At 38.5% G+C, this 288,358-nt stretch overlaps 10 protein-coding genes, 3 long non-coding RNA genes and 1 pseudogene across 36 annotated transcripts; 7 read left to right on the top strand and 7 right to left on the bottom strand.

The window, feature by feature from the left end:
- Positions 1-6,201: 6,201 nt before the first annotated feature.
- On the top strand, positions 6,202-8,522 carry LOC148853800 (LOB domain-containing protein 25 pseudogene; annotated as a pseudogene). Of its 2 annotated transcripts, none has more exons than XR_016112264.1 (2): positions 6,202-6,581; positions 7,514-8,522. The product of XR_016112264.1 is annotated as an LOB domain-containing protein 25 pseudogene, transcript variant X2 (transcript). The 2 variants fall into 2 exon arrangements; XR_016112263.1 differs by having other exon boundaries at positions 6,207-6,581; positions 7,502-8,522.
- Positions 8,523-19,414: 10,892 nt separating this feature from the next.
- LOC148853799 (oleosin H2-like) lies at positions 19,415-20,189 on the top strand. Its single transcript, XM_088983175.1, has one exon. The coding sequence runs from the start codon at positions 19,504-19,506 to the stop codon at positions 19,969-19,971; it is 468 nt and encodes a 155-aa protein (XP_088839301.1). The 5' UTR covers positions 19,415-19,503; the 3' UTR covers positions 19,972-20,189.
- Positions 20,190-25,857: 5,668 nt separating this feature from the next.
- LOC148853797 (uncharacterized) lies at positions 25,858-49,331 on the bottom strand. Of its 2 annotated transcripts, none has more exons than XR_016112630.1 (4): positions 49,150-49,331; positions 33,884-33,933; positions 26,726-26,824; positions 25,858-26,349 (listed from the first exon to the last, which is right to left on the bottom strand). It is a non-coding gene; the product is annotated as an uncharacterized LOC148853797 (long non-coding RNA). The 2 variants fall into 2 exon arrangements; XR_016112631.1 differs by having other exon boundaries at positions 25,858-26,297.
- On the bottom strand, positions 47,298-49,154 carry LOC148853798 (Tetratricopeptide repeat (TPR)-like superfamily protein). The gene has a single exon (XM_088983174.1). The coding sequence runs from the start codon at positions 49,095-49,097 to the stop codon at positions 47,448-47,450; it is 1,650 nt and encodes a 549-aa protein (XP_088839300.1). The 5' UTR covers positions 49,098-49,154; the 3' UTR covers positions 47,298-47,447.
- A 4,247-nt stretch (positions 49,332-53,578) lies between the features above and the next one.
- LOC148853796 (AP-1 complex subunit mu-2-like) lies at positions 53,579-61,425 on the top strand. Its single transcript, XM_088983262.1, has 11 exons — positions 53,579-54,368; positions 54,852-54,998; positions 55,088-55,150; positions 55,300-55,476; positions 55,559-55,662; positions 58,207-58,314; positions 58,448-58,544; positions 58,675-58,772; positions 58,951-59,092; positions 59,266-59,388; positions 61,036-61,425. The coding sequence occupies exons 1-11, from the start codon at positions 54,240-54,242 to the stop codon at positions 61,132-61,134; spliced, it is 1,287 nt and encodes a 428-aa protein (XP_088839388.1). The 5' UTR covers positions 53,579-54,239; the 3' UTR covers positions 61,135-61,425.
- Positions 61,426-70,742: 9,317 nt separating this feature from the next.
- Positions 70,743-165,007, top strand: RST1 (ARM repeat superfamily protein). Its single transcript, XM_088982878.1, has 25 exons — positions 70,743-71,197; positions 71,280-71,561; positions 71,850-71,933; positions 72,092-72,368; positions 91,585-91,829; positions 92,439-92,619; positions 92,710-92,897; positions 93,108-93,208; positions 112,093-112,168; positions 113,510-113,641; positions 113,786-113,867; positions 126,062-126,134; positions 127,101-127,263; positions 127,377-127,507; positions 127,608-127,699; positions 136,998-137,092; positions 137,181-137,396; positions 137,646-137,723; positions 140,091-140,273; positions 141,198-142,097; positions 142,170-142,466; positions 157,602-158,264; positions 158,382-158,529; positions 160,893-161,011; positions 164,363-165,007. Exons 1-25 carry the CDS (start codon positions 70,805-70,807, stop codon positions 164,720-164,722), a joined length of 5,559 nt encoding a protein of 1,852 aa, XP_088839004.1. The 5' UTR covers positions 70,743-70,804; the 3' UTR covers positions 164,723-165,007.
- A 2,248-nt stretch (positions 165,008-167,255) lies between these two features.
- Positions 167,256-168,134, bottom strand: LOC148853794 (uncharacterized). The gene is made up of 2 exons (XR_016095091.1): positions 167,834-168,134; positions 167,256-167,570 (listed from the first exon to the last, which is right to left on the bottom strand). It is a non-coding gene; the product is annotated as an uncharacterized LOC148853794 (long non-coding RNA).
- Positions 168,135-170,518: 2,384 nt separating this feature from the next.
- LOC148853793 (uncharacterized) lies at positions 170,519-177,315 on the bottom strand. 2 transcript variants are annotated; one of them, XM_088982297.1, is made up of 7 exons: positions 176,782-177,315; positions 175,625-175,985; positions 175,220-175,441; positions 173,855-174,028; positions 173,330-173,436; positions 171,624-171,955; positions 170,519-171,294 (listed from the first exon to the last, which is right to left on the bottom strand). In XM_088982297.1, exons 2-7 carry the CDS (start codon positions 175,871-175,873, stop codon positions 170,810-170,812), a joined length of 1,569 nt encoding a protein of 522 aa, XP_088838423.1. In that variant the 5' UTR covers positions 175,874-175,985; positions 176,782-177,315; the 3' UTR covers positions 170,519-170,809. The 2 variants fall into 2 exon arrangements, with proteins under 2 accessions (XP_088838423.1, XP_088838422.1); XM_088982296.1 differs by having other exon boundaries at positions 175,625-176,075; positions 176,782-177,310.
- A 10,148-nt stretch (positions 177,316-187,463) lies between these two features.
- On the top strand, positions 187,464-202,895 carry AOAT2 (alanine-2-oxoglutarate aminotransferase 2). The gene is given in 13 exon segments (XM_088983465.1): positions 187,464-187,640; positions 187,755-187,828; positions 190,427-190,477; positions 196,367-196,454; positions 196,899-197,057; positions 198,113-198,198; positions 198,200-198,284; positions 198,385-200,227; positions 200,307-200,372; positions 200,620-200,679; positions 202,041-202,188; positions 202,307-202,444; positions 202,637-202,895. Coding segments are annotated over 8 exon segments (900 nt in total). The 3' UTR covers positions 198,565-200,227; positions 200,307-200,372; positions 200,620-200,679; positions 202,041-202,188; positions 202,307-202,444; positions 202,637-202,895.
- A 936-nt stretch (positions 202,896-203,831) lies between these two features.
- Positions 203,832-205,025, bottom strand: LOC148853791 (S-adenosyl-L-methionine-dependent methyltransferases superfamily protein). The gene has a single exon (XM_088982877.1). It carries the CDS (start codon positions 204,941-204,943, stop codon positions 203,936-203,938), a length of 1,008 nt encoding a protein of 335 aa, XP_088839003.1. The 5' UTR covers positions 204,944-205,025; the 3' UTR covers positions 203,832-203,935.
- A 183-nt stretch (positions 205,026-205,208) lies between these two features.
- LOC148853790 (uncharacterized) lies at positions 205,209-244,211 on the top strand. 4 transcript variants are annotated; one of them, XR_016112509.1, is made up of 4 exons: positions 205,356-205,555; positions 205,764-205,880; positions 235,055-235,189; positions 243,675-244,211. It is a non-coding gene; the product is annotated as an uncharacterized LOC148853790 (long non-coding RNA). The 4 variants fall into 4 exon arrangements; XR_016112510.1 differs by lacking the exons at positions 205,356-205,555; positions 205,764-205,880 and adding an exon at positions 205,209-205,351; XR_016112508.1 differs by lacking the exon at positions 205,764-205,880 and having other exon boundaries at positions 205,327-205,555; positions 235,055-235,209.
- LOC148853789 (uncharacterized) lies at positions 207,535-255,254 on the bottom strand. 16 transcript variants are annotated; one of them, XM_088982870.1, is made up of 63 exons: positions 255,051-255,236; positions 243,542-243,943; positions 242,924-243,353; positions 242,222-242,272; positions 242,067-242,125; positions 241,760-241,963; positions 241,499-241,633; positions 240,868-241,008; positions 239,344-240,744; positions 239,123-239,251; positions 238,812-239,036; positions 238,551-238,703; positions 238,303-238,422; positions 237,934-238,095; positions 236,093-237,823; positions 235,836-235,964; positions 235,529-235,750; positions 235,265-235,423; positions 235,026-235,145; positions 234,669-234,827; positions 233,203-234,519; positions 232,993-233,121; positions 232,415-232,570; positions 232,196-232,270; positions 231,889-232,011; positions 231,631-231,753; positions 230,600-231,541; positions 230,401-230,517; positions 230,070-230,303; positions 229,805-229,960; positions 229,579-229,659; positions 229,295-229,417; positions 229,025-229,174; positions 228,159-228,923; positions 227,931-228,047; positions 227,607-227,834; positions 227,342-227,497; positions 220,713-220,835; positions 220,407-220,595; positions 219,379-220,320; positions 219,171-219,302; positions 218,937-219,080; positions 218,620-218,850; positions 218,360-218,515; positions 218,136-218,213; positions 217,851-217,973; positions 217,544-217,732; positions 216,507-217,448; positions 216,311-216,424; positions 215,980-216,213; positions 215,733-215,888; positions 215,467-215,586; positions 215,094-215,255; positions 213,718-214,983; positions 213,327-213,617; positions 213,166-213,246; positions 211,428-213,056; positions 210,978-211,271; positions 210,595-210,867; positions 210,219-210,491; positions 209,891-210,133; positions 209,010-209,510; positions 207,535-208,925 (listed from the first exon to the last, which is right to left on the bottom strand). In XM_088982870.1, exons 1-63 carry the CDS (start codon positions 255,090-255,092, stop codon positions 207,840-207,842), a joined length of 21,138 nt encoding a protein of 7,045 aa, XP_088838996.1. In that variant the 5' UTR covers positions 255,093-255,236; the 3' UTR covers positions 207,535-207,839. The 16 variants fall into 16 exon arrangements, with proteins under 16 accessions (XP_088838996.1, XP_088838994.1, XP_088838985.1 ...); XM_088982868.1 differs by having other exon boundaries at positions 241,499-241,609; positions 242,067-242,272; positions 255,051-255,254; XM_088982859.1 differs by having other exon boundaries at positions 242,067-242,272.
- A 10,313-nt stretch (positions 255,255-265,567) lies between these two features.
- Positions 265,568-266,454, top strand: LOC148853788 (cyclin-dependent kinase inhibitor SMR3-like protein). The gene has a single exon (XM_088986157.1). The coding sequence runs from the start codon at positions 265,985-265,987 to the stop codon at positions 266,294-266,296; it is 312 nt and encodes a 103-aa protein (XP_088842283.1). The 5' UTR covers positions 265,568-265,984; the 3' UTR covers positions 266,297-266,454.
- Positions 266,455-270,757: 4,303 nt separating this feature from the next.
- Positions 270,758-280,490, bottom strand: HDA6 (histone deacetylase 6). 2 transcript variants are annotated; one of them, XR_016112506.1, is made up of 7 exons: positions 278,663-280,490; positions 277,229-277,669; positions 276,981-277,123; positions 273,182-273,333; positions 272,589-272,679; positions 272,352-272,479; positions 270,758-271,177 (listed from the first exon to the last, which is right to left on the bottom strand). XR_016112506.1 is itself a non-coding variant. In XM_088982858.1 (6 exons), exons 1-5 carry the CDS (start codon positions 279,200-279,202, stop codon positions 272,387-272,389), a joined length of 1,308 nt encoding a protein of 435 aa, XP_088838984.1. In that variant the 5' UTR covers positions 279,203-280,490; the 3' UTR covers positions 270,984-271,177; positions 272,352-272,386. The 2 variants fall into 2 exon arrangements, 1 of the variants encoding a protein (XP_088838984.1); XM_088982858.1 differs by lacking the exon at positions 273,182-273,333 and having other exon boundaries at positions 270,984-271,177.
- Between the last annotated feature and the right edge of the window lie 7,868 nt (positions 280,491-288,358).

Genomic DNA, 288,358 nt, shown 5'->3' with positions numbered 1-288,358 from the left:
CACCATGGATGATTTAATTTGATAAGGTCACACATTTCTTAAAATATGTCAAAGGCCCATCTGAGAGAGTTGGGCTGAAGATTCAGCTAATCTGGTTCAGCTTCTTTGAAGCGCTCCGAATGTATATAAGATAAGAGATTGAAGTGGACAGTTCAAATGTTTGAACGCACTGTCTAGATTTTTTACCAAACATAGCTTATAGCTTATATAGCTTATAGGCTGTTCATCTAGCGCTTGGAAACAAAAAGCCAGAAGAGCCACTACGCTTCAAATCATACCGAAGGCACCAAACAATATATAAGCGGAAGGCCAAATTTGTGTACGTACATTAGAATTGAAGTCACAATCGGATTTAACATGTTATCATCAATTGATGCCAACATACCAAATTTCGACCAGTAAACACACATCTACTCATTTATTTACATTATCTTAATCATCTTTATCCTTTATTCTAACTTTGGTTGATGACCCACTGCAGTTTGTCCAAAATGATGCGTAAAGAATTCCGGCAAGCATGCAAGAATAGCAGTCCCCTAATTGAGAGGCTGAGAAAAGAGAGAGAGATAAAAGTTGTAAATAAACAATATCTTGGTAGCCAAAAGCTACTCCTCATATAGAGGCGTGACATAGAGAACCTAAAGCCCCACTATGTCATGCATAAAAATAACATCAAATAGAGGAGGAGGGGGAGAACCTCATGACAATTAGCATTGTTATTTAATTTTATCTTTTTATATTATAATTTGTTTGTAATGATATGGGAATTATCCACATTTTCTATATATATATATATATATATATATATATATAATTCGTTAATGATAACAATTATATGTGATACTATATATTAATCCTAACAATAATAAATTAATAATGTTAGTAATACTCTCAGAGAGATTGCCTGAGTTATGATATTTGATATGATTTGAAAATTCCAACCCAGTCCATCATTCGAGTGGACCCCACCAAAACCTTGGGCAATTCATGGTTTCCCGGCCCCACAAAGAGGAAACCATTTAATTTAAGCTCATCCCTTTGAATATTTTGTCTCACAACAACTTAAAGTTAGGGTATATTTGGGTGGAATGAAGTATATTGATAAAATAATTAAGAAATGGGTTCTCATTCTGTACTAGAAGTTGGGTATATATCTTAGTTATCTTTTTTTCTTTTTCTTTTTTTTTTTCCTTTTATTGGAGATTTGGGATATGGTGGGGTCATGTGTGTGTGCACCAAAATATTCCTGAGAAATTCCTCTAGTTGTTTTTTTTTTTTTTTTGTTTTAATATTGTATTTATGAGATTTCACGTAGAGAGAGATGATAAATTACAAAATTATTTTCTCACAAAAATTGGGGTAAAGAGTACAACGGATGATGGACTATATATGAATAGATCTATCCATATGTAGCGTCTACTACTATTGCCCACTACATGTAATTAATCTACGTAAATTTCAATAAACCGTAGGCAGTAAGTGGCAGTGATGTGTGTAGCACAGATAAGTTGATGCATAACAGACCTGATATTGTAGGCTCAAAGAGTATTGATGAAACTACGGCCAGTGTCAGTGTCGGTGTTGGTACGATGTTTATTAAGAACTTAGGGTTGTACACGGGTATATATATATATATATATATATATATATATATGTGGCCGATGCATGGTTGCAGATACAGTTGGTACGAAGTCTTTTTCCATGACCATGAGCACCAAAACTTCTTTTTACTCTGGGAAGAACTTAAACGCTATTCTTATTATATCATATTATTATCAACCAAATATTATTATTAAGGGTGTTAATGGATCGGTTTTGGGTTGGACCCATCCAGTCCAAAATTAATTTGAATAGATTGGAAGGACCAATAAGACATTGGATTAGACTCGATTCATCCATAATAAATTTATATTGGATTAAGTTAAATTAAGTTAATATCTGGTCTACTGAATAAGATAAAAATATGTATCGATAGACCAAATTTAGGTAAAAACCAATCTAAATCAAAATGAATTTGAATATATTAGATGGTCCAGACATTGAATTGGATCAGTCCAAATTGATCCAAAACATTCATTGGATTGGATTGAACCCGGTCCATTTATAATGGACTCACATTAGACTGGATCGGATTGAACCAAATCCAGTCCAATTGACACCCCTAAATTTATTATCATCACCGTCCATTGGGTACTTCCAATGTTGGGCATGCCCTTGATGAGAAGCTGCTTCTTTTACCTGACCTTACAATGCATCAATGAATTTGGATTTCTTAATTGTAGCAATATTTGTTCATCAATCCAATACTTTGGTGAAATTTGGCTTGGCCCATAAGGAATAATGAATGGGGAGTAGCTGCACTTAGCTCACCTTGATCTACTGCATGTAATGTTCCTAGCTGATCCAAAGGAATTATGTTTAGTTGCAGGTTGGAGAGATCTTTAGGGTTTTTCCCCTGCTTGCTTGCTTGTTAGTGTTAGAGATGATCATAGATTGGGTTGCAAAGAATTTCATAAGCTAAAAGGACACAAAGGGATGCTTGCTTCACAATCTGTTAATAGGTAATTGGGAATTAATTAAGCTATAAATCTAGGTCGATCAGGAGTACTAATTAAGACCAAAGAGTTGTGTAAGGAAATGGAAATTAAGGGAAATGCAGACAGACAAGGATTGGATTGTAAGAAACATAGATCATTGTCGGCAGTACAACCTCGTTTGCAGAAAAATAAAGACATAATTCATAAAGATAGTACATTCAAAATTTTTATATACAAACGCAAAGCCCTCTCAGAGACAAGAATGCTTCTCCTTCAGACACGCAGTTAGCTTCCTGCATGCTCAGACACGTTGCATGGGTGAATAAATTTTAACCCAGATTTCATGCATGTTCACACTAACAAAAAAAAAAAATCTCTATAATTTCATGTGATTCATAAATAAAACCTAATTCAATCTCCTAAATCAAGTAGAAATTAAATTTTACCTAAATTTACCAAGTGCAAACAAAATGGTTGTGCCCCGGCCGTACTCAGTATGGGGTGGCCTAGAATGTTTAATGTTTGTATGGAAGAAGTGAGGAGAGAGGTGTGATGTACACACAACTGATCAGAGACGGGACCAACCCTTAGGCTGTATTTGGCTTGGATGAAAATTTAGGGGAAGGAGGGGAAATGTAGGGAAACCTGTATCAGATTTTTTATACCTTTTCTTTCAAGCCAAATACAACTTTAGTTCTTTGAAAATATTAGCTCTTTTTGGATAATTTCTTTATCAGATAACTCTCTCTCTCTCTCTCTAATTTGTTACTCAAAACTAAGGTTGATCATCTTAATCTATTTCACTAAAATCCAACACTTGTCTTATAAATAAAAGGGAAATTCTCTAAAACTCACGTGAGTTTTCAACATTTCTCTTAAACTCACCACAACTTTTCAAAATGTCTAAAACTCACCATTCCATTAAGTTTTTATTTTCCAAAACTCACCTTGCACTATTAATGCTTCTTAACAGAGGTGTCTTTATTATCATAAATTACAATTTTCATGACCAAATTACCCTTGAATGGTGAGTTAGAGGGAAAATGGTCTTTTTCAGTTTTCACTTTTTTTTTGTTTTTTTTTTTTTTTGCATTTTTAATGCTTTGCTATAGTTTCCATTTCTTTATAATTTATGGTTTTTAAATTTTTCTATTTTCTACAATCTATAAACTTTTGGTGTTTTTTCTACAATTTTTATTTTCTGATTTTGTTTTTCAATTTCTATAGTTTCTATAATTTGAAAATATTTTTTATTTTGTTTTCAATTTCTATAATTTTTTATATTTGTTTTAATATATTAACACCGGTTAATATATTTTTGAAAATATTTTTACATCTTCTGATTTTATTTTTTGAAATTATTTTTTTTGAACTTTTTTTTTTCATATCTAAATATTAAAATGGTAATATATTAACACCCGTTAATCTGTTTAACATAAAATTAGTGACATAGTAAGTTTTAGCCATTTTGAAAAGTTGTGATGAGTTTAAGAAAAATGCTGAAAACTCATGATGAGTTTTAGACAATTTTCCTAAATAGAAAGGACATGCTCAACAGTAGGGAGAAATTCATGCACTGAATCTGGTCAAACATTAAGTTCAACATTTGAACTACATTCCACGAGGATCCAAACTAAACATACCTATTACATATGACAAATGATTTGTTCTAGGCCATGGATAAAAATTAGGTAAGGGTCCATTGTCCACCATGATGATGTGAGGCAAGCCCCATAACCATATAAATATAGTACTGGTTCTTTGTGGCTACTCACTGTGTTGTATGTAGTCATCAGTTTTGGGCCATCTAATCAACAAACCATGTGATGGAGATTTCATTCGGAAAAAACTATAATCATTTAATTTCTTCCCAATAATGCATTCTTTTTTTTTTCGGAGTCGGTGCTTTGTTTTGTATTCGATCATTGTCCAAATGAGTGTAACTACTACTAGTCTAGTACTCACATGATTTCATCATCACAAATTTTTGAGATATCATATGTATATATATATATATATATATATATATATATATATATATATATATATATATATATATATATAAGACCAACTAAATTAAACAACTACTTTTCTATTAATTAGAGCTGTCAATGGGTTGGGTCTGGTCCGGGACACTATCAGTCCTGAACCGATCATTAATTGATTCTAAAAGATAGACCTAGAATTGACCCAATTATATTTAATTAACATCTACCATTATCTATGATAATAACAACTTAAAACTTTATTTTTGATAATATAACCTTAATAAAAATGATAGTAAATTAACAATTTATTTATAAGTTGATAAAACAAGTGTTTTTAACCAAAATTATCTTATATATATACACTATCTAGCTATGAAATTTTCCCTTAGGGATAAAACAAATATTACAAGAAAACAAGGGACTTTTATATATTATTAACTAAATAATCGATTCCAAATGGCAATAATCAGTCCTGAACGAATTATTAATCAAGACAAAACCATAAAACTAGACCCAACATAACCAGTTTGGTTCTATCAAGTAGACCCTATCTATTGACAGTTCTACTTTTATTTTGGAAAATTGAATAACCAATTTCAATATATATATATATATATATATATATAAGGGAGCATGCATACATACATACATACATACATAATATATATCATCATCATCGATAAACAATAATAATTGTAAATGATATACCGATACTGCATCCTTAACGTGTGGAGAATAACACTAGATTGTAATCACAAGGCGCATATGAGCCACGTATTTAAGTATGACTGATGTTGCTCATGCAAAGGAATTAGATTGTAGTCAATTTTCTTTTTATTTATAAATCAATATTTGCTGATGTGACTTCACTCTCTTATCTTCAAAGTTCAAAGAATCATATATATAACATTGTAGGATATGTATTGGTTTTCAGGGTCATCAATATGGAAAATACATTGAATTTGGGTTTTTTAATAATAATAATAATAATAATAATAATAATATGCTTATTTGCAAATTATCAAACTGAAAATGTCCACGTTTTGCTCCACCACTCTCATCAGTGTTGTTACAGTCAATATATGTTACTAATATGGTAATAGAATTTTGATTTTCACAGGAACCAACTTGAACTTGTGTCCTGTGTAAAAGCAAAAAATGGGTAAAATTATAGTTCAATTACAAATATAGAAATGAGGGATTTTTCCATTCCTTTTGTTTGAATCCTTTCATACAATTTCTTTATGCAGAAAAAAGGACTAAAGAGAACAGGGCTCAAACCTCTAAACCTATAGTCTGTACAAATGTATATCTATAGCAATGTTTTATATTTTTTTTACAGAAAAATTGTTTTAGATTTGATGTATATATGGCACATCCAATTTTTTGCATTTTCATGTAAGCTTTTGTGTGTCTATATCTATATATGTATTCATCATACATGTTCTCCTTTGAAATTAGCATTGGATACCAAATGAAGATGGCCTTACCCTTTTTTTTTACTTGGTCATGTTAAATTGTTTTATTTTCTTCTTCTAAAACTTGTAGATAGATGCGATTTTTTTAGCTCTCTCTCTCTTTCTCTCTCTCTCTCTCTCTCTCTCTCTCTCTCTCTCTCTTCTTGGGGGTAATACCCTAAAAGATTTTGTTTTCTCAAGATATGAGAAAATAGGGGAGAAGGAAAAATGGGTGACATCCCTTACCCTGATATTATTATAAACGCAGTGTCATGGTCATCCTTTTTAGTGTACCTCCCACTCTCCCATTTATTACCCTTGTCCTTTCTCTTCCATTCATTCTCTCACACTAAATGCTCTTTTCCTTCTTCCCCCATCTTCCCCACTCTTTTGCTACTGAATTTGCAGGTCTCTCATTCCCAATTAGGGTTTCCCTTTTGAGAACTCACCTCTCCAATAATAAAAGCTCATAAACCTCTTGCTTTCAATAGCTAAAGCTTCTTTGATCTTGGAAGAACCAAGGAATACGTCCTGAACGAGCTTACATAAGGGAAAAGGTACTGCCCTTTTTCCTCTGATCAAGCGTAGATCACAAACAGGTAAACTTACGTAGCTTCTCTTTTCCTCCTTTCTTTCTTTTTCCCGTTTTTTACTACTTTAGTTTCTTTATTTTTGTTTGGTGGGTGTGCCAAGAGATACCCACGCGAGACTTTGCGTCTCAGGCTCTGATCTAGGGTTTGCCAGATGGAATCTTTATAGGTAGAATAAGTTCATATCGTTTTACTACAGTGGTGGAAAAAATAATCATGGACGCGATTGCACCAGTCAGATCCCATATGTTCAACTAACCTCACACGGATACAATTTCCATATATAGTAGGAACTGAAACTGAATTCCATAAACCAAGGAGTCTGAAGACGTTGCGTGTGTTTCTGCAGAGAGAGAGAGAGAAGTGAAAGAGGGGGAGATGGTTCTGCATCTGGGTGTCAAAGGAGGAAAAATGAAAAGACAAAATCAGTGTCTAAATTCCACAAATAATGCATAAGGTTTTAATGGTTATGCTTGTATTATATATGTAACGAGAAAAATAGTCACGGAACAATGAAATGACAAAATCAGTCTCGACTTCAAGAAATATGGATGTTGCTTTGATAGCTTGAAGGGAAATAGAAGGAAAGGAATGGACAAAATTCGCCTTCAGATTGAAGAAAATAAATTATAGAAATTTTACGAACTGGGTTTTCTTTCCGAAAGTATACCAAAGAGAATCTGGTGGCAGCTCTAAACCCAAATTCCTTGCTAATTGCAATACAGCTAGAAATGAAAAATAGAAAATAACGAAGGAAAGCTTGGTGCAACTGGTTAGGTTTTACATGAAATCTCAACCCTTTCAAACAAAATAAAATGGCCTTCATTTTTGTAAAAGCAAGAAAGAAGGAGAAGGAAAAGAAAAAAGAACACTTGGTGAATTTCCTAATAGTGTTTGGTGGATTGTTTTTATTTACTTTTTTTTTTCAGCATCGATCGTAGATGGCTTCATCCAGTTCTTCCGGCTCTCCCTGTGCTGCCTGCAAGTTCTTGAGGAGGAAGTGCTTGCCAGGTTGCATATTTGCACCCTATTTTCCACCCGAAGAGCCACAGAAGTTCGCTAATGTTCACAAGATCTTCGGTGCAAGCAACGTCACAAAGCTGCTGAATGAGCTCCTCCCTCATCAGCGAGAAGATGCAGTCAACTCCCTCGCCTACGAAGCCGAGGCACGGATGAAGGATCCCGTGTACGGCTGCGTTGGGGCCATTTCAGTCCTCCAAAGACAGGTTCACCGACTCCAGAAGGAACTAGACGCTGCTAATGCTGATCTGATCCGGTATGCTTGCAGTGAAATGTCCACCGCATTGCCCGCAACGCCGGGGACAGGGGTGGTTCCACCACCGTTGGCACATCGCCCGAGGCCTGCCGAATTTGGTAGAAGGATCGTTGATGGCGGAGCTTCTTTCTATCAGATACCTGGTTTTCCTCTTCCTTACTCTCCTCCATGGCCCGACACCTCTTCAGGAGATATTCATGATAGAGGAGAAGGCACTATCTGATGAATTTCAATGGGCTTCAGAAAGGGAAGACCTATCTAGGGTTTTTCCTCTCTCTCTCTCTCTCTCTCTCTCTCTCTCTCTCTCTCTCTCTCTCTCTCTCAATATACAAGGCCCCATATGTGGATGGCAATCTTCATGGTATGCTCTGCTATAGCTATAGTCTTAGCTTGATTATAGGGTACAATCTTTTTTATTAGCCAAAAACTTTTGGTGAATTTCGTATTTATGGTGTGAGATCCAACTACTTAAATTGATGGACTATCAGTGTTTGAACGTGTTATTGGGTTTTTTAGGTGAAGCACTTGAACATGGTTGGCCGTGATTGATTGTTTCATCCTTCTGTTCTTTGACTTGTGTCCTCAGTGCAATTCTGCAGCATGTGGAGTTCATGTTCTCTCTAGAGTTGTTTTATGCTCCTGATTATTATTATTATATTTTTATTATTGCTTTATGTCAAGAGGATTTCTATAGCTAATTAAGTCTACGATTATTATATTCTCACTTCCATTCTGAAAGATCACAGCCCTCGCTTCTCAACAAGAACAGTATACCTAATGACCTGATCCGTAGCCCACAGTACGAATTGGTTCAAATACCCAAATTCAATGTAAAGACTATGGATTACACCCGATCGTCTCATCTATGTTCCCAAACAGATTTTCTTAATCGACAAGAATTCTTTTTCTCTTTCGTCAAGATTTAGTGACAACTATAACAGTAATGAAGAGAACCCACGTGTCAGTCTGATCGAATGAAAAAAGATTACTTCGAGTTTATTTTTTGAGCTTCCACTAACTTATTTGATGGTTTACATATATATATTTCTGGGTTCCTTCTATTCATTTGTTAATTTCCTCTCACTGACAGACAACTGGTACTGTGAATTTATTGACTTTCTTTCCTTCTTCTTCTTCTCCTTTTCAGCTATGTGTAGATCATATCGCTAGTGAATCTCAGCTCCACCTTCATTCCATCTTTTCATTTATCTGGAACAGTATGTCGCAGTTCCTTTACATTTATAGGACAGATAAATGGTTTTGTTCTTCCATGTGAGAATATGTCCACCATATCAGAGCTAGCTATTAATTAATTACATATGGATCGCAATTCATATATAACTGGGTTTTCACCTTCCCCCTTTTCCCCAACTATCGTTGCTGCCATCCACCATTTTTCTCAGACAAAACAGTAATCTCTCTCTCTCTCTCTCTCTCTCTCTCTCTCTCTCTGTATACATATACATGCATGTTGCATGTAATTACATACAACAAATGTGCATATGTTTGCGAATTAATTATCAGAGGAAAAATATATACCACAATTTATCGGCTCTGTATCGAAAGGGTGCAGAGCTACCTCCATGTTTACCTTGCCGAAGTCTGAATCAATATGTACACGTTCGAGATCGCATACAGACGCACAGAGATATATGCAGGGATTTGACATGTATGAATGAGTTCAAAATTTCCTTATTTTCTTCGATCCATTCTTTTTGCTTCTCTCACGGGCAATCATTCCTAGTGTTTCATGGATAATTGAAGATACTCAACTAGTTTCCATGGAAAAAACGATTGGTTCTTCTTCGCCTTGCCTTTGTCGTATCTCTCTCTCTCTCTCTCTCTCTCTACCCCCCTCTGTAGGTGAGAAAATAAAAATAAAAAAATAAAAGAAGAAGAAGAAGCTCTCTTGCCTCTGCATTCGAGACTTGAGAGTCCTCCAATTCCTCGGCCACCTTTATTGAAATCGTCAAAGAACTGCCTTTAATGAAGGAGGCCATGTCTGAATGTTTGAATCTTGGAGAATGAAATATCCATCTCTGAAAATAGTCAAAAATAAAAAATATCAACGAAAAATAAATAAAAAATCATACGGAAAATTCATAAATGAATCTATAAATTTTTGCTGGGTTATTCTTTCTTCTTTAACTTTTTATACAGTCTGACGTTTGTACAAGGCCGCCCAGAATGGAGTATGGCTTTCTGAAGTTTTTGTTGGGTCTTCTTAAGAGTGAAACAGTTTCACTTGATCAGAATCCATCAGTCCCACTGAAGGAAGGAAAAAAGGACCTAAAAGAGCAGGTGAAAATAGTAAGTTAGGAAATGGACAAAACCTAATATGTGGGCCCATATTTGGCTATTCCCTGGAAATTGTTATTGCAGTTCCAGTTTACGACTACTGTGTAAATACACGAGACTGGAAGGATTGATGATTAAACAATGATTTTATCGATTTATTTTTTAAGTTTGAAGAATTTCTGTGATGGTATGTGGCGAGTATGGCTCTTCTTTTTTTTTTTTTTTTTATTTGAACGCAATCTATTTGGTAGAGATTATGCTGATGTGGCAAATACAAAATGATGTTTTTGTTATTTAAACTTTTTGATGCAATTTAGGATGTGACAATTCAAAAAAAAAGAAAGTAAAATCCCAATCTTACTTTTCAATTTGCCACGTCAATGAGAGATGCACTGTTGCAATAATCCATAACACAAAAATCGAGGGTGGGCTTGTTGCCTTTGCATTTCTTGTAAGAATGGGCATCTCAAAGCATTATTTTTTATCGTTTGTTGAAAGGCTGATGTGGCAATGTTAAAAAACCCAGCTATGCCTATGCCAACCACCCGCTATGTTGATGTTGAATGACGATTGTGGTAACTGGCCAAGACAAATCATACTAGCAATTTGCAATCTCTCTCTCTCTCATCATTATAGAAGATTGGCTTGTAGTGTACTGTAGAGAAAAGTGATGAAAAGTTGTGAATAGTGTAAAATCAAGGGGGTTCACAATTTAGATAGTGTTTGAAAGCGTGAGTATTTTTTGGGATCAATTTAAAAAAAAAATCGTTTATGCTTGTATTTTACAAATAAACACTTTATTTCTGTTAAATAATACTAATATTGTTTGGTAAGATGATTTTCATTACCGTTTTTCATGAATGTGCACATATTACACAATTTTTCCATCCAGAACTAGGATGCAGGTAAGTGTCACATCATATAGTCACTGGGGCAATGACTCTTCCATGCATGAATAAGAGGGATGCAATTTACAATGCATGCCCATTTTTCACCATTTTTTCAAAAATCGCTTGAACCAAACAATCATGTAAGCGGTGAAGAGTGGAATCTCCTACATGGATCCGACGTAGCATCATTTTTCAAAAAAAACACCCACCATACCAAACATCCACTTAATTAACAAGGTCTATAGATATTTGGATCAAGGTTCAAAGTATCGATACGTATTGTTTCGGCACCCCACTGATATACCGCTATAGTGGATGTATCGGTGGTCTGATCGGTTCAGGGTGTGGCGAAGACCTAAACCGACTCCCTTAAACCAATTGACGAAAAAAATAAAAAAATAAAAAAAACACCAAAATGAGTATCAATTCGCCCGATATGCCCATACCGGCATATTGGACGTATCAATATTTTGAACCTTGATTTGGATTTTTCAGTGGTTTGGTCAGGTAAATTTAGTCATAAGGGAATAAGCTCATTGGCTTGATTCAAAGCTTCATGTCTGGTAATGTATCGTCGTTTTAATTTTGTTTCTTTTTCTTCAGCTAATATTGTTGGTGAGATACAATCCAAAATATGGAATCATGCAATATGTTTGTGAAAAGAATTAACTTCTTTTGTCAATGTATGAAACTGTAGACAGTTTCATTTTTTCCAAGATTGGCATTTTAGCTCATACATAGAGTTCAACAATAATTGGACAGATCTAGACCTTGAATTATTAAAACAATTTCAATAGTTTATTGGAATTTAGCAATATCTAGAATACATATGATATTATGATGGCATCCATACTTATATCAACCGAGCAAACAACGTCACGAACAAACTGAGTATGGAGTATTCCATACCTCATCTCTTCTTGTCCTTAGGATCTACAGAGTTTATCTATCAATTGTAGTTCATTCTGCATTCAAAATCAGTATAAAAAACAAGTCCTAATATTTTCTCTTTTTCAGCAAGGCTACTTATAAGTTTCTCACTGTAATAATGATATATATGCATAGAGGCACCAAGCCAATACACAGAGTAATGGAAAGAGAAAATATTAAGAATTTGGGTTAGGATCCAAACATGCTTTCCCCAATGCACCAACTTTTAGAGAAAACAGATCTTTTAATTCTTCCTAAAACATAGATTGTTGTTCAATTGAATGGAAGCGGCCATGGCCTTTGATTGTCAGAACTAGAATTTGGCGAATGACTTGCTCAAGGAATTAAGGAGCTCAAGTTGCTTTCACCAACAATAAAACAAGACATCATCTCAACGACAAATTACCTAAGTTGCGTTTGGAAGTTGTGTAAAAGTATATCGGTAATGTTTTACATTGAACCATGATTCAACGACTGTTGCACTTTTGAAAAAGGTAATGTGATCGGTATAAAGTTTTACGTTAATTCTATCAATATGATATTTATATCGATAATCGATATAAAATTTTATATTTGATGAGGTTTTACACTAATTCACGACGTAAAACTCCACTCCTAAGCGTCAATAAAATTAAAGCGACATAAACTTTTATATCAATTCTTGATTTACACCAATTCCAAACAGATAACGAATTTGTTCCTCCAGCTTAACTTCAAGTATTGCATTTTATATTAGCTACATATGTTCACTTTTTCAAGACTGGTCCACGTAGTTGCAAGATACCCTCTTGGTTTATGTTATGTTTCTAAGCAAACTTTTTCAAGTTTGGAGCCAGGAGGCTCTTAGAGCTTTAAATTGTATATTTAAAACATGACAAGTACCACATGTTCGTTGTTATCACTTGATCAAAGGAGTACTGTTGATTGCGGGGGGAGTCGCATTGATTTATCATGACACTTTAAGCGCTTGAAAGCTGAAGCTACCATTTGGCCTTTGAAGTATAACAAATTATATAGCTTTCAAAATCAGCTCATGTTCTCACTTTCACTTTGTTTGATACGTGGCCAATTGCGAAAATCAGTTCTTTTGGCAGACTGATTACTAGTATTAATGATGAGTATGCATGATTATACTGATTATGATAATTAATTAATTAACCACCGATAATCAACAGTATAATCAGAGAAATTAATGAACTTTTGGTTGAATTAATACTTTTTTTATATTTGAAGGAGTGCATGCCCAAGCACAAGAATCAAAGAATCTCTTATTGTTGTAAAGTTGTAGTTGTAATTGGGTGGTCCATGGTCTAGTCTTATATAGACGGGGTTAACGTTTTTATGGATGCGACAGGCTTGCTTTTTCATGTGAATATGTAGTCTGGTCCCAACTCCCCATCACCAAAAGGGTATATTTTTTCAGCTCAAAGTAAGGTGGTGGTGAAGTCCTAACAAGTATGTATGTATGTGTATATGTCACATGATGGAGATGGAGATGACCCAGTAATCCTCCACCCAGCTTTTGATGGCGCCGGCCCCGTTACGAAGTCTCCATGTATTTTTGCCATGTCGTCCGCTCCATCGCTATTCACGAGACAAGCTATAGCCTAAGACCCCATGACCCCATAGCCTTTAATCAGTCTCAACATATAGGGTTTCCTTTGCGCCTTGTTTTAACTGGAAAAAATCCAAATATTAAGGGCTAACTTCTTTTGGGAAAACTACAATCCAAGGTGCAGTATAGAGCCAAATCAGATTGTCAAGCATTAAAGCAAGCAAGTTTCGGCCTTTCCGGTTGGCCAGAGATCGTTCCTTCCTTCCTTTCTTATTCACTCAGTTATTGAAATTAGAGAGTGGACACGCCGGCCGGCCGGCAGAGTGACGAAGGTGAGGTCCACGTTACTGACAATGTGGGGAGATGATTCTCGAAGGTTTCTCGGTAATGAACGAGCTAGAGGCTTGTAGGTTGCATTCTTATCGATCGGCTCTAGCTATCAGTACTGTAACTTGATCTCGTCTACTGATCGACAACCCTAACAAATTCAGTCGCAGCTGCTCTAGCTAGCAGATTGGACGACTTCGTTAAGTTGAAGCCTTGAAGAGAGAACGCGCGTAACATTAGTTCTCAGAAAACAAAGCCGTCGCTGGTCGCAGCCATGATCGATCATGGACGTCCCAGTTAAGAAACCACTGCTTATTTAATTTTAGCTTGTTTCTATAATATATAGACAAAAATGGATCGAATTGAATTCCATCCCACGGCCAAATTCAAATGACTAGCTGTCTAGAGACCCTCATCACCATCCTCCCAAACTAGTAAATTTTGACTGACAGAGGATTCGATTTCGAACACATTATTACAAATACATGGTGCTCGTGCTCACTACGGCGGTGTTCACAATAGAAAGAAGTACCAACTTCATTATGAGTTGCATACTTTGGCTCGTTGCCCCAAAAAAATTGCTGTGATGTCCATTTGACCATGCCATCCCTAGAATGAGCTAGACTGTGCCTAGCGCCATTAACCAGAGGCCTTGGCCTTGGATATAATGCGATTGCGCCGCTTGGGAGTTGTGAGTAGTGACAAACTTCATTCATTCCTCCGATTTACTACTCACTGTAATACCCTGTGTGACAGTATCATCAAACTCCAGGCATAATTATCATGTCGGCCGCCCTTTTACAAGTGAAGATCACCACCGTGCAATCTGTTGGATCATCCCATACAAAATCAATGGTCAAAGATGAAGGAGATCCGGATGAATCGGCTTGTGGGGTCACAAGTTAAAAACAGACACCAATTCCTGGTTTGTTAGAGCCTCTATATAATAAAAACAAGGACGAGTACAAATGGTGATGGTCAGAAAGGTTGATGTTGTCCAATCAACAACATTTTCCCTCGAGACTCAACAGAGTGTTTTTGTTGTTCTTCCAAAGAGGAATAGGGAAAATAAAGGCAAAAGGAAAAGATTGAGAAAATTAAAATATCTTAAAAGAAATGGGGTAAGTTGAGTTGGGATGAGATGTATATAAAAGGTGCGCATGTGACTGTCCTGTACTAAATTTTAAAACAACAGACTCTCACCTTATCCTTATCTAGGGTACCCTACGTGTTTCATAAAATCTGTGGGCCCTAACTAAAATGATTTGATAGATAGATAGATGGGTTAAAAAAATAAATATTTGTTTTTCTTTCTTCTTCTTCTGCATTTAAGAGGCTTTTTCTGATCTCCTCCCTCAGTAAATCACTGCTGATTGGCTAACGAATATCGGTCACAACTCATCACAAGGGTTCAATAGATGTCTACCGATTTTCCTTGTGTCTCTTTGAATTTGTAATATATTGACTGTTGGGAAATGGCTCCTCTCTTCTCCGCTACCAGTGTTGTTCTTGCCTTCTGATATTATTATAAAAAATATCGAGTTATCTGATGTATCACCTCTCCATAAAAAAGAAAAAAAAGAATTAATATGAATTGGATTCGAGTATTGAAACATTCAATGAGTATGTACATTGATACATATATTTTTAAAACTTTAAAGGATTTAAGATCTTTTATGGGGTACTTTTATTATTATAAAATAAAAATAATAATAAAATAAATGTATCAATCATACCATGAGTATGTATGGATGTGTATCGGTATTTTAATCCTTGCCCTCAACATACGATATAAATTATTCCAAGCAATCTTTTAAAACGGCTGTATTGAGTATTTATACAGTGTGCTATAACAAGGGTTTGCCTACTAGACAAGTTTCAATTACTCTGATTAATTTAGTTTTCACATCAATTGAAGTCACCAATAATGATATACATCATGGTTTTTAAAATCGGACCAAATTAGATGGTTGGACTGAAAAAATCAAAACCAATCAAGTGACTGGTTTCGGTTTTTCCCAAAACCAAAATTTCTTCAAAAATTATTGATTTTGATCAACAAACTGCTGACTCAGGCGATTAACCGTTTTAACCATTTAAACGGTTTTGATCAATTTTTAATTTTTTTAAATCTTTTCTTTTTTATTAAAGCGGGCTGATCATTTGATTCGAACTGTCAAACCATCTGACCCAATAACCAGACCCCTGACCAGTTCGATCTCCGGATCAGTTTTAAAAACCATGATACACATTCCGATTTAATAATAAAACTCCCATGTCCATCAAAGCATGAAAAAGATAACCTCAATTTCAACATACACTACAATGACTAGGAACTTAGGAAATGAGAATTGGTCCATTCTAGATGATGAAATAAGGGGCAGGAAGAATTTATTCTACTGAATTTAATTGTAGTGAACGAGTGATTTGATAATTCACTCTTCAGTCTTGACTCTTCCATTAATTTCCAATCCTCACAGTCGCACTGACCCATGCAGATCAACCTGAGGCTGTATTTGATCGAGTACAAAGTGGGAAAAACAGTTCACCCATTTTCCCACACGAAAATAAATAATTAAGTGGAAGAAAACAGATAGATTCTAGAACTTACTCAAGTAATGTTGGTTTTTCAACCTACAACTATCATGAAAGAAAAGAAACCAAACAAGAAAAAAAATATTAAAATGGGATGCACTTTTAAGAAAGCTTTTAGTAACGAGCAATGTTAGTGTCACGAGCCTTGTCCGAGACAAGACATAAACAAGGGTTATTTGAAAACGCATGGGGTCATATGATTCAGGAGCATGTTACCATCCAACTTGGTAACAAAAAACACCCTTTGATTATTCTTCCGTATGTGGCATATATTGGGAGAAGAATGATGTATTTGATCACCATGACCATGGATATATGTCAAATACATCATATGGTGATTTATACTATTTTAATTTTGATTAAGTTTATACTATTTTAATTTTGGTATCAAATTCCGTTTGGTGATTTAAACAATGTTTTTAATATATCAATCAAATTTATACTTTTCCTTTCGGTATACGGGTCAATTTGTTTGACCCATGATTATATAAATAAAACAATAAATGTTTATTGAGATAAAAAATCAGATAAAATTATTTATTATGGTTTTTCCCAATATTGACAGAGGACTACTGCAGTATTCTGATATGATAGAGGCAGGGAAGCTTTATCAATCACACAAAGGACCTTTTGATAATAATCTTTGTATCTACAAAGCAACAGTTGGGATTTCAATTCTTAATCTCATTCTAATTTGCTAGTTTTATGTTTGAACTTTCAAATTTCAATGTTTTGAATTTATTGTCCATCTCTACATCAAATACGGTTGAAGGTTGATGTAAACAAAATAAAGTGATAGATTGAGAAAAAGTGAAAAAAAAAACTTTGCCCCCCAACACCCCCCCCCCCCCCCAAAAAAAAAAAAAAAAAAAAAAAAAATCGTGGCTCCACTTTGGTCTGGCTCTCAAAGTGAAAACATCAAAATAAAGAAGAATTAAAAATAGTAAATCCTAATTCTCAAAAGTGATTAAAATCAAGGATGTAACTGTAATTTTCAATTTTTTTTATTTTGTTTATTTAACCTACAAACCGTTGTTTGGATCGAATGAATAAACTGTTAGACCACACAGGTCAGCAGTTCTCAAAAGTGATTAGAATCAAGGATGTAACTGTAATTTTCAATTTTTTTTATTTTGTTTATTTAACCTACAAACCATTGTTTAGGTCGAATGATTAAACTGTTAGACCACCCAGGTCAGCAGTTCTTTGACTGAATCAACAGTTTTTGAAAAAGCGGGTTAAATGTAATGGGATCCATTATATGACCAATTACTAAGTTGAACGGTTGAATTATGTAAGGCAATGATGTTTTTTACAAGTCCAGATCTCCTGCCTGCAAGAACTCTGTTCATGTTTATGGCAGTCATCTCATCCTTGGCATAATATTATAGAAGGAAAGATGTTCTCAATTCACTGGGAATAGTATATTATGGATAGACGTGGGCAGGATTCTCTTAGTCAGAAGAGCCGGACTGGTTTTTTACACCTTGGATTTAAGGGCTAGTTAGGACTTGGGATAAAGTTGAGGGGGGAGTTGTTATTTGGGAGAGCTTTTGGCTTTGCAAAACTCACCCCAACTGGACAGCTTATATAAGTAATGTGTGGTGAAGAATCTGAAAAGCCCCATTTAGTTAAAAATAAATAAAAAGAAAGACTTTTTATTCGAGCTTTTCGTTAATAGCTTGTATAAAATGGTTCAATGAAAGCCACCTTTGGCAAGCTACTCATCAGCTAGTTGAGCTTGATTCATTGAATACTCAAATTTTATATGTAGATAATTCAGTTCAAGCTAAGTTCAAGTAGCTTGAGTGGGGATTAGCATTCCATTTTATTTGATTAGCCAAATAAATCAAAATTTTAGAGACCGAACTTATAATTGAAAAAAAAAACAACGAAAACCGATTTAAAATAAAATTGAAATAACCAAACCAAAATTTTTAGTTTGATTTTTCAGTTAAAAATGAATTTTATTATACTATATATTCAATTAACCGATGTTCTAAACCTAAACGCAAATCAAAACCAATGTTCACTCGTAGTGAATTGAGTCGAGATTGGAGTTTCTTAATTAATACTTGGCTTGAAACGGCTCAAGAGAGCCTAATCAAGTATTTAATAAAATATTAGTTAAGTTTAAATAAAGTTTCGAACAGTGTAGTATATCGACTCGGCTCCACTCTATTACACCCCTGCATATATCTATGATGCGGATAGCAGCAGAACTTTGGCCAATCAAAACCTGTGAATTTTGTTGAACATCAGCTGATTTGTTGCTACTTTCTACTTTCATGATATATACAAGTAAATTGGTTATAAGTTTTGGGGGTATATCAGTAAATCTATAATGCCGGAGTCGGAACAATCGAAGAACTGCAATGACCACTGTATTGAGTATTGACTCCACAGACCATCAATCTAGTGGTGGACCATTTGAATTTGAATTGGTCATACAAGTCAAACTCGATCGGAAGCATGCAACTATACTCCACTGTCCACTTATCGGAATTTTGGTCGGATGATTCAACAACAACCAACCCTTCGAAGCTCGAAAGGACGCAACATCAGGCGTTCAAGTCCCATCTCATCCGCTTCTGTACAAGGAGTGATGATTTAGGCTGATCTGATCGTCCAAAACCCAGCCCTTCAATTAATTTAAGGGAAGCGCGCGGGCTATCGATGCCTGATAATCCGACATCTGTTCTGGAACGTTCTCGAGTTGGGGTCGTCGTTTCGAAAGAACCCAATTCCGAATTGGTTGCAGAAAGCATCATACTGTACTGAACACAGATATATGTGGCAAGTGGCAACAGATTCAATTCTCTCTCACCTCTTTCCGACCTCAGTCAGAAAAAACTTGTTTCTCATGCAAGCCTTTAATCCCCAACTCACAGACACGTATTCGCATGTTTCAACGTGTCTATCCTTCTCTTTCTTTAAATACACAAACAAACTTGTATCACTCCGTCGTATCTCTCTCTGCAAGAAAACCCAGCTTCCCCAAAACTTACCTTGTAACCCAATCTCTGATCTTCTGGTTCACGAAACCATCAATCAGTATCAATGGCGCAACTCCTACCCAATTCCCAATATCCGGTTAAGACCATCAAGGGCCTTCTCCCAGATAAAAGACCCTCAAACTCCCAAGTCCTAGCCGTGGCCACGCTGCTACCCATTGGTGGTTTCCTACTCACCCTTGCCGGAATAACCCTAATCGGCACGATCATTGGCCTCGTGGTGGCGACACCACTCTTCGTGATTTTCAGCCCGGTGTTGGTGCCATCAGCTATCACCATCGGTTTAGCGGTGATGGGGTTCCTCACGGCGGGTGCCTTGGGGCTGGCGGCGTTGTTGTCTGTGTCTTGGTTGCTGAATTACTTGCGTGGGACGGGAGGAACAATGACTGAGAACTTGGATTATGTGAAGCAGCGCATGCAGGATACAGCAGGATACGTGGGTCAGAAGACGAAGGACGTCGGCTATGGGATCCAGAGCATGGCCCAAGGAAAGAACGTAACAAATGGAAGGTGAGAGAGAGAGAGAGATGGGTGGAGGGCTTTGTTTGGACATGGCGGGGAGGGGAGGGAATTGACTGTTCAAGGGGGTTTTGTTTGTTTTTGGTTCAATGGTCGTTTCAAGGGTCCAGGCTATATCAGTAGGTAGTTGGTTGTATGATATCAGAATTATGTTGAAGAATAGACCTTGTTATTATGATGCTGTTTTAATTGAAAGTGTGTGTTTTGCTGGTAGACACTGATAGAAAGAGATTGATTTGGTTGATGAGTTTGTTTTCTTTCCTCCCACAGTCTGAGGCTCTGTGGGAGTGACGTGCGTACCAGGGGCTGAGGCTGAGGCTGAGAGAGAGAGAGAGTCTAATGTATCGTCTACAGACAATGTAATAAGTAGGTAGTTGTGTCAACGTAACCTCGACATGTGGTTACGTAAGTATGAAGATGTCAAAGTTAATGATGGTGTACTTTCATAGGTCGACCAGCCACATGGAATTGCGTGGGCAACGCGGTGGGTTGGGTTGGGTTGGGTTGTGACGGAGAACAAGTAGTAGATAGAGAGAGGTAGGGGATTCATGACTGACTCCATTTGGTGATGGTACTGGTGGTGGATCTGTGCCATCTCCTCCTGGGCTTCTGGTATTGTTTGATCATTTAGCGTAGCGTCATTGTACCAATAATCAATCTGGCAATCTGTATCTGGCAACAAGGAAAGGAACATGCAATATTGCATGCCTCATCAGATCAGCCTCTCCCTCTCCCCCTTGATAGCTTAGCTTGAGTTACTCGAAGGAGAGTCCCAACTCCCAAACCCAGAGAGATAGAGAGGAAGCGGGATCTGCTCCTCACAAATGGGCTCTTCACAAATGGGAATATTTTTCGTGGTGAAAAATAACTAATAAGTACGGGAGAAAGTATGATAGGATGTGCATGTGATGCGCCAGATGTGAGCAGCAGATCCGGTCTCGAGAGAGGTCAATTTCATAATGAGCAACAGCAGCAGCAGCATTCAGCGGAATTTGAGGGGTCCGTTCGATGTTCGAACAGAAACATTCATTTCTTGCCAAACCTCGCGCATCTGAAACGTCTAGTCATCTCTCATGGTCATGGGGCTAAAGAGGGTATGACCGCGTGAGTGAAGGGAGAGGGTTCCCCCCCCCCCCCCCCCAAAAAAAAAAAAATCATTAATCATTAACTCCCCCACACGCCACACCTGACCTCGTCTTGCTCGCTCAGGCGTTCAGCTTGGCGTGGCAAAGGAACAACAGCCGGGATTTACGCTCTGAAACAGAGCTTGATTAGGCAGCTCGTTTTAACAGTAATACTAATTCCCTGTTTAATGCCAAATGCAGCTAATCTCCATCTCCTCCCAACCGTAACTGACGGAACAAGTCCTTAGGAGAACGGGAATGTTACATTTTCACCAATGTCCTAATTTCCTATTACTTTTTGGATATATAAATAATAAATAAATTTTCAATTATTAGATTAAGATATGTAAATATTCATTATTTTTCACATGTAATTCAAAATATTAGTCTAATATAATACTCTATTTGTCCAATTATTTGACTAAGATATGTATAAATACACAAATTATTAATTAATTTTTACATATAATGCAAAATATTAATCAAATATCATACTCTATTTGTACCTGTTTGGATTGTAGAATCCCTAAATCTGTTTTCGCTTCAAAACGTGTCCTTCAAATAAAAAAACTCACCCCCACTTGATTGGGTATGGCTGAGGAGTTCAGCTTGGGTTGCACTGAATTGGCTGAGGAGTTCAGCTTGGGTTGCACCTCGCAAGATTGTAAGAGGATATTCAAACACGATGTGAGAATTGGCTTGCACTGACCGAAGCCAAACTTATGGGTAGGGTAGCAATTGCCATACGTGAATTGGGATCTGCTCTTCACGGATCGTGCTTCACACCGACCCAATAAGTGGGATCTGTTCCTCACAAATAGGCGCCTTTGCCCAATGTATAATGGGATGTGTGTATGTATGTAAGGCGTCAGGTGTGAGGAGCAGATCTGATACCGGAGATGTTCTCAGAATACGGTGTGAGCAGATCTGATACCGGAGATGTTCTCAGAATACGGTGTGAGGTCAGTGTAAGGCGCACTGTGTGAAGAGCAGATTCAGATCCGGACTCATAGAACGTGCCTCAGCCGTGGATTGAGGCTTGTGAGGAGCAAACCCGGATTCACTGAACCCGCTCGTTGCCATCCATTCATGAATGGTACACAACCATAGTTCTGCTCCTACGCAACATTCTTATTTAGTTTTGTGCTTGTCGGATTTGAAAAGGGAGTTTGGTTCCATCTAATCCGGCTGGACCCTGGTTAAGACCCAATGGGTCTTGTTCAAAAAAGTGGTGTCTTAGGTAATAGCGCTAGAATCTATCGAAAAAAAAAAAGGCAATATGGCTACATGTAAGTACAGTACGTTTACAAGATATCCGTATGGAGCTGGATTAGACTAGGGACCATAGGCCTCTCAGTCTCGTATCAGCATCAGAACGGAGCAGGGCTTGTCCGAATCCGAATACAATCCGAACTCAACTTTGGATCTTGTAGCCTTTCTACGACTACGGTATGTGGATGGATGGATGGATTGTTGGACTGAGTTCTAGCCCCATCCCATGCCCCCATTCACGAGATGGTTCGTACGTCGTAGCAGCATATAATCTGGCAATCCAAGAGTACAGCGTAGAGCCACAAACTGTGGAGTACGACTTGTATGTTGCCACTAAATAAATAATATGATAATAATAATAAATGTTAAAAAGAACGAATGTCTCCCAGCAAAAAATTCATTCAGATTCAATAGTAATGGATTGGACGACGAAAACAAGGCAGGCGTTAGAATGAATTCCGTGCAGTTCTACCCAAAGAAAACGAATGAATTCCGTGCGATGTATGGTCTATGGTGTAGTAGACAAATATTGAAATGAACCTGTGAAAGATCATTGAATCTTAAGGATAAAATGAGATCGCCTTTATCTGTGCCACACCGTTTTAACAGCTTTTTTGCAACCTTGCATTGGGAATATCTCCGCCAAGTACCAGAGATATTCTCAATGAAAAGAAGCTCCAACAGGCTTCGCCTTCACTGAAGCCGAATTTGGATAAAATTACTTTAACACAGTGCTGAACAATTTGACTGGTTTGATCATTTATGATAACATTCAAGAGAGAATAAAGTAAAATATTAAAATATACGTTAAAAACAAAAAAAAAATAGTGGAAAATAAAGGACACTTATTTTGATTTTGTCATAAGAACAGTTTTAGAGCTTTATTGGGTTTTGGTGCTTTGATTCAAAATAAGATTTTTTTTTTGTGTGTGTGTGTGTGCAAAATAGGAGCATTTGCTGATAACATTCAAGAGAAAATAATGTAAAATACTAAAATATACATTAAAAACAAAAATAGTGAAAATAAAAGACACTAATTTTGATTTTATCGTAAGAACAGTTTTAGTCTTTCACAGCTTTATTGGGTTTTAGGTGCTTTGATTCAAATAAGAATTTGCTTTTTATTTTGTGCAAAATAAAAGCGTTTGCTCCTTTTATAAGGGCCAAAATTATCTCAAAATCTTGACCACGACAAAGCCCTATCCCTTTGAAGGTTTTGAAGTTTTGTTTGGAGAAGTTTATCAGAATCAATGAGGGATTCAGGGCGTATCAACAAAGCTCTATTGACATAATATTTTTAAGGCCCCATTTGCTTTTCAAAAAGTTACTTAGATAGTAATTGCACTTACTTGTCATTATTAAAAGGGATAATTTTATTACAAACCTTTTTTATTCACCTAGGAGATGACACTAATCCAAAGAAAATAACTTTTCCATGAGCCCCATATAAATCTAAAAAAAGAACATGAGTATCTCAATCAATGGAAACCAAAATCCTATTGACCCAATTTCCCCCTTCTCAAAATCCAAAAAATGAGCAGGCCCTAAGGTGCATTGGGGCATTATCAATACACCACAATAATGTGTTAGGGCCATGGTTTTCAAAACCGGACCAAATCAGATGGTCAAACCAGAAAAACCGGTAACCGGTCAACCACCTAGGTCCAGTTTTATTAGAAACCGAAAATTTGAATAAAAAAACATTGAAAAGTCAAAAAATCGCTGACCCAGGCAGTTGGACAGCTAAACCATTCAACTCGAGCAGCAATTCGCGGGTTAATATTTTTATTTTTAATGTTTTAAATAAAAACAAAAAATAAAATACCAATTATATCCCAACTAGTTCAATTTTTTCGAATCCCAGTCCCCTATTCGATTTAGCCTTTAGGGTTATTTCCCGAGTTCCCTCCTCACTCCTCAGCCCTCTCAAGTCTCAACCCTCACACCCTACCACCTGCAACGGCCATCAACTCCAGCATCCGACGGTGACACACACCGACGACAACCGACAAATTTGTAGTAACAAAAAGATTCAATAGACACCAACACTTGCAGTGGCGGACGGCAAGCTTGCAGTGGCACTCGGCATTGGGCATTGGAGAGTAAGCCCACTGTCAAACACTCAAACTTCTTGGAGTAGCACTTGCAGGCTTGCAACGGCAACTTTCCTGCAACCAAGCTCAACTGCTCAAGCCCACCAGTGACAAATCCTTGAAGGTATAATTTTTTTTGTGATTTAATTGATTTTTAAATTTTTTTTTGTTCATTTGGTTCATCAACCCCTGTTTGTTCTTCATTTGGTTCATCAACCCTTGTTTGTTCTTCATTTGGTTCATCATTTTGCTTTGGACCTGCTAGGCAGAGGCTTTTAGTGAATACTTTATAATTAGGAGCAGCAGATGATAAGTTGATAGATTACAAATCAACACATTCTTCTTCTTCTATCCTTCTTATTCTTCGTTTCCTATGAAAAAAACAGGGTCTCATCCTACATTTTTCTGAATTTTCTTTCTTTTTTTCTTCTCAAAATATGTTTTGATATGAAATTTATGCTTTCTCAAAATATGTTTAGATAATTTTTTTCTGAACTGATATGCTTTTTTCTTCTAAAAAAAACAGGTGCTCATTACATATTCTTGCTTACATTTTTTTTGGAATTTTTGAAAAATTTTCTGTATTTTATTTTTTTTTCATATATTGTTCTTTTTCCTGTATTTTTTGTATTTTATTTAAATTTCTATGGTATTTTTTATTATATATAAGTATTTTTTTGCTTTTTTATTTATTTATGGCATCATGAGTCGAACCACTTGACCCAAACAGTTGAACCGCCAAACCAAAAAACGGTGCCCTGACAGGTTTGGTTTTAAAAACCATGGTTAGGGCCATTATTTAACATTTAAAAAAAAATGATGTACCAAAAAAGTTTTTTTAGCTTTTTTTTTTTTTTACGTGTTAGGGCCATCATTTAACATTTAAAACCAAAAGCTTTGGGGAAAGCCTTAAAAAAGCACCATGATTTCTTTCTCATTTCTCTGAAACTTATCACGACTTTTCACAACTTATAGAGAGCTATTATTGAGTTTGCTAAGTTTTCCATTAGATAACCGTTATTAATCATTAATAGAAGTCGTGACAAAATTGCCCCTGACTTGAGTAATGACCAAACCCACAACAGCCGGGTAATGTTATCACAAAAATATCTAATAAGGTTGATTGATCATTATGAAGTAGTTTGGTCATATAAAATACTTACATGCTTATATGAACAGCTTCTATTAATGATCACAAACGGTGATTAAATGGAAATTTTAACAGAATGTGAGTTTTATACAATAAACTCATTAACGGGGAACTCTCTGGAAATTTTAAAAAGCCATAATGAGTTTAAGGGAAATGCAAAAATGTCATAGTGAATTTTAGATAATATCCTAAAAAAAGAGCATATCAACCACCTAAAAATTTGGACTTTAGATCAGGGAGAGTGAACGAAGAGGTACTATTCTCCCATCTATGAATTCTTGTTAAGATACAAATTCGTGGAAGGATTATACGGGAGATGATGGAACAAGACAAACAGGCCCATATTGTTATGCCAAACAGGTCCCTCAATCTCATTCTGTTTTTCCCTCAACACGGAAATGAGTCAGTGGTCTCAACATAGAACATTGCCTCCCACTTACTCTGTAAAGTGTAAATACATCCCAAATCAAACCCATAAACCATAATACCAAACAAGCACCTTGTAAAGTTGTAATATTGGTTCCGTTCTCCAGCAGAGAGGCCAATGGCGGTAATGGCACCAGTGGATACTTCTACAGTGAAACTTGTTAATGGAGGAGAGAGAAGTAGAGAACTCCTTTCCAGGGCATGTGGTTTCAATGCATCTTGTCTGGATGTCAGAAAGCAGATTCCCAAGTGATGACTACACACACAGTTGTAGAGCATGATACCTTGTCAGGGATTGCTCATCTCGTCTGCTCAGTTAAGTCAAATTGTGAGCTTAGGTGGAAGATTATAGAAGATCCAGCTTCTATAGGTTGGATGGGTGCTGTTTGTGCACATGGAGATCTAAGGAACTCACACCCTCAAGGTCGGTGAAGTACCATTCATTCGCAATGAAATTATCTAAAAGTTAACTTTTTGACATTTATGAAGCCAGCCATACAAGTTCATCAAAATTTCCCAAGTTCAACCCAATTGGATGTCTAAAGTAATTAATATCAGTATATTTGGGGAGTGTGGTATTAAATTCAAACATTAGATAGATGATATGCTTCCCTTGATTATGTTCTCAGGAAGACGACACAAATGGTCAACAAATCATTGGCATAGTGTCATCGGTTACTTTACCTTCAATAAGCATATTGGTACTTGGTGGTCTCCAGAAGCCTCAGTTGCAGCCAGGAGAACCCTCCTTGCAAAACCAAAGCCTCCACAGAGAAAACCTGGCTGTGGGTCAGAAAGCTTAGTTCAGTTCTAGGACCACATCAACCATGTAACGCAGAACTGAAATGTATCAGATACAGTATTTCAGTTGTGACTTTTAATAGCAAAAGTATACAAATTGGCATTGGCTTCAGAGTGAAGCTGCATAATTATACAGACATGATTGCTTTTCTGTGTAATGGAAGAACGGGCCTGGGAAGCCTCACTAACCCATATATTCTGCTAATTACTTTTGTCATTTTCTTTGTCCCTGGAATTTCAAGCACTGAACTATACGTAACTTTGGTAACAGGAAGTTACAATTAAAAAGATAAAATCTAACTAGTCCAAGGAGTTCTTTTCAGAGCTTCAGGTGTTGATAAATCATATAAATGTGGTAAAGAGTCATCAAGAGCAAGTCCAAAAGGCCATGATCAGCAACAAGACCCTGGGCAAAACATTTCTACTAATAAGACTTGTTTAATAGGTGGAGCTGTTTGAATATGCTAGTGGATCTATGAGCATGTTCATAATGGTTCACTGAGTGAGCATCGTCATGACCCATAATTAAAAGATATCGATAAACCAAAGGTGAACAAATCTTCTACTAATCAGGAAAAATATTTCATCATTTGTTACATTGATATAAAATGTAAAGATGGTGTCAAATGAATGGCTTACAACAGATCAAAGTCATAATTATCTGTGCGCCCCAGGAAGACTAACCAAATTAAGGACAACTAGAATCCCTAAGTGAATTTGTCATATCATTTCCCTCAACAAGGACAGTCTTGTCCCTATAATTTTTCTTCTTGCACAACAAACACCAATATCAAGGTTTTCCTAAACAAACCAAAAATTTGGCATTTCAATCCTCCTCAGAGAAATGAAACTGAAAGAAAATTCTATGTTCAGTGTAAATTTTTATTTGAAGGCCCTTTTTTTTGAAATTTCCTCATCACATCTAGGTAGGGATGTAAATCAGGTATCTTATATTCTGATGTGAAGAATTTACAATGCATCAGGCCCAGGCCCCTCCAAAATAACATTGTGTTCCACAGGACCATTAATTTTTTAGAAGAAAAACTATCCATTAGTAAAAGATACCCAGCTTATTTAAGTAAACATCTTAGCTCCAGTACAAGGACCAAAACTTAAAGGACATTTGGGCCTCACAGCAATACCAACAGATTATTGAAAAATAAATCCTTGTTAAATAATTATATGTTATAACTGCACAGATCGACATCTACCAAACATTGTCTACAGTTCCAAATCAAACAAAAGCATGCAGTATGCTGGTAAGAGTCAATTAGAGAACATGAACAAGGAAATGTATGCAAAAATACTTCTGTAAGAAGTGGTCCTCTGACTGGTATGGTACAAATACATCGCACGCAGGAGATTACACCCATCATTTGATGCCTCCCATCCAGAATGATCTCATTCATAAGGAGGGAAATAATAAGTAGTTTCCACCATCCAAACTATTGCACTAATTCATAAAGAAGGAAAATAATAATGAATGCTCTTTTTTGTTCCCCAATTTAGAGAAGCTGGTGAATCTAAGTTTTATTTTTTTCTAGTAAATAACCTACAGGTTAGAAAACTAAAAGAATTAAACTGGCATTGCATACCTTACCTTTTCTCAAAAAATATTTGATATAGATATCCTAGTTCCAACAAACTCCCAACTTCATGATTATACGTCTTGTTGTGCACAATGGAGGGAAGCTTATTCCTGTCCTCAAATTCTAAAGCAAGCATTTTTCCATGTACACATATTGTACAAACATATACAAGTAGGCATTTTTTTATATATCCATATCTCCTCGTTATCCACCATGACCTATCTCTCTCTTCCAGATGATAGAAACTTCTAGGCAGTATATTATTTAAGATGCAGTTAACCAACCAGATATGAAAGAAATTGTTCTGACACTATTGGATCCTGCTCTCCTCGATAGATTGGAAAACATCACTTGGAGGGAGAAGCAAGATGTCAAATGGGTTATTCTATAGAAGATGATAAGTTTATCCATACCAAGGAGTCTTCAAAAGCAGTAATATGCCTTGTCTAAAGACAACTCAACCATGCTTTAGAAACACAAGGATATGTGTTTCTTTTTTTTTTTAATTCACTGAGAGATTCAACATATAAGCCATACCCATAGTTTTTCCATTTGGTATAACTGCACACTAAAATTACTACCATGATCAAAATTTACTTGGTACAAGAAAGAAAGACATACAAACTAAAAGCAAGACGAATAGTTGTAACAGGCTTGAAATAATTAGAGCATTAGTGGTGTTTGAATATTGATCAAAAAAACTAATGGTGTTTCAATTTGTCTTATACTATAAAAGAAAGTTTGCCCTTAATACATCTATTGCAAAGAATGAAGGGAAGATTGAAATAACATGATTTAGGCTAGGAAATATGTTATGGCCATACTGTAACATCAGAGTCAACAGTACTAGGTTCAGCATTCAACTTTGAGTAGTTAGGAATACAGAATGTAAGAACAATATATGCAGCAACAAACATGACCCTGCAGGGGTCTTTTTTTTTTTTTTGATAGAATGAAAAATAGGGTACACAACACGAGGGTAGCCCTCCCTCTAGCATCACAAAGACAAATGAAAGAAAAAGAGCAATCAGAAAGAAGGGAATCTAACAGAATCTCATCAAACCTATATTTGCTAACCGATCAGCAGCATAATTTACTTCCCTGTAAAAAGGGTGTACAGGGCGTTTAACCCGCTCTTCTCGCACAAGAGATAGCACTCTTCAATCAACAAACTTATGCTCCAAGGACAGATATCACGACCCTTTAGGCAATCAACCACAAGCTTCAAGTCATCTTCAATAATTAAATTTGACCAGCAAACTCCAAAGCCAAAATGTGAGCTTCAAAAGGTGCCCCAAGCAGCAAGGCTCAGCCACACTTATGGAGCACCCCCCAATATTTTTGCTTTGGATTTTTAGAATTTGACCCCATTCATCTCTAGCAACATAACCAATCTCTGAGCAAGCATCGCTCCTATTCGAAGCGTCAAAATTAATCTTAATGCAAGAAGCCCTTGGAGGCTCCCGTCGAACCCAAATGGTTCCTGTCTGAAGAATCCTGTTGGTGGGAATGTTGAAAGTCTTAATTCCATAGCTTCCTCCCTCGCCTTTTTTCCAGACCCTCATAGGAGGAAGGGGTGTATTATGAAGCACCTTTTCATTTCCGTTTTTCCATAACCACCACAGAAGCAAAATCACCAATTCCTTGGAAGTTCTCCCTTCCAGTTTATCAAAATTGAAAACTTTGTTCCACCAGTCGAATATTGCTTGGTCTTCTAAAGAGGGTACAACTCTTGGATCTCCCGCAATCCTCCACACCTGATTGGAAAAATTGCATCTTAAGAATATGTGATTGATGTCTTCAGTCTCTCCACAGAAATCACAGCCTTCGTCTAAATTCAGGCCCCTTCTTTTTAAGAAAACTTTTGAGGAAATTCTATTGTGAAGGGGACAATTTAAAGTCCAGATTTTCATAACCTCATGATGAGTCCTCGTGGACTCTTTACCAGAAAGAGCTTGTTCTTGTCAGTTCGTGAGAAGTTAAAAGAGCAAGAAGACAAACACAAGTTCAGATCTGTAAGGGTTGATCAATCTTATCGAACCAACCCAAAAGAGAGATATTTATATTAAACTTAAGTGAATGGACAAAGATTGTTCTTACAAAGAAATAAAAGAGCTGTACACTAATGTACACGCGTATTATAGTACAAGAAAGAAGAATAAAAATATAGTAGAATTACAAAACTACCATTTATCTTCTATACACTCCCCTTCAAAATGATGATGGGGTATAAGCATCAGTTTGTCCACAAGAAAATTATGTTGGGCTTTGGTCATAGCTTTGGTGAAGAGATCTACAAGCTGTAGGCCCGATGAAACATGTGGGAGAGAGATGTGACCCGCGTGGAGAAGGTCACGAATGAAGTGACAATCCACCTCAATATGTTTAGTACACTCATGAAATACAGGATTGGATGCAACCTTGATTGCACTCATGTTGTCAGCAAACAGAGGGATAGCAAATGAGTGGTCAATATTCATGTCATGAAGTAGTGCCTTAAACCAGACTATTTCACTACATGCTAAGGACATGGCTCTATACTCAGCTTAAGTAGATGACTTGGAAACTGTTTGTTGTTTCTTGCATTTCCAAAAAATCAAGGAATCACTGAGGAATATACACCAGCCAGTAGTTGAGTGACGAGTGTCAGGACAACCTGCCCAATCGGCATCTACATAAGCTCGGAGCTAAGTGAAGGAGGAAGATGAGAAAAATAATCCATGTGATAGAGTGCCCTTGACATAAAGAATAATCCGGAGAACTGCAAAAAAGTGAGGCTGATGTGGAGCAGATATAAACTAACTCGCGATCTGGACTGCATAGGAAATGTCTGGTCTAGTCATGATTAGGTAGATAAGATTACCTACAAGCTGTCAATATAAAGTAGCATCAAGGAGAAGATCACCCTCGTCCTTACTCAACTCACAGTTAAGCTCCAAAGGTGTATCAACTCGTTTAGAGTCAATCAAACAAGCAAGAGTCACCAAATCAAAGTCATATTTCTGTTGGTTGACAAAATAACCTTGATGACATCTTTGAATTTCAAGCCCAAGAAAGTAGGTCACTAGACCAAGATCTTGCATTTTGAAGGAGTTACTAAGCAAAAGCTTCAGATTGTTAATATCGTCCACATCATCTCCAGTGATAAGGACATCATCAACATAAACTAAAAGAAGAGTCAAACCTTGAGCTCGCTTGAGAGTAAAAAGAGAGTAATCCGAAGCACTCTATTGAAAACCAACCTCCAACACTACTGTACGGAAGCAGTCAAACCAAGATCGTGGAGCTTGCTTAAGACCATATAAAGATTTCTTTAGTTTATACACCAACAAAGAGTTGTCATAGTAGCCGGGAGGTGGTTTCATAATTCATATAAACTGCCTCCTGTAAATGTCCATGGAGGAAGGCATTCTTGACATCCATCTGGTGAATTGTCCATTGTCTAAGAGCAATAATGGCCAGGAGCAAACGAACTATTGTCATTTTAGCCACAGGACCAAAAATTTCATCACAGTCAATTCCATACTCTTACTTGTAACCTTGAGCAACCAAGTGGGCCTTATATCCATCCAGAGTACCATCTCATTTGAGTTTCACAGTGTAAACACATCGGCTAACAATGATGGATGCATCTAGGGGAGGAGAGACAAGTTCCCAAGTATCATTCTCCAATAAGGCATGAACCTCTGAATCCATAGCATCTTTTCAATGCTTAACTACTACAGCCTGGCTGTAAGACTTAGGAATATCTATGGATGACAAAATAGCTGAAAACGAGATAAGACTAGAAAAGAAGCCATAGCGATCAAGTGGACGGGAAATACGAGATGATCGACGCAAAGGAATAGATGAAGGTAAATCCTCGAGATGAGAACATGTACTTAAAGTAGTAATAGATGGAGAGGAGTGACCAGTCACTGTTGCTGAAAGTGGAGGAGGCATAAGCAATGGGCAAACTAGATGCTTCCTGGAATAAATTTGAAGTGGCTGAGATGGAGGACAATCACTTGCAAAGTCAAAGTTATGCAGAATAGAAATGGATGGTGCAGGCAATTTACTAATATGTTCAAAGAATGAAAGGTTCTCAAGAAAGATGACATTGCGAGAAATGCACAATCTACAGACTTTGGGATCATAGAAATGCATACATAATTGATTGAACTGTTAGCTTAGTGCGTTCATGGGGAGGGAAATGGACAAAACAAACACATCCAAAGACACGAAGTATGGATAGGTTTGGTGGGCAATGAAATAAGGATTGAAAACTTTGTTCCACCAGTCAAATATTGTTTGGTCTTCTAAAGAGGGTACAACTCTTGAATCTCCCAGAATCCTCCACTCCTGATTGGCAAAATTGCATCTTAAGAATATGGGATTGATGTCTTCAGTCTCTCCACAAAAATCACAGCCTTCCTCTAAATTCAGGCCACTTCTTTTTAAGAATACTTTAGAGGAAATTCTATTGTGAAGGGGACAATTTAAGTCCAGATTTTCATAACCTCATGATGAGTCCTCGTGGACTCTTCACCAGAAAGAGCTTGCAACCTATATGCAGTCTTGATGGAGAAGTCGCCTTTTGGATCAGATCTCCAGAAGTCGCCTTTTGGATCAGGTCTCCAGATCAATTCATCTTCTCTTTCCTTTTCAGGGATCCCAGTTCAAGTTCAAGCAAGTTGCCACACCAATGTGACTGTTGGTTCGATCAGATTGATCTACACTTTGAGAGAACCCTATCAAATGAGACAGCAACAAATAGATTTTAAAATGAGACACCTTACTATTATTAGTATTGATCAATCTAGGGTTGATCAATAGTTTTCCAAATACAACTTACAAATAGCTTTTAAAATGAGACAGCAATAAATAGATTCAGCACTTTGAGAGAACCCTATCAAATGCATCCATCCACCTTCCTCAAATCAAGGTAATAACAGTTCAGACACCAGTGAATTTGGGTCCAAAATAAGGATGGAAAAGGGTCAGATTTGGTTCCAAAAACTTCCCCAGGTAAGGGTCATGTTCAAGTTAGACTTCCCTAACCAATAAAATGTAGTTACCTCAAGGTTCCAAATCTTGAAAACATTCAAGAATTCCAAGATTCTCTTTATAGAAATGTCATTACCCAATGTTGGTCCCAGTTTTCTGGGGCATTGAGGAAGGGTGAACTGGATACACACTACAGACCCAACCCACTATCCTTTGTTTTGCACAAAATGGCTGCTCTCAGATTCAAATCCACATTCAAGATTTTCTTTATATATTAAACAATTCCAAAGATTCAACAATTCACATTAACCTTATACAAATTCACAATAGTTAACATTTCAAAGAATTTTCAAACATAGAAATTGATGCAGACTCTAAAACCTTAACCTTACTGCAATATGTGCATATTCACATGTATAAACAAATATATCTTTTACTTGTATATGGAACAAAAATAAAACCATACCACATTTCTCTCACTGATGTTCAATGGACGCAAAGTTCCATCTCCTGATCCTGTACAATATGTAGAGGAAATAAATCAATTCCTGTTTTTGAAACAGGAACAAACTTGTTTGCCAAGGGGCAACCTTGTTGTTTATTCAAGCCAAGGAGCATCACTAGTAGAATTAGGATAGATGAACTGGAAAAACATAATTGCCTGTTTTCTCTTGATAAATAACGAATCAAAAACTGAATTAAGGGAAGAAAGATACAGAAGTATACAGGTAAACAGCCAAAAAGTGAAACAAAGAACAGCTAAACAATGAGAAACATACAAATAAAAGCAATCCCACACATATAACCCCCAAGGCAAGCGCTGCAAAACTGAAATATGTAAAAAATCAACCATGAATGGCTTGACAAACAGAAAGCAAATCATCAAAACCCCAGCCATCCCTATCAACCAAACCAAGGGCTTTTCATAATGTGAGACTAAAAGGAACAAGCAATAATCTCCAAACTCCTCCCTGGTTCTTGTCAAGAGAGCAGAGACTGGAGCTGAAAGGGGTTAATGGATATCTAAGAATGCCCCTGGCCTAGGTTAGTAGACTTCATTGCACTTCAAGGAGCACAATCCTAACATCAGCCTAAGTGGTAGAACAAAGAAATATATATATATATATATATAAAGGACTGGAATAGATTGGCATGAAAACAACTAGCATACAAAGAAATGTCAATTATGATGTAAAACGGTCACCTTTGAAAGGCCCTTCTTCCCCCATTTTAGGCATGATTTTTTTTTTGACAAATGATAAAAATTTTATTAGATCATAATTATCACATAATTACAAAGTACATCCAGCGGAGGCACGAGATGCAGCCTCAGCCATATAAACTGATTACAACTGAGCCCAGAATAGTTCAGCCTTATGCACCCCCTGTTTTGCAAAAAAAATAAATAAAAAAACAGCTATCCCGTTAGCTGACCGCCTTTCCCATTGGACTGAAATTGTCATATCTCTGACCAGCCACTTAAATCTTTTCATATATTTTTTGTATTTCCAAATTACAGTTTCAGGTTCCTTCAACCACCCTGTTACCAGTTTAGAGTCCCCTTCAATTAGCAGTCTATCCTAATTTAAATCTTTAGCAATCTGTACTCCCTGCAAGACAGCTTGGAATTCTGAAAAGAACCGAGTCCCCTACTCCAACTGGACCTGAAAACACAGCAACAACATGACCTTCAAAGTTTCTAAAGACTCCCCCTATACCAGTCGGGCCTGGGTTCCCTAGGCTGCTGCCATCAAAATTCAGTTTGATGAATCCTTCATCTGGTGGTTTCCAGCCCACAACAGGTTTAACCCTTGTAGCAGAACTTCTAGCTACAACTTCCAAATTTCTCCGCATATCATCAAAGGAGAATTCAGAAAATAACTTTAGGGACTTGGCCCACATTAAAGCTCTATATAAAATGCAATCCAGAACCACTTCCTTATTTCTTTCTTTATCATTGAACATTCTGCCATTCCTTTCCTCCCACACCGTCCAAATCAATGCATCCCTAATACATCTCCACAAAATTTTACCCCTTCTCTTAGGCATGAATGGCACCATGCCTTGTGCATTTCCCATCAAGTTGTGTGTATGTGGATGTAGATGCACGGATAGATGGATAGATAGAGACTTCAACAAAAGTCAAAACATTACATGAGGGTAGTTATAGCCCCAGAGAATGTGGGTGCTTTTAAATGAAAATAGACAAGGAGAAAATGAATGACTGATGACATGTAGATCCATGTCTGGACAAATCAACATGGCAGATTGAACCCAATGCAATGAATGATAAATTAATAAATACACATTAGCAAGTGCATATGCACAAGAGCAGGCTGCAGGCATGCATGCAGAAAGGTCATAAAATTTGCCTTCAGTGAGTTTATTATTTTTATTTTGAATCTGAGATGGATAAAATGAATCAACACTTAAGTCCAATACGTGGAGCACAGATAGGTATGATTGAGGGAGTGGGTATGCAAACTTTGAAAAGCTCCAAACTTTCGAAGCAACTTTAGAGCATGCAAGTACATGAGTAGGCATGTATAGAGAGAAGAGGAGGACAGGTGGATGAGGATGAATTAAGTATTTTAGAGGATTATAACAAGACTAACTTTTATGTCTTGGGTATTTTATAGATAGTAGAGATTCCTTGGCAAAATCTAAAAGCATTAAACAAGGGTAATTGTAGCTGTACAAAATGTGCATGCCTTCAATTAGAGACGCAACAAAGGTCTGTAGGTCTCGAGCTTCCAAGTAAGAGTTTACAAAGCAACACAAATCCCACAAGGAATAGATAACAGAACTCATTAGTAGGGAAAATTATACATCTCTCTTGAAGATCACATCCTTGAATTCTAAGAGCACTACTTGAGGACATTTCCACTCTAAAACACCATGAGTGCAGTTTGAAGCAGAAACGTTTCCCCTTTTCCATCGCTCTAGTGATTTAACTTCATAACACACACAGACAGATCATACTTACAAGTTACAACCCTAATTACTTTTTTGTACTTTGTTATATGGTTTCTAGATGTCACTAGGATACAAAGAAATGTTTCTGTATCCAACATGAATATAATGAATCAGTAACACTGGGCCCAACAAATGAACACACACATGGTTCACCATCTGTCCATCCACAAAGAAGCACAGTTTTTTTTTTATTAATGTAAAGTGAATTTATCCATGCACATTAGTGATAAGGAGCGCAATGGCAGGGAAGAAAACAAAACATAATACAGATACAGGTACGTCTGAGAAAACACTCCAAGAAAATAACAATGTAGATACAAACAGTTATTGATTATTTTGGCGATTTGTCCCCTGGGACCCAGTGCCCCCCCCCCCCCCCCAATGAAACTTTGTCCTCCCAACACCCTCCCTGGTTAATTGGTTGGAAAGAGCATCGGCTGATATAGGGGTCCATTTGAATGAGCTGTTCAAAGTGGCATCAATTGTCTTAGCTTCTCCAATAGTAAATCTAAGCACCCAAGGTCCCTGATATTCATCAAAGTTAGTTTGACGGATCTATGGTTTGGAGCAATCCAATCAAGCATAGGGCATCTTCTATGAAAAGCAAAAGCAGCAACCAGCTGCCCGTCTCTAAGAATAGCATCCAAGAGAATTCCTTTAAACTATTACATAATGGAAATTTACTGTGCCAACCTCATAGTGGTAGGGTAATTAAAGAAACCTCAAGCTTCTTTTTAAAGAACATTGTTGTGACATGTTAGAGTGAGCCGAATAAGGGTAATTTAGTAATCTTATGTCAGTTAAGTACTTTGCTTATGTGGCTGTTTTATTAGAGTACTCTGCCCCACACTTAAGTGAGGGCAGTTTAGTCTTTGTAAGTGTAATTAGAACCTAATAAACACAAGGGGGTCGACTGAATGGGAGTCTAATCAGTTCGACTAAACCCTCCTGTTCTCTCTTTCTCTTGTCTTCTTCCTCATCTTCTTCTTCCTTCTTCACTGGTTCGGACTACTGTAGTTGCTCCAAAACATGGTATCAGAGCTAGGTTTCTGACCTGCTTCCGCTTGCAAAGCATCTCAGCTGTGTTCGTGACACCCTCCTCTACAATGGCATTGCCGACTAGGACATCCATCTCTCAAGGCTCTCAAGATTTTGGTCCCGTCATTGAGTCATTTGTCAGTTTTGCAATGTGAGTCATGTCAGTTTGGGAAACATCGTCGTGTGTCCTTCAGTCCAAGAGTTGAGAGTCGTATGTTGAGTCCTTTTTCTTTGGTTCATTCAGATGTTTGGGGTCCAATCAAAATAGGGTCTTATAATGGGTACAAGCATTTTGTCTCCTTTATTGATGATTGTTCAAGAATGACGTGGATTTACTTAATGAAAGAAAGAAGTGAATTGTTTTCTATTTTTCAAAAATTCCATGCTGAAATACGCACACAATTTGGTGTTCCAATCAAAATTCTCCGTTCAGATAATGGTCGTGAATACTTTCTTACTTCATTTCAACAGTATTTAGAACAGCATGGCATTATTCATCAGACATCATGTGCATACACCCCTCAACAAAATGGGGTAGCTGAACGGAAGAACCGTCAGCTTCTTGAAACTGCTCGGTCTATTCTTCACCACATGAATGTTCCTAAACGTTTTTGGAGTGATGCTGTACTCACTGCATGTTTTCTCATTAATCGGATGCCCTCCTTCATTCTTCATGGTCGGTCCCCCTTCTCTATCTTGTTTCCCACTTTATCTCCATTCCCATTAATTCCTCATGTCTTTGGTTGTGTGTGCTTTGTCCACAATCTGAGCCCTGGAATAGACAAGCTAGATGCACGCTCAATTAAATGTGTCTTCCTTGGATACTCACGGACTCAGAAAGGGTACAAGTGTTATAATCCCATTACCCGGAAGTGCTATGTCTGTCCTGATGTCACCTTTTTTGAGTCAGTCCCCTTCTTCTCAAGTCCTGAAGCACCCTCGTCTCCACCCGCACTTCCTCTTCCTCTCCCTGTCAGTGATCCAGTTCCAGATGTTGTTGTTGGAGTAGACTCATCACCTCATCCCATGCAGATCACCACCGAACGTCCACCAATCCGGCAAGTGTATACACGTCGAACGGCACCGGCCCCTCCTCCAGCTTCTACCTCATCTGCGGATCCTCTCATGGCTCCTATTGTTGAACCCTCAAACCTTGATCTACCCATTGCCTTACGGAAAGTTAAACGCAGTTCTACCCTCCATCCCATTTCCAATTTCGTTTCATTATCTCGTCTTTCTACATCACATCGCCAGTGTGTTTCCCTTTTATCCTCTATTTCCATACCTAACAATGTCCAAGAAACTCTCAGTTCACCTGATTGGCGGCAGGCAATGGAGGAGGAACTTTCTGCTCTTCAACATACTCAAACGTGGGAACTTACTACTCTCCCACCTAGTAAGCATGCTGTGGGCTGTAAATGGGTGTATACCGTGAAATACTTGCCAGATGGTAGTGTGGAGCGTCTGAAGGCCAGACTTGTTGCTAAAGGTTACTCACAGTTGTATGGAGTGGACTACATGGAGACATTCTCTCCGGTGGCTAAGATTGGTTCTGTTCGTGTACTAATTTCCCTGGCAGTTATGTATGATTGGCCTATGTTTCAACTTGATATAAAAAATGCCTTTCCCCATGGTGATCTTGTGGAGGAGGTATATATGGAGCAACCACCTAGGTTTGTTGCTCAGGGGGAGGATGGTAAGGTATGCAGATTGAAAAAGGCAATTTATGGGTTGAAACAATCACCGCGTGCTTGGTTTGGGAAGTTCAGTGAAGTGGTGAAGAGTTTTGGAATGAAGCAGTGCCAGGTAGATCACTCAGTGTTCAGCTATGACTCAGAAGCTGGGAAGATTCTATTAGTGGTCTATGTGGATGATATTGTCATTACTGGTAGTGATAAATTGGGGATTGGCAAATTAAAGGTATTTTTGCAAAACCATTTCCAAACAAAAGATCTTGGAACATTGAAATATTTCTTGGGAATAGAGGTTGTCAGGTCAAAACAAGGTGTAAATCTGTGCCAAAGAAAACATGTTCTTGATCTATTGGAAGAAACAGGACTGTTAGGTGCAAAACCGGCTGAGACCCCTATGGAACCAAATGTTAAATTGAGCAGTGATACAAGAGAAGTATTTGAAGATCCTGGAAGGTATAGACGACTAGTGGGGAAGCTGAACTATCTAACTATCACGAGACCCGACATATCCTTTGCAGTCAGTGTGGTGAGCCAATTCATGCAGGACCCTCGTATACCTCACTGGGATGCAATTCTTAGAATTGTGAGGTATCTGAAAGGAGCTCCAGGCCGTGGACTATTGTATAAACCAGGAGGAAAACTTGAAGTAGTGGGGTATACAGATGCAGACTGGGCAGGCTCAGTGAATGATAGAAGATCTACTACGGGCTATTGCACATTTCTTGGAGGAAATCTTGTGACGTGGAAGAGTAAAAAGCAGACGGTTGTGGCCAGAAGTAGTGCTGAAGCTGAGTATAGGGCCATGGCACATACTACCTGTGAGTTAGTGTGGTTGAGGAATCTTCTACAAGAAATTTGGTTTCACATGGATAAACCTATGAGACTGTATTGTGACAACCAAGCTGCACTCCATATCTCATCCAATCTTGTATTTCATGAGAGAACAAAGCACATAGAGGTTGATTGCCACTTTGTGAGGGAGAAGGTCCTTGCTGGAGAGATAAACACAGAACATGTGGGCTCGAATGATCAATGGGCAGATTTGTTTACAAAAGCTCTAAACTCAGGGAAAGTGAATCATCTATGTAACAAGCTGGGATTATATGACATATATTCTCCAGCTTGAGGGGGAGTGTTAGAGTGAGCCGAATAAGGGTAATTTAGTAATCTTATGTCAGTTAAGTACTTTGCTTATGTGGCTGTTTTATTAGAGTACTCTGCCCCACACTTAAGTGAGGGCAGTTTAGTCTTTGTAAGTGTAATTAGAACCTAATAAACACAAGGGGGTCGACTGAATGGGAGTCTAATCAGTTCGACTAAACCCTCCTGTTCTCTCTTTCTCTTGTCTTCTTCCTCATCTTCTTCTTCCTTCTTCACTGGTTTGGACTACTGTAGCTGCTCCAAAACATAACAGAAACCCTGAAGATAAGGAAAATGCAAAAGAGAGAACATACAAGGTTTAATGTGGTTCAGCAATTTATACCCATGGAAGATCCCTGTGAAATTAGCAATTTATTCATTCACTGTAAGCTTGCTAGAAAGATCTGGGTGAAAGCTTTAGGGCTGCTAGATGTTAGTTTCTGTTTTCCAAAAGACCTGAAATCCCTTTTATGGTGTTGGCAGCTTAAGGGTCTGTCCAAGAGAGGGAGAGTATTGTGGGAAGTAATTCCAGCAGCAGTGATTTGGTCTATTTGGTTGGAGAGAAATAGGAGAATTTTTTAAAATAAATACAATACAGAGGATACGATTTTAAAAAGCTTATGGGGAAGAATCTACTCATGGGCTGCAGTGCATAGACAGCTAAAGGATTTGTCTTTCAACTCTTTTCTTGACCCTAGGAAGTAATTCGAGCATTAGCATTCCTCTCACTCCAAACACCCCACAAGACCACAGCTCTCGACACAAGAGAGTCAATCTTGAACAGTTGCATAATGTCAGAAGGGGGAGTCCAACGGGCTCTAAAAAGACAGAAAAAATGGTTCTACACAACCATAATAAAAGAGCACAAGATAAAAAGATGGTTGACATTGTCACCATTTCTTTTTTTGAAGAAGATAGCATAATTTCACTAAAAAGAAAACTGGTACATGAGATGATGTATAACAGGAGCAAACAGATAAGGGATATCATCACAATACAGAGACTCCCTGAGCACACCAGATTTTGCTAACTAGTCTGCCAAAGTATTTAAATCTCTGGGAACCCAAAAAGGGTTTGCATTCATTGTTTCCAGTATATCTCTTGCTGGAGATTTGGGCATTGTGCATTTCCATGGAAGGGCATCCAAAAGATTTGGAGTCCACACTCTGTAATCAGTTCCCTCTCTAAGAAGAAAAAGTCATTCAAGAGACACTCCCCATTATCAAAATCCTCAAGTTCCCTTTGGAAATCAAAATTCCAAGTCAAACCTGAAGGAGAAAAAGAGGCCAAAACACAGTTCTCTTTAATGTTAACAGAATATACAATACAAATACTGATTTTGGAAATGATAAGAAGCAAATGTGCATAAATATAGTCAAAATAAAGATTGAAGCAGAAATAGATGGTACATGCCCAAAATAGTGTCCACTGAAACACTTTCTGTTTTTAGTCTTTCAATTTTAACTTGAAATCCATGTGATACTACCTCATACACATCTTATTGGAGCATTACTATCTGAGATGGTTTGTGTGTGTTAAGATATTAAGCATGAACTATATTTTACCTGTTACTAAGAGAATAGGAAAATAACTGAAGGATCAAACCTCTCTTTGTGCCCTTTTAAGTAATGGAGATATCAACTATTGTACAGGGAAACATACAGCAAGAACTCCGGAAAGGAAAAGGAAAAAAAAAAGGTGATTGCTATCATATATAAGAGAAATTGAAATCACCCACAAAGTTGTAAAATATAAATTTAGAAACTCACCATCATTAGAATCTATTTTGTATCTTGAAGAGAACATAAAAGAACTTGGACAGTAAGTAAAGCATATATGATCAGCATTGTGTTATTTATGATATGTTGTCTTCAACAACCTGAAGATCATATTGAATAAGTAAAAAGAAATAGGAAAAGGGGGGAACGAAACCATTAGTGACCAATTACACTTCAACCAGGCAGATAAGCCGTCTGTATCTCTGAGTTTATTCCCCGTGATTAAATAGAAAATTGCTTGAAATGGACTTGACTGCTATTAAAAAACAATTTTTATCAATAATTTCATTACAAGAAAAAATTGCAAGTATTTTGTATGATCAATAATTTCATTGAAAATGTTTGCTGAAATAGGGCGGTCGAATGAGAGTAGAAGAGGAAGAAGAAGAGGAACAGAAATGAAATGGGCGGCAATAATCACTTCGGCCAGCCCTAATCTATTATATATAAAGGCATTACATAATGTTACATGAATGGACAAGACTGCCCCAGATTAGTGATGAGACACCTAGTCAAAATAAACATTAAGTAAGATTAGGCCCAGTAACAAGGCCCACTAACTAATGACTTAAGACCCAACAAAAGGTAAACATACAAACTAAGACAGCCGAACCAACACTCCCCCTCAAGCTAAGCATAGATGTCAATCATGTTTAGCTTGCCAAGTAAGTCCACGAATTTCACTGTAGCTAGCCCTTTAGTCAGAACATCTGCAATCTGCATCTCGAAGGGAGTATAAGGAATGCAGAGTTCTCCTGAGACAATTCTTTCTCTAACAAAGTGACGGTCTATCTCAATATGTTTTGTTCTATCATGTTGCACTGGGTTATTTGCAATGTTGATGGCTGCCTTGTTGTCACAGTACAACCTGAGAGGGCACTCAATCTTTATTCCAAGTTCACCAAGCAGGATCTTCAGCCATAAGAGTTCAGCAACACCATGAGCCATAGCTCGGTATTCAACCTCTGCACTAGATCTTGCAACCACATTCTGTTTTTTACTCCTCCATGTAACTAAATTTCCTCCAACAAAGGTATAGTACCCAGAGGTTGACTTCCTGTCCCCAAACATCAAAGTGGACTAAGTCAAAAGAAGCTCGAATTTCATTACTTGAAGTTGAATAAACAGTTCTACATTGCTTTGATAGTTGACAGACTTCACAAACTAACTCTTGACTTGAAACACTTTTGAATAGTTCTGGAAACAACACTTCCAATGATGAAAAAGGTAAATGACCTAGCCTAGCATGCCATAGATGTAACCTAGCTATTGACTCCACATTGGATTGACTACACATAGCAGATGTTTGCAAGGCCGAACTGATGTCTGCATTAAGGTAGTAGAGACCTCCACACTCATGACCGCTCCCAATCGTTCTCTTCGTCAAACTGTCCTGAAAGACACGGTGAGTAGGAAAAAAGGTTATGCTACAATTCAAATTTTTGGTAAGCTTGGAAACAGATAAGAGATGTGAAGAAAGATTGGAAACATGCAAGACAGATTTTAGTGAGAGGTCCTTGCTTAGGTCAATCACTCCCTTCCCAGAGATGGTAGAGAGAGAACCATCAGCAGCCCTCATTTTATCTTGGCCAGACATTAAATGATAGGAAGAAAATAGAGAAGACATGTGTGTCATGTGGTCAGTTGCACCAGAATCAATAATTCAAGAGGCAGGATCAATAGAACTAGTAGCACTAAAGGCAGAGACAATACCTGATCTGACAAGGGAGGAGGATGGAAGAGAATGGTCCTTAAACGGGCTAGGGCCCGGCTAAGTACCTCTACCTCATCAGCAGTAAAACCCAAGGACTCGGTTTGAGGGGAATTAGAAGTCTGTCCCATGGAAGAGGAAGTAACTGTAGATGTGTGCTTTGAACCATCACCACTTTGACCCATAGCCAAATTCACACTTGCAGATTGACCCTTCTGATGCTTCTTATCTTTCCTCAATGCAGCTAGCTTCAGATGCGGATGGAGAACCCAACAGGTCTCTTTCACATGCCTTTCCCCTCCACAGTGGGTGCACTTCAGATGTCTCTTGTCAGAGTACCTGTTCCCCTTTGATTTGTAGAGATTAGGGCCGAATGCTCCACAGGTTGTTCAGCTAGTTTTGTTTGAGTATCAACCTGCATCTCTTTTCTTCTCACCTCTTCATTCCTCACAAGGTAGTAGACATGATGTAAGTCTGGCATTTCATCCCTTCCCAGAATTTGGGATCTTATGCTCTCATATATAGAATCTAGGCCAGCAAGAAACTTAAATGCTCTACCCTCTTCAATTTGTTTGTCATGCTTCTCTTTGTCTCCAGCACTCTCCCAGTCAATGATAAGGTGGTGATCTAACTCTTCCCATAGTCCTTCTAGTGTAGCAAAATATGTTGCAACACTCATATCTCCTTGCCTCAAGGCAGCAATATCTTGATTCAATCTGTAAACTCTGGCATTATTCTTCTTCTGCCCATAGGTTTTAGAAACCTTTTCCCAAATCTTGGCAGCCGTGGAAAAATGTTGAACAGTCCTGGCTACTCTTGGAGTCATTGAGGCAAGTAGCCAGGACATAACTGTAGCATTCTCTTTGCGCCAAGTTCCATATTCAGCACTTCCCACTTCTGGTTCCTTCTTCTGCCCGTCTAAGTAACCAGTGAGTTCACGGGATGTGATGAAAAGCATGGCTGAGACAGACCATTCCCTGAAGTTGTACTCATCCAACATCACACCTGTGATCTGTAGGCTATGCAAATTTAGATTCTCCAGATTAGGAGACCTCCCATAAGCCCTAACATCTCTAGAAGACACTTCCCCGGATATCGAAGACATCTTCACTTACTTGTAAGTGTCAAGACTGTAACTCCAATGTATAGAGAACTGTTTCACACTTACAGAACTTGTTGCACTGTAAACCCAGTCCTGAGAACCAGACACAGAGCTGAAACACTGCACACTGTGCCCAAATTATTGTTGTCATGGAGTACTACACTGCAACTTGCTGTGTTGGCTTCTACTGTGTGCTAAACAATGCTGCCGCAGGTTATAACTTCACCCACGAACAGTTCTAGGACTACTAAAATCAGTCCTTCCGCCTAGATCTGTTCTACACAGATCTATCTTAGTCGAATGGCTACAGTCTGCTGTACTGTGTCTATTAGGGCATCAGCCTCTGGGTCTAACTCCCCTTGGGCCCTACAACCAAGGGAAACCCTAGATGTAGGTCTAGCTGTGTTCTACGACCAACCCTAAGGTTTCTTTGCAGCAACCAACAAGAAGAATGGAAGAGTTACCTACGAGTAGAAGAAGATGCGGCTATTGTAACCAGTCATAAGATCAATGCTCTGATACCATGTTTGCTGAAATAGGGCGATCAAATGAGAGTAGAAGAGGAAGAAGAAGAGGAACAGAAATGAAATGGGCGACAGTAATCACTTCGGCCAGCCCTAATCTATTATATATAAAGGCATTACATAATGTTACATGAATGGACAAGACTGCCCCTGATTAGTGATGGGACACCTAGTCGAAATAAACATTAAGTAAGATTAAGCCCAGTAACAAGGCCCACTAACTAATGACTTAAGACCCAACAAAAGGTAAACATACAAACTAAGACAGCCGAACCAACAGAAAACACATCAATAACCAATAGTTGCACAAGTGCAAGCAACTGGTACAGCAAGGTGTTGGCGAAGTTATTGAAATAGTACCAAGAAATAGCAAATAAACAAAGGAGGATGCTTATAGAGCACTAATCCAACTCCAGGCCATCATATAAATTTTTATGTGACAAATATCCTATGACCATCCTAAAACCATATCTTAATGTATGCATTTTGTGGGCCATTTGAGGACACAGTGATGCAGATAAGTCACAAAAAGTGTAGACCTCCAAAAGTAGCCCACTTCCATGGCATTTGGAAAATGCTATAAAGCCATACTAAACCATTCTGAATGGCTGCAACCAATAGATCCTTGGTCCAATGAAAGTCAACTGAACTGATCTTCCCCACTTGAAAATTAAATGGTATCTTAAGCAAAGTTTAACTGTTATAATAAAAGAAATGGTTATAAATAACACAAGCTAATCCACACTCAGGATAAAGAGAGTTTTTCTATTGTGACCCTTTTTATCAATTTCTTTTATGACCTTTGGTTTTAAAATAATAATAATTGTTTTGATCAGCAGAATATATGATGGTTGACAACAAAGTATGATATTCTTTTGGTATATAACAGATTCATATTCTCAAATCTCAATCAGGTGATTGGTATGTATAGACATTGATTCATTGAATTGGATATTATTATGGCTAAAGGATTCAACATTATCTCAACTCTAATTGCCTAAGGAATCATGGCACGCACGTTTACGCTTGCAACTCCAAGCATAAACATCCAGAATGACTGTTGGCAAATGTTTACTTCTTGTTGATTCCAATCTTTGGATCATTACCTCTTTCAGTCGTATCCATTTCCAGGTCTCTAATCACTGAAGACATTCTCAAATTTTCATTTAAATGAATGAAGGATTGACTTTTTGTCCTATGAAGTTTGGTTTGTATGAATGAATAAAGGATCCACACAGTGAGCAAGGGAGGCATACAACAGCTTCATGCTGACTGTTACCAATTCCATAAATGCTATGTTACAAAATATCCTACTCCTGTACATCACCATAATAATTCGAATTTTATTTATTACATGCTTACAGCCCCTTCGCTGACTATGTTCATTTGGTGTTATTAAACTCATTTGCCAATCTAGTATCTATAAATAACAATGAGCGCCCATATAAAGGGATATATCTGTATCATGACCTGTGTTGGTTTTAGATGTCCATGTAGTAAGCAAACAATGGCCAAGAAAGCCTGTTCAAGAACAAAGAGGAGATAAATTGGATCAGCCAAATGGTTAAACACTTGGAACTAAACAATGGTTCGCCGTATGGGTAGCTATTTTCCTGGCCCTGATATCTATAGCTCAGTATATATGACGGACATGGTCATCCTATAGATATAGGGTCAGCTTAGCCCTCTATAGAAATCTAGGCCCAGCCCAATCCTAACACAGAGCCATGTTTCCCGACTAGCCATTTTCTCTCCTACTCTGAGCCGGATTGGATCCATGTGTCGAACTAACAAAGATTTGGTGACTGTCTACTTAATATTAAATTAACATTTTATCACCTATCTACCACCCTTTGTTCTCTACCTCACAGAACAATAATAGACTGGAAAAACAACAACAGAAAAAGAGCAAGACTCTAATCCAAATTATTGGTGATAAATAATATGAGGAGTTAAATTATTTTGTACAAGCTCCTCAAGTCTGCCATATTTTTCAATGCTCATTTTGGAGCTGATATGAAAGCTTGATCATGTTTGTCTTATCAGAGGACAGGAATTGCATGTAAATCATGTCCAACTTAAACCAGGCATTTTTCGAAGCCCTCCTTCCATCATATCATCTCTCAAGCTCTTCACATCATTCCACCTCCCATTACTGGCATATATGTTAGAAAGCATGACCCTGTAAGCACTTTTGTCTGGTGCAATCTCAAAAAGCCGATGGGCTACAACTTCTCCTAACTCAGAATTCCCATGAACCTCGCAGCAAGATAACAGTGCACCCCAAACGCCAGAATCTATGTATCCTGGAATAGAATGGATTAACTGATAAGCTTTTTCAAACTCTCCAGCCATCCCAAGGAGCTTCACCATGTATACATAATGCTCTGTACTAGGTTCAATGTTAAATTCTTTTTCCATTCTTCTGAGAAGATCCCAACCATCTTTAACAAACCCAGCATGGCAGCATGTACCAAGTAGAGCAGAAAAAGTGGATTGGTCAGGTTGTAATCCCTCTTCTAACATCTCGTTAAACATATCAAAGGCAAAGGAGGCAAGTCCATTTGAACCAAGACCAGAAATTACAGAATTATAGGCAATGGTGTTTCTTTTGGACCTAGCTTTGAAAACCCGAAATCCCAATCCAGCAAAACCGGACTTTGAATACATGTCTACCAGAGCAGAGGAAACCATGACTTCTAACTCAAATCCATGCCGTATAACATAACCATGGATCTCCCTGCCAGGTCCCACCATTGCCAACCGAGCACAAGCTGCTAGTGTGCTGGCAATTGAAATAGCATCTGCTTTTTGACCCTTGAGGTTCATTTCCCTGAACAATAACAGGGCTTCTTCACAAGCTCCAGATTGAATGAGTCCAGTTATCAGAGCAGACCATTGAACCAAATCAGGCAGAGATTGACTATTAAAAGCTCCATAAGCAGAACTCAAGCAACCACACCTTGAGTACATAGTCACAAGTGCACTTCCCACATGTGCGTACGACTCAAATCCATTTTTCAAACAAAGACCATGAATCCCCTTTCCAACTTGAAGTAAGCTGGGTTCCCATAAACCCGAGAGTAATCCAACCATAGTATACCCATCTGGCCTTTCCCCCATTTCCTGCATTCTTCTAAACAATTCCAGGCCCTTGTCCCAGCATCCAGAAGACCCATAACCTGAAACCATTGAATTCCACATAACCAAATCTGGTTTGGGCATCCCATTGAACACTTTACGAGCTTCATCAACAAAGCGTACTCTTGAATAAGCTCTCACAAGTGCACTACTAGAGATCGAATCTGACCCCAAGCCGGCTATAATCACTCGTCCATGAACAACTCTCAGATCCACTTCGTCCAGATAGTCCGAGCAGGCACGTATAACAGAAGCAAAAGTGAAGTTATCAGGTTCAATTTCTGTTCTTAGCATCTGACTAAATAAGCATAAGGCATGGTTAAATTGATGAGCCCTAGCGTAAGCTCTGATGATGGAATTCCAAAGGTAAACGCTTCTGCAGGGAATTCTATCAAATACAATGCGAGCAGAATGAAGGTCATTATTAAGTGCATATAAACGAATGATTTTGGTTGCGTAGAAAGGATCGAAAGATAGGTGATACTTGATGGTGAGGGCATGTAATTGTTTGACAATGGAGAGTGTGTTGTGAGACTGTGAGAGTTCATAGACGAGAAAAGCTAACCCAAAGCACATTATAGTAAATAGGCCATGGTGAAGCTGACAAACGCAGCAGAGAGAGACTTACGTAGATCAGATATCACAGGTAGAAAAAGATCATCGGCGGAAGCCTTAGAGAGAATCGATGTTTTTGATGGCGAGAGACCACTGCGAATAGCGAGAGAGAGAGAGAGAGAGAGAGAGAGGGTGTCTGAGCGTGTCGAAGTCGAAGAAAAAGAGAATGGGCAGCCTGCGACACAATTGTCTTTCGTGATGCAGGCTGCCCCTATTTTTCGAACCAACGTTGACCCGGACGATCGGGCCATTCGGACCGAAAACCGTCCAGATGACTGGTTCCGTTTTACCCAATATTTTTTAAATCGACCTAGAGAACGAACCGGTCAGAGGTCCGGTTCTTCGGTCGTTCGAACCGAATGGTCGGCCCATATAGGCAAAAAATAAAAAAGAAAATGGTCAAAATCGTTCGAACGATTAACTACCTAGGTTCCTGGTTTTTCTGATCTAATGGTCCGACCCCGTTCAGTTTTGAAAATCATGGTTTTACCCCAAACCCGTTCCCTGACTAAAAACCATTGACCCATATGGTTTGACTGCTGAACCATTTGGACAATGGTTCACGATTTATTACTTATGACAAAACAAGAATGAAAAAGAAAAGTTCATAACTTCAAATTTCTCTATCTGATATCTAATAGATAAAGAGATCATTTGAGAGAGATGTGTCAAAGAGATCTAAGAGACATCATGTTTAGAGGTATGGGAGAGCAATCTATAAAAAATATTTGCAAGAGAGATAGTGTGTGTATGTGAAAGATATGAGAGAAATACCATATCTACTTTCATTGCCATCGTTGCTACTATAGTTTGCCGCCACCGTTGTCACTGTAGTTCCCTGTTGTCGTTGCCGTCTTCATTGCTGCTACAAGTGACCTCCTTATTCTTCTTCTTCTCACTCAATCTTCTTTCTCCTCTAAACTATATTGGCCAACAGCTTCTTAAATCTCACTCTCATTCTCAAACCATCTTCTCACGATATTTATATGCATCTTACCACAATATTCCATTCCAATGGGTAAGATGGCATATCACTTGTTAAAGTGTTTAAACCATTTGACCCGAACGGTTGCACCACTTACCCAAAAATCAGTTGCCAAAGCGGTTTCCATTTTTGGCTTGTTTTTTAAAACATTTACTTTGATGTAGAATAGTATAAAAAGAATACTTATTTTTCTTTTTTAGTTACTGAGCTTCAAGCTTTCCTTTATGAGAAACGTAAAAACCAATTGATAGTTGATACATCGTCAAGCTAGTTGTAGAAAATATGGGTTGGGGCAATGGGGTACCTCCCATTCTATAGCCATATAAAACAAAAAAAAAAAAAAAAAAAAGTGCTAGGCATGAGATTAATAACCAAATAAGAAAATAATAATTTAAAAGCTAAACTAATGAAGATAATCAAAGACTCACATTAAATTATTTCTTACTACATTTTATTATTGAACTAGAACAATCCATGAAACAAATCTACATTAAATTAAATTAATAAAAACATAGGGAAAACCCTAATAACCCAAGAAAAGTAGTGATTTGTTTAAATTGATTCACCCCGTGTACTAGTGGGTAAATTTGGGTTTTCTTACACTAAATAGGGTCCAAGCTAACACCCTACTTTATTAAAAATAGCCAAAAGGGATTAAGAAATGTTTAAGAGGAGGATAAGGATTTAACGGGGATGGGAGATGTTACAAACATCGATTAGTAAGGTTATAAAGAGATTTAAGAATGGGAGTATTATAGAGTAGATATGGATTTTGTGAGAAACAATAAAGACCCACAAGGTTTTTAATGATTCAATTTAAAAATAAATACACTTGTGTGAGAAAATGAGAGAATGATGAGGTATGTATGATCTCTATGGTGAAAAGACCCGCACTTCCCCTCTTTCCTCTTTTTATATATACTAGTAAGTGTGTACATACTTTGCATATGGAAATTCTAGATGATGATAATGATAGTAATTATATATCCAAGTTTCTATAAATTTTATATTTTATATTATTAATTATATGCAAATTGCAAAATTCAAATCTAATCACACAAACACCTCATCCAAATATACGATAATCAGATTGAGTTATGAAGTTTCAAGTATCATTGAGAGGCCTACTTGCTTGGCTATACTTATCTTTTTGTAGTGTTTTTTTTTTTGTATGTTTTTTCTTTTGTTCATTGATTAAAAAAAATGTAAGATTTAAATAGAGGAAATTGAATGATGTGAAAAGTAGTAGTTCTATTTACAATTTAAACCTTATAATTAAATAATGACTAAATTCAAAATTGAGTATTTTAATCAAAAGAAAGTTTCACACTCTTATTCATATTTTTAATAGTAATGTAAATACAAAATTATTGATGCATTAAATTTCTCTACATTTTTTTTGTATTTTTATGTGTAAAAACAGTTATAATATATCACACTTACCTTTTATTTAACATGACAAATATATGATATTATACATGTGCTTTAATGCTTTTTAAACAATTTATGTATTTTTATAATTTATTAATTATTATTATTTATTCATGACATTAAAGGTTAACACATTTAACCCAAAAATTTGACATAGATACAATATTAAAAAAATGATGTCTATTTTAAAATTTTTATTACATAACGATAACTTTATAGGTTGATCAATTTGACTCGAATGGTTGAATTGCTTAGCCACCACTTTGATAAAAAAATTGTTTTATTTTTTAGTAAGTTTTAAAATATATGAATTTATATTGTTAAAAATATTGACATAGAACTAATTAGTAGCATTTATTAGTGAAAAATAATTTAAAAATATATGATCAGTAAGAGAAAATATGATTTAATACCTTAAGTATAAGACTTAATGAGATGAGACTAAATGAGGTGATAAATAATAACCGAAGTTGCATTTTCAACCTTTACAATTAGAGATTGATTAAATACACAGATATAGGCATTCTGGTAAGCGTGCACGCGTACTTTGAATGTGGCAATTCTAAATGATGATAATGATAGTAATAATACTATCAAGTTTTCTATAAATTTTATGTATATTTTTATTTTTATTATTAATCGGATGCAAATTGCAAATTGCAAATTCCAAATCTGATTACACAAACACCTCACCTAAATATGTAATATTCATAACAAGTTATGAAGTTTCAAGTATCATTGAGAGGCATACCTGTTTGGCTATACTCTTATTTTTGTAGTGTTTTGTCTTCATTTTTATATATTTTTTCTTTTGTTCATTTATCAAAAAACATGTAAAATTTAAACATAGAGAATTAATGAAATGAAAAGTAGTAGTTCAATTTACAATTTAAACCTTATAATTAAATAATGACTAAATTCAAAATTGAGTATTTTAATCAAAAGAAAGTTCTACAATCTTATTCATATTTTTAATAGTAGTGTAAATATAAAGTTATTGATGCATTCAAATTTTCTACTTTTTTTTTGTATTTTTATGTGTAAAAATAATTATAATATATCACACTTACCTTTTATTTAATATGATAAATATATGATATTATACATATGCTTGATTTTTTTTTTTAATTTATGTATTTTTATATTTTATTAATTTTTATTATTTATTTATAACATTAAAGGTTAACACATTTTAACCCAAAAGTTGAACTATTTATTATTAATTTTTATATTTAATTTTTGCTTGATGCAGGTGGAATTCAATCCCAAGTCTCTGTTACATCTAGTTGAAAGCCTCACCAACTAGCCACTGGATCAAATGGAGTCATTGAACAACTTGACCCAGACTTGTCATGTTTACATATATAAATATCATATGTAACCAATGGTTGCTTTATATAATCAATTTATACTTTCTTATGTCACATATCAACATCTTTAACAAAGAAATACATTTAATTAGAGGTGCAACTTACTGTACCAAATCCAAAAGTTTATGTTTGTTAGGTTATAATTAGGTTGAAAAAGATGAACACTATTTAATTTCAGGTTGAATTAACGTTTAGATGTAATACAGTCTGATCCAAGTCTAACTAAAATGAGTAACCAGAAAATTCAGTGTTTCAAAAACAGATCAGACCTGGCTATCGGTTTGGGAAAATCAGGAACTGGTCATCTGATCGGTTCTATTTTACCTCATAATTACTTGTTGGTAAAAAATCGTTGATTTGGTCAGTAAACCATTGACTTTGGTGGTTGAACCGTTGTCCCAAACAATGATTTTTGACCATTTTTTTATTAGTTTGTTATCAGCACAAGCCATACGTTCAAACCAACTGATTTGACCACTCGATCCAAAAATTAGTCCCCAGAACGATTCCCTATCCGATCTAATTTTAAAAACTTTAAGAAAATTTACACTAAACGGAAGGAAATCAGCTTAAAAACCTTAAAACAATCCACATAAATTTTAAGCACATCGATTGAGTTTTTTATGACGAACTTTCCACCAAAAACAACGAAGACTAAATTTCTCCACCCCACCCACCCAAGGCAAATCTTATATTATTATGTGAACAACTTCATGAGGCTAGAAATAAGTTGAGAAAAATGAATAAAAGAGATTCCATTGAGAGAATTCCCATATCCAATTACTTTTTTTTTTTTCATTTCATTGAAAAGAGTATAAATATAAATATACAAAATAAAACAAAATATAAGGTCACACTCTAGTATTTATATTTCATTATTTTGTACTCTTTTTGCAAAGGATGCTTGTTACGGATTGGTTTTTAGTAAGGCCCGGCCTATTTGTGTAGGCGTGTAGCTCGTCACCGGGCTCACCGCATGTCGACCATCGAAGTAGCAAAGGATGCGTATTACGCTATCTACGTACATCAACGTTAAGCGGGTTATGGTACTGGAAAGATCCTCTTGGCTTTCAGACAGAAATCGGAGGAGGTCCTCCAATTTTTATCGTTTCCTACCTTTCTATTTTGTTTACGAACACTTCCCGAGCTTAACTTCCTCGAAAAATCACGGGTAACCAAAACTGTGAACAGGCATTATAATGCTGCAGGAAACCCTAGAATTCCCGTTTCACAAATTTTCCGTCTTATTGAACACATTGAAAACCGGATCCGTCTCTGCGTCTCTGATCTGATCTCCGATCTCCTTGAACCTTAGAAATGGCAGGCGCCGTCTCGGCGCTTTTCTTTCTGGACATCAAAGGCCGTGTTTTGGTGTGGCGCGACTACAGAGGTGACGTCTCAGCAATACAAGCAGAGCGTTTCTTCACGAAGCTTATTGAGAAAGAGGTGAGCCGACTCATTGCTTTTCTTCGGATGACTCGGGTCTCGAATTTTCTTGATTTGGACCGGATTTGGCACAGATTTTACATGTATTTAGCTTGTTAAATGATTGTGTGGGTTGATTAGGGTGGTTGTAGCTAAGTTCATCTGAGTTCTGCTCCTTTTGAAGGCAGTTTCTGGAACTTTTGCTTTTTCATTTTTTTGTTCCTGGATAGAAATTGGTATTCATTTTGTAATTGGAAAATTTGATTCATCCTCTACAAGCTTTGTTTTAAAAACGGTTAAGCGCATCTGTTAAACATCACTTCAGGATTGCCATAAGTTTTCCTTCCAAGTATCTCTCTGTCAATGAATTTAACTCTACAATTTCGATGCCATATGTTTTTTCATCCTGGCCAACGAATGCAATTTAAGAACACAATTTCTGCACCTGTAGTTCTTATCTGAATAATAGCTATTTCTTTCCCTATTCTCTTTGATCTTCCTCAGGGTGATCCGGAGTCCCAAGATCCAGTAGTGTATGACAATGGCGTCACCTATATGTTCATACAGCACAACAATGTTTACTTGATGACTGCGTCAAGGCAGAATAGCAATGCTGCCAGTCTTCTTCTTTTTCTACACCGTGTAGTTGACGTAAGATCTTTGTAATTCTAGTAAAATTATGAAAAAAACTTTTGGTTCAATTGGTTTTACATTATTGGTATCCTGATTAACAAAGACAGGTTTTTAAGCATTATTTTGAGGAGTTAGAAGAGGAATCACTGAGAGATAACTTTGTGGTTGTGGTAAGAGGGTCTCTTTCTTCTACTTTTTTTTTCCCTTTTTGCTTGGCAACCTATTCTGTTGGAGAAAACTAAAATTAGGAACTTTGGTGGATGAACATATTATATAATACTCAGATGGGGTCATTCTGAAGCAATTGCTGTTTTGGCAGTATGAATTACTTGATGAAATGATGGATTTTGGTTACCCTCAATATACGGAAGCAAAAATTCTTAGTGAGTTTATCAAGACGGATGCATACAGGATGGAGGTTACTCAACGACCTCCTATGGCTGTAACAAATGCAGTGTCTTGGCGCAGTGAAGGGATACGATACAAGAAGAATGAAGTAGGTCGATTTATATGCAGTAACAATGGTGCTCTTAGGCACTTAAATATAATTTAGAAAAATTTCTTTAATGTTTGTTCAGGTGTTCCTGGATGTTGTGGAAAGTGTTAATATACTTGTCAACAGCAATGGGCAAATAATTCGTTCAGATGTTGTTGGGGCATTGAAGATGAGAACATATTTGAGGTGCGTAGTTCCTATGCAGTCTTTCATGTAGAGTTATTTAGGGTTCAGAAAGCCTTAATCATTGGGAAGATTTGTTGAAAGCCTATCACTTACCTACCACTCACAATTTATAGTAAGAACTCAGAAGTAACTGCATATTGAATTCAGTATCTCAGTCTGTTTTGTCAAATGAATGCTTAGGCACCCGGGTGTCCAGGACAAGGCAATTAACCATATAGTTGAGTGTATCATACTAATAATTTAGACATAATGGGGATAATAGTTATAATAATCTAATAGGATGGTACCACAAAGTAGCTAATAAAGAAATGACTCTACTAACTTTTTCTTTGTAACCTACCATTTATGATTTACCTTATACAATAATCTCTGTTAGGTTATTAGGCTTACAGCTTGCCATATGAATAAAGTTTTAACTGTCAACATCAGTTGTTTTTTACTATAATATTTTATCGACTGATGAATAACATATAACTTCAACAGTTCAACTATAGAAACTTGGTAGTGGAAGAAGACTCCAAAGTGGTGGCAAGCTGGTTTAGAAATGATGGTCTGGTTCCATGGCAGTACCAAAAATACCATGAGAGAGATAAGTGCAATGAAAAGGGAAATTGTTATCAGCTCTAACTGTATAACAAATCAACCAATGAGTTGGCCAGTGTAATGACAAAACAAGGGGGTCAATAGAGAACACTTATTTGGGGGGCAGGTGGGAACAAGTAATGTAACGCAAATTGTATAATATAAAGGGATCATAGGATAGTTATTGATAAAAAAAAGGGATCATAGGATAGGTGGTGACAGTTAATGTAAGCTGGGGGATGCATGACATCATCCTACATACTATTCCTTCTTTATTCTAGGGGTCATTACTTGGTGTAATGGTAAAATATCAGGCCGGTAAGCATAAGAATGCAGGTTCGAGTTTGAGGGTGGTAACTTTGTGCAAAAAAAAGGTTAGGACCATGCTCCTACGGCCCTAGATAGCTAGGAACAACTTTTTTTTTTTTTTTTGAGCTAAAAGATGACAGATTTCATTAAAAGGGAAATGCACATGAGAGAATGTACAAAGGAGGCACTAAAAAGACACACAAACAGATTACAAAGGTATTACTCTCTCGCTATATAAAATATCCCTATGAGTTCCTGCTTTAGCCAAGCTGTCTGCTACAGAACTTAACTCTCTGGGAATCCAGAGCAGGAATGCATTCAAAGATTCCAGGATATCTCGAGCCTCGTCCAAATAATGAGCGAGCCTCCATGGTCCTCCATTCTTCTCCCCAAGCCATTTGATGGGGTTACTCGAGTCCCCTTTAATGATTAGGGAAGACAATCCAAGATCTCTTGCAATCCGAAGTCCAGTTACACTGCTAAAACTTCAGCCTTTGTAGAAACCACAGAAGATTTTCATCCCTTCCTTTAAATACACCATCAATTCCTGCTAGACCTGGATTCCCAAGGGCACTTCCATCAAAGTTCAGGGTTACCTCTACCAAACTTGAGTGAAGGTTTCTGATTTCTTTTAGAGAGGAAGGATAAGAAAAAATAATCTCCACAGTGGTTTCTCTGGAGATCATTTAGTGAAATACCTCTAATTCTTCTGAATTCAGCACCCATGAGTTGCACATTGAAGTATGTGGGATATCAGCTCGCCCATAGCTCTAGCCTTGTTGTTGAATATTCGGTTATTTCTTTCCTCCCACACCCCCCAAAACACTGCTCGTACCACAGTGAGCCAGAACTTTTCCTCTCTTTCCAAGGCCTTTTCCCTGCCATTGCCAAAGGAAGTCTTCAATGTGTTCAGGAAACACACAGCAATATCCCACCATATTTAATAAGAAATACCAAACTTTCCTTGTTTCCGGCCATTGGGTAATGACCTTGATTCATTCTTTATTTCTAATCAATAAAGCATCTGTTAATAATTAAGAAGTAACATATAACTTTTTTCTTTAACAATAATTTAATTAATTAGTGATCAAAAGCAATAAACAAATAAAATCACTCTGATAACCTGGGGAAGGTTTGAAAATGTTATTGGGGTAATACACTGAAAAGTTGTTGTTGGAGAGTGAATTTCACTTATTTCTTTTGCATGGCAAAAGTGCAAAACAAATAACAGGTGCAACATAAACATCATTATGTGGATTGATAGTCAATAGGGATTGATTCAAGGGCTGCTATTTGTTTCTATATGAGTGGGACATGGAATTTCATGTTACCAATTGTTGGCCATTATGGATTATTAACATCAATGCTTATCAATCTTTTGCCGTAATGGATGGTAAACACACTATTGGTTATCATTAAGATGGGAAGCTGTCCAAACTTCATAATAGTAAGGAGGAGAGTGAGACCTAATAGGTTTCCTGGAAAATAAGGATTATTTTCTTTTTTTCCCCCTTCTGTTAGTTTCTTTCCTGAGTGTATATTCATCCATTTAGGCACCCCAATGATCCTGGTGCTCCTATCTGACTGGCGGAAGTTGTTGGAAATGAGTTTAGCTGGAAAGCAAGAAACTAATCATGCTTGATCTGTTTGCAGTGGAATGCCTGAATGTAAGCTTGGCCTAAATGACAGAGTGCTACTAGAAGCTCAAGGCAGAGCAACAAAGGGGAAAGCAATTGATCTGGATGATATCAAATTTCACCAGTATGTGGCCAAATTCTTTAGCAGTTGTATTCTGCATTGTTTCATAAGAAATAATGCATTTTTTACTAAAGTCCAACTTCAGATGGTGACATTCTTTCCACCACTTTTTGTTCTAATAACTCTTTTGGTGCAGGTGTGTGCGTTTGGCCCGATTTGAAAATGACAGGACAATATCTTTCATACCCCCTGATGGATCTTTTGATCTGATGACATATAGACTCAATACTCAGGTTTATTTTCATGCTTTATGTTCCGTTTTTGGTTTAATATGTTTAACCATCATACTCTCTCTCTCTCTCTCTCTCTCTCTCTCTCTCTCTCTCTGGGTCATATACGAGACTTATTTCCATATACTTTCAGGTAAAGCCTCTGATCTGGGTGGAAGCTCAAGTAGAGAGGCATTCAAGAAGCCGTATTGAATTCATGGTAAAAGCACGGAGCCAGTTCAAGGAGCGTAGGCATGTTTATACCACCTTGTTTCAATTGTTCAATAGTTTTTATCCACGAGTCTATTGCTACTAAGAGTTAACTCGGGGGACCTGGGAGCTAATTTATTTCCATAAGTGCTTTTCTTTAATAATAGGTTCCCTTTGTTTCAATTATTCAGTAGTCTTTAATGGAAAGTTGCTTGTGCAGCACTGCAACAAATGTTGAAATTGAGTTACCTGTGCCATCAGATGCTACCAATCCTAATATACGAACTTCCATGGGATCTGCTTCGTATGCACCTGAAAATGATGCATTGATATGGAAAATAAAATCCTTTCCTGGTGGCAAGGTAAAGAGTTAGATTTTAACTATTTTCCCTTTTCTATTTCCATTCAGCAAGAAGGCCAGAGATTTCTTTCCTATTTCCTATTTCATTATCAATGGCCATAGATTGTGAATGGGTTTTGTATCTATTAAATATACATATCATTTTCTCTTTATTTCTGAAAATAAACTGTCCAGGAGTACATGTTAAGAGCCGAATTTAGTCTTCCCAGTATAACTGCTGAAGAAGCAGCTCCAGAGAGAAAAGCTCCTATCCGTGTGAAGTTTGAGATACCATATTTTACCGTTTCAGGAATACAGGTTCTATTCCAAACTGGAAATTTTGCTTTCTTTAGTGGGCTGTTTCATAATTGTTTTCTTTTGATTGATATACAATGCTTCACATCTCAGTTAGAAGTATTTTGTTTTCTGTATTGTGATAAACAAATATAGAGAAATGTTATATGTATATGGTTGCTATAAGTCATGTCAGCCCTGCACTCTACCCTTTATGATGTGTTTTGTTACTTCAACTTTTTTGTATTACATAGGGTGGAAAAGCTATATTGTTGTCATGTGGCAAGGGGCTTTGGGATGAAAAGTTCCTCATAGTTGGAGGGTAAGGTGCTGAAAATTGGACAACTTTAGGCTGGTGCCTTGTATGTTGCCACATGTATGATTGCTGGCTGGTGAAAACTCCTTCAGTGGATTGGTTGTGTAGGAAATTTGTTTGCTAAGAAAAGGTTATTAGGCTAGCATATCATTCAACTAGTTTTCATTTGCATATTGTTTTTACAGAAGTTCCCCCCCCCCCCCCCTATCTTTAACAGTCAAATAGGATATAACTCTGTTTAATTCTATTTTTGCATGGACAAGCTGATTTATGCAACTTGATCAATCTTGTTCGTTGCTGATTACAATATATACATAGATTGATAGAATGGATTTACCCTTTATAACCTATGTAAATTGGTGGTTGGGGATTGTAAGTGGTATTCAGCCTGCAGCAAAGAAAGAAAGGAAGAAAGGGAAGAATAGAGGAGAAGAGGGAAGAGAAAAGAATAGACCTCTCCCTCAGGCAGCTAAGTTTGTATTTAGTACATGAGAATTCTGCTTTTTATTAATTTTAGAACAGTCACATTAAAGTGGGGACACATCTGAAACTCTGTTTTATAACATAAAATAAAGAGACAAGACAAATACTCCAGTTCACATGTCTCTTAACAGGGGTGAAGAATGACCATTCCAGTTATTGGGTTTGCCTGTTGTCTCTGGCTGCATTATTACCCTAACTGAGGCCTTGAACTTTCAATCCACCCGACTGATGACTTTTACACCAAAAGAATGAGAACGCCTAGGGGGCGTAACCAATGTTGGCCCTAGCTATGTGGGGTCTTGGGAGAGGTGGACTGGATATGGACCTAACCTTTGACATTTTCTTGCCCAAAATAGTTGCTTAAATTTAAATCCAAATTCTCTTGCTTGTCTGCCTAATATTTTACCATTGGACAAAAGCAATGGCTTCCATAATAGTGCATGTTTTTATTGCTTCTGGCTCAAGTACCCACACCATGTGGTGAATCTTTTTGATGATCTGTGCATGGGTCTCTTTTGATAATGCTGAAAATTAGGTTTTGTGTTTGTTGGTACACAAAATCCCTTCAGCTTTCCCCTGATTCAGTAGCTTCTTCTTGATGATTCAAGCTTATCAGAGCAACGTTGCCCCCCTAGTCTCATTCCATTCCATTCCATGATGAAACTGTTAATATTAAACTATCTTAACTTTGAGATGCAATGTTCTCAAAGCCAAAGGTGAATGTGCTTGTTTATTCTTGTTGCTTATAATTTCAGTACAAAGTTCATTTATTTATTCCTCTCCCTAATTCTAAATATGGCTTCCCCCCATCCCATCGTGATAATCATAATGACCTTTTGCTACTTTGCACATGAAAAAATTGGGATTTGTAGGTTCGTTATCTGAAGATCATTGAGAAGAGTGGATACCAGGCTCTTCCATGGGTGAGATACATAACAATGGCTGGCGAGTATGAGTTGAGACTTGTCTAAAATCCGCTTCAACTGCTACTGCTGCCAACCATGTAATATATCTAGTGGAAAAACTGCAGCCGGCGATTTCGAGGAGCTTAGTGCGAAGTTATTGTTCTTTCTAAAGCCCGTGGTGGGTTTAGCAAAAGTTTATCTATACTTAGTCTCATACCTTCTCGTCTGTTTTTGTGTTACAGTGGTTTGTAAGGGTGTAATGGCCAGTTGGCCACCCAAAGAATGCTTTTATCTGTCCATTTTTGTGAGAATTAAGAATCATTTATTGGAATTAGTTGACGGAGGATGATTTGTCAATGTAGGGCGTCTTCCCAAGGTTTGTGTTAAGACTCAATTTCCTTTTCCTTTCTGGGTAGGGAGGGGAAGCTCGAAGATAATAATAACTTTCTTCTACTTGGTTTTTTCAAAGGCCGGGAAGGGAAATTTTGTAATTTCTAAGGCTCTGCCTATCACGCTGTATTTAATATGAAATTTACAATTCTGAACTGTTTATGCATCAACCCATTCTTCTGAATATCCAGGAGACCATACTAGTCGTTTTTATGTACAAACATCAAACTAATTACAGCACGGAAGACAAACTCTTAATCTTCCGAATACAACTTAAACCCTCCAAAGAGGGAAAAGGAAAAAAAAGGAAAAAAAACAGTTAGTTACAACATAGCCCAAATCATTGCTTCCCTTTCTATCCTTCGTTTAGCTAAGCCATTATTTAGCTGATCTCTTAACCCAGCCCATCCTGATTTCCATCCCCCACACCAGCCACCTGAATTTCCTCTTCTCATTTTTGTAGGTTTATGAGTCGCAATTGTCTTTAATCAGCAGTCACCCTATCACCACCTCCAAGTCCTCTTCAATTAAGTCTTTTAACACTTATCTCCTTGGTTTTCTGAACTCATTCTATAACAACTAAGATCTCAGCTCTAAGGGAATCTCCCACACCAATTGGGCTCGAGAGCAGGGCAGAGATGATCTCGTTCTCTTCCCTAAAAACACCTCCAATCCTTGATTGTCCAGGATTCCCCCTACAATTCCCATCAAAATTTAATTTTAAGAAGCCAATAGGTGGGGGAGTCGAAGACACCTTTATTATTGGTTTGATCCGTGTACAATTTCTAATCTCACCCCACTTTCTCAACATGTCTTCCACCATGTAGTCTGTAAATAGCTCTAGTGATTTCAGGCTTTTAGCCACTACACAACCCTTATATGGATCACGACCATCAATTCTTTAGCCCCTTTCTCATTTTCTGAGAAGATCTTAGAATTTCTTTCTTTCCATAATGACCAGCATATTGTAGCCCTCGGCCCTCTCTACATAGTCCTTCCCCTTTTCATGTGCCACCTGAAAAAAAGAAGGGGAAAAAAGGCTTTGCGAGTCTGATGGAGGGTTCCACCTGCACCCAAAGAGAGAAAAATCCCACTCCCAAATTGACTTCGCAAATTGGCAAGACACCAGTAAGTGAAAACCAGTCTCCCCATCCACTTTGCAAAGAACACACCAGTGAGGTGACAAATAAGTATTGTGTCTCTTCTCTTGGAGAAAATCCCCAGTGTTGAATCTTTCCAAATATACTTCTCAACAAAAACCACCAACCCTAGGAGGAATTGGTCAGCACCAAACCTCATTAACCAGGAAATGGGAGGTTGTAGGACTAGTGGACTAACAAAGGACTTTGAAGAAGGAAGCATAGGAAAAAGAGCCTATAAGGGTAGGGGTCCAAATTCTAGAGGCCACCTTAGAAGGGTCTAAGAATACATTATCAATAAGTTCAAGGAGGCTCGAAATACTATCAAAGTCCGAATCCCTCATAGCCCTCCTTAGACCCATGTTCCACCCAAACTTCGAACTGGAAGAGGAATGGGTGATGAAAGAAGAAATTGGCTCATGTTTAAGATCAAAAAGAACATACAAAGAAGTAAACTGGTTTTTAAGAGGAGCATCCTCCGCCCAAATTTGTTCCCAAAATTTTATGGAATTACCTGAATTCAAATCATACCTAACAAGAGGGGAGAAAATTATAAGCAAATCATGAATGGCTTTCCAAGGTGAAGTGCTTGTGGTCCTTGCTCTTATTGCAGCATCCCATCTATTTTGCTCCAACCCATGTATGCTTGCCACTATTCTAACCCATAGCTTCTCTCGCTCCAAAGGAAACCTCTACAACCACTTCCCCAAAAGGACCGAATTCCTTTTCCTAATGTTCCTAAGCCCCAAACCCCCAAAATTTTTACTCCTAGTCACCACCTTCTAGCTAACTTTATAGTCCCTCTTCTCCTCTCTCGGCTCCCAAAGGAAATCTTTTATCAACCTCTTCAGCCTGCTACAAACCTTCATTGGAATCTTAAACATTGAAAGGAAGTAAATGGGTATGTTTGCTAACGTGGCCTTGATCAGTGCAATCCTACCACCTAGAGAGAGGTAATTTTTTTTCCATGAGACAAGTCTTTTTTCAAATCTTTTCACCACCGGATTCCAAAAGCTCTCTCTTAGGATTATCACCTAAGGGCAACCCTAGATAACTCAACGGCCACCCTGAGACTTCACACCCAAGTACTTCTGCACTCTCATTAATCTCTGTCTCCTCTAGATTCACACCCACTACACAACTCTTTCCAAAATTCACCATCAAATTTGACATTTGCTAAAAAAGATGGATCACAAGTTTCAGATTAATGATGAAGCTCATGTTACCTCATTTACAAAACAAGATCGTATCATCAACAAACTGTAAGTGAGTGAGTGGGATGTCCTCCCTTCCAACCCTCCAGCCTCTAATGAGACTCTTGGATTCTGCTCTGTGGATCAATTTCCCCAGAACATCAGCAACCAGTAAGAACAAAAAAGGAGATAAGGGGTCTCCCTGTCTTATACCCCTAGTGTTTGGGAAGAAATTTGCCACTGTCCCATTCACTAGCACTGAATAATGACAATTTCGAACACAACCCATGATCCATTTGCACCATTTAGCCCCGAACCCCGTTTTGGACACAACTTTCCTTAAGAATTCCCAATCCACCATGTCATAAGCCTTCTCCATATCCAATTTACAAACCATTCCCTTCATTTTTATCCTTCTTAAAACTCTACACACTCTCATTAGCAATGAAGATTTGATCTGTGATCTATCTTCCACTTACAAAGGCACCTTGATTGTGTTCAATTATGTCTGGCAATACTTTTTTCAACATCAAAGATAATACCTTTGCTATAATCTTGTACAGGCTGTTTATTAGACTGATTGGTTTGAAGTCCCTTGGATGTGAAGCTTCTTTCCTTTTGGGAATCAAAGCTATAAAAGTGGAAATAACCTTTGGATTAACAATTCATCTCCTATGAAATTCCTCAAAAACCATTAAAATGTCATATTTCAAAATATCCCAACAGTACTGATAAAAAGCCATAATAAACCCATCCGGCCCTGGAGCTTTTGTTTTGTCCATAGAAAACACAACCTCCTTAATATCTTCCAAGTCAAAGTTCCTTTCCAAACTCCTCCTATTATCCCCCTACATCTGGCCAATCCAAACCTTCTACCCACACCATTCCATTTACAGGCTTTCTTATAATGGATTTAAAGTGTTCTACACATGCCCCAACTATCTCCTCTTGTTGAGTTAACTCAGTTCCATCCACAACCAATTTGGAGATAAAATTTCTCCATTTTCTTTCATCTGCCAAATAATGAAAATACTTGATATTCTTGTCCCCCTCTTGCAATCATTTACATCTAGATTTTTGCCTCCAACATATTTTCTCCTTATGTAGGCAATCCTCTAACTTTATTCTCAAGACCTTTCTTAGTTCATTGTCTTCCTCTCCAAATTCTCCCATTTCTTCTTTAGAGTCAAGGTTTTCAAGTTGGTCCATTAAATCTCTCTTTTTTTCTTCTAACCTCCAAAAATCCAAGATATTTCACTCATTGATCTTTATTTTCAAAAATTGTAGTTTCTTATGAAATCTCATCCCCTCCCATTCTACCAATGGGTTACGTTCATTCCACCACTCCCTTACTCTATTGGTAACCCAGGATGGAGTAACCACATATTTTCAAATCTAAATGAGGCAAGTCCTCCACTCATTCTCTCTTCCTTGCATAACATTGTGGGCCAATGATCTAAGGTCACCCTAGGTAGAGCTCTAGATGTCAAGTTCCCCAGTGTTCTTCCCATTCCACAGAAAAACAGGAACCTATCCAACTTAGAGCATATGGGACTAGCTTGGAGATTTGACCAAGTAAATGTCTTCTAGGCCAATGGTATCTCCTTAAGCTCAAAGGCATCCACAAACCTATTAAACTTCCTCATGCTTGTTGTCACCCTCTGATTGTTCTTATTAGTTTCCTTTGTGTATCTAATCACATTAAAGTCACCACCCACACACCAAGGCCCCTCCCACAGTCCTCTTACATTAGCTAATTCCTCCCACAATTCCTTTCTCTCTGTAGTCATTTGGTCCATAGACATTTGTAAGCACCCACACATATCCATCTTCCTTCTATTTGAACTTCATGAAAATTGTGTATCGTCCAATCAATTCCTCCAAGCCTTCAACCACTTCCCTCTTCCACATTGTCACTATCCCCCCTGAAGCACCCCAAGAGGAATCAACCACCCAACTAATCCCCTCGACTTTCCATACACTCCTTGCCCACCTGTTATTAAACTCCATTCTCTTGGACTCCTGCAATAGAACAATGTCTGGGTCGAACCTCTTTTATTGTTTCTATTTTCCTCGCACTTCCTATCCCCCTCACATTCCAACTTAATATCTTCATTCTCACTTCTTTCTTACTTCCCTTATACCCTTGACCACTACTTTCCCTCTTTCCTTCTCTCTCCTTTTGCTTCGAAATTCTTGTCACATTCGACATCTCTTTTCAATCTCTCAACTTCACTCAATTTTATCTTCTTTGTTCTAACATCCTTCTTTCTCTTCTTAGACCATCTTTTAGCACATTCGAATCTTATAATTTGCATCCCAACTTCCCTACAAAATCTGCTATCAAATCCTCTTGCTTAGATCCCCCCCCCAATTACCCGTCCTACACACTCCCCTTCAACCCTATCATTCTCTCCTTCCCTTCTCTCCTGAGGTCCCTCCCCTCTTCTCTCCTCTCCATCCTTCCTCCTTATGATAATTACCCCCACCTCCTTTGTGCATTCTATATTATCTTTTCCACCCCCGCCCTCCTTTCCTTCCCTCCCCTCTTCTCTCCTCTCCACCCTCTCTCCAATTTATATGTCCTTCAACTTCATTAAATATTCTTTCAATAATCTCCCAAACTTTCTTATTTCTATACCTTCCTTCCCACACCTCTCCACTAACTTCCAATCCCCTTCCCAAAGCCTTAGAGGTCTCACCACCTTGACTGATTGCACATACATGGGCTGCAAGACTTGAAACGGGAACAGAATCTGTAACAAAGGACATAGAAGACTCGTTACTAGCATAAACTAAATTCACTCAGTTTCATGCCTCCCTTTCTTCTCTAAGTCCCCTTGAAACAACCTTGCAATGTTCCACTCTTCCATGTCACCTACATCGTAGCCGCCTTCATCGTCCATGCTGTCAATACTGGTACCATCATCTGTACCGTCTTCTAAATCTTCTTCATCTACACTACATAGTACCCATCCTTCATCCTCTTCCTCCTTCTCTTCAGCTCTGTCCCTTGTGTACCTTGGATTTGGCTTCTCTGAGAAGCGTTGCCTTGGTCTCTGCTCCTCACTGTTATGGCGCAGGACCCCCTGGAGGTTCCCTTGTTTGGTTGCTTGTTGTTGATGCGAGCCTATCTTAGCACCCCTCACTATTTGGGACGATGTAGACCCAAGTTTTTGTCTACCATCCGTCCAAAACTCCTTCCCTTGTCCCGACCGACATGACCCTTTGAGTTGTCACATGGGTCACTTAAAATCATCCCCGGTTTATCCTTCGGCCCGTCTGACCCTCCTATCAACTCGACCAGCTCAGATCGAACCAAACTGCACGCAGGGCCACTTCACTTCTTTGCCACGTCAGCGAAAGATAAGGAGCCCACCTTAGCTTTAATCTTTTCAAAAACATTTGAATTATTTCCTTTAATTAGATGACTTGTCATTTGGGTTACCCCAACAACCCCATTAAACCATTCCTTAAATTCCACCTACACCCCTTTTTGACCGCCCACTCTCTTCCCTCCACGTGTCAACCACCCTTCCAGCTCATCGTCTTCAACCTTGGGCCCTCTTCCCCACTACGCTTGTTCCACTTATGTAGCTATCCACACCTTATACCAAACTTCATCCGAGCATATCTCGAAGCACCTAGGCATATCTTCGTGCTTAATCCCAGCCACATTTACCTTGACGAAGACTAAGCTATGTTTATTAGCTTCCACCAAGACTCCTCCTAAACTCTATACTATATGTTCAAGAATAGATTCGCGCCAAAGGTGGAAGGGGAGACCTACAAACTTCAGCCGAACACAACCATCTTGTACTGCAACTTCATTACAGATGGGACTCCAATTTTGGACCTGTATCAGACCTCCGTCCACCTCTACAGCTTTGAAGCTTAGTTCTTGGTCGCCAACATCCAAAACGGCTTTTGAGTCTGTAAATGGAACCAACAATGCTTCGTTTCCAATTCCAATCTCTCCGGCTACTGCGTTCAACACATTCTTCCAGTATGACACTTCTTTGTCAGCCACCAGAACTGTTATTTTCTTCCAAACATCCGTCCCTTCTCCCACCAGAATTCTTCGATGCACAGGAGAACAAGCCACCACCACACCAGCGGTCGAGGTATTTTGAGCTTTTGTACTCCCAGTAGTTCCACTCGAAACTGACTCCTCCTGATCCTTCCGACCCTGGTCTTTGGAGTTTTGACCAGTAACCTCCACTCCTTTTTTTTTTTTTTTTTCTGTTGCTACAAGGAAGGATTGCAACACCTTCACAAAAATCCTCCACCCTTTTTGCATTATTCCTTCTGGCACACAAAGCAATTGTTTCCCAGCTCTTCCAATGAACTCCTCCACCATGATGAACCACCCCTTCCAATTTCTTTTCAGTTCAATTACATATTTCTTGCCTGGAACTGACATTGAGTTCTTCCAGCCATTCACCTTACCGGAGTTGATAGCCCCGTCTATAAAGCCTTTCATCCATACTGTGACCTCCTCTGGTACCAGTATTGTTGCCCTGCTGTTCTCTCTAATCTTCAGTGCTTCCTTACCTTTGATCCGTTCCTCTTCAAACTTGAAGGTCATAGCTTCGATCACCACCTCAGTCCTCCATTTTCCTACGGTTCTGAATCCCCTCACCCCCTCCATTCTAGTGAGCATGTATATTTACATACACCAGCCATTTTCGTACCTGCTTACTCAGTAGGATTCCATCATGTCTAAAGGTTTACAAAATTCACCAATAACCTACTAGCTTAATGAAGATGTGAAAGGGAGTGTCCATGGGAATTCTCTTATGTTTAGAACCATAATGAGAATTCTTATTTTTCATCCTTACAAATGCACTGTAGGCCACTAGTCTTTTGTTCTAAAGGTTTTACTAATGATCACTGGGAGGAGGGATATGAGCAGACCCCTCAAAGAATACATTAGAATAAAAGGTAAAAAAAAAACAAGAAAACCCAATGATGCTAGTTTTATCGAGGGTTGAAACCTTTATTTGGTTTTGAAGACGTACGGAGTTGTGCAGTTGGTAATGGTAAACTGATGCTTTATTTTTGCTAATCTATTTATCATATGTTTTTTGTTTGAGCCTCGACTCTTAAGCCCCTTGTATTCTCTACTCTAGAGTTATGTCCTTGAAAATAGTGGACGATGATACTTTTTCTAACAAAATATAACATTTCTCCTACGTGAAAAAACCCCAAAAAAAAACACTATTGTCTTGCCAAGAATCCTCCAAAGCTGATGATAGTAGTTCTCCCCTACATGGCAACGACTGGCAGGAGACTTTACCAGCAATCTCTAGCTGGCATGTTTATTTTGAAACCATACGAAGTAAAGATAAAACGTGCAAGTACTTGGTACTTACAATATTGCAGAAGAGTAATTCGATTTGCATATATTTCATATTTGTAGAGTTTTATTGTCGGATGATAGATTCAATATTTTCAATGAGTTTATGAAGTAAAAATTGTAACTACAACAGTCTACAAGTTAAAGATTTACCTCTTTTTTTGGTGTATTTTTTAAAGGTTCACCTTCTCAATATTGAAAAAGGGTTTTTCAATTGGATTTAGTAGGTCTGCAAACGAATTGAACAATTAGAGTTTTATTCTTATGCCCTGATCAAAAAATTATTTAAATAATTAGAGTTTTATTCCAATTGGATTTGGTTTCTAACCTGCCAATACACCAAAAAATGAGAGATAGAGATAGAAGAAGATCCCGATGTCAGCCATTAGTACTTCCTATGCTACATTTGGTTTGAATCTTGAAACCTAAAAATAAATTTATCTTTAAACTTATAAAAATATATTAATTTTAAACTTTCAAGCTAAATTCAAATTCATCAAATATTTAATTGAATCGAGTTCAAATCAATAAAATATAATCAAGTCAGATCCGAGCTTGAATTCAAACTTGGTAAAGTTTGACACCACTAGGGACCGGCTCTTTGGACGTGGGAGATTGAATTGCAAGTGCATGACTAGTGGAGAGTATGCAAGCGCAGCAGATCCGAATTTTCTTCAAAGGCTCCAATTGAGCTTGTTGAAGGACATTTGTCACAGCTTGAATTAAAAGTGCATGGATAGTGCAGCGCATACAAGTGCAGCAGATTCGAGTTCTCTCAACAGATGTTGGATGTCTTGAATTCGGATTAGCTGAACCCTCAACACTTTGGCTGTTCAGCGAGCTGTAGAAGCGGAACCAACGAGGAGGTTGCATTCTAATAATAAATTCATGGCTCCATTGAAAAAGGTGCAGGCCTTGTGTATTTTATTATCAATATGGAGTCTCATCATTTGGTTCCACACCCCACTAAACCTTACTTCCCTCAGGGCAATCCCGTTCCCACATTGTTCCAATCACCTTTTACAGTCTTGCCTTGGGAGTATGTCCCCATGAAATAAAGCACATAAGCAGGGAGATATTCTCAATGCAAGGCTGTTAAGGCTGCTCCAAACTAAAAGCAAAAATCTGACAAACAAACCTTGGTCCCTGGCAGAAGGGCATGACTTATGTCTGATGCTGCTGCTGCCAGTTGGACTGAGATTGGAGAGGCCTGAATAAGGAGTTGAGATCTTTTGCCAATAAAACACGTTCCAACCATCTACTAACCTGATCTAACAGGGCACATCTCATCATAAGACCGGAACCCACCATAAAAGTGGGACTCGCCATATATGAAATGTGCGATACGAGATCATGTTGATGAGGAGTTGGAATGTGTTCTGTTGGCAGGTGATTGGGAATGCTGTGCAAGAGGAAAAAAAAACGGAAAAAGGGAAAAGAAAAGCCCAAATAGTGGCCGAGTTTTGTATAAAAGAGAGCCCTAGGCCTATGAGCCTATCCCAGCCCACGAGACACCAATGAGGCCAGCCCAGCCCAGCCCGCCACAAAACTTGTCCTTTTTCTCTTTTCCCACCCCTTTTCCGCTTTTATTATGTTGATTCTGTTTCTCCTCCTAGTCCAACAGTCCAACTCCAAGTTCCCTCTCAAACCGAAAAATGGATTCGTATACTCTCCTGCTGGAGAAAATCCGAGTTCCTCAACCCTCATTGCAGAAATTTGCAGTGATTTCCATATTCGAAAAGCTTCGTTCAGCTCCTTCTCACCTGGACGTTAACTCCGATTCCGGACGAGATGCCATTTCTCAGTGCCTGCATTCCAATTCAACTTCTGTTTTCGATCAATCAATTAGAGAGCTATGTCGTCTAGTAAGAGATGGAAAAATTGAGGTTTCTCGTGGATTATTAGAGCTTCAATCAGCGCTCGAAGGTTGCAACTCGCGTTTCGTTGATATTTTTGTTAAAGGGATCGGTTTTCTTGTTCGATTCTCATTCGAAAAGAGCGAGTTATCTTGGCGGTCTGATTCTCCAGAGACTCACCCGTTCGTTAAGGTCTGAAACCGAGTCTTTTTATCTGTGGTTAGTTAATCAATATATGAAGAAGATTGACATAATTTGGGAATTTGCATTGCAGGTCCTTTCTTGTCGAACCGAAGTCCATACTGAACTTGTACAACAGGTGCTTTTATTTATTGTGCAGAATAAGCGCTTGGGAGTCTCGGAAGTCTGTAAATTTTTAGGGCCCTTTTTGAACTTTTCGGTGTTAAGAATGCTCTTTTCGGATTCATCATCCTTGTTCACCAGACAATTGATCCTGTCGGTAGCGTCATTATCTTGCTCGTTTCCCTCTGAAGCACTGCCTGTTGTCAAGCTGTTAACGGGCTGCCTGAAATTTTTTCCTCGCAATAATGCAGAAGTAAGTGGTTCTTGTGTTCTAAGTTTTAGTGAAGTCTTGACTTAATCTGTTTTGATGTCATTTTTTAGATTTCTGCTACGAAATTTATGCTAAGAGAGGAATCAAACAAGGGGGACCAATGAATTCGTGTCAGATAGGACCTATGCCAATACAAGGTGGTGATGGGGGTTAGGTATATTCCGATCTGACAGAAGAAAAGTGTCCCTCATGTGATTTCCCATGCCCCCAAATCAAAACCTTATATACAGTTGCAACTTTTGCTGCTCATACTCTGAAAAATTTTCACAGGATTTAAAAACGATCCTTGATGTTGCTAAATATCTGGTGGATTCATTTACTGTGGTCTTGAGCCAGTTGGTTGAAATTAATTTGGTATGTTTCTGAAGCTTTTCTTTGATACTCCTTTTTCTCTGCTGAAATGTATTGAAATATTAGCAGATTTTATGTTTTCTAGCTTTACACATACTTGAATGACTATTTTAATTGCAAGTTCTCTTCTATATTAAGAAATCTCAAATCAATGTTTGCAGAAGGTCAATGAAGCACAGTTATGTGCCTTGGAAATGTTGGAAACTCTTTTACAACTTTGTTCAGATTACTGCAACTGCTTTGGTGGGATTGAACCCATTATGGAACTGTCAAATTGCTTATTTATTGTTCAGAAAGAGCTTGGTCTGCGATATTTACCCGAATTCTCATCAGTTATATTGTCCTTATTTGTGATCATCACTTGGGCAGAATTTGAACATGAGCAACTTGCTGTGCTCAAACTCTCAATTTTATTGCTGAAGTGGAAAAATGAACATGGTGCGTATTATCTATTGTTGGCAATAACTTCTGCTGAAGTCATTATGTTAAAGTGTTTCCAAGGATTTAATTGATTTTGAACCATGTTTAGACCTGGTCTGAAATGAAAATTTTTACTGATATTTCAGTGGAATTTTGTGATTGTTCAAAACTTCAAGGGAAACTAAACACCTATGATAAAAAACTATTTAATCTTATCACTTTTTTATTTCCCTTATTCTTCCTATTTACTTCATTCCTCTATCTGTTAGTTACCGTATCAATTCTCAATTTCATTTAACATCATAGAATTTTATATTAATTCCTTGAATCCTTTCTTTTATTAACTCTTTGAATACTGTAAATTATATTACAAGAGTGTAAGTGTATACAAGTTAGATCTCGTGCTACAAACAACTGTACACAATGATTGCAATGTTCTCAAAAAAAAAAAAAAAAAAAGAAAAAGAAAAGAAGAAAAAGGGAAGGACCATAAGATTAGCAGTTGTTTGAAAATAAGAGATTAAGATTATTATGAAGACCAAAGAAAATATTATTAAAAGAAAAAAGAGAATACAATTTATAGCAGGGTGATGAGGTTTAGTAAGTGCAGCACGGTAGGTTTCATCTAGGTGTTCTTTTCTCTGACTTTCAAGATTCCAATGGTAGAGGCATCTCAGTTGAATGGGACCTTCTCTGTTTGGCCTAATGTTAGAGGTGGTAAAAGAATGAAGGTTTTATGGAATTTAATCACTTTTGCTTTGTGCTAAGGAGTTTTTAAAGAAAGGAAGAAAGAATTATAGTGATTAAAAAGGTGCACCTTAGACGTGCCTAGGCGCATAGGTGAGACACATTGCAAGGTGTGTTTGCCTAGGCCCAGGTGCAACCCTTTTGAAAAGGCGCATGCCTGGTGAGCCTTGTGCCTCAGCTTAGGCGTGCACCTTGTCAAGTTAAGTGGATGGGCCTAGGGATTTGCTGGTCGGCCCCTAGATCCTTGACCAAGCCCCTTGAGGCTTGAGGCAAGCCCAAACAAGTCAATGCCATGTGCTGTATCATCTTAAATTCAAAGATACCAAAGAGCATCTAAGCAAATCTTTGGGATTGTTTAGGGAATGCTCTAGGAAGTAGGTGAATGTTGTTGTTGGTTGTCTTGTTTTGGAGAACAATTGTCATGTTTTTGTTTTTGATGTAATCTCTTTTAGACTTTCTTAATCTTTTTATTTTAGTAGAAACTGAAAAATCAAAGAAAGATTGCTAGAAAATTAAGAGAACAAGGGCTTTGTGAAGAAGATGAAAGAAGATAACAATAATGGGAGATGCCAAAAAGTTCTTTAGCTGCCTCCTTCAATTGTATCCATACTTAATTTTGTAAATAAAAAGACTAAACATCCCTTAATAGGGTGGCTGGACCAAAGGGACCACAAGCTAATGAAAAAAAAGAACAAGTGGGCTTAGGCCCAACAACTAAAAGAACATAAAAAGTAGAGTTGTACACGGGTCGGGTTGGGTCGGTTTACTGGGGTTTTCCCAACCGACCCGACCTGGTCGGGTTACCTGAGGTGGAAACTGAGACCAACCCACTGATAGGCAAAACCGACCTGGTCGGTTTGAGTCGGGTTGGGTCGGTTTCGGTTTTGCTCCTGTAGTCAAACCTTATTTCTGAAACTTGTCTCACCTTTGGTTCAGTGTCAATCTTACTAACCCCTGTTCCACTCAAAAAGCTTTTGTATTTCCCTGGTAAGCAAGCAACCTTAATCTGTTCAGACCTTTGTTGACCACCACCTGTCATTGAGCAGGGAATTTTTCATGATCTGCTATTAGAGGAAGGAAGCTATAAGACTTCCTTTCCCACACTGAGCTCCAGAGTTTCCTTATTTCTGAAACTTCTAATCCCCTTCTGTGATTCCTTTCTTTGGCTGAAAAATAAGCTACTTTTGTGAAAAAGTATTAGGTTCAAAGTGTTATCAGTGGTTATAAGACTGACGTGATGATCATTGATCTAGAGAAGTCACATCTACCCTCCACAGAATGCGTCCCAAAAAATGTCCCACAGCACATCTCAATCGTCTTTGAGTTGAGGCGCGTTCTATGTGGGGCAGATGTGAACTCAAATCTAGATGCCATATTGGAAGGGCTCTCAACTCTCATGCGGTTTTTAAGTTTTATCTTTGTAGTGGAGCCCACTCAAAGCAGGGAATTTTTCATGATCTGCTATTAGAGGAAGGAAGCTATAAGACTTCCTTTCCCACACTGAGCTCCAGAGTTTCCTTATTTCTGAAACTTCTAATCCCCTTCTATGATTCCTTTCTTTGGCTGAAAAAGAAGCTACTTTTGTCCATGTCATCATCTTCTTCACCATAAAAAGACTATAGAAACTAGGATAGATACAATTTAGTTAAGTAGGAACTAGAAGATAGGGCTGTTCTAGTTCTAGTAGAAGACTAGTTAAGTAAGAAACTAGGAACTACCGAACTAGTAGAAGACTAGTTCGGTTCGGTTTCGGTTTTTACACAAGGAAATAAAAACCGACCCGATAGTTCGGTTTATAAATTTGCCCAACCCGAAACCGACCGGTGCTGATGAAAACCCGGCTGACTCGGATTGGGTCGGTCCGGGTTGGTTGGGTTGGGCCTTCTTATGAACAGCCCTAATAAAAAGAAATAAAAACATAAAAGAGAATTGGGCCCATAAAGCTGTTGGCGCACTATCTGAACTATCAACAATTTTAATAAAATTTCTTTTACTTTATCATAAAAATACAAAGATAACCAACCCCTCCTCCCTAGGTGACCTGGATTCCTCTAATCCATCTAGCAATGCATTTCTTCCTCTTACTTTCTTATATCTTCAATGTTCATGAAAACCTTCATTTTATAAATTTCTAACTCCTAACTTGTTAAAACTTAAAATTTGCAATTTTCTGAAAAAGAATGAATTCAGGGTACCATGGTGTTCCTCCACCACTAATCCATCATGGCTGCAAAATTTGAGTAACCATGGTGTTTCTCGAACTGAAAAGGTCTTGATATCAATCCTGTATGAAATCCCCAGTAGAAGTAGGATTCTGGTTGGATTGTGGACTAATCAGAGTCTCTTGAATCAATTCCAACAGATTCTCCTCCCACTCTCTTGTGAGTTGTGAGTAGGAACTATCCAGACTCCATCTTTCTCTGGATAAGTGTGTGCCCATTCGACCAACTAGATCAAATGCCACATAATGGTGAATCAATGAGGGCATTTCTAATAATAAAATTTCCAAAACTTCTTATTGCTGCTGATATTCCATTGTTATGACCCCTTCCATATGCTTCCTATGCCTCATCACTTTAACTCTTCTCTGTAACTGTGGCAAACCCCAATTTCTGTAAGCCCCTTTTATCTCCTACTGCAAGCAGCCTCTCTTAATCCTTGTTTGGATGATCAACATTAGAAAGAACCAATTCACCTCCCTCATTAACATTCTTGAATCGTATTGAGACGGCAAATAACCAATCATTTCCCCCACCTTAGTTACGATTCTCGGTTTGTAAGTTGTTAGACAATCTCCAACCAATCCTTCGGCTGATAAGGCCAACCATTCCCCGATATTCAATCCCCAAATATCATACATAGGTTAATGCCCACTGATTGCAATTCGGACTTCTTTTAAGATAATATCAAATTTATTACCCCTTGCTATATTTTGAACCTATCTGAAGAGAGGGTCTTTTTAATGACAGGTGTTCCATGACAAAATTCTAATTGAGGAGGCTTACTTTGCTCTTCCTTCCCTACCATACCTCCTAATTGCCCATTTGGATTTACAAAACCATGGATTCAATACCTAAATTTCTTCCTCTTAAGATTTAGACCATTTGAAGGTCTTTCTAGAACAAAATGTAGGGAGAAACATGATATAAAATTCTTTTTTTTTTGATAGTTCATTGGTGGAAGTTTATGCAGGGACGACTCTAGGTGCAATGGTAAAATCTTGGGCTGGTAAGTATGAGAATGCAGGTTCAAGCCTGAGAGTGGCCATTTTATGCACACAAATTCCAAAGGTTAGGTCCATCTCCAGTCTGCTCCTCCTGAGACCTCGGATAGTCAGGACCATCATTGGGTTATGGCCTTATTGGTGGAATTTTATGCACAAGAATGTTGTCCCATATTGTTCATGAACAAAAAATGTCATTTTGTTTGTTGTTTATTAGAATTGAATGGCTAAGCACTGTTCTCTTTGTATGCTGTACTTTATGGAAACAGGCCCAGAAAGCCCTCAGTCTTTACTTTCTATGCAAAGCAGGTCAGACAGAACCTAAGGCCGCGTTTGTTTGAGGTGTAAATGTGAACCGGGGTAAGCTTTACACTCCGGTTCAGTTTTGCTAACATTTGGATGAGATGTTATTTTACATCGTAGATGAGTGCAAACTCCACTTTAGGCAAGTTTTACATCGAAAATCGGTGGAAAGTTACCACCAATAAAATCAATGTAAAACTCCATCTTCTCAAAACTCGACGGACTCTCTCTCTCTCTCTCTCCTTCTTATTCTTCTTCCTCCCTGGTTTCACCTTCATCTGTTCCTACTTGCCACTGCAACTTACAGCAGTAGTGGTTCTCCCCCTTCTCCGATCAGTTACTATTTCTTTTGGATATCTCACTTGCGTCGGCATTCCACCGTAGAGCAGAGAATCTAAGTTTCCAACGATGAAGACTTCACATCGGCGTTGCGGATCTGTGGACTGTATTAAATCACGATATTTTCAAGACGAGCAGCGCATCTCAATCATATTTGAACAAAACATTACCTTCTCTGCTCAGCCTCCGCACCACAAGCTTCTTCACCAGCATAAGAAGTTTCCATCTGTTCCTTCCCCTAGGTTGGTACCAAACGACAATGAACCGGAGCTCGCACCTCTTCTTAGCGCTGCAATGGTCAACTGGGTTCAACCGGCGTTCCCACCATCTCAGAGCGCAGAGGATATGTTCTTGTCCATGGCACAGGGCAACTGGGTTCCCATTCAAGTTTTCTTGACCTCTCTGTCGTTGGAACTTGAGTCCAGGAGTTTCGTTGCATCTTCATTACAGAGACAGCAACTGTAGTCGTGGTGTGGGTGAAGAGTACGTTTGGATGCAGCAACTGTAGTCCTCTTTGGATCTCTGCCAGAGGCCGGAGGAAGAGGACGTTTCATAGCAGAAACAGAAGTAACCCAGGAGAATTTCAGAGCAGGGAGAGTTCCAGAGAGCAAAAACTAGGTTTGATGGAAGAAAGAGTTTCAAAACAGAAACAGAGTGGGAAGCTTCACTTTTACACTGTGGCAACTGGCAACCAAACACCATCTGCGTAAAAATTCAAATCCATTCGGTTTCATTTTCCATCGATCACTGAAGACTGAACCGACACCACCTAAAGTGATTGAATAATCACTATAAAAGCAAACCAGATTTGGATCTGAGTGAAAATGAACCTAAATGGTTCTTAAGATTTGGGAAAAAATGGAATTGAGAGGATTTGAGGATGTGGAGGCAGGGGCCGAAGGTCTACAGGGTAAGGATCCGAGGGTTCTGTGAATAATTGGGTCAAGGGTGGGAAAGGAGCAGGTAGGGTTGAAGAGAGAGTGAAGGGAATTCAGCAGGAGAAGAGATAGCAGGGGGAAGGTTTAGAAAGGAACAAGGGAGAAGGGAGTAAGGAAGAAAGCATTGCATCAGGGATTCTGGGGTACAGGTAGAAGTGGGGGTGGAGAATGAAAAGGACGGGAGGGAGGAGGAGTAAGAAGGGGAAGTGCTAAGGCAAAGGAAACAGGAAGAGAGCAGGTCTATCAGAGGAGATGAAAATACAGAACTGGGCCTCTGGAAGACAAAGGCGAAGAGGAGCAGGAAGGTATTGAGATTGATGAAACACACTTGATGTAGCAAAGAGATGATCTGGAGAAAGTGGTTGAGATTGATGAAACACATTCTGCTATTTGGGATTGGTTGTTTTCTTTGTTTGGTTGCAGGTGAACTCCCCTTCCAAGTATACAAGGTTTGTTTGCTTCTTCCTCTGTTAGGTGGTCAGAGAAGAGTAGAATAATGTGGGGATGTGTATGAGCTGCTATTTGCTAGATGATCTGGGAAGTAAGGAACTCACGGACTTTTACTGAAAAGGAAAGAAGTAAAGATGCAATAATTGAGGGTGTAACTATCAGAGTGCAGTGGGTAAAATCATTAGAGCTATTTAAAGATATATCTACAGATGTATTGATTAGAAATTGGAAGGAAGTGGCTAATTCATCTCCAGTCCAAATGAAAACCAACCCCCTTTGGTCTACACCAGCTCCTGAATTTATCAAATTGAACTTTGATGGGAGCAGTGAAGGTAATCTGGGACTTTCAGGTATTGGAGGAACCTTCAGAGATGAAGAAGGGAAAATTATTGTGCTGTATTCTGGACCTATTAGGGTGGTGATTCTCTTAGAACTGAAATCGTGGCAGTATTGGAAGGATTAAGGAAAGCGAAGGAATTGAATCTACAACTGATTTTTGTTGAAGGCGATTCTAAGGTGGTTATAGAATGGTTGCAGCTCAAAAAATAGAATTTTTAAGGATACAAGAATCAAAATTGGAGGAGGCTGATTGGAGGATTATAAGTGAAAGCAGAGTCTCAAGAAATTGGGGTTGGGTGGTGTTGGAAGCAGAAGGTCAGGGGGATTAATCTCTATTTGGGATTCAGGGGTAGGGAGCAGATGTGGAGGAGATGGAGGTGTTTCATGATGCAGGGTTCAATCTGTGGCTGTTCAGGGGTGTTTTCAATGTGCCCAGAAGGGTTGGGGAGATGGAAAGGGGAGGGGTTGAAGGGGTGTCTGGGGCTATGTGGGGCTTTGGAAAGTTTATACTGTGATCTTTGGTAGTTGGTCATGAGTTCTCGGGATTGCTATAGCAAAATGTTATTTGGAGTTGCATCCTCTGTGCAGTGTGCTGGAAGGTTTGGAAGGAAGGATCAGATGAATTTTTGAAGGAAAATTGAAAAGCACTGGAGATATAGGGTCATTCATCAGTTCGAAGTTAAATGGATGGGTTTTAGTACTTCCAGAATTTGGTAGCCTCAGCAAAGAAACCTTTGGAGTGGAATGTTGGTGTTACTGGATTTTTTTAAGTTTTTCTTTTTGGTATCTTGGATTAGTGATCTGCTTTTTTTTTTTTTTGTTCTTTTCCAGTTTTGTTTGTTGGGTGATGACTCCTTGTCACCTATAAGGTGTACCTTGCTTTTACAAAAATAAAAAATAAAAAATAATTAAAATAAAATTGGCTCAAAAAACTGTTGGCTGGGTTGATGGTTCGACTGCTCAGGTCAGCAGGTTGCTGACCAATTCAGTGGTTTTTGGGAAAAAAATGGTTCGCGGCTAAAATGGAACCTATATCCTAGTTGGTTTCCAGGCCAAACAGTCTGATGGTTCGGGTCAACAGTGGTTTTAAAACCTTTAGTGTAACTAAACAAGGAAAGAAACAAAATCTAGAACATTCACTCAATCTCTATCAAAACTAAAAGGGGTGAGATAATTCTAAAACATCTTCTCAATCTTTGATTCATATGATGTCAAATCAAATCTTTGATTGAGAATCTGCAAGGGCCTCAATTCTTTGATTGAGAGAATCTGTGTCCCACTTAAGCTGGCCATCACTGCTGGAATGGGCCTAGCGCATGGGCTGTCTTGCATGTGGTCTGCAAATATGGGTTGCTGGCCCATGCTTTATGGCTCAGTCTTTTTTCTTGCCCATTTTTTTCTCTATCAGTAGTGTAGGGATGCCTTTTTTAATTAATTAAGTTCTCTTTTGCTGTTGCTGATAAAAAAGGAAAAAAGAAAAAGAAATACAAATATCTGTACATTTTTTGGTACGTAAAATGGTTTATTTATCTTTCAAAAAATAACAAATTATATTGGAATTAAAGAGGTGTATGTCAGAGAATTTCGGGGTCTACTGGAAGAGGGAGATAAGGTGTTAAGGGGGTTGCTCAAGAGACAATTGGAAGACATTTTTCTAAAGGAGGAGATTAGTTTGAGACAAAAATTGAGGGTTCAATGGCTTCAAGAGGGAGATAGGAATACAAAATATTTTCATGCTATGGCTAGTGCAAGAAGAAAGAATTTTATCTCTAAGTTGGAGATAGATGGTGAGGTCATATCTTAGCAGGGAGCAATTGCAAAGGGTTTTGTGGAAAACTTTAAATCAATTTATAGAAGGCCGTTAGATGAAAATTTCTGGGCTGATGGTTTGGATTGGTCTAGCCTTTCGGGAGACCAAAAGTTTTGGTTGGAAAGACCTTTTGAGGAGGAGGAGATCAAGAAGGTGGTGTTTTCTTTGGATAGAGCCAAAGCACCAGGGTCAGATGGTTTCACAGTGGCTTTCTATCAAGATTGTTGGGAAGTGCTAAAAGAGGATCCAATGGGGGCTTTCAATGAGTTCTTTGAAAGGGGAATAATAAATCTAGGTGCGAACTCCACATTTATTGCCTTGATTCCTAAAAGACATGGAGCTAGTCATCCAAAAGACTTTAGATCCATCAGCTTGGTGTATAGCTTGTACAAAATTCTAGCTAAGGTCTTGGCTCTAAGAATCCGGGAAGTCCTCCCCTCCCTCGTAACTTTCAATCAAGGGGCTTTTGTCCAAGATAGGCAAATCACTGATCAAATCTTAATTGGGAATGAATGTATTGAGGAGATGAAGAGATCAAATAAAAAAGGATTAATCTGCAAGTTGGACTTGGAAAAAGCCTATGACTTAGTTGATTGGACTTTCTTAATTGAGGTTTTAAGGCAATGTGGGTTTGGTGAGAGATGGTGCAAATGGATTTGGGGTTGTTTAAGATCTTGTCACTACTTTATCTTAGTTAATTGCATAGTGGCGGATTTCTTTCCAGCTAAACGTGGGTTAAGACAAGGAGATCCTCTCTCCCCTTTTCTTTTCACACTTATAGCTGATTGTCTAAGCAGAATTATCCTAAGGGCTGATCAGCGAGGGTTGTTGAGAGGGTGTGCCTATTACCCATTTACAGTTTGCAGATGACACTATTCTTTTTTGTGAAGGAACTGAGTTGGAATGGGTAAGGAACATGAAGCTTTCAGTGCAGCTCTTTGAAAGGATGTCAAACCTTAGGATCAATTTTGAGAAAAGTTGCGTAGTGGGGGTAAATATGGGGGAAGGGGAATTGGTAGAATGTGCAGAGGTTTTAGGTTGTAGTGTTGGATCGTGGCCTTTGACCTATCTAGGGGTGTCCCTTGGAGCTAACCCAAAAGAAGTTGGTTTCTGGAATCCGGTCTTAGGAAAATTCTCCAAAAAGTTAGCTAGTTGGAAGAAAGGGTATTTGTCATTAGGGGGCAGGATTACAATGATAAGCTCAACACTAGCCAACTTACATGTCTACTATTTGTCAGTTTTCAAGGCTCCAGTCAGTGTTTGCAAAAGCTTAGAGAATATGATGAGGTATTTCTTGTGGGAACCAGGGAGGAAAAGAAATATAATAGGATAAGTTGGGAGGTTGTGTGTAGGAACAAAAAAGAAGGAAGGTTGAGTTTAGGCAATATACAGAAAAGGAACTTAGCATTACTTGGGAAGTGGTTATGGAGATTGCCTAGGGACAAGGACAAATTGTGGGCTAAGGTGATAGTGAGCATTCATGGGCTCTTGGACAATAGATGGGATGCTGGTCTACTGCCTAGGGTAACCCGGAAGACGCCTTGGAAGGCTATCAGTGCAATTTTACCTACATTCATCCCCTACATCAGGTACAATCTTTGTAATGGTAATGGTATAAAATTTTGGGAATATATATGGATAGGCACCTCCCCCCTAAAGGATCAATTTCCTTCACTGTATGCCCTCTCAAGCCTTAAAAATGAGCCAATTTCTAAATTCTGTGTTCAATTATCTTCAAATAATGGGGTTAATTGGGATTTGGGCTTCCGAAGGGGTATCAGAGATTCAGTGTTTCAGAGTGTAATTAACCTATTACAGCTGTTGGAGGGAGTTTTTCTTGAGCTATCTGAACCTGATAGTCGAATCTGGACCTGTACAACCTCTGGCTCCTTTTCTTGTGCTTCTTTCCTCAAAATTTTGTTACAGCCCTCCCCTAGTATTCTGCCTTCTTTTCCTGTGAAAGAGGTATGGCGCAGACCTGTCCTGCCAAGGATTGTGGCTTTTTGTTGGGAAGTTGTACATGGAAAGGTTAACACACTTGATCTTCTTCAAAGAAAGCAGCCCAATATGTGTTTATCCCCTCACTGGTGTGTCTTATGTAAGGCTGATGGTGAGAGTTTATATCACTTATTTGTCTCTTGTTCTTTTACTACTTCGGTTTGGGAATGGTGCTTCTCTTTGTTTGGGTGTAGGTGGATCCCTCCTGTGAATGTATGAAGCATGTTTGATGTAACTGCATTTTCATGGCCAAAAAAGAAAGGGAGAACTATGAGGAGGTGTATAAGAGCTGCTACATTGTGGACGATTTGGGAAGAGTGGAACCCAAGAATCTTCTTGGATAAAGCAAGAAGTAAAGAAGAAGTTTTTGAAACAATTGAAATTAAAGTGGTGCACTGGCTGAAGTCCCTAAAAGATTTCTCTAGTGTTTCAACAACTGATATATTGAGGAACTGGAGGGCAGTGGCGGATTCTTCCTCTGTTAAGGCTGTCTCAATTCATCATTGGAGCCCACCAGACAGGGGCTTTATTAAATTAAATTTCGATGGTAGTAGCATAGGGAATCCAGGTTCCTCTGGCATTGGAGGTGTATTTAGAGATGAAAGGGGCAGAATTATTGCACTATATTTTGGGCCGGCAGGGGAAGGAGACTCATTGAGGGCAGAAGTCATGGCTGTAATGGAAGGCATACAAAGGGCGAAAGCTCTGCACATCAACAAACTAAGTGTGGAGGGAGACTCAAAATTGGTGATCAACTGGCTACGGGATGAGGGAGCGAAAATGTGGATTTACAATAATGAAAGGAAGAAATTCAGATGGTTAACTAGAGACATGGAAGGACAGGGTGGGTCAAGCGGAGTGCAAATGCCATAGCTGATTTATTAGCTAAGCAAGGGGCGGAGAGAGATTCATTGTTTTTGGGCACATTTGTAAGGGATTTGGGGGTTTTGTGGGGAGAGATAAGAATTTTTATCTTTCATGAACTTAAACTGTTTTAACAGTCTGTACTTACCACTTTCTTTTCAGATTAATAAAACTGATGTTATTGCTAAAAAAGAACAAATTATACTATAAATATGTTAAAATTCTGTACACTATAGTATGATATTAATCTATACATGTTAGAATTTTAATTAGATTTGTCAAGACTTAAAAGTCTTGAGGAATGACATTTAGTTTCAAGAACTAGATACAAAAGCATGATATAGGTAATATTAAATGGGATATCCTTACTTGTACCTTTGTCCAGGGTTTTAGGAAATGAGGAATTGTATTCTTGTTTCCTGTATCAATATCTGAGCATTGCAACCATTTCCTTTGGCCAATAAATGGGAATTGATAGCTCCTACTCTATTATAGATATCTACTGATGCAAAATAGTTTCCAGCATAGACAGGCATTAGTGTATCACAAAGATGTTATTAGAAATGACTTAACATGATTCTTTCAATAAGCCTATAGGTTGTGATCTAATGATTGATGGGAGATTGAAACTTTCATCTTACCTACCTGGACCAAAAGCAACATGAGGCAGATGAGATAGGCTGGTTGCAACTACAATTGTTTCTTTGCTTTTAAGCATAACATGGCAAAACAGGCAACACAAGTTCCTTGGCTTCTGAAGTACACATGTCACAATTTAAAACATTGTGACTGCTACCTTTACCTTAAGAATGGGGTCTTTTGGTTTTCTAGTGGTGGTGCTGGTTTGGTGTTATCATTTTTTTTTTGGATCAATAACACTTTCATTAAATCATCTGTAGAAAATTTATAGGAGGAAGACAAACACACTTATCTTCCAAGAGTCACTAAGAGCCTCATAAAAGAAAGAAAAAAGAAGAAAAAGAGAAAAGAATACACTAAAGTTACAGCTTAACCCAAAACAGTGAATCCCTTTCTGCCCCTTGTTTAGCTAAACCGTCAGCTAGGGAATTAGCCGATCTTTTAACCCAACATGTCTTAACTTCCATCTCCCGCACCAGCCACATGAATTTCCTCCTCTCATTGTTATACTTCCATAAACCATTTTGATCTTTAGTCAGCCATCCTATCACCACCTCTGAATCCCCTTCAATTATGAGTTTCTTGATGTTCAACTCCTTAGCTTTCCGGACTCCTTCCATAACTGCAAGGATCTCAGCTCTAAGGGAGTCACCCACTCCAATTGGGCCTGAGAACATGGCAGAGATGACCCCATTTTCGTCCCTAAAAACACCTCAAATCCCCGATTGCCCCGGATTTCCCCTACTGCATCCATCAAAGTTTAGTTTCAAGAATCCACTTGGTGGGGGAGTCCAAACCACTTTCATTACTGATTTGGTCTGTGTGCAATTTGCAATTTCACCCCACTTCCTCAACATGTCATCCACAGTGTAATATGTGAATAGTTCCAAATATTTCAGCCACTGTACCGCCCTAATATGTATGATAGCCCTCAGATCTGCTACTCCTCTTTGGGTTTCTAAGAATATCTTGGAGTTTCTTTCATCCCACAATGTCCAACATACTGCAGCCCTTAGTCCTCTCCACATTATCCTTCCCCTTTTTATTCGCCACCTGAAAAAGGTAGGGGAGAAAAGGCCCTGCAAGTTTGATGGGGGATTCCAACTACGTCCAAATAAGGAGGAAGCCCAATCCCAAATTGACCTCGCAAAGTGGCAAGACACTAGTAGGTGAAAACCAGTCTCTCCATCCGCTTTACATAGAACACATCACTGAGGTGACAAACAAGTATTGAGTCTCTTCTTTTGGAGTAAATCACCGGTGTTAATTCTTTTTCAGATAGGCTTCCCAACAAAAACTACCAACCCTAGGAGGTATTGTTCTGCACCAAACCTCACCAACAAGGAAAGGGGGGAAGGTAGGACTGGTGGACTGACTTAAGACTTTGAAGAACGAGGCACAAGAGAAGATGCCATTGGGGGTAGGTGTCCAAATTCTAGAGTCCTCCCTAGTGGGGTCTAAGATAATGTTATCAAGAAGTGCAATAAGGCTGGAAATACTATCAAGGTCTGAGTCCCTCAAATCCCTTCTTGAACCCAAGTTCCACCCAATCCCAGAAGTGGAAGAGGACGGGGTGATGAAAGATGAGATCGGCTCATTTTTCAAATAAGATAGAGCATACAAAGAAGGAAATTGATCCTTTAAAGGGTCACTCCCCACCCAGGTTTGTTCCCAAAATTTTACGGAGTTATCGGAATTCAAGTCATACCTGATATTAGGGCAGAAAACTGGTAGCAGGTCATGAATGGCTTTCCAAGGAGAGTTGCTTGTGGTCCTAGCTCTGATTCCAACATCCCATCCATTGTCCTCTAGCCCATGTATACTTGCCACTAATTTAGCCCATAGCTTCTCCTTCTCCATAGGGAACCTCCACAACCACTTTCCCAACAGAGTCATATTCCTTCTCCTGATACTCCCAAGCCCCATGCCACCAAGACTTGCTCCTACACACTATCTCCCATCTAACTCTGTGATCCCTCTTCTCCTCTCCTGGATCCCACAGGAAATCTCTCATAAACTTCTCTAATCTGTTAGTGACCTTCATTGGGATTTTAAACACCGATAGGAAAAAGATGGGTAAGTCAGCAAGCGTGGCCTTAATTAGTGTAATTATCCCATCGAGAGAGAGGTAGTTCTTTTTCCAGGATACCAGTCTTTTTTCAAACCTTTCCACCACTGGGTTCCAAAAGCTCTCTCGCATGGGATTATCACCTAATGGCAACCCTAAGTAGTTCAAAGGCCACCCCGAAACTTCACACCCCAACATTTCAACACTCTCCCTGAGCTCTCCCTCCTCCAGGTTCACTCCCACTATACAACTTTTCCCAAGGTTAACCTTCAAGTTAGACATTTGCTCAAACAGTTGTATCACCAACTTCAAGTTCCTGATCAAGCTCACATTATCGCTTTCACAAAATAGAATCGTGTCATCAGCAAACTGTAGGTGAGTGAGGGGGGTTTCCACCCTCCCAACTCTCCAGTCTCTAATGAGCCCCCTAGCATCTGCTCTGTGAATCAGTTTCCCCAGAACCTCCGCAATTAGAATGAACAAGAAAGGAGACAGGGGGTCTCCTTGTCTTATACCCCTACTGGCTGGAAAGAAATCTACCATTGTCCCATTCACTAGTACTGAATAATGACAACTCCTGACACAACCTATGATCCACTTGCACCATCTAGCCCCCAACCCAAATTTAGTCAAAACTCTCCTCAAGAAATCCCAGTCCACCAAGTCATAAGCCTTTTCCAAGTCCAACTTACAAACCACTCCCTTCTTCTTATCCCTCTTAAAGTTCTCCACACTCTTATTAGCAATTAAAATATAATCAGTAATTTGTCTTCCACTCACAAAGGCTACTTGATAGTGTGCAATGATATCGGGCAATGCCTTCTTCAACCTCATAGACGACACTTTTGCAATGATCTTATACAAACTATTAACCAGGCTAATTGGCCTAAAATCCTTTGGGTGGGATGCATTTTTCTTTTTTGGAATTAAAACTATAAATGTAGAGTTCACACCCGGATTGACAATTCCTCTCCTGAAAAGCTCCTCAAACACCCGCAAGAGATCATCTTTCAAGATATCCCAACAGTTCTGATAAAAAGCCATTGTGAACCCATCCGACCCTGGAGCTTTTGTTCTATCCATAGAAAACACAGCCTCCTTGATCTCTTCTAGAGTAAAGCTTCTTTCCAGCCTTCTCCTGTTCTCCACCCCTACATCTGGCCAGTCCAAACCTTCTACCCACACCCTTCTACTCACAGGCCTTCTTAGAATAGATTTGAAGTGCTCCACACAGGCCCTGGCAATCTCCTCTTGTTGTACTAACTCGACTCCATCTACTACCAATTTGGAAATAAAGTTCTTCCTTCTCCTGCCATCTGCTAGAGAATGGAAATACCTAGTGTTTCTGTCTCCCTTTTGCAACCACTTGCATCTAGATTTTTGCCTCCAACTAATTTCCTCCTTGTGTAGACAATCCTCTAGCTGTCTTCTCAAATCTCTCCTGAGATCATTGTCTTCCTCTCCAAATTCTCCCCTTTCTTCTTTAGAGTCAAGGCTTTCAATCTTATCCATCAAATCTGCCTTTCTTTCTTCTATCCTCTCAAACTCCATCAAGTTCCACTCCTTGATTCTTGCTTTCAAGAATTGCAGTTTCTTATGAAATCTCATCCCCTCCCATTCCACCAGTGGGTTACAGTCATGCCACCATTCCCTCACTTTGCTAGTAAACCCTGGATGAAGTAACCACATATTTTCAAATCTAAAGGGGTAGGACCTCCACACCTTCTTTCCTCCTTACATAATACTATGGGTTAGTGATCCGAGGTCACCCTTGGGAGAGCTCTAGAAGCCAAGGTTCCCCAATGTTCTTCCCAATCCAAAGAGAACAGGAATCTATCCAGTTTAGAGCAAATGGGTCTAGATTGGAGGTTTGACCATGTAAACGTCTTATGGGCTAGGGGAATCTCTTTAAGCTCAAAGGCATCCACAAAACTATTAAACTTCCTCATGCTTTTTGTCACCCTCTGGTTAACCTTATTGGACTCCTCCGAGAATCTGATCACATTGAAATCCCCACCCATGCACCAAGGCCCATCCCACAACCCTCTAACATCAGCTAATTCCTCCCACAACTCCTCTCTCTCTCTCTCTATAGTCATTCGGTCCGTAAACATTTGTGAGCACCCATGTATAGTCATCCTCTTGCTGCTTAAACTTCAGAGACACCGAGTACTTTCCGATCAACTCCTCCAGACCTTCCACCACATCCTTCTTCCACATTGTTACAATCCCCCTGGAAGCACCCCATGAGGGAGCAGCCACCTAGCTAATTCCCCTGGCTTTCCATACACTCCTTGCACTCCCAATTCCCCTCACATTCCAACTAAGAATCTTCATTCCGCTTCTTGGTGAACCCCTTGCCACTTACCACTACTTTCCCCTTTCCTCTTGTCTCCCTATACCCCGAGCCTCTTATCACCTTCTACATCTCTCTTCAATCTCTCTACTTCACTCAATCTCCTCTTCTTTATTTTGATCTTCTCCTTCCTCTTCTGTAAGTTTTCTTTCAGTACATTCAGATCTTTCAACCTGCAACCTAGCTTCCCTACAAATTCTGCTATCATGTTTTCTCTCACCGAGTCCACCAGCCCTACCCTTCCTACAAGATCCCCTCCATTTCTATCCACCTGCCCCTTCTTCCTCTCCTCTGGTCCCACCTCTACTCTTTCTTCTCCATCCACCCTCCCTTTCCTATTACCTCCTTCCAACCCTGCTCTCTCCCCATAGTCCTCTCCATCTCTACCCTCATTCCTTTCCCTCCTCTCCACTAACCCCTCCCCTCTTCCTACCTCCCCTTCCCCTCTCTAGATCAGCTCTCCTTCCACTTCTTTAAGCACTCTTTCAATAATTTCCCATACTTTTTCACTCCTAAACCTTCCTTCCGGCACCTTCCCACCTCCTTCCTTCCGGTCTCTCCCTCCTCGGAGAGCCCGTCTGCTGGCTCGGCTACATATTCATGGGCTACAGGACATGGAGCAGGAACGAAATCTGGAACCAAAGACACTGGAGACACATTAGTAGCACAAACCGAAATCACTTGGTTACCTGGGACTGATGGACAAGCTGGAAAAGGACTGCTCCCTGCCTCCCTCTCTTGTTCCAGAGGTTGGTAAATATTTATCTCCCTGAGTTGGTTGGGAAGTACTTCTGTCCTTTGGTCACCCTGGTGATCTTTCCACTCTACCCCTGGTTCACCCCTTGATGGTGTGTTTCTACTCTGCTTCCGGTTCTCCCGATCTGCCCCTTCTGAACCTCCTTGCACACTATGTGGTCTTGGGAATAGGTTGTACCGCTTACCTTCATCACCCTGAAATAAACTTACAATATTCCACCCATCCACGTCACCTCCAGCGCAGCTGCCTTCGTTGTTTGCACTACCCAAGCTAGTACCATCAACCGAACTGTCCTCTGAGTCTTCATCACCTTCACTGCACTACGCCCAACCTTCATCCTTATCTTCCTTCTCTTCAGGTCTTCGCTTAGCGTAACTTGGCTTCGTCGGGAAACCCACTGCAAGTCGAGTTTCTTCTTTGTTTTCCGGCACTGCATGCGTTCCCCCCCTTGTCTCGCGACTGGGGACGATGATAGACCATTAGCATCGTCTATCTTAGTTGTGTCCCCAGTCACGTGAGTTACTAAAGGCTCACGCGCCTTCTTAAACCACTGGATCGGGCCCGCTGACCCAAATGGGCCTTTAATCGCACCCATGACGTTTCGAATGGGCTTTGGCTTTGGCCCATTTTTAAGCCACTGTGACCTCATGTGACTTTTAAAAGAGTCACATGCACTCGGTTTGGTTTTATCCGGTCTAGATCCAGTTCTTCCTTGGACCGACTCCTTTTCCTTGTTCAAACAGGTCAAGTTGGCGCCGGTTACAACCTGTGCAAAGGACCTACCACCCTCCAAACTGTTCACTGCTCCCACACGCATAAAACCCACCCCCTGAATGCTACCCTTTTGTTTCTCCAATCTTCGTTTTTCCATTTTTGTGAAAGATCTTTTCTTGTTTGAATCAACCAATCCCTTCTTGCCACGCAGTACTTCTTCTTCAACCTTCTCATCTCCCTCCCTACGAGCCTCCTTCCAGAGCACCGATTCAAAGGATGAAGCCAACCACACTGAATAGCAAAGCCCTTCAACTAGCACTTCAATCTTTCGAGGAATCTCCTCAGGTTTTACACCATTCAATAAAATGGAGGCTGAACAAAGGTCTCCCCAAAAGGCACCTCCTAAAGATCCTCCACACATCAAAGCAATGGCTTCAGCAACTTCCTGCTTCCACAAGTTAAAGGGAAGGCCTAAGAGACGTACCATCACTCCATCTTCAACAAAGAAATCTTTGGAGTTTGATCCCGGACACCATCTTGATACTGTGAAGCTTCCAAGAGCAGCTTGGATATTTAATGCCTTAACTTCTACTCTATTCTCCAGCAGATCCAGCACAGCCTTATCCTTCTCAAAGGGTGTTAAAATAAACGTACTCTTCAACTTTAAACTTGCTATTAATAGATCTGCAACTTTCCTCCAGTCTAGTATATGAGCTGAAGCTTTAACTATCAGCTTACTTTCCCAATCTCCTCTCTGTATGTTTACTCCCATTCTGTATTTGCCTGCCCCAGCTGTCACTAATAGAGTCTCTTGCTTATTATTTCTCATCAGACTAGTAGAAGTGCTTATCTTCCTTTTTACTGTTTCTTCTCTTTTAGCACCCAAGTGTTGCAGCAGTTCACATAAGACCCCATGGACTGCCTTCCAGCCCTGACTCTTCCTTCCTTCTGGTAGGCAGACCATCTGCTTTCTTCCCTTGCCAAAGAATTCTGTCAAAGATATAAAATAACCTTTAAGGTTTCTCTTACATTCTACAACAAATCTTCTTCCAGTTTCTGAGAGAAACTCTTTCCAACAACTTTGTTTGCCTTTGTTACTTGCACCTTCTACAAACTCCTTGAACCCTTCTATTACCCTCAACCCGTCTAACAGCACCATCCCTCTCTTTGCTTCCCTGATCTTCAAGCTCAGCTTACCATTTAATCTCAGCTCCTCAAAAAGCAGCTCCTTAGTTTCAATCTTCAAGGCTTTTCTCCAGCGGCCTACCTCCACAAACTCTCCCATCTCCTCTTCTCCTCTCCTCAAATCGGTGGGTTTTTATATGAGTGAAATTGGGATGTCGTAACATGGATACTTTGGTTTGGTGTTATCATGCTATTGGAGTAAATGTATTATGTTGGTTTTCTTATAATACTAACATAATAAACTATAACTTTTCTATCTGTTATTATGGTAGCTAAGTTAAGCTCTGTACCTATATCTCTGTGTGACTCTAACCCTGTTCCTGGCGTTTCATGCCTTGCTTCTTGAATGAATGTGTACTGATATCACTGTTCATCTACATTCATTTTCATAATACTGTGATTTCAATTTCATCTGAGTTTAGTTTTACTTTGCATCTTCTTCTGATGGTTTCTTCTTCACTGTAATATGCTGAAAAAAATCTGATATGATTTTTGCTTGTTCAGAACATCTTGTGGGAGAAAGTGGTCTTACTGAAGAGCTTCTATTTATTTTTCCTCTAATCAACCTGGCCTCATCTCCTTCTAAATCTGTTAGAGTTGCAGCCACTGACTTTCTTTTCTTGCTGGAAAAGTTCTTAGTAGACTTGCTGGCCATGCCAAGGAAGCAACCAATTACCAATATAGAATCTAAATCTACTAGCAAACTGGAAACCATTATTTATAGGCTGTTGCAGCGTCTGTGGTTCCAGGTTTATTTTCTTTCAGTACTCAGTAAAATCTGTCAACTGGTTAAACTAGATTTATATGGCATTTGTTCAAGTCATTTGACTTTTACAGGTTAACCTGGGCATTTTCATCAATGCTTATCATGATGCATTTATAATGGTTAACCATTTGCTTAATCCATCTCATCAGTATTCATCTTATCACTCATTTATGATTTGCATATGACATTATGCCATTAGGAGCTCGAGTGTATAACCTCTAGCTCCTAATTAAGTGCTTTGGGTGCATCAAATTTGAGAACCAATTTGGGGAAGAGTTGTATAGTGGGTATTAGCATGAACAAAGGGGAAGAGATTTGCAGGTCTTTTGGGCTTTTCAGTATTGGAGTGGCCTTTGAGTTACATAGGCCTACCACTAGGTGGCAACCAAAGATTTATGAACTTTTGGAGGCTTGACAAGTTGTCATAGACAAATTCAATTAGAAATTGACAACATGGTAAAGAAACCATAGTGGTTCAGACAAGTTATGGCACAAGAAGCCTAGCATTCTTATGGCATATTTAAGCCAGGAAACATGTTGAACTAGTAGGGACACGATATTTGACTATTTTTATTCTTTTCTCTACTTTCAGGATCAACCTTCACTATCCAGTTCTTACTTCTTGAGTTTTGCTTCCATCGCTAAAACCAATATTAAAGTGGTAGATAGTCAACCAAAATCTTGGCTTTCTCAGTTAAGAGAATACTCTCTATTGACTGTTGAAAGACAAAAATCCCCATTGAATTCTCAGACTGAAGAAAATATTTTAACAGGTTAGTTGACATTATGCAATATTAGGCTAGCTTTTGCTTAAAAGTTTATTCCCTTAATTTTATTTCATGACTGATTTTTTCTCCTTGTAGAGATGCCTCTGGTACTTGGTTCAATTGTTTCTGTTCTAGTGATCCATCATTCATTGGGGAATGCTGCTATAGATTCTTTGGCTGCTCTTGGTGTTATGGAGCCTAAATTGAGTGTATCACTACTACTTGCGATTCTCTTTTATAATAAAGTTTTCTGCAATAATAAGAGCAACTTCCATTCAATGTCTGTAAGTTTCTTTCTTTTCTTGACAAATGATTGAAAATTATCACTTATAATTCCAAAATGTAAAGAATAAAGACCAAAACAAAAGGCAGGATATATGCTTGCCACTTCATTTGTCATTGCATGGTGCAAGATTAATGTTTTTATGTTCTTTTTTAGCTTGTCATTTCGTCATTTTTAACATCAACTTAGTATCTTCCAACATTGGATGTAGCTAAAACTTCTTGGGATGCTTCCATCACTTGCTTCACATTCTATGATGATACCTCTCGTTATTCAAACTCTTTTACCAATGCTTCAGAAGGATGCTAGACCGTAAGTTCTCTACCATATATTATGTCTATGGTTTATGTTCCTTTCCTATGCTGATGAATGCTGGCAATCATCTGGATGCCATGCATGCTACCATACAACTTGTTGATTTATGATCCTTTTGCCCTCAAGCATTCATAACATTGGCTTTTGATGTCTTCTAATTCTTCTCAGATATCCTTGTTGAGTGGTATATATTTAACTTGTTTATTTAAATCTTTTGATCAAGTAAATGATTTTTTTTTTAATTCAAAGAATATAAGATAACCCATGGATTGTGAGTTATGGAATAGTGTTCTGTGTATTATTGAAACACCACTTTAGCTTATGAACATAAACTTTTGAAGAAAGTAACTATTAAATTGTATTAATACAAAAAGGGTGGTAACATGAGAGGATCTGTTAGACAATGTATGCCCTTAGCTCTAATCAGATTGATGTATAGATACATTTATTGTAAATGAATAAAAATACATTATGTTTCATGTTGATATTGGTATGTTTTTGTGAAATTACCTCTTAAACTGGACACTTAGGAGACTCGTGTTAGTTTAGAATGTTCTTAGCCATTGGATAAATTTGAGGAGTTTATCTTGCCAAGGCTGACACTGATATGCTACAAAAGAAGTTGGGGCAACTTGTTTCAGTTGCTAGGGTTAGACACAAAGCACATGCGGTGTGTGTTTGGATGAAACATTGAACATAAACCATTTTCCAGTTATGCCTTGAACCTTGGAGATTGATGGGCAAAATTGGAAAATTACACATAACCCCTAGACTTGATTATGGTATTATAATAGGTGTTGGATTTGGTTGTCTTTGATATGCCAATCAATGTGATCCATTAAGGGTCAAAACCTGGGTATGTTGGGGCAGTCTAAGAATTCATCTAAGCGGGTGATCATAGTGATGGGATCAACCTCTTTGTCGGACAAAGTGAATGATAGGGCTTACATTTTCTCTGATGGAAACTTAAACTACTGACAGTGAATTTCACCAGTGTTTTGAAATCTGATTTTGCAAAATATATTTATGATATACATATATATATATATATATATACACACACTAATATACATATATTAATGTTTTATGAAAATGTTTGCAAAGGGTTTTAATTCCCGAGATCCATTCGAGTAGAGAGTGTGACACTGTACCTTGCAGTCAAGGGAGAGGTCTTTTCCTGTTGGACAGTGTTGTGATCATTATGGGCTGGGAGATTAAGTGTAAGAGACCATTACAAGGCTGATTACCTGATGAGCTTTATCTTATTTAAGTTCATTATCCTTAGATTTTCATAGGATGACTAGATTTAAGGATCATTTAGGTGTAAATGTTGGGCCCATATTGAGCCCATAGTGATGTGCTCAGGGGTTCATTGCGTTTAGCAGTAAATTCGGTTAAACCTTTTCATAGAGGCTGGTTTGAACCCATGTGGACTTATTTGAAGTCATTGTGGGGTTTCACGCCATACAAATCAGGCCTAAGTTGGCCATGCAACATCTTGGGTCATGAGTCCTTGAAAGAAATGAGCCTAAGGCCTATAATTAATAAGATTAAGTAAGTTGTCACATGCATGTGCTCTGGGTCTAATATGGGTTTGGAAATGGGTATGGAGCACCCATCCTCTTAAGAGGATAGGGCTTATCTCTTAATAGAGTCCAAATCCAAATTAAATTTGGATAATCTCCTAATTTGATTAGGAGAGTGCTCTATAAAGAGATAAAAGAAGAAGAGGGCAAACTAGAGTGGAAGACCACACTCTCTTGTTCTCTCTTCTTTTTTGTCTTCTAAGAAACCCTATCACGACCTAGGCTTTCAAGGACTTATAGAGATCAGTTTTTTTTTTTATTTTTTTCAAGCTCACCATCCTAGTTCGGTCCAAGTAGTTGAGTTGCAGTTTTGCTGAAAATTGTGTTGTTGAATCAACTTCACCTATACAATGCGCCATCTTTAGTGGATGCTGGTTTTAGAGTTGATAGCCATTTAGCATGGTTCGACCATGCATATGATGGATCCTAACCCTTTCAATGGGATCAATGTGAATATACAAAATATATGTTTGTACCTCCATCCTCAAAAACAAAAAAAGAAAAAAAAATCAGGATTTGAACTGTTATTGTAAGGAATGAAGAGCAAGTTTATTTATCATGAAAACTGAAAGCCAATAATGGTAAAAATGGGACAAAAAGTTGCTAGGGGTGGTGGTTTCTCTCTTGCCAACTAGAGAGATCCCTCTAAGCTTAGGTGCATTGAGAAGGATTGCTGCATGCAAGGGTATAGAGACTTCCAAGGCAATAAAATGGGTGAAGCAAGTCTTTGAAGTAGATTGAATGGGAAACTTCCCATGGTGTTGCTGTCTTCAACAGGTGAGTTCGAGGTTGAGTCATTTAGAGAAAAAGGAGATGAATGAGAGGGCATACAGGTTGAATTAAGTAAATATGTTTGTAACAGAGATTGATGTTGATATCCCATGTGTTTGGGTAAGAAAAAGTTTGGAGATGGAATGTCTTAATACCTGTTTTGAAGTAGCTACAGTAACCCGAACCAGTGAAGAAGGAAGAAGAAGATGAGGAAGAAGACAATAGAAAGAGAGAACAGGAGGGTTTAGTCGAAACTAATTAGTCTCCCATTCAGTCGACCCCCTAATGTTTATTAGGTTCTAATTACACTTACAAAGACTAAACTGCCCTCACTTAAGTGTGGGGCAGAGTACTCTAATAAAATAACCACATAAGCAAAGTACTTAACTGACATGAAATTACTAAACTACCCCTATTCGGCTCACTCTAACACTCCCCCTCAAGCTGGAGAATATGTCATGTAATCCCAGCTTGTTACATAAATAGTTCACTTTCCTTGAGTTTAGAGCTTTTGTAAACAAATCTGCCCATTGATCATTCGAGCCCACATGTTCTGTGTTTATTTCTCCAGCAAGGACCTTCTCCCTCACAAAGTGGCAATCAACCTCTATGTGCTTTGTTCTCTCATGAAATACAGGATTGGATGAGATATGGAGTGCAGCTTGGTTGTCACAATACAGTCTCATAGGTTTATCCATGTGAAACCCAATTTCTTGTAGAAGATTCCTCAACCACACTAACTCATAGGTAGTATGTGCCATGGCCCTATACTTAGCTTCAGCACTACTTCTGGCCACAACCGTCTGCTTTTTACTCTTCCATGTCACAAGATTTTCTCCAAGAAATGTGCAATAGCCTGTAGTAGATATTCTATCATTCAATGAGCCTGCCAAGTCTGCACCTGTATACCCCACTACTTCAAGTTTTCCTCCTGGTTTATACAATAGTCCACGGCCTGGGGCTCCTTTCAGATACCTCAAAATTCTAAGAATTGCATCCCGGTGAGGTATACGAGGGTTCTGCATGAATTGGCTCACCACACTGACTGCAAGGATATGTCGGGTCTCGTGATAGTCAGATAGTTCAGCTTCCTCACTAGTCGTCTATACTTTTCAGGATCTTCAAATACTTCTCCTGTATCACTGCTCAACTTAACATTTGGTTCCATAGGGGTCTCAGTCGGTTTTGCACCTAACAGTCCTGTTTCTTCCAATAGATCAAGAACATGTTTTCTTTGGCACATATTTACACCTTGTTTTGACCTGCCAACCTCTATTCCCAAGAAATACTTCAATGTTCCAAGATCTTTTGTTTGGAAATGATTTTGCAGAAATACCTTTAATTTGCCAACCCCCAATTTATCATTGCCAGTAATGACAATGTCATCCACATAGACCACTAATAGAATCTTCCCAACTTTTGAGTCATAGCTGAACACTGAGTGATCTACTTGGCACTGCTTCATTCCAAAACTCTTCACCACTTCACTGAACTTCCCAAACCAAGCATGCGGCGATTGTTCCAACCCATAAATTGCCTTATTCAATCTACCTTACCATCCTCCCCCTGAGCAACAAACCCAGGTGGTTGCTCCATATATACCTCCTCCACAAGATCACCATGGGGAAAGGCATTTTTTATATCAAGCTAAAACATAGGCCAATCATACATAACTGCCAGGGAAATTAGTACACGAACAGAACCAATCTTAGCCACCGGAGAGAATGTCTCCATGTAGTCCACTCCATACAACTGTGAGTAACCTTTAGCAACAAGTCTGGCCTTCAGACGCTCCACACTACCATCTGGCAAGTATTTCACGGTATACACCCATTTACAGCCCACAGCATGCTTACTAGGTGGGAGAGTAGTAAGTTCCCATGTTTGAGTATGTTGAAGAGCAGAAAGTTCCTCCTCCATTGCCCGTCGTCAATCAGGTGAACTGAGAGCTTCTTGAACATTGTTAGGTATGGAAATAGAGGATAAAAGGGAAACAAACTGACGATGTGAGGTAGAAAGACGAGATAATGAAACAAAATTGGAAATGGGATGGAGGGTGGAACTGCGTTTACCTTTCCGTAAGGTAATGGGTAGGTCAATGTCTGAAGGTTAAACAATAGGAGCCATGAGAGGATCCGCAGATGAGGTAGAAGCTGGAGGAGGGGCTGGTGTCGTTCGACGTGTATACACTTGCCGGATTGGTGGACGTTCGGTGGTGATCTGCACGGGATGAAGTGATGAGTCTACTCCAACAACAACATCTGGAACTGGATCACTGATAGGAAGAGGAAGAGGAAGGACGGGTGGAGACGAAGGCGCTTTAGGACTTGAGAAGAAGGGGACTGACTCAAAAAAGGTGACATCAGGGCAGACATAGCACTTCCGGGTAATGGGATTATAACACTTGTACCTTTTTTGAGTCCGTGAGTAGCCAAGGAAGACACATTTAATTGAGCATGCATCTAGCTTGTCTATTCCAGGGCTCAGATTGTGGACAAAGCACACACAAACAAAGACACGAGGAATTAATGGGAATGGAGATAAAGTGGGAAACAAGATAGAGAAGGGGGACCGACCATGAAGGATGAAGGAGGGCATCCGATTAATGAGAAAACATGCAGTGAGTACAGCATCACTCCAAAAACGTTTAGGAACATTCATGTGGTGAAGAATAGACCGAGCAGTTTCAAGAAGCTGACGGTTCTTTCGTTCAGCTACCCCATTTTGTTGAGGGGTGAATGCACATGATGTTTGATGAATAATGCCATGCTGTTTTAAATATTGTTGAAATGAAGTAAGAAAGTATTCACGACCATTATCTGAACGGAGAATTTTGATTGGAACACCAAATTGTGTGCGTATTTCAGCATGGAATTTTTGAAAAATAGAAAACAATTCACTTTTTTCTTTCTTTAAGTAAATCCATGTCATTCTTGAACAATCATCAATAAAGGAGACAAAATACTTGTACCCATTATAAGACTCTATTTTGATTGGACCCCAAACATCTGAATGAACCAAAGAAAAAGGACTCAACATACGACTCTCAACTCTTGGACTGAAGGACACATGACGATGTTTACCAAACTGACATGACTCACTGCAAAACTGATAAATGACTCAATGACGGGACCAAAATCTTGAGAGCCTTGAGAGATGGATGTCCTAGTCGGCAATGCCATTGTAGAGGAGTAAGTGAAGTCTGAAGAGCAATTGAAGATCCACCACCGTCAAGATAATATAATCCACCAGCTTCATGCCCCCCACCAATCTTCTTCCCCGTCTTGAGATCCTGAAAAACACAAGTGGAAGGTAACAGAACAGTTAAGAGGTTTGTTATTTTACTAACAAGCATAAGATTGAATGGAAACTTAGGGACATATAAAACAGATGATAAGGGCACAGAAGCCATGTCAACATTACCAACACCACATATGGGGGATGATGACCCATTGGCAAGTGTAACAGTTTGTGATGTGGAGGTTTCAAAAAGAGAAGAGAACACACCTGGAGTCCAGTCATATGATCTGAGGCTTCAGAGTCAATAATCCAGGGAGAGGTTTTAGATGACATGCAAGCAATACCTGATTGGGCAAGTGTGGCAGTGGTATGCTGTGAAGTAGTTTGAAGGAACCGTTCATACTCATCACGCGGTACGCTCACCATCTCCCTCCCAGAGGTAGATGTAGATGTGGGAGGAGTTCGGTCTGCCAGTTTACTGTCACTGATATCAACCTCACCTACTATAGCATGATTAGCCCATTTAGAGGGAGGGCCATGTAGATCATAACAGAAATTCACTGTGTGTCCCTCTCTACCACAATGAGTACATTTCCTTGTAGAGTTATTCTTCCCTCTGCCATGACCTCCCCTTGAGTCACGACCACCCCGACTAATCATGGAACTGCCACTGCCTCCTCGGGGAGCATGACCTCCCCCTCTTGTACTATGTCCAACCCCTCTAGCTGTCACAAGTGCTGATCTATCAGACTGTGTGGAGTTCTCTGTCTGTCCCAAAGAAATTCTACGAAGCCTTGAGAATACTTCCTCAAGTGTAGGAAGAGTAGAGCCCCCCAATATTTGGGCTCTAACTTGTTCATATTCCGACTTCAGCCCCACTAAAAATCTTGTAACATCTAGTTGCTCCCTTTGCTATTGCTGAACTTTAATATCTGGAGTAAGGGAGTGATAGACATTGAGTTCATTCCTTATATTCTTCATGCAGGCATAGTACTCTTCTAGTGTTTTGGTTCTTTGTTGTAAATCAAAATACTCGTGATAAAGCTGATACACTCTTGTTGTGTTATCTTGTCCAGAATATAGCTTCTTAACATGCTCCCATATATCCTTAGCCGTATCAAAGAACATGAAGTTGGCACTAATTTTGGGTTCCATACTATTCCACAGCCAAGTCATGATTTGAGCATCTTCTTGTTCCCAATCATCAAACCCTGGAGAGTCCTCCAGTGGCTTCTCATCTCTTACATGCTTTACTTTCTTCTTTGCCTTGAGAAACACTTCCACTGATTTAGCCCATGGAACATAGTTCTCCCCATTCAGCTTAGTTGAGGTCATTTGTACCCCTAGGTAGTCGGAGGAATTTACCACACTAGGTTTCTGATCATTGTAGCCATCTCCTATTGCTGCCATTGTACTCTTTCACAGTTGCCTCTAACCTTACTTGTCAGCTACAAGCTGATTGATGTTGTTCACAGTTTGATACTTCAGCACCTATCACAGCCCCTAAACACAACAGTGGGAGCACACACTTGTTCTTCTTCACACTACTGCTGACTTCACACACCTACGACCCACATAAGCATCACAAGCACCACAACACAACAGTAGGCCCTCTTACAACCACTCAATAAAAAAAATTGTTCATCACAAGCACCACAACACAGTCAAACTGCTACACCCAGTTCAGACTTGTTTAACACACTTAAGAGGGCATTACAGAACCACAAGGAGCTTGGCAAGGTCACTGCATTCCACCTTACACCACTTGGCCACCTACAACAGCCCTAACACCACTCAACAACTCACAGCAGCCCTACACCATTCGGCTACTGCACACACAGCCCTTTCTAGGGCAACAATGAACCTAGTTCTCTAGGTTCTAATCAGTACTAACTGATTCTCAAAGGGATCCTACCCAGAAATACCAGCAACACAAAAGGACTAAATAACCAACCTTCCTTTGAGAGTATCAGCCAACCATTCAATGCTGAAATCACCTTCCTTGATGAAGAAGACTGTGCGCAGCAGAGAGCAACAAGCTGTGATGTCTCAGACCCAGGGCGAACCAGCTCTCTCCATTAACTAACCAGAAACGAAGAAGAAGGTGTCACAAACACAGCTGAGATGCTTTACAAGCAGAAGCAGGTCAGAAACCTCGCTCTGATACCATGTTTTGGAGAAGCTACAGTAACCCGAACCAGTGAAGAAGGAAGAAGAAGACGAGGAAGAAGACAAGAGAGAGAGAACAGGAGGGTTTAGTCGAAACTAATTAGTCTCCCATTCAGTCGACCCCCTAATGTTTATTAGGTTCTAATTACACTTACAAAGACTAAACTGCCCTCACTTAAGTGTGGGGCAGAGTACTCTAATAAAACAGCCACATAAGCAAAGTACTTAACTGAAATGAGATTACTAAACTACCCCTATTCGGCTCACTCTAACAATACCCAACCAAGCTGAGAGTTCTGAGATAGAGACTGGTTAAAGTGATGATGATAATGTTAATAAATCAAATAGTGTAGAAGATAAGGAGGAAGAAGTTGAAAGAGACTCTGGAGGGCCTACTGCAGTTGTGGTGGTGGGTAAGGTAAGGATTTGTGATGGATGGGGGAAAAATTCTTTTAAAGATGATGAAAATGCAGAGCACTTGACTTCGAAGAAACCAAAGGGAGCTAATAACTTCCAAGGTGGATGTGACCAAAGTCTTCTTGCGGCTGAAGGAAGGATTCATTGGAGCAGGACCCAACAATAAGTTCAAAAGGATTTATAAGAGGAAGAGGGTGAAAATTAAAGCAAAAAATCAAAAGGATGGTGGAAAACAGGGATCAACAAAGACCAGTTTAGGAAAATTCATCGGAGAACATGGAAAAAATGGGACAAAGGCAGGTTAGTCAGGGGGGAGGATGATGACTGTAGTTCGGGAGAATCAGAGGAACAAGTGGAAGGGGCAAATCATTTGTGATCAAGTCATGTCAGTTGAGAAAGAGTTTGAATTAGAAAAAAACTGTCAATTTGAAGTTGAAATTATCAAGACAATGAGTTTGTTTTTTTTTTTCTTTTTTTTGGGTGGGAAGGAGTTTACGAAAAATGCTTTTATGGAACTGGAGTTGAGAGAGGTTTCCAAGTAAGTGGGGAGGGTTTGGAAGTGGAAGAGGTGTTTGAACTTTGAAGAGGTATGAAGGGACGAAAGGAGTTGGGAGGGTTGATAGGTCAAATCTTTTGGGTGTTTGTAAGTGATTGTTGGAGAAATAGTGTTGAAAGACATCAAAAAGGTTAGCAATTGGGCTGGGGGAGGTCAATCATTAATTTTGTTGTAGAAAGGGGTTTCCTTCATTCTGGGTGATACCTTGTCACCTTGTGTTCCTCTTTTCTTTTCTTTAATGAAAATTTCCCTTTATTATAAAAAAGGACAAAAAAAACCAAAGTGCACAATGGTTGTCTTTCAGTGGGCCCATCATAATGCTTTGTTTGTTTTGCATCAAGGACTTCATATGTTTGCATGCATTTGTGTAAAAAGGTCCTGTTATAATTTGTAGGAAAAATGTGTCAGGCATACTAGAAACTTTTTTGCTAAGTCATAAACTCATAATTTGTTGTTAAATTGCACTTTGTGTTAGTTACCATTATATTTATAATCAAAGTTGTCAAGGCATCTATATGATTCTAGGCGGAGTGGAATGGCAGGTGCCTAGGCATTGCCTTATGCAATAAGAATTTTATAAAGCAACAAATTAAATTTTAGGTCAGTTCCCTAGTTTTATATACCATCAGCATGCATATCAATTGAAAAAAAAATAGCAATTCTCTTTATTAAGAACATTAACTTCACCTTCTCTCAGAAAAAGAAAAGACTTTCCTTTCAAAATATGGCGGACCATCATGTCTAAAGGATAATGGTATATTAAATATTTTTAACTTAAAATACTTTCAATAATAACACTAGTAAATAAATATTTAGTAGTGCAATTTCATATGAAATTAGCAACTAAAGAATGCTTAAATGAGAGAGTAGAAAAAATAAACCTCTTTATTCTATTTTTTAATAAGTAATTAAAAAGATTTTATTAAAAGAAAAGAAGTTACAAATGAGGGTGATAAGTCATCATCCAAGTACAAGACCAACTTTCAGACTAAATAACAAGCTCCACATTACATATTTGATAACCCAGGATCTCCCCTAACCCATCTCCAAATTCCTCCTTTTCTAGTTGACTGAGTTCTGGAAGAATCAATACCCATTCTGTCACTGTTCTGCCCACAGCCGCAACCATCTTGTCCATGCTGCAAGCTATGTCTTCGAAAGTCCTTCTGTTCCTCTCCTAACAGATGTTCCAACAAATTGCAAATGGGATACAACTCCATAACAGCTTCACCTTCTTACTCTAACAAAAGGTTCCAGTTTTGTTCCCTGCAGCAATACTCAGAAGATTCTACCACCTCTCTCCTCTTCCCGTCTCTCAATCCCCTTACATTCCAAGGTAAAGCTTTGCTCCTGCCACTCCCCTCCCCCCTCTAGCAACCCTTCTATTCCTCTTCCGGCAGCCCTGCTAATCTCCCTTCCCCCTCTTCCTCTCCTCCTTCAACAATTCCCCCACTAGCCCTTTTTTCTTATTCCTCCCTTCTAGACCTCTCATACTGTCAATAGTCTTTCTCACCACCTCTTGTCCTCCCAGGAAGAACAGGCCCAAGGTTTTGCCTACCTCTATCTGTCTTTCTACCAATTCTTTGTTGTCCACCTTCCTCCCCACTGATGACTCCTGCCTCTCTACCACCTCTCCTCTTTCTTCCTGATTGTGTTCTGTCTCACCCCTTGAAACCTTCTCCTATGTCAACCTTTCCCGTCTTGTTCACCCCAAACTTCTTTATTTTTTTTCTTCCTATTATAAACTCTATTTTTCTCCTCCACTCCTCTTTTTCCTTTTGTGCCAGTGTTCCTGACCCCTAAGTCGGAAACCGTCTTCCCTTCCCCTTTGGTTTCAGCCCCTGAACTACCCCTAATTGAAGGTAGAACAGAGATGGGAGATGTTGTGGAGGGAGAAGCACAAACAGATAGGGTTCCAGGGGTTAAACCGACCTCGTTAAGCTCTCTGGCCTCTTTTTGATTGAAACCAACTTCAACTCCATCTAGAAACACCTCTTTCCCTACCGAAGGTGAGTCTTTATCGCTCAAGGTCATGGCCGTTACCATGTTTTTCCATCCTGTCTTTATCTAAAATCTCCACCCCAACTTCTTCCACCCTTCTGAAACGGCTGCAACCTCGGTTACATTTATGTTTGGCATATGATTGTCGCACGCCTGAGATTTCTTTCTTTCTAGTGAAGCAGCGGTCTCATCCTTTTCTCCCCTGTCTGTGTCTGACCAAAGGAACATTGCCTTCCATCCCTCCCAAACCCCAATCTTCTCGTTCCCTTCGTATCTTGTTATCACCTAGATCCAGTCCTTACTGATAGCCAATTTCCTCTTCCTGGTCGGAGGAAATGGATCTGTTTCTCTTGTCTTCAAATGCATGAGGGAAATTTCCGAAGCGCCCCTCATTCATTTGATTTTTTGCCCCTTCCTCTCCTTTTACACTCTGTTGAGAGCTTGCTGAAGCGGTGATCCTTGTTCCTTCTCACTTGAGTGACCAACCAGTTATAGTTGGTTCCTCCCTCCCCTTCTTTCCTGGCCCCTCTTTAGAATCCCGGTCAAACTTTGGTCCACATCCATTCCATCCACATGTGCCTTCCCACTTAACCCTAAGTTTGACTCAGCAACTTCCTCCTCCCCCACTCGACTCTTCAGCTCCCTCACTGCTTCTCCCTCCTCCCCCTCTTGACTCTTCTGCTCCCTCCCTTCCTCCTGCCCTTCCTCTATTTTTGCCTCTGCACTCTCCTGACCATCAGAGCATCTGATTTCTTCCTCAGATCTCCTCTTTTCTCTGCACTTAGAGTAAGGCTTCTCCTCTTTACAATAGGTCTCATCAATCCCTTCTACCAGCAGCCTCAGCTCATACTCCTCCCTTGCAAACTCCAAGATCAACCTCCTAGGTACATCTGCTGGATTCTCAACCTCGACTAGGATCCTTGCAACGTCAATCTTTTCCTACGTTCTGTTACGATCGTCAAACTTTATGAATCTACCACAAGCTGCAGTCGCTTCTTAAAAGGTAACAATACTCCACGCGTGGAGTGGGATCCCCGCTACACCAATCCATGTCACGTAGCTCTCTCTCCGCCCCTTTAGCTCCCCAGTTGCTGGGAACCAGCAGCCCAACCTCAGGTTAACAGCCCTTTCTTTTATCTGTTCCCCTTTCAAAACCTCCTCTGCGAAATCCTCTGAGTGAAACATGAACAACCATAGTTCTGCATTCAATTTCCTCACCCCTAACACCTTCTCTCTTTCCTATTCTAGTTTTGCCCAGGCGTCAAACTCTTTTTTGTCCATCTCCTTCACTATCATCCTTCCCACTAAGCTCACGTTCAAAACCTTCATCCACTCCTCCATCTTTCCTATCTCCCTGACGTCCACTGCAACTCTCTTCCTCCATCTTCCCTGCAAAACCTCTTTATTCTTCTCTTCTTTCTTTCTTTTTCTCTTCTCAAAACCCTTAGAGCTTTTAAGTTTCATTAGTAAAATTTTAAATCAAAGTATAAGTGATACTATATACACATATAATAATGCACTTGCCTTTTGATTTATACATACTATTAAGGATGCAGCCATAGCCATGATGTTATAATAAGACGCTTGCCATGTGTGTTTTTGTTGCCTAGGCAGGCACCTAGTTGCTATAAGTCAAGGCATTTAGGGGAGGTGCCCAACCAAGGGAACCTAGTTGCCTAGGCAATGCCATGACAAACTACGTTTAATAGGAAAGGAATTCTAGAATTGTGATTCTAAATTCATTTAGGAGCTCATGTTTTACTCATATTGATCATATGCTGGTTTTTATTTATAAAAAAAAAATCATATGCTGATTTTTCTAGTTTACATTTTTTTTATCTGAAAAGGTAAGATAGTTTGTATAAATTCTAACTTTGCAAAAGGTTACTGTTAGAGTGCTCGAGTCAGGGGTATTTTGGTCATTCTGGTTTATCTTCTTGGAAGTGAAAGGTCTATTGTATCTGAGTTTAAATTATGTGTCCCATCTTATATGAGGGACAAAACTGTCTTTCTTGTAACTCCAAGTTTTATGAATAAAATCCAAGTGGGTCGGCTAGGAGAGTGATTTTTCACATTCTCTCTTCTAGTCTGGCCGAATATTCTTCTCCTTCTTTCTCTTTTCTTTCTTCTTCCTTCTTCTCTACTTTGACCTAGAATCAACTAGGGTTTATTCACATGGTATCAGAGCTGTAAGGTCGTATCCTTATTTCTTCCTTGTTGCTGTTCTCTTTCTGGGTTCGCCGCCAGTTTTCACAGTCATCTTCTTCTTTTTCGATTGACCTGAGTGGAGGTTCGATAAGGGGCTGAAAAGGAGCTGTCGTTTTGTGGGTCTGGAGGTGAGAATGCTTCCAGTCGTTGCTGTGGTGGTCGTTGAAGTGGTTTACTAAACCCTCTATTCAGTATCGAAGAGGGCTGAATGTGGACAGGTATGAACACTACTGTTGTTTGTCCAAGTAAGGGACTGTGAATGTTTTCTTGTTGCTTCAAAAGTTGGTTGTGGTGATGCTTGGTGTGACTGATATGCATTTCAGTCGTATTCCTCTGCATTTCTCTTCATATGTATGCTGAAAGAAGAGTTGTCGACTGCTGAAGTTCACAACAGCAGTAGATTGGTGGTGGTGGTGTCGTGGTGATTGGTGGTGGTGGTGGTTGTGTCCTAGACCTTGTGTGTAATCAGTTCTGCAGTGTGCAGCCCAAGTGTTTGATGTGAAGATTGAGTGATTTCAGCCTTAGTGTGTGGTGTGTAATGTGTATTTAAAGTTGGGGTTGGTGGTGCTGTAAGTGAGATAAGCCGTGTGAAAGAGTGTGTGGTTGTGTTGTATACTTGAAGGTGAAATAATGGAGATGGCTTCTTCCGTAGATGGGAATGACAACAAAACCAACATCATGCTTTCTTTAGATTATATAAGTGTTCAAATGACATCCATCAAGTTGAATGGTGAGAACTATGTACCGTGGGCAAAATCTGTGGAAGTGTTTTTGAATGCCAAGAGGAAAGTAAAACATGTGAGGGAGGAGAAACCTTCCTCTAATTCTTCTGGGTTCAGTGATTGGGAACAAGATGATGCACAGATAATGACATGGCTTTGGAACAACATGGAACCAAAGATTAGTGTGAACTTCATGTTCCTAGATACAACCAAAGAGATCTGGGATCATGCTAAAAAGTTGTACTCTGGACAAGACAATACAACTAGGGTGTATCAGTTATACGAAGAGTACTTCACTTTGAAGCAAGGAAGTCAAAGCTTAGAGGAGTATTATGCAAGTTTGAGGAACATCCGCAATGAGTTAAATGTGTATCACCCTCTAACATCAGATGTCCAGATCCAACAAAAGCAACATGAACAACTTGATGTGACTAGGTTTCTTGTGGGCTTGAAGGCTGAGTATGAGCCTGTCAGAGCACATATATTGGGGGGATCAGCTCTCCCTTCACTTGAAGAAGTTTTTGCCCGTCTTAAAAGGACATCCATTGAGTCGGTGGAACATTCTTCCTTCTCTGATAGATCTGGTTTGGTAGTGACTAAAGGGAGTGGCCGTGGAAGTAGAAGTGGTGGTGGCAGCAGTGGCCCTCCAAGCAACCGTGGTGGACACATGTTTAACCGGGCTAGTGGCCGGACTAGAGGCCGAGAGTCAGGGGGAGGCCATGGAAGAGGAAGGAGTAATGCTCTGAGAAAATGTACACATTGTGGCTTAGAGGGGCACACAGTTAATTTCTGCTATGATTTGCGTGGTCCACCCAACACTTGGGCTAACCATGCTACATCTAAGAGTAGTAGCACAATTACTGAAAGCCAGCAAACTGCCCCAACCCCCTCCACAACCGCTTGTGCTTCTGGGCAGGAAATGGTGAGTGTACCACGGGTAGTATATGATCAGTTCCTTCAAACATCTCAGCAGAACACAGCTACACTTGCCCATTCAGGTATGGCTTGCTTAACTTCCAAAGCCTCACCCTGGATCATTGATTCCGGAGCCTCGGACCATATGTCTGGGACTCTTGATGTATTTTCTTCCCTTTCTTGCTCCTCCACATCTCAATCAGTTACTCTTGCTAATGGTTCTACATCTCCTATTTGTGGTGTTGGTGATGTTGATTTCTCCTCCTTGTCTTTAGCATATGTTTTATATGTTCCTAAGTTCCCGTTTAATCTTATGTCTGTTAGCAGATTAACCAAGTCTCTTAATTGTTGTGTAACCTTCTATCCTTCTTCTTGTGTGTTTCATGATCTCAAGACGGGGAAGAAGATTGGTGGAGGGCATGAAGCAGGTGGTTTGTATTACCTTGATGGTGGTGGCCCCCCAGTGGCTTTTCAGTCGTCTCTTACTCCTCTCCAATGGAACTGCAGACTCAGTCATCCCTCTCTCAAGGTTTTGAAGCTGCTAGTTCCTTCTTTGAGTCATCTTTCATCGTTAGATTGTGAGTCATGTCAGCTAGGAAAACATCATCGAGTCTCATTTAGTCCAAGAATTGATAGTCATGTCTCTAGTCCTTTTGCTTTAGTTCATTCTGATGTATGGGGTCCAGTTAAAGCTGTGTCATACAATGGGTTTAAGTACTTTGTAATCTTTGTTGATTACTTTTCAAGGATGAGATGGATCTACTTTATGAAAGACCGTAGTGAATTATTCTCTATTTTTCAGAAATTTCATACTGAAATACGCACTCAATTTGGTGTTCATATGAAAATACTTCGCTCAGATAATGCCAAAGAATACATCTCCTCACCATTTCAGCAATACCTAGAACATCATGGAATAATTCATCAAACTTCTTGTGTTTACACCCCGCAACAAAACGGTGTAGCTGAACGGAAAAATAGACATCTTCTTGAAACTGCTTGGTCCTTGATGATCAATATGCATGTCCCAAAACATTTTTGGAGTGATGCTGTTCTTACATCCTGTTTTTTGATAAATCGGATGCCCATGTCAATCCTTGGAAGTCGATCCCCTTTCTCCGTGTTGTTTCCCACTTTGTCTCCATTTCCTCTCACCCCAAGAGGCTTTGGTTGTGTTTGTTTTGTTCAACACTTGGGGCTTGGAGTAGACAAGCTATATGCTCGAGCTACAAAGTGTATTTTTCTTGGCTACTCGAGGACTCAGAAAGGGTATAAGTGTTATAACCCCAAATTTCATAAATCGTTTGTGTGCTTTGATGTCACCTTCTTTGAGTCAGTTCCTTTTTTCTTAGATGTTGGGGTCTCTTCTTCTCCCTCTGTGGTTCCTCTTCCTGTACCGGCTATGGACCCTCTCCCCGTAGCTCCCATTCCTAATGCAGATGCACATCATATGCCTGCTACTACAGAGAGGCCGCCAATTACTCAAGTGTATACCCGCAGAAGTGCTTTGGCCCCTCCTCCACTTCAGCACCTGTCGACAGATCCTGCTATTGCTCCTTCTCCCTCAGATCTTGATCTTCCTATTGCTTTGTGGAAAGGTAAACGCACTTGTACTTCTCATCCCATTTCAGACTATGTTTCCACTGCTCACCTTTTGCTTCTCATTGCAAGTTTATATCATTACTCTCATCGGTTCCCATTCCCAAGACTGTACAGGAAGCCCTTACTTCCCCAGGGTGGAGGCAAGCCATGGAAGAAGAACTCTCTGCTCTACAACATAATCACACGTGGGAACTCACCACCCTTCCTCCTGGTAAGCACACTGTTGGGTGTAAATGGGTCTATACAGTGAAGCATCTTCCTGATGGTAGTGTGGAACGATTGAAGGCACGGTTAGTGGTCAAGGGCTATTCTCAGTTATATGATGTGGACTATATGGAGACATTCTCTCCTGTGGCTAAAATTGGTTCAATTCGGGTGTTAATCTCATTAGCTGCTATGTATGATTGGCCTCTTGTGCAACTTGACATAAAAAATGCCTTCCTACATGGTGATCTTGTTGAGGAGGTGTATATGGAGCAACCACCAGGGTTTGTTGCTCAGGGGGAGGCTGGTAAGGTGTGCAGGCTCAAAAAGGCAATCTATGGACTGAAACAATCTCCACGTGCATGGTTTGGCAGGTTCAGTGAAGTGGTGAAGGCCTTTGGGATGAAACAGTGTCAGGTTGATCATTCTATGTTCAGCTATAACTCAAAGGATGGGACAATCTTGCTAGTCGTGTATGTAGATGATATTGTCATAACTGGAAGTGACAACAATGGCATTGACAAGCTGAAAAAATTTTTACAGGACCACTTCAATACGAAAGATCTGGGGAAGCCAAAGTATTTCCTAGGGATTGAGGTTGCGAGGTCAAAACAGGGGATCAACCTATGTCAAAGAAAATATGTTCTTGATCTACTTGAAGAAACAGGGTTGTTAGGTGCTAAACCAACAGAGACTCCTATGGAACTCAATGCCAAGTTAAGTGTGGATGCCGGTGAAGAGTTTGATGATCCTGGAAAATATAGAAGGTTGATGGGAAAGTTGAACTATCTGACCATTACCCGACCAGATATATCATTTGCTGTGAGTGTGGTGAGTCAGTTTATGCAACATCTCCGGGTTCCTCACTGGGAAGTTGTTCTGAGAATTGTTAGGTACCTAAAGGGTGCTCCAGGTCGTGGTTTGTCATACCAAAAGGGGGGAACTCTTGAGATAGTAGGATACACAGATGCTGACTGGGCTGGCTCTATATCAGACAGGAGGTCAACCACAGGGTATTGTACCTTCCTGGTGGTAATCTTGTAACTTGGAAGAGCAAGAAGCAAACGGTGGTGGCAAGAAGTAATGCAGAAGCAGAGTACAGGCCTATGGCTCATACCACATGTGAACTAGTATGGCTGAAGAACTTACTACAGGAGATGGGGTTCTCAATTGACAAACCCATGAAACTATACTGTGATAACCAAGCTGTTGTTCACATCTCATCCAATCCCATCTTCCATGAAAGAACTAAACATATTGAGGTGGATTGTCACTTTGTGAGAGAGAAAGTGATAAGTGGAGTAATTACTACATCTCATGTAAGCTCAGGAAATCAGTGGGCAGATCTCTTCACAAAGGGATTGTCTCGGGGAAGAATAGACTACATTTGTAACAAGCTGGGATTATATGATATATACTCTCCAGTTTGAGGGGGAGTGTTAGAGTGCTCGAGTCAGGGGTATTTTGGTCATTCTGATTTATCTTCTTGGAAGTGAAAGGTCTATTATATCTGAGTTTAAGTTATGTGTCCCATCTTATATGAGGGACAAAACTGTCTTTCTTGTAACTCCAAGTTTTATGAATAAAATCCAATTGGGTCGGCTAGGAGAGTGATTTTTCACATTCTCTCTTCTAGTCTGGCCGAATATTCTTCTCCTTCTTTCTCTTTTCTTTCTTCTTCCTTCTTCTCTACTTTGACCTAGAATCAACTAGGGTTTATTCACAGTTACAAATGTAGCACATGGATTATGAGTTGCTATATGGGAATGTTCAACCCTGTAAAGGAAACAGTAAAAGATAAGAATCTAAAACTGCACAAAAGGTATATGATGAGAGAAGTATGAGCTATGAACTATGTTCCTCAAGGTGGAATGCACAGAAAGCTAGGAGCCAAGGACTTAACCATTTCTGTGGCCTTTCACAATGCCTCATCCTTTACATCAGCTTTGTTATCAGAAGTTGTTGCATTTCTTCCTGCCATTAGGATCCATATAATTATTGGGGGCCTATGCTCCATGTTATCTTGCTTTTCTCGTTAAGGCCTTTGGCCATCCACACTGGTAGCATTTCCATTTCAGATTTAAGACAATACCAAGTACCAACTGTAGTGGAATAATTGCAAGAAATGGATCCTATTAGCTTATCTGAATGGGGAATGCAGGACAAGGTGGTCTGCTATCTCCATCTCCTGATGGCAGAACACACAACTAGCAGATGGGATTACCATTCCACTTCTCAGTAGTTTATTGTTTGTAATACACCTTCTTAAAGTTGATATCCATATTATACATGATACCTTCTAGGGTACTGGTGATGATTCCAGAACTCCTTAGGGGGAGCAACTTGTTTCCCATTGCTGTCAGATACTTGAAAAAATTGCACATGTGAACATATCAGATTTATGATATATACATACTCTAGTTTTCTTTCCCCATTTTTAATGAATAAATTGCATGTGGTTTCAGTAGTTTTGTTTCTTCTACACCTCAGGGTGTTATATGCTACAGCAACTCGTCTACTTTGTAAGACATGGGAAGTTACAGATCGTGTCTTTGGGACTCTGCAGGTACGTTTATGTAGTCATTCTGTCATTCTTTATTCTTTTTTTTTTATCTTTCCGAAAAATCCTTTCAAAAATATCTTATTTTCTTTGAAGAGAAGCCTCCTATTAAAAAACAAAGCACAACAAAAGCAAAGCAAGAATATAATATGAAACCAAATGCATATAGGCCTTGCAAATTATTCTTCCTTACTTTGGGAGTCTGGATAGCCATCTGCTTCTTACAATATTGAAAAGAAGAAAAAAAAGAGGATGGCCCCAGTTTATCAAATGCTATTTTTTAAGATGCAAGTCAATGCTTATACTTGTGGTGTTTTATGTATGGTTTTCTTAATTGTTGGTTGTCTTTTTGTTGAAGATGCTAAGACGTTTTTACTTCTCTGCATAAGCATATGATAACACTGTCATTTGAATAGTGTGCAATGAACCTACTATAGTGACTCAGATAGAGCCTTTTCTTTTCTTTTTTTTTTTAGAAAAAGGTAAAGAATGTATTAAAGTATTGAATCAAAAGAAAAAGGTGGAAGTTTTACTCCTATATAGAGAGGGTCTGTACAGAAGAGATCTATCCTGAGATGCTTACAAAAAGATCAAAAAGGTAGTTAGCCTTTTCAGGGTTACAACTGCAGAAGACACAACTAGTGGAGGGGAGATTCATGCCTCTGCTGGATTGCTTATCTCTGGTTGGGCATTTTTCAAGAGCAGCAGTCCAAGATAGGAAGGCAACTTTAGATGGGAAGAAGTAGGATCAGATGAGGTGATGGGGGAAGTCAGCTGAGAGGGGTATTCAAAAGGCTTGACTAAGAAGGTGCTGGATTTGTGCCATTTCCATTTTATGCTATCCTTGGTATCCAGCTTGGGCTTGAGATTTTGGAGGGAGCTTAGTAAGTCAGCAAAATGGCCAATCTTCTGGTCATGAAGGTTTCTTCTGAATTTTGGAGTCCAAACCACTTGATCTGACTTTTCTGATCTGATGTTAGAAGTATTAGTGGGAACAGTACTTGAATTCTTCTGCTGCTCAGGCCGTATAGGATGATAGATTGCAGATCAACTTCGTTAAACTCCATCTTGGCTTTGTTTGATGAAGCTAATAGTTATTGCATCTGAATGAGTTTAAACATTTATTTTCTCATGTTGTAACCTAAAAATTTGAATATGCTGATTAAAAAAATTCCATATTGGAGCTAAGAAATTAGTGAAGATTGAATTTGGTTGCTGAATTAGTTTACTGTACCATTTTTCTTCCTTTTCTTTTGTTCTTATTCTTGCTTTTGAGAACTCTTTCTGTTTGTTTAATATTGTCTAATGGACATGTTCTTCTATTTTTTTGCTTTCCTCCATTTCTAGGGAATTTTGCATCCAAAAGATTTCATTGAGTTCGCTTCTGACAAAAACATTTCTATAAGTATGGCTGCTTCCATTTGTGATATTTGCAGAAAAAATCCTGACAGGGGTGTGGACCTTATCCTCTCTGTGTCGGTATGATATTCCACAAACTATTTCTTTTTTATTTTTGTCTCTTAACTCCCTTGCACGATATGTTATCCAAAAGCTGCTTCCTTTCTGCTTTAATGTTGTATGTGTTTCTCACAACGTCTATCTTCTTTTTGTTTTGAATGTCAGGCATGCATTGAGAGTCGAGATCCTACCATACAGGCCCTTGGTTTTCAAAGCCTTGCCCATCTTTGTGAAACTGATGTAGTTGGTAAATTACCTTTGGTTCTCATGCATTTTTGGTAACTTCAAAGGTGCTCTTTTACATTTTGGAAATAAGAAAAAAGAATTTAGAAGATAATAGTAAACAACACTTTATGCAAGCAAGTGTTGAAATTCTCTGCTCCATAGACATGGTGGGGCCCATGCAAAGACACACTACAAGACAGAGTGGACATGTCTTTTTATGGTTCCCACCTTATCTGTAGGGGGAAGAATTAAAAATGTGGCATAAAAGCATTGCTAACTAGCATATCTCGAAAATCTTAAGAACCCTATCATAAAAAAAATATTAAGAACAATATCACCGTACAACAATAAAGTACACAATTATATGTGTTGAAATTCCAATTTAAAGCTAACCTATTACGGTTGCATATGACATACTTTGTATATGGACATTGCCTGGTCATTTATAAAACTAATTTGTCTAGCTAGCCAATTTCCTGTTTCTTCTTTTTTACGGCCAAAAGAAAAAAGTGGTCTAGATATATTTAGAAACTCTAGCTTATGACAATCCACTTAACTACTTGTGATCATGAGAAACTTCTTTTTAAAGGCAAAGGAGAAGACTTGAAAGTTGGCAATCCTATAGAGTGCCAAGATGAAATGAAAAAGCACAACCTACAGGAGGGGAAAATAGAAAATACACAAGAATAATATATACATTATTGTTGTGAGAGGAGTTCGACTAACAACTAGTGTGGGAGAGTGAAACTTATTAGATGGGTAATATTGTAATTGCACAATCGATTAATATTTGTATAAAAGAGAGAGGAATAGGTTGAATAGCTAGGGGTGGCCACGAGACGAGCTATTCGAGCTCAACTCTGCTCGGTTTCAACTGAGCTTGAGCCCAATTTACAGGTTCGTTTATTAATCAAGTCGAGCTTGAGCCTAATAAAGCTTGGCTCGTGAAGCTCGCGAACCGAGCTCAAATAGCTACATACATACACACATACATATAATAATAATAGTATAAATATAAAATTATAGAAAATAATATATATAATATTTTTATTTTTATATAAAATAACAACTAATTATTATAATTCTTAAAATTAAGAATATTATATATAGAAAAGACATACCCCGAGACTGTTTGACGCACTGACATGCTAGTGTTTAAGGCAAATTTTTTAACAAACTCTAAATTAACTTAAAATAGTTCATAATATAAGTAAGAAGGTTAGCTAGTGCGTTAGCTAAAATCTTCAAGATTTAAGTGAGGTGTCTCGTATGGGAATTCCCTCTCTTTAAATGGGAAGGACATGTGCCCTTCACCTAGGGGGAGGGGGTAGTTGCATAATTATAGCACTCCCTATTTGAGCTCCTTAAGGGGAAACTACAGTCTCTCTTCGTAGAAAATTGTGTCTCAGAGCATACCACTCTTAGAGATTCTTAAGAAAAGCTAAGATAAAGAGAGAAGAAGAGAGTTCTCAGGGGAGGAAAAAAGAAATCTCATTAATACAGTTAGGTAAAGGAAGGTCCTCTATGTAAATACTTCCTATATGTGTCTTTTGTTATGTATCCTTCTTCCTCTCACCTATTGGAGACAAAAGTCTAGGCACAAGTGGGTGAGGGAAGGAGACATGAATACAAAATTCTTTCATGTTATAGCCAATGGTAGAAGAAAGAAAAATCTCATCCATAAACTTGAGCTTGATGGTACAATCTTAATCCAACGGAGTGAGATTGCTAGGGCCTTTGTAAATCACTTCAAATTTATTTTTAGAAGACCCCTGAATGACAGACTAAGGCTAGAAGGCTTGGATTAGCCTAAGCTCCTTGAAGACTTGGAGGTCTGGTTTGAAAGGAGGTTTGACATGGAAGAAGTATGGGAAGCAATATTCTTTATGGATAGATCTAAAGCATGTGGTCCTGATGCTTTCACGATGGCTTTTAGATTGTTGGGAGATACTTAAAGATGATATCCAAAAGGTTTTCCTTGAATTCTTTGAAAGAGTAGTGATTGATTCGGGATTTAATTCTACATTCATTGCTTTAATTCCAAAAAAGATAGGAACTTGTCACCCTAGAGAGTTTAGACCAATTACTTTGGTAAATAGTTTATATAAAATCATTACTAAGGTGCTATTTGGGGAATTAGAGAGGTGCTTCCCACAATCATCTCCCATAATCAAGGAGCTCTTGTTAAGAGCAAACAAATAGTGGATCAGATCTTAATTTCAAATGAGAGTGTGGGCGATTTAAAAAGATCTGGAAAGAAGGGGTTGGTTTGCAAATTGGATCTTGAAAAGGCATATGACTTAATGGATTGGTCTTTTTTGTTGGAAGTGTTCAAATCCTTTGGTTTCATGCAGAAATGGTGTAAATGGGTGAAGGGATGTATTGAGACATGCCACTATTCTATTTTGGTGAATGGTAAGGTGGTGGATCACTTTCCAGCTACTAGAGGCATTAGGCAAGGGGACCCCCTCTCCCCCTTCCTATTCATCTTGATTGCTGAAGTGTTGGGGAGGCTTATTGAGAGGGCTGAATCTAGGAGCTTGTTGAGATGATGGAGAGTAGGAAAGGATAGGATTCTAGTTACCCATTTACAGTTTGCAGACGATACCATCTTGTTCTATAGAGGGGAGGAGATCAATTGGGTCCGCAACTTGAAATTGGTGATTTATGTGTTTGAACAAATGACTAATCTTAAAGTCAATTTTGATAAGAGTTGTGTGGTTGGAATCAACTTGAGTGATATAGAAGTGGATGAAATGGCCCAAGTTATGGGTTGTGCGATTGCTCAGTGGTCGTTGACCTATTTGGGGCTACCCCTTGGGGATAATCCGAGTAAAAGGAGCTTTTGGAACCCGATGGTTGATAGATTCACCAAGAGATTAGCCTCGTGGAAGAAGAACTACCTATCCCTAGGTGGAAGGATTATGTTGGTTAAATTGACTTTGGCTAATTTGCCTATATATTTTTTGTTAGTGTTTAAGATTCCTAAGGGAGTATGTAGGAGTTTGGAGAAATTAATGAGGGATTTCCTTTGGGAACCTAGGGAGGAAAAGAGAGACCACAAAGTTAGGTGGGAGGTAGTTACTAAAACCAAGAGTGTTGGTGGGTTAGGTTTAGGCAACTTACAAAAGAAGAATGAGGCTTTATTGGGGAAATGGTTATGGAGGTTGATTGATAAAATAAAAATGGTTATTGAGGTTGACTGTGGAAAGGGATAAGCTGTGGGCTAACGTAATCTTGAGTATACATGGGCAAGCAATTGAAGGTTGGGATGCAGGAGTATCAACTAGGGTTACAAGAGCTTCTCGTTGGAAATCCATTCATGCCATTCTTCCGTCCTTCCTTCCACACATCAGGCAATCTTTGCTCCGAAAACCTTGTGAAATTTTGGGTACATGTTTGAGTGGTAAACATACATTTGAAAGAGCAACTCCCTTCTTTGTATTCCCTCTCCAGGTTTAAAAATGAGCTTGTTTCCACCTTCCTAGCCCATTCTAACTTGATTTCTGCTTTGGATTGGAACTTGGGCTTTAGAAGGGCTCTTAGAGACTCGGAATTGAGCAGTGTTTCTGATTTACTTGAAAAATCCTTGATGAGGTGGTTCTGGATTCCTCTAGGAGGGATAGCAGAATTTGGACCCCTTCCCCCTTTGGTGTCTTTTCTTCCTTCTTTAGGGAGTTAGTTCTACCCTCAACAAATAATGAACAACCTTTCCCAGTTTTGGAAGTTTGGGGTAAGCCAATTCTCCCAGAATAGGTGCTTTTTGTTTGGAAGCTTTCTTAGAAAAGTGTTAACACTTGCAATTTACTCCAAAAGAAAAAGCCTAATTGGTGTTTGTCCCCACACTGGTGCGTCCTTTGTAAGGATAATGGTTAGAGCTGCTTTCATTTATTAATCTCCTGCTCTTTTGTCTCTAATATATGGAGTTGGTTTGATGAGTTACCGCTCACCTCGGAAGCCCCTTCGAGGGTGGTTTAACCTCCTGAAACAGAAGATGGGAGGGAAAGGGGAAAGGTAGGAAGAAAATGACTCAGAGAGAGAGAGATGAAAGGGATATTCATTTACGCCACTTATTACATGATCAAGGCCTTGTATAGCTGGCCTACATGTATGCAATCATGGAGAGAATATCTTCTGGTGGCAGTGTAGCTACCTCTGGGAGGCTCTGCCGCGTGTCACGCTAGCCTCTATGTCTTCTAGTGAAATGCTGCTCGGTGGTGGCCTTCTCCACTCCTATAGTTGAGTTCGGAGGGAGTCTTTGGGTCCCAACAATTCCTCCCCCCTTAGCATTGACCTTGCCCTCAAGGTCTAGGTTTGGAAACCTCTCATTCATCCTAAGATAAGGTTCCCAAGTGGCATCATCTGGAGGAAGCCCAACCCATTCTACTTGGCTTCTGGCACAACCTGACCACCTCGTTGAACCCAACGGAAATCCACAATTCTGATAGGCTCCGTGTCAATGTCCCCTTCTTCAGTGAATTGGGGTAAGTTGGATGAGACAGGTGTATGATTTTCCACCGCCTTCTTAAGAAGTGAGATGTGAAACATTGGATGAAGCTTTGAGGTTGCAGGGAGGTCCAACCGATAAGCAACAAGGCCCACTCTCTCCAGAACCTTATAAGGCCCATAATACCTGGGTGCTAGCTTGTGCCAAGCCCGTCTTACTACTGAGATCTGGCGGTAAGGTTTGAGCCTAAGGTAAACGAAGTTAGCCACCTGAATTTCTAACGGGCGGTGGTGAGTGTCATAGCGGGCCTTTATTCGCTGTTGGGCTTTTGTCAAGTTGGACTTAAGCAATCTAAGAATCTTGTCTCTCGCAAGTAGATGGGTCTCTACTTCTGCCACCTTGGATGACCCATATTCATAAGGTAATATGGAGGAGGTTCTCTGTTATAAAGAGCTTTGAAGGGTGTCATTCCAGCAGCCGGCTGAAAATTCGAATTGTACCAGTATTCTTCCCACGGAAGCCAGTGAGCCCACTGTCGAGGCTTTTCCCCTATGAAACTTCTAAGGTAGGCTTCCAAGCAACGATTAAGAACTTTAGTCTGCCCATCAGTTTGCGGGTGATAACTCGTGGAGGGGTGCAGTTGGGTTCCTTGCAACCGAAAATATTCCTTCCAGAATGAACTCAGGAAAGCAGGGTCCTGATCTGAGATAATGGATCTTGGGGTTCCATGTAGCTTGGCGACGTCCCGGATGAAGATGTCAGCCACCATTGCTGCGGTGTAAGGGTGAGGTAATGTAGAGAAATGGCTATACTTGGTGAGACGGTCAACCACTACCATGATAACCTCCTTTCCTACAGAACGAGGAAGACTCATGATGAAGTCCATGGAAAGGTCTTCCCACACTTGATCTGGAATCTTGAGAGGTTGTAGAAGACCAGCGGGAGACTGTGACGACTATTTCTGTTATTGGCAGGTTTGGCATTCGGATACATATTGTAATACATCCTTACGCATTCCTACCCAATGATAATGGCTGCTGAGCCTCTTTAGGGTCCGTAGCACCCCTGAGTGCCCTCCTAAGGCGGAGTCATGAAACAACCTTAGCAATTCAGCTTTGTGGGCCGAATTCTAGGCAACAACAAACTGACCCCTAAAGAAAAGATCAGGCCTCACAACTTGGTAACCAACAACTTGTGAAGGGTCTCACCTCCACTTATCTCTAATGACCTGCAACTGCGGATCAGACTTGGCTTCTTGCCGTATAGCTTCAAACAAAGGGAAGCTAGGCTGAGAGCATGTCAGATGGGCAAACTCTTCTACTCGTGACAAGGCATGAACTACTCTGTTTGCAGGCCTCGACTTATATTCTATGAGGTAGTCAAAGCCCATCAGTTTACTAAGCCATTTTTGCTGCTCCGGCATGTGCATCATTTGCTCTGCTATGTACTTCAAACTTCGTTGGTCTGTCCTAATAACAAATTGGCGTCCCAGTAGCTATGCACATCACTTTTGCACTGCCATTACCACAACCATCATTTCTTTGACATAAGTGGACTGACTTTGGTGAGCAGCTAAGAGAGCCTTGCTGAAATAAGCAATGGTCTGCCCTTTCTGCATCAAGACGGCCCCTACTCCTACACCCGACGCATCACATTCTATTTCAAAGGGCTGAGAGAAGTTTGGAAGAGTGAGGACTGAAGGGCTGGAAACTACTGTCTTCAAGTCTTCAAAAGCCCGTTGGGCTTTATCAGTCCAACTAAAGGAATCCTTCTTTAATAGACGTGTGAGAGGGGTGACCATAAGCCCATACCCCTTAATGAAGCGCCTATAATATCCGGTAAGCCCAAGAAAGCCCCGCATAGCCTTTACAATAGTGGGCTTGGGCCACTTCTGGATGGCATCTACCTTTTCTGGGTCTGCCATGACCCGACCTACTGCAACTATATGGCCTAAGTACTGAATTTGTCCTTGTCCAAAGGAACACTTTGTCATTTTGGCATGTAAGTGGTGCCCCTTTAGAGTTGTGAGGGTGAGTTTCAGATGTTCCATATGTGTGTCCTAATCCCTGTTGTACACTAGAATATCATCGAAAAATACCAGAATAAATCGCCTTAGAAATGGCCTGAAGATGTCATTCATGAGGGCCTGAAAGGTGGAGGGGGTGTTTGTGAGTCCAAAAGGCATAACCAAAAACTCATAATGGCCATCATGGGTCCTAAAGGCCGTCTTGTGGATGTCAGCCTGGTTGACCCGAATCTAATGATACCCGGACCGCAGGTCTAATTTGGAGAACATTCGTGCCTCTCCTAACTCATCCAGTAGTTCGTCAATGAGGGATTTAGGAAACTTGTCCTTCACAGTAATCTGATTCAAGGCCCGGTAATCTACGCAAAAGCGCCAACTACCATTCTTCTTCTGTTCTAAGAGTACAGGAGATGAAAAAGGGCTGGTGCTGGTCTGTACATGCCCTTTTTCCAATAGTTCTCTCACTGCCTTCTCAATTTCCAACTTCTGAAAGTAAGAGTATCTATATGGCCTCACAATGGTCGGATTATAACTGGGTAAGAGAGGTATCTGATGATCACGAGCCCGAGGTGGAGGTAATTGGTTCGGCTCCTTGAATACATCACCAAACTGATCGAGTATCGATCGTAAGGCCTTGTGTTGGGCTTCTGTGGGGTGAACACAACCCTGGTTGTCTAGAATTGGGACTATGGGCCGAATGCCTAAGTGCATAAATATGGGTTGGCCAGCATCCTTGGAGGCCCGTATCATGGAGGCTAGTGTCACTTTATGGACTAGGGGGCCGCACCCCTTGTAAATGACAAGACTGGCCATCCTGGTGAAAATCCATTGTCATTTTGGCCCAATCACATAGAGCAGGGCCCAGGCTACGCAACCAATGAACTTCCAAAATAATATCAGCCCTCGAGAAATCCAATGTGTGGAGATCCACCACAAAATTATGACCCTGTATGAGGATTTTTTCCTTCTTACATACACCATTACACGACATCTGACTCCCATTAGCCACATGGATTGAAAAGAGAGGAATGGGTTGTATGGTCATACCTAGCTGCTTAGCCAAATGGCAAGTGATTAAATTCAGAGTAGAGCCACTGCCAATCAAAATCATCACGGTCCGGCCCACCAATCTTCCTTCTACTCGCATGGACTGAAGAGAGTTGAGGCCCATGAGGGCGTGTAAGGAGATCTCGGCCCTGTCAGGTTCTGGTCCGTCTGGAATAAGTTCAGTCATTTAAGTGCTCTGGGTTTGTCTCTTCCACCTCTTCCTCTGTCTGTAGGAGAAACACCCGTTGGACCCGGCATTTATGGTCTTGTCCAAACTTATCATCACAGTTATAACAAAGGCCTTTCTCGCGTTGGGCTTGCATCTCAACCCATGAGAGACGTTTGAAGGGCATAGTAGGCCGGGGCAATATGGGCTTCTGATGATCCCCAACTGGTTTCATGGGCTGCTGATCGACCCGTGGAGGAGTCCTCAAATTCGGGTAGGTCGGTTTGCTAGCTCTACGAAGGTTGTCGATTCTTTCTTCTTGCAGGCGAGCCAATCCCATTGCAGCCATGGCAGTCGCTGGACGAAGAGCCCTCACCTCCAGACGGATATCCTCTCTGAGACCTCCCACAAAACATCCTACTAAGGCTTTCTTCGGCCAGCCGTGTACCTTGGTCACCATCCGCTCGAACTCGAGCTGGTACTTTGGTACCGTTCCAGTCTGCTTCAACCGGGTGATCAGCTCGTCGTAGTCCATGAATGTCGTCTGCCCAAAGCGGATGCACAAAGCTTTGGTGAACTCTGTCCAAGTTACTTGGGGATGATTCCGGCGATACCACTGGAGCCATAGAATCGCGTCTCCTTCTAGATGAATGGAGGCGATGGAGACACGCTGGTGTGTGGGAGTTTCGTGGTATTCGAAATATCTTTCTGCTTGGAAGATCCAAGGAATGGGATCTCCACTGGAATAGTTGGGAAAGTTGATCATAGTGACTTTTCCAGTAGGGTAATCCCCTGTTCTTTGGCTACTGGAAGCAAAGGCTTTCGCTCCTGCTAGGTGATTGGTCTCACCGAACTGTTGCTGAGAGACAAAGCTGGAGACGACCACTTTGAGTTCCTTGAGTTCGTTCAACACTTGGTGAAATCCAACCTCAAGCTGGTCGACTCTTTCATCCATGGTAGTGGAATGTGTCTGTGGCATCGTGAAGCCTGGGATTTGGATAGCTTGGCTCTGATTCCAATCTGATGAGTTACCGCTCACCTTGGAAGCCCCTTCGAGGGTGGCTTAACCTCTTGAAACAGAAGATGGGAGGGAAAGGGGAAAGGTATGAAGAAAATGACTCAGAGAGAGAGATGAAAGGGATATTCATTCACACCACTTATTACATGATCAGGGCCTTATATAGCTGGCCTACATGTATGCAATCATGGAGAGAATATCTTCTGGTGGCAGTGTAACTAACTCTTGGAGGCTCTGCCGCGTGTCACGCTATCTTCTCTGTCTTCTAGTGAAATGCTGATCGGTGGTGGCCTTCTCCACTCCTATAGTTGGGTTCGGAGGGGGTGTTTGGGTCCCAACATGGTCTCTCTTTATTTAATTGCAGGTGGACCCCCCCCCCCCCCCCCCCCCCCCTTCCCCCACCACCACCACCAAATGTGCAGAGCTTGTTTAACTCCATTTCTGTTAGTGGGTCAAAGAGGAGAGGCAAAATACTTTGGAGATGTGTTAGAGCCTTTATTTGTTGGACTGTTCGGGAGGAAAGAAACCAAAGAACTTTCTATGAAAAAGAAAGAAGTAAGGAGGTCATCATAGAAACCATAACTGTTAAGGTGGTTCAGTGGGTCAAGACTATGAAGCTCTTTGAGGGGTTTACAGCAGTAGATATCATTAAGAATTGGAAAGATGTAGCCTATTCAACTCCTCTTAAAGTTGTCACTAATCCAGGTTGGTCCCCTCTGGCTGGTAGGTTCACCAAATTGAATTTTGATGGTAGCAGTGATGGAAACCCAGGGCCATCAGGTATTGGAGGAGTTTTCAAGGATGAGGGTGGACGAACTATTGCATTATTTTTGGGCCCATTGGAATCGGGGATTCCTAGGAGCTGAAAACTTGGCAGTTTTGGAAGGGGTAAAGAGAGCAAGAGATTTGAATACAAAATATCTGATGGTGGAGGATGACTCGATGTTGGTTATTGGCTGGTTGCAGAATGAAGAGATGGGATATTGGAAATTTTTAAATGAGAAAAAGAAATTTAAATAGCTGACTAAAGGCATGGAAATTAAGTTTCAATGGATTAAGAGAAGTGCAAACTCTTTGCTGACTCACTTGCCAAACAAGAGGTGGGAAGAGATAGTCTTTTTTGGGCATTGTTGTAATATGAATATCATTCTCAGGGAGGGTTAAGAGATTTTACCCCTCCTTTCTATTGCACTTTATGCTATCATTAATAAAATTCTGTTAACTATCCAACAAAAAATCCTTCTTCCTCTCTCTTTTGTTTTACTTCTAAGAAAGGAAATAGAGAGAAATAAACCATCTACGACCAGGTGCTTTTATTTGGTTGATTATGGTCCCTCTATCAACTCAAGACAGGTTAGGGTTTAAACCATTTACAGTCTTTTTCCCAATGGCCGATTATGGTTCCCTTTAAATGAAAATGAAGAACAGAGAGATAAAAACCATCTAAAGTCAAATAGTCAATTTGACTAACGATGGTTCCCTTCTCATATACAAAATCCTGAAGATTAATGCTGTCTACAGTCAGAATTTTGTTTGGTTGACTACAGCTTGTTGTGAAGAAAGGAGTGAGAAGGAAATCTTCTTTGTAATAAAAAGAGAAGAAAGAGAGAAATGTATTGTTGTGGATTTCCTCAATTGTATTTTTTTTTCTTTCTCATTTTTGTACACTTGAAGTATGTAAAAGAAATGCAAATGAAAAGTTCTTTTTAAGTACTCTATTATTCTTTTCTTTTGTTCTATGCATTCATTTCTCTAAGTCAGAATCAAAGGTGTTCTTTACTTTATTGTAGAGATGTAATTAAGGGGAACAATCCATATGATTCTTTGAATTGTCCTTACCCCAAAAAATAAGAACTCAATCGCTTGATCGAGTGAATTATGTTGCATGAGAATTTCTTAAAATTTTCATACCAACAGCTAGATACTGTGATTGTGAAGCCTTTTTGCTATAGTTAGAGGCCTTTACTAGAGTAGATTTTATGCCATGGGAGGGGCTGTTCATAACATTGTCTCTACATATGTTCTGCTTGTATTCATTTCTTGCTACATAGTTTACAATCAATATGTTTACCTTTTCTCAAACCAAAAAGAGGAATCCCACAGACACACCTCTAAACCCCACCGGTGGGGATGGCAATTTTCAACCCAACCCGCTGAACCCACCAAACCCACCATTTATAGCCCACTGATTTACTTAGTGGATTGTAGATGGGTTGAATCATGAATGACCCATTGAGTAAAGTTAAATGGGTTGGGTTGGGTTGGGGATACGCATTCAACCCTAAAATAAAACCAGTTTCCTATTTAGGTGGTGGGTCAATGATTTAATTGTCAAAGTCAAATGAGTCTAACGGTAATGTAATAATTAAATAATAAAAATAGATAAAATACAAAAAAATCAGAAAACTTATAAAAAAAGCAGCAATACTATGGACAGCTTGGGAGGAAAGAAATTCAACAATATTTGAAAAAAGAGAAAGGAGCAAGGAAGCCTTGGTAGAAATCATAACCTTAAGAGTGTCACAATGGGCAAAAAATTTGTAACTGTTTTCAAACTTTAAGGTTGAAGACTTTTTTAGGGCCTGGGCTGTCATTGCTGCTTCGTCTTCTAGAAAACAGAAACCTGCTGAGATGTGGTCACCCCCATTATGCGGCTGGAAGAAACTGAATTTTGATGGGTGTTGTTTGGGTAACCCGGGCCCCTCAGGCATAGGAGAGGTAATTAGGGATGAAGAAGGAAACATTATAGCCTTATATTCCGGGCCTGCTGAACAGGGTGATGTGGCAAGAGCAGAACTGTTAGCTGCAGTATACAGGGTTGAGAAGGCAAAGGAGTTCAGCATTGATAGTCTAGTCATTGAGGGTGATTCGAAAACTGTTGTGAAGTGGCTGAAGAAAGGGGAGGGGGTGACATGGCACCTGAGGAATGATTTCAGGCGATTTAAATGGTTATCAAAAGATATGACTATCAGAGTTAAGTGGGTGAGAAGAACTGCCAACAGCTTGGCAGATGGTCTAGCTAAGCAAGGGGTACAAAGAACTCAATTGTAATATCTGGGTTAAGTCAGCTTTTCTATAGCTGTGTTTTTCTTCTTTTTTGGCAACTGGATAAAGTCTAGTTTCAATGAGTTTGTTGCAAAATGGTTTAATTTGTAATTTGCAATATGAAACAGGTAAATTATTTTCAGGATGATTTTTTAATGTTTTTTTCTTAAATTTTATGTGTCTTTGTTCCACCTTCCAGAGAAGCAAATCAAGCTGCGGATTGGTTGGTGCATCAAGTTCTTTCTTCTTCTCCTAACCCTTTTTCTTTAATATCTTTTCTCTTCCCAGAGCTTTATTGTATATTTGTTTGAGTGTTTTTTGGGGTCGAGCTACCCCCCCGTCTTGTGTAGCTTGTCCTTATCTTACAAAAAAAAAATGTTTTTTTTTCCCTTTTTTTCCTTGTTTTTTTTTTGCATAAGAAAGATTGATGTCATAGTCCACTAATACCTTCTTTTTTCCTCTCCCAGATTTCTATACTGCATGGGTTGTTGTTGCAAAGCATGTATTGGACTACATGGAAGACCCAATTGTTGCAAATGGGTATGAATGGATTAAGTGATTTCATCAATATGCTTTTAGGGATATTCTTGTCACTTTGTGGTGGAGCCTTCTATAGTTTTAATGTTGTTCAGCATCAACATTTATATACTCACACCAGGGAAGATGTAAAGACTGGTGCTGTGTATCTAGTACCCAAAGCACCCCTGCAAGCTAATACCTAGATATATTTATATGGTTGGATTTTATGCATCAGACATGATATGTACTTGATATGACACCAGATACTCCATGGATACATGTTGTAACTTCATGTTCACAATGATACATATCTGTGTCCTGTATTTCAGGAAATGGAGACTTATATCCCTATTTCCCATATTGGTGTTGATGTCCATGTATGCATCTGTCAATTGTAGTCTGAAAGACGTTAGCAGAATCACTATAGGATGACAGTGTTATCCTAGAGGGAAGATCCCCCACTGTACCATCAGCCATGGACCAGGTGTCCCTATTACATGTCCATCTAGTTATGATCTGTTAATGACTCTGGAAGAAAAATCCTCTGTTCTAATTTCTAGGTCATACCTCTCTAACCCTTCTCATGGTTATATCATCTACCAAGGAGTTGGTTAATTGAGGAATCCATTTGAGTGACACATTCGCTCTTAATGTCGATGATCTAGCCTCCTTAATGAAGTTGAAAAGGAGCAATGGACCAGGTGGTTTACCACACATCCATCCAACCCATGATCTGTTAGATCACCTTATGTTCAACCTCAACCGTCTTGAAACCTAAAGAGAACATCAATCCTAGATCCTTGTAGTTGTCCCTCCCCAGACCCCACATTGGTGGGAGCCTCATGCACTGGGCTGCCCTTTTTAAGCTATGATTACTATTCATCATGTTTTTCCCCATATATCATGAATGAACCATAGATAAAATTTGGGCATTTTCATTCTTTTTTTTTTCTTAAAATGCTGCCCTTTTTATCTACTTATGTGCAGTTTATGCATTCTTCTGAGATGGGGTGCAATGGATGTGGAAGCATATTCAGAAGCTTCAAGAAGTGTTTTGCAGATTCTGTGGGAAGTTGGAAATCTTAGACAGGCTGGCTATAGGTGGATTAAGGCACGGGTCTCTGCCTTTGAGTCATTGGCCTATTATGAGGTAAAATTCTTGGTTGCTGCTCATGTGTTTCTTTTTTTTAATTCACTTTTTTCCCCTTTGAATTTCTCCCATGTTGTCCCTTCTTACACCTGCAATGTACACTATTTTCCCAGGTAGATTATATTCAGAAAAACATTCCTGATTTTAAGAAAAGGAACGTGGAGTTGCTCATTTCTGAAGACAATCCTGATGTACTCCAGGCCATGGAGGGCTTTGAAGTCAAGATTATGACATTTGAGCACATGTTAGGAATGTGTATTATTTTATTGTTTTTTGTTTGCTCCACATTCTTAAGGATATGATTGAGGTGAGGATGCTCATTACCTCTACTCATCTGGTTTCAGCACTCGACGCCGACTGTTAAAGGAAAAAAGAAGTACAGGGAATAAAATTGAAAAGTTGCTTGACGTCATTCCTCAGGTCATTTTTACTTCAGGTATTAAGGAACCTTCTTGGAACTTGCATAAACTTGGTGATTTGCTCTGAAAGAAATGCATCTACTTCTGAAATTTTGAATTTCTAATTGAATGAGTGTTTTTGACATAAGATAGATGGTAGGCCTTTGGTTTCTAGTAAGGGAAGGCAATAGTTTTATCACCCCTTTCAAGAGATTGCTAATTGTTTCGTTAATCACTTTAAAGAGGTTTACAAGAGACAGGAGGGCACTAGGTATAGCCTGGTAGGCTTAGATTGGCCAAGCTTGGACCCTGAAATGGCACATTGGTTCGAAAGGGATTTTGAGTTGGAAGAAGTAGGGGTTGTGGTGTTCTCAATGAATAGATCTAAAGCTCCAGGGCCAGATGGTTTCACTATGGATTTTTATCAAGATTGTTGGGATATTATCAAGTTAGATCTATGGGCACTCTTTGAGGAGTTTGCTGAGGAACATTTCATTAGCCCAAGGATTAATTCCACATTCTTAACTTTGATACCTAAAAAGGGAGATGCTATTCAACCAAGAGATTTCAGACCTATCAGTTTGGTGACTAGTATCTATAAGATAGTGGCCAAAGTAATTTCCTTGAGGTTAAAAATGGTTTTGTCCTTTCTAATAAGTTAATCACAAGGGGCTTTCATCCAAGATAGACAAATCATTGATCAAGTCCTAATAGCTAATGAGTGTGTGGAGGATTTTAAGAGAAGGGGAATGAAAGGTTTCATTTATAAATTGGGTTTGGAGAAAGCGTGTGATTTAGTAGATTGATCATTTTTTATGGAAATCTTGAGGAATATTGGGTTTGGAGATAGGTGGTGTGGGTGGATTGAAGGTTGTTTGACAACTGCTCATTATTCAGTGCTAGTTAATGGATTGGTTAGAGATTTCTTTTCAGCTACTAGAGGTTTGCGACAAGGGGATCCTTCTCTCCCTTCCTCTTTACCTTGATAGCAGATGTTTTTAGGAGACGTATCTTGAGAGCAGGCATGATGGATTTGATTAGAGAATGGAGGGTTGGAAGAGAGGGCGTTTTTGGTAACACACTTACAGTTTGCAGATGGCACTATCCTCTTTTGTGTGACTGGGGACCCTTGGATAGCAAGAAATTTGAAAGGGGTGATAAAACTATTTGAGGTTGTGTCAAAGCTAAAAATCAAATTTCAAAGGAGTTGTGTAGTGGGGCTGAATTTAGAGGAGGAATTGGGTGAGGTAGCTGAGGAGTTAGGTTGTCTGATTTCTAGTTGGCCTTTGAGATATTTGGAGGTGTGCTAGGGCTGCACTGGTTTGGATTGTTTAGGAGGAAAGAAATGCCAGGATTTTTGATGAGGAGAGGAATGAGGTAATTGTATGGGAGTGTTTAATTAATAGAGCAATCAATTGGGTGAAAACCTTGGAACTATTTTCTTCTTTTTCCTTTGATGATTTATGGAGAAATTAGTAAGTGGTGGCCAAAAGTTCTAGCACGAGACCTAAACCATCTATAGAGTGGAAGCCTCCTCAAGAGGGTATCATTAAGCTCAACTTTGATGGTAGCAGTTTAGGCAATCCGGGTCCTTCTGGTGTTGGGGGAGTGTTCAGAAATACAGACGGACTAATCATTGCTTTATATTCTGGACCTATAGGAGTAGGGTGTAGAGAAGATGGGCTGAATGGCCCATAGACTGTCATTTCATGTTATGTTATGTTTCTCTCTTTGTTGTGGGCCTGGGCCTTATTCTGGGCCCATACTCTGTAATATTCTGTTTTTTTTGTATTTTCCTGCTCACTCAAGGGCCTCTCTGTAATTTGTCAAAGATTAACTTATTAATAAGATGTTTAGAGTGTTAGAGAGGAGTAATGTTCGAACCTCTTACTCTCTAACACTCATTGCCGCCAGCTCTCTCTTCTCTTCCTCTCTTGTTTGTTCATTTTCTGGTTTGCATCTAATCTCAAACAGTTCCATACATCAAGTGGGCTGTTTTTCAACTTGGTATCAGAGCGGGCCATTGCTTGGCATGTCCCTCATGTGGTTCTAGTTCAGCCAACTACATGAGGAGGTTCTAGGGCTGAAAGTTTACAGTCATCCGCCTGGTTCTTGGAGGTCATTGGAGGGTGCCCAAGTTTCTATACACTTGGAGAAGGGTTCGGTGACCAGGAAGAATCAGAGAGCAAGTTGTTTGGCCTGATTTGAAATCAGAGAAAAGGACTTTCAAAGTTATCTCAGAGAACAAGTGTTTGGCCTGGTTTATAGTTCAAACCAGTGACTCTCTTGTTGTAAGTCTTTTCTCAGTCCTTTGCTGAGTTATTTTTTGTTGTTTGGGAGGACTATTAAAGCATTCAAAGCCCACATACATTCGGCCCACTGTTGCTGAACTGTTTTTTTGGGTTGTTTTGGAAGTGCTATTCGGCTGATTATTGGACTGCCGAGTTGCTGAAATTGATCTAAAACTAAGTGGCACTAGTCTCATCTTCATCCCAGCCTCTTCTTGGACCTATACTGAACACCTTGAAGTGATTTCTTCTAGTTAACAGTAGGCTGTTAACTACTGCACACTGAGTGTTCGACAAAAGGTCTCTTAAGGACTGTGGCCCTGTTTTCTTCTCTTTGGGACAACGGCTGTTGAGAACCTGAAATACCTTGTGATTGGAGGTTTGTTGGGTGTCCTTTAAAGGGTGAAACAGTAAAGAAAAAACTACCACCGAACTGGACTGTCACAGTTATCAAGTCTGAACTGATTCTGTGAGCTAGTTGTTGTTGCCTATTCAGCTCAAACTAAACTCATCAAGACCCCAGTACCTTGAGAAACCCATTAAAATCCTAATTGGAGCCTTTACATGATGGATTTCCCAAGCCTTGAAAACAAGAATGCTGCTGAATATGGACAGATTTTGGGAACCCCAACTGATTCTATGCTGGCTGTAACTACAGTTAAGCTTGATGGGACCAACTACTTGGCTTGGTCACAATCAGTGAAAATCCACATTTGTAGCAAAGGAAAATGGGGTTTTATTTCTGGGAGCAAGAAAGCTCCTCCAGAGGATGATCCATCTTATGAGAGATGGGTACAAGAAAACTACACAGTGATTGGGTGGCTTGTGAACTCAATGCAGCCACAGATTAGTCAGCATTATCTGTGGATGAACTTGGCTAAAGAAATCTGGGATAGTGTTGCAGAAACTTACTCCCAGAAGTTGAATGTTGCCAGAGCTTACAAACTGAGAAGTGATGTGAAGAATCTAAGACAGGGGGAGAAGTCACTTGCAACATACTTCTCAACCCTAAAATCTATATGGCAAGAGATTGATTTGATAGAGGCCGTGACATGGGATACTCCTAAGGATGCTGCAACATATAGGAAATTGGTGGAAAGGAATAGGGTCTTTGAGTTCTTGACAGGGCTGAATTCTGAATATGACATTACAAAGCAAAACATCTTGTCCAAGGAAGATGTTTCATTGTCTCAAGCATATACTTTGGTCAGCAGTGAAGAAAGTAGGAGGCAAGTGCAGGTTCAAGGGGTCAGTATCAATGATCATTTTGCAAACATGGGAATCAAACCCAAAGGGGTTATAGGAGCTCCCAGTGGCACAGGAAAGAAGGAGGTGGTGTGTGAATATTGCAAGAAGCCGAAACACACTAAGGACAAGTGCTGGAAATTGCATCCCAGTCTTGTCCCTATCCGATTCCAGAAGAAGAATGACAGTAGAAAGACAGGAAGTGCACATACAGCCACAAGTACAGATACAGAGTTTGAGTCTGCAAGTGCACAATTGGCAGCCATGAAAGCTGAATATGAGAAGTTTGGAAGGATGATCAGCCAGCTTGAAGGTGTAACTTCATCATCCAACCCTTCTGTAGGTCCAGCCACCACTGCATTTGCTCACTCAGGTATAAGGGCTTCTGCTAACCATGCATCTACCTCAGGTAATCCCAAGACCCCTTGGATCATTGACTCAGGTGCTTCTGATCACATGACCAACCTTTCCACTTTGTTTGTGTCATATGATTTGCTTCCTGGTCGTGACAAAATCACCTTAGCTGATGGTTCTCTTGCCCCTATTTCTGGCAAGGGAACTGTCAAGCCTACAGACTCTTTACTCCTATCTTCCACTCTTCATGTACCTAAGTTAAATACCAATTTGTTATCTGTAAGTAGCTTGACCAAGTCATTGAATTGTTGTGTAACATTTTTCCCTTCTCACTGTGTGTTTCAGGACCTGAAGTCTCGGAAGGTGATTGGGAGTGGCCATGAAGCGAATGGAATATACTTGCTCGACACCCCTGGCCAATGCTTTGATCATCCCAAGAATGTTGCTTTTGGTTCTACTTCTTCAGAGTCTGTCAGTCAAATTATGTTGAGTCATTGTCGGTTGGGTCATTTACCTTTTTCTGCTTTAAGTCATTTGCTTCCCAAACTGTTTAAGGGAGTCAGTGTGTCCAGTCTCAATTGTGAGTCATGTCAGTTGTCAAAGCATTGTAGAAAAAATTACCCTGTGAGCAATAAAAGATCCTCTTTTCTTTTTCATATTGTACACTCTGATGTGTGGGGGCCTTACCACTTATCCTCTATGGGGGGCTACAAATACTTTATCCTGTTTATTGATGACTTTTCTAGATTCACTTGGATATACTTAATGAAATCCCGAGACGAAGTCCCGAGACTTGTGAGGCAATTTCATGAGCTTGTTTTAACTCAATTTGGTACCAGAATTAAGGTTTTCAGATCTGACAATGCAAAAGAGTATTTTGAGAAGAGCTTATCCTTGTATCTCACTGACATGGGGGTTATTCACCAAAGCTCCTGTGTTAGAACCCCTGAACAAAATGGAGTTGCTGAGAGGAAAAATAGACATATTGTTGAAGTTGCAAGGAGCCTTTTATTTGCTTCACATGTTCCCACAAGATTTTGGGGTGATGCTGTACTTACTGCTACCTATCTCATAAACCGTATGCCATCCAGGGTTTTAGGGTTTAAATCCCCCTTCAGTATTCTTCATCCAGATAAGGATCTCTTCCCAATTCCTCTTCGTGTGTTTGGTTGTACCTGTTATGTTCACATTCCAAGTGTGCAGAGACACAAGTTTGAACCAAAAGCCCACAAATGCATCTTCCTTGGTTACTCCCCCACACAAAAGGGTTATTGTTGTTTTGATCCAAAGGCTGGCACCAGACATGTCTCTATGGATGTTACCTTTGATGAACTTTCTCCTTTTTATGGTTCCTCTCAGGAAGGACATTGTCAACAGGGGGAGAGTCTGTCACAAGTTTTTGCTCTTCCCCTTCCTGTCCCAGTTCAGTCTCTTGACAAATCTGTATCCTCACAAAATGAATCAAAGGAGGATCAGCCACTTCATTCCTCTTGTCCTAGTGCTCCTATTTCTTTACCTCCTCGTCCTACCCATAATCCCAAAGTGTATCAAAGGCAGAGATCCAGGAATGAGCAAGTGGTTTCCCTTACAACAGATGAGGCTCATACCCTCCCAATCACAGATGAGATAACAGGTATTGCTTCAACTCCCTTGGAATCCCCCTTCCCAGATCTTGATGTCCCCATTGCAGTTAGGAAAGGAAAGCGGAAGTGCACTGCACACTGCATTTCCAAACACCTTTCTTATGACCTACTTTCCCCTTCATATTGTGCCTACCTCTCTTCAGTTGCTTCTAACCCCATTCCTAGGTCTGTATCAGAAGCTTTTGGGATTCTAGAATGGAGAGATGCCATGCAGGCTGAAATGGATGCTCTACATGAAAATGGTACTTGGGAGGTGGTGGATTTGCCTGAAGGGAAGGATCCAGTTGGATGCAAGTGGGTTTTTACCATTAAATACAGGGCAGATGGGACTATTGAGAGGTACAAGGCCAGACTTGTTGCAAAGGGCTACACACAGACATATGGGATTGACTATCTGGAGACTTTTGCCCCTGTTGCTAAGATGACATCTGTGAGGGTTCTTTTATCTCTGGCAGCTCACTTTGATTGGCCTCTCTATCAGTTAGATGTAAAGAATGCATTTCTGAATGGTGACTTACATGAGGAGGTCTACATGTGTCTTACTCCAGGAATGTATGGGAAAGATATGCAAGGAAAGGTATGTAAACTGAAGAAATCTCTTTATGGCCTCAAACAATCTCCTAGAGCCTGGTTTGAGAGATTTAGAGCTGCACTTGTTAAATTCGGCTATGTTCAGACACAGTCAGATCATACTCTTTTTGTGAAGAAAAGTGGGTATCTAGTAGTGTATCTCATTGTGTATGTTGATGACATTATAGTGACTGGTGATGATGCCTCAGGCATTCTGGGCCTTAAGTCTTTCCTCCATACAGAATTTGAGATTAAGGATCTGGGGGAGTTGAGATATTTCCTTGGCATAGAAGTTGCCAGATCCAGGGATGGGATTCTTATTTCCCAGAGGAAATATGTCCTTGATTTGTTGTCTGAAACTGGAAAATTGGGTGCAAGACCAGCTGCAACTCCTATTGATATGAGTCACAAACTTTCAACTTCGGATGGAACTTTGTTGGAAGACAAAGGGGTCTTTCAGAGACTTCTTGGGAAGCTTTTGTACCTGTGCATGACCAGGCCAGATATTGCGTATGCTGTCAGTTGCATTAGCCAGTTCATGCATGCTCCTAGAGATACCCATATGGCAGCAACAGAACGGATTTTGTGCTATCTGAAAGGCTCTCCAGGAAAAGGAATTCTATTTGCCAAACATGGTCATCTGAAACTTGAAGCCTATACTGATGCTGATTGGGCTGGAAATATTGATGATAGAAGATCTACTTCAGGGTATTGCAGTCTGGTGGCTGGTAATGTTGTCTCTTGGAGGAGTAAGAAACAAACAGTTGTGGCTCGATCCTCCGCAGAAGCAGAATATAGAGCCATGGCACATGGAGTCTTGGAATTGTTGTGGCTAAGGTCCTTAATGGAAGAACTTGGGGTAGATCATGACAAACCCATGATGTTGTACTGTGATAATCAGGCTGCCATCAACATTGCTCACAACCCGGTACAACATGATAGAACCAAACATATTGAGGTTGATAGACACTTTATTCGTGAAAGAGTCTCCTCCGGTGAAGTGTGTCTTCCATTCATTACTTCTGAAGGACAATTGGCAGATTTTCTCACCAAGGGCATTTCCAAGGCAAGGCTTCAACATGACACTGGCAAGCTGGGCATGATTAACATCTATGCTCAGCTTGAGGGGGAGTGTAGAGAAGATGGGCCGAATGGCCCATAGACTGTCATTTCATGTTATGTTATGTTTCTCTCTCTGTTGTGGGCCTGGGCCTTATTCTGGGCCCATACTCTGTAATATTCTATTTTTTTGTATTTTCCTGCTCACTCAAGGGCCTCTCTGTAATTTGTCAAAGATTAACTTATTAATAAGATGTTTAGAGTGTTAGAGAGGAGTAATGTTCGAACCTCTTACTCTCTAACACTCATTGCCGCCAGCTCTCTCTTCTCTTCCTCTCTTGTTTGTTCATTTTCTGGTTTGCATCTAATCTCAAACAGTTCCATACATCAAGTGGGCTGTTTTTCAAGGGATTCAGTTAATGCAGAAATTAGAGCTGTGGTACAAGGAGCTGAATTTTCCAGAGAGCTGAATTGTGAACAGCTGTTAATTGAAGGTGATTCCAAGCTGGTGATCCAGTGGTTAAAAGAACCAGAAACAGCAGCCTGGTCCTATAAAGGGGCTTTACGAAGGTTTAAATGGCTAACTACAAAGTACAAACATGTCAGTTCAATTCCAATGGGAAAGAAGATCAGCAAATAGGTTAGCAGATTCACTAGCTAAACAAGGGGTGCATAGGAACCAGATGTATTGGGCTAAACTGTAATTCTGTGTTTTATTCTGAGGCTGCATCTCGTGTCTCATCTTGGGAACTTTCTGTGTATCTTTTTGCCTCTAATCTATTAATAAAATCACTCATTATTCATCAAAAAAAAAAAAAAAACAAGTTGACCATTGAGGTTTGGTTACCGTCTCAGTTAAGGATGAAATTAAACTTTGATGGATGCTCATCAGGTAATCCAGGCCAGTTGGGAGTTGGGGGTGTCTTCAGAAATGAGGAAGGAAGAGTTTTGGCCCTTTACTCGGGCCCGATAGGGGTGGGAGATTTCTTTGAGGGCAGAAGTCATGGCCTTACTTCAAGGACTGAAATTGACAAAACAATGGGGTATGCAACACTTAGAAGTGGAAGGAGACTCCAAGCTGGTAATAGGGTGGATGCAATGTAGAAACTTGGAGTATGGTCACTTAGACGGCCTCTAAGAGATTATTAGCTTAGCAAAGGAACTTGGGTGCAATTTAATTGGGTAGGAAGGCTAGCAAATGGAATGGCTGACACATTAGCTAAGCAAGGAGTTATTAGGGAGACTTTGTCTTGGGCTTGTATGTAAGACTTTTTATTCTGATTTTCCACCCATCCTTCGGGTGGTGATAACTGTACTCTCCTTTTAATATCTTTAATGAAAGTTACTGTTTCTTATAAAAGAACAAGTTGACCATTGAGACCAGACAACTTTACAAGATTACAATCGTGCCCAGAACAATTATTGTTTATATAATTCTGAATTTCTTGCTGATCAAAAAATAAGTTGATCATTGAGGGGGACTCTATGACATAGTGGTGGGCTGGTTAAAGAATCCTGACACAGATCTTTGAAAGTATAGGGAGGTTCTCAAAAGGTATCAGTGGTTAACCTCCAATGTGGAGGTAAATGTTCAATGGGAAAGGACAACAGCAAATGCGATAGCTGATGGTTTAGCGAAACAGGGGGTGCATAGGGGCAGTTTTTTTTGGGCATAATTGTATCTCTTGTGCGATTCTTGAGGTTGCATCTTATGCCTCTTGTTAGGGTTTTTGTAATATTGTACTTCAGTTGCTTAATATGATTTAATGACTTCTACTTATCATAAAAAATGAGAGTTCAGAAACTAACAAGGATTTTAACAAAATAGAGAAAAAATGAGAAGAAAAGATGAAGTCATTAATCCAAGAAATGGAAGGGGGCTCTACCAGATCCTTTCTTTGGCCAGAATTGGAGGTAATCTTCTGGCGGTAATCTTCTTTCTCACCTGATGGGGAAAGGAGGCAGACCATAACAGCTTTGCACTGTTAGAGATCATTTTAATTAACAAAACTCTGAATTATAAAAATTAAAAGTAGAACAATAGATATGGACATGAAAATAAAAAACTCTCTAAGAAATAGAACTCGGCCTACTTATATATAAACAACCATGGTATGAAGCATTCTTATATTTGGTTTGTTCTCTTACAGTGTTCATATTTAACTTTTCACATGCAGGACAAACAAGCAAGAGTGTTAGAGAATTAGCTGGTGCAGCTCTTTTATGTCTTTCCTTTACCCCAAAAAATTTACATAACCTAGGGATGTCAAAGGTAAGATTGTAAAAATATGCTTTATGATAAGATACTTTATTTGGTTTTATTATGCTTTTGAATTAGGAATATTGTACTTTGCTTTCAGGAATTACTGGACCTGCATGCTATGCATGAAGATGTTTTGCTTGAAGCAGCTGAATCTTTGCAGCTCTCAAGAAATATTCTGCTAGCACTTCTTTCTCTGCAATCTTGGAAACCCTTCATGCAACGCTGGATGAGGGCAGTTGTTATGTTTATTGATGCTAAGGCTCCATCCAGTGTGTTGAATAAAACTTCAAAGGCAGCTAATGATATTTTCAAGGTTTGCTGTCCCTCCAACAGATCACTGTACAGATGGTGCTTGAAATTAATTCCAGAAAAGAAAAACATTAGGTCCATCATCTTTTCTTTTTTGCCAGATTAGTATAAAATATGTTGTAATTCATGTAGATTACTTTATCTGCTGCTGTCACTTGTGAGATTCCTTCTTAGCCTATATGTGGCTTTGCATTGTATTCTATTAAATGCATAGGTTTTAAACAACAGTATAATAATTTCCTAGTTTATGCAGATTCTTTGTAGAATTGCAGAAGAATCTATCCCCCGATCTGCTGAGAACATGGCACTAGCCATGGGTGCATTTTGTGTGGTAAGAATTTTTATACCTTGTGGTCCTTGCTATGTATTCTCATAAATGCTTTTGAATGTGAGCATTGCTGAAAATAGCCTTCCTTTTCCAGATCCTAATAGATAAACATGTTAGGTCAAAGTTATTCCTGTTTTTGATTGGTAACCAGATTAAAAGAATTATGTTATTCCTTTCATTGCCATTATTTTGTTATATAGTAAAGGAAAGCTTACAGTGAAGGGGATATATTCCCAGATACATGTCAAAATGATTGATATGATGGTACTCGGTTTTGAGAAATCCATCAAAACAGAAAAGAAGTATGAATACAATCACATGCTACTAATAAGAAAGAAGGGAAATGCAGCCCAAGTCAAATAACATAAAAAAATGCTCTTTCAATATTAGGACTCTGTTGATATATTTGCAGTTTGCTGAAATAGGGCTGTCGAATGAGAGAAGAAGACGAAGAAGAAGAAGAAAAGAAATGAAATGGGCGGCAGAATAATGCTCAGCCAGCCCTAATCTATTATATATAAGGACATTACATAATGTTACATAAATAGACAAGAATGCCCCTGATTAGTGATGGGACACCTAGTCAAAATAAACACTAAATAAGATTAGGCCCAGTAACTAAGGCCCAATAACTAATGACTTAAGACCCAACAAAGATAAACATACAAATTAAGACAGTCGAACCAACATTTGCTTTGTTTTTTATTTTGTGCTAGTTTTTTCTTTGTTATAGGGAATAATGGCAACCGCAGATAAACTGACCATTTTATTGTAATTAGAAGTTGACTTATAAATGGAATTGAGGCACATGTCTCATGCTTTTTGGTTGGTTCTCTTTTGTATATTCTCTCTTCTTCTTACATAATACATGGTATACTTTTCACTTATAATTCTAAGTAACCGATTAGAGATTAAACCAGTGACTTGTATAAATTCTTCTAAGAATTTCTGGCAAGGCTAGCAATTAGACCACTAGCTGAGTTTGGAATCAATTAGAATGAGGAGTTTATTCTGGATGCCAACTCCCTAGCCTCCACGATAGGATGTCTCAATATCCATTCTATTAGGAATAAGGCACAACAAAGAATTCTCCTGAGGGTCATGCTGTTTCTTTTTTCTTTTTTCTATTTGAGCCTCAAGTAGGAGGGGCTAAGGTTCTTTCAGCTGTGACAGTGCAGATGACAAAAATCTTCACTGGGCCAAACAAGTGATACTTGGTACAGATAAAAGAGATTCCCATTCCAAGCTGCAAAACTGCAAGAACAGAAAAGATGACAGATGCTTTCACAGAGGGTCAGATGCTGTTTTTGATACTAGGTTTTATTTTACCAGTTTCCATGGGATATTGTCTTCTAAGTAGAAGTCAGGGGGAGGGGGGCAGAACCATTGTCACTACTTCAAGGGGCTTTCTTATTGGCTTTTGTTGTACTTGAGGCATCACTGAGGGAGACTCTAGATTGTGATAAATTGAATAAGAAGCATATTGAGTGGTCCTTGGAGGTTGTTGAGCATCAGGTTATAAAACTGAGATTTTTAACCTCCAGGTCGAATCCATTTTGGGTATGGAGGTCTGCTAATTTTTGGGCAAAAGTGGAATCGGTTTATGAGGACCAATCTATTCAATGAAACTTTTTTGCAGTATAGATATACACATTTATGTCCTTCAGCTGCCTGTATGCTTCTTCCTATGCTTTGTACTTTTTTTTTATTATTAATAGTAAATTCTTTTAAAAAAGTTACTGTTTATATACAGTACAGTCCTTCACTCCAAGTTACTTAGAGAGGTAGGAGAAAAAAAGCTTCACAGCCATTGGCTAACAGAATAAAAAAGTCCAAGTTTAAAACATATTACAGAAGTTCCCCTGGGCCTAGCACCTTCATTCTAATTCTCTTTTGTTAACCCTCTACCTGGCTAAACTGTCTGCTAAGCTGTTAGTGGACCTGGGAATTCAACTGAATAAACATTTCAGACAGGAAGATAAACCATTGCTCTTGTGATTTGGATCTTAAACATTAAGTTCCTAAAGTCTTCGATAGACACCAACTGATCACAACTTGTCAATCTCTCACAACAACCAAGCTACCCCTGTCCCTACAACTCATTAATAATTAATACAATTTTTTATTGTTAAATAGAAAAATCCTTGGTGGAGATTTTGTAATTCTCATTCTCAAATAACCAAAAGTGATTATTTCACATTACGTCCGATTGCCTGTAGTACTACTAATACTTGTGAAGCCTGTCGTGCAGTTGTGGGTTTTCTATGGTCCTATTTGGTTGCGATAGAAAAATATGTTATTTTTTCCCATGCTATTACCATGATCTGGTCTTTTGTACTCATTTCATTTAACATGTTTTCTTATGGGCAGGTTTTACCTCCGTCTGCTCATGCAGTGGCATCATCTGCCTCAAAGTTCCTGTTGAAGTGGTTGCTTCAGTACGAGCAGGAACATAGGCAGTGGGCTGCTGCAATTGCACTTGGGTTTGTCTCAATTGGTTTGCATGCAACTGATTACAAGCAGAAATTTCAAATCATTAGTGGACTTCTTAAGGTGGATAGAATTCTGATACAATATTGTTTGAAATGTTTACTACGTGGATTTATTTTACACATGGTATTTTTTTTATTGTACATGTTCTTTTTTTTGCCCATTATGTTCCTCTGGAGGTGGCGCAGTAGTTGCAATGGAGTGCTAGGATGGAATTGGAATCATTTCCTACTCCCACCTTGATTTCCTGGAATTCAAATAGCTACCCCCTCTCCCCAACACAAAAAAAAAAAAGGAACTCCAGATCAAACAAAAACCAAGAATTGAAGGGGAAGACATTTCAAATAAGGCTTAACTTTGAGAGTGAATCCAAACAGTAAAATTTAGACATTTCCCAAATATCCACCCCCACCTAAAAGCAGCTGCATCTTTGTTAACAAAAGCATATTTATTATGAGAATGTTAATTATTATAAATAATGATAGAGAGAAGTAAGGTGATCCTTCAATGGTTTGTGTCTTAGATTGAAGATGAAAAGGTAATGGAGGTTTGAATCTTTAAATTGCATATTTGTAACTAGAGCTCCTATTCGTAATGAAACCATCCAAGTCAATGATTGTTTACCTAGCTTTTCAAAAATATGAAAACCAGGGTTCTATGATCAAATGTTTTAAAAGCTCAAGGTGAAAGAAAAGCACAAGGGCCTTTTAGCACCAGAGGTGCAATGCACAAGGTGTGAGGTGAGGTATATGCCTTTCTGAAGCAAGGCACTAATTTTTGAGTTATCCATTTTCCTTTTTCAGTATATCTTTAATGTACAAATATTTTTAATATTAAATGTTTGGGTATTAAAATACCACCGAACTGGTTGTCTCCAGGAATTATTTTTAATTGGGTCCTATTTTCTGAATTTATGCACTATGAATTATATATTAAAATGGATTACTGCTGCTGCCACATTTTTCTTGGTGGTTTACATTCTTTCAGGTTCTTTCTGATAGCAAAAGCATTCTTGTCAAAGGAGCCTGTGGGGTTGGCCTGGGTTTTATTTGTCAAGATCTTCCTACTGGTGATGAAGCTGCTGATGATTTTAATTTGGTAGAAGAGACTGACCGGATGAAGGAAGCCAACTTACTTGGAAAGATTGTTAGGACCCTAGCTCTGAAGATATGCCAGTTTATTCCATCTTCGTCTTATTCTCTGCAGAGTCTTTGTGATTATTTTCCCGTAGACATAGATCATCAGGATGGATGTGGAACTTCTGAATTGTCTTACAATAACAGTAATAATATGGGGGAAGATGTCTGGGGTGTTGCAGGACTCATCCTTGGTCTAGGAAATTCTGTTAGCGCAATATACAGATATGGGGCCCATGACGCCTTGCTCAAGATAAAGGCCTTGATTACATCATGGATTCTGTTTGTGGATCCTGGTCTTCAAAACCCTTGTGGCGGTAATGAGAAGCCGGAGATATCATTATCAGTGGGTTCCTGTCTTGCACTGCCAATTGTGGTTGCCTTTTTCCAGAGGGTAGAACTCATAGATGATGGTGAACTAGATCATCTAGTCAATGGCTACAGAGAACTAATTTCTGAACTTCTTTCTGTAAAAAAATCTGGAAATTTCCATCAGAGTTTGTTGATGGCATCATGCCTTGGAGCAGGAAGCCTCCTCTCATCCATTTTAAGTGAAGGATCACATCCTATTAAAGCTGAAGATGTCAAAAGCTTGATGGAATTGTTTAGGAGATGTTACACCAATCCTTATCCTTCTATAATTCATTTAGGTGGGATGCTTGGAGTTGTTAATGCATTGGGTGCTGGTGCAGGGATTCCTACTGGTGTATATTCTTGGCCCTCCAATTTGCAAGCTGCACATGAGCAAAAGGTGATTACACTCTACCAGATACTATTCCCTAGTTCATTGGCACAATTAATTGTATCTAGTTTTGGTTGACAGGATTCACCTTATATCAGAGGGCCTATTCTTTCATGTCCTGTTTGTGAGCCACTATCGACATCCTACATGCAAGAGCTGTTCCTAGTTGCACAGGATTCGAAGGACCAGCAACTAAGAAGACATGCTGCCTGGGCTCTTTCATTTCTTAGACATCAATGGTGGTCCAAGGAATTCCAAGCTGTGAAAAATAATCCTCAGAGTAACCTAAATGATCACATGCCTGTTTCACAAAGTTTTTCAGAGGACAGTACAGTCTTGAAGCTTAGCATGTGGCTTTTGGATCTTGACTGTTCTGGGGTAGGTTTTCTTTTACCAGCTTTTAAATGTTAATTGAGATGAGATGCTTTAATATGTTTTTGTTTCTGTAGATGTATTCTTTTCCTATGAAATATGGTTTTTTTTTGGCACCTTACGTAAGCTGTTTGTTCATATTTGCTTATTCTCATATGACATGTTATCAATTTTTAGATCAATAAATTGCTATCTGCATTTTTTTATCAATAACTCAACCTTTTATTAATTAATATAAAGGAATGTACAATACATTAAATACAACCAGACTGTGAGAGATAAAACCTTTTATCTCTCCCCCTACAATCAGATCCCTTGCAGTTATTCCCAGAAAAATGAACCTCTCTCCACCCTTTGTTTAGCTAAGGCATCTGCTACAGAATTTCTATTTGCATTTTCCAAAACCAGAATCAAGATTAATCTATCTATTTGTCTTTAGAAGCTCCAATCAAGAAGTGTACATTTGATGTGAAAGCTTACTTGTGGAGTACATTATCTCCATTTTGTGAAAAGGATCAATTATGTGCCAGTTTTGAGACCCAGAACATGTATAAAGATGATAGTGAAGATCCCTCTTGATCACAGTTTTAAAAGGCACTGAGGCTGGCATACAAGAGAGAGGCATAGACACAATTGTTGAATACACTCATAGTTTGGAGGCACTTAGGTTTTGCCTAGTACCATCATACACTCTTACCGTTTAAGCCAAATTTTTAAAATGAGATGTTATAAATAGGAGTGCGAGTATTGATAAAAAAAATAAATGGAAGTGTGAGAACCATTTCATTGTGTTCACAATTACATATTAAACATTAGAAGAGATGAGGAAAACCTTCCTCATTGTTTTCAGGCTCCATTGGGATTGGGGATTCTTTGAGAGCTGAGATCTATGCTGTATTTGGAAGGTATTAGAAAGAGCAAGGAACTGATATACAAAAATTACTTATTGAAGGGGACTCAAAGTTGGTGTTGAGCTAGCTGGATGCAGAGGGGAAGTGGCCTTTGGAAGTTCGCTAATGAAAGACAGGAAATCAAATGACTAACTAGGGGGGTGGAAATACAATTTCAGTGGGTGAAAAAGAACAGCAAATGCCTTTGCAGATGCTTTGGCAAAACAGGGTGTGGGAAGGGTTCATTTGTACTGGGCTGTATTGTGAGCTTGTTGTTGCTTTCTTGGGAGTGTTAATACTTTTTAACTCTCTCTCTGATTGCTGTACTGTTGTTTTTATATATTGATATAATGAAATTCTGTTATTGATAAAAAAAGAAATGAGGAAAACCTTCCAGACTTGTTTATTATAATAAAATACTATAAATATAACTTTTGGCACCATTGCTTTAATTGCTTTCAATGCTATACATTCATTTCAATATGAGATGACAAACTAGATTTTGCTAATAATATGCAATTTATGTGAATTATTAAATTTTGACATAGTGATTTGCAACTTTGTAAAGCAATGTATTGTTACTTAATAGCTGATAATACTTGTATGACTATGAATGGTGATACTTCAACTTTATATTTAAAATTAATGGATTTATTATTAGAAGTTGTAAATATGAAATTTTATATGTTATTATAATTTTTCCATTCTTTGGGATATCTAATATATTTTTTTACATATTTAGTTTTCAGTTGTTTGTTAATTACAAAATCCATGCTTGGGAGGCTTACACCTTAGGATAGTGGAACGCTGTGTCATGCCTTTATGTTTAAAACTTTGAGATATGTATAAAAACTGAGACATATATTAACCCTCTTGACTTAAAATAGAGAAAAGCTTAAAATGGTTAAGGGGTGTTTAGAATGAATTTACCCCCGCCCTGAAGAGCCTCATTTATATTAAAAGATATGTACAACTATAGAAATTCCCTTACAGGGTTGAAAGAGAAAAAAAAAAGAATAAAGAACAAGGTACAAAGTACAATAGGGACCATACTATTAAGATGCATCAAGTCACATAATCTCCACACTCCCCTTCAAACTAATGTGCAGACATGAGCACCAATTTGCCCAAAAGAAAGAGATGTCGGGCCCTAGTCATAGCCTTCGTGAAGATATCAACAATCTACATGTCTGAGGCCACATGAGGAAGAAATATAGATCCAACAAGGAATAAGTTGTGGATAAAGTGACAGTTCACTTTAATATACTTAGTCCTTTCATGAAAGACAAGATTAGAAGCAATCTTGATATCACTTGTATTATCACCATAAAGAGGAGTAGGAGTAGGGATCTTAACAGCAAGATCTGCAGAGTGTGAAGCTAGGCAATCTCACTACAAATAGAAGACATTGCCCTATACTTTGTTTCTGTGGAAGACTTGGAAACAGCTTGTTGCTTCTTGCACTTCCAAGAGATGAGAGAGTAGCCCGGAATGACACACCACCTAGTAGTGGTCCGACAAGTGTCAGGGCAACCAGCTTAATCAGCATTAGCATATGCCCACAATTGAATAGATGAAGAGAAGAAAAGTGCCTAAGAAATTCTGATGAGGAGTAGAAATAAACTGACTCACAACTTGAACAACATGTGAAATATTAGACGGCATCAGGAAGCAATGAACCCTTAGAAAACTTGACAAGGTTAGAAGCATATTTTTGCTAGCAAACAAAATACCCCTTGTCACTACGCTAAACTTCCAGACCCAAGAAGTGAGAGAACCCAGGTCCTTCATGTGAAAGGATTTATACACTAAAACTTACTAATTCCTTCATCATCATTCCTAATCAACAACATATCGTCAACATACAACAAGAGAAGCGATACCTTGGGGCAAAAAGAGAGTGATTAGAAGAGCTTTGACTATATCCAATAGCAACAACATCACAAAACCATTCAAACCATGCATGGGGGGCTTGCTTCAATCTATATAAGGATTTCTTGAGGCTGCAAACTAAAGAAGGAATCACTGCAGTATCCAAGAAAAGGCTTCATATAGATTGTTGCCTTCAACTGACCATGAAGGAAGGCATTCCTTACATCCAACTGACATAGTTTTCAAGGCGTCTAGGCGATTCTAGGCAACATTGGGGCGCCTAGTCGCTTAGGCGATAAAAGTTTTATAATATAAAGAACTGACTTTTGGCTAGTTTCCTAGTTTTATATTCCATTCAGCATGTATGTTAATTGAAAAAATAGCAATTCTCTTTATTAAGAACATTAAATTTCCTCTAAAAATGTGGCAAATCATCACATCTAAAAGATAAAAATCTTTTACTTGTATTAATTTCATTATTTTAAAAAATAATACTACTATAATAAGTATTTAATAGAGCAAATTCATATTAATTAGCAGCTAAAGAAGGTTATTAACTTTATATGATAAATATTCAGGATAGAAAGTAAAATAGAAAAAAAAACAAGGATATAGTTTTTGTTTTATTTAATTAGAGAGAATAGAAAAAAAAAGAACTTTATTTATTCTATTCTTTCTTTCCTCTTTCTTTTCTTTCTTTCCTTCTTTCTTCTTTCTTTCTTTTTCTCTCTTCAAAACATTTGATCTTTTAAATTTCAATAGTAAAACATTAAAACAAAGTATAATTGATATATATATATATATATATATATATATATATATATATATATATATATATATATATAGCATATAATAAAATGTATTAACACATACATTAATAAGATACATCAATATAAATGAAATTATAAAAGGCGCCTGCCTTGTCATTTTTGTCACCTAGGCGGGCACTTAGTCGCCTAGAAGGGCGCCTAGTTGCTAAAAGTCAATGCGTTTGGGCGAGGCGCCTAGTCCCCTAGGCAACGCCTTGACAACTATGCCAACTGATAAATGGGCCAGGATTGGATAGTATACAAAGATAAGAGACACGAATGATGGTGATCTTAGCAACTAGGGCAAACATTGTTTCTCATGTCTGCACATTAGTTTATATTAGAAAAAGGAATATGGCCCTTCTGGGGAAGTGGTTGTGGAGGTTCCCACTGGAGTAGGAGAAACTATGGGCTAGAATAGTGGCAAGCACACATGGGAGCAAAATGGATGGAATGTTGGAATCCGAGCTAGGATTACAAGCACTTCACCTTGGAAAGCCATTCATGATTTGTTGTCAGTCTTCTCCCCTCTTATCAAGTACGATTTGAATTCAGGTAACTTCATAAAATTTTGGGAACAAACTTGAGTAGGGAATTCCCCCCTAAAGGACCGGTTTCTTCTTTCATTACCCCTTCCTCTTCCAGTTCTAGGTTTGGGTGGAACTTGGGTTTAAGAAGGGTTGTGAGGGACTCAGACCTCGACAGTATTTCGAGTCTCTTTGAACTTCTTGATTAGTACCCGCCCTACTAAGGGCATCCTTGTAATATATCATCCTTTAAATTAAGTATAAATATAATGAGAGGTAGGCGGCTAGGGTTAATTTTACAATCCTAGTTGACTTCCTACTCTTTTCTTCTTCTCCTTTCTTCTCTACTGCTGAAATCTTCATCTTCCCCCTCTTTTATTTCACAAGAAACTCGACTAAATCTACAATTAGTGATTTCTACTTGGTATCAGAGCGGGCCGAAGGTTCCTTGAAGTTGTTCTCTCATGCAGCCCTAGATCGGCCGACTGCATGGTGATTTAAGAGGCTGATTGAAGCTCTCAGGTAAGACCAGTTTTTGGATTTTTTTGGTGGATCTGTGTGCCCTGTAGCTGGTCTAAGGTTTCTCATCAAAATCAGGAAAAACTGGAGAAAGGGGAAGAGTCTTGTTTCTGTTGGACTCTTCAATTTTGACCTAGGAAGTGGTGCCCTAATTTTTTAGGGTTCCTTGGGGTTTTTTGTAAGGGGTGATTCAAGTCCTGCCTGATTTGGAGGCTTCTAGAGAGAGCAGCTGCCTCTTCTCTCTCTTCTCTCGTCCTATAGAAAAGGAATCTTTTGTGGGAAGAAAGTCTAGGACACCAAAAAGGTGGTGTTGGTTCCAAAAAGTGTTTTGTTTGATCTTGTTGCAAATTTTAGTTATTTTCATTACATTTTTTGATAAGCATGGAGGGTCACGGAGCTGAAAATAAGCTCGAGAGTGAAATGGGACCAGTGAGAAGAGGTGATGGAGACCCTTTCGGGGCTGAGACCATTACTACAATTAGGTTGAATGGTGTAAATTACTTAGAATGGTCACAATCTGCAAAGATGGCCATTGGTGCTCATGGGAAATTAGGGTATATCACTGGTGAAGAGGTGAAACCCGAAACTAGCAACTCTCGGTGGGCACAGAAGAATTATATGGTGATGACTTGGTTGTGTAAATCCATGCTGCCCCATATAAGTAAACATTTTTTATGGGCAAATACAACTAAGGAAATATGGGATGGGGTTGCAGAAACCTACTCACAGAGGAAGAATGTTGCTAGGGCTTATCAGTTGAGGAATCAAATTATTTCTACAAGGCAGGGAGATAGACTTGTTGCAGCCTATTTTTCAGCCCTTAAAACCCTGTGGTAGGAGATTGACCATTTAGAGACATTTGCTTGGGAAACCACTAAGGATGCAGCTACCTATCAGAAACATCTAGAGAAGTATAGGGTGTTTGAATTTCTTGTTGGCCTTAATCCTGAGTATGATATTGCACGACAACACCTTCTTTCCAGGGACAGTGTTACTCTCTCCCAGGCATATGCTTTTGTGTTAGGGGAGGAGTGCAGGAGAGATGTGATGATGAAAAATCTTATTCCTGATCAGTCTTCCATGGTAAGTGTTGTGAAACCTAAACAAAGTGGAGATCGGGGTGGCAGTAAAATCAAGAAGGAAGATAAAAGAGATTTGATCTGTGACTACTATAAGAAGCCTAAACACACAAAAGATACTTGCTGGAAGCTTCACCCACATCTTGTGCCGGCTAGATTGAAAAATAAGAAGGGAAATGCACACATGGCAGTTACTGGTGACATTCTGGCCCCTCCTACTACAACTGCTCTGGAGTCTGTTGTAGTTGTTGTAGTAAGGGCCGAACTTGAGAGGTATGGGCTACTTCTGAACCAGCGGGATACAACCAGTTCCAGTTCAGCCGCAAGCGGACAACAAGGTACAAGTGGCACTAGTGGAGTCCACTCTACTTCCTTTGCTCACACAGGTAGTTCACACGTCACTGCAAATTATGTTTCTACTTCAGGTAAGGAGGGACCTCCTTGGATTATAGATTTTGGAGCGTCAGAGCACATGATCCAGAGCTCTACTATTTTTTCAACTTACCAGCTCTGTTCTGCCAGAGATAGGGTCTCCATAGCTGATGGATCCCATGTTCCTATTGCTGGGAAGGGATCTATCAAGATTAGTGACTCTATTTCTCTACCCTCTGTCCTTCATGTTCCCAGATTGAACACTAATTTGTTATCTGTTAGTAGTTTGACTAAGAACCTGAACTACTCAGTAATTTTTTCTCCTGGTCATTGTATTTTGCAGAATCTGGATTCAAAGAGGATGATTAGGAGTGGTCGTGAAGTGAATGGAATCTACCTCCTGGATGTACTTCCTCCTCATCAGAGTTATCATGTCAGCAAGGATAGTGAGCCAGGGTTTGTGGGTCAAATTATGCTTTGGCATAACCGTTTGGGCCATTTACCTTTTTCTTCTTTGAGTTTTTTGTTTCCAAAACTTTTTTAGTTTATTAGTTTGTCAAGTCTGGAGTGTGAAGATTGTCAACTTGGAAAGCATTGCAGACATTCACTTAAACCTAGTAATAAAAGATGTTCTTCTTCTTTTGATGTTATTCATTCGGATGTGTGGGGCCCATACCATGTTCCTTTTATGGGAGGCTATCGATATTTTCTCTTATTTGTGGATGATTTCTTACGATACTCTTGGATTTACCTAATGAGATCCCGCGATGAAGTACCATCCTTGGTGAGGCAATTTATCAGATGGTACTAACCTAGTTTGGAACAAGAATAAAGGTGTTCAGATCCGACAATGCCAGGGAATATTTTGAAAGACACCTTGCCTCATATCTGTTAGAATATGGTGTTGTCCATCAAAGCAGTTGTCCCTACAGTCCACAGCAGAATGGTGTTGCAAAAAGGAAGAACAGACACATTGTTGAGATTGCAAGAAGCATGATGATCACATCTACAGTTCCAGTTCGGTTTTGGGGTGATGCAGTTCTCACAGCAGCATATTTGATTAATAGGGTGCCCTCTCGTATACTTGGATTCAGCACCCCATTCAGTCTCCTTTTTCCTAAGGGGGAGATGTTTCATATTCCTCTCAGGGTGTTTGGGTGTGTCTGCTTTGCACATATCCTTGGTCCTCACCGCTCAAAGCTTGATCCCAAGGCAAAGAAGTACATCTTCCTTGGATATGCAGAGAATCAGAAAGGGTACTGCTGCTATGATCTAGTCTTTGGGAGCCGGTATGTTACCATGGATGTCACCTTTTTTGAATCCACGAACTTCTTCTCAAAGAATCCTTCTCAAGGGGAGTGTTTTGGGGAAGTGACTCAACAGTCTATTCCTCTCCCAGTTCCAGTCCGTGTCTACTCCTGTGCTTGACCACCACTCTGTGTTACCTACCTTGCCACCTCCTTTGCGTTCTACTTATCGATTCCTTGGAGACTCCAGATTCGGCTGACATGGATTCGGGTATTTCTCTTGGTCTCACTACTGTTTCAGTTCCCATTGATTCTACTAACACCGTTACAGATAACCTTGATCTCCCTATTGCTCTCAGAAAAGAGAAGAGAAAGTGTATTGCTTATTGTATTTCACAGTGCTTATCCTACAGTGGACTTTCTCCTTCCTACCGTGCTTTTCTTTCCTCTCTTGATTCAGTGTCTATACCCAAGGGTGTTAGTGAGGCTCTCTCCAAACCTGAGTGGAAGACAGCTATGCAGGGAGAGATGGCAGCTTTGATTAAGAATCAGACATGGGACATTGTGGATCTACCAGAAGGCAAGGAGACAGTTGGATGCAGAGGGGTTTACATAGTAAAATATAAGGTTGGTGGAAGTATAGAAAGGTACAAGGCAAAACTTGTTGCAAAAGGGTACACACAGACCTTTGGCATTGATTACTTAGAGACCTTTGCACCAATTGCAAAGATGACCTCTGTTCGGATACTTCTTTCTCTTGCTGCCTCATACTCTTGGCCCTTGTTTCAACTTGATGTGAAGAATGCTTTCCTAAATGGGGATCTGCAAGAAGAAGTGTACATCGATCTTCCTGCTGGCTTTTACAATGATACTGAAAAGGGAAATGTATGCAGGCTTAAGAAGTCACTTTATGGCTTGAAATAATCTCCCAGAGCATGGTTTGACAGATTCAGAAAGGCCTTGATTGCTTTTGGCTACACTCAGACTCAATCCGATCACACATTGTTTGTAAAGCGAAGGGGATCTTTGGTGTCAGTCCTAATTGTTTATGTGGATGATATTGTTGTCACCGGGAATGATCTGAGTGAGATTGATGGTCTGAAAAGGAACTTACATAAAGAATTTGAAATAAGGGTCTTGGAGAACTGAGATATTTCTTAGGCATTGAAGTTGCAAGATCAAAACATGGAATTTTTATCTCTCAAAGGAAGTATGTCTTGGATCTTCTTCAAGAGACAGGGAAGCTTGGAACAAAGGCAATCAGCACCCCTATCGATCAAAACCATACAATCAATGCATCAGAAGGTGAACCAGTAAAGGACATTGGGAGATATCAGAGACTTGTGGGTCGGTTGCTATACTTGTGTATGACAAGACCAGACATTTCCTATGCAGTAAGTGTAGTAAGTCAATACATGCATGCTCCACGAGTCCAGCATTGGGAGGCAGTTGACAGGATTCTTGCTTATCTGAAGGGACACCTGGGCAGAGGCATATTGTTTATTGATCATAAACAGTTGAAACTAGAGGCTTATACAGATGTAGATTGGGCAGAATGCCTTGATGACAGGAGATCAACTTCAGGAGTGTGCACCCTTGTTGGGGGTAACCTTGTCTCATGGAAGAGTAAGAAACAAACATTGGTGGCAAGATCAAGTGTTGAAGCCGAATACAGGGCCATGGCACATGGAGTTTCAGAACTTCTCTGGATTCGTTCCCTGTTAGAAGAAATTGGTGTACAAGCAGAAGAACCTATGATGCTATACTGTGATAACCAGGCAGCAATTAACATTGCCCATAACCCAGTCCAGCATGACAGAACTAAGCACATTGAAGTGGATAGACATTTTATCAGAGAAAGGGTAACTTCTGGAGAAGTTTGTTTTCCATACATTGCTTTTGATTTGCAGCTCGCTGATGTTCTCACAAAAGGTGTTGCAAAGAACAAGCTGGGGCATGATCTACACAAGTTGGGAATGCGTGACATTTACTCCCAACTTGAGGGAGAGTGTTGAGTTGGTCCGAGTTGTTTTTTATTTAGTTAGGAAGTTGTCGGGCTTTAGGTCCATTAGTTTATGCTTTTTTTTAAGTTGTGATTGTTCAGCTATATTAGTAGCCGCCCTACTAAGGGCATCCTTGTAATATCTCATCCTTTTAGTTAAGTATAAATATAATGAGAGGTAGGCGGCTAGGGTTAATTTTACAATCCCGGTTGACTTCCTACTCTTTTCTTCTTCTCCTTTCTTCTCTACTGCTGAAATCTTCATCTTCCCCCTCTTTCCTTTCACAAGAAACTCGACTAAATCTGCAATTAGTGATTTCTACTATAATATTTTCTTAGACCCTACTAAGGTGGACTCTAGAATCTGGACCCCCACCCCCACTGGCTCATTCTCCTATGCTTCATTCTTCAAAGTTTTAAGCCGGTCCACCAGTCCTGTAGCCCTCCCTTTCCTTGTTAATGAGGTTTGGTGCAAACCAATTCCTCCTAGGGTTGGTAGTTTTTGTTGGGAAGCCTATCTGGAAAGATTCAACACTGGTGATCTTCTCCAAAATAAGAGACCCAATACTTGTTTGTCACCTCACTGGTGTGTTCTCTGCAAAGCTGATGGGAGACTGGTTTTCACCTACTAGTGTCTTGCCAATTTGCAAAGTCAATTTGAGAGTGGGCTTTCTCCCTCTTTAGGTGTAGTTGGAACCCTCCATCAAACTTGCAAAGTCTCTTTTCCCCTTCTTTTCTCAGGTGGCGTATGAAAAAGAGGAAGGACTATGTGGAGAGGATTGAGGGCTGCGGTATGCTGGTCTTTATGGGAAGAAAGAAACTTCAGGATTTTCTCAAAAGTAGAGAGAGGTGTTGAAGAACTGAGGGCTCTAATCCATATAAGGGTTGTACAATGGCTGAAATCCCTAGAGCTATTCACAGATTACATAGTGGATGACATGTTGAGGAAGTGGGGTGAGATTGTTAACTGTACCCAGACCAAAACAATAATGAGTGTCTTGGACCCCCCCACCTGCTGGATTCGTAGGACTAAACTTTGATGGGAATAGTAGAGGGAATCCTGGACACTCAGGGATTGGGGGTGTTTTTAGGGATGAGAATGGGGTTGTTTCTGCCTTGTTCTCAAGCCCAACTGGAGTGGGTGACTCCCTCAGAGCTGAGATCTATGCAGTTATGGAAGGAGTCCAAAAATCTAGGGAGATGAATATCAGAAAACTCGTAATTGAAGGGGACTCGGAGGTGGTGGTGGGGTGGCTGAATAAAGACAACAGTAGCTTATGGAATTACAGCAATGTGAGGAGGAAATTCAAGTGGCAGATTCGAGAGATGCAAGTTAAGATTAATTGGGTTAAAAAATCAACTAATTCTTTTGCTGATGGGTTAGCTAAACAAGGGGTGGAGAGGGAATCAATGTTTTGGGCTCAGATGTAATTTTATTGTTTCTCTTTTTCTCTTCTTTTCTTGGGGGCTCAAGCTGTAATTGGAAGATAAGAAAGTTTGTCTTTCTCTTTGTAATTATTCTTATGATTAATTAATGAACTTGTTATTGATAAAAAAAAAACATCTCTTTATAATTAATACAATAGTCCTGACAATATCCAAGGGCAACTAACCGATCCTTGTACTGATCAAGAGAACCATCAGATTTGAGCTTGATAGTATAAACCTAATGACTCCCAACACAGGAGGCATCTAGAGTAGGCACAAGATCCCAAGTGCCATTCTCATGTAAAGCATGAATCTTTGCATTCAAAGCCTCTTTTTCCAGTGTGGATTGCCAATGGCTTGTTGATATGAATGAGGAATATCTATAGAGGATAAGACAATAGAGAAAGGGCTATGGTTTGAAGGAAACACCATAGTGGTTAGGAGGCTGAGAAATGCAACTAGAATGACGAAGAGGAATGGAAGAACTAGAATCTGAAGTAGAAGTGTTCGAGGAAGGGTTACCACTTACTGGTGGAGTAGAAGGGTGATGTTTTGGACTAGGAGGAAGGGGGGTTGCAAGCACAAGATTTGAGGCACATAGCCGCTTGCAAGAGAAGATGGGAAGATCCTTCACAACAAAGGACGAGAAACATCTTCTGAACCAAAATTCTACAAAACAGAAATAGAAGGTGTAGACAATCTAGCAGTCCTAGCAAAGAAGAGATATGCTCAAGAAATACAACATTCCATGAAATATAAATGTAACGAATAGAGGGATCATGACATAGAAATCCTTTGCACAAAATACAAAACATTAAGTTTAGATAAGTGACGAGGGAAACCAAAGAGTTTCTGAAAAAGGAAATGTAATAGCAAAAATAGAAGGAAGGTAGTTGATCAAATACACGGCAGTACTGACTATCTCTATCCAAAAGGAAGGAGGTGCATGAGATTCCAGTGGTAATGTCCTCACAATACTTAAGGACATGTCCATTCTTGCGCTCATCTACACCATTCTGTTAAGGAGTATCTGGGCAACTATGTTGCAACTGAATTCCCATAACTCTTTAAATAAGCCTGAAAATCTCCATCTATGTATTCTCCCCTTGAATCTGAATGGAGGATGCTGACAATTGACTTGAACCAAGCTTGAACTTTAGTACGAAATAGCTTTAATGTAGCAAAAACTTTTGATTTGTGTTGTGGAAAATAAATCCATGTATACCTGGTGCAATAATGAAAAGGTACAAAATACTTGTATCCCAACTAAGAAGTAATAGAAGCAAACCAAACATCATCGTGTATAATCTAAAAAATTGTGGCATGTTAACCCTCTTCACCAAAAATAGAGAAAAGCCTAGAACAGTTAAGGGGTGTCTAGAACGAATTGACCCCCACCCTAAAGTTGTGGCATGTTAACCCTTTATATTAAAAGATATCTACAATTACAGAAATGCCTTACTAATAAGATACATAAAGTCACATAATCTCCACAATATATACAGCCTGGAACCAAGCCATAAGACAAAAACAATTCATCTTCTTGAACAAATTTATTCTCAAACACCCTCACTATCTCTCTCCAATCAATGATAGGGGACATACCCACCCTCACTATTGCGCATATTGTATCATATCAGCAAGTCCCCAAAATGCCCATTTGAAGGATTTTGGGAACTTTGGTTTTTAAATGTTTAATAATAAAGTTATAACCCCCCTGTGAAAGTATGAAAACAGAATAAAATAAAATAAAGTAAGGAATGGAAGCCCCTGGCTCTTAATAAAATCAAGCTGAATTTTGACGGGAGCTCTATAGGAGGCCCAGGATTGGCAGGCATTGGTGGTGTGTTTAGAGACTCCTCAAGTAAAGTATTGGTAATGTATTAAGGACCTTTTGGGGTAGGTGACTCAATAAAGGCTGAGCTATTAGCACTGCTACAGGGGCTAAAACTTGCCAAGCAAGCAGATTTAAAAAACTTGGAGGTTAAAGGGGACTCAAAACTGGTAATGCTCCTTGGATTTATTGACATTTCCTAGGGGAGATTGAAAGCCTAGAAAGGGAACCCAATGCTTCTTTTACATATATCAGGGGGACTGCAAATGGTCTGGCCGATTCATTAGCCAAATAGGGAGTCTATAGGCAGCAATTTTTTCGGCGTTATTGTAATACCATGTGGTGCAATGTCTGTGTTTCTTCTTTTACTGCAATACTGTACCTTGTTCTCTTAATTATGAATAAAATTCTTCTTTGCTGATCAAAAAATAAAAAAGAAGGTATTTGACTCACTTGAAACTCCCAATATGCATGTTTGCATGTATCGATACTTTGAACCTTTATCCTCAGTAATCAAAGTAGAAGTATCGATACTTTGAACCTTTAACCTCAGTAATCAAAGTAGAAGTCATGATTTTGTTTACTTTTCATTGTAAGCCTTTTACTCATGTTTCAATATTACTTATATGCAAGATGAGTATAATCTCCATATAACTTCATTTTCCACATATCTATTATAATCAGTAATCATTTTATTGCATTTGTTTTAATTTGTATGCACCTGTTGGTGTGAAAATTTTTAATAAATTCTCATGCAACATAATTCACTCAATCAAGTAATTGAGTTTTTATTATTTTGGGTAAGGCACATTCAGGGAATCATATGGATTGTTCCCTTTAATTACATCTCCACAAGAAAGTAGAGAACACCTTTTGATTCTGACTTGGAGAAATGAACGCATAGAACAAAAAGAAAAGAACAATAGGGTACTTCAAAAAGACTTTTCATTTTTGTTTCTTTTACATCAAGTGTACAAGTTTGAGAAGAAAGAAAGAGAAAATACAATTGAGAAACTATACAATAATACATTTCTCTATTTTCTTTTTGATACAAAGAAAATTTCCTTCTCATTCCTTTCTTCACAATAAGCCGTAGTCAATCAAACTGAATATTTGATTGTAGACAGCTTTTATCCCTCTGTTCATCATTTTCATATGAAGGGAACCATAATCAGCCCTTGAGGATTAGACTGTAGATGGTTTAATCCCTAACTGTCTTGAAAGAGGGACCGTAATCAACCAAGTAGAGGCACCTGGTTGTAGATGGTTTATTTCCCTCTATTTCCTTTCTCAAAAGTGAAAATAAAAGAGAGAGAGAGAGATGGATATATAGCAGAGACGTATATAGGAAGTATTCACGAAGAGGACTTTCCTTTTCCTAACTATATTAGTGAGACTTCTTTTCCTTCCCTACCTTCCCTTGAGCACTTCTCTTTTCTTCTCTCTTTATCTTTGCTTTTCTTAAGAATCTCTTGAGATAATTTTCCCCAAATAGTGTGTATAGCTTCCCCTTAAGGAGCCTAAATAGGGAGTGGGGTAGTTATGCAACTACCTCCTCCTAGGTGAAGGACACCTGTCCTCCCACTTAAAGAGAGGGAACTCTCATATGGGATACTTTTTTGTAGTTTCAATAATTTGGCTAGCAGGCTAGCCAACCCACTTATTCGGGTTATTAAATTATTAAATATTATTTGGATATTGAAAAAATGCTTTCAACAGCATCTAACCTCATTTTTAGTGCATTTCCTTTTCTTTTTCACATTTCTAGGGGTGAGATTTGTTTGGTTAAAACCGAAAAAACAAACTGAAATTTTTGGTTTTGGTTTTAAAAAATTTTGGATTTGGTTTCTGTTTTCAGGATTGGAAATTCGGTTAATTGAAAAAAAAATGAATTAATCGAAATTTATTATATACATAATATAATATATATTATTAATATGTAAAACATAATATATTATAATATGTATATAATATACATTATATAAAATATTAAAATATATAAAATACATTAACATTTACATATATTATAATATACATAAATATATTAATATGTATTAGTATAATATTAATAAAATTTGGTTTTAGCCAAAAAAACCGAAAACAGAACAGAAAATTTTGGTTCCGGTTTTTTTATAATTTGGTTTCAGTTTGGTTTTATGTTTTATAAATTCGGTTTTTAAATTTTGGTTTTTAACCGAATAAACCAAATGCTCACCCCTACACATTTCTGTGAAATGACTTGTGTTAGACTGGTATCTCAAAATATACTCAGCTTAGAACTATCTGTCTTTTGGGGCTTAAGTGACTAATTTTTGACATTTAAATTTTGACATAACATGAAACTTATAGTGTAGTGATTTTCATTTTAATTGTGCTTCATCAATTCATTGTGCTATAGCAACTTTGTCTTGTCAATAGCCACTAAAAAATTTCATTATATGACTTGTCAATTTTTTAGTTAGGAATATTTTATTTAACCTATTTATGCAATCACTCTTTGTTTAGCTTATCTGCTTATAATAACCACTGATCACTATACTGTATTCTGACTCTTCAATTCAGATGGGAGCCATCACAGATGTAAACACAGTTGCAGCTGTTTTAAGGTACCTGTCACGAGCTCCCAGATTGCCCTCAGTGGATTGGGGATCCATAATCAGACGCTGCATGAGATATGAGGATCGAATATCTGGAAAGTTATCCACAGGTCAGGCTGTTAAGAAAAGAAACCTTAGACAGGAGTGCATACAGTTCTCATTAGCTCATGCAAACCAACTGAGTTCCCTCCTCTTTTTTCTTGATGAACTCTCTGACCTTCCAAGGTTCAGGACACTAGAGTTGAATCTGCAGTCATTCCTTCTCCATCATCTGGCAGACCTGATAAAAATTTTCTCTGGTTCCAGGCTGGAGAAACTGTTTGATCATATGGCTGATTACATATGTTCTCCAACTTCTTCATACCAGGTTTATAATCCAGCTCAGATAAGTTACTTGCGAGTTTCATTCTGGGAGGGTCTGAACCTGTGTCTTGATGAAGCCTCCATCGAGTCTGCAGAGTATCTAACAAACATGGAAAAGTGCATGGGGTTGCTATTTGCCTTCTTGCCTGTAATGCACTTTGATGCCAACCTTGATCCTGATCAGGCAAACTCTCATAAAGAGTGGTTAGAGGCGGTAAGATGCTTGGGAAAGGCTCGTCATGGCTACTTAATGAGTCTTCTGGAGGTATATAGTCCTGCTAACAATTATCTGATATGCAGTTCAGAATTTAAGTGATCTTTCCTTGGCATCTTAGCCTTCATTTGATTCTTAATAACTTGAACTGCTCTTCCTACCATACAGGTTCCAGAGGTGGGTCTAGTACAAGGAAGACAATTAGCAGAAACCATAAAAAGAATTCAAGCAAGAGCCAGGCTAGTTATGATTGGTTCAGTTCCATTCACTGAGCTGGCAAAATTAAAAGCTTATATTCTGAACACAGAATCAGCTGGTTCGTTTCTAAACATAAACAAATTATACATGCAGCTAGTTCATAACTATATGCATGTTAGAGTTGTGCATAAACATCAATGTTTTAGCATGATGGCATGCATGCCTTGGAATATATGCATGCGAAAGAGCAAGCTATGATGAGCTTTTCCAGTACTGTATTGATTTTTTGACTGTTGGGTTCGAGGTTGGTCAATGTAAATCCAAACCATTTAAGGTTTGTCTTAAGAGTGAGAAATCAAGAAGAATAAAGAGAACAACTAGTTTGTTGGTGTGGATCTGATAGGAGTTGTGCACTTGAAGGTCAAACTTAAGCCTGCACTGCTTTGGAGGTTTCAGAATCTCCTTAGTTTTACTGCTGATGTGTATTTACTAATTTTAGAATTACTGGAGTCTTGGGTAGTAAAACTTTTTTTTTATCTTTTTCTCTTAATGGGATAATTTAGTCTATTTTGAGAAAATGGATTTTTAGGTCATGGGAGAGTTAGTTTGTTAAGGGTTATTGGGTTTAAATATCATATAATCTTAGTTCATTTTTTCTTTAAGGTGCAGACGCCTTCAAAGCCTCTAATTGCTGGTTCATAGAGAACCTATTATTGCAACTCTTTGTGACTATTTTTTTCTACAAGTTTTTCTATAATCTTTAATTTGCTTTTTTTTCTTCTTAAATCCTAAATAATCACTTTTCTCTTAGCTAACAACCAATGATTTCCATTAAACACTCTCTGTAGCATTGCAAGAACAGTTGATAAGCCTATCCCTAGTAGTTTTCTAATGTCGTCTTCTTTTCTCCTGTTATATAAATGCTACCATGCCAGAAACACTGTAGCATTCCAAGAGCAATTATAAATCTATCCTGAGTAGTTTTCTAAAATTCTTCTATGATCTTTAATTTGATTTATTTCTTCTCATAAATTAAATAGTCCTTTTTCTGTTAGCTAACAACCATTGATTTCCATTAAACATTCTATGTAGCATTGCAAGAGCAGTTGATAAGTCTATCCCGAGTAATTTTTTAATGTCTTTTTCTTTGGTCCTGTTATCTAAATGCTACCATGCGAGAAACATCTGTCATGTCCTACTTGACCAGCCTCAGGTCAGTTTAGATACCATTTATTTTCTACTAATTTCTTTAAAGCTATTTCTGGGTATGCTTGTTCTTAGATCCCCTAAATTGAACTACCTTCCTATTTTATCACCCATTTTTTTAATGGTATTCATTTAATCTAGATCTTAAATCCTTTTCCTTTGTCAATTTTGTTGTCCTTGATATCTAGGCTGTTTTTCTACATTTATTTATTTAAACCTTAGAATAGACTTATTAAGTTGTTTTTGCATGCATTGGGCTATATATACTAAAAAATCTGGAAATTCAAAGTTATTAAGGGTCTATGAATGGTCTTAGGTTTTCTGAACTGAGAAACCAATTAGTTGCCTCAGTTGGGGATCATGTTTAAGAGTGATGGAAGTGAGAGAGAAGGGATTATGTGATCTTTTCTTTTGCTTTATGTTTTTACAGGTCTAATGAGTTCTCCAGTTAGTTGAATTGATTATATAATTTGAGGTTAAAACTTAGTATCAAGCATAGCTAGTCATATTAAAATGTTTAAGGGTTTGGTTCACCTTGTCGGCCACAAAAATGTTCTAGGCCCAGCTTATGGTGGTTGATGAGTTGAACCAACATGCATTGCACATATGTACGATACTGGGATCATGCATGTATGACCAGTGTTTAGAAAATGAGCCGGACCGGCCGGTTGGACCTGTTGAACCATGACCCGGGGAAAACCGGTCAGAACCAGTGACCCAGATGGTCAAATCGGAAAATTAGTGACCCAGTCCTGGTTTTAGAAAACCGGCTGGATTTTGACAATTCTTTTTGCACATAAATGTGAACTTCTAAAGGCCATAACTCGGATATCCGATTGGGGTAACTTTATGCGATCTACATGTTTCCAACGTGAAAACGGCGCTTCGCCCCACTGTTTTTGCTAAAAAAACGCCTTTTGCTTCAAATATTAATTTTAATATAAAAATTTGAAAACTAAAATAAAATATATATGTTATAGAAGAATACAATTATATATTTTGAAAATACGCATATAATTAATATTATTATATCTATAATTATATATCATATAATTGTGCATATTATATAATATATAATATATTTGTATAAATTATATTTCATTACATTATAATATAAAATAAAATAAAAATATGTTATAACATAATCAATGCCCAGTCCGGTTCTCTGAACATTGTATATGACTGCTCTAGAGATGACAATGCAAACATCTAAGGCTTTGCACTTTGCTTGTAATACTTATTCTGCACTTTTTCTTTATTTTTTCAAAACTGCAGGTATCTGGGATGTATTAGTAGAAGTAGTTTCAACTCTTCAACATGCAGATGGAGGTATCAAAAGGCAATGGCTTGTTGATGCAGTGGATATTAGTTGCATAACAAATTATCCTTCCACGGTATGAACATGTTCTATTTTGAAGATATGTGAATCTAGGGAAGATACTTGTAAACTTATGTTGGTTTCTGAATGATATGTTTCAAAAATTGTTACCTGTTTCTGATCTCTTTTTTTTTTTTTAATTGCACACTCATGTGATTATTTGTTGTTTTGGGGGATATGTATCAAGAGATACAGAACAATACAAAGAAATGACATGTATGATGCATGTTGTTTGTGTCTTATTGGTCAGATATATAGTTTGCAAGGCTTAACTGTCCATATATAATATAGTTTCTCATTTCTTTTATTTATGCATGAGTGCCATTTTAAATATCTACAAAGAAATGACGTGTATGATGCATGCTGTTTGTGTCTTATTGATCAGGTATCTTATATAATTTGCAAGGCTTAACTGTCCATATATAATATAGTTTCTCATTTCTTTTATAAAGAATTCTGGATGTACAAGTAAACTATTGTGGGCAAATTGAGTGCCATTTTAAGTGTTTTGCTGACTTGTGGCATATGACATTTAGGAATAAATTCTGCCATAGCTGCTACTGTTTAATGTTATTTGTTAGATAGCTAAAATTTGATTTGTTGATAATATTTAAAGAGTAAGAAAGAATTAAATCCTTCGTCTTTCATAAATAAGATGGTTCTGACATTTCTCTCTTTTGCTTCTTATAAATTGTTGTCACTGCCTCTTTGAGTGATACTTTGGGACCCCGGGGTAGAGAGATACTCCCTTTTTATTCTTATTCCCTTGTTTTATGTTGTTGTTTTCAGTTATTTCTCTTTTTCAAACATTGTCTTTTCTTCTCTGAGTTGTCTTTTGTAAAACCTAAATCTTCATAGAAATATTAGAAGGCATGGAATTTTGGAAATGAGGATCTCACTGACCCTCTAAAGGTGGCTATGAACTTCTCTTCCTTGAAAGATCATAGAGATTCAGTTCTTGAACCGATTGATTTTTACGCCAGGTGCTTTGGTTCTTTATTCCATCTACTCTTGCTTTCAATGAAAAATGTTGGGAACCCTCTTTCATGTACATGTTCAAAGCATTTGTTTGGGTTATGGTTCTCAAAATGATAATTGCAAGCAATATGCTTCAAAGAAGGAACAAGGAATGCCCTTCTCATGTTTGTGTGTGGTAACAAACCTTCTCTTTTTTTCCATAAAGCTTTAGGAATTGGAGAGGTAATTGGGCAATGGAAAGGGGAATTCATTGGGCTAGAGATGTTAGTGGTCGGACATCAGCTACACTGCTATGTTTTGGTCCTTTGGGAATTAAGATATTACTCTTAGAAGAATTTCAAGTACACTGAACATAATAGAGATTATTAAGGTGAAGTATTTCTAATTTCCCATTCAAAAAGAAAAATAGAAAAAAAAAATCACCTCTTCCATTAAATGAATAATGGGAACTTTGTTGTAGAGGTAAAGAACAAATGCAAATATAAAGGAGTAAGATAAAAAGTAGAAGGCAAAAGTGGTGTGGAGGATGGCTCCTTTCGCAACATGTTAGGGAATTTGGAAGGAGAGAAATAGAAGAATATTCAAGGGAAGCAACAAAATAGTAGATGGAAAATGGTTGATATCTGTTCATTGTTTGAATTAATGATGGCACACTCCAAGTTTGAAGTAGGGGAGCAACTTGGGTTGATAATTTTTCAAATTTTGAATGGGACCAGCTCAAAAGCCCAGGCCCCATATAGTGTAAATTCTTCAACTTGGGTTCTTGACTTAAAGTGTCTTTTGGTGCTGATTTTTCACTTTTGTTTTGTTTTTTATGATGTTTTTTTTTTTTTTTTGACATTTTGGTTTAATTGTGTTTCTGTAAAAAGTAATTTTTCCTTGAAGGTGAAGTCTCTTCACCTTTTCTTGTAATTTCATCTCTTAATGAAAATTTAACTTATTATAATAAAATTCCAAAGCTCACTTTAAGTCAGCATAATATAAGAAAGACATCTTCCAGTGCTAGACTTGGTTAGTTCATCCATTGGACGTCAGCACTCATCAAAACAAGTTCAATAAGAGAGCAAGGAAACTAATTTCCTGTTTGGTCTGAATTAACATCCATGATCCACTACATACCCCTGAATCTCCATTTGTACACAAACCTGATTTCCTAAGTAGACAACTATCAAAATGTTTAAGTTCTCCTTAAAGCACTCCAAGGCTGTTAAGGATTACATCAGATCAGATCCCAATCTTATCTTAAGCTGGATCTGAATCTTAAATGGTAGAGGCACTTGTAATCAGATCACAATCACATTTACCTCAATCTTGTATGATGTAATTGGTACCAGATTTGTTAAATATACTTATTTCTTATAGGAGGCCATTACCTATTTCTGTTCCTATCTGCCCAGGCTGGACTTGATGTGGACCTAAGTTGTGACATTTTAGTACAAAGTGGCTCTCAGTTTCAACCCTTTGATATTTCTGTATTATATTTTTAGCATAGTTGGTTTGAGACTTTGAGCACTTTGATTTGTTTTTAAAATAAAATGTTCTAGGTTCATAACTCAGAAGATACTTTTACTTAAATATCGAGAATATATGATATCCAGATCTCATCTGGTTCCTCTTTTTTTGGATGTTTTTCTTGGCTGGAAGGAAGTGGGTTTGGACTTCTAGGGTCCTTTCTGAATGGGGGATTTCTGGGGGGGGGGGGGGGGGTGTTCTACATTAATAGTTCCAGTCTCAGCTTGACAGGGTATCATTTGGACCAGCTGAAAGCTGAACTTGCCATGGCTTCATGTGTCCCAAAGCCATCTATGGGGATCTGATACATCATCAGAGCCCTGAACTGGTCTCAGAGATATGCTTCCAAATGGAATCTCTCTCATTAAGGATTCAATTAAAAGAAGTTTCAGTGCCACATTGTTAATATCATAATTTAATGCCTTGGGAAACCCATTTGTTGAGCTTGATTAGCTATGTAATTGGCCAAAACTTCTGAACGCCTAATTGTTGGAAAGAGAGAATTTGATTGAGAGTTAAATGGTTAAACTAAATGAGGAAATTTGGTGGACATGAATGGAATCATTTCATCGAATTTGTGCTTAAAATTTGGCATCATGAGTTTATCTTCTAAAACCGATTTATTACAGGGATGTCACTAGAAACATAATTGAAGTCAAACAAACTTTACTTCTAATTAACAAACAAAGCTAATCCTTTTAGGATGATAAACCCATGCTTTCAAAGGCGTGAAAAATTCAAAATAAATGATTTCATACTACATGGCTCCTAATGCTTGGTTGTTTCTGTTTATTTATTTATATTTCATATTACCATCCAGATGCCCACCGATATGTTTCTGTTTGTTTCTCTTCTGACAAAATCTACTTTTATATAGGCGCTGCAATTTATAGGCCTATTATCCAGTAGCTGTTGCAAATATATGCCTCTGCTGGTTCTGGATCCAGTTGCTGTGGTGAGTGATCTGCCGATTACGCTTCCTTCTCTTTTGTCAGAAAGCAGCTGGAAGGAAGTTGCAGAATCTGTAGTGTTGAGCCTATGGGCATCAACTGAACGTATCTATGGTTGGGCTTCACATTTAGCAAGTGGAGACGATAACTTTAGTTTGCAGGGTATTGACAAGAGTGAGAACGTAAATGGTCTTTTCCTTTCACGTATCATGTATCATGTTTGTGTCTCCTTGAAACACTACTTGCCTCTTGAGAAGCAGTTGAGGCTTGCCAATTTGTTTTTCTGAATGTACCAGTGTCGCAGTTAGCTGTATATAAAGACTCGATGCTAGTAATTGGGGTAGAGCAGAAAAATAAAATACAACTTGGTGTCAGCGTCACCATGTGGGGGTGATATGATAATTTAGGTCTTCCATATAAGGTGTGGTGACTGATGACAAGACTCCTGTTTTGCCATTCCACTCTCTACTCAAGTATTCTGCCATATCCACTGTTCAAGTCTCTTTTTGGCTTGCCCCATATACCTTCTAATTACTTCAGCTTGCAATAAATGACTTGTTGTCTTGTTCTAACCTACGGACACAACTTGAGTACTTGAGTTGAAGATTTTACATTGTGTTGTGCTCGGACCTTCGGATTGGGTCCATTCAAAATTTAGCAAAAGCTCAGCTGAAGCCCTATTCTCATTGATGCTGTACATGGTCTGTTTTTTGCATGTGATAAAGCCACTTGGTCCTTTTCTTTCATTTTATAACCTTTTGGGGCTATTTATGAACTCCTACTAATAGTTTCATTTCCTATCCCATTTTTCATAGTTTTTTCGCTCATCCATCTCAATGTCATTATACCAATAATTGTCATTGATCCATTATATACATGTGATGGACAACTGCCCTACAAATTATCAAAATTTGTTCACTAAAGGAGTGGTATCTCTTGATGGACTAGATAGAAAAATAACGAAATGATATACTACACATTATACTGTGACACTATACATCAGCCTAATCCTCATCTGAGTAAAACTCACTTAAATTGATGTTGCAAGGACAATTTGTCAACTAAGGTTATGTTTGGTTTGAAGGAAAAGTTAGGGAAAGAAAGGGAAAGACAGGAAAATCCATATAAGGTTTGTAAAGATTCCCCTACCTTTCCCTACTTTTTCCTTCGATCCAAACGTAGCCTAATTGATTACCTCATATTTTGATTATAACCTTTGCAAAGGTATCTATTGATTAAAGTTTCAAGGCTATACAAGGAAGAGTAATAATTGAGTATTAATCATAAATTAAGTGACAATTCACTTCAATGTGTTCGGTCCCCTTGTAAAAAAATTAATTTGGAAGTTATCTGAACCGCACTACTATTGTTTGTACATAGAGGTGCTGTGGTTATCTGAATTGCTTTTCCCGTTGGGTCAACAGTTTAGTGGTTTAATTGTTTGGGTGTGTGGGTCAACTCATGATGTCTAGAGAAGCCAATGATTGGGTCTACCTGATAGAACCAAATAGACCTAATCATTCTATTGATTTTGGTCTTGAGTTTTGCATCTCAATAACAGTGGATCAGGATCAGTTTTTGCTGTTTCGAACTGTTAAAACCCAAACTGATTGTGTAATTAATGACATAATTGTTTGTTATTAAAAGGGTAAATCTCATATTACATATATATGATAATTTTGGTTAAAGAGGCTTGTTTTATCAACGTACATACAGTTCCCTATTTAGTGCCGTTTTTATTTAGATTAGTGTTAAAAAAAGGTCCATAGGTAATTATAGATGTTAAGTATCGATAAGGTTCAAAATATCGATATGCCCGATATGCTGGTAGGGGTGTATCGGGCGAATCGATACATATTTGTATTGCTTTATTTTATATTTTTTATCTCAACCGGTTCATGGGGGCTGGTTTAGGTCTACCCCGGTACCCCCTGAACCAGTCAGACCTTCGATACACCCACTGTAGGGGTGTATCAGAGGGGTCTCGGAATGATACGTATTAGTCGATACAGATCAATGCGTATCGATGCTTTGAACCTTGAGTATCGAGTCTGCCCCAATTATCCTGATTAATAGTTGATTCGATTTTGGCTCTCTATTTTACAGAACTGAACAATAATTTGTTTGAGACTGGTTCATCCCACTAACAACTCTAATGGTGTTACTATTATTGGTACAAAAATTAAATTAAAAATAGTACAAAAAAGTGGTCACTGTTTTGTAAATTTTAAACCTACCACTTTTCTAAATAATAAATAAATAAATAAATAATAATAAATAAATAAAATAATACAAATAAATAACAAAATTTTTTATTATCTTTCACAAAATTCAAAATATCATTAGATTCAAAACTTAATATATAAAATTTGTATGCTTTTCAACAATATACGAATTGAGAAGGTCGGCTTTTGCCTTAACACAATACCCTACCCAAACGCAAGTTATAAAATCCCAAAACCCGTCATTCACGAAAATACCCTCCCCATCAGGGGTACAAATTGTCATCCCTAGCCGTATGGCGGTATGGGCCCATGGTCCCACTGATTGATTAATCCTCAATGGTAGGGTATCGGACGATTGGGTGCCCAAGGGCTTTCGGGAACTTTTTGCTTTGATAACGCACTTTTTGACTTTCCAGTGGTTCTGTGCCTAAGAACTAAAGCTTCTATGCAGTATTGCAGGGTTTGAGGGCTGTAATCTGCCTGAAGTCTCACACGCATGTCGTGGCACTGAATTTGGTCTCAGTCCCGCTTTGTAGTTGTTATCAAGTTGACCACGACGATCCACGAGTCAAAAAACATGAAAACTCGTCAACCATTTGCATAAACTGAAGTCGATTTCTCTGGTATTAAATTAAAAATCGGTATTATATAATAAATACATGGAGATGGAGATGGAGTTCCTAGTTTCGTCTAGTTCCGGGAGGTGGCGATCCATAACCAAGTATCTTTGGCTGATTTCGACTTGGAGATGGTGGTCCAGGAGGCCATTTTGATCTTAAACTTCGAGGTGATGCCACTCTCTTTCCAGGAATCACTCGACTTCCGCATTCACTATCGGCTTTATTGCTTGGATTCATCTTTCTTGAGCTTTCCTGACATCCTGAAAATGTTCCTGAACCCATCTCATCACCTTTCAAGAACAGATAATAGAAATTAATTAACCATAACAGCCAAAATTAAGATTACCCAGACGAACGACATGGCTTTTAACTTTCAAGAGCTTAAATCTATTCTCATTTCTTAGGCTTCGGTACGTGCCCCGGCTCTGAGCGAGCATGCCTACATCTATCCAAGTCATAAGACTTGTTTGGATAACTATCAACACTTGCGTGCATGTTTTGCTGAAAACACGAAATTCATTCATTCTAAAACAAGCTGAGGAAAGAAGAATACCAGAAGGAAACAAGGCGGCATTCGCTGAAAAACAGCGTAAAAGAAGGAAGAGTCCCAGCAACATTGCTACGAATAGCTTTGCTGGGAACACGCTTACACCCATCTATCTCCGAATTTCTATTCCGAGGTCGTCCGACGGCATCTAGACCAGTATCATGGATATACCGTATACGAGAGAGAGAGAGAGAGAGAGAGGTGGTTACTTTACTCGCAATGGCGGCTACCATTCAATATATGAGAGAGGGCGTGGCCGGGGTTGGTTAATTGGTTCTTCATTTTTGTTGAGTCGCTTCCAGAATATAGAATGTTCCTTCAAGTTATATATATATTCTGGGTTGTGGGTCTCAATCAAGTAGGTTGCTTCGTCACCATCTGATTGGAATAAGCAGTGGAACCCACCATAAGGTGGGACACACAAACAAAGTTAGGTGACCTAAGTGCCACCAGATCTCCAGTTTAGAAATGGATAATTGGATATAGGGCAACCGATTACGAGGGTCAATCACTCAGTTGAGACACTTGAATAGAGTATGCAGATATATATATATATATATATATATATATATATATATATATATATATATATATATTGAGTATGTCAACTGGCATTCTTTTGTTTATTTGGAATTAGGTAAACACGGATAGAAGGTAGATGAGAAGATTAGCAGTTTGGAGTTGGGACGACCATATCTTTCTCTTGGGTCTTATCTGTCTCAAGTGACAGAAGTTGAGAAACCAGCAGAAGCGAACCAGACCAGTGTATTATCACTATTATGTACTGAACTGATGTGTTTCTTGAAATTTCGCCAGCATTTTGGAAATGAGGCTAGCTTTGGCTATCCTTGTATTGTATTGTTGGTTTATGATTTTACAGGTGAAGAAGATGGACGCCATTCCTTTGCTTTGGAGACCAGTTCGAATGGATTTACGTGATAAAGAGATGTGATAGAAAATGAAGTTGGAGATTGGAGAAGGGTCGCCAGATGGCAAATTGGACTGGACGGAGAGGAGATCTGAACACACGATTTTTGGTGTTTGGATCAGGTACATGATTTCTTCTAGAAGAGGCCTTTATTTGGTCTCTGACGGGCTCATTCTGAACGGCAGGGGATTTGGTAATATTGGTTGTCTTGGGCTGGGCTTTGGCTTTGGCTTTAGCTCTGTACTTGGATTTAGGGGTGGATTCGAGTCAAAAGTTTGAAAGTTCGAGTTCGGTTACCTTTGATTGTAGGTCTCTCAAGCAATCCAGGTGCCGAGGCGAAGTCTACCTCAATTGTCGAGGTGCCAAATCGAGGTCTCCCTCAGCTACCGAAGTGTCGAGTTGAGGTTTCCCTAGCAGGCGAGGTGTCGAACTAAGGTCTCCCTTAGTTGACAACGTGTCGAGCTGAGGTCTCCCTCAGTTGTTGAGGTGCAAAGCCGAGATCTCCCTCAGTGACCGAAGTGTCGAGCCGAGGTCTCCCTCAATGGTTGAGGTGTCGTCTAGCTCGAGCTCGATTGAATTAGAGACTAGAGCTTGAGTTTAGAAATTCAACGTAGGTCCCTTAGTAACCGAGATGCCGAGCTAAGGTCTCCCTCAATTGAAGAGAGAGTGGATTTTTATAATTTATAAGGAGAGAGAGATGATATTCTTGTAATTTGTAAGAAAAAGAGATATATAGAAAGAGAGAGAGTGGCATTATTGTAATTTCCATGAAAAATGCACAATATACTATTAGATTTCATTTCCTTCACCATCAAGCCTTCTTAGGTACACATTTCAGCTTAATATATTTATATAGATTATTATTATTATTATTATTATTATTATTATTATTATCATCTCTCAAGCTTGGCTCGATAATAAATGAATAGCTCGTAAAGAGCTCGTCTCATGACCACCTCTAATTGGATTGACAATTGAGACCAGAATTGGAAATCCAGACTCAACAAAATTGTATTATGAGTTTTTTTTTTTTTTTCTGTGGTGAATCATATTCAAGATATCCGCTATACTGTCATTAGTATCATGAATTCAGTTTCACCCAAAGATGAAAATAGCTGTTGGCAACAAGAGTTAAGAGTACAGAGGACGAACTTCCCGTTTATGGTTAGGCATGACATGTCAAGGAATTGACCATTTGACCCTTTAATTGGGCCAGACTCAAGTTCGGCTGGCCCAAGCCTATTCTGAGGACTAAAAATCCAAGCCCAGTCTGTGTAAAGTTTTGGGCTGGGTCCATTTGGACTCAGGTTGGGCCTGCCCAAATTGCCAAAGACAAATCAAGTTCTTGTCTTTACCAAAGCGGAGATGCTCTAATTTGAGAAATGTCCTCAGAGGAGGGCACTAGATTAGTATTGGGGGCAAGGCCAATCTGGATGGATCTGAATTCAAATTGAATCAAATCCATCGTATTCAGTTACTATATGCCATCAATAAATAAATCAAACATTACTAAAACATCATGCCTTGATAAAATGAACTAGAATGGCCCCATATCACATATCCATAAAATTAAGCCAAACATAGCTCCTGCGACTGCAAGATTCGAACCTACAGTCCTTTGGTAAAAAAGTTATATAGATATATGCATATATATTAAAATTATCATCTGTTTCAGTCGAATTTATCAAAAGACTAGAGATAACTGAAACTTAATACAACCAACATCCTGCAATTAGGGTCAGTCTACATCAATCTATAGAGTATTGGCTGCAAATTTCTAAACACTTCTAATTAAGCTCTTTTATATCCACCATATGGATCACTTCGATGATTACATCACCCAATCAATGGGAGCTGTTTTCCTTTCATACTATGATATGTACATATTTGTATAATTCATTACTTACATCTTTAATCAATTACAGAAAGAACAATAAAAAGAAAAGAAAAGAAAGATGCAACTTTCAAACGTGTATGAAATGTGTTGGTTACATCCATGGTACCCACCAGTCATCTACTTGTTCAAATCCATGGTACCCAGTCAACAACTTCGTTTACCACCTTTTAGGTACTTCCTCATCCTCTACAACAAAAACAGGGAAGGTGGTGGCACAAGATATATTTGCCAATAATTCATCACAGTTGCCCAAAATTTCTGTGCTACCTATCTGTTCAGAATAAGAAAATCCACTACTGAAGTACATATCCATCTCACGTTTGTAGCCAACCTCTTTCCATGAACTGATTGGATTCCAATTGGTTTGAATCTCTGAGATCCAGCAATTTGGTTTCAAATCAGAGGTGGAGTCAAATTTTACCTTTGAATTGAGTTTACATTCAGGAATCTCTGACATGGCTAGATTGTAGCCCAATATCTCTTCTTTTCCTTCATATGTTCTCTTGTTCATATACTTGTAGCACTTGGTCAAGCCTACTGCACCAAAATCAGGCATTGAAGATGGTAACGAGGCAAATACAGTGGGGAATGCTTTCTCAATTGAGACTGAAGTACCATGAGCTAAACAACTGTTATCATGTCCTGCAAGAAACTCTTTTTTAGTATTACCAAAGACACAAGATTAAGAATGAAAAAAACTATGTCCACTAGGACCCCAATAGGCTGAGAAGGCACACTTTCAATCTTCTTCTACATATAAGTCCTAGCAATGTTCAAGATTGACCATTTTAATGGAAGAGAACAAATGAAAACCACTAATAGAGTTTAACATTGGGATATAAAAGCTAAGAAAATATATACATATATGATATTATGTAAAAAGAAGAGTATTTTACTAGTAATGTACTAGATAATACTGACAATGATAATAAAAACAAAAATCAGGTATAGAGAACAAGAGCTGGCAGAACCTATTTCAGCAGAAGCAACAGTTCTGTCTTCTAGATTCAAATCCTGCCTTGGAAGTTTTGTTTTTGAGATGGTGAAGCAATGGAACTCCTCCAAATAGCCATCATTATTCCCAGAGCCAAGCAGCTCGGTCGGAAGATTTGAATTTTGTCCCTCCAATCTGAATGACTTATAATCATTTGGGTGATGATTTTGTACCTTTTCCAGATCAAAAAATGGGGAATCAAAGGAAGGGTAAGGTTTCTTGCTAAGGGAAAGCAGTCTGTCATCCAACTGCAAAAGCTTCTCATAGTGCTTCTGTAGAGTTCCTTGAGGGAATTGCAGAAAATGTCTCCTAAAACCACATAAGAGAGGAAAAAACATTAATTTAGTGTTATTAGTTGATAGCATGAATGCTGCATGAAAACAAGGAAAATACAAAAGTTATATATGGATACAAAGCATCATAGTTGTCAAGGTGTCGCCTAGGTGACTAGGCGCCCTTGGCTGGGCGCCTCGCCCAAACGCCTTGACTTTTAGCAACTAGGCGCCCGCCTAGGCAACAAAAATGACAAGGCGGGCGCCTTTTATAATATCATTTATATTGTTGTATCTTATTAATGTATGTGTTAATACATTTTATTATATGCTATATATCAATTATATTTTGTTTTAATGTTTTACTATTGAAATTTAAAAGATCAAAGGGTTTTAAGAAGAGAAAAGAAAAGAAAGGGGAAAGAAACAATAGAATAATAAAGTTATTTTTTTCTATTCTCTCTAATTAAATAAAACAGAAACTCCATCCTTGTTTTTTTTTCTATTTTACTTTCCATCTTGAATATTTATCATATAAAGTTAATAACCTTCTTTAGCTGCTAATTAATATGAACTTGCTCTATTAAATACTTATTATAGTAGTATTATTTTTGAAAATAATGAAATTAATATATGTAAAAGATTTTTATCTTTTAGGTGTGATGATTTGCCACATTTTTAGAGGAAATTTAGTGTTCTTAATAAAGAGAATTGCTATTTTTCAATTAACATACATGCTGATGGTATATAAAACTAGGAAACTAGCTAAAAGTCAGTTTTTCAAATTATAAAATTTTTATCGCCTAGGCAACTAGGCGACTAGGCGACTAGGCGCCCCAGTGTCGCCTAGAATTGCTTAGACACCTTGAAAACTATGTAAAGCCTATTAGTATTTGACCCCTATGGAATGTTGAAAATGGATATTCAACTCGACGGGGTTTCACTACTCCATTGTGCTCTTGTTTATTGATTTGTCCGTTCATCTTCTTTTAAGCCTCTATTCCTTTATCCAAGGGAATAAAAACATGCTAAAAACTACATTATCAGGCTAAGGCCAGGTCTGGTTGACATCCTTATTGGATTTAATGCGTCAATGAAACACCAAGAGGACAAAATTGAGATGGACTTTGCACCATTGACAAACTGGTCTCTAATAAACATATGCACTGTTATTTTTGTTGATTCATTGAATCATTTAAAGAGGATAGGCATTATCAGTTAAAGGGAAGATCTGCCACAGTGCTTGGAGTGGTGACTCCTTCAAGAGTTGCAGGTCTTTTCTGCTTTATGGGTGGTAGTCCATGCTTAAAAATCCTTTCTGAAATGTGTTTTGGACTTTTTGATTTGATAATTATAAAGCAATTGATAGTAATGCAATGTTATGGTTTCAATTAATCCCAGAGAATCTTGCCTGAAGATTGATGCTTGCCCACCAGTAAAATCACCAGTAGATTTCCACAAAGTATGCTTCCTAGGTTGTGGATTTGTCTCCCGGAAGAACAAAGGCAGATTCATCAACTGAAAGTTCAAAGGTATTTTAGGTTTAAATGTCTTTGGTTAGTAATGAGTAGTAAAAGTAAATTTAGTATGGAAACTTAATGGAAACATATCAATCATATCCTACTTCTACACAATTAAAGTCTTGTTAATATATTCTAACTTTGTGTGCCAGATTGCCAGTATATAATCTTTATGAATCCAGTCAGTCAATTAAGATGGTGCATCTCAACTACCAGCTTATGAAACTAAAAAAGTGAAAAATAAATAATGGTATAAGAAATGTAAAGTTGACGTCCAATGGATAATCAACAACAATATCCCTTGCGACAAAATCCTCTTATCATGCTTACATGACAATGATATGATGACCCATAATCTAGTATATCCCAATATTCAGAGATTGAGTTTGTAATAGAACTGAGTTTGCTCCAATTACCTCTATTTCAAGTGTCTGAGGCATATTATGATTGCAAGTTGCTTTGATGGAAACTATATCAGACCATAACACTTCTATTTTGTTCTTGAGCATTCCATCCAATACTTCCCATACAAGTTTCCTTTTTGCATAGTAACATTTTGCCACCACTTCCCCATCGTACCGTGAAACACGCTGTGAGTAAATTGTATGGAAAAAAGTTTATATTAACAAGGACAGTACAAGGAAGAATTTAGTGCTTCTAATCAAGAGCATGGAGGCAAAGTATGGTTGAAAAGGAAGCTTTTGAAAAGAACATTAAAACCAAATATTCCTGATTTCAACAAGTGACATTTCTTGTTCATTTCTGCTGTAGGTAAATGACCCAAGAAAGCATATTATGATTCATTAAACAGGGACTGTAAGGTTAGATAAACCGGCCATTCCAGATATCAGACTTGGCAACTTGGTATGTTGTTTTCTGTATTCTCATTTTAAATCGGTTGTAATGGTTAAAGGTTTATGCCCCCACTTGTTGTTCTCCGATTTGCTTGTGGGAAGGGTTTTTGAGAAGATACACTTATAAGGACTGGGTAAGGTTGGAACATCCCCTCTCCCCAAACAAAGGTGTTTTTTAGTCTTCTTCTATATAAAATTTAAAATTTTAAGATGCCACTCCATCCAGTAAATTTAGGGTTTAGAAAAAATAACTGCATTATGTGTGTCTATGTATAAATTAGTCAGTGCATTGGCAGTGCAGTTGCCACAAAAGGACTACATTAAAATATCGGTTTATACGAAAACTTTAACTGCCATAAAGGACTACAAATAGGCATATCTTATTTTATATATCCATAAAAGAAAATAACGACTCAAAAGAAAACCAAGGAGATTTTAACATTTCATTTGGAAAATAGCAAAGGAACTGACTTAGACACTGTGTCCTATAAGGAAGATCCAACTAACATAAAATCATCCATATCCACAGCTAACAAAATAGATAAGCGTCTGTTTGAACTGCCACAAAAGACTATATGCAGGCATGTTTTGTGCATCTGTAAAAGAGAATGATGACTGCAAAGAATGGCAAGGAGATTTTAAATTTTATTTGAAAATAACAAAAGCAACTAATTTTACCCGCTCTGTCCTATAAATAGAAGATCCAAATCAGATGATTACACTCTTATCCAGACCTTATAAAATAAATATGTCTCTGTTTGCACTTTGAATACCAGAGATTTAGTATTCATTATGCATTCTGTTGATGCCATATATAAAACTAAGCAGTTTTTCTACCTCTGGTATCCTAATTCTACCATTTTCCATAGTGATAGGCAAGTTTTATAAAATAGCATAGATCATTCCGCAAAGAAATCAATTTATTACCTCCCAAGAGCCAATTTTCAGGAGTGAAGCAGAGAAGTTAGAAGCCTTTGCCTTCCCATTGATTAGTGGAGCACTGGCACCATCATTTGGATTTGTCCTTTTCTCAGAACATGAAAAACCGGAGCAAAATAACTTGCTTTCCAGAAGATCCAAGAAAGATGGAGTTTTTCTCAAAGTCAATCCTAAAGGACTCAAATTTTCTGGTATGGTGAGATAAGAACACTGGGCAAAGAAAATCAATCAGTCTAGTTTCAAGCACCAAACTAAAGCTTATATCCAGATCATAAAGAGTGACAGAGTGAAACTTGGAAAAATTATAACTATAATTCAAACATAAATAAGTAAATACTGGAAAGGTTCTATAAATTATTATATAATTTCAGAGAAAGTCCTGCTCACACTTACGTGTTTAGCTGGGGCCATTAGTTTTAGACGCTTGGATCTTGAATCATGTTCTTCGTCCACCTCCAGTTTGTTAGGTAAAGTGTCCCCGCAGTCGGCACCCAGAAACTCCGCACAGGAGATGACAGAAGTATCCAACTCAAAACTTGATGACAGAGTTTCTGTGATATCTAGGTTCATTGTGCGACGAAGATTGAGCTCTGAAACAAAAAATGTTCCTAATTCTTGTTGCCTTTGGTTCTTAAAATCCATCACTCAATTTTCCTTTCATATATTATCAATCTCCACAGGGGTATTATATGACAACTCATGGCCTTGATAAAAGTTTGCACCCATAACATCACATACTCCAAAATGCTTTCTCCTGCATATCCATATACAGTGTAAATATTTCTTCTTCATAATTACGGTCTCAAAGAATGCTGTGATGGTCATCTGATTCCCAGCTTAATTCCTGAACATCAATAAAGAATGTCACTATTTGTAACAATTTATAACTATCCTAATCTGAGGATAAACCAAGGCATAAGAACGATGTCCCGAGAGAAGCTGGCTGTTGGTTTGGGCTCCTAAGAAAAAGGAGAAAAGAATAGGATTTTATCTGTTTGCAAACCATGATTGAGATACCCAAAGGAGTTCAATTGGAATCAGTGGAAAAATTGGAGCAAAAAAAAAAAGTAGAGGAAAAGAACATAACGCTGAGGATAAGGCACCTGAAAGTGAACAGGGTTTATCCTCCGTTCACATAATGATATTTCAAAAATATCAGGAAAAAATAGAAAATGACACAGACAAAAAAGTTTAGGTACGTCACACCCAATTCTTTTATCCACATGTAAAAAAGAGAAACAAAAGTAAATGGATACACTGTTCCAGGAAGAATCAGATGCTCCGGTAGTTTCAGCACCAAATAACTTCTGAAATACTTTTAACTTCTTCGTATGTACAGTGAAAATGCGACAGAAAAGAACCAAACATTGTAACCTTTCTCCTGATTCATAAACCATCACTTATCTTATTCTTAAATATTTGTCCACAAGAACAGATAGATGAACCAGTTGAAGCAAAACAGAAAGTAAGAAACAAGAAACCTTAGCTTAAGAAAACTTGAAAAGTCCGTTAAATACGAAGAAAAACGCCAATATGATAGAAGTTCTTACCGTTCTGTTGAGTGATCAGCTTATTTTGTTAGAACTTGATATTGGAGTTTCAGATAGTATGGCTCTGCTCATCCAATAAAATTGACCTTGATTTCAACGTTAGGTCCGAGAGAATCAGCCGAGTTTATTCCCATAGAATGGCTAGTTAGGGGTATAACCGTAAAAGAACCAAGCGCCATTGCAACTCTGGTTTTGAAGCTCTGCTCGAAACCGAGTAACCAGCGCTTGACGAGAACGTCGAGAAGGGCTCCTGCTGCTTATATAAGAATCGGGAAAGAAACAAACGGTTACAAGTAGATAATAATCAGCTAATCACCGATGTCGTTTTCCCGGGTACATTCGTCCTTGTGAAAAATCACATTCGAAGTCTGAAGTTCAAAAGTTCAAACGATGGAATCGCTGGAAGTGGAAGGAATTTGCAGAGAAAATCTCTTTCGGATGACGAAGGCGTAAAGGACTCTCGCATCTAACGGCTAGGAATATTAGGTCGGTGACACCTTTCGGTATCTCGACCGTCTACATTTCTGGTGGAGCATCAATCACACCATCATATTCATTCTTTTTTAAAGGGGCATTTTGGGTTTTGGCTATTACAGAGGTGATTTTCGGTCCTGTTATCACAAACTCTGGATCCAAACCCAATCATTATCGGGTCCAACCCAGGCCCAAACACTACAACAGCAAGAAGACTGAACCGCTCCTTATTATGAGAATCGGCCCGAAAGGAGGAGCCCAGTCTAAATTAAGGTTTGTTTGGCAAATCTTTTTTAAAGATCTTTTAAATTTTTTGAAGACTGTTAAATCAGAAGTAACAAGCATTCACATCCTCAAAGCTCGTGGAAACTCAAAACAGTCAAAAACCAGGAAGTTTCAAAAGAAAGCTGCTTTTCATCTTTTTGCAGATAAAAGGGAGATCAAATCAGCCCCCAGAACGTCCCACAGTACATCCCTTCTGTGTATTGAGAACATCTCTCAATGATAATATCAAAAGTAATGATATCATCTTCAGGAGATGCTCTCAATATATAACAAGGATGTGCTGTAAAACATTGTGGGGGCTAATTTAAACTCCATAAAACGTTTCATTTAACAGCTCGATAGAAAATAAAAGACCAAGTTGTTTATCAAAAGATTTTGATCATTAAAAACAAAATCTCAAAACACAATATGCCTTTTAATCATCTGGACTGGATTGTTGAAAAATCTTCTTTAAAGAAACTTACCAAACGGCACCTTAATCCCAGGCCAATATTGTAAATACCCAAGAAGATGAGAGGTTGTAAATTTGTAATTGTTGACGTTGAAATTTGAAAGCTAAAGTTAATTGTCCTTTGTTTGATACTTTACTTAACTACATCGGTTACAGATGCACGCAATATTTTCGGATTAGGTGGGGTTTTGTGGTTAGGGTATATTCTATTCTGGTCGGTAGTCAAATTATCCAGAAGAAGATGATTTGGAATTTGGATATCGAACTCGAACCCATTTTAAAAAGCAAAAGCTTAGATTGTGGGGTAAAAAAGTTGTGAATGGTGCACTAAATATGCTTGACTGATAAACATGTAAACCCATTTATTCTGCGCGGGCGTGGCTTCCATTGATCGATCCATTGACTCGACTTGTGGGGGCAAATGGGCATGGCATGGCCTCACACTAATGCCACGCCCATACATGTGGAAAAGTGAAAGCTATGTTAAGCCAATCTCCTTTCCTTCTAAGCTTACAGGTGCAAACAGGTGGAATCCAGGTCAAGAAAGCTTGTGGGGTCCATGTCCAGGTACACTGCACACCGGAGATTCTGGATCCATTCCCATTGGGTCCATTAGAAATAGATAAGTCATGAAATTGAAACCTCACTGCAGTTGCAATTAAGTGTATCAATGGATCGGTTTTGGATCAGACCCGTCTAGTCTAAAATCAATTTAGATGGATGGGACAGATCAACAAGATATATTGGATTGGAACAGTTCGTCTAAAATATTTATTAGATTGGATTGGACCTGGTCCATTCGTAATAAATTTATACGGGATTGGATTGGATTAAACCAATATCTGGTCCATTGATATAAGATAAGAATATAGGTGTCAATGGACCAGGTTTGGATTGAAACCAATCTAAATCAACACGAATTTGAACAGATTGGATGATCTAGACATTGAATTGGACCGGTCCAAAATATTCATTGGACTTGGTTCATTTATAATGGACTCACATCGGATTGGATCGGATTAGACCAAACCCAGCCCATTTTTTTTGGTAGAATCTAACAAGATAAAGTTCATTAAAACAAGTAGCAGCATAACAAAAACATCACAAGTTAAGGCTTAATTAAGTCTTGGTTGGCCATACCTTGGACCCACCCAGGTGGATCATGGGCGAACAATCCAAACTCTTTTAGACCTTTTTTAGCTAGCTTATGTGCAACAACATTACACAATCTATTTACATGATTAAAAAATATAGTTAAGTCTTCAGTTAGTAGTTTGATATCCATGCACAAAAAGTTTGCATCCAAAGCCATATCCATAGTTCCTGTCTTCAAAGCTTGCACCAGAGATTGGCAATCAGATTCCACTGATATCTCTTCTTGGGTAGATATCAGTGGCAATGGTGACCTTTCCTTGGTTAGATAGATCCAATTAAGATTGTAATCGAGTCAAGTATTAAGCTATTCGAGATCGAGATTGAGCTTGATTCATAAATATAAAGTTTGAAATCAATTCAAGATCGATCAAGTTTTATGTATTTGCCTCGAACTCGATTCATGTGAGTAAAACTCGACTCAAGTTGATACTCACAAGCTGATGTAACCGTTTTCGGCCACGTACCAATGTTTTGTGATGTAAAATTTTTTGGCAAAGTACCTTGTTATTCGACCCGGTGGTGGCATGCCTTAGTGACGAGCTACTTGGTGGCGAACTCTCTGGGGGAGAACTGCTTGGTGACGAACTGCTTGGTGGCGAACTGCCTGGGGGCGAACTGCCTGGTGGCGAACTCCCTGGTGGCGAACTACCTGGGGGCGAACTGCCTTGGTGGCGAACTGCCTGGGGGCAAACTGCCTTGGTGGCGAACTGCCTAGGGGCGAACTGCCTGGTGGCGAACTCCCTGGTGGCGAACTGCCTGGGGGCAAACTGCCTTGGTGGCGAACTGCCTGGGGGCGAACTGCCTTGGTGGCAAACTGCCTGGGAACGAACTGCCTGGTGGCGAACTCCCTAGTGGCGAACTGCCTGGTGGCGAACTCCCTGGTGGCGAACTACCTGGGGGCGAACTGCCTTGGTGGCGAACTGCCTGGGGGCAAACTGCCTTGGTGGCGAACTGCCTAGGGGCGAACTGCCTGGTGGCGAACTCCCTGGTGGCGAACTGCCTGGGGGCAAACTGCCTTGGTGGCGAACTGCCTTGGTGGCAAACTGCCTGGGAACGAACTGCCTGGTGGCGAACTCCCTAGTGGTGAACTGCCTGGGGGCGAACTCCCTGGTGGCGAACTGCCTGGGGGTGAACTGCCTGGTGGCAAACTGCCTTGGTGGCGAACTGCCTTAGTGGCGAACTGCCTGTGGGCGAACTGCCTAGTGGCGAACTCCCTAGTGGCGAACTCCCTGGTGGCGAACTGCCTGGGGGCGAACTTCGTGGTGGCGAACTCCTTGGTGGCGAACTGCCTGGTGGCGAACTGCCTTGGTGGTGAACTGCCTTGGTGGCGAACTACCTGGGGGCGAACTGCCTGGTGGTGAACTCCCTGGTGGCGAACTGCCTTGGTGGCGAACCGCCTGGGGGCGAACTGCCTGGTGGCGAACTCGCTGGTGGCGAACTGCCTGGCGAACTCCCTACTAGGCGGCCGATGCCTTAGAGTATGTTGGAGCTCCCTGGTGCGGCGCAATCCGACTGCCTCAGCATGAGGTGGTCTTCTTTCCTTTGCAGGCTGCGGAAGATGAGGGACCTGCGAGAACTTCATATTTTCCTCCTCTTTGTAGGTGGCGGGAGCTGAGAGACCTGCGAGAACTCCATCTTTTCCTCCTCTTTGTAGGTGGCGGGATCTAAGGGACCTGCGAGAACTCCATCTTTTCCTCCTCCTTGCAGGTGGCGGGAGCTGAGGGACCTCTGAGAACTCCATCTTTTTCTCCTTGTAGGTGGTGGGAGCTGAGGGACCTCCGAGAACTCCATCTCTTCCTCCTCCTTGTAGGTGGCGAGAGCTGAGGGACTTCCGAGAACTCCATCTCTTCCTCCTCCTTGTAGGTGGCGAGAGCTGAGGGACTTCCGAGAACTGCATCTTTTCCTCCTCTTCGTAGGCAGCGGGAGCTGAAGGACCTACGAGAACTGAACCAGAGGTCCTGGGGGTATTTTCCCAGTGGGGGCTCTCCGATGCTTAAATTAGCACTCTTATTGTAGAGAGCTTTGAAGATAATATGAGAGAGCTAGAGAGCAGGGTTACTTCCCTTTCTTTTCCATCCCTCCCCTTTGGGGGGTGAGGCCTTTATATATCGGAGTCCTCGCGGGTTAGGTGGGTGAAAAGCCTCCAAACGGTAAGACTCGTCGCATCCTGTCAGAACCGGGGTACGGTGGTGAACTCCTCGAGGTCGTTAGGCTGGCGCTTGTGTCAGGCGGCCAGGTCGGCGCCTGGGCCGGGTTGTTAGAGGGGTGCCTGCGTCAGTCGGCGGATCAGTGTCTAGGCCAGGTCGTCAAGTCGACGCCTGTGTCAGTCGGCGGGTCAGTGTCTAGGCCAGGTCGTCAGGTCGGCACCTGTGTCAGTCGGCGGGTCAGTGTCTAGATCAGGTCGTCAAGCTGGCGCCTGTGTCAGTCAGCGAGTCAGTGTCTAGGCCAGGTTCGTCGGTGGGCGCCTTGGCCGGATCATGCGCTAGGGCTGGTCCAGGTCGGCCAGGTCGTGCAGGCCGTGCGCAGTTCGCGCAAGCCGCGCACGCGCGCCGCGCAGGTCGCGTGTGCTGCGCGCAGGTCGCGCAGGCGCACGTCAGGCCGCGTGCAGGTCACGCCAGGCCGGCCAAACTGGTGCCCGGGTGGGTCACCAACTTCGTAAGTTTGTTGGTTGGGTGTTTTCCTAGTTGTCACGAGGTGCCATGTGTCACAATTTCACTGGAGGGCCAAATCTGCCCTCATCACAAGCTATTCAAGCTCAACTTGACTCGACTCCAATTGAATATACATAAGTATTAAAATTTGTAAATAATTTAATATTATAAATAAAAATCAATTATAAATGTATTTATTTATATTATAAATAAGTTAATTTAAAAAAATCAAAAAACTTTTATATTATAAATACAGATATATTGAAAAAATAATATTTTATTATGAGCTTGATTAGAGTTGCGAGCCACTCAAGTTAGATATTGCCAAGCTCAAACTCAACCCAACCAACCACCGGACTAAGTCAAGTTCGAGTATTTAGCATAGGGAGCCCGAGTAGCCGACAAATAATCTTGGCTCGCTTACACCCCCCTATGATTCGACCCAATTGATTAGGCCAAAACTAGTAGGACCCATATCCGATTTATAGCGGGTGGTACATACATCTGATCATAACCGGGTAATCAGGTACCCTTGACACCTAAAACCGATTTTTAGCTAATCGTAACCTTAAAGGCTAACCCTAATTAATCTCCGGTCCCTGTGCACACGCAAACAAGTACATAAAGAAATACGAATAAGGTACAAAGCCAATATCAATCCATCCATGAACACAGAACCTGTTTAGTTATAAATTATAATCCAAAAGTGTCACTTTATATTTGCATCCGTGATTTGTTTGAGAGTCTAAAGGAGGACTATTTCGTCATAAAATAATGCAGAGATGCTCTTGGACTGTGTCTCAAGGCAGTTGTCAAGTGTAAAAGTTAACATTGATGGAGATTGATGGCATTATAAATTTATAATCAGTTTGTCTTTTATAAACTAGAGAGTATTTAATAAAGTCCTACCTTGGTAGGTTTCAGTGAATTGGATCCTGTCAAGAGTGCGACCCTTTTCAGGTTTAATTCAACACACGAGACATCTGATTTATGGATTAATCAATTAAGAAATACCATGTCCTAGCTGAACAGCTTCACTATCCATCTATCCATCTACAGAAGAGGACAGTCATCGATCAGCTCAAATTTTTTATTAGAAAAATATTCAAAAAGACAACAGAAGTAGAGAGCTATATAAGCTTAAGTAACCCTTGGAAAGGGTTGGGAGTTGGGACAAATCCAGTAGTTCCAGGGAAAAATAATTGATTAGTATATAAATTAAAGGAATCAAATTGATACATTGCGGCCCATCCCAAGCCAAGTCCTTCAATGAAACTTAAAACAATGGAGCTGATGCAAAACTAAGCTTAACGGTTAAACAAATCTATTAATTTGTTAAGCAATCCGATTGGTGGCCAACCCATTGACTTGTGCCTCATTTGCCAAGCTATAGTTTTTAAGCGGCAACTCTCTCATCAGAATTAGCCTTCTTGTTTCATAATATTTTATCTTTTTAGGCCTGGTTCCCTTTTCGGAAATCACTTATCTGTGTTTTATTCATGTCCTTTTACTCCTCCGATAAATAAGAAAATGACTTTAGTGTCAAAAAAAAAAACCACACACAATTTTATTCCATTCCAATGTTGTTAATTTCTCCATGGTGGAATTTTGTATAGGAGATTAATATTACTTATTCAGGTAAATGATACTTAAGGAAGTAAATTTTCATAGGTTTCACATAAATCTGAAAAAAAAAGAAAAACATAAATAATTTAAGCCATGTATGTTAAAAATAATTGCTTATATTTGCGTTTGACATCCAATTTTTTCAAATACTTACTTTTTTAAATAAGGATTATAGCGGATAAAGACAACTTTTAGGCTCTAATATCAATAAAAGTATTATCAAAATTTTAAAATATATTAATTTTTTAAAAATAATATCAAATAAAAACAAAAACACTATTCATTTTCTTCCTCTTACAAACCATTCCACCTGCCACCTCCGCCCACCTCCATGTCTGCCTCTGCGCAAAGCTGCCACCTCCACCCACTTACGACAAAGTTTGATCAAATACGTTTATGACTGTAATTAAAATCTTCTGTAATCACTTGTTGCAGAATTCAACTTCACCAGTGGAGCATACAACGTGGCCCAAGTGACAAAAGAAGGATTCGATTCCTGCAACAGCAGCAGCCCTATCGGCTTCGTTCAATCAACCAGCTCTGTGAGAATCATCCTCAACTCCACAAGGCGAGCACTTCTACATCTGCACCTTCATCCAGCACTGCGCGTTTGGCCAAAAGTTAGCCATTAACGTTACTGCCGCTACGGCTCCGACTCCCACCCGTTCCAGATCACTGGCAACTTACATGGTCGGAGACAGCTTGGTTTGGCTTGTCCCTCCAGGTGGCTCTATTGCATAATCCACTTGGGCTTCTGGGAAGACCTTCATGGTAGGGAACACTCTCCGTAAGATTCTAATTACCTCATGGGGTCTTCTTCTCCTGACGTTTGGCTGAACAATTAATTAATTAGATAGATAGATACTATGGTTTTCAGTGAATCGGTCTCCAATTCACCATTGCGCAACATGCCGTGGCGGAAGTTACCAAAACAGCTTTCGACAACTGCGATGCCAGCAGCACTATCGGTCCCGTTCAAAACAACGGCCCGGCCACAATCAGCCTCACCTCAGCAGGCAACACTTCTACATCTGTACATTCAGCCAGCACTGCGCGTTGGGTCAAAAGCTGGCCATCAACGTCACAACTTCCACCACGACGGCCACTCCGCCACCATCCAGCATAGCTAGATTTTTTTTTTCATGTTTTTAGGTAAGACTAATTTTGAAAAGAGTGCAAATACAAATATATTATATATTCAATATAAATGGAACAATTAGAGATACAAATATGAGGTTTTGCACTGAATATATTTATATTTGCATTCTTCCCAAACTGAGTTATATAAATATATAGTGTAAATAAAAGGTTTAAATATCTGTACTCTTCTCAAACAGAGCTGTACCAATATGTACAGTATAGATATAAGGTTTAAATATTTGCATTTGTACGAGCCTTATATGTTTATTTTCATGTATTCTTAGGATTATTGGCCATATTATAATCGTTATTGGAAAAGTCTAGTTTCACTATTCCTTTCCACAAACTCACTGGTTCCATAGGTGCTAAGAGTTGCGTAAACTTGTTTTGTTTTATATTAGTTCTCGTATTTTATTATGGCAGCTCTTTTTGGAGCCAAATTCAGTGTACGTCTTTGGTCCATCAACACTTTCTGACAGTTTAATTTCTGAGCATGCAAAGATGCGATGCAAAAAGGTTATGTAGAGTTGGGATCCCGTGCTTAAAAAAAAGAAAAAACGTCCCAACACTTTACCGATATGATCTGCACGGCACATCTCGCGTTAAGAGTGGGATTCACTATAAAATTGCGACCCGATATGTATGACATGTGTGGTGTTCTACGATGCTGGGAGAGTGTTGGAGCGTATTTTGTTGGCATGTAATCTGGACTCGATTATATGTTTGGGATGATGATGGATTGGGTCAGGCTGGGCCCACTGGATTTGGTTCAATTCGATTCAGTCCAATCTGAGTTTATTACAAATGAATGAAGTCTAATTCAATTTAATGTTCAGATAATTTAATCTGTTCAAATTCATTTTAATTTAGATTGGTTTCAACTCAACAAACTTGATCCATTAACAATTATATTCTTATTTTATATCAATAGACCAGATATTGGCTTAATCTAACTGAATCCAATATAAATTTATTAGAGACGAATCAGGTCCAGTCCAATCTAATAAATATTTTGGATCGGATTGGTCCAATCCAATTGTCTTATTGGTCCGACAATCCGTTCAATCCAATCCAAAATCAGTCCATTGATATCCTTAGCCCTGGGTTTGGAATCTAGGCCTAAGCTTAGCACTACATACTAGGCTTTTTCAGGCCTATGTATATATGTATTGGGCATGTAAAAAATTTAATGTATAATGTATATTAAATTTTATATAATACAATTATTACATTTTTTTTTGGTAAAGCATAATATAACGTGTAAAAAATTTTTATATCCGAACGTTTCTTGGTTGGGGTTGGGCCTGAACCCATATTATATGTAGGCCTAGGCTAGGAATGATTAATCTTGTTCACTCAAAAAATTACTCACATTGACCATTTTAAGGGGTGTTCTTTAATGTGAATTGTTTTTCAAATTTTCAAAACAAATCAAAATCATCTGATCAGAAAATAAATTGATTCTTGAAATAAAAATACTGAGGTTGTGTTTGGTTCGCAGGAATAAGGGTTTGGAATCGGAATCGGAATGGGCTATTCTGATTCCAATTGTTTGGTTGGGTGGAATCGGAATACCATTCCCATTCCTGCTGGAATGACATTTCCACATTTGAGGGAATGGCCATTTCCTGCCCCTCTCTTTGGGGATGAAATCTCATTCCTATTGATTCTAATTCCCATTCCCATTCCTGTTTGAACCAAACAGACTATGGGCATAGACCATTCAAATTCCAACTACAAACCAAATGGACCCTGAAACACATGCCATTATTTGTATGTGTTTGTTTTTTGTTTCAAAACTGAAACAACATAACATGTTATTGAATTTCTGGTTTGAAAATTCATGTTTTCATCCAATGATTACTTATTGTTTCTCATAAATCATACAATATTTGGACTTTAAATTTTGTTTTGTTTTTTTTTTTTGTTTTTTGTTTTTTGCTTTAAAAAGCAGGGAAATTGTCTAAAACTCACCATGACTTTTTAGCATTTCTCTTAAATTCACCATAACTTCTCAAAACGTTCAGGAAACCTCATGTTAGTAACTTGAAGTTAACCCAAAAACCCATTTTTAAGCTTTCTTGGAATACTTTCAAGTAGCACAATGAGAGAAAAACGTCTCTCCATGAGTAGAAATTTTATATACAATGTAGTTGGGCATTTAAGGGCATTTAATCATAAGAATATGTTTAATAAGACTAACTCACCATCCAGGGGCATTTTGGTCATGAAAATTACATTTACATTGATGTGGGCAACTTCTTCAATGTACACTAACAGTGCTCTAATGGATGGTGAGTTTTGGAAAACAAAAACTCACTGACATGGGGTTCCATAGACGTTTTGAAAAGTTAGAGTGAGTTTTATACAATTTCCCTTAAAAACAACAATTTGTCGTTTTTAAAGGAGTCCAAACCACCTACCAACATAACGCGTTCCAACCCTTTACCAGCATGACCTCACACTGCACATCTCATACATGGCGGATCCTAATCTCATGCTCATATGTTCAGTGTTAGAGGGTTGGTAGAAGATCTCAACTATTTTCAAGGACATGAGTGATTTTTTTTGATGATGGTGATAGTAGATTCTTTGTCACATTTTTTGTTTAATATGATGAATATACAATATTATAAATGTGCTCAAATATTTTTTATATTTTTTGTATTTTTATAATTTTGTGTGTTTTTATCTTTTTTTTTTATTTTTATTATTTTTAATTATGATATCAAGGATTGATACACTTGGCCATCAATGCAATTAAACAATTTCCCATCTCTAAACATGTGCATTCAGAGGACTCTTGGTTGTGGATTTATGAGAAGACTGGTTCCTTTTCAGTCAAATGGACCTTCAAGTTGATCTCTCCTGGTAGAAGTTCTGGAAATTGCATTTGTATCATGGCGTTCAGCTTTTCATTTGGAAAGTTCTGCACAATGGACTCAAGACTAGAGACAGGTTATTTTCGACTAATCATGAAAGCTATTGTCCATAGGGATGTAACGAGGTGGAATCTGTTGAACACATTTTTTCGCACTGCTCATATGCTCGTGCAGTTTGGTAGGGCTCTCCATTGTGTTGGCGCCCTGAACTTAGTGTTGGATCTTCATCATTAATTGATTGGCTCCAGGGTTGCATTCAAAATGTATGCATCAGTAATGAGCAATCCATGTCTATCTTTCTTATTACAGTCTACATTTTATGGCAATTGTGGTATGCTAGGAACCAAATCATATTCCAAGGAGTGGCTTCTACCCCTTTTGAGGTAATTAAGTCAGTCCTCTCAAATGAAATGAATGGCTATTGGCTTCTGCACACAGGGTTAGTGTTGAACATAACATGCTGTCACAAATGGAATATAATTGTCGCAGGCTCAAGCGGAGATTTTGATCTTTGTGGATGGTGCGGTGAAACATAAGAAAGCAACTAGTGCTTGGGTTTTGGTTAATAAGAATACTGAAGTTTTTGGAAGCTGGAGTTGATGCTTTGGAGGTGGTAGATACTGAATATGCCGAGGCCTGGGCTGTCTATTACAAGTAGGGGTGCTCGCGGTTCGGTGAACCGTGGGCCTTTTTTTTTTTGTCTGAATCGGTATTATCGGTTTTTGAAAAACTGGTAATTGAAATTGAATTGAAATCAATTGATTAATCGGTTGATCAGTTTGGTTAATTATTGGTTTGATTCATCGGTTTTTTTTTTATTTTTTTATTTTTACAATATATATTATATAAATATATAATAAAAATTATAAATATATATGAAATATTATATTTTAAATAATAAATAATATATCATATATTATAAATATATATATATATTTATATATAATGCATATTTATTAATTTATAATAAATAAAAAATATTATATATATATATATATATATATAATAGAAATATATGTATACTGATCGATTCGGTTAACCATCGTTTTTTATATTGATTAACTAAAACTGAATCAATATTTTCGATTTTTTTAAACACCAAACCGAAACTGAACCGGTCAATTTGATTAACCGATTTTTTCGATTCGGTTTTGATCGATTTTTTTTACTCACCGCTAATTATAAGGCAGTTCTCCCTGCTGAGAAATAACTAGCCAAGGTGATTCACATTTTGGGAGATAATTCAACAGACATCAACTGCTTGAAGAGACGCATCACTTTTTGCTCATGGCGTAGTAAACCAATTATTAACGATACTCTGTCCTTGTTCTCAGATTTATATGCTGTGTCTTTCTTTCATGTTAAGAGTCAAGAAAATGTATTAGCTCATAAACTTGCTACTTCTTATAGGGATGGTGGGTTATCTCAGACCTGGGTTGACTCAACGCCCCCCTGATGTTATTGTTTTTGTTCTTGGTGATTTTAATGCTTAAATCTGATATGTTGCAGCAAAAAAAAAAAAAAAAAAAGCAACTTCTTTTTGCTTCTCGAAACAAAACACGATTCAAATTTTGTTTCTTGAGGAATGGGTCGGGTATTTTCATTCTAACTTCTAAGCACTGTGCGATCCGAGCCTCTCCTTATCTTGAACTCTGGAATACACTCCTGCCACTTGAAAGTTAGATTCACATGAAACCAAACATATGCCAGATAGTTTACTTACCCTTGAAAGCGAGCTGTTATGAAATGTGCCACCACAGGTGATCTTTTGCTCCTTTTTTTTTTTTTTAATTTAGATGGCCACTGAGGCACCTCATTCCAATGACCAAAAGAGAACAAGGTGTCTTTTGTCTTTCTTGTGATGGTAGGCAAAGTGTAAAAATTACTATTTTCTTTGATTCTATGTTCTGATGGGTTTAATATGTTCACTTTCACTACGTTTATTTCTTGTTTTAAGTTCTGAATCCTTTTCATTTCCATGAAAGGTTTTCAGGTTATGAACCGAGTCTGTAGGTGTCTGCTGAACCTCTGTTCATATTCATATCAGTGACATCAACATCATGCAACCAAAGCCATTGGATTATGATTCGATTAATGAAAATGTGAAAAAGGTTGCATATGCTGTTAGAGGCGAGCTCTATCTTTGAGTTTCTGAGCTTCAGAAGGAAGGAAAGAAGGTGGATATAGTTCTCTTTTTTAGATCAAGATATATATAGTTCTTCTCTTTGGTCATCATTATTTTAATTATTGGCATTGTCTAGCTGCAACTTTAGGGAATGGGCTTTGACTTGCTTTTCACTGGTTGTACAGTAGCTTGTCATTATATTCCTGTAAAATGTGAACTAATAAAGTGGCACATTTTGTAGTACTAATCGTTATATGAATATACAAGTAAGTTGGTCTCTGATTACATTATGATACTTTAACCTAGCTAAATTATAGGAGTATATAGATGTTTCAAATTTTGATTTTGATTTATTTCAATATTATTCATCTTTTTATATTTAATGGCTCCTTTTTTTCTTAAATGTATGCTATTCGCCCTTCTTACCTTTGCAGTTGTCTTTTGCAGATTATTTTTACAAATGTTGGCAACCCTCATGCTCTAGGACAGAAGCCATTGATCTTTCCTCGGCAGGTTGTTTAACAATTTGGCTATGTTTGGTTTGAAGGAAAATGCAGGGAAAGGTAGCCTTTATGTTCCCTTTTTCTTTACTCTCTTATAGGAATAATCTGTTTTAATCTTCAAATTTATTAGTTTGAAGAATATGTATTTAGCTTTATGAAATCTTTACTGAAAATTAAATGGAAAATTGTTTACAGAAAATTGTATTCTTTTAGCTCGGATATGCTCTATTCTTGGTATGCCTGACCCACCATTATTGTTTTTGATATGCAATAATTCTTATTGTAGGTGGTGGCTCTGTGTCAAGCTCCATTTTTATTAGATGATCCTAATGTGGGACTCATCTTCCCAGCAGATGCTATTGCAAGATCCAAACATTATCTTTCAATGACATCGGGTGGTCTAGGTATGATATATCTTGCATATTATGTTCATGCATGAAAAAGAGTTTACTATTCGAGATATCACCATGTTCTATCTTTTGTAGAGAACTTGGTCTTGATTAAATATGAAAGGAGTGGGAAAGACCATAAAATGAAATATAATATGAATAACCTACTTATGCATTATTTTTTGAAAACTTAGGTGCCTATAGTGATTCTGGATGACCTCCAGGAATAAGGAAGGAGGTTGTAGAGTTCATTGAAAGGCGTGATGGGTATCCAAGGTGTTAGAGCTAACTGAATAATTCATAAAAAAAAAAGAGCTAGCCGAATAAGGGTAGATTAGTCAATTGACTTCTGTTAAGTTATGTGCTTATGTGGCAGTCTTTATAGAGACTTCCTGTCCCATACTTAAGTGGGGGCAGTTTAGTCTTTATACTACTAATTAGAGCCTAATCAATATTAGGGGTCGGCTAAGAGGGTTTAACCTATTAAGTTCGATTGTTCTTTCATCTTCTTCTTCTTCTTCTTCTTCTTCTTTTTCTTCTTCTCCTCTTCTACTGGTTCGGACTACTGTAGCAACAGAGAAAACATGGTATCAGAGCAGGACGTTGCCCTCTAATCTCCTCACAGATTCATGACCTGCTCCTTTCTATTCGTGGCCTCTTCTTTTTCTTCTTTTTGGGCTGACAGTGGAGAACACAGGTTCGGCCTAGGTCTGAGAACACCTCAGTTCCTCTTTCTTTGCGCATAACCTATTTTTTTTTTTCAAGAGAACAACTTTAGCAGTGAATGGTCGATTGAAGCTCTTAAAAGAAGGTTGGTTACCTCCTTTTTTTTGTGCTGCTGATATTTTTGGGTTGAAAGTCTTCAAAAAATCTGTGAGGACTGATCAGAACCTAGAGAACTAGGTTGTTTGTTGCCTTGGTTCTTGGAAAAAGGTCCAAGAACAGGCTATGTTTATAGTGGCCGAATGGTGTAAGGGTTACTGCAGGTGGCCGAATGGTGTAAGGGGTACTGCAGTGGCACTAGTTGAGTTTTCTTTGGACTTGTAGTGCCCTCTGAAAAAGGTCAGACAGGTCTGCACCATGTGTGACAGCTATGGCTGTGTGATGGTGCTTGTGAGTAAATGCTGAATTAATGTCAGTGTGATTCATGGTTTTGTGAAATCAGTAGTGGTGTGAACAAGAACAAAAGCTTGTGTACCTATCATTGTGTTTGGGGACTGCTGTAGTTTCTGGAACATCAAACTCCTGACAACAGTACTTAGTTGGTGACTGGGAATTAAGATTAGAAGCAACATCGGAAGAGCATCATGGCAGCAATTGGAAATGGCTGTAGTGATCAGAAACCTAGTGTGGTGTTTCCCTTTGACTATCTGGGTGTACAGATGACTTCAATTAAACTTAATGGTAAGAACTATGTTCCATGGGCCAAGTCAGTAGAAGTTTTTCTCAAGGCAAAGAGGAAAGTGAAGCATGTGAAGGAAGATAAACCACCAGCTGACTCTTCAGGGTTTGATGATTGGGAACAGGAAGATGCTCAAATTATGACATGGTTATGGAATAGTATGGAACCCAAAATAAGTGCCAACTTTATGTTCTTAGATACAATTAAGGACATATGGGAACATGCCAAGTAGCTGTATTCTGGGCAGGATAATACTACAAGGGTATATCAATTCTATCAGGAGTATTTTGATTTGTAGCAAGGGAATAAAACCTTAGAAGAGTACTATGCCAATATGAAGAACCTCAGAAATGAACTCAATGTCTATCATCCCCTCACTCCAGATGTTAAGGTTCAACAACAACAGAGGGAACAACTAGATGTCACTAGGTTCTTAGTGGGGTTGAAATCAGAATATGAACCAGTTAGGGCCCAAATATTAGGGGGCTCTATTCTTCCTACACTTGAGGAAATGTTTGCATGACTTCGTAGGATTTCTTTGGGACCTATAGGGAATCCCACACAGTCTGACAGATCAGCATTTTTGATAGCCAGAGGAGGTGGACGTGGTACTAAAGGGGGAGGACATGCCTCCCAAGGAGGTCGTGGTGGTTCCGTATTTGGCCGTGGTGGTGGTCGTGACTTAGGGGGAGGTCGTGGCAAAGGAAAAAGTGACTCTACAAGGAATTGTACCCATTGTGGCAGGGACGGACATTCGGTAAATTTCTGTTATGATCTCCATGACCCTCCTTCTACATGGGCCAATCATGCTGTAGCTGGTGGGGTTGATGTCAGTGATAACCAACAAGCAGATCTAATTCCTTCCACATCTACATCTGTTTCCGGGAAGGAGATGGTGAGTGTACCGCGTGATGAGTATGAGTGGTTCCTCCAGACTACTTCACAACATACTATTGCCACCCTTGCCCACTCAGGTATAGCTTGTCTATCATCCAAACCCTCTCCCTGGATCATTGACTCTGGAGCCTCTGATCACATGACCGGGACTCCAGGTGTGTTCTCTTCCCTCTCTGAAACTTCCACATCTCAAACTGTTACCTTTGCCAACGGTTCCTCTTCTCCCATTTGTGGTGTTGGTAATGTTGACACGACTTCTCTCTCTTTATCATCTGTTCTATATGTCCCCAAATATCCATTCAATCCCAAATATCCATTCAATCTTATGTCTGTTAGTAAATTAACCAAGACTCTTAATTGCTCTATTACATTTTTCCCTTCATTTTGTGTTTTTCAGGATCTCAAGACGGGGAAGAAGATTGGTGGGGGGCATGAGGCTGGTGGATTGTATTACCTTGACGGTGGTGGATCGTCAGTTGCACTTCAGACTTCTCTCATTCCTCTACAGTGGCATTGTCGACTAGGACATCCATCTCTCAAGGCACTCAAGATACTGGTTCCGTCTTTGAGTCATTTGTCGTCGTTACAGTATGAGTCGTGCTAGTATGGGAAACATCGTCGTGTTTCCTTCAGTCCTAGAGTTGAAAGTCGTATATTGAGTCATTTTGCTTTGGTTTATTCAGATGTTTGGGGCTTGATCAAAATAGAGTCTTATAATGGTTACAAGTATTTTGTCACTTTTATTGATAATTGTTCAAGGATGACATGGATTTACTTAATGAAAGAAAGGAGTGAATTATTTTCCATTTTTCAAAAATTTCATGCTGAAATACGTACACTATTTGGTGTTCCAATCAAAGTTCTTCGTTCAGATGATGGTCGTGAATACTTTCTTACTTCCTTTCAACAGTATTTAGAACAACATGGCATCATCCATCAAACTTCATGTGCATCCACTCCTTAACAAAATGGGGTGGCTGAACAAAAGAACCGTCATCTCCTTGAAACTGCTCGGTCTATTCTTCATCATATGAGTGTTCCTAAACGGTTTTGGAGTGATGTTGTATTTACTGCGTGTTTCCTCATTAATCGGATGCCCTCCTTCATTCTTCATGGTCGGTTTCCCTTCTCTATCTTGTTCCCCACCTTGTCTCCCTTTCCATTAACACCACGTATCTTTGGCTATGTGTGCTTTGTTCACAATTTGAGTCCTGGAATAGATAAGTTGGATGCACGCTCCATTAAGTGTGTCTTTCTTGGCTACTCTCGGACTCAAAAAGGGTACAAGTGTTACAATCCCATTACTCGGAAGTGCTATGTCTGTCCTGATGTCACATTTTTTGAGTCTGTCCCCTTCTTATCGGGACCTGAAGTATCTGTGTCTCCACCTTTGCTTCCTCTTCCTCTTCCTCTTCCAGTCCGTGATCCCGTTCCAGGTGTTCCTGTTGGGATTGACCCTTCACCTTCTCCTGTGCAGAGCCCTACTGAACGGCCATCGATCCAGCACGTGTATACTCATCGACAGACACCAGCTCCTCCTCCAGCCTCTACCTTGTCTGCGGATCCTGTTGTTGCTCCTATTCCTGAACCCTCAGGACTTGATCTACCCATTGCTTTACGAAAAGGTAAACGTAGTTGTACCCTCCATCCCATTTCCAATTTTGTTTCAGTATCTCGCCTTTTCGCCTTACATCGCCAATTTGTTTCACTATTGTCATCTATTTCTATACCTAAGAATGTGTAAGAGGCTCTTAGCTCACCTGGGTGGCGGCAGGCAATGGAGGAGGGACTCTTTGTCCTTCAGCATACTCACACGTGGGAGCTCACTACTCTTCCATCTAGTAAGCATGTTGTGGGTTGTAAATGGGTATATACTGTTAAATACTTGCCAGATGGTAGTGTGGAGCATCTGAAGGCTAGACTTGTTGCTAAAGGTTATTCACAATTATATGGAGTTGACTATATGGAGACCTTCTCTCCAGTGGCTAAGATTGGCTCTGTCCGTGTGTTAATTTCCTTGGCAATTGTGTATGATTGGCCCTTGTTTCAAATTGACATTAAAAATGCCTTCCTTCATAGTGACCTTATGGAGGAAGTATATATGGAACAACCACCTGGGTTTGTTGCTCAGGGGGAAGATGGTAAGGTGTGCAGACTGAAAAAGGCAATTTATGGTTTGAAACAATCGCCTCGTGCTTGGTTTGTGAAGTTTAGTGAAGTGGTGAAGAATTTTGGAATGAAACAATGCCAGGTTGACCACTCAGTGTTCAGCTATGATTCAGAAGCCAAAAAGATTTTATTAGTGGTCTATGTGGATGATATTGTCATAACTGGTAGTGACAAATTGAGAATCAATAAACCAAAGGTCTTTCTGCAAAATCATTTTCAAACAAAAAACCTTGGGACATTGAAGTATTTCTTGGGTATAGAAGTTGCTAGATCAAGACAAAGTGTAAACCTGTGCCAAAGAAAATATGTTTTTGATCTACTGGATGTAACAGGACTGTTAGGTGCAAAACCAGCTGAAACTCTTATAGAACCAAATGCTAAGTTGAGCAGTGATACAGGGGAAATATTTAATGATCCTGGAAGGTATAGACGGTTAGTGGGGAAGCTGAACTATTTGACTATCACGAGACCAGACATCTCCTTTGCAGTCAGTGTGGTGAGTCAATTTATGCAGAACCCTCGTATACCTCACTGGGATGCAGTTCTTAGAATTGTAAGGTACCTGAAGGGAGCTCCGGCCTGTGGGTTATTGTACAAACCAGGAGGAAAACTTGAAGTAATTGGGTATACAGGCTCTGTGTCTGATAGAAGATCTACTACAGGTTATTGCACGTTTCTTGGAGGAAATCTTGTGACATGGAAGAGTAAGAAGCAGACGGTTGTGGCTAGAAGTAGTGCTGAAGCCGAGTACAGAGCCATGGCACACACTACATGTGAATTAGTATGGCTTAGGAATCTCCTACAAGAAATCGGGTTCTCCATGGATAAACCTATGAAATTGTACTGTGACAATCAAGCTGCACTCCACATCTCATCCAACCCTGTTTTTCATGAGAGAACAAAGCACATAGAGATTGATTGCCACTTTGTGAGGGAGAAGGTCCTTACTGGAGAGATAAGCACAAAACATGTGGGCTCATGTGATCAGTGGGCAGATTTGTTTACAAAAGACTTAAGCTTAGGGAGAGTGAGTTATATATGTAACAAGCTAGGATTATATGACATATATTTCCAGCTTGAGGGGGAGTGTTAGAGCTAGCCGAATAAGGGTAGATTAGTCAATTGACTTCCGTTAAGTTATGTGCTTATGTGGCAGTCTTTATAGAGACTTCTTGTCCCATACTTAAGTGGGGGCAGTTTAGTCTTTATACTACTAATTAGAGCCTAATCAATATTAAGGGTCGGCTAATAGGGTTTAACCTATTAAGTTCGACTGTTCTTTCATCTTCTTCTTCTTCTCCTCTTCTACTGGTTCGGACTACTGTAGCAACAAAGAAAACACAAGGTAATAATGTTAGGTATCAAATCTTCTGTAAAAGTTTTTGGATTCCTAAATTATAAGCTGAATTGCTTAATGCATTTGGACCCATATGCAGTGACCCAGAACTCATATATCTCACAGATGTTGCAAGCAAAGGGGTAATGCAGATCTTGAATACCATCATCCGTGGTGAAAAGGATGGGGTGAGTCCTGACTCCTGAATGACTCCGGTTCGATTTGAATAAGCTTTTGTTTTTGAGCTTTGGGCTGTGGGAAACAAAAATGAACCAAAAAGTGTTTTGAGCATTTCGTAAGAATTGCTTTTAAAAGCATTACAATCTAAAGCCAAAGCACTTTTAAGCCTCAACCTCAAAGCACAAAACTAAAATTGGAACTTTGTGCTTTTGGGCTTTAAAAGCACAAATCCTGAAGCTTATCCAAACACAGCCTTAGCCAATATTTTTTTTTTCCTTTTCTCCTTGGTTGCTGCAAGAATGCTTCTCATCTCATCTCACTTTTTTCTTATCTTCCTTCTCTGTTTATATGTGGAGGATACTTGTCTCTCTATGTTCTGTTTACATGCAGAGTTTACTTTTCTTTTTCCTATGCTTTCTAGATTCACTTTGGTGGATAATCTTATTTGGCAGATTTTGGTCCCAGTACCTCAATATCCACTGTACTCTGCTACAATATCTCTATTCGGCAGTTCTCTTGTTCCATATTACCTGGAAGAGACAGCAAATTGGGGTCTCGACATTAATAACATTCGTCAGTCAGTTGCACAGGCTCATTCTAGAGGAATAACAGTGAGTGCACCTTCATCATTCCAATAAAGCACAGAAAATATTATTAGCAATCAATACCTAAGGTGTGGTTGGCACTTCACTTGATGAGATGATCCATGGTTAACTCAGGTTACCTGAACCACTAAAAAATTTTTGAGAAGTCCCTATGAGATAATTGAATGGTCAAAATATAGCATCAGTCTCATTAACTTAGTGAAGTTTCAAGAAGTTTCTTTTAAATTCATTTGCTTGAAAAGGCTGCCAACATGATGTTAGCTTGAACCAAGGGTAAGATGTGGGCTGCAATTAGGAACAGGCAAAGGCTCTCATTAAACAAGTTATGACTGCCCTGCTGTGTTCATCAATCATTGGCTTAAAAATTCAGACAACATAAAAATTGTAAACCTTTTCTGTTTTTTGGTCAAATGAGTGATAAACATATAGGGCATATGCAATAGGAGTGCACTTATTGGAAAAAGAGCTAGGTTCAGGTCCTGAATATACTGAAGAGCAAACTCATTTTATATATAAATCCTAAGCTACATGGGTACTTCAAAACAGGTCCCATGTCCATGCCACATCCTTCAATTTTTTTTTTTGGTGTGTGTGTGTGTAAATTTTATGCCAGTATCTCTTCCATGCTTGTGTTTGGATAGTGCAACAATATGAAAATCTAAACTTGTTCACTGGCAAACAATTTATACCTCTTCTTTTCTGTCTTACCCATCCAAAGAGCCATGAATAAGGCAACTTTGTAACAAAGAAGATTTTCTATGGGATATTCATCAAACGGTAACAGTTAATTCTATATTGTTGCATATGGACCTGATATTTTGATATTAAATTGGATTCTTTAATGTTCTTCTCCCGGGGGGGGGTTCTGATTAAAATATAGGAAAATTCCTCAACTGTTGGTCAGTGTATAAAAAAAGTATACAGGAGGGTAGATATCTGACTTGATTGATTCAGGTGAACCATAGTACAGTTATTGAAAAGCTTTTCTGTCTTCTTCAACTTGCACATATTGGAGACTCTGATTATCACTAAATTATTTCTTATGTAATGGATTTGATCAGGTCCGAGCTATGGTAATTATAAATCCAGGAAACCCTACTGGTCAGTGTCTGAGTGAAGCTAATCTAAAGGAAATACTACACTTCTGTCTCCAAAAACTTAGTCCTGCTTGCAGATGAAGTTTATCAGCAGAACATATACCAAGATGAGCGTCCTTTCATAAGTGTAAAAAAGGTATAGTATTTATGGTCCTTGGCTCCTTGCCCTTAATTTTTATTATGTGCTTGAGAGCGGCTCTTCCTGTTAAAACTAACTGGTCTGCAAACACTTCAAGGTTTTGATGGACCTGGGCCCACCCATAAGCAAGGAGGTCCAACTCGTGTCTTTTCATACAGTCTCCAAAGGATATTGGGGTGAATGTGGACAACGAGGAGGGTACTTTGAGATGACAAACATTCCCCCAAAGGTCTACTTCTTTCCTTTAACTGCTTTAAATGGTCTAATTAAATTGTGAGAATTTGTTACTGATTTATAGTTTATAAGGACATCCTTAGGCAATTTTTATAGTACTGAAAAGGTACTATTCCTAAAACATGAATTTGAACAAATATGCAGATTTATTGATTACCAGTTTGTTACTTGTTAGGTAACCATACCTTTTCAGTATCATGGCAGGACTCTCATCATTATGTCCTATTTTATATGTTCTGGTTAGATTTTGTTCACCATACCAGAGAGTCATAAGGATGCATATTTGATTGAACTATAGAATTGACTTTTATATTGTAACAAGGGGCATTGTCTAATGTTGGTCTGGCTATCTGGGATCTTGAGAGGGGTGAACTGGATAGAGACCTACCACCAAAATTATCTGCATGACACAGTCACTCTCAGACTAAACTCATGTTCTTTTGCTTACCAGCCTGAGATTTTATGATATAACCAAATTTTATGAAGTCATTAGAAGGAATCTAGAAATAGATCCCATAGGTGAGAAAATGAGAGAAAGTAAACTAAGTCACTAAGATGGTTTAATCACATGTGAGAAGACCATCTAACAGCACCCACAAGAAGTGTTCTGTCAGAAATTGAAGGGGCTAGAATAGAATGGGGCAGACTGAAAAGGACATAGGTTGAAGTAGTGAAAAATGATTTAAGCATTCATAATTTAACAATGGACATGGCACTGAACAGAATGAAATGGAAAAACAGGATTCATGTAGCCAAACCCAAATAGTTGGGACAAGGCTTAGATGATGAAGAATGAAAGAAAAAGACAATGTTAAGATGGATCCCTAAAGCAGGTAGGAGTAGGACTGACCGGCTTAGCTGGTGAGTAGAGACTTACACAAGGCCTACTGGCCATACCATGGAACTTTTCACCTGCTTCTATTCTTTGGGTTTAAACCTGAGTTTCCTCTGGGAGAGATGCCATATGACTATTGAAGGAGGAGGTGGTTAGCACATCAAGGTCAGTTAATTTGTAACATTACAAGCCATTTGTCTAATATAAGAAAACAGCCTGGACCAAGCAAATATTTGGAGGGATTTAATGCTTTATAATTCAGATATTGTTCTATCTGTTCCTCCCTCAATAAGATAAAAATGATGTAACACAAACAAATTTAAGCTGTCATACAAGGTAGGCCTAATACAGATATACCATTAGGCACATAACATGGTTAATTCATGCTTTTTTTTGGAGGCCTAAGCCAAATTTCATTTCACCAACATCAAATATCTCAATATAACAGAGTCCTCCCTCAAAATTTCAAGGATAGAAGTTGGAGGATTGTCTGGCCAAGTGAAAAACAAATACTTATCAAGATGATAATGTGCTAGCACATGAGCAAAATGTTACATTCATTTGGTTGATAAAAATGTGGGAAACTGTACATGAAAGAAATCTTTAGCACTGCATGGTGACAACCACAGGCCAGTTATTAGCTTAAGGAATTTAGATAACCTTATGTTGTCAGGTTCTATCTGTTATTGTTGGTCCATTCTTAAAAGTATATACGATGATTACCTTATATTTCCTCCAATATCAAAGTATTCATGCCAATATTTGGTTGTAAGTTGATTCCTTCCTTAGTTGGGATAAGGCTTGGGTGATGATGATGATGAAGTTGATTCCTTCCTTCTAGCAAATGAGAAAACGAGACTTCCACTTTGAGGTGATTAAAAGTTGAACTAAGCAGTACTAGGTTATCGGTATTCATCTTCTTTCTGTTAAATGTTAATCTGTTGTTGCAGACTGTTGATGAAATTTATTAGGTTGCATCCATATCACTCAGTCCAAATGTCCCCACACAGATCTTTGTAAGTCTCCTATCCCGAAAAAATGAAATTTGCAAGTTATACTGCAGTTACATTAGTTGGATTCCTGGAATATTTGTGCAAAAAGTAAGATTAATTTACTTAAGCACAGACTGCATAGTATGGTTAATTTCTTTTAATCCCTAGAAGATTCTATTTTGTGGTACTATTGGGATTGCCCCCATTTTCTCTTATTAGACCTGTTAAACCTAATAATTATTTTTTATTTTCCCTGTTTTTTACATTTAAGCCTGATGGTTAACCCACCCAAGCCAGGGGACATTTTGTATTTGAAGTTTATTACAGAGAGGTATGATGGCTACAGTTCAACTCCTGTAAATCACACTTTTCTCCCTGCAATCTAATTTCTTTTGTTGTCAATTTGTCTGGTTGCAGTTGAATTCACTGCCAATACATTTTTTTTCTCTTCATAGAAAGTACGGACGATTTTTATTTGATCCTGACAGATTAAGACTTGTTTTGATATGCAAGATGAAATATAATGTTAACTGTTGTAGCCTTGTAGGCCATATAATAAAAGGTTTTCTAATGACAAAGCAAGGTACAAGGCTAAACAAAGGGTGACCATTGTTGGCCCAGGCTATCCAGGATCTTGGTGTGAGACTGGATATGGACCTAACCTTGTGCATTTTCTTTTACAAAGTGGAAGCTCTCAGACTCGAATATCATTCTTGTCAGTCTTAGATTTTACCATTGCACCAAGCAATGGCCCCTTAAAAGTACAAGGATAAATATTTTGTAATTAACGATTTAGAGGCCATTACTTGGTGTAATGGGTGTAATGGTTAAATCTCAGGCTAGCAAGTGTAGAACATGGATTTGAGTCCGAGGGCAGCCACTTTGTGTGAAGAAATGCCAGAGGTTAGGACCATACCTAGTCTACCCCTCCCAAGAACCCAGGTAACTGGGGCCAACATTGGGTGATGGCCTTTTTTTTTTATTTTTATTTATGTTTTCCTAATTTCATTAAGGAATTTTATTAATTTGTTAAGCACATGCATCTATAATGAAGACATACATGCTAATCAAACTGTTATAACAAATGAGTGGTGGCCTTTAGATTTGGCCATAACCCACTCTCTTGTCTGATGATGATAATTGCTCTTTTGTGGTACTTTTCCAGCAGTTTTTCATCTTTCACTATTTCTTTTTCCCATCTGGAGGATGCGATTGATTGGATGGTCATGTTGTCTGCTTAATTTCAATTTTGGGAATGTTAATTCTCATGGGCTGGACTGATGAATGTGTCACCATACAGTTCCAGTTAGCATTCTATTATTTGACAATGAACTAAATACATATTTGAATTTTGAACTACAAAATATGCAGCAAAGCTACCCTTGATTCATTAGGCTGTGTTTGGAAACGATGTAAATAAGTGTGAATGCAAATATGAGTGTAAAACGGTTCATATAAATTGCAAACTTGGGTTAATTTTGCACTGACAAATTTATCTTCTTAACAAACAGACTTTTAGCTGTAATGGATGCAAATATGAATTTCAATAAAGCATATGCTTTTTTTATCAAAAGCCCACTTGAATGCAAATTTACTTTTTTTTATTGGTGTACTTTTACATCTTATTATCAATGTAAATATGCATTGGTCTGTCATTTTGTCAATGCATGAATATAATGTTGCCAAACACAGGGAAAAGTGAACCAGAGTGCAAATTTACCCTGAACCGGGATTTACACTCCATTTGCATCGTTTCCAAATGCAGCCTTAAGAAGAAGAGCACACATTGTCACTGATGGATTCAACAGCTGTAAAAATGTTGTTTGCAACTTCACAGAAGGTAAATAACAATTTCAGGGCAATCCTTCTTCCATTTTACACATTAGTATCTTCTTACAGTTTGTGATATATTTCCTTAATCTTGAGATATCGGCTACTTATTAAAATACCGGTTTCAGGGGCTATGTATTCCTTCCCACAGATGCGTCTACCACCAAAGGCAATTGAAGCTGCCAAAAGGGCTGGAAAAGTTCCTGATGTTTTTTACTGTCTCAAACTTTTGGAAGCAACAGGCATCTCCACGGTCCCCGGTTCAGGTTTTGGCCAGAAAGAAGAGTACTTGTTAATTGTTTTGTTTTCTTGAGATATTCTTGTGCTCTCTCGAAGATGCTTGGGTCTCTTATATGTTTTTGAGAGATCTTGTTGTGTATATCCAAGGGGCATTTATATTTTCATTTCTTGCAACAAATTAATTTGAAATGTGGTTGATTCATTTGCTTCTTTTATAGGGCCTTCCACTTAAGGACAACCATTTTGCCAGCTGAAGAAGATATGCCTGCAATCATGGCCAGTTTCAAGAAGTTCAATGATGAGTTCATGGAGTAATACGAAGACCACAGAGGCTATTCATGGATGTAAAGAGACTCTAAATATCCCAATTTTTATTATTTTCTCCAGCTCTTGAAATTAATTAATGTACTTATTATTAACCTTTTACACTTTATCCTATCTTTGGGTTAATAAATCTGTCCTTGTTTTTGTAAAGTATATTGGCTGTGAATCATCTGGTTTATTGTTTGCCTTCATGATACAAAAGGAGTTGTCCTTAACCAATCATGGGGATTTTTTTGGTAGAAAACAATCATGTAGGAAACAAAGTCAAAAGGAAATTTCTGAAGCTAAGACTAAGGGGTTGTTTAGTTCCATTGCCATTTATTAAATAAACGTTTTGTACATCTTCCTTGAGAAACAAAAAAAAAAGGTTGAAAAACATTTTTTAGTGTTCTTTTGACAGCTAGGCAGCACATAAGCTGCATAGTGAAAAAACGCCCAAAAGTTGGGGGAACATAGAAAAGACATTTTTCCTAACAGAGCTTTCATACAACCCGAGAAAAACATTTATTTAATAAATGGTTTAATTAAACAACATTTCAAAGTCTATTGGTGGAGATGCTTATGTGGTGTGGTGTTTTTCAGATAAACGGCAATGGAACCAAACACCATTTAAAGAAGTGTCCATTTTCTAGCTTCAGAAATCAATTCAAAATCAAATTCAAACAAGTGCAGCATGCATGGAACATTAAGCATAATAGCCTACTTTGATGAACCGTCATTGTGCAATTGGTACTAATTTCCAAATTTGCACCTGATTCCTTTCATCCTTTGATGGTTGCACCAAGTCTCCCAGAATAACCTTAAGAAGGTATTTGCAGTTGCAGACCTGGCAACAATATCCTTAAAACAGCCATTGAATCTCTTTCTAATGTTCTGTGTGTTTGTGCAAATCTCCCAAAATAACCCTCAAACAACGCTAGTGCTAACTTGGCAAAAAGGCACTTTTTCCCACAAAAACAACTATAACAACTTAAGATACTAGTAAGAATTTTGACAATCGGTCCCGGCATAAACACATAGAAGGGTTAATAGAAAAGACGTGAATAAATTGATTTTGCCCGAGGAAATGCGTATTTTGTGAAACACGAATGAAAAAAAGAACGAAGTTAAATATTGCTAAATCATTCATTATCCCAACATATCTGTAGGATACAACACAAAGCTCCACAGACAGAGAACACGAACAAATCATACTATCCATGAAAAGGAACCCACATATCCACATAACATCTCAAGGATAAAGGTAATTTCTGTTTCCACAGACTGGGATCAGGCAGCTCACCCGTCAGAGCGATCGAGCTGTCATCCTTCCTATTTCCAAGATTCAAAACAAACACTTGGCCCGGAAAGACCTGATGCATCGCTTTTAAAGACTCTTCCATAACTAATTTCCCGTCTCTTCTTGGATCCTCGGCTTCCACACAACTTCCTCCGACATTAACCATAATTCTTCCCCCTTTTCTCAAACTTCTTTTCAATTTCTCCCATGTCTTTGGATTCTGAAGCTCGGTAACCAAACTGCCCTTGGCGAACAAATCGACCAAAATCCCCGAGAACCCATCTCTAACGCTGGCTTTCACTGCATCTCCTATATAAATGAAAAGCTTCTGTGGGTTCTGTTTTTCGAGCTTGGAAAGACCAAAATACTCTCGACCCACCGAAATCACAGACGGGTCAAGCTCCCAGCCGTGAACTTCGACTTCTGGGTACAGTTCCAAGATCAAACGGGCGGCGGAACCTGCTCCAAAACCAAGAATGCCCAAGGGCCCCGGAGGCAAAATTGGTGGGAGAGTAGCAAAGACATCGAAGTAAGTGTTGGTAAGTAACTTGAAGAGGAAGGATATGCTGTGGATGTTTCCGGGATCATCGAGTAAGAGGAGTCTGGACCCTGCAAACGGGTGATCGGCCTTTCTAGAAACTTCAAGAACTCTGATGTAATTGTACCTGGACTTGAATTTCACAAGGACCTTGACGAGATCGATGGGGATGCCGTCATCCTGCGTCTTGGTTTTTGCGTCGGAGGAATGGGTCTGTCGAGCATTGACAGTTAATGCCCGGAAACCACTTGGATTTGGAAGATTTTTGCGAAACAATTTTATGTTTAGAAGGGTTGACGAGGAAGGGAGGCGGGAAGCTTGAAAAGCGGGTAAGCCTAACGGTCGGATTTGGTGGGAAATGAAGCCATGGGAAACTGATTTCATTTCAAGCGGAAAGAAGAATCTGTATCCCTTTCCTCGGCGAGTGCTTCCTCCAGCGTTACCCTCCTTCTGTCCTTCAGGGGGCTTCTAATAAATTGTAAGTTACAAGCTACAAAGACAATTATGCCCTTCACTATTAAAATTATGACCGACAGTATGGACCGGCATCCTGCACTCCTGCTTATTGCTTAGTGATCGTGGACCATTGGATCAGGGAGCTTTCGGTACGCCGCTTGTATTACTTTTAGGCTTCAATCAGAGGGTGAGCGTTCCAACTTCTAAGACTTGCTCCAATAACTGAACGGTGTTGATTAATCAGGCAAGTAAATAGGTGTTGGATGCTGGAAATCGATATAGCGAATCCAGATTGAAGAACCGAAACAAGAAAAGGTTTCAACTGAAGAATTCGAGGTTTGTTCTCTAATTTCTCACCCTAACTCCTTCCCTCCGGCCACTCGAGTCCTACTCCTTTTTACTACCCTCTCTCTATCCGCCGTGAATTGGAGCCATACATCTCTATTATGATATAGAGATGACTGAGAGTGGGTAGAAAATTTGGAAGGGCGTGCATGCGTTTCTTCCCTTAACGAGTAAAAGGCGGAGCATGTGAAATAGGTATTACGTTGAATGATTTCTTCCCAATAGTTATTGGGATTGTTCTGTTTATACATTTCTAGTGTTTATGCTAGAAAACCGAGCTCAAAACTGATCCATTTTTCATGCATTCCAGTTCTGTTAGTCAATGTGCATATAATACTTTCAATTTTGTAGCCATGGAAATTCAATTAGTGCTTCTACTTCTGAAACATATTGTTCTTTGAAGTAATGGATGGTGAGGATTTCGGGATGAGCAAGTTTTACGAAGGCTCATGGATGTCTTTGATTCGTTATTTTGGTGAAGGAATGAGTCGTCACGTTTTTCTCACCTGGAAAACAAAGAGTGCGTCGTCTCGTTCTTCCGTTATTTTTTTCTCGTATTGTTTATTTTTCGTCTCGTAGTTGCTCTCTGTCCCTGCCTTTCCAATCTATTCTATATGCTTCTATAGTAAATTTATGGAAAATTTTCACTTTAGTACCCTGAACTTTGGAGCAGTGTCAAGTCAGTACCCGAACTGCATAACCCTGACTCCCTGCCATTAACTGATCGTCAGTTAATTATTAAAAATGTCAAAACTACCCTTATCTTCTACCCGACTCCCTGTCAATTCTACTGTTTGGCACTATTCATCTTCCTCCTTTGTTTGAAACGAACAGAGGCGGCGGTTACCCCCTTCAACTCTTGAGAATGCTAACGTGCCTGAGCTACTAAATTCACCTGATAATCCACAATCAGGACCACCTCTATCTCTCTGGTCAAAGGCGATCACGGATGTGGGAGAAACAATCTTGTCAAAACCTAGGGTTAGTTCTTTGGAGTTCTTGATAGAAGGATCTGGCACAATGAGTGGTCGGAGTAACCACAGTAGCGGTCGGGATCCATTTGATGTCAATCGGCACTGCTCGAGGGAGATCGCAAGTGACAGGAGGACCATGATACTCCATAGCAAACGAATATTCGACCTCATCTTGACTTTGGGGGATCGGAGCCCTAACAGGCAACATGCTAGTAAGGAGACTTTTCATTATCTTCGCCTTACTCCAGTTGAATTTTACTGGAAATACTAGCCCTAAGGCCCAAAATCTTATAAGAGAAAAAGCATTGAAGATGGCTAAAGGTTTCGTTTTACAGATCAAACCCGCATGGAAGAAGAGGAGGAGCATCCATGAGAGTTTTCCCTCTGAAGCTCCTCCATTATCTTGTTAGTGTACAAAGAAACTCAAATGCCAATCTAGCCTTACAGAGGAAGCTAGCTAGATCCTCCCCTCATTTGATGAACTGAATATTCTCCATGAAATGAACTAAGAAAAAAACAAAATAGTACTAAAAATAAAAGAGAATAACAAAATCATAGAATAAATGCAAAAACGGACTAGTCCTCTCTTACGCCTTACCAGCTGAAGAATGAACGACTGGAGAAGAGAAAGGCGAGAGAGGAGAGGATGAAAGAGAGGCCGAGCCAGTCTTGAAAATCCTGGGCGGTATTCTGAGTCCGCGTCGGGAGAAAAATGGTTGGAAATTGGAAGGGGAAAGAACGAAAGAACCAAGAAGAGGGTTTTAGGATGTGGAATTCACTTTTTCAATTTGTTTAATCACCTTGTATTTTACGATGACCAAACAAGTAAGTCCGGCATGGTGGACATGTCGGATGGAAGGGTTTTGAGTTTGTCTTTAGTTCTTTGATACTGTCAGCTTGAAAGTTGGAATTCGGATGAAGTAGAAGTATCACTGTCCTCTCTTTGAATCTTTTACCAAAGTACTACTGCTCCAACCCCAATTAAATAGGCTTCCGTAGTGCAGGTTTCAACACTTCAACCGGTTCAGTTTCAAGTAGAACACAATGAACAATGTCTTATTTTGAAGGGTAGTTTTAACATTTTCAATAAATAACTGATGATTGTTTAATGGCAGGGACCAATTTGACACTTTTTGAAAGTTTAGATACTACAGTGACATATCCAAAAGTTTAAGTACTAACTTGACACTACACCCAAAGTTTAGGGTACTAAAGTGAAATTTTCACTAAATTTATTAACTTAAAACTTTTAAAGTTCTATCTGACAGTTGCAATAATAGAATAAATAGTGTAGAAGGTGCCTATGTAGTTGTATGCACAAACTACAGCTAATACACTCATACAATATGGTGGTTGACACTTAAACAGAAAATGTACAAGTACTGTGCTCAGACCTCAGGAAAACATCAGACCAACAAAATACTACTAGTAAATATACCACTGAAATGATTTCAAATTAGATCCTCCATTCACTTGGTTTCAACTGCCAACAGTCATCTGCTCGCTCATTTGGGAAATGCTGGCTTTGGTTGGGAGGACTTACCAGTGATTGCTTTTTTCACCTTGGCAATTGAGTGCTTGACCTTGGACCCAACACCTGACAGTATGTTATGAGATTTTTTATGGGTTCGTTTAGCATCCACATCTCTAGAGGCTTCTACCAGGAGTGGGGCATCAGAACCTAAGTCTGCCTTTCTGTGTTCATCTTCTTCTTCCTCATCATCTTTCTCTTCTTCATCTGTTTTTTCTTCTTCCACTTGCATGGTTTGTTCCTCTTTATTTTCCAATTGGTCATCATTGCCTGGCGGCTTTGTATCCTGGGCAACCATCTGCAAAGTTTCTTTTGTGGGTCTCCGTAGGAGATCAGATAATGAAACCTTATCTGTATCTGAAGGCTTGACCTCTTCAATTGTTTCTCCAGCTTCATCAACCACTCCATTCTTTGTTCCATATTCCACTGCCTTCTCTTCTGGCTCAGTTCCTGAAATTTCTCCAGGTCTCTGATTTGTCACTTCTGCTTCTTGTAAGGTCTTCTCAATAGTATGCTGTGGCACAGATGTAATGTTTCTGTCTTCAGTTGGAATCTTTGTCCCTGTGCTCTTAACTGAAGCTTCTTTTCTCAAGATCCTTTCTTGAGATATTCCACCAGAGGCCTCTTCGAGTATCTCAATGTTCTGGGAGATTTCAATGACTTCTGGAACATTCAAAGTGCCATCTATTGTTGGTATCTCTTTGGCTGGATGCTGGATATCAGATGAAAGATCAAGATTCTGATTTCTACTACCGGCATCCTCTATATTTGTGCTTTCTGTTTCTTCATTTGTCTGAATCTGTGCTTCAGACACCAAATCAGTCTTCACATGGCTGTTCTCTTTGAGTTTGAGTACAAAATTAGAAGCAGCATCAAGCTCCTCGGTGTCATCTCTAATGCACCTCCCTACAGTTGCCTGTTCAGTAGATAAGACAACAAACTGGTCTTCCCTTTCTTGAACTTTGGTTTCGCCATTCTGGTCTGTACATATTGTTTCATGGATCTTGCCATCTTCAGACTTCTCTTTGCCTTCCTTCTTTAGAATTTCTTCTATGGGAGCCTGCAGAACAGGGGAGTGTTAGAAACTTTCTCATAGTATTCCCTATGTTTTTAAAATTTCAATTTCTGTGGTGTTAAGGCTCACCTTATCATTAATGTTTTCTTCTTTTACGTCTCTTGGGATGCTCAGTTCAACTTCTGCTTGTTTGACAAATACCGACTGTCTTATTACCTCTTCATCTCTTGCCATCTTGCCTCTATTTTCTGGTGCTTTTTCTTGTGAAGCCTTGGTGAGAGATGGATTGCTAGGGTCACTGGTTAGAACCTCCGTGTCTTTTTTGTGCAAGTATTCATTAATGCCACTTGGACTAGATTCTCTGTGAGAAAAAGTGCTCTTAAGATTTTCTGCTTCAGTAAGGTCTTTTTGAGAGCTTGTATCTTCAATTCTGCTTTCAGAGTGATCTTCTTTTTTCTTCATTCTTTCATGAACTGATATTTTAGATACAACTCCAGAGAGTTCTTCTGGCTTGTTGCCTACTTTGACTTGTACTTCTTGCTTGTCCTCCATGGCCACAGTTCCTGTCTGGTTGATAGAACCTGTAGTTTCTAACCTCTGTTCCACCAATACAAAGTGAGAGCTTTTGACCTGCATTAGAGGGTGAACATTTTAATTGATTTATACAAGACTAGGGAAGGAGAGAGAGAAAAAAAATGAAATCCAGTCCTGTACTGTTTTTTCTGAACTAACAAATTTCTTCATTCATAAAAAAAAAAAAGAAATCCAGCCATCAGGTTGTATGTTTGATTAGCCACCATTTAACCAACATAAGATTGTACCTTTTGGCCATGATTAGAGAGGGATTCTTATTTTTTAGTACCTTTATAGTTAGGTATTAATAGGCCACTAAATTTAGGAAACGTTTTTGGTAAAATTTGTTTTTAGAAAAAAAGCAACTTTATGAAAGTGTATTATGACAGTCAAAGACCCACTGCTGGAAGGTCTAAACTTGTATTCTGGGAACTGACCTCTTCATTTGCAATACTGTAGCCTGTCATATCTTTTTTGCCTCTTTCTTCACCATTCTTATCTCCAGAGGCCAATTTAGTTGCATCCTGAATCTTCTTGCCCTCTTTTTCATCCTCTTGTTGGCTTCTGATTGTTTCATTTTCACTGAAAGCCGTGGAAGTTTCCTTAAGAGCTTGCTCTTCCACCTTAATCTTCTTTTCAATTTTTTCGTTTGCTTTAGCATTGTTAATTTCATTACACACCTGTACAAAGAGATAAAGTTTCAACTTAACAGCACTTGAGGATACACAGAACAGATGATATTTGAGTTGTTATACACCAACAGACCTCTTCATTTAATGTTTCACACTTTGCACTCTCATTTGCTTCATCTAGTTTCTTTCTTAGTTCGTCTTCAATCTCCACGTTGTAAATCTGATCTTTGTGATCCAATTTAATTGCCACCTTTAGAACTTGTTCTTCCTCCTTTTCATCGTGCATCTCTTTACATATCTTTTCTCCCAGAGGAACTAGGTAAGAGTCCAGGACAGCTCTCTTTTCCTTTGCAATCACTTTTCTAGTGTTCTCACTTGCATTCACATCCTCAAGTTCCTTGGATGCCTGTAATGGTAAAGCCTCAATATTACAAACTGCACACACATGAAAAGAAAAATAGGATATGGAAGAAACTAAATGAAGTTTCATTTCTTATGTTCCATGTGACCTCTTCCTTGGAATTTTCGCATGTTAGTCTTACTTCATTTATTTTCTCTTTATGATCTTCTACACCTTCCAATTCTTTAATCTGATCTTCATGCTCCAATGCAGTTGCATCCTCTTCAACCTTCTTTACCTCTTCTTTTCCTTCTTGATTATCCTCTTTAGCCACTTCTTTAGTGACACATGAAGGGTGTTGGTCCTCTAATACTCCCTTTTCTTCAGGTATCCATTCTGCAACCTTCTCACTCGGAGTGTGATGCTCAATCATTTCAGACACCTGCATAGAGATTTGACTTAGCTAACTGAAAGTAGTAAGAAATACTAAGAGAATGGAGGGGAAGGAGAGAGAGAGAACTAAATAAAGTCAATTCTTATAGTCCAAATGACCTCTTCCTCCCCTCTTGCAATGTCATTTACTTCATTTTCTTCCTCACACTGATCTTGTTCAGCCTTCTCAAGATGCTGACTTTCTTCAACCAATACAGTACTCTGGTCTATGACATGGACTCCATCTTCCTTATTTTTGTTTTTCTCTGTGTTGGCAAGTATTTGATCAATCTGGATTTTGGGGACAGATTGAGAAACCTTTTCAAGCTTCTCAAGGTTGAGGTTCTCATTTGTGATCTCTAGTTCTGCAGTATTAATCTTTTCGTGCGGATTGATTGCATCCAAATTCTGATTCTGATTCACAGATACTAGATTAGTAAAATTCAAATGCAGAAGAAAGGAGGACCAGTTAAGGGTTTATTTTAGTGATGAAGAGAGGGGAAGGCATGCTCTACCTGTGTGTGTGTGTGTGTGTGTTTTCTCTATGATAACACTGTTTATTTCACATACCTTTCTCTCTTCCTCAGAATGTTCTTCAAAGTTCTCATTGCAGCCATCTTTCTCCAGGATACCTCTTTCAGTGTCTGCTCTTACACCACCTGTTTCAGGTCCCTCAAAAACTTCACTGAAGGTATTTTCAAGCTTCTGGCGTTCTGATTCTTCCTTCTGTGAGTTTGATTCCAAGGTTTCCTCATCCTCCGGAGTCTGATGTTCACTACATTCACTGGGTTCATTCACTACTGTAATTTTTTCCCTCTCCAAGAGTGAATGAGCATCTTTTGTCTCAAAAAATTGTTTTTCAATGTCTATTTTCAAAGATTTGTCCAGCTTCTGGACTACTTTTTCCTTGGATTCTGTGTTTGGACTCTCCATTATGTCTTCGAGCCCCTTTTTATATGCTTGTGCAAGTTTCCTGGGTTCTTCTCTCTGCAAGCACATCTTTTCAATTAAGCTCTGATTCTCTGTACCTTCAATTCCCACTGTCAACACTACTTCAGGATCCCTGATCTCTTTTTTCTGAAAGGTTGTCTCTTTTGATGTCTCCATGATAAAAGGAAAATCTGAACTCTTCTCTTCCATGGTTTCATATTCCTTAAACATCTTGTCTTTTATTTTCTCAATTGAGGTTGCCATTGCAACCTCCGGTTCCAAAACAAATGCGTATGGATCCTGAAGCTTTGCTTCTGATTCATCAGCTAAAGGAGTCTGATCAGCTGTGATCTCAGATTCGGTAATTGTTTCAAAAACTTGATCTTTGGATTGGGATACTGTATCAGAAGACTTACTTATTTCTTCTTTGACTTTATCTTCGCCCATGTTTTCCACTAGAAGATAATCCTTTTTGTCATCCTTACCCTCAATGGTTGAAAGTGGAGTCACAAGATTGGATTTCTGATCATTCTCCAAAATTTTGGCTTCCTCATGATGTAGTGGAGGCAATGGATTGGAGTTCTCATCAGACTTCACACTGTTGGCTTCTTTAGACTGTAGCCAAGGTACAGGGTTGGGGTTTTCATTGGGCTCCACTCTTCTGATTTCATACTGTGGGCTAGTCTCAGTTGTGCTTTGAGGTTCAGCAATTACCTCAACACCTTGATCATTGGACTCAGATACTCTATCAGAAAACCTGTTGGTTTCTTCAATTTCATCTGCAACCAGGTTTTCCACAATGACATCCTCCTTTTCTGCATCCATAGCTTCAATGGTGAGAACTGGTTGCACAGGATTGGAGTTTTCATCAAGCTTCACACTTTTGATTTCTCCATGCTGTAAACTAGTTTCAGTTTTTTCAACTATTTCTGAGATCTTCTCTTGAGAACCAACACCAGAGGCCTCTACAGTCCTCTCAGCTTCTGATTCACTCTTCTCTAAACTTGTCTCTTCTGTTACTGTCATAACAGATGCATCATCAAGCTTTTCATTACTTTTCTCTGCTCCCTCCAAAATCTCCTCTTTAATTGTTCCTTCATACACACCAGAGACCAACAATGACCCATCTGCAAACTTCTCAGTACTTTGTTTTTGTGTTATCATTTCTTCTAATAGTTCTGTAACAGGAGAAGCTTCAGGCTTGTTAATTGGAACTTCCTCATCCTTCAAGTTTATTGCTTCTGTCTTCTCATCATTTTCTTTAGTGATCTGTTAAATGAATAAGATTAGAGTAATGGAAAAAAATGGTAGAACTTTTATTCATAAAAAAGGTAGAACTTTGAGACATTATGCACCAATGTTCAAAGTTTTAGCTGACCTCATGAAGTACTCCATCTCCAAGAGATGTCTGTTTCTCAGTGCTCTCACTTGCATCAGCATTGTCATTTCCCTCAGGCATCTGTACAGTAGACAAAGATTCAACATATCAAACAAAATAAGAAGGGAAATGGAAACTAAAAGAAGTTTGACCTATCTGACCTTATCACTGTCATTTAAGATGCCATCCATCATGGTCTCTTTTGCATCTTCTGTTTTCTTGGTGCGATCTTCTGCCTCCAAATTGGATCCTGTTTCCTCAAGAATCATGGCAACCTTTTCATCTGCTTGAAAGTTTTGGTTAACAACTTGATCTTTGAAGCACAGAGTATTGTGGACCTTAACCTCACAGTCCTCACCATTTCTGGGGAATATCTGGTTGCCTTGATCTCCAGGCAGTGATTCATAGGCCTCTTCAATCTTCTCACATGGATCATCATCTCCAAAATTCTGCTGAAAAGATGCTATGTTATTAAAGAATTTGATATCTGTTGAATAAAATGGAGAACACATTAAGGAAGTAATTGAAATATTCAGATTATGTTTCACTGACCTCTTCCAGATTACTTTCATTTTTTGCACTATCAGAAGCCTCTTTTATTTCATCAGTGTCATTTCCTGTCCTTGACATAATTATGTGCTCAAGGTCACCTTCACCGGGAATGTTCTCAAAACTTTCTTCAACATTCTTAACATGATCATCCTCTTTCTCCAAGTGTATGATATCCTTTTCAATGTTTGCAGTCAGATCAGTTTTCTCAAGATCTTCAGGTGCTTCATCCAATGGCTGTCCACCATCTGATTTGTCCTTCTCTAAGCTTTCCACCAAACTCTCCTCATCTTTTTGTATTTCTGGCTGTCTATAAGCACTAGGCTCAGTGCATTCATTAGTTCTCTCCATCTCTTGAATAGCATCATTTTTAAACTCAGAGATACACTCTTCAGAATCTAGTTCAGTGGGTCTGTTTAGCTTTATGCCCCCATCTTCCTGAAGCCCTTCTTTTGAACTATCCTTCTCAATATCCTGAGTCTTCTTTTGAATGAATTCCTCAAGCTTCTTGGGCTCCTCTTTCTGTGGGTACATATCTTCTGTAGTGTTGCAAAATAAAGTGGTTTCCAGGTTCATATCTTGGGCTTCATTTTCTATTGGAACCTCATCATTTATACCCTGACTCGTTTTCATTGACTTGAGTGCCTTTTCTTTCATTTCTGATACAGAAGATTCATGAAACTTCTCTTCCAATGTGTCATCTGAGAGAACTTTACTAGCAGTGTTCTCTGTTTGAGCAGTCATTTCAATAACCTGGTTTTCAAAAAGCGGTACCATATCAGAAGCTCCTTCCTGTGTTTCACACTTTATTCTCTGTTCACTTTCATCTGTATCAAGATTTTCTTCTGCTGCTAGGATCTCCTTGTCTATGTTCAAACTTAAATTGGTTGTCTTCTCCAGGTTCACATGTCCAACATGTTGGTTCTCTGGGCTAGTTGACTTTGTTTCAATTGTTGTTCTATTTTTATCTTCAGAATCAGAGTCAGAAGCACCATACATACTTCCTTGTTCGGCTTCCTGCAAGTTTGACCCTTCTTTCACCATGGTGATGGTTGCCATATTTATTTTTTTATTTTTGTTCTCTTCTTTCCCTAAATCCTCTTCAATCTGCTCCTCACACATGACAAGCTTCTTGCTTCTCTCCAAATCCTCTCTGTTTTGTTTCTGCAGTTCTTCCTCATTCATTGAAGTTGCTATTATCTCTGTCTGCTCTGTGTCACTTGTTGCTTCAAAGTTCTGCTCTGTGGCTTCTAATTCAAATTCCTGAACCTGTTGAAAGTTAATACAGAATAAAATGAATGATTAAGAGTCACACTTTATATATTATCCAAAAAAAAATCTTCTTTGATGTATGTATGTATGTATGAATTCATGCTTACATTTTCAGGTTTTTTGGCCTCTTCTTCATATTCATGAAAGCCCTTTTTATCTGTTTCTTCCTCTGTAGGTACTTCAGAGGTGTCATTTATGGTGACTTCATTGTCTATGATATGCTTTTCTGTTTTCTCACCTGAACTGTCTGTTGATAGTACCACATGCTTCTGCATAATAATTGAAATTTCAAATTTACAGAAATCAAAGGCACATATAAACACATGACAAACACAGAAAGTAAGCATATATATGCACACACACACAAACAAAAAAGATATGATATTTGAATAAGAAAACAGTTTAGTTACATAAAAAAAGATAAGCGAATTTGAATGAAAAGGTCAAATATCAAGCATCAGATCTCTTGTTAAAGCTAACCTCAACTTCCTGAGAGCTTTCTTTAACAGTTAATGTTGAGTGGTCCTTAACAGCACTGCTTTCCTTAACAATCATTTTCTTGGTGGCCTTACCTCCACTGTTTGCAGGTTCCTCATGTGCCTATTTAATGGATGAAATTTCATATAACAAAAGATGTCAAAAGAATGGGAAAAGGATATATATTTTCAAATTATCACCTATATAAAGTTGATGTGAGAAGAAGAAAAACTTCATAGATTGATTTTCAAATTTTATTTTAAGCTGACCTCTCCTATGTTCTCCGTTTTGGCTTCTTGAGATATTTCTTGAACTGCATCTTCTGCACTTGATTCCTTAGAGAGGGTGATAATGGTGCCTTCTTCATCTAGCATCTGTTTTTCAGTTTCCTGACTTGCAACAACCATCTTAAGTTCCTCACACTCCTGCATGAAGGTTAAAAGTTGAAGTTTCAATTGGAAGAAGAAAAGTGAAATAATTAAAATGGGAAGTGTTGTTTTCTTCTTCTTATTAGACCTCTTTAGTCTTTTCTTCAGACTCCTTTGGCATCAAAGATGAGACACTCATGGGCTTCTCGCTGCTTTCTTTTTCTCTGGTTTCTTCTTTTGATTGTTCTGTAAGAGGGTAAGATTTATGGTTTTTGTTCAATTCTTCCTCATCCTTGAAGCTCATTATGTCTGTGCTGTTATCAGAAATTGCATCTGATTCTTTGATTATGAGCTTAGTGGATACAAGATTACAGTCCCTCACCTATTTAACATGTTGCAACTTAGTTATCATAAAAAGAATAGGAAAAATGAAGAGGAAAGATGAAAGCTTGTGCTACAATATTTATGTTTGAGCTCACATCAAATGTTTCATCTCCAAGTGATATTGAATCAAGTTGTTTAGCAGTGTTTTCTGTGTCAATATATTTTTCAATATTCTCACTTTCATCACCTCTGTCTTCTCCTTGTGTCACCTGCATAACATACAGATTTTCAACATAACACAGAAAACATTGAGAAAGGGAGAAATAAAACCCATAAGTTTGATCATCTGACCTCTTCATCTTCATTTAAAAGGATTCCCTTGATGGTCTCAGTTGCATTCTTTGTTTTATCAGTGTGACTTTCTATCTCTAGTGTGGGTTCTTTCTCTTCAAGACTCATGCTTTCTTCTTCATCCCCTTGAAAGCTATAAGTAGCCATTTGATCTTCAATAGATGCAGTATTATTATGGTCCTTGGCATCCACAATATCTTCTTGAATTGTGGTCTCTAGGACTGTGGCACAACTTTGATCTTCATCCATTGGTTTGGAGGCCTGTTGGAGCTTGTTACCTGAATCAACTTCTCTTGGATTCTGTTCTTCATTTGTGCTCTCTTTTCCCATATCCTCTGATTGCATTCCAAGGATGTCCTCAGACATCTTGGACTCTCTCGTAGTAGCATTGTCAGGGGTTTCCAAATTATCATCTTGGGCTTTATTTATTTCTGGAGTCTCATCTTTTGTCTCGTTGTTTCCTTCAATTGGTTTGAGATCCTGTTCTTGTGATGCCATCAAAGAAGATTCTTGAACAATTTCATTAATTTTGTCATCTAAGGGTGACTTACCAGAAGTGTTCTCTGTTTCATTGATCTTTTCATTACTCTTATCATTCAATTCTGATGCTGTATTAGTTGCTCCCATTAGCTTTTCAGATTTTGTTATATTCTGTCCATCTTCACCTTCATCCAGTTGTTCAGCTCCTTGAATGTCCTCTCCCATAGTCTCATCTAAGTAGGAGATGTTCATAGCTTTTACATATTTGTCTTCTGGGCTTTCTGAGCTACTTGGGTTCATCTCAGCTGTTTCTGGAATATTCTCTTGAGAAGCAAGCTTGTAAGCAACATTGAGCTCTTCTTCTTCTGGTTCAACTTCCTGTGGTGTTGCTTCTTTTGTCTCCTCTCTGCACCCTGTTACTTCAATGTTCTGTTGTGCAGGTTCTAACTCATTCTCTTTAACCTATTGACAAGTTAGTTTCAAAATTGAAGTTAAAACTAAAACCAAAATGTTAGAGTAAGGTCAGAGGTTAAGTTCCTATTTATTTTCTGGCTAACCTCTACACTGTGCTTTCCTTCCTCCCTTCTGCCTTGCTTAGATTTTTCTTTAAGTGCTTCTTCTTCAGTGGATATGATGGAGGTATTTTCAACAGTGCCATCTTCCTTTGTGATCTGGTTCTCAAAATTCTTTTCTGCACTATCTTTGTCAAGGTCTCCAGATACTTGCATAATAGTCGAAGCTTGAACCTAGAATAAAAGAAAACGGGAGGGGGGTCAAAGAGAATTCCATGATTAATATTGGGAGAAAATTAGAGCCCAAAGACATATATAGAAATTAAGCTTCTAATTTCATGTCCATGCTGACCTTGTCTCCCTGATTGATCTCTTTATCAGGGGCAGTAGATTGGTCCTTGATGTTGCTATTCCCCTTCACTATTCTTTCCTTTGTGTTCTCCACATTATTGATTGCTGGCAGTCCCTCGTTTACCTGTTTTACAAAAAAAAATAAAAACAACTTTGTCGAAAAACAGTAGAAGAAAATAAACTCAAAGAAATAGGACATGGACTTCCAAATTATCCCTTAGGAAAAGAGATGGAAGTAAGAACGAAAAAGGTCCTATTAAGTTTCAGATTCTATACTCAAGCTCACCTTTCCATCAGGTGCCAATTTGTCTTCTGTAAAGCTCTCTTTAGCCGTTTCTTCACTGCTTGTGGGTTCCTCAAGTGCCTATTTAATGGATGAAATTTCATATAACAAAAGATGTCAAAAGAATGGGAAAGGATATAAATTTTCAAATTACCAGCTATATGAGGTTGATGCTAGAAAAAGAAAAAATTCTGAGATTGAGTTTTAAATTTTATTTTCAAGCTGACCTCCCCTATGCTCTCCAATTTGGATTTTTGAAGGATTTCTTCAACTGCTACTTCTCCAATTGACTCCTCAGGGAGGGAGATAATGGTGCCTTCTTCATCTACCACCTGTTTTTCGGTTTGCTCACTTGCATCAACTATCTTAAGTTGTTCAAACTCCTGCGTGAAGGTTAAAAGTTGATGCTTCAATTGGAAGCAGAAAAGTGAAACAAGGCAGGGAAGTGAAAATGAAAATGGGAATTGTTGTTTTCTTCTTAGCAGACCTCTTTATTTTTTGCTTCAGACTCCTTAGGCACCAAAGAGGAGAGACTCATTTGCTTCTTGCTGCTTTCTTTTTCTCTTGTTTCTTCTTTTGATTGCTCTGTAAGAGGAGATGATTCATGGTTTTTGTCGACTTTTTCCTCATCCTTTAAGCTCATTGTGTCTGTGCTGTCATCAGCAGCTGCATCTGATTTGACTACAATCTTAGTGGATACAGGATCACTGTCCCTCACCTGTTTAACATATTGCAACTTAGTTATTATAAAGATAGTAGCAAAATTGAAGGGGGAAAGATGAGAACTTGTGTTGCAATATTTACATTTGAGCTCATGTAAACTGTTTCTTTAGGGTTTTTGTCCACTTCTTCCTCATCCTTTAAGCTCATTGCTTCTGTGCTGTCTTCAGAAGCTGCATCTGATTCTTTGACTACAAGCTTAGTAGATACAAGGTCACAGTTCCTCACCTATTTAACATATTGCAAGTTTGCAACTTAGTTATTATAAAAAAGTAAAATTGAAGAGGGAAGATGAAAGCTTGTGCTAACAATATTTACATCATTTGAGTTGATGTCAACTGCTTCATCTCCAGGTGATATGGAATCAAGTTTGTTAGCAGTGTTTTCTTCGTCCATGATATGTTTTTCAATATTCCAACTCGCATTAGCTCTGTCTTCTCTTTCAATCACCTGCATAATAGATAAATTCTCAACATAACAATCAAACCACATGGAGAAATAAAAACCCTAAGTTTGACCATCTGACCTCTTCATTTTCATTTGAAAAAATGTTCTTGACGGTCTCAGTTACATTCTGTTTTTTCTCGATGTGATCTTCTGTCTCCAATGTGGGTCCTTTCTCTTTAAGATTCATGATTTCTTTTTCATCTCCTTGAAAGCTATGAGTAGCCATTTGATCTTCAATAGATGCAGTATCATGGTCCTTGGCAACCACAATATCTTCCTGAATTGTGGTCTCTTTCGTTTTTGGGACCATGGAACAACTTAGATCTTCACCCATTGGTTCAGAGGCTTGTTGAACCTTCTTACCTGAATCGGATTCTCTTGGATTCTGCTCTTCATTTGTGCTCTGCTTTTCCATATCTTCTAACTTCATTCCAAGGATGTCATCAGACATCTTGGGCTCTCTTGTATTAGCACTGTCAGGGGTTTCCAGGTTCTCATCTTGGGCTTTATTTATTTCTGGAGTCTGATCTCCTGTTTCCTCGTTTCTTTCAATTGGTTTGAACTTCTGTTCTTGTGACACCATTTTGGGAGATTCTTGAACATTTTCATTATTTTTTTCATCTAAGGGAAATTTACAAGAATTGATCTTTGTTTCACCGGTCTTGACATTATTTTTATCATCCAATTCTGTTTCTGTATTAGTTTCTCCTACTGGCTTTTCAGACTTTGTAATGTCCTGTCCATTTTCACCTTCATCAAGTTGTTCTGCTCCTTGAATCTCCTCTCCTACATTCTCTTCTATGTTGAAGCTTTCTTTAACCTTTACATTTTTGTCTTGAGGACTTCCCAAGCTACTTGAATTCATCTCATATGTTTCTGGAATGTTCTCTTCAGAAGCAAGATTGCAAGTAACTTCAAGCTTATCTTCTTCTAGTTCAACTTTATGTGAGGTTGCTTCTTCTGTCTCCTCTTTGCACCATGTTGTTCCAATCTGTTGCATGGCTTCCATATTCTTTATAACCTATTAGCAAGGTAATTTGAAAGTTGAAATTAAAACTAAAACCAATGGTAAAGTCAGGGATTAAGTTCCTTTTTTTTCTAGCTGACCTCTAGACTGTGCTTTACTGCCTCCATTCTGTCTTGCTTAGATCTTTCTTTAAATGCTTCTTCTTCAGTGGTTATGGTGGAGATGTCTTCAACATTGTCATCTTCCTTTGCAACTTTCTCCTTAGAGTTCTTTTCTGCACTATCTTTGCCGAGGTCTCTAGATATTTGCATAAAAGATGAAGTTTGAACCTAACAATAAAAGAAAAAGATGAGAGTCAAAGAGAATGCTGTGATTAGTATTGGAAAAAACAATAGAGTTTAGAGAAAATATAGAAATTAGGCCTCTAATTTCATATTGAAGCTGACCTTGTCTCCTTGACAGATCTCTTTAACAGTGGCAACAAATTGGTCCTCAGAGGTGCTATTCCCATCCACTGTTCCTTCCTCTGTGTTCTCATCATTACTGGTTGTTGCTAGTCCCTCATATACCTATTCAATAAATGAAAGGTTTTATGGATGATGAACTAAAAAAGTTCTTATGGCAGACTGGAGAGATGGAAGTGAGACTTCAATGGGTTCAAAGGACAGCTAACAGCATGGTTGGTAAACTAGCCAAGCGAGGGGTGTGGAAGGAGCAAATCTTTTGGGCACAATTGTAAGGAAAGTTGTATGGGGAGATAAAAGCATTTTATCTCTCCCACTAATGCTTGTAATATTTTTTTCCTAAATTGAATTAATAAAATGATCAATTATTGATAAAAAACAAATGAAAATTCATCTTAATGAAAAAAGAAGTATAAGAAAATCCTGTTTTGGATTGATGTCCAAAATTCCCCCACAATCTGGTTTGCGTTGCTGGAGTTCCTTCATGAGTGTTTTGTTTTTTTCTCTACTGGTTTGCTGTGTTGGGGAAATGCCTCACAAAGGACAACCTTGGCAAAAGAGGCATCATCCATTCATCCATGTTGATACAAGGTGTGTTTTCTGCAGCCTGCATGAGGAATGCAACAGTTGTTTCTTTATTCACTGCTATCCTATATGGAGGGTGTGGATGTTTTTTCCTCAAACCTCTTAGGTGTAAATTGGGTATGTTCTCAAACATTGACAGAGCTATTGGAGGCAATGTTGTACTGTAAGACTTGGACCGCACAAAATACTTGAATGCTTGTTGGGTCATGGGTCAAACGGCTTGACCATGAGTCATACAAATAATATATATATATATATATATATATATATATATATATATATATATATATAATATTATGTCATTTAAAACACATGTAAAAGCAGTGGCTAGATGGTTACTTCATTGATTTTTTATGCAAGTGACCATAACAAGATAGATTAATGGTAACAAGTTAACATAAATAATCAAGAGGTCATGAGTTCAAATCTTTCTATTGGCATTTTAATCCCCCGCTCCCCATTCGGTTCTGTCTTCTCTTCAGCCTCCTTTTTCTTGCTCTGCTTCTACATCTCATGTCTTTTTTCCCCTTCCACTCTTTCAGGTTCAAATGAGTTGCCATCCCACCCAATGCAGATCGTTCCAATTCAGACAGTTGTTCCACCAAGCAATGGCAAGAAGGAGACAGAATTTGGGAATGAACAATATAGCTGGAACTTTGGGAATTGTGAGAAAAGGCAAAGAATATTAAAAGGAGAGAATCCTTAATAAAGAGGTGAAAATATCTGGAAAGGCCCAGGAGAACAGAAAAAAAGGGCCTAAAAAAGAACTAAAAAGGCTTCAGTGGGGTATAAGGGATCGCATCTCAAAAGGAAATAGGATGAATAAGGGGAAGTCTGTCAAAGTGACTCAATGAAGATACTAAGTTGGAATGTTAGGGGTTTGGGAGGTCAGCTCAAAAGAAGCTTAGTGAAAGAAACATTGAAGAGAGAAAATCCAGATATAATTGTCCTTCAGGAATCAAAAAAAGAAGTCATCAATAGAAAACTTATGAAAGCCATATGGGGAATAAGGGGTAGAAAATGGACTGCTGTTCCAGCTGTGGGGTTCGCTGGAGGTATCATTCTAGCATGGAAGGATGATGAAATTTCAGGCTTGGAGATTGACAGAGGTGAATTCTCAATCTCGGTTCTGTTCACTAATATTAAACATGACTTCAGCTGGATCATCACTGGTGTGTATGGTCCTAACTCTCCCTCTGATAGAGTGAGATTTTGGGCTGAGTTGGAGTCCCTGCATGAGGAGGAGGACATACCATGGTGTTTAGTGGGTGATTTCAATGTCACCAGGTTCAGTTCAAAACATTCAAATGGTAGAACCCCAACCAGAAGCATGAGAAATTTCTCTAATTTTATTGACAGACACAACTATGTGATCTCCCTCTTACCAATGGACTTTTTACCTGGTCAAACATGCAAGAAAATGCCATAAGCTGTAGACTTGACAGATTTTTATTATCTCAGGATTGGTTGGAGAGATTTCCAAATCTGTGTCAAGAACTTCGTCCAAGATGTATCTCAGACCACTGGCCCATATTGCTGAACACCGAAAGAATAATTAAAAGAAAGACCCCATTCATATTGGAAAGATTCTGGCTACAACACAAAGATTTCAGTAAAAAGGTTGCAACATGGTGGGAAGACTGCAAAGTAGAGGGTTGGGCTGGATTCAGACTTCTTCAGAAACTAAAAGCTTTGAAGAAAAATCTTAAAGCGTGGGGAAGAGAAGAATTTAAAGCTGTGGAAGAAGAGAAAAAAAGAATACTTTCAGAATTAGAGGACTTGGACAATAGAGAGCAAAATGGGACCCTCAATGCCTTAAACAGAAATAAAAGAGCAGAATTAAGAAAAGAATGGGAGCAACTAGTTAGAAGGGAAGAGATATATTGAAGACAAAGATCAAGAGTGAGATGGTTGAAAGAAGGGGACAGTAATTCCAGATTTTTTCACACCTATGCCTCGGGAAGTAGGAAGAATTTTATTTCTAAGCTCAATCTTAATCAGAGAGAAGTGGAGAATTCTGAGGAAATTTCTGAAGCTTTCCTTTCTTTCTTTAAAAACCTTTACTCCAAGGATAGTGAAAATCAATTCACAATATTTAATTGGGATGGCACTACCCTTTCAGCTGAAAAGAGGGATTGGTTGGAAAGAAGTTTTGAAGAGGAAGAAGTCAAGAAGACTATTTTCAGCATGGACAGTGATAGGGCTCCAGGGCCGAATGGCTTCCCTATCCTTTTCTTCCAAAAATGTTGGGAAATTGTAAAGTCAGACCTCATGGAGTTTTTTAGGGACTTCCATTCATATGCCATTGTTAACAAGGGCCTTAGCTCTACCTTTCTATGCTTCATCCCTAAGAAAGGGGGAGTTTTGGAAGTTAAAGACTTTAGACCCATAAGTTTGGTTGGGAGCATATGCAAAATTTTGGCAAAGGTTCTGGCCAATAGACTTAAAGAAGTCCTTGAAGATCTAATTTCCCCAAATTAGTTTGCTTTTGCTAAAGGAAGACAAATTGTGGACAACATTCTTTTTGTAAATGAGTGTGTAGAAGACAAAAATCTTCTGGGATCCCGGAGGTCCTTGTGAAACTTGATCTTGAGAAGGTGTATGACAAAGTGGATTGGGACTGCATTCTTGATTGCTTAATGCTAAGAGGTTTTGGGAGAAACTGGATCAAGTGGATTAAAGGTTGTATTGGCTCTCCATGGTTTTCAGTATTGATAAATGGTGAAGCGAAAGGTTATTTCAAGGCAAGCAGGGGTCTAAGACAAGGTTGCCCTCTTTCCCCTTTACTTTTCACTTCGGTGATGGATATATTTAATTATCTCTTTGACAAGTCAATTCTTTTCAACTTGGTGAAAGGTTTTGAAGTGGGTAGGGATAAACTTCACCTCTCTCACTTACAGTTCGCCGACGACATAATCCTATTCTTAGATGCCTCTACAACCATCATCACAAACACTAAAATGGTAATTGAATGTTTCGATATTCTCACTGGTATGAGAGTTAATTTCTACAAAAGCAGTATTGTGGCTATCAACTCAGTGGAAGTGGATCTTCTAGAAAATTTCAAATATTTATTGGGGTGCAAAGTGGAGAATCTCCCCATTACCTACCTTGGTATGCCTCTTGGAGGGAATCCAAAATCCCTCAACTTTTGGAGTCCTGTGTTGGAGAAATGCGAGAAGAAACTATCGACTTGGAAAAAGTGTTATCTCTCCAAAGGGGGTAGGCTTACTCTCTTAAAGGCCTCCTTATCAAATCTGCTGGTCTACTTTCTCTCTATCTTCCAGATTCCGACCAAAGTCAGAAATCAAATTGAGAAGCTTCAAATGAATTTTCTTTGGGAAGGTGGTGGAGATAAGAGAAACCATTTAGTCAGCTAGAAACAAGTATGCAGACCAAAAGAGGAAGGCAGTTTGGGTATTGGACAACTTAAAGAGAAAATTTCCTCTCTTCTAGGCAAATGGCTCTGGAGATTTCCGAAAGAACCTAATGCTCTTTGGACTGTTGTCATCTCAAGTAAATATGGACGAAATACAAACGGGTGGGGTTGCAATCTCCATTTGAACATGATAAAGGCCATCAATCCTTGGAAAGGTATATGTTCCATTCATATTTCTTTCTTTCCTTTTATAAGGTATAAAGTGGGAAATTGTTCTAAAATTAAATTCTAGAAAGATCTTTGGTTGGGGGAATCTACCCTGGATGCCTCTTTCCCTAGGCTGTTTAACCTCACCCTTGTCCAAAAAGCCTCTATTTTTGATTGCCTCCCAAACCAATCCGCCGAGAATTCTTTAAACCTCCACCTCAGAAGACCCCTAAGGGACTTGGAGATTTCTGATTTAATAGCTTTAATCCAAACCCTCAAAGATGCCTATATATCCCCCTTTCATTCTGACACCCGAATATGGACCCTTCACCCAAATGGCGAATTCTCTTCTAAGTCTATGTTCAGGGCTTTGATTGCTGAAGATCAGCATCCCTCTTTTCCTTACAAGAAAATTTGGTGCAGCCACATCCCCTCAAGAATTTGCTTCTTTGTTTGGGAAGCCTGTCTCCAAAAAGTTAATACTTGTGATCTCCTTCAGAAAAAGCTTTTGGGAAGATGCTTCATTTCTCCTCATGTTTGTATTTTATGTCTCAGCGAGGGTGAATCTACATATCACATCCTTCTTCATTGCAGCTTCACTCAAAGGATATGGTCCCATTTCTTGAATATGGCAGGGTACAGTTGGGCTTTTCCAAAACACATTATGGACAACTTGAATCAATGGCAAGGAATAGGGCTTAGCAAAAGGGGTAAAGTCTTTTGGCAATCAGTGCCTCATGCAGTAATGTGGGGCGTTTGGGATGAAAGAAACACCCGTATCTTTGACAATAAAAGCAGAATCTTGGAGGAGTTAATCTCAGATATTACCTATCTTTGCATACTTTGGTCGGTGAATTCAGATCTATTTTAAGGACTTTCAGTCAATGATATTATCAGAAATATTCACCCCTTTCTGTTTCTGCCTCATCCTCAGCAAACTCCCTTGAGGCATCCCGCTTCCGTCAGTGAAGGTGTGATAACCCTTAATTTTGACGGTTGTGCCTTAGGCAATCCGGGCTTTGCAGGTATTGGTGGTACAGTAAGGGACGAAAGGGGCAATATCTGCTGGACTTTTAGTGGCCCAATCAGTTGGGCCGACTCCATAAAGGCTGAAGTGATGGCTGCTCTCACCGGAATCAGGATAATTAAGAATTTGGGTATTCAGAATTTGATCATTGCAGGTGATTCAGAAAATACAATAAAATGATTAAGAGACAAAAAAGGGGGCCCTTGGAGACTTTATCATTATCTGACTGAAGCTTGGGATTCTTTGGATGGATTGAATGTTAACTTAGTTTGGATTCCTAGGGAATACAATCATACTGCAGATGGCCTAGCTAAATTTGGTGTGTATTTGGAGCATCTGTATAGTGACAAGCTTCCTCCTTTGTAACTTGCAGGGGTTCCCCCCCTGTTTTGTATATCCCCTCTTGTCCCCCCCGCCCCCCCCCCCCCTCATTCTCAATAAATCTTGGTTAAATTTTCTCCAAAATTTTAAAGTTTCTAGTGATTTATTGACCTGGGTGGGTCATGAAAACTGGCTGGATCATTAAAATCTGGTCGGTTTTCAATGGTTCTATGGGATTTGATTGGTTATACCGGTTTTTCAGAAATCTGAAAACTGGGGTATTAAAAAGCTGGAATGGCTTCTGGTTCCCAAGTTTTATGGTTTGATTGTCCAATCTGGTCTAACTCCTACAACACTTTTTGGAGGGGTGGATGCTTCAGGCTTTCAACAGCAGAGGAAGGAAGGTCTAGCAGCCTATCCCAGCTGCAATCCATGGAAAACTTAGAAGGAAAGAGGATGACTTTTTGAGGGCTGCAAGCCTGCAACTGAAACTATTTTTTCTTGGATATCTGCTATCTTCCCTGAGGCTTCATTATCTATCTTGTAGTTTTTTTGTTGTTTTTTTCCTTATTTGTAATTAAGGGCCTGGTTAAGTGTATGTTGGTTCTTTCCTTCTAGTGGCCCTTGGTTGTATAGTTTCTCTTTCTTTGTACATGTTTTATGGTTTTATCACTTTGTAAATGTATTTTAGCTCATTAATGAATCTCTATATTTTTCTTGTTCTCAAAAGAAAATGTGGAAGAAAATTAACTCAAAGAAGAACTAAGACAAACTTTCAAATTACAACTTCGGAAAGAGATGGAAGTAAGAGGTAAGAAGATCAAATTAAGTTCCAAATTCTATATTCAAGATGACCTTTCTATTAGGTGCCATGTTGTCTTTTGGAAATCTCTCTTTAATCGTTTCTTCACTGTTTGCGAGTTCCTCATGTGCCTATTTGGTAGATGAGGTTTCACATTACAAAAGATGTCAAAAGAATGGGAAAAGATATAAGTTGTCAAATTATCACCTAATCACCTATATGAAGTTGATGTAAATAAAAGAAAAATGGCAGATGCTCAGAGAGGGTGATAATTTTATTTTCAAGCTGACCTCTTCTATGATCTCCACTTTGGATTCTTGAGAGATTTCTTTAACTTCTGCTTCTCTGGTTGGTTGCTCAGAGAGGGTGATAATGGTATCTTCTTCATCTTCCACCTGTTTTTTGAATTCCTCACTTGCATCAACTATCTTAAGTTGTTCAGACTCCTGCATGAGGGTTAAAAATTGAGGCTTCAATAGGAAGAAGAAAAGTGAAATAAGATAGGGAAGCTAAAGAGTTAATATGGTAATTCTTGAATTCTTATTCTTTTTAGACCTCTTTAGTCTTTTCTTCAAACTCATGCATCAAAGGGGAGACACTTTTATGCTTCTCACTGCTTTCTTTGTCTCTTGTTTCCTCTTTTGATTGTTCTGTAAGAGGAGATTCAGGGTTTTTGTTCAGTTTTTCCTCGTCCTTTAAGTTGACTGTATCTGTGCTTTCATCAGCTGCTGCATCTGATTCTTTGATTAGGAGCATAGTGGATGCAAAATCACCGTCCCTCGCCTATTTAACATGTTGCAACTTAGTTACCATAAAAGGAATAGGAAAAATGAAGGGGAAAGATGAGAGCTTGTGCTGCAAATTTACATTTGAACTAACCTCAACTGTTCCAACTCCAAGTGATATGAGATCGAGTTCATTAGCAGCGCTTTCTTTGTCAGTAATATGTTTTTCAATATTCTCACTTGCATCAGCCATGTCTTCTCCTTGAATAACCTGCATAGCAAACAATTTTTTTTATCAATAACCGTGAAATTTCATTAAGAATCAATAAGTACAAATGTCAGAGTTAAGGGGGAAGTAAAACCCCAGTTATAACAAATTAACCTCTTCATCTTCATTTGAAAGAATGTTTTTGATGGTGTCATTTGCTTTCCCTTTTTCTTCGGTGTGCTCTTCTGTCTCCATTGTGGGTTCTTTCTCTTCAAGATTCATACTTTCTTTTTCATCCCCTTGGAATCTATGAGTAGCCATTTGATCTTCAATAGATGCAGTATTATTATGGCCCTTGGCATCCGCAATATCTTCCTGAACTGTGGTCTCTTTCATTTCTAGGACTGTGGGACAACTTTGATCTTCATCCATTGCTTCGGAGGCCTGTTGAAGCTTCTTAACTGAATCAAATTTTCTTGGATTCAGCTCTTCATTTGTGCTCTGTTTTCCCATATCTTCTAACTGCATTCCAAGGATGTCATCAGACATCTTGGTCACTCTTGTATTAGCATTGTCAGGGACTTCCAGGTTCTCATATTGGGCCTCATTTATTTCTGGAGTCTCATCTTTTGTTTCCTCATTTCCTTCAATTGGTTTGAACTCCTGTTCTTGCAATGCTATCATAGAAGCTTCTTGAACATTTTCATTAGTTTTGTCATCTAAGGGCATTTTACTAGAATTGATCTCTGTTTCAATGGTCTTTTCATTCCTCTTGTCATCCAACTCTGATACTTCATTAGTTGTACTCACTGGCTTTTCAGACTTTGTTATCTTCTGTCCACATGCACCTTCATCCGGTTGTGAGGTTGCTTCTTTTGTCTCCTCTCTACTCCCTGTTGCGTCAATTTTTTGTTGTGCAAGTTCTAACTCCCCTTTAACCTATTGACAAGACAATTTCGAAATTAAAATTAAAACCAAAACCCAAACCAAAACTTTATAGTAAAGTCAAAGATTAAGTTCTAATTTATTTTCCAGTTGACCTCTACATTGTGATTTCTCGTCTCCATTCCGTCTTCCTTGGAGGTGTCTTCAACAGTGCCATCTTTCTTTGCATTCTGCTTCTTAGAGTTCTTTTCTGCACCATCTGTGTTAAGTTCCCCAGTCATCTGAATAATGGATGATGCTTGAACCTAGCAGTGATGAATGAAAGAAAAAGAGGGATGAAAAGAGGATGTCCCAATTAATCATGGAGAAACAATAGAGTTAAAAAAAAATGGAAATTAAGCATCTGATATCATATTCAAGCTGACCTTGTCTCCCTCACATATATCTTTAATAGAGGCAATAGAGTGGCCCTTAAAGGTACTATGTCCCTCAACTGTTCTTTCCTGTGTGTTCTCACCATTATTGGTTGTTACTGTTACCTCTTGTACCTGTTCAACAAATAAAATTTCAACTTGACGAAAAGATAAGTAGAAGAAAATAAGCTCAATGAAGAACTTGGACATAAAATTTCAAATTACTACTTAGGAGAGAGATGGAAGTAAGAAGGAAAACTGTCAAATTAAGTTTCATATTGTATGCTCAAGATGACCTCTCCATGTAGCACCATTTTGTGTTCAGAAAAGCTCTCTTTAGCTATTTCTTCACTGCTTGCAAGTTCCTTATGGGCCTCCTATTTGGTAGATGAAATTTCATATCAATAAATGATGTCAAAAGTAAGGGAAGACGACATAAATTTTCAGAATATCACCTAGACAAAGTTGATATAAGAAATAAAACGTCAGAGGTTATGTTTCATATGTTATTTTCAGGCAGACCTTTCCTATGTTGCCCTTTTGGGCTTCCTGAGAGATTTCTTCAATTGCTTCTTCTCCATTGGATTCCCTGGAGAGGGTAATAGTAAGGCCTTCTTTATCTATTACCTGTTCTTCAATTTCCTCACTTGCATCAACCATCTTAAGTTGTTCATACTCCTGTATGAAGATTGAAATTTGAACCTTCAACTTGAAACACAAAAGTGAAAGAAGAGATAGAAGCAAAAGAATTAAAATGGGACTTGTTGAATTCCTATTCTTGTGACACCTCTTTAACCTTTTTTTCAGACTCCTCAGACGCCCAAGAGCTGACATTCATGTTCTTCTCATTACTTTCTTTTTCTCTTTTTTCTTCTTTTGGTGGCTCTGTAAGAATAGAAGATTTGGAGTCTTTGCTCAGTTTTTCCTCATCCTTAAAGGTCATTGTGTCTGTGCTGTAATCAGCAGCTGCTTCTGAATCTTTGATTATGACCTTAGTTGATAAAAGATCACAGTTGCTCACCTATTTAACATGTTGCAACTTAGTAATCATAAAAGGAATGGGAAAAAAGAAGGGGAAAAATGAGAGCTTCTGTTGCAATATTTATATTTGATCTGACCTCAAGTGTTTCATCTCCAAGTGATATGGAATCGAGTTTCTTAGCAGTGTCCTCTTCCTCCATATTCTGTTTTTCATTATTCTCTCTTGCATAGACTTTGTCTTCTCCTCGAGCCACCTGCATAACAGACAAGTTTTCAACATAACAAACTAATCATTGAAAAAGGGGGAAACAAAACCTTTAAGTTTGACCATCTGACCTCTTCATCTTCATCTGAAAGAATTTTCTTGATAGTCTCATTTGCATTCTCTGTTATCTTGGTCATATCTTCTGTCTCCAAAATGGGTCCTTTGTCTTCAAGATTCATGTTTTCTTTTTCTTCTCCTTGAAAGCTTTGAGGAACTATTTGATCTTCAATAAATGCAGTATTGTGGTCCCTGGCAATCAGATTATCTTCCTGAATTTTGGTCTGTTTGGTTTCAGGGACTTTGACATGACTTGCATCTTCAGATATTGATTCAGGGACCTGTTCAATCTTCTCACCTGAATCAACATCTCCAGGAATATTCTCTTCATTTGAACTCTTGTTCCTTGTATTTTCAGACTGCATTTCAAGGATGTCCTCTGACATGTTGGGCCCTATCATGTTAGCATTGAATGGGCTTTCGAGATTCTCATCTTGAGCTTTATTAATTTTTGGAGTCTCATCTTTTCTTTTCTCACTTCTTTCAATTGGTTTGAGCTCTTGTTGTTCTGGTGCTAGTGTAGGAATTTCTTGAACATTTTCATCTGTTTTGTCCTCTAATTGAGGTTTACTAAAATGTATCTCTGTTTCTTTGGTTGTTTCGATACCCTTGTCTTGAAATCCTGGTTGTGTATTTGTTGCTTCCATTACTGTTTCACACTTTTTTATATTCTGCCCACCTGCACCCTCATCTAGTTGTCCTGCTCCAAGAATCTCCATCACATTCTTGCCTAAATTGGACATATCTCTAACTTCCACATATTTGACTTCTAGACTTCCCATGCTAGTTGAATTCATCTCAGCTATTTCTGGAATATTCTCTTCAGAAGAAAGACTATAAACAACTCCCAGATTCCCTTCTTCAGGTTCAACTTCCTGTGAGCTTGCTTCTTCTGTTTCCACTCTGCACCCTGTTTCTTCAATGTTCTGTTGTGCAAGTTCTAGCTCCTCTTTAACCTATTGACCAGATAATTTCTAGTTGGAATCAAAACTGAAACCAAAATGTTGATGCCAAAGACTAAGTTTAATTTTAATTTCTATCTGACCTTTATATTGAGCTTTCCTGCTTCCATAGAGCCCTCTTCCTCTGCAATCTGCTTCTCAAACTGCATTCCTGCACTATTTGTGTCAAGTTCTTCAGACATATGCATATCGGATGGAGCTTCAACCTAGCACAAATGAATAAAGAGCAAAAGTGAGATGAAAAGAGAATGACATGATTAATATTGGGCAAACAATAGTTTAAAAGAAAAAAAAAATTAGAAATGATGCATTTATGCGTCTAATATCATATCCACACTGACCTTGTCTCCCTGACAGATCATTTTAACAGGGGCAGAAAAATGGTCTTTGATGTTGCTATTCCCCTCCACTACTCCTTCCTTTGTGTTCTCACCATTACTGGTTGTTACAAATCCCTCATTTACCTGTAATGAAATTTCAACTTAACGAAAAAACAGTAGAACAAAATAAAATCAAGAACTAGGACATGAATTTCCAAAATAGAAGAAAATAAACTCAAGGAAGAACTAGGAAATGAACTTCCAAACTATCACTTAGAGAAAGAGATGGAAGGTCAAAATAAGTTTCAAATTCTATAATCAAGCTAACCTGTCCACCAGGTGCAGTTTTTCCTTCTTTAATCTCTTTAACTTTTTCTTCACTGCTTGCATGTTCCTCATGTGCCTTTTTAACAGATGAAATTTCACATAACAAAAGATGTCAAAAGAATGGAAAAAGGACACAAATTTTCAAATTACTACCCATATGAAGTTCATGTAATAAAAAACACTTCAGAGATTGAATTTGAAATTTTATTTTAAAGCTGACCTCTTCTATGCTCTCTGGTTTGGCTTCTTGAGATATTTCTTTAACTGCTTCTTCTCCAGTTGATTCAATGGAGAGTGTGATCAAAGCGCCTTCTTCATCTATCACCTGTTTTTTGTTTTCCTGACTTGCATCTACTATCTTAGGTTGTTCAAACTCCTGTATAAAAGTTAAAAGTTGAAGTTTTAGCTTGAAGCACAGAAGTGGAAGAAAGAAAGGGACGTGAAAGATTTAAGTTGGGAATTGTTGAACTTTTTGTTCTGACGAGGCTTGTTTTTCAGACACCTCATATTGCCAAATAGGAAATATTCATGGTCTTCTTAGTACTTTCTTTTTCTATTGTTTCTTCTTTCAATGGTTCTTGAAGGAAAGAAGATTCAGGGTTCTTGCTCAGTTTTTCCTTAACCTTTAAGGTCATTGTGTCCGTGTCATCATCAGCAGCTGCATCTGGTTCTTTGATTATGAGCTCAGTAAATACAAGATCACAGTTGGTTTCTTATTTAACATGTTGCAACTTAGTTAACATAAATGGAATAGGAAAAATGAAAGGGAAAGAGGAGGGCTTGTTCTGCAATATTTACATTTGAGCTGACCTCAACTTTTTTATCTCCACATGATGTTATGTTGACTTCCTTAGTAGCATTATTGTCCTCCGTATTCTGTTTTTCAATATTCTCACTGGCATCAGCTCTGCCTTCTCCCTGAGTGACCTGTATTACAGAAAAAATTTTGACATAACAAACAATTCAATGAGAGGGAGAAAATAAAACGTTTATGTTTGACCATCTGACCTCTTCATCTTCATTTGAGAGAATGTTCTGGATGGTCTCATCTGTGTTATCTGTTTTCTTGGTGTGATCTGTCTCCAATGTGAATCCTTTCTCTTCAAGATTCATACTTTCTCTTTCATCTCCTTGAAAGCTTTGAGTAACCATTTCATCCTCAACAGATGCAGTATCATGGTCCTTGTCAACTATAATATCTTCCTGAATTTTGGTCAATTTGGTTTCAGGGATTGTGACATGACTTAGATTTTGAGCCACTGTTTTGGAGGCCTGTTCAAGCTTCTCACCGGAATCAACATCTCCATGATTCTTTTCTTCACTTAAGTTCTCCTTTCTTACATCTTCAGACTTCATTTCAAGGATATCCTCAGACATCTTGCTCTCTGTCATGTTACCACTGTAAGGGTTTTCCAGGTTCTTATCTTGAGCTTTATTTATCTTTGGAGTCTCATCTTTTATATCATCACTTCTTTCAATTGGGTTGAACTCCTGTTCTTGTGATGCCAGTGTAGAAGACTCATGAACATTTTCTTCTACTTTGTCATCTAAGGGAATTTTACCAGAAGTGACCTCTGTTTTACTAATCTCAGACTGCATTTGAACCTCTTGTGATGCCAGTGTAGAAGACTGCATTTTCTTCTTATCTTGCATTTTAGTTTCTACTGGAGCATCATCCTTTTCATCCTTGCCTGTTCCATTTGACTTGAGCTCCTTTTCTGTGGATAATAATGTATAATATCCATGAAGCTTCTCTTCCATTTTGTTCTCTAGTTGATCTCTACTCCTAGTAATCTCTGTATGAGTAATTGTTTCAATGATCTGCTCTTCAAAACCTGGTACTGTATCAAAAATTCCCATCTTCATTTTCTGTTCATCTTCATCTGTATTCACTTTTTCTGTTGTCTCAAGAATCCCTTTGTCTGTGTGCACACTTAAATTGATTGTGTTCTCCAGGTTCATGTGTTCAACACATAGACTTTGTAAGCTAGTTGAGTTCGTTTCAATTGCTGCTAGGTTTTTACCTTTGAAAGAAGAATCTAAAACACCTAGCATCTCGTGTTCATCTTCTTGCAATTTTGCCCCTTCTGTCACCACAGTCATGGTTGCTATGTCAAGGATTTTATCTTTGTTCTCTTCTTTCTCTAAATCTTCTTTAATATGCTCTTCGGACACAGCAATCTTCTTGTTGCTGTCCAAATCCTCTTTCTTTTGTTTCTGCAGTATCTCTTCCTCATTTTTCGAAGGCTCCATCATCTCTATCTTCTCTCTGTAACTTGTTGCTCCAGTGTTCATCTTTGTGGATACTTTTTCAAAGCCCTTAGCCTGTTTAAATCAGCTTGAAGTTAACAATTAATACAGAAAATAACATGAAACAGATCCTTTTCAGTAAAACATAAGAGAGATTTAAGATTCAAACTATATATCTTTCTTCTCTACTCCTTTGATATATGCATATATAGGTTCAAGCTTACTTTTTCATGTCTCTCAACCTCTATTTCGTCTTCCTGAAAGCTCTCTTTAGCTGTTTCTTCTCCAGGGGCCACTTTAGAGCTGTCTTCAACAGTGCCATCATTCTGTATAATCTCTTCTGTGTCCTCACTTGCACTCACTGTCTGTAGTACACCATACTTCTGCATAATAAATGAAATTTCAAATTGACAGAAAATAAGCACACATGAAGACATGTGCACAGAAATTTATACTTGGACTCATGCAAAAACACACAGACATGAAGAGAAAGGATATGATGCTTGAATGAGATAATGGTCCAAACTAGAGTTGAATTAAATGGTCAAGTATCAAGGTTCTCATCTCTCATCCATGCTAACCTCATCTTTCTGATGGCTTTCTTTGACAGGTAATGTGGAGTGGTCCTTAACAGCACTACTTTCCTCAACAACCATTTTCTTGGTGGCTTCACCTTCACTGGTTGCAAATTCCTGATGTGCCTATTTGATGAATGAAATTTCAACCGAGGATGTCAAAAGATGAGGTTAGCATGGATGTCAAAAGGTTGTGAAAAAGACAAAAATTTCAAATTATTTTCTAAATTTATTTTCAAGCTGACCTCTCCTATTGTTTCCTTTTTCACTTCCTGAGAGATTTCTTTGGCTGCCTCATCCATTGATTCCATGGAGAGTGTGATAACAATGCCTTCTTCATCCATGACCTGTTGTCTGGTTTCCTCACTTGGATCAACATCAACCATCTTATGTTCTTCACACTCCTATATTAAAGTTAAAATTTGAATCTTCAACTTAAAAACAAAGTGAAAGAAAGGAGAACATAAAGAATCGTAATGGAAAAATATGTATTCTTATTCTGATAAGACCTCTGTTATCTTTTCTTCAGACTCCTCAGGCACCAAAGAGGAGACATTCATGTGCTTCTCACTGCTTTCTTTTTCTATTGTTTCTTCTTGTGAGAATTCCATAACAGAAGATTCAGGGTTTTTATTCAGTTCTTCCTCATCCATTGTCTGCATGCTGTCATCAGCAGTTCCATGTGATTCTTTGGTTATGAGCTTATTGGATGCAAGATCACAATCCCTCACCTATGTAACATGTTGCAACTTAGTCATCATAAAGGAATAGTAAAAAAAAGAAAGGAAACATGAAATCTTGTGCTGCAATATTTACATTTGAGCTGACCTCAACTGTTTGATCTCCAAGTAATATTGTATTTAGTTCCATAGCAGTGTTCTCTTCATCTATAATGGGTTTTTCAGTGTTCTTACTTGCATCTGCTCTGTCTTCTTCTTGAGTCACCTGTATAACAGATAAATTTTCAACACAACAAAGAATTCAAAAGGGGGAAATAAAACCTGTATAACAGATAAGTTTTCTTCATTTTGTAATAAATGATACCTTACCAGTTCAGGAAAAAAAAAACTGACCTCTTCATCTTCATTTGAAGGAATGTTCCTGATGGCCTCATTTGTATTCTCTGTTTTCTCAGTGTGTTCTTCTATGTCCATTTTAGCACCTTTGTCCTCAGAATTCCTGCTTCTTTTTTCATCTTCTTGAAAGCTTTGAGTAACCATTTGCTCTTCGACAGATGCAGTATTATGGTCCTTGGCTGCCATATGATTTTCTTGAGTATTGGTGTCTTTAGTGTCAGGGACCATGATGTAACTTTGATCTTCAGTCACTGGATTAGAGGCCCCTTTAAGCATCTCACCTGAATCAACATCTCCAGGATTCTGCTCCAATATAGCCATAAAGTTCTCAACTTGATCACCTTCTTTTCCATCTTCCTCGGTTATTTCATCAAGCTTTTTAATAGTTTCCTTCTCTTGCTCCAAGTCCTGGACATCCTTTTCAGTGTTTGAAAATACACCAGGTTTTTCAAGATCTTCAGGCAATTTGACAAATGGATTCTGACCATATAATTTGTCCTCTGAGATTGCCTCCAAAATTTTCTCATGTTTCATTGCTTCTGGTTTGATATTTTTAGTGGGTTCTGTACATTTAGTTTTTTTTAACTCTTCATTTGGACTCATCTCTTTCACCTGGACATCCTTTTCACCTGTGTCTTCCTGGAGCTCTTCATTTGAACTCTCCTTCCCAATATCTTCAGAATGTATTTCCAGAATGACCTCAGAAACTTTGGTCTCTATTGTGCTTTCATTGAAAGGAGTTTCCACATTCTTGCTCTGGGCTTCATTTATTGTTGGATTCTCATCCTTTGTATCCCCACTTCTTTCTATTGATTTGAACTCCCATTCTTGTGATGCCAGTGCAGAAGATTCTTGAACATTCTCTTCTATTTTTTCATCTAAGGGAGCTTTACCATAATTAATCTCTTTTTCACTAGTTGTTTTAATACCTTCGGACTGCATTTGATGGACTTCCTCAAGCATTTTCAGCTCCTCTTTCCTTGTGGACATCTCTTCCATAGTGCTGGAAAATAAAGAGTTTTCCGGGTTTTTATCTTGGGTTTCATTTTCTATTGGATCCTCATGTTTTATATCCTTGCTTGTTTCAATTGACTTGAACTCCTTTCCTTTGGTTGATGATGTAGAAGATTCATGAAGCCTTTCTTCCCATTTGTCATCTAAGGGAAATTTACCAGCAATCTTTTCTGTTTGAATGGTTATTTCAATAACCTGGATTTCAAAACTTGGTACTGTATCAGAAGCTCTCACCTGCATTTCATACTTAATTCTCTGTTCACATTCATCTGTTTCCAGTTTTTCAGATGCTTCTAGAATCTCCTTGCCTGCATTCACATTTAAATTGGCTTTCTTCTCCAGGTTCACATGTTCAACATGTAGGCTCTGCAAGCTACTTGATTTTGTTTCAATTGTTATTCCATTTTTATCTTCAGAATCAGAGTCAGAAGCACCTTGTATATATCCTTGTTCAGCTTCCTGCAATCTTGACCCTTCTGTCACCGCAGCAATAGTTTCTGTATTGAGTTGTTTACTTGTGTTCTCTTCTTTCTCTAAATCCACTTTGATTTTCTCCCCACACAAGACAAGCTTCTCTTTGCTCTCCAAATACTCTCTCTTTTGTTTCTGCAGTATTTCTTCCTCATTGATTGAAGTTGTCATCATCTCTATGTCCTCTGTATGACTTGTTATTTCAATGTTATGCTCTGTGGAAACTAATTCAATTTCTTGAACCTGTTGAAAAATCAGATTCAAGATAATAATTAGTAGTAAGAGATTGAAATTCAAACTTTATATCTTGTCTTCCTCTTCTTTGATATATGTATGTGTGGATTCAAGCTTACATTTTCAGGTTTCTTGGCCTCTTTTTCCTCTTCTTGAAAGTTCTCTTTAGCTGTGTCTTCTTCTATGGGTACTTTAGAGCTGTTTTCAGTGATGCCATCGTTCTCTGTAATCTGTTTTTCTTTGACCTCACCCTCACTGTCTGTCCATAGTATCCCATGTTTCTGTATAATAAATGAAATTTCAAATTGACAAAAAACCAAAAGGTACAAATTCACAAACATGAACGGAAACATGAACATTAAAACACACACACAAACAACAAGGATATGATATTTGAATGAGATAACGGTCAAATTATTATATAAAATAAAACATAGTTGAGTGAAAAGGTCAAATTATGAAACTTCCACTCTCTTATTCAAGCTAACCTCATCTTCCTGAGAGCTTTCTTTAGAAGTTACTATGGAGTGGTCCTCAACCGCACTACTTAACTCAACAATCATTTTCTTGGTGGTCTCACCTTCACTGGTTGCAAGTTCCTCATGTGCCTATTTAACAAATGAAGTTTCAACTCAACAAAAGATGTCAAAAGAAAGGGAAAAGGCATAAATTAGAACTTAAATGAAGTTGAAATAAATAAAGAAAAAATTAATGTCAGATTAAGTATCAAGCTAACCTCTCCTATGGTCTCTTTGGCTTCCTGAGAGATTTCTTCAACTGCTTCTTCTTTAGTTGATTCCATGGAGAGGGTGATAGCAATGCCTTCTTCATCTATGACCTGTTTTTTTGATTCCTCACTTGCATCAACTATCTTAGGTTGTTCAAACCCCTGTATGAATGTTAGAATTTGAAGCTTAAGCTCAAAGCCAAAAAAGGAAAGGAAAATGGGAAAAGAAAGAACGAAGTGGGAATTATTGAATTCTTATTCTCATGAAACCTCTCTAATTATGTCTTCAGACACCTCAGATACCAAAAAAGGGATGTTCATTTGCTTCTCACTACTTTCTGTTTCTCCTGTTTCTTCTTTTGATGGTTCTATTAGAGGTGAAAGGTTCTTGTTCAGTACTTTGCCATTTAAGGTCATTGCATCTATGCTGTCATCAGTAACTGCATCAGATTCTTTGATTATGAGCTTAGTCAATGCAAGATCAAAGTCCATCACCTATTTAACATGTTAGAGATCAGTGATAAAAAAAAGGAATAGGAAAGAAGGAGGGGAAACATGAGAGCTTGTGCTGCAGTATTTACATTTGAGCTGGCTTCAACTATTTCATTTCCATGTGATCTTGAGTTGATTTCCTTGGTAGCATCTTCTTCCTCTTTAATATGTTTTTCAATACTTTCACATGCATCAGTTCTGTGTTCTCCTTGACTAACCTGTATAACAGACAATTTTCAATATAACAAACAAAACAAACAAAGTATTGAAAAAGGTAAAAATTAAAACCTTAGAAGTTTGTCCTTCTGACCTCTTCATCTTTATTTGAAAGAATGTTCTTGATGGTCTCCTTTGCATTCTTTGTTTTCTCATTGTGATCTTCTGTCTCTAATTTGGGCCTTTTGTCCTCAAGATTCATGCTTTCTTTTTCATCTTCTTGAAAGCTTTGAGTAAATGCTTGATCTTCAATAGGTGCAGTATTAAGGTCCTTGTCAGTCATATTATCTTCCAGAATTTTGGTCTCTTTGGTTTCTAGGACTGTGACATGTCTTTGATCTTTGGTCACTGATTTGGAGGCTCCTTCAAGCTTCTCTATCGGATCAATATTTCCAGGATTCTGCTCCAATGTAGCTGAGACATTGTCAACCTCATCACCTTCTTTTCCTTCTTCATGGATGCTTTCATCAAGTTCTTTAATAGTTGCCTTCTCTTGTTCCATGTTTAATACATCCTTTCCAATGTTTGCACATACACCAGGTTTTTGATGATCTGTGGACAATTCAACAAATGGCTCCTCATCATCTAATTTGTCCTGCGAGTTTGCCTCCAAAATTTCCTCATTTTTCAAAATTTCTGGTTTGATATTCTCAGTTGTCTTTGTACATTCAGTGGTTCTTTCCCTCTCTATGGTTGTTTCATCTTTCAATTCAATGATATAATTTTCATCATCTTCTTGGAGGTCTTCCTTTGGACTCTCCTTCCCAACATTTTCAGATTGCATTTCAGGAATGTCCTCTGACATCTTGGCTTCTTCCATGCTTGCATTTAAAGGGGTTTCCAGGTTCTCACCTTGAGCTTCAATTATTGTTGAAATCTCATCTTCTGTATCCTTGCTTTTAATTGATTTCAGTTCCTGTTCTTGTGATGCCAGTGTTGAAGGTCCATGATCATTTTCTTCTACTTTGTCATCTATGGGAGCTTTACCATAAGTTATTTCTTCTTCACTAGTTGTTTTGGTACCCAGATCTTCAAGTCCTGAAACTGTATCAGTTGCTCCCACTGGTATTTCACACTTAATTCTATTCTGTTCACCTTCACTTTTATTTAGTTCTGCTCCACAAATCTCCTCACACACATTTTCACCTATGTTGGAGGTTTCCTTAATTTTCACATAATTGACTCGTGGACTTTCTGAGCTAGTTGAATTCATCTCATCTGTAACTAGAATCTTCTCACTTGGAGCAAGATTGCAAGCACCTTCCAACTTTTCTTCAGGGTTTTCTGCATTCTGTAATTCCTCCTTAAGTGGCTCTTCAGACCCCACATGGTTGCTATTTTTTTCTTTCTTTAGTGTTTCCATTTCTGTAACACAAGAAGTATTAGGCTTCTTATTTGGGTTCCCTTCATTTTTTGAAGTCATCATTTCTGTCTCCTTTATGCAACCTGTTGCTTCAAAGTTCTGTTCTGTGGGTTCTAAACCATAGTCTTTAACCTATTAACCAGATAATGTCAAGTGGAAGTTAAAACAGAAACTAAATGGAACTATGGAAGAATGAAGTCATAGATTAAGCTTCAATTTTATTTTCAATCTGACCTCTGCATTTAGTTTGCTTACCTCCATTTCATCTTCCCAAGAACTTTCTCTAACTGCTTCTTCAGTAGATACCTTGGAAGTGTCCTCAACAGTGCCATCTTCCTCTGCAATCTGCTCCTCATAGTGCTTTCCCAAACTATCCATGCCAAGTTCCCCAGACATCTGCATAATAGATGAAGCTTGAATAAGTGAAGATGAATAAGAGCAAAAGAGAGATGCAAATTGAATGTTATGATTAATTTTAATTGTTGAGTTGGGCCGATTTCTAGTTATTGGGCCCAGTTGTTTTGTTCTTATTTTAAGTTGTTAAGTTAGGAAGTTGTTGGGCTTTAGGCCCATTAGCTTATGTGTTTTAAGTTGTGACTGTTCAGCTACTTTAGTAGCCGCCCTACTAAGGGTATTCTTGTAATCTCTCATTCTTTTAAGTATAAAATATAATGAGGGGTTGGCGGCCAGAACTAATTCAATTCTGGTTATCATCCCACTCTTTCTTTCCTCTCTTTTCTTTTCTACTGCTGAAACTCTTTTTCTTCTTCTTCTTTCTCATCACTAGGAATTCATCCTGATTTACACACAGTGATTTCTACTTTAATGAAGAACATAATTTAGAGAAAAGTTAGCAATTAACTTCAAATATCATATTCAAGCTTACCTTGCCCCCCTTTACAAGGGCAGCAGAATGGTCCTTAACAGTGTTATTCTCCTCCATTATCGCTTCCTTTGTGTTCTTACCACCATTAGTTGTTCCAGGTCCCTCATTTACCTGCTTAACAAATGCAACTTCAACCTAACAAAAAACAGTAGAAGAAAATAAACTCAAAGAAGTAGAAAATAGACTTTCAGTTTACAACTTAGCGAGATTAATTAAGAAAGAAAAGGTCATATTAAATTTTAAATTTTATACTCAAGTGACCTCTTCACTGGGCTCCTTTTTGTCTTCTGTAGAGCTCTCTGTAACTGTTTCTTCCCTGGTAAATTCCATCAAGAGGTCCTTAAAAGTGCCTTCTTCATTTATGACCTGTTGCTCGGTGCCATCTGGACCAACTTTCCTAGGTTCTTCATTTATGACCTGTTGCTCGGTGCCATCTGGACCAACTTTCCTAGGTTGCTCAGGCACCTGTATGAAATTTGAAGAAATAGTTCAAGATTATGTACGAGTCCAGAAGAAAAAGAAAAGGAATAAAAAATAGAATTACTCAGTTCTGATATCCTGATCCGACCTCTCCATTTATGACTGCATGCTCAATAGTCTCAGCATCATCTGTTTTGTAATTCTGATCTGCACCATTCATATCACGGTGTGATTTCGCCAGACTGTTGTCTTCGTATTCTTGGCCATAATAGTCAACTGTTTCGTTTCTAACAAATATAGTACCTTGCTTTGTAGTGGAACCATCCACCTCAATTCTCTTCTCAATTATCTTGCCTGAACCAAATGTTTCAAGACAGTCATAAACCTGGATGGAGGGTTTCTTATCTCAATTTTTTTTTTTCTATTTCCTTCTTTCCACATTGATAAAATTCATTTTTATGTGTATTATCAATTTAGTTTCTATTATCCAAGTATCATAAGTAATACATTTTATGGAATGTTAGGGCATGATATATATGTTAGTGGTGATCAAGAACCAACATCTAAATCATAATTCATCAGGTCAAATAGGGTGAGATGATCATGATTATCTATCTACAGATTTCTTCCTTAAATAATCTAATTGATTGTGGGCTAGATTTCATAGTTTTGAACATCAGATCAATTTGACCATTGAAGAGGAAACTTTCAATTAGGGACCCGATGTATTATGGTCCTGATCCACCTGGCCAATGCACCATATTCCAGAAATCCCCACTTGTGAGGATAATTTTCATGTAGAACTCTTACACTCTTTCACAAATATAGTGCTTAATCAGTATCCTTTCCATGCAGCATACCGTTATGTGTTAGTTTTCATATGGCATTATCATATTAATACTAGATGCCACCTTTGAATGCAGTTCACTTGAATAATTTTGTTTTTGTTACTACTAAAGTGAGATTTATAATAAAGAGCATTGGAAAATTTTTCAAGCCACTCACATTCTGTTTCAATTTTATGCAAGCCTATCCCAGAAGTTCCTTGCTTTGCCATCTCTACTTCCATGTTATCACTGGTATCCTTGACCTCCAGTTTCTCCTCAATGTGCAATGCACCAGATTTTTCATGTTCTTGAACTTCCAATCCACTTGTTTGTAAGTTCAAACCCACTGCCAGCATCCTGTCTGCAATTTCCTCCTGTTCTGAAATTGTTTCCTTCATGCTTTTCCTCTGTGCTTCAATGTGCTTTTCTGGAGGAGCTACATTTTCTTGACAAACTTGTTTCCCTGAATCAAGATTGGGGACTTCATGACTTGATTCTGCGTTTTCTTTAATCAATAGATGTGTAATAGATGAATTATCCACATTCTCTCTTCTTCTCTCTATTTCTGGGCATCCAGTCTTCCCAGTTGGATCAACTGACTCCAGATTCTGCACCACTGATTCTATATCAGTAGAAGCTAAAGCACACCAAAGGGGGGAGAGAGAGAGAGAGAGAGAGAGAGAAAGAGAACAAAAGACAATAACTATCGTATTCAGTGATGGAAAGGACAAAGGAAAGTAAGAAATATGTAAAAAAAAATTAAGTTCTTATTTAATTCTACTGAGACAAGATCAACCTTTTCTAATTCTGGAATGTCATGCTTATCTTCCTCAGCAACACTTTGATCTTTCTGCAGTTGTATTCCATTCTCCAACCCTTCCTTTCCTATCAGTTCTTCATCAGTCTCACCAATGTCAGATGCTCTGCAGGTTTCTTTTGAAGCAACCTTGGGAAGTGAGGGTGATACCAAAAAACTTTCACCCTCAGGAAGACCAAAATTGCCTTCAATACTGGGACTCATAAGTTCATTCTTATCATTCGGAGCTGCTTCCGAGTCTTCCATGGTTGTGGAGTTTCCAGCAATCTCAGATAGTGTGACAAGACCACCTTCAACTTTCTGCAGTTTTCCTAAGGAAGATTCATGTACAGTTGTTTCAAGATGGCCACTTTTCAGCTCTTTGGTTTCCCCTTCTATTTTCTGCAACAAAGAAGATTTAAGTACAGATACAAGATTAAGGAAATTAGAAACCTGACCTTTGGATAAACACCATTTAATATTGCACAAGTTATAAACAAAAGACTGAAGTATCAAGTAACTTTTTACTATGTTCTGGACAAACCACAACTTCCATAATTTCTGGTTTGTAGCATATAAATTGTTAAGGTTACAGCTACTCCTGATTTCTTGGACTCTCACATACTCAAATTTTAGTGATAAATATTTAATCAATTATTTTGACTTAAAATTTCTCATCCTGACAAAAGCTAACTGTACATCCATAAATGCATGCACACACCTACACACATAAATAAATAAATAAATAAATAATAGGAGTAGAATAGCATGGTCAATCCAGACTTTCTATCAGCTATGATCCCTTACTCACCTTGTATTTGAGTGTCTCTCTAGTGTGTTAGCTATCCAATTTTTCATTTTTTTGTTTGAATTTAATCAGTGCCCATAAAGGAAGGTTAATTTTGAGCACAGGAAAAAGGGCTTTTGGGATGAAACATGTTCCCATGAATTTAGACCAGATATTATAACATGCTGGGTACTTTTGGACCCCCCAGCCATGTTGCCACATTGAAGATTATTAGGTTGGTTGGCCTTCTCTGAACAGACACATCCCTACATGGTAATGGTGAGGTACATGTCACAAGGACTTTTAGTGGTTTTGGTGCTTGCATTAAGAGGGGAAAGAGATAAGTGCAAAAATTGGATGGTACAATCTGAAAGGAGAAAACTTCAATGCTATAAGACAAATTGATAAGTAAAGGAATATACTTGGGAGGAATAAATCAATTCTATATAACATGAGATGATAGGTATATATGCAAGATAAGAAAAAGAGGTCATTAAAGAAACTATAGAAGGCAATCATTTAAATGTGCTTGGTAATGGAGTGACAAAGTTCAAAATCCTATAAATAACAGGTTTAGTACAAGGCTTCCCAAGGATGATAAACAACAGGCTTAGAAAGATATAAGAAATGTTAAAAAGGAAGCTAAGAAAATGTTGTGAAGGAGGTGAGTGATTTCGAAAGCAAACAATGAATAGATGAGATGGAAATGACAAATAAAAATAATAAGAACAGGAAACAAACACACTTTAATGTTGAAAGCCCTTCTAAAAAACTTGAAGGGAAAAACCAAAGGACACTAGTCTAGGAAACTTCCACTATCTCTTACAATAGTGGGATTACAACCTCTTTGGTCTCTATTAGAGAATAACATATCAAGAGGATGAACTCTTCTCCTCTTTTGCAGAGGATGGCCTTGGTGTTCACTCATCACACTGCTTACAAGTGGCTGATACAAACTTGCTTACTACTCTAAATGAATGAAACAACACAAATAAATAGATGAGAGTGATGGTCGATCTTCCAATGCTTCAATCATTGAAGATGCTCAGAATAATTAATCATCTGGTCACAGAGTCACAGGGTCCTTGAAATACCAAGGATCGTGGACTTGCAGAATACCAAGAGGCACGAGGTCGAGGAGCCACCATCCATGAGGCCCAATGAAGAAAACAATGTCAAGAGGGTGAGGCCGGCTTCCGAAGACAAAGGGGAAAATCGTAAGACCGGATGCTGCATGAGGCCAAGGTCCAAGGGGTGACAAGGTGGAGTTGGAAAGACTGTCATCTGAGGAGCCACAGAGGGTCACCTAGCCATGGGAGCTTAGTGAGGCTGCGGATTTGCAGGGATGGAGGTCACAATCCTGTGAGGTCACAAGGCTGCCATTCCATGAGGCTATGAGGCTAAGAATAACCAACTCATCCTCATGAAGAGGGAAAACCCAATAGAAAACAAGCAAGACTAAGGTATGACATGCTTCAACTTAAATTGGACTCAAGATATAAATGCAAATGAACTTAAAAGGATGAAATAAAGAAAAGAGAAAAAATGTTGACCTTATGTAATGTGCATCAAGTGAAAGGATCAGAGAGCCTTTTTGATGTTTAATGAAATAGTGGCAACACCTATTGGAGTGGTCAAAATCTGGAGATTTCACAGCCAAATCCTTCTACAGTTTTCTTGTGGGAAGGTCTGAAGTCCCTTTTCCCAGTCAAGCCATTTGGGGGAATTTGGCTTCTCCAAAAGTCTTTTTTTATGGGTGGCAGCTCTGGAGAGGTGTTTGCCCAAAGAAATGCTGCTGAAAAAAGGTCTTTGTAGAGAGATTGGGCCAAATGGGCCCTAGTGTCTATTTTATGTTTTAGTATGCTAATGGGCATGTTAACTTCTTTTAAGTTATTTTAAGTTTATGCTTAGCTGGACACCCCACTTAAGGAAATTTTGGGCAGTGTTACGGAAACATATTCACAAAAGTTGAATGTGGCAAGAGTCTATAAGCTAAAAAGTGATGTGAAAAATCTGAGACAAGGGGAAGAGTGTAGTGATCTACTATTCCATGCTGAAATCACTATGGCAGGAAATTGATGTTATGGAGACAGTTGTTTGGGAGAGTACTAATGATGTAGAGACTTAGGAAATTGGTGGAACGAAACAGGGTGTTTAAATTTCTTACAGGACTCAACCCTAAGTTTAACATTACTAGACAGAATATTCTGGCGAAGGATGAGGTCACTCTTGCTCAGGCATATGCTATGGTAAGTAGTGAAGAGAGTAGGCGACAGGTGCAGTTACATAGTCCACCTATAGAACATTTTGCACATGCTGGAATAAAGCTGAAAGGTCCAACCGGGAAGAAGTGATATGTGAATACTGCAAGAAACCAAGGCATACTAAGTGTTCATAATCATCAGAGACACAAATTTGAGCCTAAGGCACATAAGTGTCTCGTTCTAGGATATGCCTCCACACAAAAGGGACATTGTTGTTTTAATCCGGTTCATGGCACCCGCTTTGTCTCTAGGGATGCCACATTTACAGAGTCCATTCCTTTCTTTGGTATTTCTCTTGAGGGGGAGCATCCTGTGGAGCCATTTGCTATGTCTCCAACTGTTCCTCTTCCAGTTCCTTTTGAGTCATCTTCTTCTGATGCCTCCCCTTCCACTATGTCTCCGCCACATGTTCCTGCTCGCCCTCCTCCTCCAGCTCATCCTCCTACATTTCCTTCACATCATGTGCTCCAAAGGTCGTACCAACGGCAAAGACTCAAGCATGGGCAAGTTGTTTCCACTTCTTCCACAGAGCCTCTTGCACCTCCCATCACTACTAAGGTAATAGGTCAGCCCTCCTCTGACCCACCTACCTTTCCAGACCTTGGCCTTCATTATCCTTCGAAAAGGAAAGCGGAAGTGCACATCACATTGTATCTCCAAACACCTGTCCCATAGACTTCTATCCTCTACCTATTACTCTTTTGTTGCCTCTGTTTCTACCCATGTGATTCTCAAGTCTGTACCAAAAGCTTTGTCCAAACCTGAATGGAGGGATGCTATGATGGCTGAACTTGATGCTTTGCATAAGAACCATACCTGGGATATCATGGATTTGCCCAAAGGGAAGGAATTAGTGGGTTGTAAATGGGTGTTCACCATTAAGTACCATTGTGATGACACTATTGAGAGGTTTAAGGCTCGATTGGTTGCTAAAGGCTACACTCAGATGTATGATATTGACTACCTTGAGACCTGTGCTCCTATGGCCAAGATGACTTCAGTTCGAGTTTTGTTGTCTCTAGTTGCTACTTTTGATTGGTCCCTTCACCAGTTTGATGTTAAAAATGCCTTTTTGAATGGAGTCCATGAAGAGGTCTCTATGTCTTTACCTCCAGAGGTGTATGGAAAGGAAATGCAAGGGAAGGTGTGTAAGCTGCAGAAATCTATTTATGGTCTCAAACAGTCTCCTCGAGCTTGGTTTGAGATATTCTGAGCTGCTCTTGCATCCTTTGGTTACACACAAACCCAATCTAACCATACTTTGTTTCTAAAAAGAAGTAACTCTTTGGTGACTTTTCTAATTGTTTATGTTGATGACATTGTGGTCACGGGTAATGACACCGAAGAAGTGATTAAGCTCAAAAGATTTATTAACTCTGAATTTGAATCAAGGATTTAGGGGATCTCAGATATTTCTTGGGAATTGAAGCTTCTAGATCCAAGAATGGTATCTTCATTTCTCAATGCAAGTATGTTCTTTACCTCCTTGCAGAGATTGGTAAACTTGGTGCTAAACCAGCTTCCACCCCTATAGATCCCAATCATAAGCTCTTCGCCACTGATGGTGAATTGTTGCCTAATAGGGGAGTGTTTCAAAGACTGCTTGGGAAGTTGTTATATCTCTGCATGACTCGGCCAGATATTTCCTATGTAATGAGTATTATTAGTCAGTTTATGCATTCTCCCAAAGACACATTTAGTTTGTGCAAAAAAAGTTGTATTATTTGAAAGGCACTCCAGGGAAAGGTATTCCTTTTGCCAAACATGGACACACACAGTTGGAAACATACACTGATGCTGATTGGGTTGGATGTATTGATGATAGGAAATCCACCTCAAGATATTGTGCTTTATTGGCGAGGAACATTGTCTCATGGAGGAGTAAGAAACAGTCTGTAGTAGACAGATCCTCGGCTGAAGCAAAATACATGGCAATGGTACATAGAGTATCGGATATTGTGGCTAAGATCACTTCTGGAAGAATTGGGTGTTGACTATGAAAAGACAATGATGCTCTACTATGACAACCAAACTACTATCAACATTGCACATTATCCTGTTCAACATGACAGAACTAAGCACATAGAGGTTGATAGACATTTTATACGGGAAAGAGTTGCTTTAGGAGAGGTTTACTTGCCATTTATTTCTTCAAAAGAGTAGTTGGCTGATGTCTTGACCAAAGGTGTTCTAAAAGGGAAGCTGACACACATATAAGCAAGCTGGGCATGATTGACATCTATGCTCAGCTTGAGGGGGAGTGTAGAGAGACTAGGCCGAATGGGCCCTAGTGTCTATTTTATGTTTCAGTAGTAGGTTATTTATTTTGTATGCTAATGGGCCTGTTAACTTCTTTTAAGTTATTTTAAGTTTATGCTTAGCTGGATGCCCCACTTAAGGGCTGATTTGTAATTAACCACATTAGTGAAGATTAATAAAAGGATTAGTGAGGGGAGAGAGGTGATTATCGAACCCTCTTCTTCTTCCTCTTCTTCTTCTCCATCCCCTTCTTCTATTCTGTTGTTTTCTTCTTCCTTTCTCACTTTTTACTTCTTTAATCAAGTTTCTTATCAAATTTAGAAGTCAGATTTACTTTTGTCCTAATTTGTCAGATTGGTGTTGTTTTTGCAAGACGCAAATAGAATCCTTTGGGCATCTCTTCCTTCATTGCAAGTTTAGTTCTGTAGTTTGGTCACACTTCTTCAAATCCCTGAATCTAAGCCGGTGCATGCCAGCCTCAGTTAGAGCTCTGTTAGAGGAGTGGCATATCCAGGGGCTGTCTAAGAAAGGAAAGTTATGCTGGACTTCCATTCCTCTGGCAGTTCTGTGGGCTGTATGGTCAGAAAGGAACAATAGGATTTTTGAGAAAAAATCTGCTACTGAAGTTGGTTTTGAGAAGTTGGATGTCTATACATACTGTTTTTAGAGATAGTACTTCTGATTATACTTTTTTGAGGATGGCCTTCTTTTGAGGTCCTTCATTTTGTACAGCTTCTCATTGTACACAGGACCTTTGTCATGGTTAAATGTCATATATATTTGCTTCAGATTAGGGTGTTCATAGTTAAAGATTGAGAAGGATGAGAGACAATGCTTTAGAACTGAGCTATTGTATGGGAGAGGTTCTTGTAATTATAAAAGAAGTCCATATGGATGTCGGAAAAACACCATGAAGGCATGAAGCCAATGTACAAGAATAAAAGTAGCACCGATTATCATGGGATCAAGTTTGAGAACCAGAAGAAACTTTCAAAGGAGGGTGCCAAGGTAAGGCATGAATTAGAGTATTTAAAAATCTTACCGGTTTTATGCCTATAAAACCTACTGAAGGTCTTCTTACTGGTATATGTTAATATGTTATTAACAAGATTATTGTGGAGGGCACATTGAAATGCTAGGGATATGAATATATGCTTTCCATCAAAAGATTTCAAGATAATGATGCTTACAAGAGAATATATTTGATGCAATTCTAGTAAAAGATTTCAAGATAATGTCAAGTGAACATATGTTCTTTTTCTGGTTTATTTTTTTAATGATATTTCTACGACTAAGTTTGGGAGTGCTTATTCGAATAAGAACTTATTTCTGGGCTGGGACTACACCAATAAGCACTAATTTGCGTTTGGGAAATTAGTGTTTATTCTCAGAATAAGCACTTATTTGAGAAGCTCAAATTTTGGGCTTTTTTAAGTACTTATTTCCTTTCTGACCTATCTTGGCCTGCCACATCATTTTGAAAATGCCTATACTGCCACAGTTTAAAATAAGTGTTTTTTCACCAAACACTCCTAAGCACTTATTAGACAGAACACTTATTCAGTAAGGACTTGTTTTCAAATAATAACTCCCAAACTTGGCCTAATAATCATGATAAAACATTTTTTTTTCATCCGTCTTGTGGTCTGTCTTGCTAGAGGACAACAATTTACAATCTGAAGAAATGGGTACCTTGGGGAAAAAAGGACTCTCTGTTAACGGGGGTCTTAGGAGGTGGACTGGATATAGACCTAACCTCCCGCATTTTAGCATGAAGTGGCTTTTATGTTAGACTCAACCCTGCTTTCCCATGTTTATCAGCCCAAGATTTTATCATAGAACCAAAAGGTGGCCCCAGAAATACTTAGGGTTCGTTTTGTTTGCAGGAATAGGGGTTTGGAATCGGAATCAAAATAGACTATTTCAATTCCAACTGTTTGGTTCGGCGGAATCGGAATCCCATCCTCATTCCTGCTGGAATGGCATTCCCCCATTTGAGGGAATGGCCATTCCCTGCCCCTTCCTTGGGAATGAAATCCCATTCCTTCTGATTTTAATTTCCATTCTCATTCCTGTCTGAACCAAATAGATTATGGGAATGGACCATTCCGATTCCGATTCTGGAGGGTTTTGATTCCGATTCCGACTACGAACCAAACGGACCCTTAGATTTCCTTACTATTGTTAGACTTAACTATTTTTATCCTTTTCCACTATAAATCATATTTTAGATTTTTATAAATTACATATGATCAATAAATTCCAATTGTGGTTGCTTTTTTTTATCAGGAAATCAGCGAGTTTCTTTTTTTATTTTTTTGTTCTTTTTGGTATGATGAGTTAAAATTCATGATCCATGGAATAAGTTCGGACTAGAAAGAAATATTCAACCAGTAAGGAAGAATAACTGGTCAGCAAATTTATTTCCCAGCTTCAATTCTCACATTGATATCTTCCATAGCAAAAAAAAAAAAAAAACAGTTTTGTATCATTTGATACATCACATTATAAATGGATTCTAGATGAATCACCTATTAAAGAAAACTAGACAACTAAGTAATTTGAGTTAAGCAGCTTAGGTGGCAAGCTCCAAGGGTTCCACAAGTTCACCATTCAATCTTCCTATTCATTGGGAGATTTGCAGCCCAATGCTCCACTCCTCCACCACCATGCAAAACAGTCCCGATGCCATGCATTTTAACTAGAAGAGTTCATATATACTCTAATTACTGTTTTAAGAAAACAACCACTTTTCCCATCAGGATCAAATGGGTCCGTCCATAATGTCATAAATCAAATAATAAAAATAAATAAAATACAAAAAAAAATGGTCATGTCTCTAATATTATAATAATTATGACAAATGAGAATTGTTATTGTTGAGGATGAAAATGATTAAAAACACAAAAATTCAATTGAATGATCATTGTTGAAGCCCATGCTCTTTTTTTGCAGGTAAACGGTTTGGGGGCTAAATGAAGTAATGAACCTACAAATCTGACTGGTTGATAAGTCAATCGGTAGATTCAACAATGGAATGGATTGAAAACATCGACTTCGACAATCAGAATCACTTAATTGGGATTTGGGAAAATGGTCCTATGTTTTACAGATAGCACAGCTAACATGGACGAGGGAACTGAAGACGTCGGCAATTCAGAATTTCAGAGAGGGATGGTATTTGACCCTGGAGGCGGAGGAGCATATTACTTATTAGGCCGCCCAAATGATCCGTTCAACATTTTTTTTTTTTGCTTTGATATGGTCCTATACACGGTGGGTAGAGAGTGGATAGGAAAAGTGAGTAGGAAATCCCGAGTGCACAAAGGAAATGTGATCTAGGCCAGTCATGCGTGTAAGAGGCATTTTTTATGGGACCCATTGAATAAAAAATGTTTCACCTACGTGCATACGTATTATGAGAACAGGTTATCGTTCTCCTAGAGCATATACATCAATGGAATATTAACTTATTTATAATAAAAATCTAAGGCTGTAACGTGCAATACATAAGTGCTAAAGGCTCTTTTTGTTCGAAGAGCAAATTTGAACTGCATGAAAACTTTTTATCTAGTTTAGATTCGCATAAAGTGGAGATCACATCAATTTACTTTCTATTTTATTCCTCCCCAGCAAAAAAAGCTTCCATCTCCTCGATTCTTTTTCATATAAAAAAAAAAGTAGGGATCACACCAATTTATTTCCAATTTTACTCCTTGGAAAGCTCATTTATGAGAGGCTTCTTCTGCAGTGGTGTCAATGCATTGGAGTGCAAATGGGCCAAGTATAAATTCTGGTTTACTTCCGCATCAGGTGACTGTTTTTGTCTGTTGCGAGTAAAATGAGAAGTAAATGATGTTATCCCCAGTTTATAACTTTATGTGAAAGAAAAAAAAAAAGAAAAAGGCAACAAGAAGTTTGTTTTTGAGGAGTAAAAGAGGAAGTAAAAATAATTCCACCTTGTATGAGATATAAGGTAGGAGATAAACAAAAAGTTTGCATTGCTAATGAGTACAAATGAGCTAAAAAGTACAATTTTTGCATCTGATAGAAACAAATGGTTGCAAATATGAACTAGGGGTGATCACGGGCCGGGTCAGGCTGGGCTCAGCACTTATAAGGGTTATAGATCAAGCCCAGTTTCCTGACCTATGAGTTTTATTTATTTATGAAGGAAATCCAGGTCCTTCAGGGACTGACAGTGTTTTCAGGAATGATGAAGAGAAAGTTATTGCTCTCTACTCTCCAATTGGGGTGGGTGACTTGTTAAGGGCTGAAATGTTGGCTGGATATCAATAAGCTGTCAATTGAAAGGGATTCAAAAGGAAGAGGAGACTGGACGGTAGGACTATATTTATGAGAAAAGAAGAATTCTGTAGCTTTTACAAGGAACAGAAGTGAGTTTTCAATGAGTGAAAAGAGATGATAACTCTTTCGCTGAAACTTTGGCTAAACAAGGGGTGTGAAAAAACCGGTTGTTTTGGGCATTGTTGTATTCCCCATCCAGTTTGGGAGAGCTAAGAGAGTTTAGCTCCCTTCTTCATCTATGTACCTCTTTCTGTTTTATTGATCTTAATGTATCTGATATAAAAAAAAATGTATTTATTTTTGAAATATTAAACATATGTGATATATCCATAAAATTTATATTCTACATTATATAACATATTATCAAGGTTTTTAAAATTGACCCGGATAACAAACCAGTTAGGGGTTCGGTTCCCGTGTCGAATGGTACAATTGTTTGAACCGAATAATCGGCCCGTTCTGACAAAAAATTAAAATTAAAAGTGGTCAAAATCTTTGAATGGTTCAACCACTTGGGTCAGTGATTTATTGACCAAATCAACATTTTTTAGCAAAAATCCAGTTTTGATGAAAAACAGAATCGATCACCTAACTGGTTCCTGGTTGTTCCAGTCCGACAGTCCGGTCCGATCCGGTTTTGAAAACCATGCATATTATATATAGGACAGGATGGACCAGACGCTGAATTTCTGGGCCATGTCTGAAAATGATCACTAATCTATGTGAACCAAGTGCAAAATTTGCATCCGATTCTTATTTGCACCGAAAACAAACTGAGCTAAAGAAAAGTAAAGGAGAATGGCCGCATGACACTCTGAAGATCTTTCCCTAAATAAATAAGAGACGTATTATGATACCTGAAAGGCATGATAGCTGAAAATCTTTTTCAGATAACCATTCAACAGGTATCATACCTTTTCGGCATCATAGATATTGCCATAATGCCATTACACATACACATGAAGACAAGTCTACAGGAGAAGATCACTTACAGAATTTTAGTTGGATTTGTATCTAGGCTAAGACCAAGAGATCCCAAAAGTGGGACCAGTTAAATGCTGGGTGGGTCATTCTTGCATGTGCACTACGTGACAATAAGGTGTTCAGTGGACCATGATAATGGTATCATGTCCACCTGATAAACAGAGACGCCTGCTATTTTCCTCTTTTTCTTAATAAATTTGCATGAAATAATCAGATCCAGATCACATCATAGAAGTTCAGACACCTGCTATTTTCCTCATTTTCCTTTTCCTTTTAGAAAGAGTAATCTGATAAACTACAAGTTATGCTTATAAATTAGAGGATCAAAAAAAAAATTGTAGTATCAGCAATAAACAAATAAACAAAGTGAATTAAAAGTTCTCTTTCGGAGTAAGATGCATGTAAACTAAATATCATTTGCTTTGCTTTTCTCAAAAGTAATAAGATGCAAACAAAAAGAAACCAGAAACTCTTAAATAATTTTTCTCTTGATCTTCCTCTCTTTTTATTCCTGTTGGTTCCCATTCTAATCTGAAAGGGAGAAATAGAAAGACCAAGGAAAACAAACTTTTTATGGTTGTATAAATGAAAGCACGACAAGCCAGTGGAGCTCTGGGAATTCAGAACCAGATTAAGACAGGAGCCCGATCTTCATATTTATAGAGATTTAAAGCTCTGTTTGACAAAACTTGCAAGTTATCTCTCAACAATACAACTAGGATATGTTGATTCTTGTATTTCAGAAACTAACTTTAAGATTAAGATTGGGTAAGATCATCAACTATATACGGCTTTAGTTCTAAACCAAGAATAATTCTTCTGAAGCAATATAGACAGTATGTGATTAAACAACACGAGATCAAAAGGGAGTCATATAATAAAGAAGTAAACAAGTGATATTGCTTACCATTGCAGAGCTAGATTCTGACAGTTCAGCTTCGGTTGTCATTGTTGATGCAGTTGGACTGCTTCAGATCAAGGTGAGATGGTCTGGACTCTCAACGACTTTCCTTTGATAGTGATGAACTCCAGAAGTAAGCTTAATGTGTAGGATTCTTCATATCCCTGGTTGTGCTGAAAAATCCTTGAAGCTATACTGGGGTGAACTCTAAAGTAGGCAGAAGTGACAAAATGCCACTTGTTATATAACCAACATTCTGAGTATTGGCCAGATAAGCAATGGTCATCCTATTCATGGATCATTTGCTCCTGTGGTTTGATACAAATTTCCTTGGAATTTTCAAATTACAAATAGGAAGAAATAGACATAGCAATTATTATTGGGAAAAAAATTTCTTCTTGTTTTCCCTTTGGCTGTAAAAGAAGGTTATTGACAATTACATATGGAACAACTTTTTGTCAGGAGGCCATCTAAAGCTCTGGCTTGTTGGGCCCTTTCCAGGATAAAAAAAAAATGGAAGTTTTACTTTGGACATTGTTGACAATTCAATCTCCCCCTGGCAAAATACAACATCGTCCTTGACTGCTATTAGAATATCTAGACGCCCAGGAACCGAAAGACACCTTAATTATTTTTTCAGTAGCGTTTTTTTTTTTCTCTGATAGATATTTGTTCAGTGATTAGTCTCCTGATGTAAAACTTGCTTATCTTTCAAAAGTGGGTATATTTATATGAAAATTTCAGGGTTTTTTTTTTCCAATGCATGGGTGTATCTGTCTTTCTAGTTTCTTGGGTAGGATTATATTTAATTTGTTTTGGTGTCCAATTATTAATATTAATGCCCATTCTATATTACTGTGAAAGTATTAATAGTTAAGTATGATATATGAATTAGCTTTAAATAAATGAAATAAATCAAGAGGAAAATGTCAAAAAAAAACAATCAGGAATATGTTGAAAGGATTCAAGTTTTGTTAGTTTCTAATGAATTCAGGCCAAGTGTATGTATATTCTTGGATGACAATAATGACTTGGTGATGACATTGATATTCAACGAATTGGATGCTAAAGGCATCTAATATCAGTCCATTTCGAGAGTCTCAGCCTGCTAAAAATATTTTTTAACATATATCAACTGTGGCCACTGCAAGGAATAAATGGTCCCATGAACCCAGGAACTTCCTCCATTAATTTAAAACTAAACAGGTGCACCACAACCAAAGTTGATGTTATGGGTCCAATAAAGTTTTGAAGATTTCCCCTTGTTTTGAAACAATAAAGAGAATCTAGAATGAATGGGTTTTACTTGTTTCCTCATATTTCCTTTAATTTTATTCATTTTCTGATCGACTAGTATAATTAAAGAATGATTCATCAAACTTCCAGATTAGACCAGTTTTTCTTTTTCTCCCTTTGATCATACCAAATCAAAACTCTGTTTTCATTAGTTGCAGTTAAGTTTTGATTTTCAATCTGTGGACTATACTGAACGAGGATAGGTTTAATTTGGTTTTATATTTCCTCCAACTGGTGGGTGGGGTGAGGGGGTTCTGGGAAAGCTTAGCTGGCGATCCCAGATATGTCCACATTTGCCACCTCACCGTTTGTGTGCCAATTTTGACACCAATTAATAACTCTTTGTCAAGTTGCTGGTGGGAAATAAATATTTTCCGCACGCCGTGACTCACCAGAATGAACCGCTGAGACGAACAACAGGACTGTACATATCACCAGTCCAGGGAGGATCACTGATCAGATGGGTGGTCTGGTTCATGGTTGCCAAATTCTCTAGACCTTCCTATGAAGTATGAACTATGAATTGATTCACCATTAACTAACTCATGATTCATTAAGTACTAACAGATAAGAAACTCTGGTCTGGATTTTGCAGTGTAAATTACAAGTGAAGAATATTCTAGGCGGTCCGTCAGAAAAAAAAAAAAAAAAAAAAAAAAAAAACTTTTGTTTTCCCTTTCAAATCAGCATTTCCAAAAAAGGTGATGAAGTCGTAGAACTTTAGACATGCAGAAGAATATGGAAAGAGAATTGTTTTGTCTTTATAAGATATGAGTTATTCCATTAAACTGTGATTATTATTCTGGTTGCCATCTTTTCCTTTATCAAATCTCTCTCTCTCTCTGAGCCCTTTATCAAATGCCAGTCACATGGCCTTTACCCTCAATAATTAAACTGTAGAATCTAAGTTAAGGCTACTATTAAACCAGTACATGTGTTGATGCATAGAAGCTGTTGGATGACCCCATCACATCACCACATCCTTGGATCAATTGCTTCGGTTGCAAAATTCAAATCAAAGGTTTTATACTTTTATATTGGTAGAAAATTCAAATCAAAGGTTGGTTTTAGTGTTTTTTAGAGGAAAATGGAGTACATAGTTGTGGCTAAAAACGAAATATTTTTCATATCAACAAGCATAAAATAGAGTTGAACTTTTCTATTCTAATTTTATAGTGCATAATGAAACAAATTGAAAGAAAGTATTGCAGAGCTGGCTAGCTATGTGGCTAGGACAGACATGAGGCATGGATGGGTGGCAAAATGGAACAAATTGAAAGAGAAGAAAAATAGAAAATAAAATCGCCGACCAAAATAATTTGGTCTTGTCCTCCTTCGCCGCCCCTTACGTGGTGATGAAATGACCCACCCCCACCCCCACCCCTCACTTAGTTCCAATTTCCATGTTGGTTTTTTATTCAGAAATTATTCTTTACGTATTATAATCGGAAAAGGAGGCTCACCTTCTCTTTCCTATCCTTACCATTAATTATTGTTCTCCTTTTTTCTTATCTAATTAATTAATTTATTAAAAATAGCTAAGATAGACCAGACATTGCCACTTTACATTGTAGGTGGTACTCTTATTCTTCTTCTTTATATGTTTTCAGTTTAGAATGACTAAAATACCCAAATGGAATGAACGATTTGCCTTTCATACCTATTGGTGCTGCTGGGATTCTATCTTAGGGTCCATTTGGTTTGTAATGGAATTGGAATAATTCATTCTCAAAGTCTGTTTGATTCAGATAAGAATGAGAATAAAAATGGGAGTCAGTAGAAATAAGATTTCATTCCCAAAGGAGAAGCATAGAATAGGCCATTCCCTTGAATGGAAGAATACCATTCCAGCAAGAATAAGAATAGGATTCCAATTATGCCCAATCAAACAGTTGGAACAGGAATAGCTCATTTTGATTCCAATTTCATACCTCTATTCCCATGAACCAAACAGGGCCTTAATTGTTTATTTTCTTAAGAATTGTTTAAAGATAAGTCACAAAAATTATGGTTGATGGCCGGGAGAAATGTACAAAATATGGATTTGGGTGGTGGCCGCCTGCGCCTGGCAGATGGGAGAAGGTTTTAGTTTTTTGTTTGTCTACTTAGAGAAGGTTAGTATCTAAGTTTTGATAAACCAAACAACCGCTTATATAATGTGAATTGTGAGGTCATAGATCATAATGGGTATTTTAACATGTTTTATAATATGCCCATAGATCAATCTCCTAAAACAAAACAAAGGTATGTAGAGATGATAATCTTGATTAATAGTTGGTTCTTCATGAGTTGTTTATAGTACTGACTACTGAGCACCAGCAGGGACCCATGTGGAAAATCATGTAAGACAAACAGAAAAAGATCGTTGTCGTCCAAATTAAAGCTAGGGTTCCTAGTCAAGACTGATAAAGACAACACCACTCCATGATGCGTCTCACGGCCGGCCGGCGTGGCTATTCGTCCTCTCCCTTTCTTCTTTGCCGGTGTCCTCTTGGGGCGGTAAATGATAGCGCTGCACCGGCACCGCCCATCTGCCCAACCGATCCCACCGGCCTTGTGGGTTGTGTGGGGATTGAGGCCGATGTGGTGAGACCATGCTAGAGCGAGAAATGATCATGTTGGATATAGAAGATGAAGTGCAATATTTGAATACGACTGAAGTAACTGGGCATGGAATCTTTATGTACGAGTGCACGCAGTTCAAATTGTACGTCTTGTTTAATTATGCTTGCTTATCTCTATCTCTAGCAATAACCAAGGGGGTCCTCCCTCATATATAGGCAGTCGTCATAGAGATACCTTCTTCTTCTTTAGTGTCGTCGTCTCTCTCTGAGACTGAGACTGAGAGTCCCTTCATCCCTTGCTAGCTAGTGTTTTACCTGAGATAACAGAATTCGATCGAGTTCATTCAAAAGTCTAAGATTAGGACCACAGGCTTACCTTTCAAGTTAACTACTCCCACTCCACTTCCCACAACGACTATACGTTGAACCGTTGGTTGGACCAAGATAACCTCTCTCTCTCTCAACACAAGATTGTCTAAGATTGTCTAATGGAATTAGAATAGATAGAGTTCCTGCATTAGGTCACGTCTAGGTGGTACTCAGAATTCAGTACTGCTAATGTTTCTTGCACATGTTCTTTGCTAGGTGGGGCCCGGATTGCCTACCCAACTTCAACCCTCCATTCTACTAACCCTATTATAAATAAGATCATTGGAAGTTGAGTCTTGTTCAATAACTGTAGGAAGATATTGATAGGGGTGCAAATGGATCGGATCATCAGACATTTGATCCTATTTGGTGGAAATAGGATCACCCCAATTTTCGGATCGGATTTGGATTATCTCTTTTGGATCTGAAAAGATTCGATGTAATGTGTTATATATTTATAAATATAAATATAATATATATATGCTATTTATTTATTTATTTATAAATTTGTTATATTATTTTTTTCTTTTATAAAAAACATGTATGTATATGATGAAAATAATTAAAAAATATTTGTATTTTTTTTTTGTTTTTTCTTTATTTAAATTCATATATTTTGTTTTTTTCTTTAAATAATTTATTAATTAAAAAAAAAAAAAACAAGTTGGGCCAAATCAGATTTGAAGAACCGATAGTATTCGGATTCAGATGGAGTCCTATCAGATTTGATTAGATTTTTGGATCAGATCTAATCCGACATAAACAATGTCAGACCGTACTCGAATATACCCTTATTCGAATCCAATCCAATCCGTTCCTAGAAGCCCCTTAAAACATTTTTCCTAAAGCTATGTTAAGGAAGAAAAACATGTATAAACCTTGTATAGGTTTCCCTGTCTTTCCTTCATTTTCCCTACCTTTTTGTAATTGATAAAATAATATTTTTGAATTGCAGGTCCAAGATTTAAGTTTAAGAATCCATTCTAATACTAATATTTTTGAATTGCGGATGATAAATAACCTTCGCCCTAAAGAATCCATTCTAATACTAAATGTAACATTTTACGCTTTTGACACTAATAAATTCAATTTGTCCTTTAACTCTAAACAGATTCAACTGATTTCTTTATAACCTATTTGTTTCTATAGTTACCGATGGCAACTTAATTAGTGTCAATGCATATAGCTAGAGATGATGAACATCACAAACAGGATACCAATGGATGCATCAAAAATTATTTTCAGAAATTCATCCGACTTTGAAATATTCATTGATTATGGTCAAAGAGTTTATTTGTACATAAGGCTCAGTTTGAAAGGAGTACAACTACATATACAAAACAATAGAAAATACAGTGTTTTGCATTTTCGAATTTGTATTTGTACTCCTTCCAAACTGAGCTTAAGGGAGATTGTTTTCAATCCCTAACCGGAGATGGTTATCTAATAAGAGAGAAATGAAAATTGGGCATGGAGATATACTTCTTGCTTTGGTGAACACAATAAGCTCCGAAGACAATGGGCACAGTAGGTTTCTGTGAACTAGTAGAGAGGAGATAGGGGAAAGGAACTAAGAGTAGATTTTGTGCACAAAAGAAATTTGGGCTCAGTTTGGAAGGAGTACAAATACAAATTTGCAGAGTGCAAAACATTGTATTTTGTATGTATTTGCACAGTACATATTTGTATTTGTACTCCTATATAACTGAGTCATAATGTTTTCTAGAAAAAAGTGTCTAATGGAGGGGCTTAACACCTTGTGACTCTTAGGCCATGTTTCAGAGTGCTTAAAAATAAGTGCTTATTTGGGCCAGGACTACACCATTAAGCACTTATTAGTGTTTGAAAAATAAGCCCAAAATAAGTGCTTATTTTAAAAATAAGGACTTATTTTTAAGCCAAATTTCCAGCTTTTTTTAAGTTTTTATACAATAAGTACTTATTCAATTTTTTTTTCTCTTTCAAAATTACCCCTAGTTGAATTTTATAAAAGTACTTTCATAAAAGTACTTTTATAAAAGTATTTCTGTAAGCACTTTTATAAAAGCACTTCCATAAAAGTGTTTTCATAAAAGTACTTTTGTAAAAGTATTTTGATTAAAGTGGTTTTATAAACTATTTTTGTAAAAGTGCTTTTACAAAAATTTGAAAGAAAATGAGGGACAAAATAGTCACAAATGCTTAGTTAAGTGTTTTTTAGAGAAAAAGACTACCAAATGCCCAATATGAAATAAGTGCTTATCTTTTAAAAGAAGCACTTGAAAAAGTTGGGTGCCAAATGCAAGTAAGTGCTTATCCGAATAAGCGCTTGTTTTTAAGCACTTATTTTTGACATAAACACTCCCAAACATGGCCTTAAACACAAGGCTGATGGTCTTATTCAATTGGGTTTGTAGAATGGACAGTAGAAGCAAGTTGGTAGAAAATCCAAACCCGATATGGGTATGGACCCTGGTCCCTTTAGAGCAAGTTTTGCTCTCTTTCTGGAAAAGAAAAAGAAAGTTTTAAAATGGGATCCCTTTAGAACTTCATATAATCAATAATCAATAATAGGAGAAGAATAAAATCGTTTAAACCCAAGAGAATGTATGAAATCTTAAATGTGTTTTCTTTATGCTTTTCTCAAATAAACATCGATTTTTAGTGATTATACCTGTTTATGGGTTGCCATGTTTGGGTTGGGCTTTGCCTCTTTATTAACAGAAAATGTTCATGTCTGAGCTAGAGCCTAGCCTGACCATTGGCTCTAGATCTTAAGCCCAAGCTCGGCCCTTATGTAAAGCTCAAAGTTCAGTCTAGATATAAAAACTCCTACCTATGGTGTAATTTAATAAACTAATATTATATTAATTAGATAATAATTTAATAAACCGATAAATTAATTTCTACTATCCAAATTGTAAATTGATATTGGTTATAATTTAATAAGCTAAATTATATTATATACTATTTATATATAATTTATTATATGTAATAATATTGGGTGGGCTTATTTGAGAATGTTTAAGCCCAAGCCCATGGGCCTAAAATTTTGTCCAAGCCCAACAAAGAATGGGTCAGGCTGGGCTAACACATCGGGGTACCGGGCCCATGAACAGGTCAAATAATGATGTCAATGGTTCAGGTTGGGACTGGACTGACAGCCATGCCCTTATCCTGTAATTTATACTTGAAAATAACTTTTATGATATAACTTTTAAGTCATTTTATTTATAATATAGAATATCAAATTTATTTTCAATGTATTTTTCTTAATAGCGGCACCTAAAATTCTGATAATTTTTTTGTTCACTTAATCAATCGTATTTGATATCGAAATACAATCCTAGTCCAATCAATAAGATTCGATGAATTTGGATCTAGGCATATCCTCTTCACTTTATCAATCATTGCAAGTCTTGATTATTCCTACACTTTGTTTCTAAATTCTAATTCCGTTATTTTGTGAAAACCACTTTCTGCTAAGAAAGTAAGAATATCCAAATACTTTGTTGTTTATGTAAGAATATCCATTAATCAATCCTGCATAAAGTTGCCATGGAGACTGAAGCTCCTGTTCTCATGGAAGGTATTCCAAAGTAGAAAGAACCAACATCCCAAATTAAAAGGGGGTCACCATCCTTTGCCATAGGAATCGTGGAGGTGGTGAATGTGGCAAAACTATAGAGGCTTGGTTATTGTTAGCTAAGCTACCACTCCTAAAGTTTTCAAGATATTCGGCTATATGGTTCTCTTGCCATGGGTTGAACAATGCAGAAAGCAGTTTTGGTAATAAAGCTAACTGGGAGAGGGGAGAAAAGCAAAAAAGTGAAAAATGAGAATGGAATAGATTCTTCTTCAATGAAAAAAAAAATTAAAAAAATAGATAGATTATAATTATGTAATGTAACCCTCATTGTGGTTCTTCTAATTAATTAGATTTATCATTAATATCCAGTCGAGCTTATAATTCTTTTAGTGATATTTCCACTCTCTTCAGTTACTGGACATGGACATAAGCTGACAAATCTTCTCTTTTAGGTCCTGTTGGAAGTATCATAAATGATATGGGGTTAACCAAGATAATCCCTCTTTTTGTAATGCCAAACTAAAGGCTCTAAAGCATCTGGTTTTCCCCAAATAAATGAATAACAAAGCACCTTAAATAAAGCAAAAGTTCAAAAGTTGGAATTTCCAAGTTGCAAATTGTAATGCTTTGTGAAGCAATCTCTTTTTTTTTCTTTTTCTCTTTTGTTTTTCATTGATTCAAACAGGTCGTTGGTAAGCTTGGATTGAACCTGTGACAAAGAATGTGTTACTTTGCCTTAAACTTTGTTGACTGATCCCACACATCATTGTTATTCCCCAATTGCATCTACCACTCATTTGGCTGAATCGGTTGATGAAATAAAATGCCCAACATGGACCCCTCCTGGAGTTAAAATCCGGGTTGAAAACTGAAAAGTACCCTACCTAGGTGGGGGAAAGAAAAACATCAAACAGATTAAGTGTGCCCTCAATATAATCACTTAGGAGGCTAAGATGGGTTGATGGTTTGGAAACCTGGATTTAAGCTGCTTCTACACTAGCGAATGCAAACCCAGAGAAAGAGATCAGAGGGGCATATAGACTGGGCCACTTTGTCAAGACTTGTAGTGTCTGCAGAGTGCAAATCGACATTCTTCAATTCATTTCCTATTGTTGGTGGAACCTACTTGGCTGGCTTGCAGAGTTGCTGCAATATTTTAGTTGTTTAATGAAGGATTTTCTCTAAGCAAAACCAAGTTCCAGAGACTGACTGGTCACGCCATGATATCTGGTCCACTTAGAGGGAGAGAGATTGAATACCTTGGGCCCATATTGTTTCATGTAGAGGTTACTAACAGCCCTCAAAAAGAAAAATAGTAGAGACACTTTAGAACTACTCTGCTCGAGTGGCTTCACAGTCAGCAGTCAGCACTTCACTTCACCAATTATATGGATGCATTGTTTATATGATTTGTCGTTTAAAGATTAAAAAGAAAATAAAAAGAAGAATATTAAATATTGCATTATACAGGCCCCAGTAATTGACTGTTTGTCCCTTTCAATGAGGTTCACACTTCACATTTGGAATCAAATCTTGAAAGGAACACAGTATCACCATTAACGACATCAAAATCAAATCCGTTTATATATGATAGTACATGATAATAGTAATGATGTGTACTGTGTTTAGATTGATTAAAGGTTGGCCACTGCAATGCAATTCTGTTTCGAAAAACAGAAGAAACTGATTAACTTCATTGGCTAATTTGGTGAACCAACCAGTCTAAAACTACCATGTCATCTAAGAGGAAAACATAGCTGGACCAGGTTTCGCAAAGCTTTTGTTAATTTCCTCTTCTGTGGAGACAAGAAATAATCAAATCCACTAGGGAAAAAATGAAAAGGAATATTCTTCCCAAATGGGTCATCTAAATCTCTATCACAAAATCCCATCTTTTAAGCCACATGGATGGGTGACGTGGCTAATCTGGGCTTTGCAATTGGTCAGACAATATTCTAGATTCCAGCTTCCAAGTTCTTGGCATGGTTTTTTTCTCTTCAATTCGATGGAAGAACAACGGGTGAAAAGGCTTCTCTTTTTCACAAGGGAAGGGAGGGGACTAGTAGTCTAGTACTGATGAGCTAAAGCTTTCCTCCACAATCCACATGAGAATTTAGAATTTGGTGTGAAGAACAAATGAATCCTTTTGGGTCTCCACCTCTAGATTGCCCGGGATATACTTTCCACCTTGTCTTCCTTTATACTTGAGGAGTTCCCTTCTAGTTATTCTTACCCCTTTTCTCTTAAATTCTGGGCATAATCCTGTAGGGCCGCCCATAGAGTGAAATTTGCCACCTAAGGTGTAAGGAGTAGGAAACTTGTAGGGGCCCCACCACCAAAGTTGGCCATTGGATCCTCCATGCTGGAGCCTGGAGCCTTGATGATTGTCACAATGACAGAGAAAAAAAGCTGCTCTTTCCTATCATTCCTACTGAGACTCTTTGGCCCCTGTTTAGTGTATTCTACACTTGCCAGCTAGCAGAGGACGGAACAGATGGACGAGAATGGAAATAAATTGCCAATGCGAGTAGAAATTCGGAAAGCAAACGTGAAAAAGAGGGAAGGAGAGCCGTTAATATAACCGTGCCACAAAAATTTGGCGCCAAAACTCAAGTCAATTGCGTCTGCTGCCCGCGGTCAGACAGCAAATTTCACGGGCAGCTTCGCCACACCTCTCTTTCTTTTTTGGTTCTTTACTTCTTAACTCTCACAATCTTCACTTGTTCTTATTGTTTATTGGCTTCGGCTTCTTTGCTTAGGTCACGGGTTTCCTCGGGTTCTCCTCTCTGCCTCTTATTCTCTGCTCCTCAGCCGATATATATATACCTCTCTCCCCTTCTCTGCGTCCTCTCTTACTCTTTCTCACAGAGTCCAGCTTCTTAAAAGAGTAAGTAACAGAGGGATAAAGGAAGGCCTTTTGTTTCTTCCCTTTCTTCTACTTCTCGGGCTAAGTTCCTGTTGCTGATTTCTCTGGTTTTTCTGATAAAACCCGTATATTTCTTTTCACTTGGGAGTGCTCTGTACCTCTTGTTTTATTTGGCTCAGTCGAATAGAAGAAGAGTACTTGCTCCGAGTCTGAGGTTTCTTTCTTGTTTCTTGTTTTGTTTTTTCGGTCCAAGGCATCCGTCTTTCTCTAATCGAAGATGGGGTTTCCCGAGAAACCACAAGTAGATGGAGAATCAGAAGGAAAGAAATGGGTCATCGCTGGAATTTCGTTGCGAAGTCCTTTGAGATCAATAAGTACGAACCCGAAGGAGGATGGCGATAACGACGATGAGGAATGTTCGACTACTCCCACGGCCTCAGAAGCGAGGATACCAGAGAGGTTGCCGTGCCCGCCGGCTCCAAGGAAGCGTAGGCCTTCTTCAAAGTGTCATATTAACGGCGTTAGGGAGTTCTTCACTCCTCCAGACCTAGAAACTGTATTTATACGCCTTGCCCAGAGAGCCAAGTGAGTCTCGTTGGATGGGGAAGAGAAGTTCGACCGACCTTATTGCTGTTCTTTTTTTCTTTTTGTTTTTCTTTCTCTCTATCTCCTCTATGTTCTTTGTGATAGAGAGGAGAGCTGATGTACAAAAGCTATAACATATGAAATGGCTTTAGTTTTGGCTCATGAGTTTCTAAGGCAGACTGTATATCTGAGTTCCCTAGGACCAATAGGCCAAACATAGTGTAAAGCTGCAGACTCTATGGAGTAGCACCATTAGCAAAACTAAGTTTGATTGTGTATGATACAACGGAGTTTTGTAGCATACTAGCATTTGCCTGATGTCTTTGAAGATTAATTAGCATACTAGAATTTCCTTTAAGCCTCTCTCTCTCTCTCTCTCTCTCTCTCTCTCTCTCTCTCTGTATCAAATACCAATTGATAGACTGTCCTACCCCAAGAAAAACCTCTCTAGAGAGAGACTAGCTAGAGAGGAAATAGGGAATGCATATGCAAGTCAATATTCATCTGAGATTCTAACCTAGATGGCCAAAAGTTTGCATAGATTATGGAAAAGTAAATCTTTTTTCATGGCTGAGGTGCTCAACTGATGTTTCAAATCTAATTGACTATGACTGAGACAAATCCTATACCGTGTGAAGACCCAGTACCTTTTATGCTCTGGCCTACCCTCAGCCGTATGTCCCACACTCACATGTGTGGCCCACCCACATGATGACATACACTACACCCTCCGACTCCATTGCATGGGAAGGTTCTTTGTGCAATGCTTGTGCGATAATAAAAGACAAACGCATATGGAGTAATGGATTAGAATCCTATGCCAGTGATTGTATGGTACTCTTTCAAGCTTTTAGTTGTATTACACCGCTTGACCAAAATGATTTTGTTTTCCCCTTGCCCTTTTTCTAAAGCTAAAATGGTTTAGTTCTGGTTAGATTAGATTGTGATGTATTCAGCGCCCATTTGTTTATAATGGAGTAGACAGGATAAATATTTTGCATGTTCATTGTTCAATCAAGGATTTTTCTTTCATTTTTTATATTAATTTGTTCTTAAAAGGTGACAAGGGGAAGTTCACCTAATCCAGGGCTTTCTCTCTATCTATAATAAAGAAATAAACAAAGATTTGTAGGGAAGAGCATGTTCAGAACAGTTTTGATAACCATAATTAACCAAGTAGTGATTAATTTAATAATTTGTGATTTGCTCTTACGTGAAACTGAAACTCTTCTTTTTAAAAGGTGGAAGTATACAGGAGAGGAGAGTCAGGAGTCTATCAAAATTCAAAAACACAGGAAGGAAGAGGCAAGAGGCAAGGATACAATAATCCAGGGAGTCTGCATCTATCTAAAGCTTTGACATGCACTGGGTTTTCTCAAGAGAAAACCTTAACCTTCAGTCTATACTCTACACCATTAGCATTAGGGAATGAAGAAGGAAACTGTTGGGTGAAATTCCTGTACAATTAACGGTGTAGGCTGAAGGTTCTTTACTGTTTTGGTCCACTGGCAATTACAACACAAACTTGTGTTGGTTAACTGTTGGTTAACTGTCCTCACATTCAATGCTTGTCACCTATGTTTCAGCACCATCTTCAAGTACCAGTGGGGAAAGAAGGAAATCAGTATAAGGGCTCTCGTTTCTGATAAGGCGATTTCTTCTGATCTGAGGTGACAAGTTACGATATCATGTTCATTGAATTGATAATTGAACAGTCATCAGTTAAATAGATAGATAGATAGGAATGCACGGTTCTGTTATTTCCTTCCAATTTCTCTGTGTATGGGAAATCTTTGTAGCTAACCCCACACACTGGGGGTGGTGGTGGTGGTTACTTTTATTGTTCCTGGGACCAGAGCACTAAAATAAATGTGAAAGGAGAGTTGAGTATATTTGTACTAGTAACGCTGGTCGGCTCTCAAGTACTTCTTTATATTGGTCAAGACTCGAGAGATAATGTACAATGCCACATCATTGCGTTCGTCAGCTTCCACGACTTTCTCCTTGTAATCAAGCTCAGTTCGGGAAGAGTGCAAATACAAGATTTTGCACTGATTAACCAACTATATTTGTGTTTGCACTCTTCCCAAACTGAGCCCAGAAAGCAAGAAATAAAGCAAGAGATTGATGCATACACATGTTTACCCTAATTTCATATAACATTTGCAACGTTTTCATCAACGCCTTGTTGGAGGCTCAAAAAACGAATAGAAGAGGGGAGGAGTGTTTGTTGGGTTGGATGTATATATATATATATATATATAACTTTCAAGTATTTTAGCCTATGGTAGAGACTTGAGACAAGCAATATTCATCAGTAATAAATTAAGGCTCCTATGAGTATGAAAAGCATGACACATGGGTGTGTCCAGAGTCCAGAGAGGGGACATGACTTCCAAGTTAACTAACCAGGCACATGGAGAAGGGTGGGGGAACTGAGTTTGTGAACATACAAATACAATTAAGAAACAGTTGCAGGATTTACATGAAACATATTGACATTACAAAGGGGCACAAATAAATGATTAATCTATTGGACTAGGATCCCAACTACCAAGTTAACTAACAGCAGGCACATTTATCGTATCATACAATTATACAATACAATAACCCTTTGTATCTGCTAAAACAGCCCAACACTTATTTTCATCTTAGGCTCAGTTTGGAAAGAGTACAAATATAAATTTGTAGAGTGCAAAGCCTCGTATTTTGTATGTATTTGTACTCCTACCAAACTGAGCCTTAGATGCAATGAGATCGATTATCCATCATCTTAACTAACAGTAACAAGCAGCAACAATCGTTTAACTTTTCACAGGGCGGAAGCAAATTTCAAAGTATTTCTCCATAACCCTTGTGTGGAGGCCTCCATAACGCAAAGCAACTTAACTAACAGTAGGTATAGAAAATCCACACGTATCAGTCAGTCCATACATACGGGTATTGGGGAAAAGGCTTTTAAGCTAAGAATGGATTAACCATATGGAGTGAATAGGTATAGAAAGTTGAACAATAAAGCCTAAAAGAGAAAAGATTAAGAAGAGAGAGTGGAGAGGGTACTTAAAAAGGGAAAGAAGATGGATAAAGATGAACCCAAATTTCATTGTCTAATGACATTAGCAAAAGGGAATCCTATGTATGTGCGTAGACAATCACACATGGGCCTGTAAAGGAATCCCAAGGGAGGCCAAGATTCTCAACTCAAAAGGATTTGGATAATCTCACACACATCCCACCCAGTTTTGTAATGTTGAGTTACCCAAAAATGCATCAGAGAATCAGGATGATGGGATCACCCCAACCCCAAGTCCCTACCCTAAACGCGTTTGCCGTTTGCCCGGGACCTGCCCGTCCTACCCCCTCTCTCTCTCTCTGCCCCCCTTCTTATTTATGTAATATATATATATATATATAAAACTTTTGGCGGGAGTGGGAAAAACGAATTTAAGAAAGACTGAACACGATTTCGCGCTAAAAAGAGAACCCCGGGAAAACCGGGGTTGCAACTTGCAACTTGCGACGGCGATCCGGAGGAATGGGTTCAGGCCCTTGAGCTTTCGATCGTATTTCCCACCTTCCGCCTTGCGGCCTTTGTCTTAGGGCAACAATATGAAATGCCGAATATGCCCCCTTTATCATTCTCTGATTTCTGAATCTGATTCTGACCATTCAACGAAGTGACCAAAATAACCTTGATATCTGTCTTCTTCTTGTATGTCATTGCCAATGCCAATCACCAATCAAGACTCACTAGTCAAAGCCTCCCCTCTCCCGTAAATAATTGGAGGCACTGAGAGTCTGAGTGTTACAGCTGCAGCTTACATTACACCAGTCCAATTTTGACCCCTTTCACACATTGACTCATCATGCAAATCCCTCCTGCATGATTGATGTGATTCTTCCAGTTTTTAACTCAGATCTCAAGCCACGTGGATCACAATTCAAGCATGATAAAAGATGGTGGTGGGGACCCAGACCCACTCCAGCGGAAGATCCAGATCATCGCCACATTTTGAGAAATTGAAAAGCCAGCAGCTCAAAATTCCAAATCAAACTGATCATATGATTCGGACCATCCAACAGTCATCACTGTATGCCTATGGATATGATAGAATAGAATCAGAAAACAACTCATATGGGCATAATGGGCCAGGCCAATTTGTGAACTGGGTGGCCCATACATAATCCATATTCGGCCTCCCCTGCGTTTCCGGTAGAAATCAAATCACCCAATCAAGTTGCAGTTGGGCAAAAGCCAAATAAAGGTCGTATTCAATTCAAGCCAACCAAAATTAGGAAGCCTTTTTAAATGTTCCAAAACACAACTTAATAGGCAGACCGTAGACACTCAACTTTAACTTTAATTCCAAATTGCGCAGAAGCCAGATTTCGTCAGTTGTTATTCCACCTTGCACGCACAAAACTATGGAGAGGAGAGAAGGGAAAACAGATTCTAGGTATCTTCTCTAGGTAAAAGTAACGCGTTTCATTTCCCTGTTTTCTTCACTGAATACATTCTATGGTTTTGGTTACTAACAACATGATCCATAATTTTTCAGTCCCAAAGAGACCAAGTGTCAAGGAGCATCAGGTGTTTCAAGGTTGGAGGAGTGGGGTATAAGTGGCTTTGACACCCGGAAAAATGCCTACTACCTCCCATGCCCGTGAAAATAGCATCCGAGATTACAGTATCGATAAGCTCGTAAAGAGAATTTCCAATTGATACTTTGTTGGTATATTCTACTGTTGTGGTATAACAACACCCCAATTTGGGCTGAACATAAAAACATTCCATTTAGAGGCCTGATGGAGCTTCATCCATTCAACTCAGGATCACTGTTCTTCCCCAGTTTTTCTTTCTTCATTAACTTCGTCTTTGACATCTCTGGATTGAAAATCAGAAACAAACTTTCAGGTGAATGAGAATAAAAGCTTGGGGGACCATGTCACTTTGCATCTTAAAATTGTAAAGCTATATCTACCCTCCTTCATGTGGTGAAAATGTAGTCAATGCTTTCAGCAGAACAGGATAACTTATTAAACCTCCACATTTCTAACACACATGCAAAGGTTCCACCAAAAATGCATTAGCACATGTATTCCAACAAAAATAAGCTAATGCCTAGACTAAAACAAATCAACCAGTACCTATGAAATAGTCTCAGTGAGACGTGCATTTTGCTGACAGTGCCAGTTATTTACTGGAGAATTTTATGGAACCTTTTACTTTTTCAATAGTGAAGACCATGGTGCTTGGCAATGGTCAATCTAGAAACCCCTTGCACATTTAAGACACATGGTCCATCAAATAAGCACGTTTCTCCAAAACAGTTTTTCTCTTTTATAAATAAAATAGTTTTTCCATTGTTTAATTGTTTTAATTGATGAAACTAATGAAGGATTAAATGTAAAATTAAGCTTAAGGATAAATGCCTTAGAAACAAGGGGTTTTAAATAAAGACTAAAACAGAGTATATGACATGTAAATTTAATAATACTAGGAGTGTAAATCAAGATACACTTAGGATTGGAGACCAAGAGAAAACTCAATGTGGCCATTTGTGGTACCTTAGTTCTACAATTCATAACAAGGGAGAGATTGAGGATGTCAACCAAAGAATTAGAGCAGGATGGGCAAAATGGAAGGGTGCATCTGTACTTTTATGTGAATGTGATAGGCAAATACCACTATGATTAAAAAGAAAATTCTATAAAACAGTTGTAAGGCCAGCTATGTTGTATGGAGCAGAGTATTGGGCAGTTAAGAAACAACACGGGTAGAAGAAGTGATCTGTTACACATTGAAGGGGATAGAAGAGCTCGGGGTAGATCAAAAAGGACATGGATAGAAGTAGTAAAAAATGACTTAAGCACTTGCAATTTAACAGTGGATATGGCTTTAAATAGAAATGATTGGCGAAACAGGATTCATGTAGCCTACGCCATATAGTTAGGATAAAGCATGGATGAATCATCGTCATCATTATTTTTTTTGGTAAGAGTTGTTACTATAATTATTTTGGCATCATATTGTGGTATGGTCAAAACACAGTAAATACCTCATGCTCTGATCAACAATGTTTAAGTTGTCATGTCAACGAGGCTTTTCATCCTCTTCAGATTCAGACCCATAATCTTCACCATTCCAAATGCGACATTTTGGCCTTTGATCCATATCCTCTTTTCCCTATTTCCAACCAAGATAAGCAAAGATCGGAACCAAGAAAAACAAAGGGAAAGGGGAAGAAACATATACCTTCCCTGAAAGCAATTCAATTTGGTAACAGGGTACACACCTCATCTGGAACTTGGGTACTGGGAGGCTGTGCCTGAAACTGTACACTGGGAGCATGTTGTATTCTTGAAAGGTGTTCCAACAGTATATTTCTGCAAAAATACATATCGGAAATATTTTAGAATAAATAAAGGTTATAGAAAAGCAGATTCATCTGCTTTCCCACCTCCCATTTGCACCACTCTGTTTGTAATGCAATTCTATTTGCACTAGTACAAATGCATGGGAATGCAAATCAGAAAATTATAAATTTCAATTCATTTTTGCTTCAGGATTTACTTAATTTTGCTTCAGGTTCTATTTTGATTCATGTGCACTGGGAATAAACAAAATAAAGTAAAATCCATATAAAAATCAAATCCAAAATTTGACTGATCAGAAAAAAACTTTGGAGTCAACTCATTCCATACTTCTGCACCAATGCAAATGAAATTGCATTGCAAACAAACAAGGCCAAAAGTGAAGAAACCATGCATTGAAATTTCCTACTTTCATGCACCTCCTGTGAGGACACAGAACCTATGGATGGGTCTGCAGCCCCACAATTTGCTGCTTGCCTTATGTTTTAAGATCTTGAATACACTGGTATCCCACCTAAATTAGTCATCTGACTTGAAATGGTTACAATCTCTGCTGCTTGCTAATTTTGTGCTAGCTGATCCAGTAATATGGCCCATCTGATGCTTGAAATATGGAACAGCTTAAAAGTTATGGTAGCCCCAGACACATCCACAGGCTCTACGTCCCTAAATCAGAGTTTTAGCCCAATGAAAATAGATGATCATAGGAACAAATCAGATCTGTATATCAACATCAGTAAAATGAATAAAATCCAAGACACATCTTGACAATAAGAAATCCTTCAATAATAATTTATGAGCTATAAAATGTATGGAGGTCAGGTAATAATTTTTTGATACAGAACTAGTTTGGAAAGCTACATCAAGGGCATGGTGTATGTATAATTAGTACAAAATTAAACTATTTGTTTTTTGTATCTTCAAAGTATCAATTTTAGATGGCATAACATCAAGGGCATGGTGTATGCACGATCTTGTCAGTTTACCAACATAGCTCCACTTGCCCATCATAAAGCAGCATCAATAAATTAATTAACATCTGCAATTTTTTTGGAACAGTAAACAACTCCTACAATTTTAATAAATGATAAAAGTTCTAAATAATGCATTTTTCTTTGTTGAAAAAATATTCTTCCAGATAGGGGTGTAAACAGTATCCGACTATCTGATTCCGAATTCGATATCCAACGTAATTGAAATTCGAATTCGTGTTGATTCGATTTGATTAAAATTCGAATTCAATTAATTATATACATTTAATATATATTAATAATAAATATAATAAAATATAAGAGTTATATCAATTTAAACCTAAAATCTTAAGGAGGGGTCATGTCCATCATAAACAAGCTGACATCTTAGCTGCAATGATGTCACCTACACCTACTGATCTACTCGAGTGGTCATTCTCGATAACCCTTCCTCTCTCTCTCTCTCTCTCTCTCTCTCTCTCTCTCTCTCTCTCTCTCTCTCTCATCCTTTCCTCTCCCTCTTTTAAGTTTTAATTTCATTCTTTTTCCTCCTCTTCTCTTCCTCTCTCCCTCTGTCTCTTTTATTCCCAATCTTTGCAAGCTGTGAACACCGATGGCAGCATCAGTGATAGCAGTCGAGCACCGGTCACCGGACACTACCATCTCCTTCGCCGCTGCTCAAGCTCAAGCTCAAGCTCAAGCTCAATGCCTCAAGGCCCTCAACTGTCCAGCATCACCGGTCATTGTGCTGCAACAGTCCAGCATCACTGGCCAACACTGCTCACTAGTCACTACCATCGCATTTGCACCACTGGGAACCCACGACTGCCGTTGTCACACACTCACACTTGGCCCACCGCCAGGAACCCACGACTGCCGCCTTCCATCCCCTGCCTCTTTTCTCAAGCTAATCACTTGCTTTTCTTTGCAAACTCAGTCATTTAAGATTCTAGGCCTCATACCGGTTGAATTCGAATCGATTTGAATATTCGATTTAATAATCGAATTCGAATTGAAACATTCGATATCCGTCAGATATCGAATCAAATTCGAATATTGTTTTTTATAATCGATTTCGAATTCGAATCTAGCCTGATTCGATTCGAATTCGATCCATTTACAGGCCTACTTCCAGACATGCATATGTATATAAAAAAAGTTCAAATACTAACTCTTTCATGGGAAAAAGTTGTATCTCTTAACATACCAACCATAAGAAGTAGAATATCCTTATATTCTGATTTTGTTGTCTTGATTACAGTCCAAGTGGCATACCGGATGAGAATAGAGGAGTTCAGGGAACTTATCGTTGGTGATATCATGAAGACATGGTATAAAATGGCATCAATGTTAACAAAAGAGCAAAACCTTGCTTATCTTGGTCTTCTAAATGTTACCAAACTCAATTTCAATGGCTGCTGCATTGGGAACCCACGAAGCTAAGGAATAGATGGAGCATTTACAAATCAGAATTGAAAAGTTTTGATAGTCCACTCAGGCCCTATAGGGGAGAGAGACTCTAAGCAAGTTGATATCACTTATACAAGGGTTATGGTTCTTCAGCTTCTCATTTGGATAGACAATTTTGGAGGTAGAAGAAGATTCTCAGCTGGTAAGGATACATCCTCAACACAAGGCGCCAACCAGTTGGTTGGTAAGATCTGCTGGTCGTAGCGGAGACTTGGGATCGAATCCTGCCTGCACCTGGGTTGGGAGGGTTATGGTCGGGGGATGGGCTACCCCCCGTTGTGTAGCCCTTCAAAAAAATATTAAAAAAAAAAGATGCATCCTCAGCATTTAATTAGACAAGCAAGATATACAGCCTATAGAATGAAAAAAAACCATTTGGATGTGTTAGGTGATTTGCTAATGTACATGCATATTCCTTGCCAAGAGAAGGGGTAAATCAAGCTGAATTGTGTTGAGGGGTCCGCCCTAGATACATATACTAACAGGAGGCATAGGTCATGGGCTTCTTTGCACGGTTATTCTCCCTTTATCAAGACCGTTCAAGCTGTTGTACCTTACTAAATGCTATATATCTATTTTAGTAAAAGCATTTTGATCTTTAAACATGTTGTTCATATATTAAATGCCTCAAGATTTTAGTAAATAATGCTGAAGCACAAAAGCAACACAGCTAATAGCATGTTGCACAATGGTTGGGTTGCTCCATCGTGACTTGGGTGACCAGGATTCAAATCTTGGACAGGGCCTTTCTATATGTGCAGGGGTAATGCTGCATACATCTGTCCCTCCCCAGACCCCACATTGGCGGGAGACTATTCCTTATCTATTTTCTGCACCTAGCTCCTAGCACTTGAGCAAATGGATGAGTCAACCCTAACAAAATAAATAGAACAACGAAAAGTAGAATAAGGAGAATTATTTTCCCATTTTACAAAAGCATCAAAGAAGGCACCACATACAATGGCTCTTTAACCTACATATGATAGAAAATAAACTAAATATAGTTTCTAAAAAGGTCTTAAGTAGACTAAATAAATCATTTTCTAGTAAGGGCTTTAAAACAAGTGTTCCATGAACCAAAAAGAGATTGTATAAAGTCTAATTTTCCTTTAAAAAACAAAAAAAAAAAGAAAGTAGCCATAAATGTACAAAGGTCCTGGAGTGAATTGGACTAGCATATTAAATAAGCCAAAATTCCTGAGCCCAGATCTCCTGCAAGCAAAACTTCTGTGCACTGCATGCAGTCACACATTGGGAATATCTCCGAACATGTATGTTAAACTCACGGGGAGATGTTCCCAATGTGTGGTTGGATTCCCATGCTTTCAGAGTGTGTACAGAGTTTTTGCTTGAAGGGAATCTCGTCTCAAAACTCCTAGACTCAAAGTTGAAACTCTGGCATAATATTTTTTCAGCATTCAAACTTCAAAACTGCTCTAATATATTATATCAGCTCATCCACATAACAAGAAATTTTGAGCTATAACTGCAGGGCCACAAGTTGCTGTTTTAGCAACAGCATTCTCATCATCCAATACCAGAATGACATAACATGTGGATATGCATCTCAATCATTTGATGGAAATTAACATGCATGAATAGATGTTGAAAACATGAAGACATTATAAACTTCTCTAGTGAGTCATGAAAATTTTGAATGGGCCAAGCCCAAAGCCCAAGTGCAAAGCAGTGTAAAATCTTCATGGTCGAGCCTGAAGCCCTGCCCGCGAACAGGTCCATGTAGAATCGATGGTTTGATTTGACTACAGACTATTGCAACATCATTCAATTTTTTTAGTGCGAACTCCAGGGACCAGTATAGTGAACTATAACATGGCCAAAAACAACAGTAAAATATTACTTGAAGCTTACCTCATTTTTTCCAAATCTTTTGATGAGTTTTGATTCTCCATGTTGCTCGGTTCAACATGAAGAGTATAGTCAGGACCAAAGTACTCATAATATTCATTGTATGGCAGTTTGTTTTCAGGTTCCACCCCAACTGCAACTGCAGTCTGAGCAAGATAACAGATAAAAACCCAGAAAGTTTAGATTTCAAGACCAGCCAGACCATAAACAAACGCTAGAGAAGCTGAAGAGCAGCGACAGGCAGAAAATACCTCATAACACCAGCAGCGAGCAACATTACGGATTGTATATCCTCCTCCACCCAAGACCATCAGAGGAACATTGAATGATCTGAGAAAGCGAAGACAGTCTGCATGACCCTTCACAGACAAGTTGAAGCAACCCAACCTGTCACCTGACAATGAATCGGCACCACATTGGAGAACAACCACATCTGGCTGATAAACCTCCATGACTTTATGAATGATTGGCCGAAATAGACCACGAAAGCTCTCATCATCCATTCCATCATTTAGTGGGACATTCATGGCATAGTATTTTCCAGGGCCTGCTCCGATATCCTTAAGATGCCCAGTCCCGGGAAAGTAGTCCCCAAATTTATGGAAAGACACAGTCATGACTCTATCAGTGGTGAAAAATGCTTCCTCAACACCATCTCCATGGTGAATGTCAATGTCTACATACAGTACACGCTGCTCAATAGAATAGAATGGATCAAATAAATAAAGGCCATCCACATGTACAAAGTTGATATCTAAAAAGCAGATAAGTATCAAATTCGTTGTTTATAAGCTGATATTAGAGAATAAAATATCAGGAAGAAAAAGTGAGGATTTCATAATTGATATCCTATCCATATACACTACATATAACGCGCTAGACCATCACTCCACATTTAAAACAAGCAACACCCAAACAGCTACAGGTTCATTCTACTGACCTAATTATGAACCTAAAGTTACTGTACTCTTGAATTCAGTGAACCCCAAATTATGTAGATTGAACAGAAATCATTTCCAAAAGGATGCATTTGCTTCATGCCCCAGAAAATTATATTTGTAGTTTATATAAAACTAAATTTAGAGATGATATGGGCATCTATGATGTTTCCCAACATGGATCTCACCATTCAAACTCAGATGTACTGGGAGTTCCAGGTAAAATAAGGGGGGAAAGGCAGCCTTCAGCAAATCATATAAGAACAAAATTGTAAACAATCCCTTTGAAGAAAATATCAAAGAAAGGTACGGTAGACAAAGGAATACCCAGAAATATAACTAGTAAATATTTACCGAGAAATGACTCACCAAACAAATGGTTGCCAAATAAAGAAAAAGGTATAGATAAAAATACAGAGAAATCAAAAACACGAAAAAGCAACCCAAAAAAGAAAATAGAAAACGTACATATGTATAACAAATCATCCCAATAAAAAATAAAAAAAAAGGATTAATAACACAAATGGTACAAATAACCAAATACGGAAGCATGAAGCCATGAACTACAGAGCTAAAAAAATAAATAAATAAGGATCAAAACAAACAGAGAGGAGAAAACCCAAAAATAACAAACAAAAAAAGAAAATGGAAAATAAAAAGAGAAAAATGCAATAATTTCAGCTACGCAAACTTAGGACGGGAGAGAAAAAGGAAAAAAAAAAAAAAAACAATAAATGACTTTCTTACCCTGTGCACCTTGAGAAGCTCAAGAATCCCCAGCACTATATCGTTGACATAACAGAAACCAGAAGCCTCACTCTTCTTTGCGTGATGCAGCCCACCCGCCCAATTCAAAGCAATATCTGCATCCCCGCGGTTTAACTTAACGGCGGCACCGATGGATCCCCCGGCCGAGGCCTGGCAGAATGGGAATAAGCCATCGAACACGGGACAGTCTTCACCCACGTTGAAGCGCTTGAGGTGGCGGGAGTGCGTGTGATCGTGAAGAGTTTCGGGTGTTACGGATGCGAGGAATTCGACGTAGTCATCGGAGTGGAACCGCCGGACGTCGTCGGGGCCGGCGGGGTAAGGTCGGTTGACCTCCATCCGGCGATGCAGAGAGTAGTGTACTATGAGGTTGTGGGCCATACGAATGCGGTGGGGCTTCATTGGGTGGCCCTGTCCGTAGTAGTAATCTCCGATTGAAGGCTCGTAGAAGTAGCACACCCTTCGCTTCTTGGCGTCTGGTCCTCCTGGGAGAGACGCGCTCCCAGAGGCATCCTCCATCGTCTTCTTTCTCTTCTCTCTCTCTTCTCTCTCTCTCTCGCTCGCGCGCGAGCTTAGATTCAGAGACTCAGTGAGAGAGACACTAGAGTAGAGAAGAAAGAACCGAATAAATGCGGGAGGAAGAGGGCTTCTGTAGCGGAGTGCACGTTAAGATCGTGTCAACCGTTGCTAAAATGCGCCTTAGTTGCTAAGGAGAGCCTCTTTCCTACGGGTGCATTGGAGGGAAAGAATACAAGAGAAGCAGCACTTGAGTAAGATCAGTAGTAAACTAAACCAGTCTCCGTCGTCATTTCATTACGACGGAGAGAAGAGATGAAGAATCAGTCGATCAAGTACAAGTTTAGAAGCGAGCAAATCGGGTCTTCGAGATTCGAGTCGGATTATTTTATTGGGAATTACAAAGACCTCGCTTGTACTAGGGTAAGTGACAAATACCCTGCACAATTTTTTGCAACAAACACCCTCTAAACTTTTATGTATGTAACGAACAAAGTGCCCCACTAGTCTTTCTCTATTTTCTTTTCATTGTCATTCTCTCTTAAAAACATCACTGACCCAAAAACCTTTAAACGTAATTGTTCATTCACCGCATCAAAGTAACACAAACATCCCCACGGCCACCTCCTCCTCCACTCCCACCGTGACGGGAATAATAACAATCGGAACAAACATCCCCACGGCCACCTCCGGCTGACCTACATTACCAACAAATAGGGGTGTCTGTTCGTTCACTCCCTTCTCGGCATCATACAAGAAACCAGCGAATAGGGCAGAGAAGATTGCCCAACTCCGACTTCTACCATTAACAATGCTGGTAGGCCCCAGAATCTGCAATTACACTGGCTTCTACTGTGATCACCCACTGGACGACAAAAGGCAAGGCAGTTCTTGGTGTTGATTTCAATGGTTACCACTACAAAAACAACAATGTCTCCACAAGCACCATCCAACAACACATATAAAGAATCAGACCCTTCTAAGCTCCATTCTTCGCTGGTTACAAAATATGAGGAAGTTGTTCAAAATGCAGAGATGTTCACGGAAACACTGAAGGATCTTCACAGGTCTTTGGGAACTAAGTTTATGGTACCTACCATGTGTGGGAAGTCTCTAGATTTACATCGACTTTTTGTGGAGGTTACATCACAGATTCACAGGGTGGTCTTGAGGAGGTTATAAGAGATCGCAAATGGAGAAATGTCATTACCGTTTTCAATTTCCTAAGCACCCTTACCCTTACTAGCGCATCCTTTGTATTGTACAAGTACTACATTACATATTCATTGCTTCACCATTATGAACAGCTGTATTTCTTTCGTAAAAACAACCCTTCAATCCAGGCATATGATTTATTGGTAGCCAAAAGCCCTGTCGATTGCAGAGGGGCCACACCATCTACTTGTGAGAAACAAACCACCACAAAATTGGTTAGCAAAAACTTCAAAATTGAGTGCTGGTTGTCATGTTACACGGATAATCTATGGAAATTTGACAATGAATATTTAGGCTATGTTTGGTTCAATTCTCATTCATTTTTATTTTTACCTCTGATGAAATTTTAAAATTGATAAGAATGGATAAAAATCATCATAATGGGAAAATACTGTTATGAACTAGACACTTTTTTCCTAAAAATGAATTGCTTTCAGACTAACAATTGTCTTATATTGCTTGTTTTCATTCTTCAAAAAAACAAATGAAAAACTGTGCCGGTATTCATAAACCGCCAGCCTAGGTCCCCAAAACTACTGTTGGCATAGATGTTTTATAAAAGTGCTTTCATAAAAAAGTACTTCCACAAAAGTGTTTTTATAAAAGTACTTTCGTAAAAGTGCTTTCATAGAAGTGTTGTTGTAAAAAGTGATTTCGTAAAAGTGTTGTTGTAAAAAGTGTTTTTTATAAGTACTTTTATAAAAGTGCTTTCATAAAAGTACTTTTTATAAATTTATTTTTATAAAAGTGATTTCGTAAAAGTTCTTTCATGCAAAAGTACTTTTACAAAAGTGCTTTCATAAAAGTACTTTCGTATAAGTACTTTTATAAAAATGATTTCGTAAAAGTACTTTTATAAAAGTATTTTTATAAAAGTGCTTTCACGAAAATAAATACCTATGGTAATAGTTTTGTATGCAGAATTTCCTCAGAATGAAAATGAACAAGATGGGGCATGATTTTTGTCCTATGGGACTGATTTTTCATTCTAAAAAGAATATAACCCATGGCAAGAATTTTGTAACGTAATGTTATTCATTCTTGCCTACAATAAGCAAGAATTAAAAAAAGAAATGAGGCCCAGAACAGTAAACCAAACATGGCCTTAGTGATTGTGAGTTTTGGTCCTAGTAAGCTTAAAGTGTCATGTATGATGTTTCTCCTGAGTTACAGATGTCTCTAATTTCTAGTACTTCAATTGTGATGTCCTGGGCCACTAATACTTCAACTGTACCTCCTCGTCGGCAATAGAAAAGATCCAGGCTGGCATTCAAGGATCCTTCTCATCCCAAACCAAACAGGAGTGGTTATAATTTTTTTTTTTACTGAGCATTATGCTCGACTAAAGCCTCTACACCATGGGCAAGAAAAAGCCATCAGCAAGAAGATTGGACACCTATGAAGGAAACTGACTGAGACTGAAAAACAGGTTTATCAGGAGAAAGGAGTGTAGGATAAAGAGAGATATTAGAGCAAAATTTTGGAGTGCATAAAATTATCAAATGCTTGAAAACCTCAATATATCTGAGGTCCCTTTCCTAAGGTTATTGATTTTTCTTCATATCTATGTTTTTCTGGCATCACCCCGTCCAGATTGTGCCAATGGCATGAACCCATTCATCAAGGTGTTGGAATGAGAGGGAATTAGGAGGCAACCTCCTGCAATTTATTTATAGAAATGATTACACCATTGTCACACAACATTTAGGGAATAATATTTGTAGGTCTCTCTCTAAGTGCATATACACAAACACTAAATTTGCTGATCTGCAACTATAAGGGATTTTCTATTTAGTCTCCTGAATAAGGGGATGTTTGGAATCGTAGCCGTTTTTTGAAAAAACGGTATTACGTCGGATCCATATAGGCATTTCAACAAATGCACATGTATCTTATTGTTTGATTCAGTCAATTATTAAAAAACCGGGTATGTCTCAAAAATCGGGGTCCCGCCAATGTATGAAATGTCAAATCAGTGAATCGTTTCCTTCAACAGTTGACTGATGTATCCTATTGTGGTGTTTACCTGTCAGCACATACATGAAAAACAGTGATGAAAATCTCCTTTCCAAATAGTATAGTATTGTTCACTGACTACGTGATAGAAACGTTTTTTTTGTAAAAAACAGGTCTTGAAAGCATAAACGTTTTTCCTTGAAAATCGGTCTCAAAAAACACCTACACTTCCAAACAGCATGTAACTTGCCATCTGACTCACCTCCTCCAGCTAACTAGATTTTCATTTAATAACTTGGCCGATTCAGAAGGCACAGTTGGTGGAGGTGCTTTTTTTAAATAACCAGTTATCCAGTTGCCTCCCCTACAAGATTAATTTGCTGAGATCGGCGATAGTGTTCAATGTAGGGAACAATCTTTCGACAGGACCCAATCCTTAACATCAGAATGTGCAGCTTCTCAACAGCAGATATTGATTAGATATTGATTGCAGAAACAAACATCTTGTAAAGACGTCATGGAGCAAAAGTAGATGGGATGAAGATCACAGTAGAAAAGGAGAAAAAAAGTAAATTAGAAAAGGATATTTTAGGTATTTAGAAAATTTTAAACAGTCAGGTGAGAATTTTTCTTGGAGTTAACTGACGGAAGGCTAATGAAGAGAATCTTTATCTAATAGTCAAAGTTCAGGAAGATGTTTATCGCAAAAAATAGTGTAGGGTCTTTGTCACTGACCTTATAATATAGAGTGTCTTTCTAATTTACCCTATTTTATTTATAACTGATCAGAAAAAGGAATTTACATCTACGCCCAAAATACATCTCAACTTTATTTTAAAAACATTTTTCAATGACAAGCACGAGATGCTCCCAATACACGCTCAAATGTGCATACGAGGCGCCTAATGGGCGGGCCCTGTGATCTCGAAAAGAAGCCCCACGCTAACAGATCAGAGCATTGGTGCGGCCGCGCGGGAATCTCCATCTCCTGCTTGACTGACACGTATTCCCACCAGGGACATACATCCCACATCCACATGTCTACTGGATCCATATCCATTCTCTTTTGATTCATGGACCCCATCAAGGTGAACCCCATGGATATCCAAGATCCTGTAACGCGGTCGGAATCATTCAGAAAAATCCGAATCCGATCCTATTTATTAAATCTTGGCATCTTGCATCAAATTAGATCCGAAATTCGGAATTGAATCCCAAGGGATTTGGATTTAACTCAATTTTACTTTAATTTTTAAATACAAAAAAATAAAAAAGATAATTCCTTCTAAACTTTTATATATAATAAATTAATGTAAATTCATATTGAATTTTAGTTTATATAAATTTATATATAACATAATTTATAAAAATATATTTTTTATAATTTTAAATATTATAATATATATATATATTAAAATCAATAAATATTTTAATTTAATTAGATTGGATAGTCAAATCCAAATCCAATCCAACTGCATAACTACATCATTTAAATCTAAGATAATCTAATCACATGTCAAATCAGACCTTGGATTTTAATGTATTCGACCCACTGAGGAGAAGTGTATATTTGAACCACTTAGAAATATACGGAACAATTCAAATGACTCAACCTGCTGATTGGTGAAATATTGTGGTTTAGGCTCAGTTTGGTAAGAGTATGAATACAAATATATACAGTACAAATATATACAAAATATAAGGTTTTGCACTCTATATTTTTGTATTTATACTCCTTCCAAACTGAGCCTATAAACAGAACCTTAAGGGAATAAAACATAAAACTGCTAGTGATTCTACTTGTATCACTAAGATTGTGTTTGGTTTGAAAGAAAAGGTAGGGAAAGGAAGGGAAAAAGGTAGGGAGATCTATACAAATCTTGTATAATTATCCTATCTTTTCCATCTTTTCCCTATTTTTTCTTTCAAACCAAACACAGCCTAAAAGATTTTCAGGACATGGAAATATTAGATATGCTTCGCCCTCCTATCACAATTCACGAGGAACTATAAATTTAGCATCTCAAATCTTGAATATGGGGCCGTTTGGGAGGGGCTGAAGTTTTGATTAAAATGCTTTGAGTGAACTGCTTCAATGAAAAATCCTACTCTGATTAAAAGACAGTTGTTTTGGGCTTTCGGGGCTTTTCACCAAACATAACATATGGGCTGTCTAGGTAAAGCCCACTTCATAAAGCCAGAAGCCGCAACCTGAAATCCCTCCCAAATGGGCACTACATTTAAATGTGCAACTTAGGCTGGGCTTAATTCCAAGTTTCCAACCTCAACTGCTAAGCATTTTGTAAGGCGTGGAAGAAAACCCATTTATACACTAAAACGCTTTATTTTCTTGTTCAAATTAGGAAAGAAGCAGAGTTTTTCTCTTTTTTCTTTTAATTCTAATCATAAGCTCAGCAAAAATTATTTTATTAGTTAAAATTGATACAAATTAATAAAAATATAATTTAATAAAAATCAATAATTTTTGTAATTTAACTTACTAAAGGTAAATCTCCCTCTCCCTAATCCCTTTTAGATTATTTTATTCATTTAATTTTATTAGACAATACATAACCCAAAAATGACTCTAAGATGGATATAATTCAGTTTGGCCTAATTATAAATGTCCTAAAACTCTTACTAAATATCACTTAACAAAGTCTGTGCATTACATTTAAGAGAAACAAAATTAATAAAATTTAAAATAAATAATAAAAATCATCACAAATTTATTTAACAACATATATAATCCAAAAATAATTTGCGTGGAACTTAATGCCACTTGGCTCAATTCATATTGTCATGAGGCTCCTATCACAATTTTTTAAGAACATCCGTGCAAGGCATGAGATGTACCATTATATGGAAGAAAAACTAGTCAGACGGCCCACAACTAGCACCAATGACCCATCCCCCAGCCGGAACAAGGCAGAGGCATTCAGCCAAGACAGGAGGAACCAGACCACATTATCGCCAGGAAGGATTCCTCACTCCTCAGAACGAAACTGGGTCAATGGCATTCCTGACCAGCTGGCCCCTATAGAAGTACGGATTATAGATCCCGCAAAATAGGCCAGAGTTTACATCGGCATCCCACATCACATCTCAATCATGTATTGAGAACATCTTTCACTGATAAATATTATGGGAGATGTTCTCAATTCACGCTGAGATATGTATGTGAGGCGCTGATGCGATCTTATTAATACTCTCGATGACCATGTAATAGTGGAAAAGTTTATCTAGTTTAGGCCCATAAAGAACTGCATTTATAGGCCCCGTCACTTTTTGTACAATTGTATGTGAATGAAATTTAAACAAAAACCCACCTCAAGCCCATATAAGCAACTAATGATTCATGGGTTTGGCCCAACTTGGAATTGCAATAATTTATAGTTCTGAAGATTCCGCTGTTTGTAGAGTTGACAGTCTTTGATTGTTCAGCGGACTGTGGAATTAATGATAAGATTCTATGTCTTGTGGCCTGTACCTTTTATAGTAGGGCTCATGAATTTGTTACTCTCATCATTAATTTCAGTTAATCCGAATTCTGCTAATTTAGTGTGTGAGATCTAATTTCGCCATTGCTTTTGCTTTTACATGTGTCAATGTCAAGTGCATATGCCCTTTCATATAAGGGTATTTCTGTAATCACATCACTTTACATGGTCACATTTAATGTGGCTGTGTGGGGTGCAACTCAACTTGGCCGAGATAGGGTTAAGCATTCATGTATCAGAATTGCAGCTCTCTGTACACATGTAAAATATCTGCCACGAAACAAGAAGAGAAACACTTCTGATCCGGTCCAGTTTTTATGTTTTAAAGTAAGAAAAAGATGAAAAGAGCAATCACATCAGGAAAAAAACATGAAATGGTAGGGGAGCTGATTTGGAGGAAAGGAATCAGAAGGTTTCTAGTCTGCCATCAGAGAAGCTAGTCAGGTGGTCCATGTTGGCAGGAAAAAAGTAACTTTGGTAGTAAGAAATATCATGACTAGAAAACAATGCAACTCAGCACGATTTCATAATGACTGATTAGTGTCACGCACATCATTCAGAAAGCCATGCCTTGAAAACTAAACCAGCCCACCCTAATCTATCATCTACCAATAGCCCATTGGTGAAAGAGAGAAAGCTTGTTTGAGCTGGTCCACTAACAATTTCAGGACTAATGTCACTCATTTCATGACCAAAGCAAATATCAATGAGAATTAATGGATGCAGGCCAAAGAGCTTAGGTGAATCACATAGATTAAGTCTTCGTTTTACTTGCATCTTTTGAAAAAGAAAAACTTTTTCAGGGAGCATGAAAAGAGGAGACCCAATACCCTATTTATTCCCTATTATATTCGTTTAGGGACTCTAGATCTTCTGCTCACACAAACTCTATTTACATCTACCCATAATATACTATCTCATGCATAATAATACTATATAGAAGTGTGAATGTGATGTTATGTGGGTAGACGTGGGCAGAGTTCTTGTGGGCAAGACATCCAGACTCTCATTTAAGATGCAATAACAAATTTTTTATTTTTTGTTTGCTAAAGAAAATGAAAATTTTATTTTAGATGGCTCGATCGGGACTAGATACTTGTATTTAAGCTAGTGGTGGCAATTGAGCAGGTTGGGTTGAGTTTGGTTTGGATTGGCTTTGGTTTGATTTGGGTTGAGTTCAATCCAACCCATTTAATCTGTTGACCCATTAATGACTTAGTTAAATAAAATAAAATGGGTTGGGTTCAACCCAAACCCACCTTGATCCAATCCAACCCATCTAAACCCATTTATTTTATACTTATGTACTTAAAAGTACAAAATCTCCCTTTTGAAAAATAAGTTGGTCGTAGCTAGGTGGTCATAAAAGCTATTGTATATACAAGTCACATTACATGTATATTATTTTTAAGAATAAAAGGCAATTAATCACTTGAAGCCAATTGACTATGTTTGGGTTTCGAGTTTGACCGAACCACTTAGGTTCAAACCAATGAGACCAACTTGAACTATCTAACTGGATTTATCTTTGAGTTAATCACATCAAGAGTGGTCAAACCATTTGGATTCGGTCGATCCGATTAGACCGATTCAACATATGACAAGTTGACTTAAACCGATCCATTCGGGTTGTACAAGGGTTTAGGTTTGAGTTGACTGACCTGAAACGAGTCAAGTTGGGCAGTCTAGACCGGTTTGATTAGGTCAGCTTGGACCAATCTATATTGGGTTGCATAGGGTATCGGACGGAGCCAGCCGATCCGAAACCGGGTCAAGCTAAGTAGCTCATGTGTCTTGGATTAGGGTTGGGTCAGACCAGTCTGAATCTGGGTTAGGTCAGACTACCGGATTTGGCCCGTCTTGAATCAAGTTTGGTTCTAGCTAGATTGCCAACCCACATGAATGAAATCGAGGTAATCAGATTTATTCGTATTCGAACCAGCCTTAACTGAGCCGAACCAATCTAGACTTGGGTCGGGTTGATTTGGATTTATGTTAATTTGGATGAATTATGTTGATTCAAGTCAAAACTAATTTTAATTAATAATTAATAGATAAATAATCCATTCGTTATAAATTATTTTACTCAAATAAAAAAAATTAAAGAAAAATGATTAAAGAATTCACACTTTACTATTAATGATTAACCAATGGTTATCTATAAACCAACCTGACCCAGCATATTTAAATTGATCCAGTAGTTGATCAAACCAGTTCAAACCCCACCAAATAATGGAGAAATTATATAGTGAGTGGATTGAGTGAATTAAACGGGTTGAATGAAAAATTGTCCCCCCTAATTTAAAGCATATATCCCATTTTATAATGGTAAGCTTTAAGTCAGCCCTGAGTCTTGAACAGTGGGGAAGAGTCTTAGCCCTTTGGAGGTTTGTCTTTATCCCATTATATTAAGAGCTAAAAGCTTTTTTATCTTTCCCATATAAAGCAAATAATTTGATTTCATAATGTTATGCCATTTAGTTATTCA

Source organism: Nelumbo lutea, chromosome 4 (assembly GCF_056320005.1).
Source record: "Nelumbo lutea isolate HS-2025 chromosome 4, American lotus-T2T, whole genome shotgun sequence".
Classification (NCBI taxonomy): Eukaryota; Viridiplantae; Streptophyta; class Magnoliopsida; order Proteales; family Nelumbonaceae; genus Nelumbo; species Nelumbo lutea.
This window is presented reverse-complemented; position numbering and strand designations above follow the sequence as displayed.

Coding starts and splice junctions, on each gene's coding strand:
- LOC148853799 (XM_088983175.1), top strand. CDS start 19,504: ATGGCGCAACTCCTACCCAATTCCCAATATCCGGTTAAGACCATCAAG.
- LOC148853798 (XM_088983174.1), bottom strand. CDS start 49,097: ATGTGCTTTGGGTTAGCTTTTCTCGTCTATGAACTCTCACAGTCTCAC.
- LOC148853796 (XM_088983262.1), top strand. CDS start 54,240: ATGGCAGGCGCCGTCTCGGCGCTTTTCTTTCTGGACATCAAAGGCCGT. Junction 55,477..55,558: donor TACGATACAAGAAGAATGAA/GTAGGTCGATTT, acceptor ATGTTTGTTCAG/GTGTTCCTGGATGTTGTGGA. Junction 55,663..58,206: donor AAGATGAGAACATATTTGAG/GTGCGTAGTTCC, acceptor ATCTGTTTGCAG/TGGAATGCCTGAATGTAAGC.
- RST1 (XM_088982878.1), top strand. CDS start 70,805: ATGGATTCGTATACTCTCCTGCTGGAGAAAATCCGAGTTCCTCAACCC. Junction 92,620..92,709: donor TGAAGAAAATATTTTAACAG/GTTAGTTGACAT, acceptor TTCTCCTTGTAG/AGATGCCTCTGGTACTTGGT. Junction 137,724..140,090: donor CCATGGGTGCATTTTGTGTG/GTAAGAATTTTT, acceptor TCTTATGGGCAG/GTTTTACCTCCGTCTGCTCA.
- LOC148853793 (XM_088982297.1), bottom strand. CDS start 175,873: ATGGATTTTAAGAACCAAAGGCAACAAGAATTAGGAACATTTTTTGTT. Junction 173,437..173,854: donor CTCAGACACTTGAAATAGAG/GTAATTGGAGCA, acceptor TTGAACTTTCAG/TTGATGAATCTGCCTTTGTT. Junction 171,295..171,623: donor TGTTGCTTCTGCTGAAATAG/GTTCTGCCAGCT, acceptor AGTTTCTTGCAG/GACATGATAACAGTTGTTTA.
- LOC148853791 (XM_088982877.1), bottom strand. CDS start 204,943: ATGAAATCAGTTTCCCATGGCTTCATTTCCCACCAAATCCGACCGTTA.
- LOC148853789 (XM_088982859.1), bottom strand. CDS start 255,092: ATGACAACCGAAGCTGAACTGTCAGAATCTAGCTCTGCAATG. Junction 228,924..229,024: donor CGAGAAATCACAATGTAGAG/GTCAACTGGAAA, acceptor TCTTGTCAATAG/GTTAAAGGGGAGTTAGAACT. Junction 215,889..215,979: donor CTGAAGAAAAGACTAAAGAG/GTCTAATAAGAA, acceptor ACCTTCATGCAG/GAGTGTGAGGAACTTAAGAT.
- LOC148853788 (XM_088986157.1), top strand. CDS start 265,985: ATGGGGTTTCCCGAGAAACCACAAGTAGATGGAGAATCAGAAGGAAAG.
- HDA6 (XM_088982858.1), bottom strand. CDS start 279,202: ATGGAGGATGCCTCTGGGAGCGCGTCTCTCCCAGGAGGACCAGACGCC. Junction 277,670..278,662: donor AGCTTCTCAAGGTGCACAGG/GTAAGAAAGTCA, acceptor TCTATTGAGCAG/CGTGTACTGTATGTAGACAT. Junction 272,480..272,588: donor GTACCCAAGTTCCAGATGAG/GTGTGTACCCTG, acceptor GGTTGGAAATAG/GGAAAAGAGGATATGGATCA.